The 243,793-nt window shown below is 42.3% G+C and overlaps 10 protein-coding genes and 1 non-coding gene across 18 annotated transcripts in view; 3 read left to right on the top strand and 8 right to left on the bottom strand.

The window, feature by feature from the left end:
- Positions 1-1,858: 1,858 nt before the first annotated feature.
- ANAPC7 (anaphase promoting complex subunit 7) lies at positions 1,859-24,883 on the bottom strand. Of its 4 annotated transcripts, none has more exons than XM_070400016.1 (11): positions 24,692-24,883; positions 21,374-21,560; positions 19,643-19,762; positions 16,269-16,380; positions 15,809-15,962; positions 14,553-14,695; positions 10,343-10,460; positions 9,484-9,680; positions 6,154-6,378; positions 4,391-4,541; positions 1,859-2,700 (listed from the first exon to the last, which is right to left on the bottom strand). In XM_070400016.1, exons 1-11 carry the CDS (start codon positions 24,790-24,792, stop codon positions 2,511-2,513), a joined length of 1,698 nt encoding a protein of 565 aa, XP_070256117.1. In that variant the 5' UTR covers positions 24,793-24,883; the 3' UTR covers positions 1,859-2,510. The 4 variants fall into 4 exon arrangements, with proteins under 4 accessions (XP_070256117.1, XP_070256118.1, XP_070256120.1 ...); XM_070400017.1 differs by having other exon boundaries at positions 21,374-21,490; positions 24,692-24,777; XM_070400019.1 differs by lacking the exon at positions 24,692-24,883 and adding an exon at positions 17,832-17,871 and having other exon boundaries at positions 21,374-21,461.
- Positions 24,884-37,716: 12,833 nt separating this feature from the next.
- Positions 37,717-47,835, bottom strand: ARPC3 (actin related protein 2/3 complex subunit 3). The gene is made up of 7 exons (XM_070399284.1): positions 47,728-47,835; positions 44,969-45,068; positions 42,153-42,229; positions 40,186-40,254; positions 38,785-38,911; positions 38,349-38,443; positions 37,717-37,865 (listed from the first exon to the last, which is right to left on the bottom strand). The coding sequence occupies exons 1-7, from the start codon at positions 47,731-47,733 to the stop codon at positions 37,803-37,805; spliced, it is 537 nt and encodes a 178-aa protein (XP_070255385.1). The 5' UTR covers positions 47,734-47,835; the 3' UTR covers positions 37,717-37,802.
- A 1,216-nt stretch (positions 47,836-49,051) lies between these two features.
- Positions 49,052-58,913, bottom strand: GPN3 (GPN-loop GTPase 3). Its single transcript, XM_070399334.1, has 8 exons — positions 58,773-58,913; positions 57,936-58,044; positions 54,819-54,986; positions 53,303-53,427; positions 52,613-52,728; positions 52,375-52,471; positions 50,972-51,100; positions 49,052-49,886 (listed from the first exon to the last, which is right to left on the bottom strand). The coding sequence occupies exons 1-8, from the start codon at positions 58,818-58,820 to the stop codon at positions 49,824-49,826; spliced, it is 855 nt and encodes a 284-aa protein (XP_070255435.1). The 5' UTR covers positions 58,821-58,913; the 3' UTR covers positions 49,052-49,823.
- A 156-nt stretch (positions 58,914-59,069) lies between these two features.
- FAM216A (family with sequence similarity 216 member A) lies at positions 59,070-71,087 on the top strand. 2 transcript variants are annotated; one of them, XM_070399336.1, is made up of 7 exons: positions 59,070-59,679; positions 61,481-61,515; positions 63,628-63,749; positions 66,463-66,592; positions 66,674-66,857; positions 67,418-67,500; positions 69,126-71,087. In XM_070399336.1, the coding sequence occupies exons 1-7, from the start codon at positions 59,588-59,590 to the stop codon at positions 69,239-69,241; spliced, it is 762 nt and encodes a 253-aa protein (XP_070255437.1). In that variant the 5' UTR covers positions 59,070-59,587; the 3' UTR covers positions 69,242-71,087. The 2 variants fall into 2 exon arrangements, with proteins under 2 accessions (XP_070255437.1, XP_070255436.1); XM_070399335.1 differs by having other exon boundaries at positions 61,481-61,521.
- On the bottom strand, positions 70,100-78,650 carry VPS29 (VPS29 retromer complex component). Its single transcript, XM_070399338.1, has 4 exons — positions 78,557-78,650; positions 73,455-73,646; positions 70,845-71,080; positions 70,100-70,598 (listed from the first exon to the last, which is right to left on the bottom strand). Exons 1-4 carry the CDS (start codon positions 78,557-78,559, stop codon positions 70,481-70,483), a joined length of 549 nt encoding a protein of 182 aa, XP_070255439.1. The 5' UTR covers positions 78,560-78,650; the 3' UTR covers positions 70,100-70,480.
- Positions 78,651-78,730: 80 nt separating this feature from the next.
- RAD9B (RAD9 checkpoint clamp component B) lies at positions 78,731-99,657 on the top strand. Its single transcript, XM_070400148.1, has 11 exons — positions 78,731-78,890; positions 81,190-81,260; positions 82,317-82,463; positions 82,670-82,784; positions 84,941-85,040; positions 89,891-89,997; positions 92,182-92,288; positions 92,369-92,433; positions 93,573-93,695; positions 95,107-95,311; positions 99,547-99,657. Exons 1-11 carry the CDS (start codon positions 78,731-78,733, stop codon positions 99,655-99,657), a joined length of 1,311 nt encoding a protein of 436 aa, XP_070256249.1.
- Positions 99,658-100,717: 1,060 nt separating this feature from the next.
- Positions 100,718-148,638, bottom strand: PPTC7 (protein phosphatase targeting COQ7). Its single transcript, XM_070399333.1, has 6 exons — positions 148,143-148,638; positions 119,446-119,625; positions 113,540-113,738; positions 109,740-109,863; positions 106,373-106,502; positions 100,718-104,715 (listed from the first exon to the last, which is right to left on the bottom strand). The coding sequence occupies exons 1-6, from the start codon at positions 148,369-148,371 to the stop codon at positions 104,657-104,659; spliced, it is 921 nt and encodes a 306-aa protein (XP_070255434.1). The 5' UTR covers positions 148,372-148,638; the 3' UTR covers positions 100,718-104,656.
- LOC138998216 (U6 spliceosomal RNA) lies at positions 140,034-140,141 on the bottom strand. The gene has a single exon (XR_011469088.1). It is a non-coding gene; the product is annotated as a U6 spliceosomal RNA (small nuclear RNA).
- A 15,468-nt stretch (positions 148,639-164,106) lies between the features above and the next one.
- TCTN1 (tectonic family member 1) lies at positions 164,107-193,254 on the top strand. 2 transcript variants are annotated; one of them, XM_070400272.1, is made up of 15 exons: positions 164,107-164,379; positions 165,398-165,518; positions 168,778-168,908; positions 169,981-170,132; positions 171,396-171,483; positions 172,879-172,988; positions 174,431-174,451; positions 178,116-178,253; positions 179,017-179,142; positions 179,532-179,617; positions 180,197-180,337; positions 181,820-181,982; positions 184,033-184,158; positions 185,046-185,190; positions 186,052-193,254. In XM_070400272.1, exons 1-14 carry the CDS (start codon positions 164,160-164,162, stop codon positions 185,187-185,189), a joined length of 1,767 nt encoding a protein of 588 aa, XP_070256373.1. In that variant the 5' UTR covers positions 164,107-164,159; the 3' UTR covers position 185,190; positions 186,052-193,254. The 2 variants fall into 2 exon arrangements, with proteins under 2 accessions (XP_070256373.1, XP_070256374.1); XM_070400273.1 differs by lacking the exon at positions 186,052-193,254 and having other exon boundaries at positions 185,046-185,313.
- Positions 184,302-214,111, bottom strand: HVCN1 (hydrogen voltage gated channel 1). Of its 3 annotated transcripts, none has more exons than XM_070400275.1 (8): positions 214,038-214,111; positions 212,779-212,856; positions 208,352-208,391; positions 195,475-195,777; positions 191,397-191,501; positions 188,745-188,976; positions 186,981-187,093; positions 184,302-186,478 (listed from the first exon to the last, which is right to left on the bottom strand). In XM_070400275.1, the coding sequence occupies exons 3-8, from the start codon at positions 208,370-208,372 to the stop codon at positions 186,413-186,415; spliced, it is 840 nt and encodes a 279-aa protein (XP_070256376.1). In that variant the 5' UTR covers positions 208,373-208,391; positions 212,779-212,856; positions 214,038-214,111; the 3' UTR covers positions 184,302-186,412. The 3 variants fall into 3 exon arrangements, with proteins under 3 accessions (XP_070256376.1, XP_070256375.1, XP_070256377.1); XM_070400274.1 differs by lacking the exon at positions 214,038-214,111 and adding an exon at positions 213,423-213,459; XM_070400276.1 differs by lacking the exon at positions 214,038-214,111 and adding an exon at positions 213,274-213,329.
- Positions 214,112-228,058: 13,947 nt separating this feature from the next.
- The window catches only part of PPP1CC (protein phosphatase 1 catalytic subunit gamma), a 17,950-nt gene continuing 2,215 nt past the window's right edge, over positions 228,059-243,793 (bottom strand). The window contains exons 2-8 of the mRNA XM_070399222.1: positions 235,262-235,393; positions 234,076-234,306; positions 231,570-231,674; positions 230,782-231,005; positions 230,438-230,572; positions 229,356-229,416; positions 228,059-228,452 (exon numbers count right to left, since the gene is read on the bottom strand). Of these exons, the coding sequence (XP_070255323.1) occupies positions 228,382-228,452; positions 229,356-229,416; positions 230,438-230,572; positions 230,782-231,005; positions 231,570-231,674; positions 234,076-234,306; positions 235,262-235,393 (959 nt within the window). The 3' untranslated portion in view covers positions 228,059-228,381. The remainder of the gene's footprint in view (positions 228,453-229,355; positions 229,417-230,437; positions 230,573-230,781; positions 231,006-231,569; positions 231,675-234,075; positions 234,307-235,261; positions 235,394-243,793) is intronic.

Genomic DNA, 243,793 nt, shown 5'->3' with positions numbered 1-243,793 from the left:
ACATCAGCCCTGTAGGGACCATGTCTGCTAGGTCTTTGGCACACTGAATGGGTTCAGAATTAGAGTATGAAAGACCAAGCTGGAGGGCAGGGAGCACTCTTCTTTAGGTCCCTGCCTCCCTGCACAGCTGAAGGACCGCAGAGAGAAAAGGACAAGGCTTCAGCCCAGTCTCCAATTCCCCCAGGGAAGAATCAGCAATCTGGTATTTACCCTGATGATGGTGATGACATTCACAACAGGCACCATGCTGAACTCCATACTTTTTATTCAGTCCTCAGACCCCAAGCAGATGTGGGAGCCCAGGCCATGGAAGCTAACTACCCAGCCTGACCCACAACGATGACAGTGGGAGAGCTGGGACTTTTAGACCCAGTCAGTCTGATTCCACACCTGTGCTACAAACAATAGGGGGGAAGGGAGGAGAATGATAGGAATCAGTTAAAACACCCCCATATTGGCTGTGTGAAACTCTAAGGCACCAGAAGGCACCTGGGAGGCCACTCCTTATCAGGTTGCTTGGTCTCCTAGCAGGTGGTTCGGTGGAAGAGCCAGAGCTGGGCAGCCTGATTCTGTCCCAGCTCCCTGCCTACATAAAGTTTTTCTATTTGTGAGAATAAGTGATAGTGGTAGTAGTACCAGTTGAGATCTTCAGCACTCTCCAGGTCAAACTCTTCCCATTCTTTGATGTGGACTAAGAGTATTCCCAATTCTATGTCAGGTGCTCTAAAGATGTAGCTTCATTTGTCTCTTCCACCTGGAACCTGTCAGGGTAGAAACACTGGAGCTGCAGGTGGGAGGGGCCTTAAGGATCTAACCCCGGATGATGCTGGGATGGAGGGGCTTGGAATAGACAGACTGATCTAGGACCTCCCAGCAGAGAAGAGAGGGCCAGCCCAGGAAAAGGGAGAAACTCAAGGGTACTGATGGAAGGTATGCACAGGGCTGGGCACTAAGGCACATCCTGAACCCGAGGGAATCTCAGGGGTCATGGTGATGAGACTGACAAGCAAAAATAAGATCAAGAGAGTGGGGCTGGGCTCTCTCCCCCAGTCGGGGGAATGGCAAAGAGGTTCCACCTTTTCTCCCAAAGCACTGATGATAATGGCTGCTCAGAGGCAAGCTGAGGAAGGACATGAAGCTGCATCCTGGAGTGAGCACTAAGGCCAATGAGCAGCGTCTTCTCCAGGCCACACGATCACCTGCAATGGCCCCACTGCCTGCTGGGCTCTTTAGAAACTGCTCCATCAAATGATGCTGCCCAGGCACTGGTTCTCATACTGAAAGATACTTTAACAGTAACTTTTTGTCCACTTAAAATTACAGTTATCAGATGTTCTGAGCTCCTAAACTACTATACACTTTAGAACAGAACTTTCCTTTTACATCAAATTCATATTTTACACCGCCTTTGACTAAGTTTGTTTTAATGAGAATTTGAGGTTAGCTGTGCCACCCCCAACCCCACTTTGTGGTTACCTATACTGTCAAAAGCATCACCTCTTAAATAAGGAGTATGAGGGAATGACCCCTCTGCTCACCCCACAGCAAATGCTGAAACCAGACACCAACCTCAGAGCTCCTGACAGCCAGACAGAAACAGTCTAAAATCTGGCCAAAGACTCTCCCCCAGGGAAATTCACCAATAAGAAAATGAAAATGGGTGAACCAACTCAGTGTTACCTGAGGTTCCCAATTCTACTGGCTCCAACACTCTGGAAAGAAAGGGAGTCTATCTATGGCAAATAATTTTAGGACTGAAACAATGCATTGTGGGAGGGAGGGAGGGAGGGAGGGAGGGGAGGAGGGAGAAAAAGAGAAGAATCTATAATGGGCTTCCATTCTGATCAACCCAACACCATTACTGTATAGAAAAGTTTTATTAGTTAATTACCCCAGGTGTTCATGCTCTAGGTCACACACCTTTCTCAGATCTGGCCCAGGTTCATAGGCATGTTACCAGATTAGCAAGTAGGAAAATTGTTCTGCAAAATAGCAACTGTCAGCTTAAGGCATTACTAACATTGCAGAAGGAAGCAAGGTTACTAGGATGATGATTTCTGGGACAGGAACCCTCTCTGAAAGGGCCAACCGGTGTAGTTGTCATACTCAGGAGTTGACATTCTTGCTCTGGGTGACAGGTCACTCCTTTCAAACCCACCCACATCATCATACACAAAACACTGTCTAGTCCTCGAGCCTTCAGATTGAGAAGTTAGTTATATAAAAAGTACTGTCCCAGAAGTCTCAGCATATCTGTGGGCCTCCCAAAAGGCTCACTCAGTCCTCCCTGGCTGGAGCAGGGAAGGATGGATTTATATGGAAGGTTGGTCAGGCTCAGTTTTAAAAAATGAAGTCACTACTAGAAATATGGAGCCAGGGGGGCAGAAACCCCTGCTGCAATCACATGCTGAATCATTGTCCTCCCAGAGAGCGGGCTCCTACGGTTCTTTCAGTCCATGGAAGTGCTCAGAGCAGGGCAGGCCAGTGTGGCCACGGAGCTGCTGCCTGCCTCACTGCATGCCGAACCACTGCTCCTGGTCAGCCCACTGGGCCGCCTCACTGTCGCTGCCCTCCAGGTCCCCTTCTTCCCCACTCCCTTCCATGTCGTCCACATCCTCCTCCTGAGTGGCATCCGTGGGACTCTCCTCCTTCTCCATCTTCTGCATCCCCTCTAGAGACTTCTGGTCATTGGGGTCCAAACTAGGGGACAACAAAACAAAGGAGAGGCCTGAATCTCTGCCTTGCTTCTTGCTGGCTGATGTGTCATCTCCCTGGCTCACCAGTGAAATGACCACCCAGTCACAGAGAAACTGCTAATGCCTGGCCTCTCCAAACAACTCCAGTTCCACAGGCAGGATCAAGGGAGTTCACCACTAGAAGTGAAAAAAGGCATCTTGTCCTAATTTTTAGAATCCTCAATTTGAGTTTTTCTTCATTTATTTCTTAAACCTTTTCACACATTACCCCTAGCACTATGCCAGAGGAAGCTATCAGATAACACAAATGAAAAAGTAGTAAACACCCATTAATAGAAAAATTCAAATGTAATTTAACAGTATTGGATTTTTAAGCTACAAGGTTACAAAAAATACTTATTTCCCTGTGAATAAAATTGTTCCATGTTCTTATAATTAAACGTATCAGCACTGCAGGAGTTAACCAAAATCATGCTTACCATGGAACAGATTTGTCAACTCCTAGGTTAGACCCCAGGACCCAAAGCAACCCCTATCTGAGCATTCAAGTTTAATAGCTATGAGCCATTACACGTGCAAAGGCCCCCAAAGTTCAGAAGCTCAAGAACATTTATTTACTTGGCTCCTAAGCAATCTTTCCTCTTTTCTTTGTGACCATCACCCAAGCCAGCAGGTGTCCACCCTCTAACAAATCCCACCTCTAATAAAAGTCTGGCATTTTATTTTCTCACTTGCTTCTGGGCTTCCAAAAAGCAGACAAAACCCATGTGGGAATCCTGTTCCTACTAATATACCTGTAGATTGATTTGTATCATCTCCTCTTCTCTAAAACCTTCCATACAGCTCTCACCCACATCCAGGGCTCCCCCACCCTCTGTACTCCCACCTTGCCGTCTAGAGACTGCTATGAAAGCACTTAGCACGTGGTATCCATCAGTCTGCACGTCTGAGACTGAGAGCAACTGGAACTGCAGCATCCCCAGTGGTTACTGAGATGCCAGGCACAGGAGTGGGGCTCAACTGCTGAATAAGTAAATGAATGTGATCAGACTCAATTAAAGACAGGCCTCACCATGACCTTAAAGACACACAGACAACCCTCAAAGAAATCACTTCTGTACTAAGCAGTAAGAATACCTCTATTTATTTAGTATTTACTATGTACCAGGCACAGTGCTAAGAGCTTTACATGGAATAATCATTTAATCCTCATTTAATCATTTAATACCTAGTACGGTAGATAGATATAGACAAGGAAATTTGTTAGTAACTTGCCCAAGATAACAGGTGGTGAAAGTTAAGTAACCAAACTTCAGAGCTTAAGTTCTTAACTACTACAGTAGGTAAAAACATGGGAAAGTACTCATAATACTTTGATTTGAAAAAGCAGAATATAAAATATATACTACATATAACCCTATAAAAATATGTATATGTGTGGTCAAGGCCAGGAAGATGATTTACACAAATGAAAACAGAAATTATAGTGGTGTGAGCTGATTATGAGTGAAACCATTCTTTAATGTTAATATACTTAAAAAAATTTTTTTGAAGTCATGAATTCACAAATTCCTCCTCTATTATTACTCTGTTTGCAACCATGGGCACAATGTGTGTTTCCAGAATTTCTGTGACATAGTTCCCTGCCTTCTCTACCCCTCATCAAACTTCCCCCCAGGAGGCTAAGTGCCTACCTTAGTGCTATACTATACTGGTCCATTGCTTCCTGATACTCATTGACAGCTACAAGGAAATCTCCTAGGATCCGATGCAGGACACAGTCACTCTGATTAGCTAGTGCGTTCCTCAGCAAAGCAATCCCATCTTCGTATTTCTGCTCTCTGCCTGGAAAATAAAAAATTAAAAAAAGACCCTCATTTTCCTACTTACCCAACATTTTGAAAATACATTCCCATCTCAAGTTGTTGTTGTTGTTTGTTAATCTTCACCCGAAGGTATTTTTCCATTGATTTTTAAAAAGAGTGGAAGGGAGAGAGGGAGAGAGAGAGAGACAGACAGACAGACAGACATTGATTGGTTGCCTCCTACACGCACCCCCAACCAGGGCCAGGGAACCTGCAACCAAGGTACATGCCCTTGACCAGAATCGAAACTGGAACCCTTCAGTCAGAGGGCTGACGCTCTATCCACTGAGCCAAACCGGCTAGGGCCCCATCTTAAGTCTTATACACAAAAACCACAACACTGATCACCATCCAACAATCTATTTGTAGATGTCCTCAAGAAAAAAGTGGTGTGGCAGGAAATAAGAACAAGCTCATCTGAATTCCTATTCCATTAGGAAACCTGCAGTTTGGGTTCTGATTTTTTTTAAAGGTACTATTAACCTAGGTTCAAATAAAAAGCGAGCATGTATTTTATTTGCCAAACTAGCCCAAATCCAGGAGTTCATCATAAATCGGAACTAAAAAAAGAAAAAAGGCTAGCCCTGACAGGTGTGGCTCAGTTGGCTGGAGTGCCATCCCCTGCACCAAAAGGTGGCGGTTTGCCCAGGCAGTGTGGCTGTGGTTGAGCCAAGAGATCACCGTTCAATTCCCGGTGGCATATGCCCAGGTTGTGAGCTCGATCCCCAGTGTGGGGTGTGTAGAAGGCAGCCGATCAATGATTCTCTCTCATCACTGATGTAACTATCTCTCTCTCTCTCTCTCTCTCTCTTTCCCTTCCTCTCGAAATCAATAAAAATATATTAAAAAAAAAAAAAGGTAGCAGCTTGATTCCCGGTCAGGGCACATACCAGGTTTCAGGTTCAATTCCTAGTAGGCCCATTCAGGAGGCAAATGATCTCTCAGTATCTCTCTATCTCTCTCAAATCAATAAAAACAAGTCCTTGAGTGAGGATTAAAAAATAAATAAAATAAAAAATAAATAAGGCTAAAAGGGAAATAGTTAAGAGAATCCAGATGAGTCAAAACAGCTTGAGTCGGTGCAAACCAGTTATATTCAGCCTAAACTGGTTCAGGACAACTAAAACTGGATCAAAGTGAGCTGAACAAGTAACAACCAAATATAGCTCTATAAGAGTCAGTCACTGCCGATTCAAGCAGATCCAAGCCAGCTACATTTGGTTGTGCTAAACCAATTCATCTGGGCTCAGATCTACTACAAAAGGAACACACTTATCTGATCACCTGTAACCAGCTGAACTGGGGAAACCAACTGAGATAAGATTTTATACAATGAATGATGAACAGGGAAGTAAAGAAAATACACTTAGCCGAAACCGGTTTGGCTCAGTGGATGGAGCATTGGCCTGCGGACTCAAGGGTCCCAGGTTCGATTCCGGTCAGGGGCATGTGCCTGGGTTGCGGGCGCATTCCCAGTGGGGGGTGTGCAGGAGGCAGCTGATCGATGTTTCTGACTCTCTATCTCTCTCCCTTCCTATCTGTGAAAAATCGATAAAATATATTAAAAAAAAAAGAAAAGAAAATACACTTACTAAGCAGTTCTGCTTTTTTCACCACAGCTTTAATGTAATCCGGCCTTTGGTTCAGGGCTTTATCTAATAAAGTTTTGGCTTTTTCCTGTGTCACTGGGTCTTCGAGACAAACAGTGGCTAAAAGGGTAAGAGTCTGTGCATTTGCTCCTAGAGTTTTGTAAACATTGTTAGCCATTACCATTGCTTCACGAATACTGTTTGAGGCTAAGTAACATTCGATGAGACCTGAAAAAAATAAAACATAAAAAGCTCAACCACATTACCATTCTAAGCCATGCTTCTACTCTGACAGCCTTCCAAATTATAAACCTTCAAAGTTTCAGACCAGGGGCAGGCCAGGAGAACACTTTTTATATATATATATATATATATATATATATATATATATATTTTTTTTTTTAATTGTTTTTTTACAGAGAGGAAGAGAGAGGGATAGAGAGTTAGAAACATCGATCAGCTGCCTCCTGCACACCCCTTACTGGGGATATGCCTGCAACCAAGGTACATGCCCTTGACTGGAATGGAACCTGGGACCCTTCAGTCCACAGGCTGATGCTCTATCCACTTAGCCAAACCGGTTAGGGCCAGGAGAAAACTTTGATGGTGAGATTAGACTGGACGTTATGTTGATGGAGTAAAGAGTGCTCGTCCCTGCCATAACCGGTTTGGCTCAGTGGATAGAGCGTCGGCCTGCGGACTGAAAGGTCCTAGGTTCGATTCCGGTCAAGGGCATGTACCTTGGTTGCAGGCACATCCCCAGTAGGAGGTGTGCAGGAGGCAGCTGATCGATGTTTCTCTCTCATCGATGATTCTAGCTCTCTATCTCTCTCCCTTCCTCTCTCTAAAAAGTTAATAAAATATATTAAAAAAAAAAAATAGTGCTCGTCCCCAGAGCACTTCACAAATATAGAAAAAGCCTGCACTTCGAAGGCACCTTCAGTTAGGAAGGTAACGAACACGGCTAAGTAAACTGAAGCATGTATGCAACCCAGCTGAACGTTAGAGGAACAAATATGACACTAATCATTAGCTGAAACAGTCACAGATGTTTCTAACAAAACCAGGTTTCCCTGCGTCTTAACAAGCTGTTAATTTCCACTGTGTTCAGTCACCTTTAATGTCCTAGTTTTAGGCTCCTATAAAAAAGTGAATGTCCAGTTCTTTGAAACACAGTCCCCAAAAGCATTTGCGGAGGACTTCCCTAAACTAGATGGAAAGAGCTTCATCAGATGGACCGAATATACCAAGATTAGCAGCTTCTGCCTCTTTTCATACCCACAGCAAGATAGATGTCCTATGGGGACACTTCAAATACAGTCAACTCTTCAAGAAGTTGAGGAAAACAGAGGAAGTATTTTTTGGCACAAAGCACTCATCAAAACAGCTTAAACCCCGAACCCACACAATCCCTGGCTAATTCTCTCTGCATACTCCTCCACCCTAGCACATTCTACCACACACTATGGTACTTAACCAGAAATTACCTAACTCTTAAGGGCAACGTGTTAGAGTCAGAATACAGTAGTCTGCAACTACTTGAGAAGTTATACTTCCCTGCAAAAGCCCCATTGGAATGTCAGAAGGAAATGGAAAGAATGCCCCTACCAGTAAAAGAAGCTAGACTGGAGGCTGCAAGCACCAGAGGGTATGACCAGTCACCCTGATCCAACCTCCAAATGGTAATTTGAGTGAAGGCAGCCCTTGAAGCCTCACTGGCCAGCCAGCTGGGGAACAACCTCTGCCCCCAACAACCCTTCCCAGCCTGTGTCCAAGCTCTTCAACTGCATTCCTGGGTTCAGGTGAGTCAGGCACGCAGCACAAAGGAATTAGCATGATAAAAGCTGCTGAGAGGTAGGGACGTTATAGCTCAGGATTAAGAATTTAATTTGAAACCAAAAGCTTGGTCTGCTGGGGTTTCTTTAAGAACAAATCCACCATAGGTATAGCTCTGACTGACTAAGCAGATTTGTTTTTATTTATTTGTTTATTTTACATTTTATTTGTTAATTTTATTGGGGTAGTAATCCACACAGGAAAATTTGTTTTTTTTACCCCCACTTTCAAATTTTATTTTTCAAATTTGAACTCATCTTCCTGTTAACAGCAAATGACTCCTATACTCTTGGGTTTATTTTTAAATTCTTTTATATAAAAATATGCTTTGGAGGAACTGCATTTTGTAAGAGCTATTTCAAAGTCTGTGACTGAGTCACCAGATATTGCAGAAGCTGGCACAACTCCTTTGAACTCCTAGGGTCAGTTCACATGAACTTAAAATAGTACATAACAAAACAAAGTTTGACCCTGATCAAGCCCACTCTGGAGTCACAATGAACCTACCAATTCCCACAACACCAACCATCATATGAATATGGATTACCCTATGGGTCAGTGGTCGGCAAACTGCGGCTCACAAACCACATGCAGCTCTTTGGTCCCTTGAGTGTGGCTCTTCCTAAGCCTTAGGAGTACCCTAATTAAGTTAATAACAATGTACCTACCTATATAGTTTAAGTTTAAAAAATCTGGCTCTCAAAAGAAATTTCAATCGTTGTACTGTTGATATTTGGCTCTGTTGACTAATGAGTTTGCCGACCACTGCTATGGGTAATATTTCTGGCCCAATGTAAGGCAACTGTGAAAAAGACTAAAGACCTACAATAACCAAGTGATTCAGCACACTGCTGGCACAGAGAGATTTACACTAATGAGTTGTCCACGTTTGAGAACCCAAAAAAAGGACCGAAAATTTAACCTCAACTACTTACTCCATCACCAAAAACAAAACAAAGAGAAATGGATTCTGAAAGTATGAAGTGAAAAGTCCAGCAAAAGCCCTAAATTTAAAGTGCCTAATGCAGTGATTCCCAAACTTGTCTGCACATTAGCAATACCTGGGATCTTCAAAAAAAAACACTGATACCTATCTCCGACTACCAAATATTCTAATTTACATGGTATTAGAGCAGTGGTTCTCAACCTTCTGGCCCTTTAAATACAGTTCCTCATGTTGTGACCCAACCATAAAATTATTTTCATTGCTACTTCATAACTGTAATGTTGCTGTTATGAATAGTAATGTAAATATCTGATATGCAGGATGGTCTTAGGCGACCCCTGTGAAAGGGTCGTTCGACCGCCAAAGGGGTCGTGACCCACAGGCTGAGAACCGCTGTATTAGAGTAACCTGGCATCAGGACTTTTAAAAGTTCCCCCAGTGGATTCCAAAGTACAACCAAGTTTGGGAACTGCCAGCCTAACAAAGCCTTCCATCTGAGTGCTGTTGCCACACCTACAGATTCACACTGTCATCTATAATTTTTATCTTACCTTCATAACAGTCTAAGCGACAAGGTGCAAGCCGTATAGCCTCCCGAAAGTGGATTATTGCTTCTTGGACTCTGCCCATGTTCCTGAGTGCTGCTCCCTTAAGTAGCAAAGCTTGAACACTATTACTGTTCAGCTGAATGGCCTTTGCTCCTAAATAGAGGGCCCGAGAGTAGCGTTTGCTATAGAAACTATGACACCTGGAGAAAAAACAAACAAAAGTTACCCGAGAGAACAATACAGGCATACCACACTTTATTGCTCTTTGTTGTTCTTCACAAGTGTTGTGTTTTTTGCAAAATGAAGGCAAGATCTTCCACAAACAAAAATACTATAAAACTCGCTTTATTGAGTTAGTTGGCGTGGAACCCGCAGTATCTCCAAGGTATGCCTATGTAAAGAAACTTCATAGAAGGCCCTCTACATGATTCTTATTACAAACCACACTTAATCTATCAGTGAAAGAACAAAACAAAAATATCTACTAAACATTTATTTTTAAGGGAGAAATCTTGATATGGAAGGAGAACCTGATGATCTGGATATGTCAGCAGATCAGAGACATTCAGAGAATTTATAAAGCCAGGTCAATAACAAAACAGCAGCTCCTGTCCTGAGCATGATGCATTCACTATCTCAGTTAATACCTACCCCATGAAACAGTGGTATTGTCCTTGTTTTCCAAAGAACAGAGATTTAAGAAGTAAATCATGTGTCTAAAGTCAAAGACCATAATTCTAATCCAAGTCTTATTATCTCTTAAACCTGTGTTTTCAAGCTATAGCCTATTCAAGAACTACACGTTCCCAAAGAATCTGCTGGAAACTGGGGGGGTGGGGGAAGGGGGAGCGCATAAACATACCCAGAGACCACCCAGGGTTCTGCATGCTGATCAGAAATATTGAAAAGGCGGCAGCCAAGATTCTCCACATCCTCCAGCCGCCCTTCTCGTGCCAGGAGGTAGCCATATACATCCATTCCTAGAAAGGAAGAGGCTCTTTAAACTCCCTTATCAAAGGAAGCACCATCCTCAAAGCCCACACCGAAGCCCCAGCTCCTTAGGATTTGAGCCCTTTCCACCATCATGAGCTCCTTCCATCAGCATTCCCAGTTTCCAACAAAATGATTTATAAAAACTAAAAACAACAGCCCAGCCGGGATAGCTCAGTGGTTGAGTGTCGACCTATGAATCAGAAGGTCACAGTTCAATTTCCGGGCAGGGCACATTCCTGGATTGTGGGCTAGATCCCCCATGTCGGGTGTGGAGGAGGCAACTGATCAATGATTCTCTCTCATCCCTGATCTTTCTCTCTCTCTACCCCTCTCTTTTCCTGTCTGAAATCAATAAAAATATATTTTAAAAAAGAAAAAACACATACAAACTAAAGAAAAAGGAAAGGAGTAGGACCTACCTCCCAATTTAAAAGTCTGCTATTTTCAGGAACTGTTTATCCCTATATCCTGTGGTGTGAACTACAGCCATCCTAACTCAACCAGAAAGGCCCAAAAAAGGTATCAAGTAAGTTCTCTCTTCCAAGAGGTCTAGGCACAGTCAGGGTTACACACTTAATATGCCAGTTGGTCTTGAAAAAATATTAGCCTATTCCAGAAAAAGCAGTAGTTCTTTCTGGAGTCTAGTTCATGTAAAATCATCCCTATACACACACACATACACACACACACACACACACACACACACTCTTTATTCTCTCATCTACACTAATAAAAGAGAAAAATGGTAATTGGCGTACGACCGCTACCCTTCCCATTGGCTAATTAGCGAGATATGCAAATTAATCACCAGCCAAGATGGCGGTTAATTTGCATATGTAGGCACAATGCAGGAAGGCAAAAGGGAAAGCACAGAAGAAGCCCCCTGGCACTGACAGTGATCGGAAACCCAGGGGGTAGCTAAGAGCCGGGGGACAGGGCAAAGGCGGCCCCCAGGACCGCCTTTGCCCTGCCCCCCAGCCATGATCGGAGAATCCTGGCCTTTGCCGCACTGGCCAGTGATAGTGGGAAGTAGGGGTGGAGCCAGCGATGGGAGCTGGGCAGGGGAGGAGCCCGAGATCCTGGGGTGGCTGCAGCTGTCAGTCTCCGCTGCCCCGAGCCCACTATCAGGGAGCTGTTGAGCTGGGTGGGGGGGGGTGGCTGCAGCTGGGGGTCCCCGCTGCCTGGGCCTAACGCCTAGGCCAGAGGCATTAGGAACGGGCAGGGGTGGAGCCCACGATCGGGGAGGCTGCAGCTTGGGGTGTCCCCTGCCTGGGCCTAACGCCTGGCCAGAGGCGAAAGGCCCGGGCAGGGGCGGAGCGCACGATCGGGGGCAGCTGCAGCCTGGCAGGGGCGGAGCCCACGATTGGGGCGGCTGCAGCTGGGGGGTCCCCGCTGCCTGGGCCTAACGCCTGGCCAAAGGCATTAGGCCCGGGAAGGGGCAGAGCTCACGGGGGCGGCTGCAGCTGGGGGGGGTCCCCTGCCCGGGCCTAACGCCTCGGCCAGAGGCGTAAGGCCCGGGCAGGGGCAGAGTCCACGATTGGGGGTGGCTGCAGCTTCGGGGGTCCCCTGCCCGGGCCTAACGCCTCAGCCAGAGGCGTAAGGCCCTGGCAGGGGTGGAGTCCACGATCGGGGGCGGCTGCAGCTTGGGGGGTCCCCTGCCCGGGCCTAACGCCTCGGCCAGAGGCCTTAGGCCCGGGCAGGGGGGCTGCAGCTGAGGGTCCCCGCTGCCCTGGCCCAACACCTCAGCCAGAGGCGTAAGGCCCGGGCAGGGGCGGAGTCCACGATCGGGGGGGCACTGCAGCTTGCGGGGTCCCCTGCCCGAGCCTAACGCCTCCGCCAGAGGCATAAGGCCCGGGCAGGGGCAGAGTCCAAGATCGGGGGCGGCTGCAGCTTCGGGGGTCCCCTGCCCGGGCCTAACGCCTCAGCCAGAGGCGTAAGGCCCGGGCAGGGGCAGAGTCCACGATCGGGGGGCGGCTGCAGCTTCGGGGGTCCCCTGCCCGGGCCTAACGCCTCGGCCAGAGGCCTTAGGCCCGGGCAGGGGGGCTGCAGCTGGGGGTCCCCGCTGCACAGGCCCAACGCCTCGGCCAGAGGCATAAGGCCCAGGCAGGGGCGGAGTCCACGATGGGGGGCGGCTGCAGCTTGGGGGGTCCCCTGCACGGGCCCAACGCCTTGGCCAGAGGCGTAAGGGGGCAGGGGCGGAGTCCACGATCGGGGGGCGGCTGCAGCTTCGGGGGTCCCCTGCCCGGGTCTAACGCCTCGGCCAGAGGCGTAAGGCCCGGGCAGGGGCGGAGTCCACGATCGGGGGCGGCTGCAGCTTCGGGGGTCCCCTGCCCGGGCCTAACGCCTGGGCCAGAGGCCTTAGGCCCGGGCAGGGGCGGAGCCCACGATTGGGGGAGGCTGCAGCTGCGGGCTGAGGCTGCATGGGCACCGTGGGCGATGGTAGGGAGCTGGGGGTCCCCTGCCCACCCTGATCTGGGACACCCTTCAGGGCAAGCCAGCTGGCTCCCACCCGTGCACCAAGCTTCTATCCTATATAATAAACCGGTAATATGCCTCCTGCACACCCCCTACTGGGGATGTGTACGCAACCAGAGTACATGCCCTTGACGAGAATCGAACCTGGGACCCTTCAGTCCTCAGGCCGATGCTCTATCCACTGAGCCAAACCCATTAGGGCGGTAATGTGCAAATTGACCCTAACAGCAGAACGACTGGGAATGACTGGTCACTATGACACACACTGACCACCAGGGGGCAGATGCTCAATGCAGGAGCTGCACCCTGGTAGTCAGTGCACTCCCACAGGGGGAGCTCTGCTCAGCCACAAGCCAGGCTAAAGGCATCACATTGGCGATGGTGGGAGCCTCTCCTGCCTCCTCAGCAGCTCTGTGGATGTTCAACTGCAGCTTCGGCCCGCTGGCAAGTGGACATCCCCCAAGGGATGTATCACTGGCAGCTTAGGCACAATCCCCCGGGGAGTAGGCCTAAGCCAGCAGGTGGACATCCCCGGAGGGGTCCCAGACTGCGAGAGGGCACAGGCTGGGCTGAGGGACCCCCGAGTGCACAAATTTTTGTGCACCGGGCCTCTAGTGTTCTATAAAAAGGGCTCTCCATTCTTGTCACTCGTCTCTTAACACTATTCCCCTCCATTCCTTACTATCCCTTCAGATTCTCAGGAAAATGTGTCTCAAGCCAAGATTACTGCAACATTCCCTGCTGGCCCCGACTCTGGTCTGAGCTTCCAACTCCAGGCTGCTGACTACTACCCGATTAGTATTTCTAAAACACCATTTTCATTATGGTCATGGGTAGCTTGGAGAAGAGAAATAAGCACTGGGCAAGAGGGAGACCTGTAACAAACAAATTCATCTTTCCTCTCACTGCTCTGTCATTCTTGTGGCTTACGTGTCTACAAGACTGTTTATTGTAACAAGGTCATTCTGATGGCCTTTTTGGAGTCTTTACAAGCAGACCTCAGCCCTTCTATTTGACTTTATACTGCTATTCCTGAGCATGCACCCTTCATTTACTGACAGTCACCCCACAGTCATCCTTTAGAAGTGCCTGTGGCTTACTCCTTCAACTGCATCTCCTTTCAGATCAGTAATTTTTGTTGTTGTTCACTCCTAATTACTTCCTTCACTTACCTCATCCTTTTCTTAACATCTGTTCATTTATTCCCTTTTAACTATACTAAGGACAGAGTAAAGTAAATCTCCTAAAAAGAGATTACAGTTCTGGGGATGCCATCCAAACTCTCAGTCAGGCACATCATAAATCTATAAATCTTAAGGGTGCCTATGATCGTAAGGAGAGGCTATAACTCCTTGCAAACGAAAAAAAAACCTAAATAATGATCTGTGGTGAGATGACACTTGAATGAAGCAAAAACAACTGCTCACATGGAATTACCCAAGTGTTGGAGACACATCAGGACCGAAAGAATGGTAAATAGCAACTGTTACAAATTTTACAAACTATGTCCATGATAATTGGAATCAGAAGATCATGCTACATTTTCAATCTTTCCTGATCTGCCTCTCTATTGTCACTTCTGCCCTGCCCCAAGAATGACTTACCTTTTATTAGATAAGGATCCAACATCTGTGCTTGTTCAAATTTGAGGACAGAGTTTTTATTGTCTCCAGCTCTGAAGTACAGATCTGCTAAGCTTCCCAGTAGATCCACGTTATCTCGTAATAATGACTTTTTCTCTAGTGAACTTTAAGATATTAAACAGTGAACCTTAAAACCTGCTATAAATCCTCTTGGTTGTTAAGTCTGGGTGACGGGCATATAGGTACTATTTTCTTTTGTGTATGTATGAAATTTTTCATAATAAACTTTAAAAACAAACTGTACACTAGATTTCCTTATTCTAAGCTTATGATTTAAAAAAAAAGTTATACCTAAAAGTTAAAATATACAATTTAAAAATAATGAAATTGTATTATCTAGACATAAAAATTAAATGCAGCCCTGACAGGTTTGGCTCAGTGGATAGAGCGTCAGCCTGCGGACTGAAGGGTCCCAGGTTCGATTCCAGTCAAGGGCATGTACCTTGGTTGTGGGCACATCCCCAGTAGGGGGTGTGCAGGAGGCAGCTGATCGATGTTTCTCTCTCATCGAAGTTTCTAGCTCTCTATCCCTCTCTCTTCCTTTCTGTAAAATTTCAATAAAATATACATAACAACAAAACAACATAGCATTGGCAAATTTAAAAAAAAAATTAAATGCAATGACACATTTCAAAAAAAAGTTACATAGGATAAGATAGCAAATATACAGAATAATGCAGAAATCTCTTGTTACCTATAGATAACTATCTGATTGCAGTTTTTCAGTGGACAAAATATGCTATATGGTGTTAAATGTAATATTATTCACAAATGACAGCTACTTGATACTCAACCAAATGACAGCATAACACAAATCCCAGTCTCTTGTCCTTGGACTTTACCTGACTAGAAAGAAAATCCCAGTCCTAGGGACGCAACCCAGATCAGATGCTGCAATAACTATGCTTCTGGGCATGCAAAAAGATGTCTTCCAGGTTCAATCAAGCATGATACACAAAGGCAGTTTGCTTTGCAAGGGTTACTACTTTTGCAAGTACAGAGCTAAACTCGGTCCAAGTTTACAATTAACAGGTGCTCAGCAGAGATTATTACATTTGGGACCATATGGTACATTAAGAGACTAACAAAGCCCAGGGACAACTGGCTGCAACACCAAGAGATAAGCATCTAATTTTTCTGTTTTGCTAATTTAGATATATCAGACCTCCTTACAAGGAAAGGGCTTCAAGAACACTTAGTAATTTTGTGGCTCTCACCAGATGGTATTGATTGCTCTTGAGTTGTCACCAGTATGCACAAAAGCATATGCTTTGATCCACACAGAGAGCCAGTCCAAGTTAGGCACGGTCTGGATGACATTCATTGTCATTGATGCCACCTCTGCACCTTTTACAGATAGGGACAGCAAACCTAACCCAACAGAAAGCAGGAAAAAGAAAGTGAGGCATAGTGTCTCTCTTCTACAATGTAATAACCAACAGGTTACCCTTTCCATGGGCTAAAGGCAACCTCTGTCCTATTCGAATCAAGATGCATAAGACAGAACAAACATAATTTATCATTTCTTGATCAGTGAAATACATGACCAACGGTAATCTATTAAATCACCATCTACAGATGAAACTTTTGGAAAAATAAAACTATTCTAGTATACCGCCAAGATTGAGAACTACTACATTAGAGAGTAAACACTCCATGGCAGAGAATGATCCGTACCTAGAATGGCATCAAGGGCTAATGGGCACTGCCTCAGCACTTCCTTATAGCTGGTGACTGAAGGGCGCTCCTGACCAGCCTTCTTATACAAGTTTGCCAGCATCATGTTTATCTGTAGTAAATAAAACCAGAAGACAATAAGATTAAGTGTATATTGCAAAGAAAATATTTCACCATCAATTTAGGTCCTGATTTTTATTACTAGCTACTACCTTATTTTTTACTAGAAAATCTACCCACAGCTCCATGGAAATAAACAAAGACCAACTCCATTCATCAAACCAAACAGAAAATTACCACCTTTGCTTTTCCTATGTCCTCCCATTTCTAAAAGGAAAATCAAATTCCTTTCACTTACCCAACCAAAAGGTCCAATAGTATTTGGACCAAAGATGCTGCCTCTGGAAATGGGAGTAACATTCACTTGAGAAATGTTACAGAATTCTAATTACCTTGATTCTTTCTTGGTCTTAAGACAGAAGATGAACTATTCTAGAAGTGCTCAAGTTTACATTTTTTAAATGCAATTAACATCAAGCCACAGAAAGTGAGGAATGCTTAACATAGCTACTTAAGATGAATTTTCTCCAAAAAGGAAATGACAGACCCAAAAGCACAATGCTTGGCTTCTCTCTGACAATTAGTCTAGCAGCTAGACTCTAGCCTTTCTCATGCTTAAAGCTTTGACCAATAGGTACTGTCTGACTCATCAAAGTTATGCTACAAAAATCAAACTCTAACTGACCTTTAAAAAAACAATGATCCAGAGATTAGTTATACTATTTAAATAACACAATTCAAATATGTAACTCCGCAAAACTTTATATTCCAATTTAAAATTAATAGATCATAACACAACACAGAGTTTGCCAGATTATTAACCTAAGGAAGCAGTCAACATGAGGGCACAAGAGTAAAAAAGCCAATCCCAATCTCTTCAATCTGTAGCTTCGTACTCCAGATATTTACTCAAAAGAGTGGGTCTGAAGATGAAAAACATCTGTTCCAATTATGTACTTACAGTATATAAAACAATCTAGTATGGCATAAATCCATACTGATTCAAACAATGAAATAATAAAATACTAGAAATAAAACTATTTTTTATTTGGCCTCAGATTTTTCCATTTTAGGCTATATTGAAATGCAAAAGAAGGTACTTAAAGGAAAACTCCAGTATTAGTGTCTATACTTAAAAACCTTTCTTGACTGCTTGTTATTAACAAATCATGACTGATGGGCCAACAAATATTAAAATTCCCTTTAAACTACCTGGCACTTCAAAAGAATGAGTTTTGAGTACTACCTAGTGAGAAAATCAATTATTTTTAAAGCAGATACTTACTTGGTAACATCACAAAGCCACATTCTACCAGTTATAAACACAGCAGTAATCATTTTCTAAAAACTGAGAAATTATATGTTATATGTTTGCTCTTAAAAGTCAAAGATTTACCAAGATATAATAATCTCACACTGGAATTTTCCTTTAAAATGTGAAGGAATGTGTGGCGGTGTTTACCATACATTAACAGACGTTCATTTAGACGTATTTTGACTCACTTCCTTGTCCTGTACACAGACTGAGAAGCCAGTTAACTCCCTAACGGACAAGAAAGAAAAACTGTAAATATTATAGGTTTATGTTTGAGGAACACATCTTTGTTTGCTCCTGGCTATAATAGCTCTACAGAATGAAGAATATGTACTCCTAATAAATTCAGATTCCTCTAGTCCCTCTTAAAATGATAGCAGTAAACACCAAAGCACTGGATACCACAAAACTGAGCTTCTTTGTCATTACTCATTGTCCCCAAACTCCTTGAAGTCATTAAGGAGGAAATAATGGTGCATTTCCAGTAAGATAATGAACAGGTATAATTCAAAGTTTATAATGAAAACAGCATCTTTCAAAAGATATTCTTCATATATGAAAAAATTATTCTTCAGGTAAGTCTTTCATAGGGTACCAGAACACAAGTTAATATATAAGCATTCAAGCTTATTTTAAGACAGAGTAGTCTGTAACATGCTTCCAAATGTTTTTAATAGCAGCCACCACCATAAAATAAATATACTGGGGAAATAGCTTAATTATAAAAACTCAAAGTCATAAATACATTCTCATTATGAAGAGATACTTAAACACATTCTCATCAAGTTTGATTGGTTACTTTTAAAACTTAGCAACATTTAGGTGAAAAAACACTAACTAAATACACTAGGTCCTTACTGATTAGATTCCTCTTAAGGACAGTAGGATGAACACAGGCATCTTACAGATAAAATCCTTCACTATTAAGCACAAGTTACACAAAAGTTTTTCAATGAAGTGAAGGAGACAGGTGACATGAAAGAATATGGTAGAATATTAAATACTGACATGAATTCAATCTAAGAGCAAGAATTTGCATTATTTTTCTAAACTGGGCTTAAAAATAAAATACACCCAAAAAACCGTAATCAAAGATGTCCAATATAATACTCCGTACAGAATAGTACTTTAAAGAGTATTCTCACATACATAAACTTAGTTTTTCCAAAAGTTAGCAGAAAAAGTATTATTATCCTCATTTTATAAATAAGGGGAAAAAATAAGGTTCAGATTGGAATTTGCCCAAGTACACACTACAAACAGTTTGTATGCCCAAAACTCAGACAAGACACCAGATCTTCTGATTTCAGTTGAAGATGTTCTATTCACTACAATATGTTGTGAAATCAAATACAAATACATACTCCACACACAAATAAGTACAAAAGGGTCTTGTAGACTTGATTTTGAAAATGAAGGGATTAATAAAATCATTCACATTGCAAAAAAATAAGGTTCTAAAACAGTATTGTTGCCACCTGGAAGTGTATTGCAATTCATTCTTTTCTACAGTAAGAAAAACAAAGAATAAGCACTAGTATTCTCCAGCTACCACTTTCATCAGCTGAATTTTCAGGGTCTCAGAAGAAAGGCACTCTTCTACCTCTATGAACTCTTAACTCTTTAACAAGGGAACAAAGTGAAAACCAGAGAGAGGCAAGAGTAAAATGTTCAGATGGACTCCCTAATGCAGTGGTTCTCAACCTTGGCTGCACATTAGAATCACCTGGGAATCTTTTTAAAATCCTGATTTCTGGGCCTCATCCTCCGGAAATTCTGTTTCTTTGTTACTAATGTTGTGGCCCCACCCCATAACAAAGAAACAGAATTTCCAGAGGGTGAGGCCCAGAAATCAGAATTTTAAAAAGATTCCCAGGTGATTCTAATGTACAGCCAAGGTTGAGAACCACTGATCTAATGTATAGTGAAAACATGAAGGAAGAGTGGTGGAAGGAATGGGGAGTTGAAAATGATGTAACAAATTGTTAATTCAACTTACTTTGGGAGTTCTTTGTCTTGAAGGGATCCCATCAAGTATAGCAATGGCATCTTTATCTTGTTTTAGCATTGTGTAACATTCAGCCATTTTGTATTTCACTTCAATTTCAGATGGAAGACACTAAGAGGAAATGAAAACATCTCTTCAAAATATTAAACATTATGGTACTTCTTCATAATCTTAAACATAGGGTTACCATAATATATATCGCCCAGCAATTCTGCTCCTATATATACAGCCAAGAGAACTGAAAACATATATCCAAATAAAAGCCTACACACAAATGTTCAAAATAGCATCTATCTATCTATCTATCTATCTATCTATATACATATATAAAAGCCTAAGTGACCGTTATGACCAGATGACCAGCCAGTAGCTATGACACGCACTGACCACCAGGGGGCAAACGCTCAATGCAGGAGCTGCCCCCTTGGTGGTCAGTGCACTCCCACAGCCAACCTCCCCTGGCCAGCCAACCTCCCGCAGTCCCTCCCCCTGGCCAGCCGGCCCTGATCAGCCCCGATCACTGGCCAGGCCAAGGGACCCTACCCATGCACGAATTCGTGCACCAGGCCTCTAGTTAATTATAAGCAAAAAATGGAAACAATCCAAATGTCCAATAGTTAAAATATGATATAACCATAAAATGAAATATTATTTGGGAAAAAAAGGAATGAAGAACTGATTAATTCTGTAACACAGATCAACCTTGAAAATGTGTTAATTGCTCTGGCTGGTGTAGCTCAGTGGCTGGAACACAGGTCCACGCACTGAAGGGTCTCGAGTTCAATTCCCGATCAAGGGCACATACCTGGGTTGCAAGTTCGGTCCCTGGCCCATCAGGTCCAGGGTGTGTGTGGGAGGCAACCAATCGATGTGTCTCTCTCACATAGATGTTTCTCTCTCTCTCTCACCCTCCCTTCCACTCTCTCTAAAATCAATGGAAAAAATATATCCTCAGGTGAGGATTAACAACAAACAAACACACAAACAGGGAGTATTGAACACACTGCCTCAAAACTTTTCTTTACTAATATATACAGGCTTTCCAAATTAGCACATATATTTATCTCATTTTTCATTTAATAGCTCCATCATATTGCATCTTATAGCTAAACTATAACTAGTCCTAACTAATGAACACTTTTGCTTCCGTTTCTTACCATTATAAACAATGCTGCAATAAGCAACCTTAATTATATATCCTATAAATCTTTTATGAGTCTACTATATGGTTAATTTCTAGCAATGGGATGGCTCCACCAAATGGTAAAATTATAACCCCCCTTCATTTATTTAACTAATTCTTAAGCAACTATCAAAAATTGGCAGGAATTTTCAGATTTCCCATATATTTCCCCAGGTATTCACAGTCGTAAAATTTGAGTTACATTTTAAAGTTATATTTTCATTAACATTATAAAAACACTAGATTTTAAGTTCTGTTTGTATGAAAGGGAGGAACAATGCATGACGTTGGTTAGAACCCAGAAAATTCATAGTTAATTCCATTTTTAGATTCATCCAGAGTGAATTTTGCTTTTAGCCCTAAATGCTTGGTTGGATGCATTCTTTCATCTAAGTGGTTTTTCATCTTTGTTTCTCCAGTCAAGTCCCCTTTAAAATTACATTTTATTTTACAACTTCCACATCAGTCTTATAAATTCTTTCAGTCTCTCTCACTCCCAGCCCTCCCCCACCAAAATCACACTTTGTATTTCCAATTACCTGACTCTGTGGAGTGGATGTAGAATTGCCAGTTGAAGGTCTCACTTTTGAAGTTTTACTTAAGGCTTTCTTCTGCTGTAAAGCCATGGTATACTTGCTCACAGCATTCCGATATTCCTTATCATGAAAGAGAGAATCTGCATGATACACCAAAAGCTGGTACTTCTGAGATGGGGAGAATAACTCACTAGAAAACAAAGAAAGGATACCCCCTACATGGGTTGTTTTTGAAATGTTAGAAAGTACATGCCTGCCCTTAGTGTCCCTTCTTAGTGTCCAAGCCTAGCACACAGCCTTATGTAATGACAGTTTCCAAAAAAATAAATGTGCCTTAAGTGCTAGTTCCTAAAATTAGAGGGATGAGGCGTACTCTACGCTAATATGGTCAACACATCTAGAAAATTGCCTTAAATATTTCCTTTACTTACTATAAAAGCAATGATATCTTTAAATCTCTTTGTATAACTCTACAAAAGTGTACAAAGAGAAATGTAATATATCTTTTCCTCCTCTCCTTTAACCCAAGACTTAATTTAACAGTTTGATATCCATTCTCTCTTATAGTAACATCAATTTTTAGGATAAGACAAAGAAGAACAATCACAATGATTTAAATAGTATTACCAAAGAAGGGTTGAAAACTTAGAAGAGAAAGTTCATCAATTGAATCCTTTTTAGTAAAGTACTGAAAAGAGGTTTGTAGGGAACTGAAAACTCTTCAAATCCTGAAGAAAATAGAAATACTGAAATATGGAAATAGAAGAGGATAAGCTAATGGAATAGAGTGGGATAGAAAGAGGATTAGTCTTTTTTTTTTTAAAGTATATTTTATTGATTTTTTACAGAGGAAGGGAGAGGGATAGAGAGTTAGAAACATCGATGAGAGAGAAACATCGATCAGCTGCCTCCTGCACACGCCCTACTGGGAATGTGCCCGCAACCAAGGTACATGCCCTTGACCAGAATCGAACCTAGGACCTTTCAGTCCACTGAGCCAAACCAGTCAGGGCGGATTAGTCTTATTTGATAAAGGTTTTTTATTTTATTTTATACACAAAAGTAAACTTTATAAGCACTTGAAGGATTTTTATCTTAAGTCTCAGGGGCTTAAGGACAGTGTATTTAATGAGAAATAACATTGGATAGAAAATGTTACTATACTCAGGAAGCATTTAGATACTTATGTATATTTATATATTATAACATACATGCCTACTTACGTTATCTCTGGAATGATATGTGAGAAACTTAATGTTGTTTGCCTCTGGAGAAGGGAAATGGTGGGGTGAGGTTCAAGACTCAGGGACAGGTACTTATCTGCAGACCCTTTCTGCTTTGTTTGAATTTTTTTTTTTTTTACTGTATTGTATTGTCAATTCAGTAAGAAATTTGAAAATATAAATGATAAAGGTCAGAATCTAAATGCCTCTGGAAACTAGTTAACTGCCAGTTTAACCTAATATGAAGAAGTCTAGTCAGAGGATCAGACTGCTTCTAACTACCTTGTAACATCTTCAAGAACCAAGGACAATGACTAACTCCTGCACAGATTCCCAATGGTGGAAACTGTTCCTTGACAAATCACTCAGAACCAAGTGAAAAGCTCCAGAATAAACACAGAAGGCTGACAGACCAGGGCTCCTCCCTGTCAACACTACGTGGACAGTGGCAAAATGGTGGGTTAGCACCCTAATGGGAATGAAATGGGAGAGCAGCTGCACTGGAAGCATCCAAGGGGCCTTTCTTCTCTGCCCTATACAGCTTCACAAGCAGGCCAAATGCAAGTGGGTCCACCCTGAGTAGAAAATCCTAGATAATAAAAGAGTAATATGCAAATTGTCCCCTGGACCAGGAGTTCAACCAGAGTTCGACCAGGGGGCGGGGCTGCCCCACCAACTGCCCCGGCCCCTCCCCCTGGACAGCCCCGCCCCAATCAGCCCCCCACACACTGATGGGGCGGACAGGCCCCACCCATGCACGAATTCATGCACCGGGCCTCTAGTTTCATGATAATGCCATTTAGAGATAGCAGGCTGTCCTGGTCAGAATGAAGACCCTTAGAGTCAAAAGGACCAAAATCCAGACATTACGGCTCCTCCACTTCCTAGATGTGTGAACTTACAGGGTATTTCACCTTCTTAAGGTTGTATGCACTCCTTTAGCACGTGCAGTAAATGTCTGAGTGCTTACTGTACACAGGCACTGGGCCGACTTCGTTAGGAGTTAAGAGACGTGTTCTTTAACAGGGTGACATGGAATACAGATCTTCAAAGTCCTCACCAGAAAAAAAAAAAAAAAAACCCCACCTGTAACTACGTGTAGTGATGGATGTTAACTAGACTTATTGTGGTGCTCCTATCACAATAGATACAGAATTATTACGCTGTGCACCTGAAATTAATATAAATGTTACATGTCAATTGCATCACCGTTTTTAAAAGTAAAGTGATGCGCAGACTATAAAACAGGGCAAAGGGAGAGGACAGTAAGGGTGAAGGAACAACTCTGAGGAGCTGAGAATTCTTGGGAAGGGATGTCTGTGTTGAAACCTGTGTGAGGAGGCGGGTCTAAGGGAAGAACTCTGAGCAGAAAGACAAATGCAAAAGCCCCGAGCTGAGGACCGGCCGGGCGTGCTCAGCGTCGGAAAGAACAGACAGGGAGGGACCTGGCTGGAGCGCAGTGAGCAGGGGCCGTGAGATTACACTGGGGAGGGAGGTGTCTGGCCTCGCTGGCCCTGGGAAGGGCCTTAAAATGAAGAAATGAAGAGAGCCCCTGCGCCTCTGCCGTCGTTAAGACTCAGTACCAGGCAGCTCTGACCGCAGGAAAGGGGCCCCTCCCCTCCTCCCGGGGTGTCTCCATTCTCAAGGGTTCGCCGGGGCGAGGAAGCGGACCCTGCTCACACCCTCCGGGGGGAAGGCCCGTCCCAAACGCGGGCGGACCGTATGAAAGCAGGAGACGCGGGGCCTCTGCGCTTCGCCGAAAGAGAAAACGTTCTTCGGGAAGAGAGGAACCAGCCCGGCGACATGACAGTCGCCGTGCCCGGCAGCAGGTGCCTCAGGAAACCCCTAAGCCCTCAACTTTCCGGGGCACCCTCGCCAGGGTCGCCCTCAGAGCCTCCTCCTGGCATTTCTTGAAGCCGCCGCCGCCACTCGACACGTTCCCCGCAAGGAGTTCGTCCCAGGGACCGCCGCCGGCGCTCCTCAGTCGGCCCCGCGCGAGGAGGCCCTCCTTCCCGCAGTCCCGAGGCCCCCTCAGCCCCCGCTCCCCAACAGGCGCCGCTTTCTCCTCAGCCCCCGGCCGCTCCCCGCCTCCACTCACGGGTTGTTATTACTCATTGTAAGTAACAAGCTGCTGAGGAGCCGCACGTTGGAGTGCAGCCCCGCGGCCGCCATGTCTCGCACGTGGTCTATCACATTCATCCTGCCCGGCAAGGCCGCGGGGAGCGGTGGCTGCGGCACGAAAAGCCGGTAGGAGATCCTTAGGGAAGACCCCAAAATGGCGGCCGCGGCTGGGTCCATCGGGTCCACCAATGGCACCGCCCCCAGGAAAATAGGCGACTACTGAAGTTGCCTGAATAAATACCTCGGTTTCTTCCCCGCCCCCTTACAGGTGGAATGATTTCGTTTTCGGTTTGCTTTGTTCTAGCAAAAGCCGCATCATTATGCTAAGTTGCACACTTTATTGGGGACTTACAGTGCGCTGAGGACAAAAGGCACCTGAGTGTAAATACATGTTCAATTGAAATGAATACGGGAGGAATTTGTGTGTCTCAGAAATTCATAATAATGTCTAAACATTTATGATAAATAAAAATTAATATCGTAGGTTGTGTGTGATCCTTAACAGCTGTATTTAAATATTTTAATCAGGCGCCAGGGACAGTCCTAACTGCTTTGAGTAACGCAGGCGCGCCGGGCTGAGGGCACCACGCCCCCTCCTCTGGGCTGTTAAGTGGACCTGCTGGGGCCGGGCTTCCCTTGGGTGTAGAAGGGCTTGCTTTTGCCCAATGAAACGAATCACTAGCTCAGAATGAATCAAGGCGAGGTTGAGCTTTAGCCATCCTAATATGTGTTGTTTTAATTTGCAATTCCCTAGTCCACCTGTGTAGCTGGCTTCTTTGGTGAGGTTTCTGTTGAGCGCCTTTTCTGATCTTTCAATCGGGTTATGGTCTTACCAATTGAGTTTTAAGGGTTCTTTGTATATTTTGGGTAACAGTGTTTGTCTGTTTTATCAGCTCCGTGTTTTGCAAATATTTTCTGCCAGTCTGACTTGTCATTCTCTTGGCCACCCCTCACTTTTACAAAACAAACAAACAAACAAAAAAACCTACTTTCAGTAATAATCCTGAAATGACTAATAATGGCCTGGAAAAAATCAGACAGTGAAATATTATTTTATTAAACTGCATCTAAATAATGATGCCAGTACAATTTTAATGAAAAATAAAACTGATATTACAATAAAAAAAGATAATGCATTAATATTTTTAATTATATTAATGTACTTAAGAAAGACTTTTATCCTACATATTGGATTAGCAAGAAAATAATATAGTTTCTGGCTTTGGTCCTTAAATTTTGCAAGTTTGCCAATAACTGTTAAAACTGATGGTCTTTGCATATTAATGTTCAATTAGCACTACAGACAGATTTGTCATATAGAGATGGAAGGAACTTAAATGCACTGAAAGAAGCCAAAGTAAAAGGCTACATACTGTAAGATTCTAACTATATGACATCCTGGAAAAGATGAAACAGTAAAAAGGTCAGTGGTTGCCACGGGTTAGGGAGGAGGGAGGAATAGATGGAACACAGGTGATTTTTATGGCAGTGAAATTATCTGATACTATAATGGTGGACACGTGTCATTCATTATATGTTTGTCAAAACTCATAGAATGTACAACATAAATTGTGGACTTTAGCAGGTTTATAGAGAAAAAATAAAGAGACAAAGGAGAATCTACCTTCTCCTGAATTTTTTTTTACAATCCTCTTTAAAACCAATTGCCTCCAAGTAGAATGGATTCCAAGGTTAAATTCCCTTAATGATTAGTAATCTAATGTAAGTCAGATCATACTGACTTGAATGTTATTCAAAGGACATATAGCGATACATGTATAGCAACTCAGGACACACAGATATAGCCGGGGGACAAGGCTTCCTTTTTCTCATGGAATCATCTTCTGAAATGATAACTTTGGAACTGGAGTTTTGGAACTGGAGCGGACGTTAGAAATTATCTCACGTTCATTCTTCCTTTCTTGGGCGAAGAAATGAGGCCTGTAATTGACGAGTAGACAGCTGGCTGAGAACCTTTAGGTTAGCCACTTTAACAGATGCAAAATGACGTGGATACCGGATACCTTGGGGTGTTGAATCAGATACATTAAAGCAGCGGTTCTCAACCTGTGGGTCGCGACCCCTTTGGTGGCCGAACGACCCTTTCACAGAGGTCACCTAAGACCATCCTGCATATCAGATATTTACATTACGATTCCTAACAGTAGCAACACGACAGTTATGAAGTAGCAACGAAAATAATTTTATGGTTGGGTCACAACATGAGGAACTGTATTTAAAGGGCTAGAAAGTTGAGAACCACTGCAAGGAACAATTTATTAATGTAAATGTTCTGCTCCACTTAAGTTCATTTCTGAACGCCCAGCAGCCTCCTAAGAATAAAAATCTTTCCCAGCTGCATTAGACGTTTTTCTTAGATCTGTCTTTTGTACCAGGGGGAAAAACACAACACTTGTAAATTACTCTAAGGGAAATATTACTTAACATCTCTTAAGTGTCTCCTGGCAGTGATAGCCTTCCTTTCAGTGGAAAGGAACTTCAGGACAAAGAATTTGCCAGAACAACTGGATAAAATACATACGGCCATCTTTCCAAATGATTTTCCCTCTCTGCAGTAAAATGTATTCTGGAGTTCTAAGTCCCGACATTTTGTTTATGAGATGGTCAGACAACTAAGGCGATGGCAACTGACTCATTCAACCACAAATGCAAAACCAAGAGGGCTTGCCCCAGTCAGAGGTCAACTGCCATAAAATAAAGTTTTCTGGAGACTTTAATACTATAGTAACAACATCAAGAAATTCCTTTCTCTGAGTCCCAGGTTTTACTGATCAACCTCTTATTCTGATTAACCTCTTAGATTGATTCTTCGCTGATTCTTACTCCCAGGGATAGCTCCCTCCCACTTATCTACCCTCCAAATCATCTGATGCATTGTAACTAATGCAAACTTATAAAAATCCTGATTTTATCTTCTTGCCACTCCGCTTGAAAATCTAAATGTTGCCCAGTCAGCGTGGCTCAGTGGTTGAGCGTCGACCTATGAACCAGGAGGTCACGGTTCAATTCCCAGTCAGGGCGCATACTAGGGGTGCGGGCTTGATCCCAGTGTGGAGTGTGCAGGAGGCAGCTGATCAATGATTTTCTCATCATGGATGTTTCTATCTCCCTCTCTCTTCCTTTGTGAAATCAATAAAAATATTTTTTTAAAGAAAATTTAAATAAGTCAGTGAACATTTACTAGGTATTTACATTTACTGTCTTGGCTTTCAAAATCTTCATTCATTCAATATATACTTGAGTGCCTACTGTATGCAGGCACAGGGGCTACAATGATGCATTGCCCAATTTCAATGGCAATATAAGACAGCCAGATAGTGATTCAGGAAGAAGTCTTACAGGGTCTTGAGATACAATGGCAAATGATTTCTTTAAAACATCACGAGAAGCAGGAACTGGAACAGATACTTGTACACCAAAGTTTGTTACAATATTATTCACTACGGCCAAAAGGCCAAAACAACCCATGAACAGATGAAAGGATAAACAAAATGTGGTATATCCTACAATGGAATATTATTCAGCCATCAAAAGGAATGAAGTTCTGATACATGTTTCAACATGAATGAACACTTAAAACATTAAGCTAAGTGAAAGAAGCCAGTCACAAGAGGACAAATAATTGTATGATTCTCCTTATATGAAGTATCTAGAAATCCAGAGACAGAAAGTAGATTAGAGGTTCCCAGGGGCTGGGGGAGGAGGAATGGGGAGATACTCTTTATGGTACAGTTTCTGTTTGGGGTAATGAAAATTTTAGAATTAGATAATGGTGATGGTTGCACACTATAATTCTAATTAATGCCACTAGATTGTACACTTAAGATAGTTAAAATGAAATTCATTATAAAAATAATGTAGTAGGCTAAAAAAATCAAATTGTAACTTTAAATGTGTATGGTATGTGAATTGTATCTCAGGAAAACTTTGAGCAGGAAAAGTGATGTTTGCTCAGGCCAACAGTTCTCATAGTGGTGGGTAAAAGCAGAGTTGTGTCTGAGTGTGGATAATCTATCAAGTCCTTTGGATTGCCAATAAAATAGTTTTAAGTTCTTAGCCTGACCCTTACTCTCAAAAATTATGGGGCATTAAGTACCTCCTGCGAGGGCAGCTTCTTCCCCACCAGATTCTTTGCCCTAAGGTCTCCTCCATGCCAGGTTTGATCGTAGCCCAATTTACCCCTTGCCCATGTAGCCTGCCTAATTTGGCTCACTTGTTCGGATGAGCTCAGTTAGAGTGTCATCTTCCCTAAATCTTTCCCAACTGACTTCGGCAATCACAGCCTGCCCTTTCTCTGGGCTTCTCCAGGGCTGGGCAGTCATGTCCATCTTTCCCTGTTTCTTGGTTTCTGTCTTGATGTATATACTTCTCATCAGATGGGAAAGTTCCTGACAGTAGAGTTCACATGTACATTTCTTGAACATCCTTTCAACAGCTGGCACAGCACAAGGAACAATACAATCTCCTGATCTTGTTGCCTGAATGTGTTACTAAAAATATCCATGTAGCAAAGTGACCATCTTATAATGGCTGAGAGGGCCAGCCCCTGGATTCAGAAAGACTTGGCTCTAGTTGCCATTTCTGCCTGCTTCCAGGTGTGTGATATTAATTGTATTATAGCAAGGGATATCACACACCAGCTTCCTTCACCTAGAAAAGGGGAAAAGTACTTAGATCTGCCACAAAGGTTCTTACAAGGGTTAAATAGAATTAAGACTGCAAAGTGTTTAGTACAACTGCCAGACCAAACGTATAAATCAGAGCTGCACTGTTAAAGCAAAGTGGAAAATCATGATGGATGTTTTATCTCAAAATCAACACAGAACAGATGCGGCCCTAACATTACACTCTCCTAATGGAATGGTCTTCCAAACTTCTATAAACAAAATGAAGGGGAAACAAACCAAATGGCTTTTCGTGTAATAGTAGTCCTTCCTTTTCTGGACACAGCTCCAAACTTTTTATGAAAGTCTTCAGTACTGGTAATTGCAGAGAAAAGGAAAATGCAGAATAAAACAGTTCTCATCAATCTTGTTTGAGTATTTCCCTGGACTGTAATCTTTCAACACATGACAGTAATGAGTGGCATACTAAAATGATAAATATAAACAGGATGCTTTAAGAAAAAAGAACAAGGTGACTCTAGTCCTCAGCCTGTTTTTGGCTAATAATTTTTTTTTTCTAAAATGTTATTTTCTATCTTTTGTAAAAAAGATTTCCCCCCTGGTTATGAAGATCACATATATCTTACTGAATTATAGTACATATAACGCAGAACAGTCTTTGTTCCTGCCCTAAGAAAATCGCTGTTACCAGTTTGATGCATAAGCTCCCAGTTTTCCCTGGAGTGCATACAATTAATTAAGTAAACAAGGATGGAATCATATTGAAAGTCCTCAACTTTTTTTATAAGGCATCTTTCCATGACAGGACAGAGAGAGCTCCTTATTTTTTTATAATGGCTTTTATGGATGTACTATAACTTATTTATCCAATTCTCTATTAAAAAATGACTAAATTATTTCCAGGTGTGTGTGTGTTCCAGTATTCAACAATACTTGAACTGGAGTTGCTGGATCAAAGAGAATGAGCATTTTAAAATGTTACAAAATTAAAAAAAAAAAAAAAAAAGAAAAACCCTAAAACAAATCAAAATAAGTCTTATGATTATTACTAAATTGCCTTCCCTAAAAGGTCGTACCTTGTGCCCTGGCTGGTGTGGCTCAGTTGGTTGGATGTCATCCCGTGTATGAAGGGTTGTGGTTTGGTTCCCAGTCAGGGCACATGCCCGGGTTGTGGCTGATTCCCCGGTAGAGGGCATGCAGGAGGCAGGAAATAAATCTCTCTCTCTCTTTCTTCTTCTCTAACAATCAATTTAAAAAACCTTAAAAAGAGCCAAAACCGGTTTGGCTCGGTGGGTAGAGCGTCGGCCTGCGGACTGAAAGGTCCCAGGTTCGATTCTGGTCAAGGGCATGTACCTGGGTTGCGGGCACATCCCCAGTAGGAGATGTGCAGGAGGCAGCTGATTGATGTTTCTCTCTCATCGATGTTTCTAACTCTCCATCTCTCTCTTCCTCTCTGTAAAAAATCAATAAAATATATTTTTAAAAAAAATCTTAAAAAGAAAAAAAAAGAATAAATGAGTGTAGTAGTTTTGGCCTTCAGTCTGCAGGCCAACGCTCTATCCACTGAGCCAAACCAGCTAGGGCTGTAACAGTCTTCTTTTAATGTCAGCATTACATGTTGATTAAAGCTGTTCTTTTAAATCCAGGAACAAAGACTGTTCTGCATCATATGTACTATAATTCAGTAAGATATATGTGATCTTCATAACCAGGGGGGAAATCTTTTTTACAAAAGATAGAAAATAACATTTTAGAAAAAAAAATTATTAGCCAAAAATTTTGAGCCAGATAACTTTTTAAAGTTATACTTTTTAAAAAAATGTTTTTATTGATTTCAGAGAGGGAGAGGGACTGAAACATCAATGATGACAGAGAATCATTGATCAGCTGCCTCCTGAACACCCCCTACTGGGGATCGAGCCTGCAACTCAGCATGTGCCCTTGACCAGAATCAAACCCAGGACCCTTCAGTCTGCAGGCCAACGCTCTATCCACTGAGCCAAACCAGCTAGGGCTGTAACAGTCTTCTTTTAATGTCAGCATTACATGTTGATTAAAGCTGTTCTTTTAAATCCATTGTTATACTTCTTGCATAATCTATTCTAAATCCTTTGGAAACTGTCCTCTCAAGTGCATTAAAAAACAAAACACCTACATTATGCAGCACCAAGGAGAAATATTCTAGGAGCCAGGCTTTTGGCTCTTAATGTCCATGCTCCCCCTGCTGGCACTAATGGGACATGCACCACAGAGAGTTGATTTCTATCACAAAGGTTCCACAATTAAAAACATGTTTTTCAGGAACAAACCTTTATTCTTTATGGATCATGGTGGCTTTCTTTCTTCCTTTCTGACATATCTGAGAGTCTGTAACAGAAGTTCCAACCCAAACCGCCAGAATTTGATTTTAGATAATAATCTACACTAATAAAAGAGAAACATGCAAATTGGTGTCACTCCACTACGCCCACCAGCCAATCAGGATGAGTATGCAAATCAACCCAACAAAGATGGCAGTCAATTTGCATGCAGGCATGAAGTGAAGACTGAAGGCTCTGGCCGGAGTGAAGACTGACCACAGCGGAGAAGCCTTGAGGTTTAGCTTCTCCACTGCGGCCGGACCAAACCCGGTGCCGGCAGCCAGGGAAAGGAAGGCCTATTGCGCAAATCTTCGTGCAATGGGCTTCTAGTCTATATAAAACCCTAAGCGACCGGTCAACCGTTCTCTATGATGCACACTGTCCGCGGGGGGCAGACACTCAACGCAGGAGCTGCCCCCTGGTGGTCAGTGTGCTCCCATAGCAGGAGTCCATCCAGCTGACCAACGGGCGCCAGATGCCGGGCTCACATCTGGCAAGTACAGCTGTGTTAGCTCGAGCCTCTCCTGCGAACACTTCCCCTGCGTGCCCCTCCCCAATCTGGACCGGGACCAGGATCAGGACCAGGATCGGGACCAGCATCAGGACTGACTGGGTATAAGTCCACGGCTACTTCTTGGTCATGGGTACCCCAGTATCGCCCTAGGATGGGTGCGTGGAGACTGCAGTGGAGCGGCAGCGAGCCTACCAAGCAGCAGTGGTGGCAGGCACAGCAGGGCCAGGATGAGTGGGAGCGGCGTGGCACCCGGCCTGGGCTCGGGCTCCTCCCTGGCTGCCTGCCACTTTGCGCACTACTACATCCCTCAGGGGATGTTGGACTGCTGGTTTTGGCCCGATCCCCGCAGGCCAAGCCAAGGGACCCCACCAGTGCACAAATCAGTGCACCGGGCCTCTAGTCTATATATATAAAAGGCTAAGTGACTGACTGTCCATCCTTCTGTCCGACCAACCGACCAGCTGGTACATATGACGCGCACTGGCAATATAAAAATAAATGTTGACTGGTGCATGTGTGATATATATAAAGCTCTCGCTGGCGCCAATCGCACGCGTGTTTCGATCTGTCATTGTCAATCATGAATTTGGTTGTTTTGTTGACATTCTGAAGCTGAAAGAAAGTGGCGGCAGTGACAGAATATGTCTGAAGACCAAGTATTGGTACAACGTACCTTTGAAGCTGAAAGAAGCCAGCGTCGTTGACAATAGGGAAATGGCGAATAGCGATATTAAAATATTTCTTCTAATTAATTTCCTTTCAATGTGCACAAATCTGTGCACTGGGCCACTAGTTTAAATGATAAAAACCCACCAAACACTTTTGATTTCAAGATTGTCTTGCATGTATCTAAAGTATGTTTTGACATTCCCATACTGTATGTAGAATATGGTACTTAGTTCATAATTCAGATTTTCAGTGAACAGATGCTCAAGAGCAGTGGTCGCCAACCGGTGGTCGGTGAGGTCCGAAAGGTTGGCGACTGCTGCTCAAGAGTATTTAACTCATACATTAAAACTACATATTAACCCATAAAGCCAAAATGGCAATACTCTAGTTGACTGAGCATCAGGGTAAACTCTAGTTTTAATACAACTTTAAACTTTGCTCTGATCCTATAGTGCTTCCCTTTGTCCTTGGTAGCACAACACAGATAATCAGAGTCATAATGGGCTCAGTTAAAATCTTCCTTTGTAGCTGGAAGCCAAGGAGACACAGTGCAAGTCTTTGGGCTCTCGGCTAGTGTACCCCTTCTTCCTGCCAAGCCCAGGGATGCAGGAGCGTCTAGACCAGTGGTTCTCAACCTGTGGGTCGCGACCCCTTTGGCGGTTGAACGACCCTTTCACAGGGGTCGCCTAAGACCATCCTGCATATCAGATACTTACATTACGATTCATAACAGTAGCAACATTACAGTTATGAAGTAGCAATGAAAATAATTTTATGGTTGGGTCACAACATGAGGAACTGTATTTAAAGGGCCAGAAGGTTACCGAAACCGGTTTGGCTCAGTGGATAGAGCGTCGGCCTGCGGACTAAAGGGTCCTGGGTTCAATTCCAGTCAAGGGCATGTACCTGGGTTGCGGGCACATCCCCAGGAGGAGATGTGCAGGAGGCAGCTGATCGATGTTCCTCTTTCATCGATGTTTCTAACTCTCTATCCCTCTCCCTTCCTCTCTGTAAAAAATCAATAAAATATACTTAAAAAAATAAAAATAAAAAAAATAAAGGGCCAGAAGGTTGAGAACCACTGGTCTAGACACTATGAGGATGAGAGCCAAATGTAAAGGAGGGTGAAGCAGGAAAATAGGAGGTGCCTATTAGGGGTCCCCGATGACACCCTTATATGACTGCCCTGAACATGCAGGGACTACTTCCAGATTCAAAAGAAAAACAAAACCTCTAAGGCACTCTGTGCTTGTGGCCAGACACTATCTTAATATTGATCCTGAAACAACTGCCTTTTTTTTTTTTAATCCTCACCCAGGGATATTTTTTCCATTGATTTTTAGAGAGAGTGGAAGGGAGAGAAGTGGGGTGGGGTGGGGGGGCAGAGACACATCAATGTTGAGGAAGACACATCCATTGGCTGCCTCCTGACCGGGCTGGGGATCAAACCTGCAACAGAGGTACATGCCCTTGACCAGAATTGACCCTTTGGTCCTGGGGATGGTGCTCTAACTGCTGAGCCAAACCAGCCAGGGCACAACAGCCTCTTAAAATAAAAGGCAAACACATAAAGGTGTGATAGATATAGCAGTCAGTAACTTTATGTCCAAAGGACTCAAGGCACCTCCTGAAATATCTAATTTATAACTTTAACATACCAGGAAATACATGGTCTCATATGTTTTTGGAAGAACCCACATAATAGCTACTTCTGTCAGCCAAATAATGAAAACTTCATAAATGCTAAAAACCTGCCAGCTATAAAAGTGAATGTCACATAAGGATGGATAAGAGAGCCCAGAAATAAACACATACATTTATAGTTAACTGATTTTTGACAAGGGGGCCAAGATAATTTAAAAGGGAAATAGTCTTTCCAACAAATGGTGCTGGGACAAGTGGGTAGCCACATGCAAAAGAATAAAGCTGGACTCCTACTTACATCATACTAGAGGCCTGATGCACAAAATTCATGCAAGAGCAGGCCTCCCTTCCCTTGGCTGTCGGCAGCAGCTTCCCTCTGGCATGTGGGACCTGGGCTTCCCTCTGGCTGCCGGCAGGCACTCGGGACCCAGCTTCCCTCACAGCCCTGGCTTCGTCCGGAAGGATGTCCAGTCTAATTAGCATATTACGCTTTTATTATTATAGATATGAAAATCAACTCAAAATAGGTCAGAGTCCTAAATATAAGAACTAAAAGTATAAAATGCTTATAAAATATGCATAAATAGCCGAAACCGGTTTGGCTCAGTGGATAGAGCGTCGGCCTGCAGACTGATCCCAGGTTGGATTCCAGTTAAGGGCATGTACCTGGGTTGCGGACACATCCCCAGTGGGAGATGTGCAGGAGGCAGCTGATCGATGTTTCTCTCTCATCGATGTTTCTAACTCTCTATCCCTCTCCCTTCCTCTCTGTAAGAAATCAATAAAATATATTTTAAAAATAAAGAAAGAAAGAAAGAAAGAAAATATGCATAAATAAATACTTTGGATTAGGCAATGGTTTCTTAGATATGACACCAAAAACACAAGTGGCCGAAGAAAAAATAAACAAATGGGACTTCACCAAAATTAAAAACATCTGTACTTCAAAGGACATAATCAAGAAAGAGAAAAACCAGAACAGTATGGGAAAACATTTCTGCAAACATATCTGACAAGGGTCTAGTATAATTCAAGTTAAAAATGGGCAAAGGATTTGAATAAACATTTCTCAAAAAAATATATACAAATGGCCGATATCCACATGAAAACATGGTCAACATTAGTCACTAGGGAAATACAAATAAAAACTATAATGAGATACTGCTTCAAACCCACTAGGATGTTATAGACAAATAAGTGTTGGTGAGGCTGTGGAGAAATTAGAACCCTCCCAGCCATTGTGGAAAAAACAGTCTGACAGTTCTTCAGAAAGTTAAACATAGTTACCATATGACTCAGCAATTCCACTTGTAGGTATACAACCAAGAGAAATGGAAACATGTCCACACAAAAATGTGTACATGAATGTTCTTGGCAACATTTTCATAACCACCAAAAAGTACAACCCAGATGTCCATAAACTGGACAAAATGTGGTCTATTTAGACAATGGATTCTTCAGTCTGTTATCTGCTACAACACAGATGTAGCCTGAAGATATTATGCTAAGAACCCAGACACAAAAGGACAAAGCTTGCTTGATTCCAATTATATGAGGTGCTACGTACTGGCAAATTCAGAAATTGAAAGATTAGAGTTTACCAGGTAATGGTCAGTTTCCATTTGGGGTAATGAAAAAGTTTTGTAAATAAATAGAGATGAAGGCCTGGCAAGTGTGCCTCAATGGTTGAGCGTCGACCTATGAACCATGAGGTCATGGTTAGAGTCCTGGTCAGGGCACATGCCTGGGTTGCTGGCTCAATTCCAGTAAGAAGCATGCAGGAGGCAGCCAATGGATGATTCTCTCTCATCATTGTTGTTTCTGTCTCCCTCTCTCTTTCTGAAATCATTAAGAACATATTTAAAAATAAGTAGAGATGATGGTTGCACAACATTGTGAATGGAATGTAATTAATGCCAGTGAACTGTACACTTAAAAATGGTTGAAATGGCCGAAACCGGTTTGGCTCAGTGGATAGAGCGTCGGCCTGTGGACTGAAAGGTCCCAGGTTCAATTCCGGTCAAGGGCATGTACCTGGGTTGAGGGCACATCCCCAGTGGGAGATGTGCAGGAGGCAGCTGATCGATGTTTCTCTCTCATCGATGTTTCTAACTCTCTATCTCCTTTCCTCTCTGTAAAAAATCAATAAAGTATATTTTTAAAAAAAAATGGTTGAAATGGGCCCTAACCGGTTTGGCTCAGTGGATAGAGTGTCAGCCTGCAGACTCAAGGGTCCCAGGTTTGATTCCGGTCAAGGGCATGTACCTTGGTTGCGGGCACATGCCAAGTAGGGGGTGTGCAGGAGGCAGCTGATCGGTGTTTCTCTCTCATTGATGTTTCTAACTCTCTATCCGTCTCCCTTCCTCTCTGTAAAAAATCAATAAAATATATTTAAAAAAAAAATTGGTTGAAATGGTAAATGGGAAGAGAATGAAGTTATAACATGGACAAATCCTGAAAGCCTTGTTCTAAGTCAGTGGTCGGCAAATTGTGGCTTGCAAGCCACATGTGGCTCCTTGGCTCCTTGAGTGTGGCTCTTCCACAAAATACCAGCTCTTCCACAAAATACCGACTTCTGCGCATGGGCCACAAAGTTTCAATGCACTGTACGCGCATGCCCGCACGGAGTATTTTGTGGAAGAGCCACACTCAAGAGGCCAAAGAGCCACTGACCACGGTTCTAAGTGAAAGAAACCAGACACAAAGGCCACATGTTATATGACCCCATTGAAGTGAAATGTCCAGAATAGGCAAATCCAAAGAGACAGAAAAATAGGTCAGTGGTTGCCAGGGACTAGGAGGAAGGGGATGGAGAGGAATGGGGGAATAGTGGTGGTGTGTGTGACTGCTAAAGAGTACATCGTTTGGGGGTGGTGAAAATTTTCTGGAATTAGTAGTGATGGTTGCAAAACTTTGTGTATATACTAAAAACTACTGCACTATACACTTTAAGAGGATGAATATTATCTACAAAAAATGTTAAGTGAATGGCAAAGGAATAACGTTTTTCTGACACAATGTTAGAAATTCCTTTATTACTTATTAAGCACCAGCTTAATACTGCAGAAAATTTCAAATCACCCTTTGACAATTTGTTCTCCCCGCCCCCCAAATTCTTGATAATGAACTTTTCAAGTAAAGACATGTTCTCTTCTCTCTTCTGTATAAAACTTTATGAAATAAAGGCAAAGAACTGTGTACATCTTGCGGTAAAATGCTGCCCACGCTGTGGAAACCGTGTCTGCCCAGCTCTCGTTACTGTCCAGGTCCTGAGAGGCTCTTGTTCATGAACTGTCTCTTCACAAAGCAAGTCCACCACTAACACGAGGGGACAAAACAGAACGCACAGTGGCAGTGAAATTACAATGCAAGTTCAAGGTAAAGCCAGAATATGAATTTATTTAATATTAAAGTTTATGTTAGTCTGGCAGCCCTTATGTTATACACATTCCTTGAAAGCACATGTAAAAATGTAAAATTTATTTTTTATCTAGTGACTTACAGGTTACTCAAAATTACGAAGACAAAATAGAGGTAATACATTCAAGATATCTCATGCCAAAAAAATCTGTCCTGATATAAGACCAGACAACCAAAAATTTTAATTATATGTAATCATTATGCACTCTGATTCACTGTGAACTCCTACCATGTACAAGGCACGTATTCAAAATTTAACAACACGGCAATTTGGAAACTAAAGGTTTTCTTGCAATGAAAGATCTTAGTGTGTTTTGTTTAATGGAGACTATAGGATAAAAGGTGAGTTATCAACTAAACAGGCAAAGAAGAGGGTCTTACCTTGCTGGGTTTATCATTCTGAGGGTCAAAAACTTTCTCGCAAAGTCTCAGTCCAGTCTCTTGCCTTAGCTGCTGCAAATAGGCCCTCATCACTTCTAAAATGAGCAGGTAGAACAACACAAAAAACTGTATCACAAATGTGCTCGTGGCTGATTTGGACACTGACCTCTGCAATTTATTTCTGTACATTCAAACAGGATAAGAAATAGAAATGACAGTCTAAAAGGCTTTATAACTATATTCATTTTGATCCAAAAGATTCTCTACATGTTATATTGCTATCAAGAATCTCTTGAGAGTGACTAGTAAGAGAATGTATGTGCTAATGATTCCACTCTCAACTGTACAGCAATCAAGGCAAGAAGAGAAGGGGGGTAAAAAGTCAAATGGAGAAAACCTTGTGCCATATAGAGAGAAGTGGAGATACTATCCTTACCGTCTTCCTGTTTGTTTGCAGGTTTGGCATAAATTGCGTTAAGTGGAAAACCAGGCTCTCCGGGAATGGGAAAATTAGTGATTCCCAGTGTGTACATTTCTTTCTCACCTTGGCTTTTGGAATTGCACTAAAAAAAAAAATTATTTGTACACATATATTTTACAGGGAAAAGGATAATAATATACAATTGCAATTTTTTAGTTTAAGTAGCTTTGGCTGATGTTAATATTTTTGGTGACCTTTTGCCCATAGGCTTTACCTGTGGGCCCCTTCTCAGAATAATGTTTTAAATAATTAAAATATAATACATAGAATTACAAAAGAAACCAATTATACTGAAATGCAATAACTATAATATCAAAAAAAATTGTTATAGTCATACATGTGCTTCTTTATTCATGCACTAAATACAACATCTTGCCATAGCCCTAATAACTACATTCTGAAGTAGTGATGTGTAAACAATATTGCAAAAAATCTTCCACTCTAAATGCAAAATACTGTGGTTTCTATTGGAGAAAAAGTCACAAATATTGCTAAAACAACTGTGGGCTGTTGTCCACATTAATAATGAAAGTAAATGCTAAATTTCAGTAACAGGTTAGTGAAAAGAAAGATAGAATATTTTCCCACTCAGGTTAATGGACCCCTGAATTCTATCCTTGGACTCCCAAGTTAAGAACCTCTGAGCCAGCCCTAGCTGGTTTGGCTCTGTGGATAGAGCATCAGTCTGCAAACTGAAGGATCCCAGGTTTGATTCTGGTCAAGGGCACATGCCCAGGTTGCGGGCTCGATCCCCAGTAGGGGGCATGCAGAAGGCAGCTGATCAGTGATTCTCTCTCATCAATGATATTTCTACCTCTCTCTCCCTCTCCTTTCCTCTCTGAAATCAATAAAAATACACTTAAAAAAAAGAACCTCTGCCCTGACTGGTTTGGCTCAGTGGATAGAGCGTCGGCCTGCGTACTGAAGGGTCCCGGGTTCGATTCCAGCCAAGGGCATGTGCCATGGTTGCAGGCACATCCTCAGTGGGGGGTGTGCAGGAGGTGGCTGATCCATGTTTCTCTCTCATCGATGTTTCTGACTCTCTGTCCCTCTCCCTTCCTCTCTGTAAAAAATCAATAAAATATATTTAAAAAAAAAAAAAACAAACCTAGAAGCCAAAGGCTTAAAAGGGATTTTTTTTTGCTCAAGATTTCTGTCTTAGGAAAATACATACAAAGCCTTATCCTCTGATTAGTTAACTACACTGTAAGTTTAGAGATCTACATTCAGATTTTTCTTTCAAGTCCATGCTCTAAGTCAGAGGAAATATGTTCTATATGCCCTTAAAGTGTCATCGAGTCCAAATACCTATCAGTAGTTTGTTTTCCTGATAGATGATCATGCAAGTTTAATTACCTTTTGGAGTTTCTTTAGACACTCAGAAATGTAGAGAGTTATGTATATCAAGGTTCTATCAGCTTCATTCTACAGAGGGGAAAACAAAACTTAAAAACAGTCCTGAACAAAGCTTAACAATTATGTGCAACAAATGAATTCACCTTTGTCTTTTGATAACCAACTGAAAACTACGAAAGTATAGTTACTATAGCATCAAAAATTCCCATTCTCCAGCCCTAGCTGGTTTGGCTCAGTGGATAGGGCGTCAGCCTGTGGACTGAAGGGTCCTGGGTTCGATTCCAGTCAAGGTACATGCCTGGGTTGTGGGCTTGATGCCCAGTGGGGGACATGCAGGAGGCGGCCAATCAATGATTCTCTCTCATCATTGATGCTTCTTTCTTTCTCTCCCTTTCCCTTCCTCTCTGAAATCAATAAAAATACATTCAAAGAAAATTCCCATTCTCCAAATGCAATCTTCTGAAGCCCCCTTTCTGTCTGTCCTGAGCTGCTCCTGTTGTCCTCTGTTCCTCTTGCCCTTGGGTTCCCGAGGAACTGTGCCAACAGCCCCACACTCTGTGTAGGAAGCTGAGTTCACAGAGCTGCCAGGAAAGCTGAGGTGCACCATATGGTTCGCTAATTTTAAAAAACCCTTTCATTTTAGGATCTCTGCCGAGAACAGAAACATTCATGACTCTACAAGAGGAAACAATATTTCACGTGTGACTTGTTCTTGAAGAGCTCTGTAAGCCCAACTCTTAACCTAAAGGAAAATGTGGAAAAGGTGAATGGGTATGGATCCAATGTGGCATGTACTTCAGGTCAAAGTTTACACAGATTTGTCCCACCAGCGTGGCTCAATGGCTGAGCATCGACCTGTGAATCAGGAGGTCGCGGTTCAATTCCCATTCAGGGCACATGCCTGGGTTGCGGGCTCGACCCCTAGAGTGTGGGGCATGCAGGATATAGCTGACCAATGATTTTCTCTCATCATTAATATTTCTCTCTCTCTCTCCCTTCCTCTCTGAAATAAATAAAAATGTACTTTTAAAAAAGTTTACACAGATTTATAGTTTAAAAAACAAACTAGTTTCCTATATTTCAGATCATGTGATATTCAAGCGAGAATGAAATGTGGCAGAATTTTATTTATTTACACCTATTACAAATAAAACACATAAGACCATGCCTTCGATACAGAAAACACTCTGCTAATAACACAGAATATTTAGACTACAATTTGTAAGCCAAGTATCTACAAATAAAGATTTCAGACCCTGTTTGATTCCAAAAAGCCAACGTTTGGCAGGAAGTTAAAGTTTCATATTCTAGAATATTATCCATAAAATATGTTGACATTTCTTGTGACTTGCTCATAGCGGAAGCTCAGAAATTTTTTTCTATTTCCCTCTCTCCTTCTCTACCACCTTCACCTCGACCTGATTCCTACCAAGAACTAAGAGAAGGGGAGAAAGGGTGCTTGAAGGAAGGGTCAGGGCCATTGAAGTTTATTTCTCTATCTCAGATCCAGGATACAGAAGTGTATAAAAAAATAACACAGCATATAGGATTTTTAATTATAGACTGGTACATAGTAGGTACTTAGTTAATGTAGGATAAAGAAACAAAGACCAGATAATAAATATCTCAGGATTTGCAGTTTTTATTACAACTACTCAGCTCAATATTGTGGCGTGAAAGCAGCCATAGACAAAATATAAACAAATGTGTATAGCTGTGTTTCAATAAAACTTTTTTTACAAAAAGAGGTGGTGGGCCAGATTTGGCCCTTTGGCTGTCATTTACCAACCTGTGGTGTGGACTTTGGAAGAAAAATAACAAATTAATATTGACATAAAGCTTAACATTAAGTACTATTCTGGATTTTTAAAATCATATAATCTCATTTTATTTAGAGCAACCAGACTGCCAGCCAGATCTTTTTCCCATCAGAAAATTACTTAAATATTAAAAGCTTTGTACTTTACCTTAATTTCATAGTTTTTGAAGAAGACATTGGCCTTGAAGTAATAGATGGCTTCATCCACAATATCTGTGTCTTTTGCTAAGCAAGATACAAGGGGAGGGGGCAGAGAACATTAGCTTAATGCAAAACATAACATCTAGAAAAGCTATTAAAAAAAAAAGTTATCCAAGATTAATGAACAGAAGTTTTGGAGTTGAATAAAATAAAATGAGGCTACTGACATGTGCCCTTTACCAGAATCAAACCTGGGACTTTCCACTGAGCTAAACCAGCTAGGGCCCAAAGAATTTTTTTTTTTTTTAAATATATTTTATTGATTTTTTTACAGTGAGAGGAAGGGAGAGAGATAGAGAGTTAGAAACATCGATGAGAGAGAAACATCGATCAGCTGCCTCCTGCACATCTCCTACGGGGGATGTGCCGGCAACCCAGGTACATGCCCTTGACTGGAATCGAACCTGGGACCTTTCAGTCCGCAGGCCGACGCTCTATCCACTGAGCCAAACCGGTTTCGGCAAGAATTTTTAATTGTCACCCTAATCTCACTTCCAAGGAATAACTACTATTAACACTTGGTGAACATCGTTCCAGACATCTCTCAAAACAGACTGAGACATAGACTAACTTTAATAAAATGACTTAAAAAGCATTCAATATAATTTTATTTGAATGTACATACGAGTTTCAGAAAAAAACAACACACCTCTTAACTGTCATTTAGGAACCCATTGGGGTTCCCATGCATATCTTTCTGTTTATACTATGACTTCAAATATATTTGCACAAGCTGTTCTAGGTGCTAGAGACTGAAAAAAGCCAGAAATACTGTTGTGACAAAGACAAATCTCATTACAATTTTTTTGGCTATTTTTTGTTTTCTTTTTTTTTATTTTAAAAAGGTTACAATCCCAGGGTCTTGGTATCCGGCAGCTGGCTTCAGCAACCCAGAAACAGTTATTTTTGTCTCTCGCCCATGCCTGCTATCCCTCTCACACAGCAGAAATGCAAAATAATCCTGAAGTTTTAATACTCTGTAAGTCAGCAGTCATTATTCCTGCTTATTTCTCTGCTAAAGAATTTCAACAGAATTTGAACTCTAGATGTGTATTCCTTGCAATCTATTTTCTTATCTGTAAAAAAGGAAACTTCCTCAAAGATTTCAACAGTGTTTATAAAAACCAGCTAGTTCTTTTAAATGTCACCATAGGTGGTGGGGAGGCTACAAGGTTCAGAACCTAGGAAGGTATTTGGCACATAAAAGGTGTTCAAAAGATATTTGTAAATAATTAGATTAATGCTAAGAGTTATTTAACTCCCAGTATAAGCTTACATTCATCCATAATTCCAATTTGGTTTGAATCCAGTCCTTTGGGGAAGAGTAACAGGTCATTCCTTATCTGTAGAAATCTTCAAAGAACTGTAAGGGTGGTAATTAGATTAACCTCTTGGTCAACTGCATCTTTTGACATACCATATGGTGTTTTGTGCCGATTTGAAAGGGTTCTTCTCAAGGAATCTAAGCTAACATTGGCTATTTTTTCTCTGCACTGTAATTCTTTTACGTCATTTTTCTTCTCTTTGGTCTGCTTTCTTTTCCCCATCTGTTCCTTTTATTTCATTTCAAAATCAAGTAAAGACTATAGTGACTCACCAGATTTATTAAGTTTATTGAGCTTGCAATTAAATTTAAAAAGGTCAAGCCTAACAGTCTGGCAGAAGGACAGAGAAGGTCTCAGTACAAAATTATTAATTAAAACCATGGCCTTGGAAATCATGTCTAATATAATACAAATCATACTGTTGGCAGATCATCTCAGAATGTGTCTGAAGAGTCTCAGATAGTGTCTAAAAAGAATGGAGCTTCTGAACAGTAAAAAATAGTCCGGGGTGGGGGAGGAGGAGAAGGAATGTGAGTACCAAGAAAGAAAGCAGATATAAAATTCAGAATTAGTAATGTTTTTTAGGACACATCTTTTAACATATAAGATTGAGCCCTGGCTGGTGTGGCTCACTTGGTTGAGCATTGTCCCATGCACAAAAAGGTTGCCAGTTAGACTCTGGTTGGGGCACATTCCTGGCTTGTGTTTCGCTCACACTGATTTTTGTTTTCCTCTCTCCCCCTTTCCCTTCCTGTCTCTCTAAAAGTCAATTTAAAACCTTAGAAAAAAATATATACACATATATATTTAAGATTGAGGTATTGCTAAAAATTGAAACTCCTGAGCAATGGAAAAAGGAAATAGAAGGAAAAGAGGTTAGAATATGTTTTGTTTTGCCCTAGTCGGATTGGCTTAGTAGCTCAGTGGTTGTAGGCTCCTCCCCAACCTGGGCCCTGGTAAGACCACTCTCTCTAAAAATCAATGGGAAAATATCCTCAGATAAGGATTGAAAATGAAATTTAAAAAAATTTAAAAAAAATTTTTTTCCAGCTTGATAACAGAGAAGGGATGGGGACATGGAAGTAGCAGCATTACATTAGTTTGTAAGAACTGCCAGTCATAACAGAAACAGTGTCAACATTTTCTGTTTTCCCTCAACAAAATATCCTGGAGAAATTAGCAGCAAAGATAGTTTCCTATTAGATGCAACATATACCCATAATCTTGAAAGGTCTAATCGCTTCTCTGCCTTTTGGCTAAGATCAAGTGTAGCATAATCTTGAAAGGTCTAGAAAGCAATATCCACCAAACAAATAGAAAAAAACAACAGCAACCAGAGACAGAGGACTGAGCCAAGAATTTCCCTGACTTAATGTCAGAGGGTTGCTAGATGCTTCACACCAACATCTGAAAATAATGGAAAGGGGTTTCGACTTACTCTCTCTAGGAGCAGGTCCTTTGAACTGACTTCTGATGGGCAACAGTGCCATGTTTCCAATGAGTTTGGTGTCGGGGTCCATGAGAGAAGAGTGGTAAGCCTGTAGTGGCAAGCCAGGTAAGAATACAGAAACAGAAGCAGAACAAGTGTCAGCAGCGTAAACAAGTACATTTCTCCAAAGGAAAAAAAAAGAGTAACCTACCCGAGATTAACTAGGGGTGCCCTGACCGGTTTGGCTCAGTGGATAGAGTGTCCGCCTGTGGACTGAAGTGTCCCAGGTTCGATTCCGGTCAAGGGCATGTACCGTGGTTGCGGGCACATCCCCAGTAGGGGTTGTGCAGGAGGCATCTGATCGATGCTTCTCTCTCATCGATGTTTCTAACTCTCTAGCCCTCTTCCTTCCTCTCTGTAAAAAAATCAATAAAATATATATATATATTTAAAAAAAGATTAACTAGGGCATGTGGCAGAGGGGAGGATGGCAACAATATGCAGAGCTGGCTCTTACTGGCTCATGAAAACCAACTGTTACCTTTTTAGGAATTTTCAAAAATTAAAATATATAAATTTGCAATAAATTATATTAAAAACAAAGGTAATAAAGACTCAAAATGCATTACTCCTTATTTTTATTTTTATTTTATTTTTTATTTATTTTTTAAAATATATTTTATTGATTTTTTACAGAGAGGAAGGGTGAGGGACAGAGAGTTAGAAACATCGATGGGAGAGAAATATCAATCAGCTGCCTCCTGCACACCTCCTACTGGGGATGTGCCCACAACCAAGGTACATGCCCTTGACCAGTATCAAACCTGGGACCTTTCAGTCTGCAGGCCGACGCTCTATTCACTGAGCTAAACCGGTTAGGGCTACTCATTTTTAAAAATTATTTTACTGTTGCCCATGATCTTAAAGTTATTTATGTCTTTTGTATCTTGATGGCAGAAATAGCACTACCAGTACATAATGAATGGGGTGCTACTGTGCATCTCTTTCCATTTTACATTCAGTGACATCACACTGGCAACTGGTGGGAATAGTTACATTGCAGAAATAGGCAAACATTATATAAACCAGGGGTACCCACCCATCAGCTGTGGTTAAACCAGAACCCAAGCACTAGTTTTTCTGTTCTGCCACTTCCTAGCTTTATATCTTTGACCAAGACATCACTTTTCTTAGCCTATTTCTAAATTTGTATAATGAGGAAATATATACTGCCTTCGGTGGGGAGGTGTGAGTTAAAGGATGAAGGGGGAAATCACATTTATGAAAGCAATTATGTATATGATTCCTAGTTCTGCCTTTTACAAAATGTCTGGCTTTTTGTAAGACAACACCGGCCCCATTCATGTATTCATTCATTCACCAACTGATTATTAAGCCCCTTCTAAAGGCAAGGCTTGGCCATTTAAAAGTATGCAAGACCAGTATGGTCTCCATCCTTGAAGAACTTTCGGACTAATGGAAAAGAGAGATATTAATTGAGTAATATCAAGATATTAAATAAGTGCTCGGTGTCCAACTGGAATGAGCACAGGGCTGTAGAGTTCTGGCTTAAAACCTGGCTTACCAAGGCGTTTGCACTAGTGTGCACCTTGGGTAAATTACTTAACTTCTCTCAGCCTCAGGCTCCTCCTCTGAAAAATGAGAAAACAATAACATAGCTACTTCATAGGATCTCTGTGAGGATTAAATGGGATAATTTATATAAAGTGTGTAGCTCAGGGCCTGCCTGGAACACATCAGGAATCAAATGGTAGCTATGGGATTCACAATATTTGTACCGATAACTATGGCTTGCGCCTTTTTTTTTTAATCATAGGTATGCTTCATCTAAAGCAGCCTCCACCCTCCCCTTCACCAGCTACAACCACTGTCTTGTTCCCCATCTATGTTCTTCATAGCATTTGTCACTATCAGAAATTATCTCCTTTATTTTATTTGCATTTACTTGTTTCCTGTCCGCCTCCCTATTAGAATGTAAACTCCGTAAGAACAGGGATTTGCTGCCCTAGTCACTGCTGTAACCGTGCTTAGCACGCAGCAGGTGCTCAGTAATGTTTGTTGTCTGAATAATCCCATGTTGTTGAAAACTTCCTTTTCCCTAATCTGCAAAATGGAGGCCTACCACGACGGCGATAAATCTACCCCACAGACTGGCTCTCAGAAATTAAAAGAAACCAGACCACCACTAATTTTACTCCTACTCGAATGCACAATAAACCGGAAACGTGTGGAAACCAGGCTCGGCCCTTGCGTTTGCCCCGGGGGCCCTAAACCAACAGCGCGGGGGTGGCGGTCCCAGGGGAGGAAATGGGGTCTGACAGAGGACAGGAAGCGGAAGGGACCTGTCCCCTGGGTTGGAGAAGGAAGTGGGATTTCAGAAAAAAGGAGAAGCCGGACCCTGGACTAGAAAAATGGAAAATAAAAAGTGCATCCCCTTGACTTAGTGGCTCCATGAGGCTTTGGGGACCCAGCCAGTGTCGGGGGTCGGGGGTGGGAGTGGGGTACAGAAAGGGCAAAGGTGGGGTCGGCACTGGAGAGAAGTGGCCAGAGGGCAGAGGCAGCCTCTCTCGTACCCCTGACCGACACTCGCCGGTCCCCAATCCTACAGGAACTGGCTCCCCTCTCCCCCGCTCTGGACCCTGCTTCCTCTCCGACGGGCTTGGCCCGCTTCTCTCGGCGCACGCACACTTCTCACCGCTCTCCCCAATTCTCGCCATCACCTCACACCCCTGACTCGGGCTCCTTACCGGCATCTTGACGTCTCCCGAGTTTCAACTCAATAAGGAGAATCGGGTTAGAGAGAGGAGCTTCGGGTCCGGCGCTTGGGCGGGGTAGGCGGAAGTGAACCGGAAGAGGAGGGCGAGGGGACGATTTGCGCTTCCGGCCTTGAAGTTCCGCCGCTGGCTGCTGGGGCTGCGGGGATCCGAAGGGGCGCCAGGGGGCGCGCCAGCCCTAAGTAGAGGCTGAGTGTCACGCATGCGTGAGGCCTGGAGCTAGCGATGGGTCTTGGGGTTACAAATCCCTGTGAAGCATTACCTGGGTCACACTATTTTATTTTATTTTTTAATACTTTCAAAATTGACTTCAGAGAGGAAAGGAGAGGGAGAGATAAAAACATCAATGAGAATCATGGATCGTCTGCCTCCTGCACGCCCCACACTGGGGATCAGCCCGCAACCCAGGCAGGTGCCCTGACCTGAATCGAACCATGAACTCCAGGTCCATAGTCTTCCCTCTTAACTACTTTTGGTATTTATCTCCCCATCCATGTGAACATCAAAAAGGCAGGGATTTTTGTCTGTTTTGTTCACTGCTGTGTACCCCGTGTCTAAAAAAAAAATGTGATGATACATAAGCATCAATAAATTTTTGCCAAGGGAATGAATGAACCTACTAGTTTTAAAAATGGAGAGCACATTGGTAAGGGATTTGTGGGTTACTCTATACTGCAATTCTTTGTGTAATGACTGAGAAAATGGACTCTAGATTTGAATTCCAGCTCCTACACTTACCAGGCTCTGTAATTTTGGGTTTACTAATCTAGCTAATCAGTTTCCTCACCTGTAAATGGAGATAACAGTACTTAATTCAGTTTTGTGAGGATGAATGAATTGCATGTAATGTGCTTAGAACTTCTAAGGCTCAGGAATTTTAAAATTACTAGAAAGCACCTCATGTTAAAAGACAAGTTCATTCCTGCTTTAGCCCATTTCTTCTGCCAGTTCCCCAGACTAGAATACTTTGCTCCTGGTTCCCACACTGACTTCTCCTTTTGGTCTCCTGTCAAATAGGAGCCTTCTTTGACAATGAGCCCAAAGTAGCCTGTTATCACTTTCCCTTTCATTGCTGTTTCTTCTTCCCATTCCTTATCAGAGGCTTCCCTGTTTATGGTTTATCTCAAGGACCCAGCACATCAGCTCCAAAGAATAAGGATTTAAAAAAAAAAGAATAAGGTTTTGTCAAGCTCCCATTTTATTCCCAGTGTCTGGCATCTCCTACTTGGGAAATTTTACAAATTCAAAAATTTTCCCTGGCTGAGTTATTTCAAATTATGAATGGAGAACAAGAGTGTAATGAAAGGTTAATGCTGTTTCTTTTATTTATATACATACGTATCTTTAAAAATTAGTCACTTTTCATGTTTTAATTATACAAATAATACATTTTCAATGTAGAAATTTGGAATACATATAAACAATGGTTTTACCTATATTCTACAGATTTTCACCTTTGGATATACATATTTTGTTACAATAATTCCTGCTCCTCAAAAAAAAAAAAACCTTCAAAAATAACAAAACCAAACAGAAAAAATAAAGGTAGACTGGTCTTAACTGTACCACAGGAGCTAATTTACATTATATACAAATCTATGTGAATTAATTTCAATTTCAACTTTTAAAATCTAAACCAGGGGTCCTCAAACTACGGCCTGCAGGCCATATGCAAATACAAATATTGTATTTGTTCCCGTTTTGTTTTTTTACTTCAAAATAAGATATGTGCAGTGTGCATAGGAATTTGTTCATAGTTTTTTTTTAAACTATAGTCCGGCCCTCCAACGGTCTGAGGGACAGTGAACTGGCCCCCTATTTAAAAAGTTTGAGGACCCCTGATCTAAACTGATGCTTAGTAAAAATATAACACTAAAAGATTCCACTTTAAACAGCAGCAGTTTCAGAATAACCAAGAACTTGATTCAGGTGTGCTGTTGATAAAGAGCCAAGTATTATTTTTTTCATTAAAATAAGCAGCTTTTTAGTATTGCATCCTTTGAGAAAAATATTTTGCCGGTTCAGCCACAAGCTCTTTGCATATATACATTTACATGTTAATAAACTCTTTATTCATTCTGATGTTCTTGAAAATATTCATCAAACATAGAAGACGACTCATCTTCATGTTCCTGACACAAAAGGAAACACAAAAGAGAAAATACATTGGTTTCCCCTCAGTTAGACATAGTATGTGTTTACGTATTTTTCAGGTAATGCTCTGTAAGGAGCTAACACTCAGTGCCAGCTCCTGGTGCTGCACATAGGTAATAGTTAATAGTAACAAAAGGCATAACTGAAAGAATATTTAAAGTGTTTATATCTCATTAGAAGCATTTCTTCTTCCTTTTTAAAAAATCTTTATTGTTCAGATTATTACAGTTGTTCCTCTTTTTTCCCCCCATAGCTCCCCTCCACCTGGTTCCCACCCCACCCTCCGCCCTCACCCCCCTCCACTGTCCTCATCCATAGGTGCACGATTTTTGTCCAGTCTCTTCCCCCATCCCCCACACCCCTTTCTCCCCCAAGAATAGTCAGTCCACTCCCTTTCTATTTTTCTTCTTTTTTTTAATCCTCACCTGAAGTCATTTTCATTGATTTAGAGAGGGGGGAAAGAGGAAGAAAGGTAGGGACAGAGGGAGGGGGAAAGACAGAGGAAGAGAGTGAGAGAGACAGAGAGAGAAACATCTATGCAAGAGAGAAACATTGATCAGTTGCCTCCCATATGCACACTGACAGGGAATTAAAACCTGCAACTCAGGTATGTGCCCTGACTGGGAATTAAATCCATGACCCTTCCATGCATGGGACCACATTCCAACACACTGAGTCACAGAAGCCAGGACTAGAAGCATTTCTTACACCAGTTCTCAGCTATCTTACTGTGCTAATACCCTACTGAAAACTATCCTTAGTCTTTCTATTGACCTATGCGAGGGCAGCCCAAATTCAATAGGATTTTACCTCCTTTTTGCATCTATCCCAAGCTCTGAGCACTAAGAAACATAAATCAGTAATAGTGTCTCAATAAAAAATAGAGTAAAACTGATATTGCTCTTTGAGCTCAGGAGTCAATTTCAGGAGTCACCAGAGAAGCCTAGGTTACTGCCACCACTAAGGCAAAAATTAATTTGAGTTTCTGGATTACGCAGGAAATCAAGGAGTGCCGGCAAACATTTTTACTAAAAGCCAATAAATACCCTAAACCAGAAATTACCTTTGGTTCTTTAAATTCCAAGTCTTCTCCATACTGAATGGCAAAATCAATATGCTGTAATACAATGTTCATGCTTTCTTCATCTGACTGATCGTAAGGCAAAAATCGAACCATGCTGTAGTCGTCAATCTGTAAGTTGGAGATTTCAGAAAGGGTCATTCTGAAACTGTGCAATATGTTTAATTTTCAACTTATATATTTGAGGTTTATAACCATTTATCATTGGATAGACAGAGACAAAACGGAAAATCAATATTCATTTTTCTGGTCTGACTTACCAGAACACTCAACTTACTACATAACTAGATACTGTTTCATAGGCATTTATCTGAATTCAACAACCACTGGAAATTTCAACAGGGCACAGACAGTTCTGAATTCCCAAAATGGCTTGGGATAATGGACATGTCAGCTAATTTACTGGCTATCACCAATAACTGCTTCTAAATTAAACTGTGGGGGGGAAAATGAAAAAAAAAAAAAAAAAATTAAACTGCTGACTGGCCAGCCCACAGCCTGTCACCACCACCTCCCCATTGCAAGCAAGTAGGACTGGATTGTGCTTTCCGTAATGTTGGCCACTGACTGGACATCGATGAATAACAAAAAACATTGGTGCACAGCCTGGCGCACTAACCACTAACCACCACTAGCCTGGGCAGCCAGGCAGGCGGTCTGCATTTTAGAACTGTTAGCAAAATGTGCAGGCTCCTTTGTGCTTTGCTTTATGAATCTGGCTTTGTCTCATTTATATTTTAACTCATGTAAAGATGCATCTCTTAAATCTTATAAGTATTGATCCATTTCAACAAAAAGGTAAATGTAAAATATAGACTTTATTATTTGCCAAAGATGATTTGTGAAATAATTTTTTTGCAGATGTTTAAAGTAATTTCATTGGCTTTCGCTACCTCCCATTTCTTTCCCCCTGTAATGTAGCTTAAACCATGGCAAACATTCCTTGGAAACTAAGAGAAAAAAGATATCAGGAAGGACATGGAATTTTGTGTGACACAATTTCACCTCTCAAGTGGGTCTAAAGAGCCGAAACTTTGTTATTAAAAAAAGATGATCATCTGATTTCCTCCCTTTTAAGTATGTAATCAGATGATTTTGTGGTGTTTTTTTTTTAAATATTGGTTTCTTTTATTTGATGTATTTAGTTTTTTGTTATCTTTCTCTTTTATGTTCAGTGTTTCAAATACAGTTTGTATTTAAAGATTTTTAAAGTACCAAAATTGTAACTAAGTACAGTGGATTGTTTTCTGGTATGATATTAAATATGAAATGTATAAAGTGTTGTCAATTTGATTATTGACACATATACTATGTTTACAAATAAACTGGTGATAAAAAAAAAAAAAGAATAACAAAAAACAACAACAAAAATTTAACCTGCTTACCAGTCCACATATAGCTTTAGTCAATTTTTTGAATTTTTTGCTTCTTAAGTCACTTGTGGAATCATCTAATAAAGAATACATGTCTGGATCTAGAAACCTTTAAAAGTGAGAAAGAGACTGATGAATAAAAGGAAGAAGAAATCCAATTTACAGACAGACAGAACCTCACATGTAAATAAAGCTTAGAAGATTCATCTCTGCAATTGAGATCTGATTGTAGTGGAGGCCATGAACTCACTTCTCAATTTCCTTCTTAGCTTTCTTACTCAGCAGGTCCATTTTCGTCATGATGTTAACTTGTGGAATTTCTAGAGAGATCATAGCGCTCAGGGCCGCCAAGATGCCAGAAATAAACTGAAGGAGGAAACAGGAAAGGGAAGATAAATCAACAGGTGCCAACAAAGTTCCCTGGTCTCTGCATGAAAGAGAGGCTTCTGTGCCTCACTGGAGCAGAACTGGCCTCAATCAAAGAAACACTGATCCTTAAGAAAGGACAGTCCACTAATCAGAGGGCTGACCCTTGGTTTCCGAAGGTGAGGAGAAAAAAGGTGTAGATTTAATCTGTGGTGGTCACAAATCTCAATTTAGAGCATATCTTTAACCTTCTTTCCCATAAAAAATTCCTTAAGAGCTATTAATGAGAAATAAAGTTTCAGACAGTTCATAAACTAGACAAACAGCCCTCAGGAAATTAAAAATGCACATACATAATATGCACCTGCCTCATTTTTCTCAGTAAGTAGTTCTCCATATAATATCATAATTTACCATCTAAAGTGAAAATACATTATTATAATAATTTTATAAGGGATACAAAGTAACTCTAGAGTATAGTTTGTGAAATGTCCGGAATCACACAATGATTAAAGGAGACTGTCATCTGCTTGCACCCATGACTGAAATATCAACAACAGATTTATCCTCAAACCTTAAAAGACTCCACCATAAACTGTGAATCGACCAGAAAAACTCCACAGACTCGGAACTCCCACTGTTCTAGCCGCTGGACCAGTTGTTTCATCACAGGCAGATGCGTATACAACTCGATCTGACCTACGTGAAGAAAATTGCAAGACTATTACAATCAGGAAATGTTAAAAAATACAAAAAAAATTTACCCATAAGATGGTTAAAAAAAACAAACAAACTGCCCTGCTGGAGTGGCACAGTGGTTGAGCATCGACCTATGAACCAGGAGGTCACGGTTCAATTCCCAGTCAGGGCACATGCCTGGGTTGAGGGCTCAATCCCTAGTAGGGGTGTGCAGGAGGCAGCCGATCAATGATTCTCTCTCATCATTGATGTTTCTCTCTCTTTCTCTCTCTCTTTTCCTCTCCCTTCCTCTCTGAAATCAATAAAAATATATTTTAAAAAATTAAAATTAAAAACAAACCAACAACAACAACAAAAAAAGGAAGTCAAGCCCTGGTAGAAATATATTCCATTTTAAGGAGTCTTATAGCCTCTTGAAGAAATCACAAAATCATGAGGTTCATCATACTTTCTAGTTTTTGCCCATCAAAAGCAAGCGCTACAATTTTGTTAACCAGTGTCACCCAATAAATTCAATAAAAGGAAAAATAATATCCCTCTCCCTTCCTCTCTGTAAAAAAAATCAATAAGAATATATTTTTTAAAAAAAAGGAAAAATAAAAAAGCGAGTGCTACAAAGGTATTGCAGTTTAGGAATATTCATCAAGCTGAACACTTATGACATCTGAACTTTTCTGTGGGTGTGTGTATGTTCAATTAAAAGCAGAGGGAAAAAGTGAGAGCCACCTATGATCAAAGCTCAGTTAAGCTCAAGTCTGAAATTCACAATTTGTCTTAACAAGTCATATGCGTTCCTCTCTCCCCTACCAGCCTCACTTCACAACATTTCCCTGTGTGCACTGTGTGCTTCAGCCACAACAGCCTTTTTGGTGCCTCAAACCCACCTCCTTCCTTCCTGCCCGTAGGCCTACACCATGCTGTGACTTTTGCATGGACCAGTCTCCCTCACCTTCGGGCTATGGCCCAGCCTACAGGCCACTGGATCAAAGCGTCCTCTAACCTCCCTGCTGTGTGATGGTCTATGCCAGCAGTCGCCAACCTTTCGGACCCCATGGACCACTGGTTGGTGGCCGCTGCTCTATGCTATTCCTGTCACAAAGGAATATTAAGTAACATCTGGGTGATTTTTGTTTATACTGTCTAGCACTGCCACTTGACTGTGAGCTCCACCAGGGCAGAGACCATGGCTGCCTGGTTCTCTATGGTATTCTCAGTGTACAAAGTTAAGCACTCAGTAAACTCAATGAATGAGTAGAGCCGATGAATAAGAGCTTTATACCTTACTGCAATCTGTATAATTCAGAGTGACAAATGCGCACTGCACTTTCTCCTACCGAGGACAGAACCAGCATGACTGTGAGGAAAATGACACATTCAAATGGCTCACCCACCTGGACAGTCAAAAAGGATGTAGTCATCCTCTACGTGGCCAAGACAGCTCTCTAGCCAGTCAAAATTGTTGGCGAAGTACTCCATGCAAAACACCAATCCTCCATTGGGACCGAACCGCAGAGAATCATCCTCCATCACGTCATCCACCTCGATCAGTTCCCGGATGTCTGAAAAGGATAGGCAGGCCCCGGAAGAGAAGCACATCCATTTGAAAACGGTCCTCCTCACAAGTGATAATTAACCATTTTATAAAAACTCACAAATATAAGATTGTTTCTGTACATGGTTATTCCCTATAGCAGTGTCTGTGGGAAGTAATTATTGAATAGCCAGACAATAGAATCCTATGCAGCCATAAAAAAGGAAAAGCTCTTCAAGTATTTGATTATGACCCAATCTCCTAGTTACACTGTTAAGTGAAAAGTGTAAGGTATAGAAGTCCATGTAAGAATCCATCGTTTGGCCTTAACCAGTTTGGCTCAGTGGATAGAGCGTTGGCCTGCAGACTGAAGGGTCCCAGGTTCGATTCTGGTCAAGGGCATGTACCTTGGTTGCGGGCATATCCCCAGTATGGGGCGTGTAGGAGGCAGCTGATCGATGTTTCTCTCTCATCGATGTTTCTAACTCTCTATCCCTCTCCTTTCCTCTCTGTAAAAAATCAATAAAATATAAAATAAAAAAAGAATCCATTGTTTGTGTTTAAAAAAAAAAAAAGACACAAAGACTCATGATATGTACATAATAATATGCATCTTTGATTTTATATGCATAGATTCTCTATGGATAAACACACCCCAGAAAGTGGCAATACTGGCTGCCTCTTACGAGAGCAGCCGACTGCTGGGACACAGAGCTGGGAGAGACATTTACTCTTTTGTACCTTTTGCATTTTGAACGATGGGAATATACACTAAGTATCCTATAACCAGTAAACAAAACAAACAAACCAAGAAAACCAATTACTGTTTCTTAACACAATGAGCCCAAGGAAGCTACTTAACCTTCCTATGCCTCATTTTCCGTATTTACAGATGGGGTACAAATCATATATCCTAGTGTAGAAGGATGAGGACTATATGAGATAACATAGCTAAATCACCTATAGCAGCAGCTCAAAGAATTCTGGTATATGCATGGTTCTCTTCTATTACTAATTTTTGGAAATCAGTATTTTTAACTATCTACGGTAGGTTTTTATTTTTGTGTTCAAACCTACAATCTCTGTTCCCAGAGAACTGTGCCTCACTCACAGCCCCATGCATGTGGCTAATATCTTCCCACGTACTTTCCCAGGAATAACATCTGATGCCAAGTTGGGACAACTGTAATAGCTGTACTGTTGGCCCCCGCTTCTACTCTTGACCCTCTAGAGTCCATCTGTCATCCGAGAGCCAGTTACCTTTAAAAACATAAACCAGATGCCAACCCTCTCCCCTGCTTAACACCCATAATGGCATTCCATCGCTAACAAGTGCTAGAGATTCAATACATGTGTCCTTCCCAAATTCATATGTTCAAAACCTAAAGCCCAAGGCGATGATTTTAGGAGGTAATTAGGGTCATGAGGGGTCTTATAAAAGAGGCCCTAAGGATCCCTCACCCCCTTATGTGAGGACACAGGGAGAAGTTGGCAGCCTACAGAATATAACTGGGTCTTCACCAGAACCTGACCGTGCGGGCATCCTGATCTTGGACTTCCAGCCTCCAGAAGTGTGAGAAATACATTTCTATTTTTTGTAAGTCTCCACCTATGGCATTTTGTTACAGCAGCCCAAACAGAATAAGAAAACAGTATAGTCCTGGCTGGTTTGGCTCAGTGGATAAAGCGTCGGCCTGCAGACTGAGGGATGCTGGGTTTGATTCTGGTCAAGGGCACGTGCCTCAGTTGCAGGCTTAATCCTGGCCCTGGTTGGGGTGCATGTGGGAGGCAACCAATCGATCTATCTCTCTCTCACGTTGATGTTTCACTCTCTTTGTCTATCCCCATCCCTTCCATTCTCTCTAAAAATCACTGGAAAAAATATCCCTGGATGAGGATTAACAAAACAAAACAAAACAGTGTTGAAACAAATTCTGTTGGATCCACCAGATTAATTAGTTAATAAAAATAAGTTAAAAAAACAAAAAACAAAACACAGGATAAAACCAAAACTTCTCATCTCCTACTAGCTCCTACCCACTTTCTTTCACTCATTATGCTCCAACTCATCAATATCTTTGATTTTTCTGGAATAAATCAAACCCTTTTCCATCTCTAAGGCTATGTATTGACCTTGATGTGCTCTCATTTTAGAAAGCCTTTCCCCAGCTTGATGAGCATATTGCCATCTTTAGATCTGGGCCCAAATATCCTCTCCTCCCGAGACACCATCCCTGACTACACTACCTAAAGCAGTGATGGCGAACCTTTTGAGCTCGGCGTGTCAGCATTCTGAAAAACCCTAACTTAACTCTGGTGCCGTGTCACATATAGAAATTTTTTGATATTTGCAACCATAGTAAAACAAAGACTTATATTTTTGATATTTATATTTAAATGCCATTTAATCAACCAAAAAAATGAGTTCACGTGTCACCTCTGACACGCATGTCTTAGGTTCGCCATCACTGACCTAAAGCAATCTCCTCTAGTTATTCCCTCTAATCAGCCTACTGGCAGTCTTTATCTCAATCTGTAACGTGTTGCTTATAGCTTATCTCCCTGACTAAAAGGTACACAAAAGTAGGAATAGTATGTCTTGTTCCACAGACACTTGAATGAATAAATTAAAGGAGTTAAAAAAAAAACCACAGCAGCACTGAGGGGGCTCACTCAGAGTATGATCAGCAGTAAACCTGATTCACCGTAGCAGCACTAAGCATGGAAAGTACAGAAGGGAAGGGTAGGGAGGAAGGCACCTACTTACTTGAATTTAGTACCTAAGAAACCACGAGAAACGATACTGTTGGACATAAATGGATGTCATTAAATGACATTCAGCCTCATGCTGCTCACCATTTAACCAGGGGACTGGACTATAATAATATTTCAGCTTCTGTGCCGAGCAGCCAGCACTCCCGGCCTCCTCACCCCCCTAATTTTCCTGAAGGAGGGGGAAGCTCTGCTCGGGACTCACCAGCCATTACGGGGTAGTTGAAGTGTTCTGCTGCAGGATCGAGGTTCACGACCTGGACAGACCGATTGAGGGCTTCACAGTGCTGGACCATGGTGGCGCAGTAAGTACTCTGTAATGTCACAGGGCTCAAGTGGTCAGAGCAACAGCAATGTAATGTTACCCCCTGCACCCCGACAAGGACGCTACGCCCTGGGCAGTGTCTGCTAGGGACAAAACTAGGCCTTCACCGATCCCTGGGAGCCAGACAGGGCCGGATTAGACAAAACTGGGTTCCAGCCCGGCTGGTGTGGCTCAGCGGTTAAACATCGACCTATGAGCCAGAAGGTCATGGTTTGATTCCTGGTTGGGGCACGTGGCCAGCTTGCAGGCTCCATCCCCAGTTGGGGGCGTGCAGGAGGCAGCCCATCAATGATTCTCTCTCATCACTGATGTTTCTGTCTCTCCCTCTCTGAAGTCAATAAAAATATATAAGTGAAAAAACTGGATTCCAGCCGCCACTTACTAGCTGTGATCCCGAGCAAAGAACCTTTCCGTGTCTCATTTCCCTTATCTGTACAGCCGGATTAATAGGGCTTATTTTAGAGGGTTGTTGTGGAAACAAAGGAGGTGTTCAGCGCAGTATCTGGGGCTTAAGTATAAAACTAAGTATTAGCAACTATCACTCCTCTCCTTTCAAAACAACAACGAACAGGGTACCGAAGCCCAGACTGCAGAAGGGAGCTGCCCAGGGTCTCAGGGTCCCCAGTACAAACACCCGCCGGTCGCCTCCTCTGGACCCGAACCTCCCTGCCTCCCATGAGCTCCTACTTTTCTCTCCTTCTTCCGCCAAATCCTCACCTTCCCGCTGCCTGCGGGGCCCATGACCAGCTGCGCATACCGAGGCATGTCAGCTCCCCGAGATCCCGGAGATCCCGGAGCCGCCCGCCGCGCAGCAGTCCCCAAGAGCGGCGGCCACACTCCCTTCAGCCTTCGCGTGACGCCCTGAGTTCCGGGAACGTGAGGTGCGAACCAATCAAAAGCCAAGTTCCGTTTACATGCCACACCTCCGAGTACGGAGCATCCCGCAGGCCAAATCCCGTGCGAAACGCGTCCTAAGAAAACCCTGGGAAGGGAGGGATGTTGTGTGCGCACGCGCTGAGGTTGTTGGTCCAAACCCTTGGTGGTGAGACTGGCGAAGCCTGGTTGCCTTGGTGATAACTGTTTACAGATAACGGCTAGTACTCGGCATTCCTGCGCGGGGTGCTTGGGTCCTTGGTGTGCGTACTGATGTTTGACACAGATGGTGACATTCGAGATTTGCAAATTTGCCGAGGGTCTGGAATACTGAGGTGGAAGGCACCTCCGGTGGTGGAGGGCATGTCTATTTCCTTTCCGTGACGCAACCGTTCCACAAAAAGATGCAAACGTGCAAACGCGTAGTCAACTGAAGAATTCCCGCTCCTCCCCAATTTAACTCCGGGATCGTGGATCTGCCCTCCCCGCTCTCCCGAAGCTATTCGGGCCGTGTCCGGAACGCCCCGGAGGGGGCTAGAATCCGGCATCCGCCTCTTCGCCCCCAATATCGCCCGACCTGACGCAAGCGTGCTGACCCGGGAGAGGAAGAGGGAAAGCTTTCCCCGCACACAGCTCGCGGTCCCTGCACCCGGGAGGAGATGCTCGGCCAGGGTCCGGTGTCCGCCTGGACGGACTGCAGCCCTTCCGCAGAGCCTCCGGCAGTGGCCAGGACCGAGGGTGGCGGAGGCGGGTGAGGCTGCGGGGCCCTGAGGGGTAAGGGAGGACGGGGACCGGCCCGGTCATGATCCCCCTGGTGGAGAGGGGTTGGGAGCTGGCTGCTCCAATCGACTGGCCCCCAATGCCCTGAAGAGAGAGGCGGGGAGAACCTTTGTTGTGGCCGGGATGGGAAACATGGAAGCCGACGCGCTGTTCAAAGGAAGGGTTTCTGAGGAGGGTTTGGGGCAATGACAACGCGGTGACTGCGACAGTCACCTGCGTGCATCTTTCTGCCCCGAGGGGGCGCTGGGGAACCGGCTGGAAAGGCGGCCTGGCCACCGGACTCTACGTAAACCCGGGTGGGGGAGAGGGGAGACTGCGGGGACAAGCGTCCTTGTTCAATCGAGGGCTCCCGAGTCAATAAATCAGTTCCCCGTGTGTGACATTAGCCACCTTTATGTCAAGTGGGGATTCATAATCGTCCATGAAAAGATGACTATGAATATTAGAAGTACTTGACGTTTTCTTCACACAGAAGTTCGTTTCTTCATAAACCTATTTTATTTTAGCAAGTTTTTACTCTTATTTCCTGATGCTGAAGTCACTGCTGAAGTCACTAACCTCCTCATCCCTTTCATCAGTTATTCCCTAAAACAGAGCGGCTGGCTGTTTGCCAAAGCAGCTCACAGCCGCGGCTTCTGCTGCAGCCATGGCCTTTTTATTTTTTTTTTAATATATGGTGGATTGAAGACTTCTTAAAGATGGGATGGGGCCCTGACCGGTTTGGCTCAGCGGATAGAGCGTCGGCCTGCGGACTCAGGGGTCCCAGGTTCGATTCCGGCCAAGGGCATGTACCTGGGTTGCGGGCATATCCCCAGTGGGGTGTGCAGGAGGCAGCTGATCGATGTTTCTAGCTCTCTGTCCCTCTCCCTTCCTCTCTGTGGGAAAATCAATAAAATATATTTTTTTTAAAAAAGATGAGATGGGGTCTTGTGTTTCTTTTCTGTTCCTCTCAGTGCTTAGTGAAGTGCTGGATCCTAGTATATCAGGAGATGAATGAACTCGTGTTCATTGAATAAATTGGAAGAAGGAAGGGTGTTTTGTCTCAATTTGAGAAAAAAAAAAACAAACCTATACAAAATTAGATACATTCCAAATCCAGGATTCTAGAACACCTTAATTACATACAATAAAAAACAAGATAGTCTTTTCCATAGCCAAGTTACTTTATTAAAAATAAAGAGAACAAGAAAATATTATGGTGCCGAAACCGGTTTGGCTCAGTGGATAGAGCGTCGGCCTGCAGACTGAAAGGTCCCGGGTTCGATTCTGGTCAAGGGCATGTACCTGGGTTGCTGGCACATCCCCGGTGGGGGTGTGCAGGAGGCAGCTGATCGATGTCTCTCTCATCGATGTTTCTAACTCTCTATCTCTCTCCCTTCCTCTTTGTAAAAAATCAATAAAATATATTTAAAAAAAAAAAAAAGAAAATATTATGGTTAGGACTAGAAGCCCAAACTACTTTATTAAACTCAATGTAGGAATTAGATTAGGAGGCTATAAAACTAGGCCAAACTTGGCTTAAAGTAAATCCTGTCTAATAATATGGTAAAGAAAATATCAGATAACTCACTTTAAATAAGTCTGGAGCCATTCAGATATAACCAGATGACAGAAGAAAATTTGCAAGACATTCTGTCTGATGGAAGCACGAAAAGTATAAAGCATATGCAATACTGTCCTTTTTTCATTTAAAATACCTTAATGTTTATAAAGCTGTCAGTTATTTGCTGTTACTACCTACTAATTACATCCTTTTTTTTTTTTTTAAACAGATCAGCTGGACATTCTTATTACCAGAATTCCAAAGGTACTGGTGAGTACAGCACATAAATCAGATAATACCTATAAATAACATGGTTCAGAGAAGTCAGTTTTGCTATAACTCTCACACAAAGGAGGTTTAAAAATAGATTTTATTAGCCTTCTTGGTGATCTTAGTCTTTAAGATTTTTGAGAGAACAATCAGCAGGTACCTTGTCTCCCATGAAGATATCTTACATCAAGCATTTTAAAAATAGTCTTTCAAAATAGCAATGAATTTGAAAACTGTGTTTATAACTGATGTTGGTTGAAGAGAGCACAGATTGAAGGAAAATTTTTAAACTGAACAAACTCAAAGAACAAAATATTTCTTAATGCTGCTGTTTTCCTCTCCCTTGGAGTGAAGGATAGAGCTGCTAGAGTTGAGAGGATAAGATGCCCTCCCAAAGGTGTCACACTAATTTTGGGGAGGGAGCAATTTCAATTCAATGATATATAAACCTGGATTCACTTTGCTCTTCCTTGGAAATTTTATAGTCCTAACAGTTACGTAGGAAAAACATACATACTTGCAAGTATATAGATATAAAAATGCACAGACATACATATAAATGTATATAAATAATGTGGTTTTCAAATGGAATTGCTGATTCATATGGCCATTCTATGTTTAATATTTTGAAGAACTGCCACACTGTGTCTATAGCAGCTGCACATTTTACATTCCCACCAGCAATGCACATGGTTCCAATTTATCCACATCCTAACTAACACTTATTTTTGTTTGGATTTTTTTTTTTATGATAGGCATCCTTATGGGTATCTCACTATGGTTTTGATTTTGACTTCCCTAATGATTAGTGATAGTCAGCATCTTTTCATGTACCAATTGACAATTTGTGTGTCTTCTTTGGAGACATCCAAAATCTATCCAAGTCCTTTGCCCATATGTCAGTTAGGTTGTTTGTTGTTGAGTTTAACTATTATTTTTGTAACTATTATTTTTAAATGTTTGATTTTCTGTAACAAAATGCTACCAAGCTTTTGAGCAATTAAATTTTAGACCAGGCTATGATATGCATCCTAGAAATATTTATTAGCAGGGACACAAAAGATACACTCTTAGAGAATTAGCCCATACCTACAACTTGAGAAAGGATTTTTTTTTTTAAATATGTTTTATTGATTTTCTACAGAGAGGAAAGGAGAGAGATAGAGAGTTAGAAACATCGATGACAGAGAAACATCGATCAGCTGCCTCCTGCACATCTCCCACTGGGGATGTGCTCGCAACCCAGGTACATGCCCTTGACCGGAATCGAACCTGGGACCTTTCAGTCCGCAGGCCGACGCTCTATCCACTGAGCCAAACCGGTTTCGGCAAGAAAGGATTTAAAATAATAAACTTGAGCCCTAGCTGGTTTGGCTCTGTGGATAGAGCATCAGCCTGCAGACCAAAGGGTCCCAGGTTTGATTTTGGTCAAGGGCACATGCCCGGGGTTGCAGGTTTGATCCCCAGTAGGGGGCATGCAGGAGGCAGCCAATCAATGACTCTCATCATTGATGTTTCTCTCTCTCTCTCCCTCTCCCTTCCTCTCTGAAATCAATAAAAACATATTAAAATAATAACAATAATATACTTGAAATGTTGAATTAGTATTTTATTATTACAGTTTCCAAATGATGATTTAAGGGTCATAATAACAATTTCCAGATGATTTTCTATTTGTTGGTAAACTAGTTAGTCTTTCAGTATGCCATATCTGGTTTGCCCAAATTCTTAAAACAATAACCAAATTTAAAGTTTAATATATAAAATTATAGTGGCCTTTGTTATCAATAACATTAAAACAAAACTGTGCTTATTTAATTCACTTTACTAAGTAAAAACTTTTAACTTAAAATCTGTTCTGCCAGCTTAATTTGTAATAGTCCAAAACTGGAAACAATCCAAGTGTCCATCAACAGGTTTCTCTCTCACAACCACGTTTCTCTTTCTCTCTCTCTTCCTCTGCCTAAAAGCAATTAAAAAATTTTTAACAGCCCATGCTACTTCTCCAGAATAATCACTGACACATGTAAATACATAGACCTTAATAATTAATTTGTTGAACTGATCTTTCTCATGAAATTCACATAATAATGTCCTTGCCTACAGATGGAATCAAAGATGGACACAAAATGAACTTACACATAGCCAAGCTACAAGAGTTATGGAAAACTCCTCAAATTCAAACAATTCACATCACTAAATCAATGACAGATGTGTCCTTTCTAAAGGTATGCTAACTACCTACCAATACTTTATTTAAATACCAATGATCTTTGTATTCAGAGCTGAACTTTTTATTGAAGACCAGAGGCCCGGCATGCACCGGTGAGGTCCCTCGGCCTAGCCTGCAGGGATTAGGCTGCAACTGGCTCTCCTACATCCCCCAAGGGGTCCCGGATTGCAAGAGGGCAGTTCTCGAGTGATGCACCCTGCAATCAGGCTCCCTCCTCTCTGGTTCTGGGTGCGTCACCCGAGAACCGCAGCTGTGAAGTCACCGCAGCTCAGCAGCTCCTGCAGTGAGTGTCTGCCCTGGGTGGTCAGTGTGCGTCATAGCCACCGGTCTGAGCGTCTGCCCCCTGGTGGTCATTGCATGTCATAGCTAGCGGTCAGACAGTTGAATGGTCGCTTAGGCTTTTATATATACTTAGAGAAGTGATTTTCAACCTTTTATATCTCATGACACACACAAACTAATTATTAAAATTCTGCAGCACACCCAAAATGTATTTTTTGCTGATCTGACAAAAAAAGGTATAGTTTTGATTCATTCACACCTGGCTGCTATTTTTGTGTTGGCTATTGTCACTTTTACAATTTGACAATCTAAGGGAAAAGAGGTCAGGCTCTGGCAGGGTAACTCAGTTGGTTAGAGCATTGTCCCGATATGCCAAGGTTACAGGTTTGACCCTGTTAGGGCACATACAAGAATCAACCAATGAATACATAAATAAGTGGAATGACAAATCTCTCTCTCTCTCTTTCTCTCTCTCTCTCTCTCATAAATAAACAAAAATTAAAAAAAAGAAAAGGGGCCAGTGCCCTCAACTAAATAATCAGATATTGCATGTTTTAAAAATTCTTTTGGCACACTGGTTGGAAATTGCTGACTTAGAGGGTAAGGTACTGCAGAAGACAAGGCACACCCAACATATTGTGTAGGAATATATATATATAATCTGTTGGGTCAACCATGAGTGAATACAAGAATTTTATAGACTAGAGGCCTGATGCACAAAATTCATGCACGGAGTGGGGGTGGGGGGTCCCTCAGCCCGGCCTGCACCCTCTCCAATCCAGGACCTCTCGGAGGATGTCTGACTGCCTCTCGCAATCCGGGACTGCTGGCTCCTAACTGCTCGCCTGCCTGCCTGCCTGATCGCCCCTAACTGCCTCTGCCTGCTTGATGACCCCTAACCACATCTGCCTGCCTGCCTGATCGTCCCTAACTGCTCCCCTGCTGGCCTGATCATCCCTAACCACCTCTGCCTCACCCCGCACCTGGGACCCAAGATTCCCTCCTCCAGCCGGTTGCAGGCACCCAGGACTCGGGCTTCCCTCCCTCTGGTCAGCCGCAGGCACCCAGGACCCAGACTGGCTTCGCTTGGGCCAGTCGCAGTCACAGGGGACCGCGGGGCAGGCAGCTTGTCCCTCTCCCAGGCCGCAGTCTGGCTGGTCCCCATTCCTCTCTCACGAGCTCATTTGTGCCTGGCTGGTCCCCATTCCTCTCTCACGAGCTCATTTGTGCCTGGCTGGTCCCCATTCCTCTCTCCCCAGTGTTGAGAGTCTGAGCCATTATGGCTTGACGGTGTGAGGGTGTGATGACCATTTGCATATTAGCTCTTTATTATTTAGGATTTCTTATCATAAGAGTTCTTTCAGGGCTTTATGACCTTCAGATTTGATGTACCTTTATGCAGAAAACTCAATGCCTCAAACACGAAGGCACTTGAGGAAAGTTCCATTCTAGAGATGGAAACCCACCTCATAAAGATTTTTCTCAAAGACTACAAAATTAGAAGCAAGCAAGTAAAGAAAATGGCAGTAAACCTTTAACACAGCTATTGTCCTGTATTACCCATTAAAGATCATAGCTGGCAGGGTAGCCTTTCCAGAGCAACAAAAATTAGGCTTACTAAAGATTAGTGCCAACTGGTGAAGTTTTCAGGTCAACCTTTTGAATTTCTTCTGGATTATTACCTATCCAGTTCAGTATTCCTGTGTGTGTGTGTGTGTGTGTGTGTGTGTGTGCACGCGCGCGCACATGTGCATATGTAGTGGTCTTGCATTTTAGGTGTTAACTTCTAAAATCAGCAAGTACAGTGAAAATATTAGTCAAAGTTACTTATATCAGAGCCCATCAGACTATCCCTCCATCTGTCCAACTCAGTTATCCTTATGGTTCTAGAAAGGCCTGTTTTTTTAGTTAAACTAAGTAGAGTAATTGGGTTGCTTTTAGATGCTACTTTATTTAGAAGTGAGATGCCCACACTCACTGAGAAGCACATGGGAATTAAGACTCACTGACTGGGGTGGTGAACACACAAAACAACAAACAGATGATTCGTTATAGAATTGTATACCTGAAACCTATATAATTTTATTAACCAATGTCACCCCAATAAATTCAATAAAAAATAAAAAAATGCACCACACACACACGCACACACATACACCCCAAAAAAGACTCACTGACATAACAGCGGATTCATATTTTGCTTACTCTTCTAGGGCAGTGGCCCTCAAACCTCATTGGGCATCTGAATCACTTGAGTGGAAATGGCAAGCAGAGTCACTTGTACTATTTAAATGGCCATTTCTTTCTCTCTCTCCTTGGCCAAATTAACATAGTTGAATTTGCTTAAGTAAAACGTACAGATGGTACACTCTGCTAAACGTTCATCCTTTCAGATAAAAGCCTATAAATCTTGTTCTGTCTTTTAGCATCCAGACCTCACCATAGGCCAGAAGCATTATCTGTGCAGCATTGCTAAGATCTGTAATGTGAACTATCTGAGGGTGTTAATGAAGAGGCAGTATATGCATATGATCCAGCACAACTCTCACAAGCCAGGCAGGTGCACCTGCAATTAGTTTCTTACTAGTTGTCACAAGAAATGAGAGGGTCCTCTAACTGAAGTGATTTATATGACAGGTGTCCTCACTCATCACAGGAGCCACCTCAGTTCTCGTCACTCCCAGAAGCAGCATTACCCCTGTACTACATGGCGACACCAACTGGAGAGAGGGGACTCAGTGCCTTCCAACATCGCAGCCGCATCTGCACCTGAAATGATCATACAGCATTCCCTTTGGCGACCCATGAGAAACAAAGGAAGGTCTGCTTCTTATTGTTTAAAAGGAGGAAAATGTACCCCAATTTTATTTGAAGGGTAGCTAAATGATATGAAAATTCGTGTTCCCTATTATGTTGACTTTGCTAAGTTCAGAAGCGGCTGGACAAAAAGCAAAAAAGGATGTTATCTTATGGCCTCTTTACTGAGCTGACTGGGATATGCCACATCTTTTAGAACTTATTTGGTGGAATTGTCAACATTTCTTGACCAGCTAGAGATATGGAAGACTGCCCTTTTCAGTGATTCCCACTCAAATTCAAAATAATGCAAACACTTCCAAAAGGAGAAGCATATGGTCGCTACTGCACAGGGGAATACTATAAACAAAAAAGGAGGGAAAATGAGATAAGAAGCCTAATTATTCAACCTGCAAAATAGTTAGCTTTGCATTTCAGGATTAATAAGTCACAGGAGAACTCAGGGGCTGAAAGGGTCTCTTTGGTGATGCTGGCAGCTTAATAGAGAATTTGTGTAGCCTTCCACAATCATTAGGCAGCTGTTCACTTTGCTGGTTGCGATTAAGATGCTTTTCTTTCTTATAGTTTAAAAACTGGATATGTGTCTAAAACAAGATGTAAGTCGCTGAAGATTTTTAGAAAACCAGGCAGACTGTTCATGCAATCAGGTAAATGTAGAATTTGAAAAATATGCATTTTTAAAGATCTTATGTATAAAAAATCATTAAACCCAATATAGATTAAGCCATTGAAAATTTAGAATGTGATTTGCTTGTATTGCTCGTAATAAAACTAAACATGAAATATACTTCTGCTTTCATTTAAAAGAACACACTGCTCAGAGTAGTAAGATTCAAGGTATTTCTAATTATAAATTAAGATATAATGTTACCCAGCTGGCATGGCTCAGTGGTTGAGTATCCACCTATGAACCAGGTCGTGGTTTGATTCCCGGTCGGGGCACATGCCCGGGTTTAGGGCTCAGTTCCCAGTGTGGGGCGTGCAGGAGGCAGCCAATCGATTCTCTCATCTTTGATGTTTCTATCTCTCTCTCCCTCTTCCTTCTTCTCTGAAATCAATAAAAAAATATATTTTTTAAAAGGTATAATATCAAGGTTAGAGACTTAACAGAATTTATCATATCAGAACCCAAATTCACAAAAACATGACTTTTTCCAAGCCATAGCACTTGTTTTATGAGGTAGTGCCATTTTTGGAAGGATAACATAGTTTGTATAGCATCAAATAGTTTACAGAAGGCTATTATCACCAATACCATTTTAATAGGACTCAACAAATCAGTGGAAGCAAGCCAAGCAGGTGACAGAGCAACTCAGACAAATCTAGACTTGGGAAGGATCGGCATAAAGGATCCTTCTACAATTACGGAATAGCATAAAATGAAAAAGACAAAAGAGGAAGAAAGACCAAATGCTCAGAAGTATTCCTCAGAATTGATAAAATGGAAAGGATTAAGTGGAAGTTACGTCATTTCCTATTTAATACCACAGTGTGACAGTGCCACTCAGCTCTGCTGTAAATACCACACTATGCCTATCCAAGAATTGAGGGAAACCGTAGGGATAAAGGTAAGCCTGGTTCCAAAAAGAACAGCTGGAGAAAACCCCAGGCAGGGGAAAGGTTCCTGTGGTCCCCAAGAGAAGAGAGATAAGAAGGAACTTAAAATGGAGAATGCTGAAACTGTAATTTCTTTCCTACCAATAGATTTTAAAAAACAAAGGGCGCTGGCTGGAGGTAGACTAAGGCAGGGGAAGAATGGGAACATCTGTAATAGTGTTAACAAAAAAAATGAAGTTACAAAGCAAAGGAAAAATAGAACTTAGTAACAGAATTTGCTGTACAATAACTTGGCTAGAATACAGCACTGGGTATCTTTTATTTTTTAAGATTTTAAAATAATAAATTTTTATTGAATTGAAAGGAAGGGAGAGGAAGAGAAAGATAGAAACATCAATGATGAGAATCATTGATTGGCTACCTCCTGCAAGCTCCACACTACGGATTGAGCACACAACCCGGGCATATACCCTGACCAGAATCCAACTGTGACCTTCTGGCCGAGCAGTATTGAGTATCTTATTTTTAAAAGTAAGAGATTTGGGGGAAAGGGGAGTTCAGTTTTGAAAATGTAAGCAATCTGTTTTTGCTAAAGGTTTATTAATAACGTAGGTCATTTTGAAGGTTGTTCTTATATACAAATCTCAATTTTTAGGATGAAATACAATTTTGTTTCCAAAACAGACATTATAAACTCTTTTTCTTTTGTCTTCAGTTTCCACAAATGATTTTGAATCATACACCAATGAAGAAATAAAGGAAGATTTTCTAAGTAAGTGTATGCAATCAATGTCAATTGAAGAACAGGGAGAACATCTGATGTTAACTTGACAATCTTGTCTTATGTATTGATAATGTGCCAAAGGTAGGGGTAGGGGTTGTGAATTGATACTGTTATTCACCATTAAGTCATTAAGTCATTTTGGTTTGTTCAGAAATGTTTAAACCATGTAATTGGTTTGATGTAGTTCCATGTTCCAATGACATTTGTGTAATAAAGTCCCTGTGTAAATATATGCTTTTATTTCTAGCTAGATACAATTAAAATTTTTGTCACTTAAAAATTGAATTATTTTTTCTTTAAATCTGACAACTACATTGTATAATTCTCTCTGTGTTTACAATAAGTCCTAAAACAGCAACATTAAAATATCTGACAAATATTTTCTTGATTTGGCTGAGGAAAAGTCTTGAAATATCCTAATATGGCATAGCATTTAATAGAGATAACACCCTGGATTGCAAAGATGATGCTTAATAAATATTTGCTGCTTGAATACAACTTAAAAATGGAAATGTCAGTTTGCCCTATTTTATGAAAATTGCTACAAAAACACTTGGCCTCTCAAACTAGATTAAGTTGGGGGTGGTGGTACTAATGAGAGGATTCTTTACATTATATATTCATTCTAGGTTGCTTCCCTTCTAAGCATTAGTGTTAAAAATTTTTTTGTTAAAACTTGAAAAATAGGGCAATTTAAAGCATCAGTTTGAAGGATCTCTCCTGATATAATATGTCCATATGGCATATTATTTAGAAAATGAAATCAGAGTCCAACATTATGACCCAGAATATTCTAAGAAATGAGAGAGTTCTAAAGTTATTTCATCACTTTAATGCTTGTCTACAGTTTCATTTGGTCTCTCATTTTTATGGTTTTTAAAAATTAAAACAGATTATCAAGAAAGTATAAATGAAAGGTAACTTTATTACTGGAGAAGAGAAAAATGTATACAAGAAAGTCCAGATTCTTTTCCCTCATGCACTACTTTTATAATAAAGTTCTAAATATCAACTCTGAAGGTATTTACAATGATAAGTTTTTCTTAACATGTAACCATTTACTGTGTGGGGGACATTTTTTCATAGAAATCATATACTTAAACTAAATAAATTCTTATAGTTTACAAGAAGCTTAGACATTGTATTAACAGAAGACGATACATTTTACTGCAAAATATTATAAAAGTTGATACAATTTTGTGGCTCTTAATTGTTTCATTACTTGATTTGAACAGGGGAATTAATAAGAAACAACAACAACAGAAAAAATCAAGACAGGCCTGGCTTTATGATTTTTTGTATTCGATTCGTTCTACTTTCACATCATCTCCAATTAGCTGATACACATAAGTGACAACTGTAGAAGCCTGGATATCCATCAACACAAATGAAGGAATAATGTTTCTGGAAGGAGATATAAGTAATGTCAGTGTTTTGTACTAAAAAACCACAGCACTATAAATTTCAATTTAATATGACAATTTGGATTCAAGGAGAAATCTGGTTGTTACATATTAAAAAGAATAATCACCAAAAGAAGATGGCCAGAAAGGCTATATTTAAATGGTTGCATTTCTCTTTTATGAAATGTCACACATGCAATTATTAAATTAATAAAAACCCCAAATTCCCAAATTACATACTACTCACGTTTCCAAGGCATTATATGCTCCAGTGGCAGAACCTGGGTTAATGTAGAATTTATTTTCATGCTCAAATGCTTCAAATTTGTGTGTGTGTCCTGAGATAAGAATGTCCACATCAAACTGCCTCTGCAACAGAGCTAAGCTGGCCATATCTCCCCATGGAATAACTTGATGTCCATGGATCAAACCAATTTTGAACTGCCCAACAGTCACAACTTTCTGTTCTGGATAATTCAGATTCTAAAATAAGAAATAAACATACTCATGTTTAAAAAACAACCTGCTTTTAAATATTCAGTCTCATATGGGTGTTTTGCTCCACAACCAACACTTTTATTAAATATGATTTCTTCTTAGTCTCTAAGGCTGCAACTATGCACATAACTGAAATTTCTCATGCAATACCTTGTGTTTATTTTTATAGAATATAGATTCTTTTGGGCATGCTGTAAAAAATGATTATCCCATCAAATTTCTGGGTTTCCTCTCCCTAAGAATCCTAGGCATATGGCCTGTACCCCAGGCTTTAAGTTATATAGATGATGACTTAAAATAATTTAAAATACATAGTACTTAGTATGAAACAGGCACTATTCTAAAGGCTTTATAAATATCAACCTACCTAATGCTTACAAACAATCCTAAACCTGGTGGCCATGGCTCAGTGGTTGAGCATCGACCTATGAACCAGGAGATCACGGTTCCATTCCTGGTGGGGGCATAGGCCCAGGTTGAGGGCTAAATCCCCAGTGTGGGGCATGCAAGAAGCTAGCTATCTATCTCTCCTCCTCCCTTCCTCTCTGAAATCAATAAAAATATACTTAAGGAAAAATAATCCTAAGAGGCAGATTCTATTCTGACCCCCATTTTATGGATGAAAAAAACGGAGGCATGGAGAGGTTAAAATAACCTGCCCTGCCAGAACCGGTTTGGCTCAGTGGATAGAGCGTCGGCCTGCGGACTCAAGGGTCCCAGGTTCGATTCCGGTCAAGGGCATGTACCTTGCTTGCGGGCACATCCCCAGTGGGGGGCGTACAGGAGGCGACTGATCGATGTTTCTCTCTCATCGATGTTTCTAACCCTCTATCCCTCTCCCTTCCTCTCTGTAGAAAATCAATAAAACATTAAAAAAAAATAATAATAACCTGCCCAAAGTCACACATTAATAAGTGGTTGAGCTACCAGGGTTTGGTAGCATGGCTTCAGGGATTGTGACTTGAGCAAATTTGTAGCAAAAATTTTGAATTCTTGCTACTGAAACTGTTATTTTTTGTTAATCCTCACCCGAGGCTATTTTCCCATTGATCTTTTAGAGAGAGTGGAAGAGAAAGGGAAAGACAGAAACATCGGTGTGAGAGAAATACATCGATTGGTTGCCTCCTGCACGCCCCCTGACCAGGGCTGGAGCTAGGGAAGAGCCTGCAACCAAGGTACATGCCCTTGACCTGAATGAAACCCGGGACCCTTTGGTCCATGGTCAACGCTCTACTGAGCCAAACCGGCTAGGGCTAAAACTATTTTTAGTATAACACAAACAGAACCACTAATGTTTTTAACAAAGCAGACCTATATTCTAATTATTGACAAGAAGTTTGCCTCTTCTCTTCTCATTCCTGTCTTTCACCTCTGTGCAACCTCTAGTTTAGCCAAACTTTTAAAAAACCACTAAAAAACAACAACACTATGGTCATTCAGTTTGATATAAAGAGCCCCACTAAAAAGCAACAATAAAGTTAAATAATTTATGAAACAGTTTATATTCCCAGAAATAAAAAATAAAATTTTCAGACTCAGATTTTTAATTTAAAATCATACAATGTTAGGACTGGCAGGGGTTTTAAAAATCATCTATTCCAATCTATTTACACAGAAGGAAACTAAGACCAGAAAGAGGATGTAATGTGCCTAAAATTTCATTGTTAATTAATGGGTGAAGTTGGAACCCCAGAATTTCTAATGTTTTTTTTTTCTTTTTTAAAGTCAGGTGTACTGAGGTATAATTTACATACAGTAAAATTACCCTTCTTAGTATATAATTCAAGGTGTTTTGACAAATGCATATAGTCATGTAAGCACCACCACAATCAAGATATAAAACAATTCTATGACCTCCTCAAAACTTCCTCCTGCCAGTACTTTATAGTTAACCCTGGTGACAGAGAGCCATGGTAGGCTCTTCAACAGATCAGTGATGTGATCTTCACTTAAAAAGGATCACTCTGCTACTTGGAGAACAAACTGTGGAGGGAGGGAGGGTAGAATGAGGAAGTTGGAACATAGGAAAGTGATATGGTCCTTGGAACACGGTAGTAGAGGTGATGGTGGTGGTAAGAAGTCCATAACAAAAACTTTATAAACTAAATGCTAATACTACAAAAAATAGTGACAAAACTACTTTTACTCTGTATCAATTTAGTTAGAACAAGTACTTAATATGTTTACTGAGCAATCTAAAATTCAGTGATTTTCCAACAGGAAGGAGGGGTATGTGTAGTAATTTTATATTTTGGGGGGAAAAGAGACCTTAATAGTTGAGAAACTAGTCTAAAGGATAAAGCTTTATACGTGAAAATCAAGAAAAGGAAATATTGTAAAAGAAAGGGAAATACATCACCTCATCGAAGTCTCCTCTCACAATATGAACATCACCGGCCAGAGTCTTGAGATAGTCATAACTCTCTTTGGTGCAAAGGTTTCCAGTGCAGAGAATGTGCTGAATCTTTCCTGGTACGAGCAGCTTTTTGAACTTAGCTGGCAAACTGTTGCACCGGTGTGGGATGTGCAGGTCTCCTAATACCAACACCAACTTTAAAGTGTCAAGGTGAGACAAGGTGTAATGTTAAACATTATGTCAAAACAAGATACTCTCTTCCAATAACCCCCTTTTAAATTAAACTAATCAGAGATTCCAGAACACAAAGGAGCAGAAGTTATTCAAACATTTCCTTATCATAACCATTTAAACAAACACACATATCACACATGATAATGTACTCTGTTCTTAAAATATCATGAATTCCAGGAACATTAATAAAGAGAATTGTTAAAAATGAAATGATAGAACCCTGGCCAGGTGGCTCATTTAGTTGGAGTGTCATTCAGTACACCAAAAGGTTGTAGGTTTGATTCCCAGTCAGGACACATACCTAGGTTGCCAGTTTGATCCCAGGTTGGAGGCAACCGATCAATGTCTCTCTCACATGGATGTTTCTCTCTCACATTGATGTTTTTCCCTCCTTCCCTCCCTCTCTCCTTTACTTTCTCCAAACATATCCCAGGGTGAGGATTAAAAAAAAAAAGTAATGATAAAAAAATTAATTCTATAATTTATGTTTACTAGCCTGACAACTATTTGGAGGAATAATAGCCAAAATTTACAATATTTGCTACTTAAAACTATTAGCTACACATTACAGAGGAATAAAAACAGCCTATGTTTTACAAAGTTTCAATAGGACAAATGTGTACTTTTCAATACAAAAGTACTTAGGGATAATAATAATCTTTATCTTCTCTTTCATTAGAAATCCTCACTGTCATATATTCATTGTCTAGATTAAATTGCCTATGTGTCCTTAGTTTAGTTTCCAAACTTAAAATAACATTTTCACAATCTTTCATGTGCATTAGAGCATTAAAAAAAGAGTCAGTTAAATAAGTGATGAATTTAGTAGGAAGTGGTTTCGAGTTGCAACAAAAAATTTACACTTTAATATAAAAAAGAAAAATCTCAATCCTGTAATATGTTAATGATTTTACATGTAAATATTATTTAACTAAGTCACTTAACAGAAGAATATATTAAAAAAGGTCATTCTATCCTATATAATAAAGGCCTAATATGCTCAGTGTCCAGCGTTCATTCTTCCATTCAACCAGTCGCTATCACGTGCACTGACCACCAGGAGACAGCCGCTCCGACTGGTAGGTTAGCTTGCTGCTGGGGTCCGGCCCTTCAGGACTGGGCAAGCAGACCTGATATGCCCTGGAGCCCTCTCGTGGTCCCTCCCCGGGCCCCGATCATGCACTGGTGGGGTCCCTTGGCCTGGCCTGCGCCCTCTTACAATCCGGGACCCCTGGGGGATGTCAGAGAGCCGGTTTCCGCCCGGTTTCCGCCCAGTCCCCGCAGGCCAGGCCCAGGAACCCCACCGATGCCTCTAGTTTAAAAATATCTTCCCTCCAAAGGACAATAATTTCATGTTGATTAGTATAAGCACCTTCATTCTACGACAACATGTTTTCCGACACAGACGTCCCATCCATAAATGTACATGCCCTTTAACTGCTTTTTAAAAAGGTATGACTATTTCTTATTATCAAAGAAAACATTAAATATCTAAAATAAGATAAAACAAAAGTTTTGTCACCACTGACTTTGTAAATTGAAATTAATCAAAAACAAAATGTGCAAAATTAAAATTATTAAAACAAGCTTGATTCATCTTGCAACAAATATCAAAATGATTACAAAGGAAAGGAACTATTCAGGATGTAGAGTAACTGCAGTCAAATTAGAGCATTTTAAAAGAAGTTGTTAAATAAGTTTCTTTATAAAGACTAGATTCAGCTGGTATTTGCTCAAGGACTTATATTGTTTCAATCCAGATGGGTAAAACATCTGTAAAACTAAAACCACCATGAAGTTTTGACCTTCATTGGTAATGAATACAAAAGTACCTAGAGCTATAACAATCTTCATCGTTAGAGGGAGATCCCTTCAAATATGTATTGAGGTGCATAGTTAATGTGGGAAGCTGGCATTTGAAAAAAAGGTAAAGATATCCTTATTTAAAAAAAAAGAATAATCTCAAACTCATAAAAGGGTATATGTCTGTAACAGGTTGAAAATGTTTGGGACTGCCCTAGCTGGTTTGGCTCAGTGGATAGAGCAACGGCCTGGTGACTGAAGGGTCCCGGGTTTGATTCCAGTCCCAGTCAAGGGCACTTGCTCGGGTTGTGGGCTCGATCCCCAGTTGGGGGCGAGCGAGAGACAGCCAATCAATGATTCCCTCCCATCACTGATGTTACTATCTCTTTCTCCCTCTCCCTTCCTCTCTGAGACCAATAAAAATATATATTTTAAAAATATATACATATAATTTTAAAAAAATGTTTGGGACTAATAGTGAATGAGTTGCTCCATCTGAATGAACTAAAAAGAACATTAGTAAGAAATGATACTTTATAATGATTGATAACCTAAATTCTATAATGTACTGTGGATTATGCCCGTGTGCCCAGATATCAGCATTCTAAAGTTATAACTGTATGAATGACCACACAGAAATTATTTAAAATTAGTAAGGGTCCTAACTAGGACTCTGGTTTCCTGCAAGTGACAAAGTTATAAGGGAAATAGTGTCACATAACAAATATCAGACTTTGAGGAATGTCCTTGCCCAAATCCCACACTTTGACAGTTCAGGTTAGACATAGATTATAGTCTTTTAAGACAGCAAAAGATCCTGGAAATGGCAGTCTTGTTAAATTCAAATAAAGAACCAACCCAATCAAAGCATAGGAATTTGGCTATTTCCTATTTGATAGCCTATAAGAGGGTGAAAATCCCAGTAATCAGACACCCAACCACCATTATTAGGAGGAGCTAAGAGAAGAAACTTACTCTGTGCCCAGCCTTAGTGGAATGAAGAAGTTGATTGCAGACAGGGGGAATGAAAAAAAAGGGTGAAACATGACCAATGTTAAAAGAAAGCAACAAAAAGAAACAAACCCAAAAAAACTCATATCAAATGAATATGCAAACAATTGTTAATGATTTCTGAGTGTTATGAAAGAAAATGTTAAAAATCAGCTTTGCTCAAAATACCAAAAGAACCATTTGCTATATTTTAAACGTGACACATACGCGCATGCATACATACTTCTAAAATCTTTTGCCTTGTCAATTTTTTTCCTAATCTTATTCTCCACATGACTCTCATACCCTTTCATTTCCTGTTTACTTAGCATTTTACAAGACAATTTGGAAAATTAATCAGTCGTAACTTTAATGAAAGCTAACCTTTTCTACATTCTTATGGCCTAATTATTCCTCAAGTATATTGATCTTAATTATGTTAAAATTCTAGTTGTAAAATTATGCTGCAGTTTGGGTCATTATTTTGTATAGCTGATCTAATATAGCACTACAAATACATTATCAAGTGATGAAGTCACCAACTACCGATGATAAAAACAAACACATTCCTCTCCACATAAAAATGGACCTTCCCCACACCTGAATTTGCTGCCTGTGGACTCTTGGATACTACCGCGTGTTGAATGTTTCTAGTCCCCTTTGCAAAATAAAAGATGGGCTAATGCTACATTTCGCCCAGTTCTTTCCATTTGACATGAAAAATGATGTGCTGGTGCAACTACCCTAAAAAAAGTGTTAACCTCTCAACAAAAACTGATACATGTCAAGAAATTTCATCTTCATAAAGTGAAAGAAAAACCGGGGGGAAAAAAAAAAGAAATTTCGTCTTCTCCCAAGGATCAATGTCTCAAAATCACTGTAAAATGTGCTCTAAGCTGGAGTTTGGTTTAGAAGCAAAAATCAAAAGTAAGATGAAAGCTTTTCACATTTATAAGGAAGTATATACCATAAATCTTTGCCATGTCCATACGCCACCTCAAAAGCTATGTTTGCCACAGAATCGTGATAAATCTTAAAAATGCAATGGATACCCATCAGAAAGGAAAGTTCCTTTACAGTTAAATCTCATCAACACCAACACCAAGGTCATCAGAGCTCCTTCTCAAACTGTTCTGCCCCAGCAGTTCCAGTTCTAGGGCGTCAAGAGCACCCCAGGAAACGGATCACAGCCATGAGCCCCACCAGCAGCAGGACGGTCTCAGGGGCAGCAACCTGCCGGGGGTGAGAGGGTGACGGGCCGGCCTGGTGGCAGGTTGGGGCGACCTGACGAAAGACTAAAGCAAAGCTCCCCAAACTGCCCCCTTAGCACCAAACACTGGCCCTTTACCCAGAAAGACGTAGAGTCTCCACATTCTCCAAAAAATGTCAAGGAGTTCCCAGGTCATTAAGGAATCCTACTCTAAAAGGTCGCAGCATCCTAAATACACAAGGAGTTTCGGCAATTCCAAGAGCCAAAACTGCAGTCCTCTGAGAGCGCGCTACCACGGCGCAATGGCAGCTGCACGCTGTTTCAGGGCGAAAGGGATCGTTTGCATCCCCTTTCCCCACATGGCAAACCAAGCCGGGTAAGGGATTCTGCTCGCTACTTCCCGTTTGCTTCTGAGAAGCCAGCTTTCGCCAACTGGGGGGATCGGGTGGGGGGTGGGCGGATAACTTGTACACCCCAACCAGCGGGGAAGAGATAGGGGAACGTCTGGAGACGGAGGGGGACCGTGCCCCTTCCTCGGGAACGGCCGAAGCACAGGCCCAAAGCCCTTTCCCCGCTCGGGCGTGTGGGTCTCGCGACAGGACTCGCAGATGAGAGGGGCCTCCTTCCCCCTCGGACGTCCTCCGGCCCCTGGGGCGGGGGTACAAGGCCGGAGTCGGCTTCACCCAGCAGTGGCCGCTCCCTTACCTCTCTGGCCCTCCCCCCCGGGCCTTCCCAGGCCCGGCCTGAACCGCGCCCACCCAGGCCTCCGGGATCGCCTCGACCCTCGCCCAGAGACTCCCAGCCGCTCCCTACGACGCAGCACCCCGGCCGAGAGCCAGGCCTCGGTCGCCGCAGTTGCCATCCTCACCATCCTGTCACTGGGCTCCGCTCAGTCACCACAACCGCCGCCGCCCTCTTCCTCAGACTCCTCGGAGGCCCGCCCACTTCGCTCACAACCAATGAAAACAGAGGTCCACAGGAGACCGCGGTACGGTGGCCCGCCTAGGCTCTTTCCCGCCGTAACGCGAAGCTACTTCCGGGGATGGAGGGGAAGTGGAAGGGAGGGAGGGAGATCTCGAAGCTTCTGAAGGCGCGGCCAACATCCGGGAACCTGGGGCGTCGAGTGGTGGCGCTCTTGCGACTCGGCTTGTTAGGGTCCTCAGCCATGCTGAAGTGCGGGATGAGCGGCAGCCAGGTGAAAGGTGGAGCGGCCTTTCTTCCCTTCCTACGGAGAAAGAGGGAAAGCCTGAGGGTTCCGGCGGCGTTCCGCCATCATCTTATTCTTCACCCTTTGCTTTTATGCCTAAGGGCTGAGGACACAAAGTCTGGCCACAACCAGCCCCCGGCCCCCATGGCCCTGTTCGTTTCCGAGGGGAAGATGAAGGCCCATGTGCTTTGATTTCTGCTTAATATTTATTTTCATAGGTGTCTACGAAATGAAGCGGCACCATCGGGGCAGAGATGGGGAGTGTGGGCCTCAAAATCGGGATGAACTGTGGGGCAGAGTTGAGGATAAAAAATAATGCTTGGACATGGGAAAAACAAACCAGTTCTTTATTTTAGAGCCTACCATTTTTATTTATTTTTTAAATTTCATTTTTATTGTATTTTATTGTTGACAGTACTACAGATGTCTCCCATTCTCTCCTCCCCCCCCCCCCCCCTTTACCCCCTCCGCTCAGCCCCAACCCTACTATTTTTTTGATTTATGACCTGGGACAAGCTACAGAATCACCTTAGGGCTCAGTTTCTCGTCATCAGTAAGATGACAAATAGCATGTTTGTTTTAGCGATGAAAGGAAATGCATGTAAAGAGCTCAATAAATGGGAATGTACAGGGACAATTATAAACTGGAGGCCTGATGCTCCAGATTCATGACCAGGAAGGGTCCCTAGGCCTGGCCTGTGATCAGGGCCAATGGGGCCTCCCGCCCCCTGGTGGTCAGCACACGTCATAGCCAGCCGTTGAACTCCCAGGGGGTCAAACTCCCGAGGGGACAATTTGCATATTAGCCTTTGATTATATAGGATGGTACTTTAAACAGGTAAATTACTCCAGAAAATCTGTATTTGGGAAAGCAATGGTTTCCCTCAAACTGTAACCTGAAAAATGATCGTGGAAAGGCATCTTGCAATGCAGCTGGCTTCCCTGTGTTGAGGACTTCTGTGGAACAGTATGGAACAGGAAGTTCTCAATTCTTAATGAGCAATTATTTACATGATTAATTATGTTGGACTGTAAACACTGTGAGGGCAGGAACTATTCCTGTCTTGTTCATCCCTATACCCCGACTGCCCTGGGGTTGTGCTTGGAACATTGTAGGTGCTCAATAAATACTCATTGGCTGAGTGAAAGGTCTGCATTAGGCAGCTCCGGGGGAAAAAGTGAATGTGAAGTGGGGAAAAGGGGCAAATGCATCTATCTTTCTCAGTTTGAGGTCCACACTCCCAGCTCACATACTTATGATTAAGCCTTATAATCTAATTTTATGTTCTGGAATTGTTTTCCCTTTTGTGTACTTTTCCATACATTGATATGGCCATCTATGTTTATTTTGCAGCATTTCATTCCATATCTGTTTGCCACATTTTTTTACTTATTAATAACTCATGAGGACATTGCAAGCGTCATGCCAGGTCAGACCAGTTTTCGTTCAGCCCTATTTTTTTAAAATATATTTTTATTGATTTCAGAGAGGAAGGAAGAGGGAGAGAGAGACATCAATGATGAGAACCATTGATTGGCTGCCTCCTGCACGCCCCCCACTGGGGGGGGGATCGAGTCCGAAACCTAGGCATATGCCCTTGATTGGAATCAAACCTGGGACCCTTCAGTCTGTAGGCCGAGGCTCTATCCACCGAGCCAAACTGGCTAGGGATAGCCTCTCTTTCTGAAAGGACATCTAAGTATGTTTGGTGGGAAGATTTGGCATCTTTCATGCAACCCTCAAACATCAGAGATGCATCTTGAGAGCCTCTAATTTATCTCATGACTTGCTTTGACTTTGCTACCAGTCAAGGTATTAAAAACCTTCAAACCATCCTCTCCATTCTTTGTTTTTACACTTTTCCCAGAGTGGGGTAGTGGAAGATACAAGTTTTAAAATACATTAGTATGGGAGGAAATTGGCTTGCCACAATAGTTCATGCAACACTGCAAACATGCAGAAAGGAAGAATTTTGTTGCATGTTATTTCATATACTCATTCTTTGAATTTATTGAGCTCTTACTATTAACTTGGCATTTTGCCAATAGTATTATACTGTATTTGTTTTTAAAAAAATTATTGTTGAAAGTATTACAGAGGTTCCCTTCCCCCCCACCATTGACCTTCTCTACCCTGCTCCCACACCCCCAATGTATTTCTTACAGCAATTTGTAGTATTAGTCTATAAACACTGTTCTTTATGAATTTAAGTCCCATGAATGCTGAAGTAGACCTATGATTTGTTTTTGTTTGAGAGGAAGAATATAAGCAGCACCTTTCTTTTTCTCTGTAGTCTTTGGGAAAGCAATCCAAGCTCTATCAAAAATTAGTGACGAGCTGTGGCTAGACCCATCTGAAAAAGGTGTAAGTAAGAAAGTTAACTCATAGACCATTCATTTATTAAGACAAAAGAAGTTTAAGATTCCAGTACAGATTGTATGTTAACTAGGAAATCCAGAAATTATAATTATCCTTTTCACTGTTCATATTTATTGTACATATCTAAATATATTTAGAACAGCGATTTTCAACCATTTTCATCTCATGGCACACATAAACTACTAAAATTTTTTGGCACACCAAAAAATACATTTTTTGCTAATCTAACAAAAAATAGGTATAATTTTGATTCATTCACACTGGATGGCTATTGTGTTGGCTGTTATCATTGTTTTAAATTTGACAATCTAAGGAAAAAGAGGTCAGTGCCCCTGAATAGTCATGTATTACATGTTTTAAAAATTCTTGCAGCACACCCATTGAAAAGCATTGATTTTGAGCATAGAAAATTTTTAAATCATGCAGATAAACACAATTAATTTAAATCAAAAGTCACAAACTGGTGGTCAAGGGGCTAGATATGGCTTGTACAAGTGTTTTATGGGGATTGCACTGTGTTTTTTAAAAATTGAAATTATTTTTAACAGTTAAAAATTGGGAGAGTCCACATAAAAATCTGAATTTCCTGTTTCTCTTGAAAACTCAAGAAGATCTGACAGTTTGGGGCCTGTATTCCCAAGTGGAAATAGTTGGCTGAGACTAACAGTTTCTCCCCTTAGAAAAGGCAAGAGATCGCCATTTTGCTGTGAACTCTTTTCACTCCCTTTTATATTGCCTTCTGCCACTTTGCACATTAAAGTTAAGGCCCCTATAGGCATTTGTAATTTTACAATTTCAACATGCAAAATTTTAGATTTAATACCTATATATATTCAATATAGATATGTATACATATGTGTATGCATATGCAAATTTAATATACAGTGTATAAATGCCGTCCATATAATATAATTTATAGCCATATAATGCAGTTAACCTTATTTGAACACATTTAATTGCTATACTAAACAAAATAGAATTTTTTTAATTAATCATTTAAAGAACATTTTTTTTTCCTTAATAGCTTTTTTTTTTTCCCAGCTTGCTTTAAGGTCTGTGAATTCTTGTCGCTCAGCATACGGATGTGTCCTCTTCTCTCCTGTGTTTTTCCAACATTATCAATGGTCAGCCTCAGTAGATATGAATAATGGCACAAAATCAAATTTAAATTGCAAATTGGGAATTAAGGTAAATATAAGTGGCCCTGGTTGTCTCTTATATTGTGGAAATATTCGGTATATCAGACAGAACATCTATCCTGTACTTAATACTTGGTTTAAATGGCAGGTAGGACAAATCTATTCATTTATGAATATGCATACTCTTGTTTGTTTTTAAACTAATTAAACAATCATATTGAGTATATGCTGTTCCATAATATATTTGTATTACAGTCAATTCTGCCCATCTTTAGATGTCTGAATTCCCTCGAAAGAAATGTAGAGATGTGCAAAATATTCACCAGATCTGATAAGTGCAAAGTAGTCATTCAATTATTCTGCAGACATGGTAGGTATTATTAAAACTAATGTATTGTGTGTTTCTTGTTAATATTTTTATTTTTAGAATATTCAGACTGCATGTCAAGAGTTCCCATTACATTATTGCTTAGAATTTGTGTAGTTTTATGGTAGGGCAGTTGGAAGTACTTGAAAAATATTATCTTATTTGTCTCTGTAGAAGTATTGTGAGATGATTGGTATTATTTCTTGTCAGTGACACAAGCTTTGCCTGCATAAACCAATTTTTAATTTAAACAATTGGTTGTTCTCAAATTAATTGGCTGCTTGATACTCTGTAAGAACGCCTTGGTAACAGTGTTCGTTGGTAAGAACAAAAAAAGAATAATTCCTGCTTTAGCCGGTTTAGCTCAGTGGATAGAGCATTGGCCTGCAGACCAAAGGGCCTGGGGTTTGATTCTGGTCAAGGGTACTTACCTTGGTTGCAGGCTCCTCCCCCGCCCCAGTCCTGGTCAGGGCTTGTGCAGGAGGCAATCAATCAATGTGTTTCTCTCTGTCTTTCCCTCTCTCTTCCACTATCCCTAAAAAAATCAATGGAAAAATATCCTCAGGTGAGGATTAACAAACAAACAAACAAAATAATATTTCCCTCTAGGCTGAAAGAAGCACGGTAACTGGCTCAAGGTCACAGAACTAGGAAGTCGTAGAGCCCGGATTTAAGTCCTGCCCCACAATAGTAGAAACAAAACCTTCCCTCATTCTCTCTGCCACACCAAGCTATATAACAGATTTCTTTTTGTTTGTTTGTTTGTTTGTTTTTGTTTTGTTTTTTTTATATATTTTTATTGATTTTTTACAGAGAGGAAGGGAGAGAAATAGAGAGTTAGAAACATCGATGAGAGAGAAACATCGACCAGCTGCCTCCTGCACAGCTCCCACTGGGGATGTGCCCGCAACCCAAGTACATGCCCTTGACCGGAATCGAACCCGGGACCCTTCAGTCCGCAGGCCGACGCTCTATCGACTGAGCCAAACCGGTTTTGGCTATATAACAGATTTCTTGCCTGCCTGCTTTGTGTGGTCAATATTCGAATGTTGTACTCATAGGACTTTTACATGTTTGACTATGTATAGCCTGGTGATTAACAGCATGGGCTCTGGAGGCCATAAGGCAGTGGTTCTCAACCTGTGGGTCGCGACCCCTTTGGGGGTCGAACGACCCTTTCACAGGGGTCGCCTAAGAACATCGGAAAACACATACATAATTATATATTGTTTTTGTGAATAATCACTATGCTTTAATCATGTTCAATTTGTAACAATGAAATTGGGGACCACCACAACATGAGGAACTGTATTAAAGGGTCTTGGCATTAGGAAGGTTGAGAACCACTGCCAAAGGTCTGGGATAAAACTCCTGCTCTGCCCCTTCCTTGCTGAGACCTTGGGCAAATTATTTTACATCCCTGTGTCTCAGTTTCTCAATATATAAGTTGGGGATAATGTTAGTACCAGCTTCCTAGGGTTTTTGTGAAGATTCAATGAGTTTTCTAGGAAGTTATAGTTCTAAACTGTTTAAAAGAAGGCGTGGGCCCTGGCCAGGTAGCTCAGTTGGTTAGAGTGTTGTACTGATGTGCCAAGGTTGTGGGTCCTTAAAAAGTCATTTAGCCTCACTGAGTTATTGTTTCCTCTTCTGAGATTAAGTACCTGCCCTATAGGGATATTGTGTGGATCAGAGGTAATGTATGTAAAATGTATACCTCAGTTCCTGGCATCTAGGGCCATAGCCATTACTGCTACACATTTTTCTCAGAGGAAAAGAATTCACAGGCTAGATGTTCAGTTTTATATTCCAAAGGTCCCATTCAGAAATATCAGGCCTGGATGACAGATACTGAATAATAGATAGCTGAGCTGTAGTGGGCAATCACTATTTTACACACAATTTAAGAAATTATCTGTATTTCAAAAGAATGTGGGAACTCTTTATTGCCTGCTTGGTGAGATGGTCTGACATATTGCCTGGTGTCCACTAGGGAGCGATAAACACATTCATTAAGGATTAGTGGTTCTCCATGCTTTGTGCACCTGCCAGATATTAAATATAACTTTACTTATATTATTTTAATTTGGCTGTGAAACTTAAAAACTTCTTAATATTTTAATTTTGAACTTAAAATTAACAGGTTGTTTATTCTTTTGAAGGTATTAAAAAGACTCACAATGTGTGTTTTCAAGAAAGTCAGCCTTTGCAAGTTATTTTTGAAAAGGATACGTGTAGTAATACACTAATGATTCAGCCAAGGTAATGAGTTCTCTGTTGATTCTTTTTCTGAAAATAGTATGGTTACAGAGTAAAGAATTAATGTCCTAGAGCTTTTAAATAAGTCACTTTTTTGTTTTAAAGCTAACACTGGACTTGGAGAAATCACCATATAGGATCAAGAGGAAATCTTGATAAAGATAATAGTGTATCAGTGATTTTCAACCTTTTTCATCCCACAGCACACATAAAGTAATTACTAGAGTATTAGTTTTTGGTTTGAATCACATCAAAAAATATATGTTTTGCCCTGATCGGTTTGGCTCAGTGGATAGTACATTGGCCTGCAGACTGAAGGGTCCCAGGTTCGATTCTGGTCAAGGGCATGTACCTTGGTTTCGGGCACATCCCCAGTAGGAGGTGTGCAGGAGGCAGCTGATCGATGTTTCTCTCCCATCAATGTTTCTAACTCTCTATCCCTCTCCCTTCCTCTCTGTAAAAAATTAATAAAGTATATTTAAAAAAAATATATGTTTTGCTGATTTGACAAACAAACAAACAAAAAAGGTATAATTTTGACTCATTCATGCCAGACAACTATTGTTGTGTTGGCTGTTGTCATTTTTTTTAAGATACATTTTTATTGATTTCAGAGAGAAAGGGAGAGGGAGATAGAAACATCAATGATGAGAGAAAATCACTGATCGGCTGCCTCCTGCACACACACTACTGGGGATCAAGCCCACAACCCCGGGCATGTGCCCTTGCCGGAATCAAACCGAGGACCCTTCAGTCCGCAGGCTGAAGCTCTGTCCACTGAGCCAAAACCGGCAAAGGCTGTTGTCATTTTTAAAAAATATATTTTTATTGGTTTCAGAGAGGGAGGGAGAGAACTGTTGTCATTTTTTAAAAGTTGACAATCTAAGGCAGTGATTCCTAAAGTGGGCGCTACTGCCCCCTGGTAGGCGCTGCAGCGATCTATGGGGGCGGTGATGGCCACAGGTGCATTTGGGGGCGATGAGTAACTGCTATTAAAATTTTTAAAAATTAATTTCCAGGGGCTGAGTAATATTTTTTTCTGGAAAGGCCAAATAAGTTTGGGAACCACTGATCTAAGGGAAAAGAGGTCAGTGCCCCTGACTAAATAATCATGTATGTCATGTCTTAAAAATTCTTGTGGCACACTGGTTGAAAATTACTGTAATTGCCTAATGGTAGCAATAATAATTTAGTGGCCAAGAAAATTCTAAAAATATTCCATCAGTAGCTTTCTTCATCAAATGTTATCAGGAGAAAAATATATTCTCTAATATTTTGCATTTACATGGTGCCTTCTGTCTGAGTCTTAAAACACACAGCATAAGGAAATTTCAACATTTTTTATATGAACTGATTTTATCCGTAAGTATTTCCATTTTTTTCCTCTAGAGAATGAGTCAATGTACTCAATTTTTCAGTTAAGCCATAACATTAAACATTAGTTACTTTGTAAGCCAAAATATATTTTATCCTTGTTGTTTTTTAAATTACCAAAGAAATACGTTCTCGAAATACATCTAAAATTTATAGAAGATTGCAAAGATTAAAAAATGAAAATCTTTCTCCTCTACCTGCCCTTTATTCTATTGGCAATGATAATATCTATTAATAATTTGGTGTATATCATTCTAGCTCTTCTTTTTATAGCTATTTTGTTAAATTTATAGCCAATCTCTCTGTAATTCTCCCTATAATTATCGTGATCTCTTTTTCTCGCCTCTCAAATTTATATCACATACTTTATTATACATATTTTTTTATAATATATTATACATAGTATTTTCAAAGAAAATGTCCCACTATTATTTTTGTTTGGCAACTTGTTTTTTTCAGTTTCTATGTCAGTTCACCTAAATCTATCTTATTATTTTTAATGACTGTATAATTTTTCATTGTAAGACTGATTGGTAATTTACTTATCCATTATCCAACAATACAATAGTCTCCCCTCCCCACAGTTGATTCCTAAAACTGCAGATAGTACCCAACCCTATATATATTGTTTTTTTCCTATGAATACAGACCTATGATAGTTTAACTTATAAATTAGTCACAGTAAGAGATTAACAATAACTAATAAAATAGAACAATTATAACGATATACTGTAATAAATGTTATATGAATGTGGTGACTTGCTCAGGTCTTCCTATAGACTCAATGATTTCTAGTGCATTATGTTGTCTTCAGTCAGAACATGTTTTCTGCCCATGTCGTCCACCCACAAATTCAATGCCTTTTCCATCTTAACTAAGCACTACCACACCCACTGTGGCTGTAACTTTTGCAGTTCAAGGTGCAATAGCAAGACTAGCAGGAATTTCTTTTCCTTCTTTACAACTTCATAGGTATAAGATTTGTTCTTACCATAGATCTTAGCAACTTCAGCATATGACTTTTTTTCTTTCCTTATTAAGTTAAGGAGAACTTTCTTCTTTTTCCTTAAAGGAAGCACTTTTTGGCTTCTCTTTGGCATATCTGAATTGTCAGCATCACTACTCTTGCGATTTGGGGATATTAATAAGTAAAATAAGCACTGCAGTACTTCGACAGGCTAGCTGATGATAACTGTGATAGCTACTAAGTGATTAACGGGTAGGTAGCATATACAACGTGGAGACACTGGACAAAGGGATGAGTCACATCCTGGGCAGGATGGCACCGGATGGCATGAGTTTTCATCACGCTACTCAGAATGGCAAGCAATTTAAAACTTATAATTATTTCTGGAACTTTCCATTTAATATTTTCAGATCACAGTTGACTGGAGATAACTGAAATCCAGAAAAGTGAAACCTCAGATAAGGGGGAACTGCTGTATTGGTGAAAAAGGTTGTTTCCAACTTTTTGCCATCACAAACAATGCTGCTAGTAGTACATAGGGTAATGTGTTAGTTGTCTGTTGCTGTGGAGCAAATTTCCCCAAATCTTGGAGCCTTAAAAAAATAGACATTTGTTACTTTGTACTAGTAAGTGTGGCTTAGCTGTGTGTATCTGGCTCAAGGTCACCAAGGTTGAAGTTAAGCCATCAGCCAGGACAGTGGTCTTATCTGAAGGCTGTGGAGGGAGTTACTTCCAAGCTCACTGACATGGTTGCTGGGAGGCCTCAGTTCCTCACCAGGCAAGCCTCTCCTTAGACTGCCTGATTGTACTCACTACATGGTGATGAGAGACAGAGACGGAGAGGAGGAGGGGAAGTCTCCCAAGATGGAAGCCGTGGTCTTTTTATAACCTAATCTCAGAATTGCTCTCTTATACTTCTGCCATTTTCTCTTTGCTAGAAGTGAATCTTAGCTGTCCAGCCCACACTCAAGGTGAGGGGATTTATATAGCACCTGAAAAAGAGGAGGTGGGATTATTGGGGCCTCTTCTAGGCTGCCAAACACAGATAGAGTCCTAGAAATCAAATTTCTGGCTCAAAGGCTTACAAATTTTAAATGTGCATACATACTATCAAATTGCTACCTGGAAAGTTTGTATCAATTTACATTCCCACTAAATGTGTAGGAAAATCCTTCCAAGTAAAAGATATGAATGATCTTTTACATTTTTGCCAACATAATAGATAGAAAATGGTATTATTAGAGTTCTTTGTTGTTCTTATTTCATTACTAGGGAGTTGGAGTATCTTTTCATATACTTATTAGCAATTGGTATTTTTCTTCCCTAATTGCACATTCATGTCATTTTTTTAATATATATATCAGGTTGTTTGGTATCTTGTACAAAACTTCCCCCTTAACACTGGAAACGTTTCCAGATGAATTTGGTAGGCGTTCCTCACATTTTGGCATCAAGAAACACTAATACCAACATTACAAAAATTCTAAGAATCTGTTTTGTTTTTTTTTTTGTCAAATAACACCTCAATTTCAAAAGTAGCTCAGAAGTTATAATGCAATAATAAAAAGGCAAATAACCTAACTAAAAAACAGGTGGAGGATTTGAATAGACATTTCTCCAAAGACGATATAAAATGGCCAATAAGCACTTGAAAAGGTGCTCAAAATTATTAATCATGGGGAAATCCAAGTCAAACAACTTGAAATCTGTGAATTGTGTAGTAGGTTAATTATATCTTAATAAATCTGTTTTTAAAAAGGGAGCACAGAATGAAAAAGCACTGGGGTGTCAAGACAACCTTGAAATAATAATTAGTAATCAGGTCAAGTAACAAAGGGAAAGAGAATATAGGCAGCAGGCTGCTTGTAAACATCTACCTCTCAGCTGGGTCTCCAGCACTTACCCCAATTGTATTAGAATGGCTCTGTTTTCTACTATTTCCCTTAGGAGTGTGATCCCAGGCCAATTAAAGAAATTGTTACATAAAAAAGAACTAAAATCATTTTATTCTAGTGTTTGGTTTATCCTGCAGCTCTCACATGCTTTACTAAGAATGCATCTTACTATTCTCTTGGCCTTTAAATGAAGTTAGAGTTTCAAAATATACTAAAATATAGCAGCTCATATAAAAGAAAGAAGAAAAATTTACATTTTGGATAAATTTTTCTAAATCTAGGCCGACTAACCTATTTCTAGATTAAAGATTTGAGTCCCGCCCTAGTTGGTTTGGCTCAGTGGATAGAGCTTTGGCCTGCGGACTGAAGGGTCCCAGTTTCGATTCCGGTCAAGGGCACATGCCCAGGTTGTGGGCTCGATCTCTAGGGCAGGGGAGACATGTGGGAGGCAGCCAACTGATCAATGATTCTCTCTCCTCATTGATGTTTCTATCTCTCTCTCCCTCTCCCTCTCTGAAATCAATAAAAATATATTTTAAAAAAAGATTTGAATCCCATTAGAAAGCTGTTTGTTTACTTTCCAAAGGATGTAATATTTTTTTTATTACATTTCCCAGAGTGCTTGCTGAGGCAATTGTTCTTTTCACATCAAGTCAAGAGGAAGTTACTCTTGCAGTTACTCCACTGGAAGTTTGCATTAAGAGTTCTACTGAGGAATCAATGGGTATGGATTATATCTGTCATAGTGCTTTAATGTAATATCACTTCCTGGTTTTCTTGATGACTAACCATGCAGTAAATATTAGTGGCATAATATTTATTTTTGTTTAAAAAGCAGTAAGATGTAGAAGATCATTAAAATGTTTAAGAGAGCCTAGCCCGTTTGGCTCAGTGGATAGAGCGTTGGCCTGTGAACTGAAAGGTCCCAGTTTCGATTCCAGTCAAGGGCACATGCCCGAGTTGTGGGCTCGATCCCCAGTGGGGGACTTGCAGTAGGCAGCCAATCCATGATTCTCTCTCATCATGGATGTTTTTCTCTCTCTCTCCCTCTTCCTTCCTCTCTGAAATAAAAAAAATATATAAAATAATAAAATAAAATAAAATAAAATAAAATGTTTAAGAGATCCAGGATATTTACACAATCAGTAATTTAAATGCTTAGCTTTGAAATTCCAGTTGTTTTAAAATTAGGAGAATGGTTACTGAGAAAATTTTAAAGTTAAGATTTTAAAGTTTTTCTCATCCTTTATTATACTTTGTGTTTAGCATGAAGAAAAATTAAGAGGCCAGCAATCCAATTGAGATGACCTTTGACTACATAAGAAAAAGTATATTTGAATTGGAAATGTAAGATATTCCAGGCAGCAAATGTATAGGGCAGAAAATGTGAATACTTCTTAAGTCAGCTCTTCCAAGAGTTATCTAGATGGAATGGAGAAACTAAGGCACTATCAAATCAGGAGTTTTGGTATCAGGAAAATTTATGGGGTCTTTTTGGCACAAGTTGTTTGAGACTCTTTGACCTTGGATACTTTTTTTGGTGATAGCAGTAAAGAAAGAATACAAAGGGAGGAACTTTATTATTTTAAAGTGAAAAACCAGTAGAACTGGGGATTAAGTTGTGTCAGGTGACTTTTGTAGTGTTTAGTTTGTGCCAGATTCTGTTCTAAATGGTTTTCATTTCTGAATTCATTTGATCTTTGTAACAACTCTGTGATGTAGGTACTATTATGATCCCTCTTTTCCATCTGAAGAATATGAAGCACAGAGAAGCTAAGTGACTTGCTGGTGTCACATAGTTAGTGGTACCTGGTGACCTGAGCACAGGACACAAACTCATTTGTGCTATTACTGCTTCTCTCAGATCTCCTCTACATTCTTTCTTGGCACTCAGGAGTGCATGATCTCGGAAATATACACTTGACTAGTGAAGGGGTCTGGTTTATATTCCATAATGCCATCTCTGAATAAAGATGGCCATTTATAACCAGGAGACACTGTCTCTTATGAACAACTTTCTAATGAGTAGTTCTAGTTATGTTTGACTAGGGACCCAATTGTTTAATTCTATTATTGAACTTACTCTATGCTAGCACCCTGGAGTGACATGAGCCTTCTTGTTTGAGATGAATGTATTTGTAAGGTATTGTTTGGTCCTTTAAAAAAATGTATACCATTTATCCTTTGTTCTTATACTTACATAATTTATGTTCATTGAAGAAAATAATTTTTAAAAAGCACTAATATAAAAGTCATCTGAAATCCCACTATCCAGAGATGAGCACTTTTAATACCTGTTTCTATATTTCAGATCTAATAGGAGATGGGTTGTGTGAAAGTAATGAAATGCCTTGAAGCTATTAAAAGTAATCTCATATTGTGTATATACACTCCTCTCTCTCTCAGAGTGTATATCAAAGATATTTATTGAAGCTAATTTTGTGGAAAACACAAGTGAAAAACAGGCAATGGATTTGAACAGACATTGACATGGCTTGTAATTGATGCTGGGAACTCAGCTGGATTGTTGTCCAGAGTCCTTGCACATTATGTGGCTTTTTCATATATGAAAGCATGAACTCAGCATGGTGGCTGAGTTCCAAGAGCAAGTGTTGCAGGATAGAGGAAGTGGATAGAGGATAGATGGGGAGGCTACTAGTTGCTAAAGGTCTGGGCCCAGAAACCAGCACCAAATCACTTCATCATGTCCTATTGGTCAAAGTAGTCAGAGAGCCCGCCCACCCAGATTCTAGGATAGGGGAAGTAGACATAGAACCCCTCTCTCAATGAAGGAATGTCACGGAATTTATGGCTATGTTTAACTTACCACGTAGGTTATATTTTTATATTCAAACTTAACAAATATCTCTAGAACTAATTTTATTCATTTTCCTATGATATTGAACAGATTTGAACAGTTCTGTATACAGTGAAATGTTTGTGGGTCCCCATGAGTTTGAGTTCTTTCAAATTGGAGTTGACACTGAAATAACATTTTGCTGCAAAGAATTGAAGGTAAAGAAAAATTTGTACAAAATTAAAATTTTCACTGATAGTTTTTAAGAAATATTTCATTTTTCTTCTTTTTCTTTCAGGGAATGCTGATATTTTCGGAAGCTACACATGCTCCTATAACCATGCATTTTGATTTTCCTGGGAAGTAGGTCCTTAGGGAACTTTTCTGAGTTTGTTTCTTTTTCTTTTGTTATATGTTAATAAAACTATTTCAATCACTTTGAAATTAATTCGTACCTTAAGAATTCCTTAACCTCGCTAGCAATACTTATCAAACTAAATTTTGAAAGATGCCATAACATAGTATTTTTTAATTGGTAACTTGATTGAGAAAGATATATGCTTCAACATTTATAAATTTGATAGGAATAAATTGCCTAATTAGAAAATAATACATGGCTTAAATCTCTGTGAAACTATGATACTTTATTTTTTAAAAATATATTTTATTGATTTTTTACAGAGAGGAAGGAAGAGGGATAGAGAGTTAGAAACATCTATGTTGAGGATGAGAGAGAAACTTCGATCAGCGGCCTCCTGCACACCCCCTACTGGGGATGTGCCTGCAACCAAGGTACATGGCCTTGACCAGAATCAAACCTGGGACCCTTCAGTCCGCAGGCCAACACTCTATCAACCCAGCCAAACTGGTTAGGGCGAAACTGTGATACTTTATATGATACTCCAGCACTGAACTTTCAAATGAGATTGGGTTTGGATAGCTGTTTTATAAATTTAGATCTGATGATTTCAGCTCTTAGCACTGTGTTAATCAGTGAGAAGACTAAAAGGACTTCTACTTTTTTTTTTTTTTTTTTTTTCGCTTAAAGTATTACAAAGGGTATTACATAAGTGTCCTTTTTTCCCCCCCGCCCTTGACAAACCCCTACCCTCCCTTACCTCCCAGTGTCTTATGTCCATTAGTTATGCTTATATGCATGCATACAAGTCCTTCGGTTGATCTCTTACTCCCCTCCCTCCTGCCCCCCAACTCTCTCTGGCCTTTCCACTGCAGTTTGACAATCAGTTTGAGGCAGCTCTGCCTCTGTATCTATTATTGTTCAAAAGTTTGTAATGGTCTTTATTATCCATGAATGAGTGAGATCATGTGGTATTTTTCCTTCATTGACTGGCTTGTTTCACTTAGCATAATGCTCTCCAGTTCCAAAAGGACTTCTACTTTTACTGTTTCTTTTTATTCCTGAATTAGATATAATTTTTTCATATTTTCCCAATGTCCATCAGAAAATGATTGTGATGTTTGCTCTGACTTTGCCTTTTTAGACCTATGGCTTTAAGTATTGACCATATGTTATTGGAAGCTAACTTTGTTTTGGCTACATTAGCTGATGAGCCAAGTAGAGCATCTTCTCCGCAATCATTGTGTCTGTCACAAAAACGAAAAAGGTAAGGTCATGTTTTAACATCTTTATTGGCTGGGAAAAAGCCATTGCCATTTACTCTGAAATAATTCAGGAAACAATGGAGGAGTAAAACATTCAATCAGAAATTATGACAGAATCAGGAAAACTTCACTGTAACAGAAATATCACTTCTTGCTCTGGATATTTGCTTTTCCTCTTCTGGTCAGAATTTACCAAGACTCTCTAATTTATCTTTGTTATTACCCAAAACTGATTTTCATTTTTAATAGTTGCTTTTCAGGAGTGATAGGGTGTTAAGGTGCACAGGAAAGTCTATTCCTACCTAAAACTCTCTTTCTCATAGGGACAGCCATTGTTTTTCTTTCCTTTTTTCCCCCTTTGGTCTCTTAATAACTTTCTTTCGGTGTTGGTGAGGGTGCTTCAACTGTAAAAACAACATAAAGTTACTATGGGAAATTTGGAAAATACATGGAAGTACAAAGAAAAAAACAACCATCACCCACAATTACACTACCTAGAGATAGCCACTGTTAACATTTGGCTCACCATATTTCCTTTCAGACTTATTTTGCATATACTTGTGTTTTTAAACAAGATTGAGATCATATAGCATATGTAGTTTTGTGTCCTGTTTTTCACCCCAAAAATATTATATTGTGAACATGGCCCAATATCATGACTTGGAAACATGATTTTTAAGACTATACATTTCGTTGTACAGATATATAGTAATTTATTTGACTCTTTTTTTTAACTTGGTCCTGTTACCATTTCACAATAGCAAATTATTAATACCTCAGGTCATGCACGGTAGGTTAAGAAAAATTCAAATCTGTAGAGAGAATTTCTAAATAATCATATATGTAAATCTTAACTTTGAAAACAGTTCCATATTATTTCAGTATATTCTCTAAACCAGTGGTATCATTGTCATCCCATATTGCTCCATTAGTTATATAAAAACTAGAGGCCCAGTGCATGAATTCGTGCACAGGTGGGGTCCCTCTGCCTGGCTGGTGATCAAGGCCTATTGGGGGGCTGGCTCGGGGGAGGGACCCCAGGAGGTTGGCTGGCTGGCCCGCCAATCGGGGCCTATTGGGGGGGGGGGGGGCACTTGGAGGGAGGGGCTGTGGGAGGTTGGCCAGCCGCAGGAGGTTGGCTCTGGGAGTGCAATGACCACCAGGGGGTAGCTCCTGCATTGAGCATCTGCCCCCTGGTGGTAAGTGCGCATCATAGCGACTGGTTGACCAGTCATTCCAGTCATTTGGTCATAATGGTCACTTAGGCTTTCATATATATATATATCGTATGCTGGCCAGGCTATAAAGGCATAAAAATATATATATATATATATATATATATATATATATATATATATATATATTTACCTCAAAGTAAATAGTTTATTCATTTAATTTATATTAATACCTCAGGTCAGATCTGCCATGTTCAAATTCAAAGGTTGGTAAAAAAGATAGCAAGGCCATGGAGTCTATCTCAAGAAAAGTAGCACCCAGAAAGCTTTATGCTGATGAGATTCTCTCAAACATCTCTGCGTTGGAAAACTCTGGCAGTCCTATAATGAAAAGAGTGAATAGTGACACAGAGGAAGAGCCAGGGTCTCCATCTCTCAGGAAGGTAAAAGAAAAATGTTGAGACACAACCATATCTCAGTCAAGAATTCTCATCATCTGTCACCCTTTTGCAGTCTCCCTGCTCCAGCCCACCCTCAATATCCTGAAGATAAATAAATTTTCTTACTTTTTGACAGTAGAGAGGTGAAACCAATCTGCGATGGAGAAAAGACTAATTTATTTTATAGACCGTTAATACAATTCTTTTTTTATGAGTTTGTTGTTGTTTTGCTTAATCCCTTCACCAGAGTAATTTCTAACATAGTATATTCAAGTAGGGGTTTGGATCACTTGTTTTAAAGAATAAATTATGATCGTGTATAGCATACATATCTTTGAATACAAATAATACGCTAGTCTATAGTTTGTTTTCTAAAATAAATGTTCTTCTCATTTCATTTTTCAAATCTGTTTGGAAAATCATTTATTCATAGTGATACAATATAACTTTTATCCCCAAAACATCACAAGTTCCTTCATAGCAAAGTCACAGTTAATAACATATCAAAATACCAACCTTTTACTAGATTGATGATAAGCTTCACAGAATGCTAACATTAAACTTTATGAAATCTACTGAGGATAAACACAATTTATTAGAAACAGAAGTATCTCAAATAATGAGTTTCAATTTTACATTTACATTAATATTTTATTCAAGCCTGTTTTGCTATTGCTGCTATTATTGATTTGGGAATATGAGTTTCTTAGTTAGAATTAGAAATCTAGGAGGAGAAATGTTGTTTCTAAAAGTCACTATCTTAAGCTGTATAAAAGACTTTTTAGGACAGTAAAATTGGATGGGGGATATTGGGTGGATGTGTGGTGTGTGCAAAGCCCTGTGATGGGGGAAACATGGTGGCTTTAAGGAACCGAGGGCTGGCCAGTGTGGTTAGAGAGTAGCAGCCAGGGGGAAACAATGGCACAGGGTGAAGCTCGTGCTGAGGTTGAGAAACCCTGATGCAAAGGCTGCTGAAAAGTCTAAGAGCGACCAGGAGAGTATGGCATGAGGAAGGTACAAGAAGAAAGTGTCTAAGTAGGAAGTGGGATGAAGACTGAAAATGGCCATTGGCTTAAGGATGTGAGGATTTCTGGTAACCATAATAAGAGTTTCTATGAAATGGTGATGTCAAGAGCTTTCAGATAGGACTAAATAGGAGAATAAGAAAATGGAGACAGCAAGTGTAGACAACTATAGCAGAGGTAAGGCGGGGAGGGAGGAACAGGATGGGACTTTTTATATATTTTAAGGATTAGAGACATTATTTTAAAATGCTTATATTCCTGTCCAGTAGAGGGGAGGCTGTGAGGCAGTAGGGAGGAAAGGATGGGCATTAGCTGGGAAAAGGGGTGCACTTCTGTCACAGGAGGAAAGGAGAAGATGGGAGTCAAGCAGAATTGCCTGCAGAATCTGCCTTTGTCCTCTGTCTCCTACAACCCTGGTGTTAGTTTAAATGGCTCAGGTAGGGGAGTCAGAAGCAGATCACTGATCCCAAACTGTGTGCCTTTGGGGGAAGGATTCTGTTTTAGAGAATGCATTGGTCCAGTTGTGAAGGTTCTGGGTGTTTCATGAACCATCGCCATCAAAGTTAGGGTGACCACATTGGAGCACTTAATGAGAACTTTTACTTTGAATAAACAGTACAGTTACTTTCCCCCCTCCAGTTTTCTTGCATGTTCTTTGGGGCAGTTTCTTCTGACTAGCGAGAACACTGCAACAACCCTTTCAATAGTCTGGCAACAGCAAGTGACAGTGAAGAGGACATGAATAATGGCAGTTTTTACATATTCTAACATTTAATGACGGCTGAGTTACCCCACCCCCCACCCCATTTACTGGCACACCTCAAACACATTTCACACTTAGTCTATATTGTCTTGGACTCCCTTGAAAAGCAGGATGGACTTCTGCTTTTCTAAACATCTTCATCTCGCACCACAACCATATGTAGAAATAGCTGCTTGTTAACTATATGTAATTTGCTTTAAATCCATTATACGACTTGGAAAGCAGTTTTCTGTGCAGGAAAAAGGCTCATTAGAATTCTTTTTTTTTTTTGCACCCCGCCCCCCTCCCCCGCCCCCAAAGATGTGCAAGTCCTAATAGCCAGAACCCCTCATTAGAATTCTTCAATGCATGTTCACATTAGAGCTTTTAGCATTTTCTTTGCCAGTTTTATAAAGGTATTTATTTTTTTATTTATTTAAATGTTTTATTGATTTTTTATAGAGAGGAAGGGAGAGGGATAGAGAATTAGAAACATCAATGAGAGAGAAACATCGATCAGCTGCCTCCTGCACACTCCCCACTGGGGATGTGCCCGCAACCAAGGTACATGCCCTTGACCGGAATCAAACCTGGGACCCTTCCGTCCGAAGGCTGACGCTCTATCCACTGAACTAAACCGGTTAGGGCTATTTATTTTTAAAATATATTTGTATTGATTTCAGAGAGGAAGGGAGAGAGACAGAAACATCAATGATGAGAGAGAATCACTGATCAGCTGCCTCCTGCACACTCCACAGATAGAGCCCGCAGTCCAGGAATGTGCCTGATGGGGAATAGAACTGTAACCTCCTGGTTCATAGGTCAATGCTCAACCACTGAGCCATGCTGGCCAGGCTATAAAGGTATTTAAACGTTCTTCAGCAGTCATTTGGAGTGCACCAATACTGCTTGTAGAGTTTCGTGACTAATAGGTATTTTTGTATTTGATTGCAAACATTTGAATTGTGGTGCTTTCAGACATAGTTATGCAGTCTTTTCTTGTGTAGTGCCATGTTTTTGGTCACTGCTTTTTATATTGTTAGGATTTTAAGCAAAATCCCTGGGGGAGGGAGTCAAGAATAAAAATACTAGGTGTACCAGTTAATAATGTGGACTTTTTTCAATAGATGGAGTTACCCATATGTTGATATATGCAATTTGATATGTATCCTGTTTTGTTGTATTGACAAGCTTCAAAACTTCATACGTCAAATTTTCTGAAGGTGTTAGCATCACAGATATTTTTATGCTTAAAAATGTCGAATTTCGTGCCAAAAAAAGAGCATTTGAGGGAAGTTTTAATTCATTACTTTACTGTGAAGAAAAGTGCTGCTGAAAGTTATCGTATACTTCGGGAAGCTTATGGTAAACATGCTCCACCTCAAGATACTTGTGAACGCTGGTTTAAATGCTTTAGAAGTGATGATTTCGATGTGAAAGACAAAGAACATCCAAGTCAACCAAAAAAGTTTGAAGACTAACAATTACAAGCATTATTGGATGAAGATGCATGTCAAACTCAGAAACAACTTGCAGAAACATTAAACATTGCTCAGCAAACAATTTCCAATCATTTACAAGCAATGGGAAAGATTTTAAAGGAAGGAAAATGGGTGCTACATCAACTGAATGAAAGACAAATGGAAAACCGAAAAGTCATCAGTAAAATGTTGCTTCAATGGTACAAAAGAAAGTCTTTTTTGCATCGAATTGTGACTGGTGATGAAAAGTGGATTTATTTTGAGAATCCCAAACGCACAAAATCATGGGTTGATCCAGGTCAACCATCAACATCGACTGCAAGGCCAAATCGCTTCGGAAAGAAGACAATGCTGTGTTTGGTGGGATCAGGAAGGTGTGGTGTATTATGAGCTTCTAAAACCAGGTGAAACTGTTAATACTGATTGCTACCGACAACAAATAATCAATTTGAACCACGCTTTGATCGTCAAACGACCAGAATATGCCAGAAGACACGGCAAAGTAATTTTGCTTCACTATAACGCACCATCACACACACTTCAAAACCAGTTAAAGACATGTTAAAATATCTTGCCTGGGAAGTACTAACCCACCCGCTGTATTCACCAGACCTTGCTCCTTCAGATTACCACTTGTTCCGATCAATGGCACACGCACTTTCTGAGCAGCATTTCAAAACGTACGAAGAAGTGGAAAATTGGGTCTCTGAATGGTTTGCCTCAAAACAAGAAAAGTTCTATTGTGACGGTATCCACAATTACCTGAAAGATGGGGGAAATGTGTACCTAGCGGTGGACATTACTTTGAATAAAGCACTTTGGATGTTTCTCTTGAAGTTATCATGTTTTCTTTGATTACAAAATCCGCATTATTAACTGATACACCTGGTATATAGCTACCTCCCTCACTTTGGAGTCTTTTTATATATTGTAAAATCTTATTTGTGATAGCTTTAAATTATCCTGATTTTCAGATGCAATTTTCTGTAGTGTAAGGCAAAAAAGAATTTAATGGAAGTGATGCCAAAAAGTTATTTCTGTATATCTGACATAGAGCACTTACCTCCACTGTCAAAAAAGCCTGGATTTGGAGTGGAATGAGGTGGAAAATGAGCGTCTCTGTTCTTTGCCCCTTTTAGAATAATCTTGTTACCTGCACAGACTAAAATATCTGGCACAAAAGCATTCTTATGTAATATCTGATGATGTAAGCCTCTCCCTCCCCCAAACCTGTTTAAAAGTCAATTATAACCTGACAAACTAGACTTCTGTAACATCTTATTGTTAAGTCTTTGTGAAACCACCAAATCCCAAAGAAATGTTAACTGGTAAGCAATTGTACTTCAGATTTTGTGAGGAATTCATAAACAAAGGTGGCTGAGTGGATCAGTCAACTTTAGAACTGTGAACAGACTTCCAACTAAAACCAGAATGAATTTGGCTCTTGTAGCTCAGTAATGAGTCAGAGCTACCCACAATAACCTAATAAAAACCCAGGTTCATCCCAAAATGTTCCTCAGTGAATGAAAATGGGCTTTTTGTGGAAACTGAAAATACCCACATAATTTCAAGCAATTCTTTCACATGTAGGCTAAAGATTTATGTATCTCATGCTTACACCGGTGACTAACACTGAATTTCACATGATACGCGGGCAACTATAGATCTCCTTGCAGAGGATGGAAGTTTTTGGCTCACTCTTGGAAATGGGCAAGGGGGGTTAGGTCCTGGAGACATCATCATCAGTAATTGCCTGGATGCTGCACTAATCTGTAAAAGACAGTTATACTGTTAAACTGTATTTAATTTGGATTTTAGATACAGAATGCTAAATTTAAACGACACCAGATTTTTTCTGTGCTTTCACTTCATACCATGTAGAAGATGCAAAAGCCTTCTCAGCTAGGAAACCATGTGTATTTTACATTGAATTATCAGTCCATTTTGATGAATTTTTGAGGAAGATAAACTGATGTAGTAAACCAGCTGGTGAAAAAGAGCTAACGCAGAGAACTTGTAAAAGACAAAATAATAGCTACAAAGTACGGAATCACTGCTAGGCTAAGAGGGTTGGAAATGAGGACTTGATAGAGACCAACAAACTTAGTGTCAGGGTTGGTGTCTTATTTAGTTACTATTTCAATTAAGAGGAGTACACAGATTAGTATAAATACTATATTTATTAAATATCTTTACAGTTTATTTAAATGTATTTACAGAACTATTCCTGCATAAGTTATATTTCAGACATCCAATTCAGGTCATTGCCTTTTGGGTAAGACAAATAATGATAGTCTCAACAGAAAAAAGCAGCTCATTAGTATATATAAATTCAAACTTGCTTCATTATTTAGCCATCTTTGCCACAAACTACCTGCTAACCGTTAAAATTTTGACATTGACACTGCCAATTTTTAGTTGAGAAGTTCAATTTTACAAATATTTTTTTAATGAATAAAATTCAAATGTTTTGTTTCATATTTTCAGTTTTATAAGCAGATTTCGTTTTTTTGTTTGATATTGTAAAATTTGTTAAATGCAAAAATGTGATCGTTTCCAGGGAAATTTGATGCTGTAGCTTCTACCAAAGATAGCTGGTATAAGGTGACAAGGAACCAAGAATTTATTCCAAAGTACAAACACTTATAGTTCTAGTCAATCTTGTTTACAATCTCCAAAACTCTCAAAAACGGACTCAGTAAATTCCCACAATTCCTGCCTTGTTACTTGATGTGGTAGGATGGTGGTACTGAAGGTGGTACTGAAGGCTACTGTTCTATCCAAAACAAATGTAGCTGATAGGAGAGACACTCCCATCATGCAAAGCTTGAAATCTAGTTGCTAATCTAGATACAGCCCAACCCCCAGACATACACACCTGGAATGGATTCTTTTGTGATTTAGTACCCATCGACCATGTCAAGCCAGTACAGTAATTCAGGACAAATAACTTGTTTTCCCCTTCATTTCTTCTTTCACTTTTTAAGAGCCTAGGGCTCTACTGCATATCCGTTCAGTAAATATTTTTTTGTGCGCAGGCAGCTTAAGTTCACAGGAAGAAATAAGGTTCTGATATGTTTAGAGTGCACATTTTAAAACAGAACAAAATAAAAATTTCAAGCATGTGATAAAAATATTGATTTTTTATAATACAGTATTGCTTTATAAATATAGATGGAAAAGCTATAAACTTTACTGGTCTTTGGTGCATCCAGAGAGAGATAATTTGCCTTTTGTAAATTAGAAATCCAAATTCTCTTTTGTTATAAAAGTCCATTACATGAGGCAAATGTGTGTGTGTGTCTTTTTTATACTGCTTGATTTAAAATACAATTAACACACACATCAAGTTCAGAATCAGACCCACCAAGTGGCATATTTCAGTCATACCCCACAGAGACTTGGGTCCTGTGACTGGAAAATTCCAGCATGGGTCCAACAGCCTCTAACCACTGAGAATGGAAGGAGAGTTACTTGATAAGCAGCACTCCAACTGACCACTGGCAGCCAAAAAATTAAGTGCATAACACAAAAAGGACAGGGAAAAGAGAAAATATTTTGTATTACTAAATTTACAGGCCAGGTCCAAAAGTTAGTTCCACGGTGAAACTCAATTCTTGTCCCATTAAATTCAACATCACTGGAACGAACATATTGTAAATTTCTAACAATAATTTCTCAAAAAAGATAAGTTGATAAAATAAGTTGTATTAAAACATCACCAATCTAACTTTACAAAGATTGTGTTTGATGGGTTAAATGAGAGCAAAGCCAGTGACTTAATCAGCACTGCTCTACCAGGAATCAAGTCTAGGCATTGGAAAATTAATGCAAAATATATCCAGATCATAGGCTATGTACCTCTGACCAGAAATAATTAGAAATCCAATAAAAGAACTAATGTCATCAGCCCAAGTATAAATGTACTTCTTGCAACAAAACCCTTCTGGATGCAACTTTCTTTACTTTTTAAAATACACAGAGACTGCAAATAGTTTGTGCAAAATATATACCCTGCCACTTGCCACTCTGGCTTCTGTGTTTTATCACAGCACAATGGATTCTCATTACTTAAACAGTCTCCCTCAACCCCCCATCTCATCTACCAAAGAACTGTTTTGTCAAGTTAGGGTAGTTAAGGCATTCTGACATGTAATTAAAGGTGATTCAAAATAGATATCTAACATTATGCCAATTTAGGAATAGTAGATAAATTACTGAACGGCTTACAAATGAATAACTCATTCTTATTATAAATGAAATGCCTGTTACAAGCATGATGCATTGAAATATAGTAATGACATGTACATGGTACATGTTAAACAATTTTAAATAAAACAAAAGCTTGACAGTTACTCAAATATACAGTACAAATTCACAAAAACAAAATCTTTTAAAACAAGTTGAGGTAACCTCAAACATAAATTTTAATGCAATAAACCAGGGAGTATGTATCTCCTTTAGAGAAAGAGACTTTCTATATTCTCCTCAAGTAGATTCTCATCAGGTTTAATTGCATTCTCATCTATACACCAATGTTACCTGACTTATATATAAAACATGGCTTTAATTTAAGGATTGCTAACTATATTTTTCTACCACCAAGTTAATGAAGAAAAAAGACTGACCCAAAAATATATATCTTTACAGCAGTTGACTTATACACAAACCTTAAAAATAAGTTTGAACTTGCAGATAATGGGAAAACTGAATGTGGGATAGTTTTATAAGGAAACTATACACTGCAAGATGGCTATTTGGAAACTGTAAACATTAAGCTTGATTCAGAAACCCCTAAATTTCTGTGGAGGGCAAATGCAAATGTCAGATCATCACTAGTTTTCCTCATGGACTCTTGTACTGCTGCTACAGCCCACAGTGCTCCTTCCACATGGACCCCCTGAATTTGGTGCATGCTCTATAGCAGCGGTTCTCAACCTGTGGGTCGCAACCATTGGAAAACACATATAGCATATCAGATATTTACATTACGATTCATAACAGTAGCAAAATTACAGTTATGAAGTAGCAACAAAAATAATTTTATGGTTGGGGGTCACCACAACATGAGGAACTGTATTAAAGGGTCACGGAGTTAGGAAGGTTGAGAACCACTGCTCTATAGAAAGCAAGGCTACTAAAGGGTCTGAGTGAGACTATGAGTAGCATGACCCCCAAAATCCAAAATAACAGCTGTCCATTCTCAACCCATTAGGCCTATAGGCCTAGAGCTCCCACACAGGGGCATCATGTCAGACAGCTGGGAGGATTTCAGCCATAACATTAAATTCCTTGGCTTTGAGGAGTTCTACAATCTTGAGTAACATTCCCATTAAAATTTTGGTAAAGAGTCTCCCTACTCCTCCTGTAGTTCAGGCCACCAGCCTGTGACTTGGATGAATCAATAAACTGCCAAAACTTTGATCACAGGATCACAATTAAGCATCTTTTAAAAACATGAAACGTTTGCATCCATAGAATTAAACTGAAATTTTCTTCCAATTTGTAAGAAAAAAAGCTCCTGGATCAAGATTTCATAATTCAGAGCAATGTTTTAGAGCAGAATTATAAGCCCCTGAAAAATAGGAGTTTATAATGAAAACACAAAGCCACACCCAATCATCATAACAAAGACTGTATAGTACACGTGTAACATTTCTACATTTCTGTTGATGAATATATGTTTCTAGGAGATGTACCATAACATAGAATTTGTGTTAGACTTTTACACACTGTAATTTTGAATTCACTTTACCAACATTACTCATTTTCTTCAATACTTCAAGCATTTTTGAAAAGTAATAGCCATTTTAGCTTTGAAAACCTCCCATCCCATCATGGAAAGGACAATGAGAAGTGAAGGCCAATCTTCAAATCTTGATTCTCTTCAAAGTTGCTGGCAGATATGAGCTAGTGAATGACAGTAGTGGTTCTTAACAAAGATCTCAATGGGGTCTCAAAAAGACAGGCAAAAAGGCTTACATCACTGGCCATTGAGATCAGTGGCAAAGAAACGTGGTCCTGCCAGCAGGATCAGTACACACGGCTGGGGAAAATTTGGGATGATGGAAGGAAAGGCAGGAATTGACACCTAGGTGTGTCAGTCTGTATACTCAGCCACTATGGAAAGAAGGACGGTGATGTCATCTGGCTTTCCACCTAAAACAAAAATGAAAATGTAGTCATGTATCTTAAAATGAAAAGTCAGTCAAAACTGTAAGCCTAAGTAAGTTCTAGGAGACAAATGCTTGCAATTCATGAAGGTTTGATTTGTCAATATATTTTAGTAGAGGAAAGAAAAAAAATATTTGATAAAGAGAAATAAAGCCCAGCCGGTGTGGCTCAGTGGTTGAGGTTCAACCTATGAACCAGGAGGTCACAGTTCGATTACTGGTCAGGGCACATGCCCGGGTTGAGGGCTCGATCCCCAGTGGCGGGGCATGCAGGAGACAGCCGATTCATGATTCTCTCTCATCATTGATGTTTCTATCTCTCTCTCCCTTTCCCTTCCTCTCTGAAATAAATAAAAATATATATTTTTAATAAAAGAGAAGAATGAGAAAACCAAGAAATTACATGTAACTTAACTGACGCTTAAAAAAAACCTTCTCGCCGAAGCCGGTTTGGCTCAGTGGATAGAGCGTCGGCCTGTGGACTGAAGGGTCCCAGGTTCGATTCCGGTCAGGGGCATGTGCCTGGGTTGCGGGCACATCCCCAGTAGGAGATGTGCAGGAGGCGGCTGATCGATGTTTCTCTCTCATCGATGTTTCTGGCTCTCTATCTCTCTCCCTTCCTCTCTGTAAAAAATCAATAAAATATATTTAAAAAAACAAACAAACAAAAAAAACCTTCCCTGCTCTTTAAAAAACAGTAGTTCTGATAAAATGGCCACTACCTCCTGTTTATAGCAATCATAATAAAGAAAATCTGGTTAAGATAAATTCTGCGTCAAGCAGCAGCCATGTAGGTTGCTTGGTAAAAAAAACACAAAAAAAACAAACAAACAAAAAAAAACCAGAAAAGATAAATTCTGCCTGATAAGAAAAGAAAGTTACATGTTTCTATCCACAATCCTAATTTGGACAAACATACCCACTGTTTTGAAATTAGGAACAATCTTGTATTCTAATCTGCCAAACAGCTATGGCATGTGCTTTTTCCTATTTTAATATTTCCTGGAAAGCTAAGAAATACTTTACATGTCATAATATTATACTAGCAAGAAACTGACCAACGGTGCTAGTTCTGATATGTTACCACCAACACATCATCCCAGCTCCAAGACTGAGCTACTGGCCTGCTCTCAAAGTTACATATCACTTAGTAGATAGAAGGGCTCTTCAAGCAAGGACAGATTAACATTACTTCCCTCTTCAAAACCTGCTGTGGCAATTTGGCAGGCAAATACTGTCAACGAGTCCCACAAAGCCAGAGGAAGGGAGAAGTGAAATGTCAGACCCGTGAAGGGCAGAATGTTAAACTGCTGGGAATGTCCAGTCCTTCCAGGCAGAGTTTGGAGGCCTCTTGGGCTGAGGTCCAAGCAGTGCAGTGGTGGCAATAAAGGGCTTCAGATTCCGCCTGCCTCTGTAGCCTATGAAGTTCAGCTCTGAAGGGCGTCCTCTGTGAGGAAGACATGATGACATGCACTTGCTCTTGTCTTCCAGTGTTAAGGCCTAATGACCTAGCTCAAAGCCACCGCTCACAGCTAAGACAAGACATCTCGACAGTCCCACCCAAGTGCTCTTGTTTACCTCACCCCACAGCTTAGAATGTTCCCATCTTACTTGTCCCTATGACCTTCCTAAAGAATGCTTACCTCTCACATTCAGTCCGTTGTCACATGCAAACTGTGCAAAAGGTGACATATAATTTGGGTCATAGGCCAGCTCATGAGCTTGCTCAGCAATGCTTCTTGCCGTCTGTTGTATACTCTCATAATTTGAATTCTAAGATGAAGGATGAGGGAGTTATTTTTACCATAATGTCTCACATGATTTTTGTATTCAAGTATAATACAAATAGCACTTTTTAAGACAGTAACATTTATCCCATCAGTTTCCACCATTTACTTTTGTAAAAAAATATATTTTATTGATTTTTACAGAGAGGAAGGGAGAGGGATAGAGAGTTAGAAACATCGATGAGAGAGAAACATCGATCAGCTGCCTCCCGCACACCCCCTACTGGGGATGTGCCCACAAACAAGGTACATGCCCTTGACCGGAATCGAACCTGGGACCTTTCAGTCCACAGGCCAACACTCTATCCACTGAGCCAAACCGGTTAGGGCCACCATTTACATTTTATTCCAGTTAGAGAAGACAATCAACATTGCAACCTGACTAAAACGAATGAGCCCACCAGTGCTGCCTGCATACAATATGAATCAGAAAGTTTTTGATAGGTGGCCTTGGGCCCTGAGCTTTGGGTTTTTATTTCTGCCTTTTTCCCCATTTGAAATTCTTAAGGTATTTTTGCTAAAATAGGATGAGATTGAACGGGCAAATTTTTCTAGCACTTTAGGGATGACCTCAAAATTTCCTTGCTGCCCTAGCCGGTTTGGCTCAGTGGATAAGAGCGTTGGCCTGCGAACCGAAGGGTCCTGGGTTCAATTCCAGTAAAGGGCACGTACCTCGTACCTCGGTTGCAGGTTCCTCCCATGCCCAGGCCCTGGTCAGAGCATGTGCAGGAGGCAACCAATCGATGTGTTTCTCTCAGATCAATGTTTCTCTCTGTCTTTCCCTCTCTCTTCCACTCTCTCTAAAAATCAATGGAAAAATATCCTCAGGTGAGGATTTAAAAAAATAATATTTTTTTTCCTTGCTTATAAATGTGCTCCTGGCCAACACCAGTTTGCTCTCTAAGAGCTGCCAGTTTCCCTACTGAAAATACCTTTACAATTTTATATCATGATGAAGATTCTTATCTAGCTGTATAATCTTGACCAATCCCTTACCCTTGCTACTTCAACTTCATCAGTAAAATGGAATGGGAAACAAGGTCCATTTTAGTTCTAACATCCTAAGATACAGAATGGTTTCAGTATAAATAATAATAGGCCTCTGCTTCAATGTTACCTCAGTGAGAGGCCTTCCATGACCAATCTTTCTAAAACAGCAGCCCTCTCTATTCCCTATCCCTTCACCCTGCTTCTTCTTATTTACCACAAACATTACAGGGTGGGGCAAAAGTAGATTTACAGTTGTTCGTATGCAAAATAATACAAGCCCTAGCTGGTTTGGCCCAGTGCATAGAGTGTCGGCCTGTGGACTAAAGGGTCCTGGGTTCAATTCCAGTCAAGGGGACATACTTTGGTTGCAGGCTCCTTCTCAGCCTGGGCCCTGGTCAGGACTCGTGCAGAAGGCAACCAATCGATGTGTTTCTCTCACATCGATGTTTCTCTCTGTCCCTCTCTCTTCTACTCTCCCTAAAAATCAATGGAAAAATATCCTTGGGTGAGGATTAACAACAATAAAAAAAATAAAAAATAATAATAATAATACAATTAAATAATACAAGAATAAACTTTTTCACATACTCATAACTATAAACCTACTTTGCCCCACCCTGTATATTATCTTTTTCTTTCTCTGTATTATCTACCTTCCTCCACTAGAATAGAAGCTCCAGAGGATAGGGACTGTCATTTCTGCCCACCACCCTGTCACCACAGAGTATAGTACCACTACAGTAAGCACCTGGACATTACTGAACCCCACAGATGAGGCCTGGTACTAAGGATTCTGTACTCCTGGTCTCAGTTAATTTTCACCATAACCCTATAAAACAGGGCCTTTTGTACCCCCAATTTACAGGTGAGGAAAATATTGCTTAAAAAGTTTAAAAACTGCCCTAACCAGTTTGGCTCAATGGATAGAGCATCGGCATGCGGACTGAAGGGTCCCGAGTTTGATTCCGGTCAAGGGCATGTACCTTGGTTGTGGGCACGTCCCCAGTGGGGAGTGTGCGGGAGGCAGCTGAATCTATGTTTCTCTCTCATCGATGTTTCTAGCTCTCTATCCCTCTCCCTTCCTCTCTGTGAAAAATTAATAAAATATATTTTAAAAAAAAGGTTTAGCCGAAACCGGTTTGGCTCAGTGGATAGAGCGTTGGCCTGCGGACTGAAGGGTCCCAGGTTCGATTCCGGTCAAGGGCATGAGCCTGGGTTGTGGGCACATCCGCAGTAGGAGATGTGCAGGAGGCAGCTGATCGATGTTTCTCTCTCATCGATGTTTCTGGCTCTCTATCTCTCTCCCTTCCTCTCTGTAAAGATTCAATAAAATATATTTAAAAAAAAAAAAAAAAAAAAAAGGTTTAAAAACTTACTCAGAGTTACAGTGGTTAGCGATAAAAGCATGAGAAAAGGCTAACTTTTCCCAGAGTGACAATGTTTACAAAGCCAGAAGAATATGGAAACACTGATTTTCACTTTCTTCCATTCTCTGTATGGGTCAAAGCTGAACGGCTTTATTACTGGTGACAGCTCAGATCACATCAAGGCCCCTAACTGCCTGATGCCCTTGACTGCTGCCTTGGCTGGCTCTGGTATGATGACTTCCTATCTTTCCCAGCCTCAACACCTGCTGGGTTTGTTATGAGACTAAAACAAGAAAAGGACCAGGAGGTAACACTATTATTTATTTATTTATTTATTTATTTATTTATTTATTTATTTATTTTTAATTCTTTATTAGTTAAGGTATTACAAATGTGTCCTTATCCCCCCCATTAACGCCCCCTCCCTCATGTTCTCATCCCCCTGTTGTCCATGTCCATTGGTTTGGCTTATATATAAACATGCATACAAGTCCTTTGGTTGATCTCTTCCTCTAACCCTCTCCCTCCCCTACTTTCCCTCTGGGGAGTGATAGTCTGATCGCTGGAGGTAACACTATTAAATACCATTAAAATACAATGAAAAATGCAAACAAGAAATTTCCTATCTGGACTTTTTCTACCTTTACCACCCTACTAAAAGCTTGGTGAAAAGCCTTTTTCCTTTAAATTCTCCATTTGTGAATATTTCCATTTACAACTGATTGAAAAACTGATACTATTAATTTCCTATATTCACAAAATAGTCCTTTTCAAAAGTATAAAAAGAGATAATGCAATTGAATGGAGAAAATTTAACTGCCCAGAGAGGGCCACTGTTTCCAAGGGCCAACCTTTCAGTTAATTACCTTTAACTTTTTTAGCTCCTGCAGGATCATATAATCAGGCATGTTGTCAAAGAGTCCATCTGTCGCTGTCAGGATAATATCTCCTAACTGGACATCAAAAGATGTGCTATCAGCAGCATCCGGGCTGTGGCACAGAAAGGGTAAGGGAGAGTTAAGAAAGCTCTTTAGAGATAGCATTCAAAGTTTCCAACAGGCACTATGTTACAGTGTAATAATGCTTTAAGAAAAACTAATTTATATTAGGTGTCAATAATAAAAGCCAGTCATTCTGAAATTCCTAACCTTGAAAACAATTAATTAAACACTCATATAAATATTTCAAAAGCTTAACTGAAACTACCAAGTAAAACAGAGTGTGGTGATTAGTCATATGTGATTTCAGAGGAGGAAGGGTTCTTTTCTGAGTCAGATGCTAGCATGTCTCTAAAATCCTAGTGCAGATGAGTCTTTATTTCCTAATTCTTTAGAGCCACATTCCATCCTCTCTTATTCACTGTCCACTCATCAGTTCCCTGCAGACTTGAACCTGGCTCTCAGGAGGTTGTGTTATAGTGGAATAACTATGAGAGCATGCAAATCCTCTAAGAATTCATTCATGGGAAACACATGCAATAATATAGTACTAATAATTACTAATGCATTATTGGAAATTCTATGTTAGTATTACTAAGGGGTACTTATTCTGGCAGAGTGAGGACTGTGTATCTCCCAGGGCTTACAAAGTGCTCCACATGCAAAGTATTTATTCGTGTGCCTGGTACATAGATCTTCAATAAATATCTGTTGAATGACTAAATGAATGAAGAAACAAAGTAACTGGCCCTCCCAATTGGGGAATAAAAAACAAACAAAAATAACCTTTGTGATATGTTGTTAATGAAGAGAGGAAGGTACAGAGAGTGAAACAGATAACAGTGGCTGCCTCTGAGGAGAGAGTGTGTGGCTGGCGGCAGGAGTAGGAGGTAGACTTTGCACTACATCTTTTTGCATAAAACTTTTAAAAATATAGATGGGAGATTTTTTTCCTCTGACAAAACCTAATGAAAGCAGAGAATGGGGGAAAAAAACCCAGGTGTGGAGAAAACAGAAAAGACCATATATTCAAAGAGTTAATGGCCCCCTGAGAGGCCAATTCTCAGCCACTTCCAAAGTCCAGATTCACTGCTTCCAGGACTCCAGAGTGAGGAAAAGGTGTGAGAGATACCTGATAACCTGCTTTAACTTGTAAGTGAACAAGAGCCAGGAAAAAATGCATACATTGACCCAGAAGGGTGGGACCAGAACTAAGGCACCCTAAGCTTGACAGAAAAAAAACACACCCAAACCTGTATAAGCAACATGTTATAAAAGTTGTGAAGAGAAAACACAAGAAACTAACAACCCACCCATGCCTGCTGGAAAATGCCACAAAGTGCACTGAGAAAATTTCTGGTTCATCGTCTCCTCAGAGGAAAGCAGCAGCACATCTGTAAGTTCTATGATGGGCTTTCTCAAGGAACAAATTAACTTATACATTCATACAACAAATATTTTGTAAAAACAGCTACTAAAAGAAAACCCTTAAGTCAAGGTTAAAATAATATTTTATAGATAAGATGGAGTAATAGCTAAGATACACGGGGGCGGGGGGGGGGGGGACTAAAACTGGTGGAAATCAAGTTGATTTCTTCTGTGGAATAAAGAGAAAATACAAGACACTTCACATTTGCTCAGTCTTTGGAAGCTAATCAGATTCTACAAGTTTAGATTAATGACCAGGTTGGCACTGAAGCTCGATTTTACGCTGAGGTTTTTCTTTCCCCAGGAGTGTCCTTTGCTATTCTGCCTGTGAGAGACTCACTACCATTGGACAATTTGTCCTCTTCTCCCAACACTCCCACCCATGAGCTTGGTGTTCTGCCAGCTGCAGTTCTGCCCATTTTGATTGAACATACTGTGCTGCTGGAAACTTTTGACTGCACTGAAACACGAGCTGAAATCACATGCTAATAAGCTGTCTCTGGGCTCCAGGGGAAGAAACCTCCACCTCACTGGCAGGCCAGGCCAAGTGCTGCCCTAACCAGACTGTCCCAGAGATAGTGTGTGAGATACGGCAGGGCTGCACTAGCACTCAGAAGCCAAAACAAGAAGAATCAAATAAAGGAAATTAAAACACTGTTCTCCAAAAACTGTTAGCTGAACTTAATATCTACCAAGGCCTTGGGGGTTCTAAGGTCTGCTCACTCCAATATGGTTAATATTAATGTGCATTACACTGAAGAAGGGCCCATAATCAAATATTCTTCCAATTATGGTAATCTGTCTTAATCTGAAAGTAAAAAATGCTTCCCTCTCTCTAGGAGTCAACAATAGATTTTAGATGGGCAATACTGAATACCTCATTATGTAATATGCTCATTCCAGTTTAAAAGATGGTAGTGATGCCCTAGCCAGTTTGGCTCAGTGTACAGAACGTCAGCCCTCGGACTGAAGGGTTGCAGGTTCGATTCTGGTCAAGGGAACATGTGGGAGGCAACCAAATGATGTCTCTCTCACATTGATATTTCTCTCTCTCTGGCTCTCCCCCTTCCTTCTACTCTCTCTAAAAATCAATGGAAAAATATCGTCAGGTGAGGATTAACCAGAAATAAAAGATAGTAGAATAATCATTTTATCTTAGGGCTTAAGATCTGGTTTTATAAGAACTATTAAGTAGAGACAACAGATACTGCTAGAATGCTTCAATTTTTACAAAAGGTTTATCACCCAGTTAACAACATTTATGAATCACCAACAATGTTTGTCCTAGGTCTTACAACGTTGTTATAGACAGTGAAATCTGAGATTGTCTTAGCCTCGTCTGTACTCTGATCTTAGAAAAGATAAACTGTAAAAGTTGATTTAAAAAAGTACTGATTGTCTCAAAAAGTTCTCTTCCCAATTTAAAAATGAACTGAGGACCCTGCCAGTGTCGCTGCAGTGGTTAGAACAGCAATGACCTACACGTGGAAGGGTCCCAGGTTCTATTCCCCATTAAGGGTACGTGCCTGGTTTGCAAGTTCGATCCCTGCCCTGTTTAGGGCGTATGTGGCGCGGGAGGCAACCAATTGATGTGTCTTTCTCATACACTGATGTTTCTCTCTTCCCCCTTCCCTCTCTCCCTCCCTCCCTTCTACTCTCTAAAATCAATGGAAAAAATATCCTTGGGTGAGGATTAAAAAAAAAGAACTGAGGGAAGGTGTCAGAAGAAAAAGAGAACACCTCAACAGTGTCATCACAGAACATATCCAAGACCACTTTTGATTCCATTTCCTGTAAGCTAACTTGGTCCTGACAGGTTCTGCCTGGACTGCAAGCTCTATTTGATACATGTAGTAGGAGGCCCTGAGAATCAGGAAGTTATTCTGATAAATAAAGCAGGGGCCTGTTTGTACTCTTCCCTGGTAACGTATGCAAAATCTTGCACAGGCAATGGCATGCATGAACAATAACTCATTTCTCCAGCAAAATTTAACACAACTATACATACCATGTGATCTTGGTATGAAAAACTGATATTTTATAAGCTTGAAATAGCATTTTCAGTCTTGTCAAATTATTGGGTGTTTATTAGAATTCAACTTGGCTGCAATATCAAGTATATGTAAAGTATCTTTCGAAGTCAAACTAAAAGGTTCTCCTGATGAGAATATTCTCGATGTCTTTTTTTTCTCATTTGGGAATGGAAATTGCCTATCGCCACTGTGGTTGAGGGGGATGGGAAGGAACCTGTGAGTAAGCCACGCCCTGTTCACACTTTAATGAGTGAAAGGGGAGATTACCTGTCACTCAAGACGACTCCTTCGGCTTCTGGTGGTGCAATTGAGAGCTGGAATGGAGTGTTGAAGTAATGCTGCTGCTCATCTGATCGGTGCACAACTTCGCCACCCCTGACAACCAGAAAGCCTGAATCACCCAGGTTTGCTGTGTGTAATCGGTGGCTAGTTCTGTCCAGCACCACGATGCAGGCAGTACTGCTACCTAGAAACAAAAATAGTCTCCATTTATCTTCTCTTCCAAGGTTGCCTTTGTACACATATTTTTATCATATTACCTCAAAGAACAACATGCCATAATTTGAACCTTTGCTTAAAAAGGACCTTTCTTAGTTATGCTCCATGTCGCCAACGAATGTCATTAATAACCTGATCAGGGTCCAAATGGTGGGAAAGGAAAAGGAATTTCTATGATACATAGTACATGGGCCATTGATAATCTGAATTCTTCCATTTGCAGAGATAGAAAACAATAAAAATGGCTGGTATTTAGCCATATTATTTAATTTCAATAGTGCTATTATCTATGCCAAATGCTCAAAAGCATGTTGTTGAGATATTAAGCTTTAATACTTAAATGCCAGAATGAGAATGCTACATTTCCCTGACATTTCTCATTAGTCACTGGGAGGAAGCCTCCACAAAATTCACTAGCATTTAAGTCAGGGCATGCAACTACAATTTTTAACCAGATTTCCATCTGTTGAGGTCACTAAGAACTTTTATTTGGAACTGATTCACTCTGAAGTAACAAGACTAATTTTCCCAGGTGGCCTGTGGAATTGACCCGTTCACTTTACAGAGACTACTAATGTTCAGATGGAAGAGACCACATTCTAAGTAGAGAGCAAAAGCTTCCATGTACCTTTGCAGCACATAGCTCGCATGACCTTCCCCAGAATGAAAGGTTGTTATTACAACTAGTAAGATTACTTCAAGTACTAAAATTTAATATCTAAAGAAAAAAGACAAAATAGAAATATAAGCAGTTCACCAAGAAATATATGAAAAATGATCATCACACTACTATTTTGTCTACTAGTTTAACAAAAATCAAAAGAAGGTAACCCAGGCTGTTATCAAGAGTATATCAAACATGGTCACTCTCATTCCATAGTCGAGAGAGAGCAAAGCTAAACAACTTTTCTAAAGGGCAATATAGCCATAAAAATGTGCATATCCACTGGTAAGAATTTATTCTAAGAAAATAATTAGAGATGCAAATAAGACTTAAATGTCAGAACACCGTTTAATATTAGGAAGAATTGGAAGCAACTGAAACATCTAAAATTAAGGGACTGGTTAAATAAATTATAGTACATCCGTACCATGGCAGGCTATATACACTGTCACATAATACTTAAAGAGTATTCTCTTAAAGTAAATCAGCCTGCCTGTGTCTGAATACTACCTCTGCTACTTACTAGCTGTGTGACCTGTGGCAAATTAACCTCTTGGTGCCTCAGTGCCCACATCTATGAAAATAGGGATAACAGTAATTACCTCATAGCGTTGTTTGTGAGGATAAAATTAGTTAAATCATGTCAAACACTTATAATAATACACGATAAGTGTTAGCTTTCTTTTTTAAAATTTAAATTCTTTATTGTTGAAAGTATTACATATGTCTTTTTCCCCCGTTGACCTCTCCCCGGCTGCTCCTGCACCCCAGAACATGCCATCTCCCCGCTACTGTCTGTGTCCACTGGTTATGCTTATATGCATGCACACAAGTCCTTTGGTTGATCACTTACCACCTCCCCCACCAAGTGTTAGCTTTTTAATAGTCACTAAAATTGTGTTAGAGAAATATATTTGAAAAGGAAGGATGATAAATTAAGTCAAACAAGTAGATTACAAGCTAGTATTGAAGTTTTCTTTAAAAAAAAAAGTGATACCAAACTTAAAGAATTGTACATCAAAAACAGTGAAATTTATTTATTTTTTAAAATATATTTTATTGATTCTCTACAGAAAGGAAGGGAGAGGGACAGAAAGTCAGAAACATCGATGAAAGAGAAACATCGATCAGCCACCTCCTGCACACTCCCCAATGGGCATGTGCCTGCAACCAAGGTACATGCCCTTGACCAGAATCGAACCCGGGACCCCTGAGTCCACAGGCCAACGCCCTATCCACTGAGCCAAACCAGCTAGGGCTGAAATTTATTTTTTTTTAAAGCAATAGTAAGGCAAAGGCCAAACTGTTAAGCAAAATGAAATAAAAAAAAACAAAAAACAAACAGGGTGTGGAATTAGCTGTGTTAAACCCCAGTGTGCCATCATTTTTTAGTTGTGTGACTGCCGGCAGGCAAGCCACTTATTCTCTCTAGGCCTCAGTCTCTTCCTAACAAAATGGTGAATAAATGTACCTCTGAGCCCTAGCTAGGGTGGTTCATTTGGTTGGGTGCCGTCCCATGCGCCGAAAAAATTACTAGTTCTATTCCAGGTCAGGGTACATGCCTGGGTTTTGGGTTAGATCCCCAGTAGGGGGCGTGCAGGAGGCAGCCTATCATTGTTCCGCTCCCAATATTGATGTTTCTCTTTCTCCCTCTCTACTTCTCTCTCTCTAAAAATCAATAAAAATATTTAACAACAACAAAAAAGTACCTATGAACCTAGTTCATGGCACTGTTGTGAGCACACAGTAGATTCAATTCCTGTTATCATTATACTATGCACAAACATGCACAGAAAAATAACAGGAAGCATAATCACTGATTTAATTTTTGCTATTAATTTTTTCTAAATGAAAATGTATAACTTAATAATTTAAAAACACTTAAATATAAGCATTACCCTTGCTATAATGTTCAGAAATTCCATTTTTTTGTTTCTATAGTATATGCACGGGTACTAACCTGACACTCCGATGTTAACCTATCTAATCTCTATCCATTTAATGTCAAAGAAAAACAAAGGCACTGTAACAAACTGGAAGTGCCGTCAGATAACCTACTCCATAGCTTACATTAGAGCCAAGATAGCCAATTACCCTTCCTTCTTAACTCAATGCACAGAAAAATCCAATCATTTATCATTAATAGAATCATCATACAAAATATGTTCTGCCCCACAGCCACTTGTCAAAAATATGAATAGCATGGGACACATGTTCTTGCTCAGTTCTCCACCCCCCACTTTCAGTCTTTTGGTCACTAAACTCTATAATGAGAGAAGCAAAGGGAAAAATAAAGAAAAGATAAAAAGATCTTCTGAAAGCTGATAGAATTAATCTGAGAACAAAAAAATGACAGATGAGTAGCACAGCCTTAAAATTTTTGCTTCAGTAAGGACTCATGTTGATTTATTAAACCCAGACTATCATTTTGCTATGGTTGTAGCTGTAACCCACTGAGTTAGGATCAAAATGGTTCTCAGAAGTGAAGGAGCTTTATTATGCAAAGCAGTACCAACAAAGGCAAGCCTAGCCTTATAAAATCATCTGGGCATGGAGTGTACACTCCTCCTTTGCCTCTTCAAATTACTGATGTGTGCACAAGGCTCAGGCCCTAACAACCTAATACTGGGAGAAGAGCTTATCACTCTTAGGAGTTTGGAGAGGAACAAGTAGGCAAGGAGGAAAAGATGCTGAGAATAACAGCAATGAGTGCTCAGATGACTGGCCAATCCAGACAGGCACCCAAGTAAATCCCTCATGCTAAAATGGAAATGTTTTTATCACTTGGCCCCTTATTTTATAAACAACTAAGCCTTTAATGTAGCAAATAGAGAAAGGAATAAGCTTATTAGGAATGACCCCTCAAATTCTTAAGATATGTTGACTTCATAAGACCTAAATCTACTTTAAGGATTTCTGAGGAAATATGCTAACAATTAGCCTGTGATGCCAACCCAGATCTAAAAGCAATTAGATAGTCTCAAGAAATAAGTGGTTACTGCTATCAACTTGCCCTCCATACAAGCAATTGCTTGATTTAAAAAAAAAGATTACCTAATCTTGTAAATTATCATTATTTGCAATTATATGAGGTTTAGTAAAACTCAGCAGTCTGTCTTGCCAAAATACAAGTATGCTTAAATTTAGTTACAAATAGCTTAGATATTTGTAGATTAGGTAAGAAAAAAGTACACATGTGTCAAACACGGTAACAAGGATTATTTCGATGTGTCTTCTAGGAGAAAAAACTATAATATTCAATGTGAAAAAAACCTTTGATATGTCCTTAAATTTATTAAGATCTCCCAATTACATGAGGGTAAACAAAAAGGGAAGGATAAGGAAAAAAGTTAGCAAGAAGAACGCTTTCAAAGTGCAAAAATAGGATAGCTGCTATTCTGTAAATGGTTATTCCAAGTCACAATAAATGCATGGGGTTGGGGGCAGAGGATTCATGGAAACATTCAGACCTCTGGAATTTGTCTATAGGTTCTCTGTTAGATGTTAGACTATTAGATGGTATTCTGCAATGTCCTCTTTTCCCTCAGCAACATGTTTCTGAGTGCTGCAGGAAGCTTTAAGTCCCCCCCCCCCCCACCCCCGCCCACACATGCACACACGTCTCTCCATTCAACATATGAAGCAAGGGTCAGGGGTTAAGAGGTTTGCATAGTCATATGGCATGTTGACAGAGAGGTACTAGAAAGAGAATCTAGGATGTTTCACTATGCCAGGCAAGCTCCAAATTGCATGCCCAAAATAGCAAATTAAGACAAAGCAGTATATTGAAACCTCAAGGCAAGATTTCTCTTCAGTTACAAATAAAATAAGCTGGTTAATCACAGCACAGAGAAAAAAGAAGATGGCAGCATAATGAAAAGAAACTGTTCTTAAGGATTTAAATTGAAGGCAAAATTCTACAATGTAGAGCTCTCCATTAACACTGAACAGAGGCTGATTTTAAATTCGGATGGTGACTGGGAGGAGGGGGGGGGGGGCCTTCTAGTAACCAGAAAGATGCTGGCAATTAGCAGAAAATTAATAACACCCTTTCTGAAATTCTGCATAGAAGGCTGGGTAGGTTGTTGGTTAAGTTTCCAGGAAACCATTTAACAAATAAATGTAGAAGCTTGGCCAAAGGCTGCTCCATTAGTATACCAAATGAGCACTAGGTATTTGGACATTTTCTAATAACATGATTAACAGGAATCTATTTTGTGCCATGGTATTTCAGCTAACTGCTATTAGTCTGGTGTATCTATCTGCAACCTGAACTCCCCACAGGTAATCAACTGAATTTTTCATGCCAGACCTCACTCCTTTCTTCCTCCCTTGGAAAGAACCCCTATTCTGAATTATATAATCACTTGCTTTTCTTTCTTCTTTTATCATATTTTAGAATCCCTAAACAATGTTTACTTTTTAAAAATATGTTTTATTGACTTTAGAGAAGGGGAAGGGAGAGAGAAACATTGAGAGAAATATGGCTGCCTTCTGCATGCTCCCAACCAAGAATCGAACCAGCAACCTTTTGGTGCATCGGACAACACTCAACCAACTGAGCCACACTGGCCAGGGCTGTTCCTGAGTATTGCATGCAGCTTTAAATCATTCCTTTTCTAAGTGTGTTTTTCTACTATAAATGGGCTTCTAGGTTGTTCCCAATTTTCTGCTATTATAAATAATGCTACTATAAACATTCTTGTGCCTACTCTTTGATATACGGATGTGTAAGAGTTTCTCTAGTCTAGGGTATAGACCTAGAAGTGGAACTGCTGGAGCATACTATCTGTTCATGTTTAACTGTATTCTACAATTCCAAATTGTTTTCCAAAGTGGTTGTACCTATTTACATTCTCTCCAAGCAGTAGTATTTTGTAAGTAAATAGTAAGTATTTAATAGCTTCTTTATCAAATGCTGCTTAAAGGTAGGCTGATTAATTTCTTGGTTTTACTGTTAACCATTTCCTGGGCATCTTTAGAGAGGAAAACACATAGGACATTGACTTACCAAGTAAAGGTACTTTATTTTGCAGCAACTCACAGTAGCTTGTGGTGAGGATTCCAATGGGATTACTCGGGACAAACCGTCCTTCTTTTACTAACCGTTCACATGTCCGCATTAAAGTCCCTGAGAACTGAGACGGATCAACTCCATAGTCTCTCCATCCTCCTACACCATCTGCAACCCCTAAAAAAAAAAAAATTACATTTAAAGGATGTTCTTACCAACTTTTCAGGGATTCCTACCCATCTCCTCCTGACAGTTCATTTTACTACATACCAGTAAACATATTTGCCCTGAAATTCAGAATAAAAAGTGCTCAAGTTTGATATATTATACTCTAATACTCCTAAGTCATATTCTCTAACTTAGAATTTGATCTTTCATATATTTATGAATAAACATGCGAGCTACCACAGAGTAGCATTGCCTACCAGCCAAGAGTACAATTTCAGCAGGATTATTATTGTATAGAAGAAATTTGTGCTATTAATTTTTGTTGTATTTTATAAGAACGTAAAGTGATTAAAAAAAAAAAAAGAGTTCTGATGCTAATGACAATGCAACTGATCCACAGCTGGCAATCATTAAGAATACCAAAAGCTGCAATCTTTTAACTTCAAAAATGAGTCAATAACTGTAAAATAAAGAACAAATTTAAGAATATATCCTATTCCCTTTCCTCCTCCCTAAGAGAAAACCACTATCCTGTCCAGGGCTGAGCTTTCCAATAAAACAGCCACTACCACATGTTGCCAGTGAGCCTTGAAATGGGGCTGATCCAAACTGAGATGTACTCTAAGTATAAAATGCACACTGGAGTTTGAAAACTTGATATGAAAAAAGAGGGTCAACTATCTCATTAACTTCTATATTGATTACATGTTGAAATAATATTTGGGATATAATATGTTAAAGAGAATACATTATTAAAATCAATAGCATCTGTGTTTTATTTTTAATTAATGTATAATAAAAAAGTCTCAATAGTAATAAGGATAGTAAGAAAAAAATATCCTTCTGCCTGCTGTGGAGAGCAACAGTGGAAAGAAGGGATGAGTCAGGAGTCTCAGCAACTCTGTTATGAAATGGTGGCAGTGCAGTTAGAGTGCAGGGATTTGGGATCTGGTGAAACAAAAGGACTTACAGGTGAACTGGATGGGGAGTGAGGTGGGGGCAGCGGGGGTAGGGGAAAGAGAAGCATGGAGGATGACAGGTCTACCCTACCATAAAGAAGTACCACTTTTTTTCTGTGTTTTTCAAGCAGTTGGAAGGATACCTAGAAATTCTTAAGATAAATTTTTCTTTTTTATTCAAAGTTTTTATTGTTGACACTATTGCAGATGTTCCCCATTTCCTTCCCCAAGAGAATTTAAGATAATTTACTTAAAAGATACTTCTTTTGAGGAATTCTTTTATCAGTAGGGGTAAGATTTCACCATGGGTTCAAATGCAACAATTTGTGTTAAAGCAAGAATGCAATTATAATTCTTGCAACTCCATTTGATGAATCATTCATTCTTTCAAACTACTGCCTGCTCCAGGAAAGAATTTCTTCTTAACCAGTTTCTGATCTAAGAGCCACAACTAACTTTATATACAAACTGGTTTCATCTACAAGTGCCCTTCACAAGAAAACCATTAAAATCTGAGATAAGCCGAAACCGGTTTGGCTCAGTGGATAGAGCGTCGGCCTGCAGACTGAAAGGTCCCGGGTTCGATTCCGGTCAAGGGCATGTACCTTGGTTGCGGGCGCATCCCCAGTGGGGAGTGTGCAGGAGGCAGCTGGTCGATGTTTCTCTCTCATCGATGTTTCTAACTCTCTATCTCTCTCCTTTCCTCTCTGTAAAAAATCAATAAAATATATTAAAAAAAAAAAAAATCTGAGATAATGTTGAGAGCTGATCCTGGCACTCACTAAATAATCTGTGAGCAGGTTACAGAGTCTGACCTGACACAGTCCTTCAACATTAATCAGATTTCTCCCAGAATAGAGTGCAACCTTTCAGGCACCTGTTTGCTTTTATATGGGAAAAAGAACTCAGGCAAAATTCCATTGGCTAAATCTCTTTAGGGGAAAAGGAGATTAAAAAACCATATAAACTTTTCAATAAAGCTATGGGGGGGGGGGGGGTGGGGGTGGAAGAAGGGAAGCCTTAGCATACATATATAATTTACTTACAAAGAACAACTTATATAATATGAAGAACCATAGTTGGGATTAGAATCAGGCTAAAACCAGAATAATCTTTCACATGTACATATGAAACCTAATTCATACTAGGCAATTATTTCTATAAAGAAATGAATATTTCCTCTTTTACATTAGCAAAAGCTTCAATCCACAAAAAGAGAGGACACCTTTTATTTTTATTATTATTTTTTAATTTTATTTTGTTTTATTTTTAAATTTATCTTTATTATTGAAAATATTACAGATGTACTACCTCCCCTCACCCATTACCCCCTCCCCTCCTGCCCCCTCCCAAGGCCTTTACTGTTACTGCACTATTGTCTGTCCATGGGTTATGCATATGTGCATATACATTCTTTGGTTAATCTCTTCCTGCCTCCCACCCCCTTCCCTCTGAAATTCATCCATCTGTTGCATGCTTCAATGTCTCTGGAGAGAGGACACCTTTTAGTGGAATCAATCCAGATATAAAGGGAAATTTCATTTAGAGGTAAAGAAAACAAATGTTAAAAGAGAAGATTGCTGCCTTGGCCGGTTGCTCAATGGTTAGAGTGTTAGCCCGTGGACAGAAGAGTCTCAGGTTTGATTCCCTAGTCAAGGGCAAGTAACCTTGGTTGTGCTTCGATTCCCGGCCCTGGTCAGGGTGAGTGCAGAAGGCAACCAATCAATGTGTCTCTCGTGTTAATGTTTCTCTTTCTCTCTCTCTCTCTCCTTCTCTCTTCTCCCTCCCTTCACTCTCTCAGGAAAACAAAAATCCATGGAAAAATATCCTCGGGTGAGGATTAAAAAAAGAGAGAGAGAGAGAGCCTTCCACAGACAGGGAAGGATAATAAAAGAAAAAGTATGGCAGACAATTAGGTATAGCTGGTGCTTGGGTGAGTGGGGAGAAGCTGAAATAAGGAGAGCAGTAAGTGAAATTGTGGATGGCCCAAAATTGCAGATGAAGAACATTTAAGCTTTATGCTATTGACCTATGCTGTCCAACACGGGAATCACTAGCCACACGTGGCTATTGAGTTTGAAATGTGGTTAGTTTGGATTGAGATGTGCTATTAAATGTAAAATACACTCTGGATTCCAAAAACATAATACCAAAATAAATAAATAAATAAATAGAATGTCTTAGTAATAATTTTTTACTGAACATGATGAAATATTTTACATATATTGGGTTAAATAAATTGAAATGAATATTTAATTTTACTTTTTAAAAATGTGGCTACTAGAACATTTAAGATCATATATGTAGTTACAGTATATTTCTACTGGAAATCCATGGAAAAAATATCCTTGGGTGAGGATTTTTTTTCCCCATGGATCATATATGTAGTTACAGTTTATTTCCACAGTATATGTATAGCACTTCTATAAATAATAAGCTGACAAGGTTTGGGATACAGTGATATAATCCAATCTATATATTTTAGAAAATAATCCTGATAACAGTGGAGAAAATGGGCTGGGAGAGGTCAGAGGTCAGGAGTCAGCTGCAAAATTTTAGGTTCCAGGTATTGAGAAAAGTAGAATAGACAATCACTGGAAATACAAAGGAATAAATACAAAAGATACCTATGCTCTATTATCAATAGGTTTTTTTTTTATCAGTAGGTTTCTGAATCTGAGTACTGATTTGCCAGTTGGGAAGGGGGTGGGAATGTCTTCAGATTTTGAATTCTGTCTCTGGTGTGCTTAGTTTCAGGTGTCAGTGGAGCATTTTTTTTTTTTTTTGAGAAAATGTTCTGTATGAAATCAGGAACTATGTGCCTGCTGCTGGGAAGGCAATCTGAGCCCAATCTTTGACAAAGATCCGGAACTGACACCAGAGGGGCAGATGAGCTGTTCGGGGAGAGTAGAGAGGGTAATAAATTCAAGGAGTTAATTCAAGGAGATCTTATCTTAGGAATGAGGATTCCTGGCCCAATAGCTCATTTGTGAACTGAATTCTTACTCTAGACATCAAATTACAATCACAGATATGATAACTGATTAAGGCCAAGTAATCCAGTTTGTCAGAATGATATAATTTGTTTAGATGTGAAGAGAGGTGAAAAGGTGGGCTGAGTTCATTAGAAAGGCTTTGAATGCCAAGATAAAGAGTTTGCACTGAATATAGAAGCTATTTCCTTTAATTCACTGTAATCATCTTATGTCTCCATTAATAACAGTCTGTCAGCACACAGTCGAGCTTAAGTGTTTCCTTTGACCCAAAATCCAATTAAAACCATTATTAGATTAAGATAATGGTTACATATCTGAAATGGCTGAGCAAAAGGCTGAGAAGACTAAAGGGCACAGAAGATTCCTTTAGTTGTACCATTTATGTAGAAATGGCAGTTTTATGAAGTGGGAAATAATCAACTAGAAAATATTTATGATTTTTATATAATATTTTATGTTTTCCATGGACTGTTTTTCTAAAGTGAAGAGTTAAGAGAGGAGAACAAATAATTCTGGTGTATCTCACTTAAATGTATATATCACTTGAATGTATCTTTTTGTAAGAAGAACATTTTAAAAAATTATTTTAAAATTATAGTTACAGCCCGACCATTGTGGCTTAGTGGTTAAGTATCAACCTATGAATCAGGAGGTCACGGTTCAATTCCCATGTCCGGGTTACGGGCTCAATCCCCAGTGGGCGGCGTGCAGGAGGCAGCCAAACAATTCTATCTCATCACTGATATTTCTCACTCTCTTTTCCTCTTTGAAGTCAATAAAGATATATGTATATTTTAAAAATTATAGTCACAGCCCGACCCTAGTGGCTCAGTGGTTGAGCATCAACCTATGAACCAGGAGGTCATGGTTTAATTCCCAGTCAGGGCACATGCCTGGGTTGTGGGCTCAATTCCCAGTTGGGGTGGCACAGGAGGCAGCCAACCAATGATTCTCTCTCATCATTGATGTTTCTCTCTCTCTCTCCCCCTTCCTCTCTGAAATCAATCCTATATAATAAAAGGCTAATATGTAAATTGTCCCCTCAATGGAGAGTTCAACCAGGGGGTGGGGCTGGCCCCTCCCCCAGCCGGCCCTGCCCCCGATCAGCCCCCCCTCACCCCAATCAGGGCGGACCAGCCAGACCCCAACCATGAACAAATTCGTGCACTGGGCATCTAGTAAAAATATATTTTTGAAGATTATAGTTACTGGGGGCGGGCTGGAGGGGGTCAATGGGGGAAGAAAGCAGACATATGTAATACTTTCAACAATAAAGATTTAATAAAAATAAATAAAATATTGCATGAAAATACTAATCCTATCTTTCCAATTGCATATATGGTGACCTGTGTAGTTACAAAAGGCTCTCCTTAAAAGACTGAATGAAGCCAACATCTGCCTGAGTCTCTCCAGGACTCTATCAGCTATCACCATGAGGTTGCCATTCTTCCTAAAACCTTTCCAACTACACTGATCTTCAGATTGGCATGAAATTAGTTACAAAGCCAACATTTTCCAGAAAAAAAGTGATGCCCAAAGAATATATAGTCAATTTCAACTTTAGTATAAGCATCAGTGAAGAATTTGGCTCTGGCATAATTTCAAATATTAAGTGTTATCCTAAGGTAATAGCTTTATTCCTTGCATCTTTGATTGTCTTGAGGCATCTTACAGGATCCTCATCCCCTAATGAAGCAAGATGGTTCTACAGGATTGTTTTTCCATCAGTGAAACATCTATCTACTAGGATGGGCACTTGATAGTGAACTGAAACTCCAGAGGAGAAACTGAGTAAGAACCTGGTTGGATCACAAGAGTTAAATTATAAAAGTAGCATGAGACCCTCTGTACTCAGAGGGTTAAGGATCTGGTTTTACACTTTCTGCAGCAACTGTTCATCTAATGAGGAAGTTGGTTAGACAGTATTTATTGCAGTGCTACAGCCAGCTTCTTTTCAGATGCTGAGGTTCTTCAATCTATAATCTAGAGTTCTCCAAGTCAACCTTATTTGTCTAGAGCAGCAGTTCTCAACCTGTGGGTCACAACCGCTTTGGCGGTCGAACAACCCTTTCACATCCTGCATATCAGATAATTTACATTACGATTCATAACAGTAGCAACATTACAGTTATGAAGTAGCAACGAAAATAATTTTATGGTTGGGTCACAACATGAGGAACTGTATTTAAAGGGCCAGAAGGTTGAAAACCACTGGTCTAGAGGCATCACAAACTCGAAGCCTCTAGAGCAGCGGTTCTCAACCTGTGGGTCACGACCCCTTTGGGGGTCGAACAACCCTTTCACAGGGGTCACCTAAGACCATCAGAAAACACATATATAATTACATATTGTTTTTGTGATTAATCACTATGCTTTAATTATGTTCAATTTGTAACAATGAAATTGGGGGTCACCACAACATGAAGAACTGTATTAAAGGGTCACGGCATTAGGAAGGTTGAGAACCACTGCTCTAGAGAAAAACGAGATCAGAGTACAAATTCAATTTCTATCCAATGTAACAGATCACATTTGTATCAACATTTCTGAAGCCTCAACTATTTGGGCATTAAGAACACTCTCCTATGATTCAGAACTGTGAAATGTATCTGCAAATAATTATCCCAAAGGGAACAAAAAAGCAGGATTATTGAAAAAATATATGTAACAATTGAGCTATTCACAAAAGTACAATTTACTTTGACTAACAGTCTTTTCAGTTCTCTAGAAGTGAAATTATATAAATTACTAGAGGCCCGTTGCACGAAATTCATCCAAGAGTAGGCCTTCTTTCCCTGGCTGCCGGCACCAACTTCCCTCTGGCACCCAGGACCCGGGCTTCTTTCTGGCCGCCAGCAGGCAACCTGGGACCTGGGCTTCCCTTGCAGCCCCGGCTTCGTCCGGAAGGACGTCCAGTCTAATTAGCATATTATGCTTTTATTATTATAGAAGATGATGCAAGTGATATATTCCTTTTGCAACAAGTTTCCCCAAAGCATTAATAACAATACTCTGCATTAATAACAACGAAATCTGCATTTCTCATTCTCCAGAAACCAATCCTACCTCAAGAACTCAAGACCTCTAAGCAGAACAGTTAAGTCAAAAGCTGAAGCAATGAAGCTGAAAGGATGGAAAGGAAGCTTCAACCCTATGATAAATGGAACTTATAAGCAAAACTAAAATTCTGCAAAAAAAAAAAAAAAGAGGGAACTATCTAGGAGAGTTAACAAAGCTCAAAAATATAAACAGTTCATTTTATGTTTTAGAATTCCAAACAAAATAGTCCTTTCTAGCTTAGTAAGCATGAAATTACTTAATTAATCAAGTTAAAATGAATATGCCTATATACACAGTCATACCTACTGTCCAGAATACTTCATTAACTAGAGATAGTTATTTCCAGTGAAAATGCTGTAAAGAGGATTAAGAAATGATACTGTGAAGGCAAAGAAACTCAAAGTCAACCTTTTAAAAATAAAAATGTTCTTCCTCTAACTTTAGCTCTTCTGTTTAAATACCAAATACTTAACGTGGAATAATGTGTTTTGGCTCAACTGTGGCTTGGGGACCTTGGGCATCTCACAGACTGGGGTATGAATCACTGCCTCCCTACCACACAAACTGCAGAGTTGAAGGTGAAGTCACAGAATAGGTCACTTCACTCCTTTGAACTGCAACAGTACCTTCCTGAAATGCTAAATGCTGATAGCAATGTTTTTAGGACAGGAGGAAGCAACAGACAAATCATCTGGGAGCCACACTTATGGTAAGCTAGTAGAGGAAGGGCCCGTAGTGTGATACAGAATTAAGGGCTTCTATTAATGCTGAGGCTGGTTAGTTTCTAGATATTAGGAAATGTAATATAACACTATAACTTAACATTTAAATAAGAAAGTAACAGTAATTAAGTCCAGCTATCTGATGGGTGCCTATTTGTATTGGCCCTTTAGGCTAAGAGAAAATTTTCTCCTGTTTATAAGATTAGATCTAGAATTCTGGTCTTAAAGGTTAACCTAGTATTTAAAAATTAAAAAAAAATTTAAAAAAGCAAGCAAGAAAGAAAGGAGTCACATGTAGCCCAGCTCAAAAATGCCTTTTTTTTTTAAAATTTTATTTTTAATCCTCACTTCAGGATATTTTTCCATTGGTTTTTAGAGAGAGTGGAAGAGAGAGGGAAAGACAGAGAGAAACATCGATTTGAGAGAAACACACTGATTGGTTGCCTCCTGCATGAGCCCTGAGACCAGGCCCTAGCTGGGGAGGAGCCCGAAACCAAGGTATGTGCCCTTGACAGAAATCAAACTCTGGACCCTTTGGTCCGTAGGCCTACACTCTATCCAAAGCCAAACTGGCTAGGGCAAAAATGCCTTAAAAAAAAAATTTTTTTTTAATTGAACTTTTTTTAGAGAGAGAGGGAGAGGGAGAGAAGGAAACATTGATATGAGAGCAAAACATCGATTGGCAGTCTCCTGCATACCCCCTACTTGGGATGGAGCCACCAACCTGGGCATGTGCCCTGACCGGGAATCGAACCTGTGACCTTTTTGGTGCACGGGACAACACCAAACCAATTGAGCTACACTGGCCCTCTTTTTTTTATTTTTTAAAATATATTTTTATTTATTTAAGAGAGGAAGGGAGAGGGGGAGAGAGAGATAGAAACATCAATGATGAGAGTCATTGATTGGCTGCCTCCTACACAACCCCAACTGGGGATCGAGCCGCAACTGGGAATCAAACTGTGACTTCCTGATTCATAGATCAATACTCAACCAATGAACTATTCTGGCTGGGCTTTTTTTTCTTTTTCTTTTAATATATTTTATTGATTTTTTACAGAGAAGAAGGGAGAGAGATAGTGAGTCAGAAACATCAATCAGCTGCCTCCTGCACACCTCCCACTGGGTATGTGCCCGCAACCAAGGTACATGCCCTTGACCGGAATTGAACCTGGGACTCTTCAGTCCGCAGGCTGACGCTCTATCCACTGAGCCAAACCTGTTAGGGCTTTTTTCTTTTTTTAATGAGAACATAATTCCTTTGAATAAGCTAGCTTAGTGAACACTTACTTTCTAAACACTACTTATGTTCCCCCATATGTTGTTTAATTAAGTAATGGTCTTTGAGTGGTAGGACAAGTAAATTTTTTAAATCCTTACCCATGGATATTTTTTAATTGATTTTAGAGAGAGAGGAGGGAAAGGGAGAGAGAAACATTAACTGGTTGCCTCCCGTATGCACCCCAATCAAACCCACAACCTGGGCATGTACCCTGACCAGGAACTGAACCCACGGCCTTTTAGTGTACAGATGATGCTCCAACCACTGAGCAACACCAGCCAGGGAAGGACAAATAATTTTTTCTCCATCTTTTTATTTTCCACACTTTCCCATTTTTTTAGTAATGAGTACATGTTACCTTCATGGAAGGGATGACAAAAACTATAAATCCAGTTGGAACTACATTATACACTTAAATTCAATATTAAAGTTATTCAACATATTTTATTGAACACTTTCTATGTGCAAGACATGTGGCAAAAGGCAGCTAAGAAATTTACATATAATAAAAGATTTCCTGCCCACAGGAACTTAAAATCAAGTGCTGGTGATTGTGGTAGAGAAAGAGGATTTGGAGAGGTTCAAGATAAATGGCTATAATAAACCAAAGTACATATACATCAATAAAAACAAAAGCAAGGAAGATCAGATTACAACTAGCTGAAAGAATCAGAAAAATATTCAAGTTATAAAAACTTGAGTTTGGGGGAGGAGGTTGAAGAGACAGGCATTTCTGGCAGTTACCTATGATTGTGACTAATATGGATACAGTACAAATCAAGTAATAAAGGTGAGGTTAGAGCTTTAAGAGCAAAGAAACCTGCCCTCCAAGTAAATGCTTATTACACCACTAGGGGCCCAATGCATGAAATTCGCGCGGGGGGGTGGGGGTGGAGGGGGTGGGGGGGGTGGGGAGGGTGTCCCTCAGCCTGGCTGGCACCCTCTAGCAATCCGGAACCCCTCGCAATTAACCACCTGCCTGCTCGCTCCTTACCACTTGGCTTGCCACTCCTTAGCGCTGCCACGGAGGCAGGAGAAGCTCCCACCACTGTCGCTGCACTCGCCAGCCATGAGCCTGGCTTCTGGCTGAGCAGCGCTCCTGCTGTGGGAGTCTACTGACCACCAGGGAGCAACTCCTGCATTGAGCATCTCCCCCTGGTGGTCAGTGCACGTCATAGCGACCAGTCATTCTGGTCGTTCCACCGTGATGGTCGCTGAGCTTTTATATATATAGATGGCCAGGAACTTCTCACTAGCAATCAGCTTAAACAATGCACTGCAGGAGTTAAGGCTTTTAGGAGGTCCCCAGAAGGAAAGGGCTGGCTTAAGGCCACCAAAGTCCTTGTGGCCCACAGATTAGTTCAACAAGACTCAATGAGCCCTAACTGGCTTGGCTCAGTGGATAGAGTGTCGGCCTGCGGACTGTCCCAGGTTTGATTCTGGTCAAAGGCATGTACCTTGGTTGCAGGCACATCCCCAGTAGGAGGTGTGCAGGAGGCAACTGATCGATGTTTCTCTCTCATCGATGTTTCTAACTCTCTATCCCTCTCCCTTCCTCTCTGTAAAAAAAAAATTAATAAAATATATATATATAAAAAAAACTCAATGAGGCCATCATTGCTTTAATTATGGGGCTTTGCTCAATTATTAGCCTAAGAACAGCTAATAACTAAGTAGTATTCAAACTCAGCAAAAATCATCTCAGTAAAACAAAGTTTAAAATGGTCATTTTTGACTTGAAAGGTAGTGTACAGAGATTGGGCAAAAGCACAGCAGACAGTTTTGGAGTTGTTATAGGTAGTTAAACCTGAGCAGGGCAAGGACAATGAATCAGATGCAGAAGGTCACCAGGGCAGAAAGCCCTGGGTACCTAGCAAGGGGCAAAACTGGAAAAACAAGAGGTAACCTCATGAGATTCAACCCCCCCCCCACACACACACACATTTTCTTCCCTAAATATAACATCTAGACCTCAGTTGTACTTCAGCTCCGGGTCCCAAAAAAACAGCAAAACCAGACAAATGGCTACCTTAGGACTAGCTGCACTGACTCAGGACCCCCTGCCCCAGCATTGACCAATCAGTGGAGACAGAGACCCTGAGAGAGCTCACCTGGAATATTCCATTGAGACCCTCCCCTGAGACCTCCCCTAAGATTCCCACCTGCAATAAATAGCGTCAATATAAGGGACCCAGCTTGAGCTCTGTCCCAGGGGAGCACGCCCATACCATTCCCTTCCCTCTCTCCTTCCCCCACAGGCACATATCCCCTACACTCTAAGGAACCCCACCAGACTTGCAACCAGGGGAGCAGTGGGCAGTAGCAGTTCATCCCAGGCAAACCCCCTGAACCTCCAAGGCCCCCTTTTCCCTGACTTCCCAGTGAGCCAAAGCAGCCCAGGCTAGGCTTTTCTGTTGCTTCTTCTATGCCCTTCCTTGTTTTACTGTTCTAAATGTGTTTTTGCTGTGGCCAATAAATTCTCTCTTGCTTTGCTGCACTTTGTCTCTTCATTGAAATCTTTCCTTCAAGAAGATAAAAACCCAGGTCTTAACATCTTATTGGCAAGAGTCAGATCTGGGTTCAAATTCTAGCTCCAGGACTAGGTGTCCTTGGGCAGCTCTCTAACCCTCAGTATTTTCACCCATGAATGAGAATAATATCATGGGCAACGCAAAGTTGGTGTGAGGAACTGAATAATGTTTTAAAAGAGCCTGCCACAGTGCTCAGCTGGCAGCTAATAATGTAATAAACTAGAGGCCTGGTGCACAAAATTCATGCACTGGGGGGGGGGGGGGTTCCCTCAGCCCAGCCTGTGATCTCTTGCAGTCCAGGAGACCTCAGGGAACCCACGGGGAGCAGGCCTAAGCCGTCAGTCAGACATCCTTAGCGCTGCCGCGGAGGCAGGAGAGGCTCCTGCCACCACCGCTGTGCTCGCCAGCCATGAGCCCGGCTTCTGGCTGAGCAGTGCTCCCCCTGTGGGAGTGCACTGACCACCTGGGGGCAGCTCCTGCATTGAGTGTCTGCCCCCCTGGTGGTCAGTGCATGTCATAGCAACTGGTCATTCCGCCGTTCGGTCGATTTGCATATTAGCCTTTTATTATATAGGATGAGTTATGCCTGTCTTTAAGAAGTCCAAATAACAGCATTTGGAGCAGTCTAGCCTGTAACAATCAGAAAAAAGTATTTGACCCATATTTGTAGGCTACAAGCTCTACAAGCACTGGTTTGTGATCACAACCAAAAGATAATTCCCACTCACAGATAGTGTATAAAAGATGAGTGCTCCACTCATCTTTCCTAGTCACACATCCACCACCATTCAATATTCCATTAAACATTTAACAATAACATTTTCTTTTTTAAAAAAATTTTTTTATATATATTTTTCATTTAGGAGAGAAAGGGAGAGGGAGAGATAGAAACATCAATGATAAGAGAGAATCATTGATTGGCTGCCTCCTGCATGCTCCACACTAGGGATCGAGCCTTGCAATCCACACATGTGCCCTGACCAGGAATCAAACCGTAATTGTCTGCCTGGTTCATAGGCCGATGCTCAATTACTGAGCCATGCCGGTTGGGCTTTTTAAATATATTTTTACTGATTTCAGAAAGGAAGGGTGATAAAGAGAGAGACAGAAACATCAGTGATGTGAGAGAATCATTGACTGGTTGCCTCCCGCACACTCCATACTGGGGATCAAGCTCGGGCATATGGCCTGACCGGGAATCAAACCCTGATGTCCTGGTTCATAGATCGACACTTAACCACTAAGCCACTCGGGCAGGGCCAACAATAACATTTTCAAGCACTAGGGAACATATATTTGTATCCCAAAAATACACAAGAAAAAAAATCACCTGTACTTTAAATAAATGAATTAGTTTTCTTTCTCCAGAATTGACTCTGAAGTAATTTTATTTAAAAAACTAGAGGCCCGGGGATTCGTGCACTGGTGGAGTCCCTTGGCCTGGCCTGCGGGGATCGAGCCAAAATCAACTCTCCAACTTCCCTGAGGGGTCCTGGATTGTGAGAGGGCGGTTCTCGGATGACGCACCCCAGAATTGGGCTCCCTCCTCTCTGGTTCCAGGTACATCACCTGAGAACCGCAGCTGCCAAGTCACCACAGCTCAGCAGCAGGACATCTGCTCCCTGGTGGTCACTGTGCATCATAGCTACCTGTCAGACGGTTGGATAGTCAGACAGTCGGACGGTCAGTTGCTTAGGCCTTTACACACACACACACACACACACACACACTAGGGGCCCAGTGCACGAAATTCGTGCATGGGGGTGTGTGTGTGTCCCTCAGCCTGACCTGCACCCTCTTCAATCTGGGAGCCCTCAGGGGATGTCTTACTGACGGCTTAGGCCCGCTCCTCGTGGTTCTCTGCTCTCTGCAGGGCCTGCCTGCTCCACACCACAGTGACTGCCAAGCAGGCCATGCTGGGAGCTGCCTCCTACCTGCTGTCAGTCTCCACAGAGGCGATGAGGTTAATTTGCATACTCACTCTGATTGGCTGGTGAGTGTAGGGGAGGGATGGTTAATTTACATGTTTCTCTTTTATTATATAAGAACTAGAGGCCCGGTGCACAAAAATTTGTGTACTGGGTGGGGGGGGGGTCCCCCAGCCTGGCCTGTGCCCTCTCACAGTCTGGGACCCCTCGGGAGATAACGACCTGCTGGCTTAGGCCTGCTCCCGGGTGGCAGAGGGCAGGCCCAATCCCCAAGTGCAGCCCCTGGTCAGGCTCAGAGCAGGGCCGATTGGGGAGTTGGGGCGCCACCCCGTCATGCACAGATCAGGGCAGATCAGGAGGTTGCGATGCCACCCTCAATCAAGCTCAGGGTAGGGCCGATTGGGGGGTTGGGGCACTGCCCCGTCACACTCAAGGCAGGGTCGATGGGGAGGTTGTGGCGCCACCCCCTGTCACGCACAGAGCAGGGCCAATCAGGGGGTTGGGGCGTTGCCCCCTGTCACTCACAGAGCAGGGCCCATCAGGGGGTTGGGGTGCTGCCCCCTGTCACTCACAGAGCAGGGCCCATCAGGGGGGTTGGGGCTCCATACCCTGTCACACACAGAGCAGGGTCGATCAGGGGGTTGGGGAGTTCCCCCCGTCACACACAGAGCAGGGCCGATCAGGGGGTTGAGGAGCTCCCCCCTGTCACTCACAGAGTAGGGCCGATAGGGGAGTTGGGGCACCACCCCCTGTCACACAGAGAGCAGGGCGGATCAAGGGGTTGGGGCGCTGCACCCTGTCACACTCAGGGCAGGGCCAATGGGGAGGTTATGGCTCTACCTTATCACACGCAGAGCAAGGCCTGTGGAGGGGGGTTGGGGCGCCACCCTCTATTACCCACAGAGCAGGGCCAATCAGGGGGTTGGGGCGCCGCCACTGTCACACTCGGGGCAGGGCCGATGGAGAGGTTACGGCTCTACCCTGTCACACACAGAGCAGGGCCCGTGGGGGGGAGAGGGGGTTGGGGCGCCGCACCCTGTCACACACAGAGCAGGGCCGATCAGGGGGTTGGTGCGCTGCACCCTGTCAAACACAGAGCCGCAGGGCAATCAGGGGATTGGGGAGCTCCCCCTTATCAGGCACAGAGCAGGGCTGATCAGGGGGTTGGGGCGCCTTCCCCTGTCAGGAACAGAGCAGGGCGAATAGGGAGGTTGTGGCCCCGCGCCCTGTCACACACAGAGCTGCAGGGCAATCAGGGGATTGGGGAGCTCCCCCCTATCAGGCACAGAGCAGGGCTGATCAGGGGGTTGGGGCGCCTTCCCCTGTCACACACAGAGCTGCAGGGCGATCAGGGGGTTTGGGCGCTGCCCCCTGTCACGCTGATCCCGGTGCCGGGAGGCATATTACCCTTTTACTATATAGAATAGAGGCCTGGTGAACGGGTAGGGGCCGGCTGGTTTGCCCGGAAGAGTGTCCTGGATCAGGGTGGGGGTCCCCACTGGGGTGCCTGGCCAGGCTGGCTGAGGGGCTGAGGGCTGTTTTCCGGCTGGCAGGTGACTAAAAGCTCCCAACCGCTCCTTGTTTACTTTTTTTTTTTTTTTTTTTTTTATTCTGGGCCAGCTTTAGCTCTGAGGCCTCGCTGCTGAAAACATGGATACAATGTTGCGGTCCGGGGCTGACTGAAAGCCAGTTTCTGGGGTTTTGTTTAGCTTCTATATTTGCAACATAGTACATAGTTGCTTAGAGTTGCAGCTGAGAGGCCGGCAAGTTAGGCGGGGACGTTCGAGTCTGCAGTCCCTGGAGCAAGCAAGCCTCATGTTCGCTTCCAGCTGCCTGGCTGCCAGCCGCCATCTTGGCTGACAGTTAATTTGCATAAGGATATGCTGATTAGCCAATGGGAAGGGTAGCGGTCGTACGCTAATTACCATGTTTCTCTTTTATTAGTGTAGATAGGTATCTCTTAAATGCCTGCTGCCTACTATGTGCCATGGTTCAGACTTAGAAATTTCTCATTTTAAATGGGAAATCTTATAACAACTAGTAATACATAAACAGGCCTAACCATTTTCTTAGGTCACTATTAATCATAGCACCTCTATCATGACTTTTTTCTTTCTCCCTCTCCATATTGTAACCCCCTTCAGGAATGAGTTTCTTTCACACTGCTAACCATCTTCTCATCCTTGGGTGCTAACCTGGTAACTGGCACAACAGTTTTCGATTCTTACTGCACATTGAGATTACTTGTGGAACCCAAGCCCCACTTTCTGAGTCAGCATGCTCAGAGTGGGCCCCGGCCTTTTAGCAAAATATGAAAAACAAACTGCAGAGGAGATCTAATGACTCACTGCTAGAACATTCAGGACTTAGTAAAGGCCAACTGGACACAAATGTTCTTCAAGCCAGGTGATTCTGCCTCTGAAAGCCTCTTGAAGCAAAAATTCCGTTTTCTATTCCCAAACTTGATCCTTCTCTTACATTTCCTAATCCAATTAATGGCAGTCCAACCCACATACACCTCAAGGCTAGAAACCTTAAGGAAGCTATCAAATTCAAAATCTCAAAATCAACTTCAATTCCTCTTTCTCTTTCACCCTCTCTTGGTCCTGCTGATTCTATGTCTGCAGGCCAACTACTTTTCACTGCCCTAGTTAAAGCCCTTTATAGCAAAGACTATTTCAGTAGCTTCCTGATTGGTCTCTTGCCTCCTGTTCTCCTATTATACCCTCTACCATTTTTTTAAACAAGATTGCTATGTCCATGATACTCTTTTAGTCAAATAACTTCCAAGTATATAAACTTACTTACTTTTATATATAAAAACATTCTTTAGAAGGTACACAAGAAACTGATAACACTGGTTCTTTTGGGATAAGAACTTTGCAGCTAGGAGGTCACAGTGACAGGAAAACTTTACTGTGCACCCTTTTTAATTTCGAATACCTTTTGAATTCTGTACCATCTGAACCTGCTGACTTTTCAAAACAGCCAAACCAAATCCAAATCAACAAAAGCATAAATGTTTTTTAAAAAACATTTATAAAAGCTATAAATGTTTATAGCTTCCTACCAAAAAAGCAAAACGACACCCAACTCCTTAACATGACGATTGTGACCTTCAACAATTTGGTCAACCTATATTTTCTAACATCAATTCTCAACTGCCCTCCCATCCCCACCCCACCCAGTTCAAAATACTCTCTTGCTATAAACATCTACAGTTTGGGGAATCTTCTTCTGTGCTGTTGTTGATCCCTCAAACCAGACAGCCTTACCATTCTCCTCCTCAACTACCTCAATTTACCCATCTCCTAAGGCCTGACTCCATGCTTTCACAAAAATCTAATGTGTGTGTATTCTTTTATACTATTCCTGTGTATATGTGCCTTTCCCACCAGCCTATGAAACTTCAGGGCTGAAATCTGTTTTGTTCTTGGTCTTCTCCACAGCACCTGTCAGGGACTAGCAGGAAACAACCAGTAAACAATGAATTCAGTTGACTGTACTGAAAAGTTAGAATACCAATACTCTGGTATACCAACTATTATGAAGAACTCCCAAAAGAGAATGAACTCATTATCTAATCCTAGAGTTCAACAAAGTATTGTGCTCTGGGTCAAAGCTGGCTACAAGACGCTCCTCTCACAGTCAAAAGAAGGTCTAATAGAAAGAACCTTGAAAAACAGTCTGGAGATGACAGCACTACCTGCTTTCTTTGACACTTACTGGCTGTTGAAGACTGGCCAAAACACTTCTTTAAGCTTTAGTTTTCTCATCTGTGAAATAAGGGGCAGAAGGACAAATTCTCTCAAGAGTTCCTTTTTTTAACATCTAAGATTCTGGGATTCTAAGTCACACCTGATTTAGATGGAAAAGCTTTTCTCCTTTAAGCCTGTAAGAAAAAGTCAGGTCAACCATTTTCTTCAATTTGAAATTTTGATAAAAGTTATAGATCAGTATTAATTGACTTCAGTAAATTCAAATTACCTGTAAATAAATTTGTATGTGAAAATGTATTCACAAAACAAACTAACCTTGTCATCCAAAGACCGCTGATTGACTTTTCAGTGAATTCAGAGTACATGAGCATGAAAATCAATGATAAGATCAAAGCTGCCGCTAAAGAAACAAGAGAAGTGGATTTTTTCAAACAACACACACATAAGACATCCCTGTTTAGATTTTCTTATCTCATAGAAACACTAATGACCATATTAACAATTAGTGGTCAACCTCAGGACACGAACAGTTTTCTAGCTCTTATGCAAATAGCTCAAATCTATTTTCTTATTCAAACATTGATGTGAAAACAGCAGCACTTCTTGTTTGCTTCATTCAGCACACTAACCATTTGCATCTATCTCAAATGACAACACAAATTAATCCTTGATTAAGTAAAAAACTTGCTGGATGATGGCACCCTTGAAAGATCAAAATGTACAATCATAGTAGTATAAAAAGAAAAAATTTCCCTTTCTTTTCAAAATAGACTGTTAATGAGTAAAAAAAGAATCAGTGCACAAATGTGTTGGAATTGGTCTGAGTCAAAATAGTACTGGATCCTTCAACAGAAAGCATTCTTTGTAGTAAGTCACTTGTAGTCTCTGGCAAAGTTTTTGCAGTCATTTTGTAGTCCTTGGGATTCATACCAACAATTCAATCAATTCTAGAACTATTCACCAGCAACAAACTTATTTACCTCAAAAACAACTGATTAAGAACCTAGTAAACTATAAATTGTTAACTATGACAGACTCAAGATCAACAGTAAGCTTATTGATGAGAGCAATTTCATAGTAATTAGAAAAGTATAAATTAGCATAATCTGCCCTAACCGGTTTGGCTCAGTGGATAGAGCGTCGTCCTGCGGACTGAAAGGTCCCAGGTTCGATTCTGGTCAAGGGCATGTACCTTGGTTGTAGGCACATCCCCAGTAGGGAGTGTGCAGGAGGCAGTTGATCGATGTTTCTCTCCCATCGATGTTTCTAACTTTCTATCCCTCTCCCTTCCTCTCTGTAAAAAATCAATAAAATATATTTTTTAAAAAAAAATTAGCATAATCTTTCTGGAGAGATCTATTCTAGTATTTATATCAGAGGCCTTGCAAATGTTCATAGCCATTGACACTCAGGAATGCCTCTTTGAGGAACTTATCCTAAGTAAATATTCAGATGCAGACATGTTTATTCTAGTGTTACTTGTGACAGAAAACTGGAAATAATCTAAATATCTAAAAATAGAGGACTGGTTAGATAAATTATGGATTATACTGCAGTGAAGTATGATGCAGTTATGCTTATCAGTATGGAAATATACTGATAAATAAATAAAAGCTACTATTGCTCCCCAACTCCCACCTCAATCCATCCAAAATCCTGTTTGGGATCTTATTCTAAAACATTTAGTATCTTTTCTTTTTTAAATTTTTATTTATTTATTTTTTTAAATATATTTTATTGATTTTTTTACAGAGAGGAAGGGAGAGAGATAGAGAGTTAGAAACATCGATGAGAGAGAAACATCGATCAGCTGCCTCCTGCACATCTCCTACTGGGGATGTGCCCGCAACCCAGGTACATGCCCCTGACCGGAATCGAACCTGGGACCTTTCAGTCCGCAGGCCGACGCTCTATCCACTGAGCCAAACTAGTTTCGGCACTTTTTTAAATTTTTAAATGAAATTGCAAGAGCTAAATTTACACAACATAAAATAACATCATAGAGAAGAACACATAATGTGTAATCTTCATTTAACAATGTGTATACATAAAATTGTATATACACAATGGCTGAGGAAACCACACCTATAGCTTGAGTTATGAATTACAGATGTTTTATACTGTGCTTTCCTGAACATGTGTTACTTTTTTATACTTTTATACACACAAAGCAAAACCACTTATTTAAAAGCACTAAACTTTTGGACCCCACTCCTGGTACCCCCCCAAAAATAAAGTAAAATAAAATAAAATAAAAACACTAAACATGCAGGCAGGAAATTTAGGTTCAAGTCCCAGATATGATACTAGCCGTACTGACCTTATTGATGAGTCAACTTTATAGATGAGGGAACAAACAGATTGAATGGGAAGAATAGCAGTTATTTCATACTTAAAAGATTAAGTAAGCCCTAGCTCAGCAGTTCTCAACCTGTGGGTTGAGACCCCTTTGGCAGTCGAACGACCCTTTCACAGGGGTCGCCTAAGACCATCCTGCATATCAGATATTTACATTACGATTCATAACAGTAGCAACATTAAAGTTATGAAGTAGCAACAAAAATAATTTTATAGTTGGGTCACAACATAAGGAACTGTATTTAAAGGGCCCGAAGGTTGAGAACCACTGCCCTAGCTGGTTTGGCTCAGTCGATAGAGCATCAGCCTGTGGAGTGAAAGATCCTGGATTCAATTCCAGTCAAGGGCATATGCCCGGGTTGCAGGCTCAATTCCCAGTAGGGGGCGTGCAGGAGGCAGCCAATCAATGATTCCCTCTATCACTGATGTTTCTCTCCTCTCTCTCTCTGAAATCAATAAAAATATATTAAAATAAATAAATAAAAGCTACTATTGCTCCCCAACTCCCACCTCAATCCATCCAAAATCCTGTTTGGGATCTTATTCTAAAACATTTAGTATCTTTTCTTTTTTAAATTTTTAAATGAAATTGCAAGAGCTATGCCACTTGCCAACTTACATTTAAATGAGTGTGTGTTAACAGCCCCACATCCTCTGGAGTGGGTCAGCTTTTGCAAAAAGTCTTGATTTACAATGCAATTCTGTGAATTGTTTAGTAATAGAAAAAAACTGGATCTCGGGGAGATAGAAAACTATCAGATTTTTAAAATATCGAACAATTCCCAAACAAGATAGAATACTAAGTTTTATTACTAACTACATGAAAAATAATCCAGGGCCCCAATTCTTGTGTGTGTGTGTGTATGTGTGTGTGTGTGTGTGTGTGTATGTGTACCATCCTTGCGCAGGGGCCATGCTAATCTTCTCTGTATCGTCCCCCTTTTAATATATGTGCTGCCGAAGCAAGCACCCCCAATTCTTAAAATGAGACTTTGAAAGGGAAAATCACAAGGCACACCATTTTTCAACTGGCTAGAATTTCTGGTTTGAAATGTCAAATTTATTTGAAAAGAAAATATTCTTAGCTTACTTTCCCAAAGCATTTTCCTGAAAATTCTGAATCTAAAGCCCCAGGTGAGGCCCCTCTAAAAAGCACAGGGACCTAAGTAAAATGAATTTGATATTTAGCTTGAATCTGACATAAGCGTTTATTCAAAGGACACAGTTGTAGGTCAAATACTCTAACCTGATATAGTGCCTCTTGAGTCACACAGAAGTACAAACTCCATTTGGATACTGTTGCAACCATTCAGGTTATGTATTGCCCAGTTTCAAAAAAGCAGTGCTAAAGTTCAGGGATCAACCTCCTCCCATCCATGTCCTCTCCCTGCCACCAAAACCAACCGTGGTCCCACCACCACTGATAACATCTGCTTCCTACCTTCTGCTACAACTTTTTAAAAATATATATATTTTATTGATTTTTTTACAGAGAGGAAGGGAGAGGGATAGAGAGTTAGAAACATCAATGAGAGAGAAACATCGATCAGCTGCACACTCCCTACTGGGGAAGTGCCCACAACCAAGTTACATGCCCTTGACCGCAATCGAACCTGGGACCCTTGAGTCCGCAGGCTGACGCTCTATCCACTGAGCCAAACCAGTTAGGGCCTGCTACAACTTTTAACCCTTTCACAAAAATATATTTTCTGAAAAGTATAAAAAGGCATGCTTTAAAAACTAACTTGCTCTACAAAAAAGATTCATCTAGAATTCTCTAAGGATATTAACAAATTGAGAGAGAAGCTAGAATTCAGGAAAATTTAAAACTAAATTTGAGAATCTCTAGATTAAAGATTATAAACAAAAACAAAATATGACCAGAATGATCCATTTGTAAGTATATACCCCAGAGAATGGAAAATATTAAATGTAAACTGTAATTGAAAAAAATTTTTTAAAGAAAAGAAAACTTGCCATGGGGATAAATCTCATTCACAGCATGGTGTCTTTAAAAAAAAACAAACCACTGTGGTCCTAGCTAGGTGGCTGAGTTGGTTGGAACGTCGTCCTACCCACCAAAAAGGTTGCAGTTTGATCCCTGATCGGCTTGATATCTCTCTCTCTTCTCTCTCTAAAAACCAATAAAAACATATCCTTGTGCCCTAACTGGTTTGGCTCAGTGGATAGAGCGTCGGCCTGCGGACTGAAAGGTTCCAGGTTTGATTCCGGTCAAGGGCATGTACCTTGGTTGCGGGCACATCCCCAGTAGGAGGTGTGCAGGAGGCAGCTGATTGATGTTTCTAACTCTCTATCCCTCTCCCTTCCTCTCTGTAAAAAATCAATAAAATATATATTAAAAAACAACAACATATCCTTGTATGAAGATTTAATAAAAAAAGAAAAAAGACTGTGAACAAAGGAAAAGTAGCTCTGACAGTATAACAAATGAGGAAATGACTTTAAAAATAATGTGCCTTATAAGAACCTATGAAAAAAGTACAATATATCTACCAGCAAAATGAAAAAAAATATAAGAGAGCAGGAGTTTTAAAAAAAAATAACAGCCCTAACCGGTTTGGCTCAGTGGATAGAGCGTCAGCCTGCAGACGGGTCCCAGATTTGATTCCAGTTAAGGGCATGTACCTTGGTTGCGGGCACATCCCCAGTGGGGGTTGTGCAGGAGGCAGCTGATCGATGTTTCTCTCTCATCGATGTTTCTAACTCTCTATCCCTCTCCCTTCCTCTCTGTAAAAAATCAATAAAATATATTAAAAAAAAACAAACAGCAACCCAGCCGGCATGGCTCGGTGGTTGAGGATCAACCTATGATTCCCTGTTAGGTTACATGCCCAATTTTGCCGGCTCGATCCCCATTGAGGGGTGTGCAGGAGGCAGCCGATCAGTGATTCTCTCTCATCATTGATGTTTATATCTCTCCCCCTCTCCCTTCCTCTCTGAAATCAATATATATATTTAAATGAAAGAAAAAATATAACAACAACATTGGCTGGTTTTGCTCAGTGGTTAGAGTGTCAGCCTCCGGATTGAAGAGTCTCGGATTCGATTCCCGGTCAAGGGCACATACATCAGTTGCAGGCTCGATCCCAGGCTCCCAGGTCAGGTGTGTGTGGGAGGCAACCAATCTACGTGTCTCTCTCATATTGATGTTTCTCTCTCTCTCCCCCCATTCTTTCTTAAAAAATCAATGGAAAAAAGATCTCGGGGTGAAGATTAACTAAAATAAAATAAAATACAATAAAAAACAGCAAAGTTCTTCTGTCCATCAACCCTGTAACCTTATTTATTATAGAATGACAGATCAGAAAAGTCAGGCAACAACTAGTCAGTAACTTTTTTTTTGATCAGTGGCTTCTTAAACGCCGCTATCTCTATGAATCCTAAAAGGTTCTTTTACTAAACTCATTACTCTCACATTTCCTTAACATTCCACAATTTTCTCCTGAATGTGAATAATCACATAGATTATTATGAAATCAGGTATATCTAAAGTACTGCTGATCTTGGAACTTTTACATAACTGATTGTTGCCATTAAAAAATATTTCCCTTGTAGAAAATAATTATGTTAGAACTATATAAAAATGCATTAAACACTATATTCCTCATAAAGTTAGAATTACAATATGACCAGAATGATCCATTTGTAAGTATATACCCCAGAGAATGGAAAATATATATTTACACAAAAGCCTATACATGAATGTGTCATAGCAGCACTATTCACAACAGCCAAAAAGTGAAAATTACCCAATATCCATTTATAGATGAGTGAAAAAAATGTGGTATATCCATACAATGGAATATTATTCAGCTATAAAAAGGAATGGAGTACTAATACATACAATGTGGATGAACCTTGAAAATAGTATACCAAGTGAAAATGCCAGACACAAAGATTGAATATAATATAATTCCATATATACGAAGTGTCCAAAATAGGCAAATCTAGAGTCAGAATCTACTTTCTGTTGTCAGGAGTTGAGGGAGTGACTCCTAATTGGTAGGGAGTTTCTTTTGGAGTGATGAATATGTTTTGAAACAAGTTAATGGTGGTGTCGCACAACCCTGTGAATATAAGAAATGCCACTGAATTTTTTACTTTGAAAGTTGAGTGATATGGCAGGTGAATTATTATCTCGATTTTTAAAAATTCAATCAGGATCCTGTCTACAGTCAATAGATATATCAGGCTAAAATTTGACTTTCAAAAAATTATAAATATAAAAATAATAAGACTGGTTTCTTGATGCAGTTTGAAATCTAGCTGAGGAAAATTCCACAGAGGACTTTTTATTTTTTTTTACTTTTATTTTTTTAAAATATATTTTATTGATTTTTTACAGAGAGGAAGTAAGAGAGATAGAGAGTTAGAAACATCGATGACAGAGAAACATCGATCAGCTGCCTCCTACACATCTCCCACTGGGGATGTGCCCGCAACCCAGGTACATGCCTCTGACCGGAATCGAACCTGGGACCCTTCAGTCCGCAGGCTGACGCTCCATCCACTGAGCCAAACCGGTTTCGGCAACACAGAGGGCTTTTTAAAAGGCTACAATTAGTGGCCATACACACTCTCCCAAGGTGACTACTTTGTTAAAAGGACAACTCACTTTCAGATATGGAGGTTCTACCAAATACATTAAAATTATCATGGACTGTTGGAAAACATCAAATTCTACCTCATCTATTCACTTCGTAAATAAAATTTTGATCTTGACATTGTTCATGTAATCCTTATACCTTCCAACAACTACTTTTTAAAAAAAATATATTTTATTGATTTTTTACAGAGAGGAAGGGAGAGGGATAGAGAGTTAGAAACATCGATGAGAGAGAAACATCGATCAGTTGCCTCCTGTACACTCCCTATTGGGGATGTGCCCGCAACCAAGGTATATGCCCTTGACCGGAATCAAACCCGGGACCCTTGAGTCCACAGGCCGAGACTCTATCCATTGAGCCAAACCGGTTAGGGCTCCAACAACTATTTTTAAGACTGGTGAGCCCTGACCGGTTTGGCTCAGTGGATAGAGTGACGGCCTGCAGACTGAAGGGTCCCGGGTTCGATTCCAGTCAAGGGCATGTACCTTGGTTTCAGGCACATCCCCAGTGGGGGGTGTGCAGGAGGCAGCTGGTCGATGTTTCTCTCCCATCGATGTTTCTAACTCTCTATCCCTCTCCCTTCCTCTCTGTAAAAAATCAATAAAAAAAATAAAGACTGGTGTTACTCACAAAACACTTGGCCACAATTCAAATCAAGTCCAAAGGCTAAAATATGAAATTGCTGTCTTTCTTCCTTTTTTAAGATTTCAAGTTAAATCAAGCTTAAATCAACATCCCACACTTTTATAAGAATTACTTTACAGCCTTAGCTGGTTTGGCTCAATGGATAAAGCATCGGCCTGTGGATTGAAGGGTCCCAGGTTCAATTCTGGTCAAGGGCACATGCCCGGTTGCAGGCTCAATCCCCAGTGCAAGAGGCAGCCGATCCATGACTCATTGATGTTTCTATCTCCCTCACTTCCTCTCTGAAATCAATAAAAATATATTTTTAAAAAAGAACTACTTTACAACTCAATATTCCAAGGTCAGAATTTACATGGCACAGACCATGCTGCCATTCTTTAAAGAAGTGATTTCAGTAAACTGTGGTTTAGTATGCAGGAGCTTTTGTTGCATTTTAATTATGAGTCATAAAGTGAATAAAGAAGTTGCAAACACACACACATACCCTTAAGCAGAAAAAGCATTAGAAGGATAAACAATAGCTGAAGTCAGACTGGTTTTGAATTCATATATCTTGTCAAGGAAACTTAACCAGTGTTGTTACGGGAAGGGCTGGGACAGGGAGTCTTGGTGCTAGCCCTAGTTCTGCCACCAACTAGCGAAGTAACCCAGCAAAGTCATTTGATCCTCTGTAGGCCACCGTTTTTTCATCAGTAAAATGAAAGAACTGGACTCCACAGTTACTGAGTCTTAAACTCTCATCAGGCTTTAATTCTATTCTTAAGTAGCTTAGGGCTGTAGGAGGCCCAGTAATTACACACTAGGCAACTCCCGCAATTACACACTAGGCAGTTCTGATATTTTTGTGGACTTAGGCATCCATACTATATAGAGTAAGAGAACTACTAACTACAGGGAAGAAGGAAAAAGAAAAGTGCAAACAGCTCCTGCTGGTTCTGGTTTACTCCTGTTGGACCTAATAAAGAGAAAGCACCTTGGCCAACTTTCCATTGAATAGGAGTGGTTCCTATGTCTCACCACACCCATTATAGTTGGTTTTTCCTAAAAGAAATCCAGTGGGACTCTAAAAAATGCCGTAAAGCATCAAATACCTTTAGTCACTGCATGACTAATAGAACAGATCAATTCTAAATTAAAGAAATAAAACAGCTTTCCCTTTCTATACAGAAAAAAAATAACAGCTTTCATTCCACAGTCAAGTAGCCCTAGATGACCAGTGAGTTCCACAAATACTTAGCAATAAACAGTGTCAATCCAAACAAAATAAATTATCTATAGAACTAGAAAGTTCAAAACACTGAGGTTCAACATAGCATGATCATTCAACATAACCTTTTGATACAATTCAGTTTAAAACTCCAACTTCCAGAGTAAAAAGCAGTATTGAAGACTGCTGAGATTCATCACCTCTTTCACAGCAAGAGATAATCAAGCCTGTGATGATAGAAGACACCATCATAAGTACTGGTTTGTGTAAGTCAAAGATCAGTTAAATGAGGCCAACAGAAGTTGTTTCAGGTGGCTTCCAAGATGACTTTCCAGAAGAGCTCCAAAACAACACGACAGTCCTAGAGAACCTGTCTCCCCCTGATGTGCACAGAACACACACACACTTTTAAAATAGCTCTTTGTCAAATATAGTTGAAGAAGCCTGGCCACATTCCTTTCAGGAGGGATATAAAGCTGTGGTTTAAAATCTGGAACCCATGCTTGGACCTCTAGATACTACATGGATGGACTTCATGAAGTCAGTAAATTCCCTGAATGAGCCCTTGGGCACTCAAAAACTCTCAGAGACTATACACAAGCGGAAGTTATGAACCACTGATTTAAAGCCAGATATAACACAGAAGAAATCTACTGGAGGTGTCCATATGAATAAGACAGGAAGTAATATCTGCTATTTGAGGTGCAAAATAACAAGGGGTGCCGTCATTTCAAAGCAGAACAAAATACGATCTGATGGTCAGAATTCCTTGAGGGTCAGATAGTCCACTCCCTTCATCCTTTAGTCTAGATGAGGAAAATGAGCTGAGAGACTTTTGCCCAAAACCACAGAATCACAGGGCTAGTAAGTTGCAAAGCTGAGTACCAAATCAGGCCAGGTTTCTGCCAAGATGCTATGTTGATACTTTTTTCAGAGTGGGTTTGAGCAAAATTTCACAAATCTTTCATAAAAGCCAGCACATAGCAAATCTATAAGGGGGAACCTTTGTGGCTCATTATCCCCTATCCTGTTGCACTATGACTGCAATTTGAAAAAGCAGCACAGGTCACAAGCTCATTGAGTGAAGCACTCCTAAATGTAATGGAAAAAGACAGCCACTGACAGCCTTTTAATAAAGATACTGAATCAAGGTCAAATTGACTTCAGATTTGTAGCATTTCAATCTGCAAGCTCCTCAACCTTCTAAGGAGTCTGCCTTCCTCTTTTAAAAGTTAACATCTAGAGTGTTGCTTAAACATTGAATGACTTTTTCAACCCAGGTAATGGGGCCATTTATAAATTAAATTGAGAGCAACCTTTCCAGTTCCATGTTCACAAATATTACATGTAGTAGAAGCAAAGATAATAGGCAGTTACTCTGAGATCAAATTAAAAAGTAATTATTGTCATAAAAAGTTACAGGACCATTTGTTCCAATGCCAAACTCTGCCTCAGCCTATGAAGTTTAAGGTAATCAAAAACTCAATCTCACCTGCGAAGTGAAACCAAAGTGACATTTGAACCCAAGTTCAATGACAGCATGTCCTTCAATTTCAAAGTGGTTTATTAAAAGACATGTCATGGCACAGGATTCTATGGCATGTACAGGGTCTTTAAAGACGCACATTATGGTAAAGTTTGTGATCTCTATTGAGCCCTTTCTGCAAGCTCTCACCCTAGTCTCCCACCTCCAAAGGTGTAACAGGAATAGGCCTTGCGAAGCACCTGTGGCCTCAAAGGCTTTCACCAGTTCTCCAGGCTTTCTTGGCTGCCGTCTAGAAGAAGGTCTGACCATTCTATTTTGGGGCAAGGAGACTCTTCCTCCACCCGCGGTGACCTCAAGTGGGCAAGAACAGTTTGGGGTAAGGCACTGTGAGTGTTTTTTTTCACCAGGCCGGGGGCCCCCACTGCGAGACTCGGGAAGACTCGGAAAAAGGATGGAGATCTGGTCGCAATAGAGGCGGCAAAAGAATGCGGCTGGGCTGCCGGGCTCACGACAGTCTGTCTGCTCGGGATCCAGCAGCCCCAGGCCGGGCTGTGGCGTCGGGATCACTCGAAGCAGCAGAGATTCCCCGGGACACGCAGAGGGAGGGCGGAGGGAGGGCACCGGAGCGAGGTTACGAGCCTGCAGGTGTCTGCGCGGGGAGGGGACGAGGTCGTCCGGGGCTGGCACAGCCAAGTGACTAAGCGTGCGGCTCTGAACTCGAACAAACCGGTCACACTCTCAGGCTGCATAACCTTGAGTTCGTGGCTTGACCGCTCTGCGCCTCAGTTTCCCCGCCTCTAAAATGGGGGTTGGTCAAGCGGAAAACGCACCTCGGAGCGCTTGGCACGGCGCCTGGCACATCGTAAGCGCTCCCGACATGAGAGCTACTACGGGCTCTCGGGCTCCGCTCGCTGCTCAGAGAAAAGAGGGAAGTCCCGAGCAGGGGAGTCCCCAGAAGGCGGATTCCGGGCTGGGGGTGGGGGAGAGCCCGGCCGGGGGACTCACCAAGTACGTCCGCTGAACGGTGCCGGGCCACGAAGCACGCGTCGTCCCCGTAGCACGCACCCTTCTTGAGGAGGCCCTTACGGAAGTCCTTGCCAAAGCCGCAGCCGGCCGTCACCAGCCCGTAGTCGCCGCCGCTGCCGCCGCCGCCGCCGGCCCTGGGGTCGGTCTGCGAGAGGCCGCCGAGCACGGCGCGGGCTACCAGCCGCCCGTACGAGAGGACCGAGAACATCGCCGCCGCCGCCCCCCCAAGGAGGCGGGGGGCCCGAGAAGCAGGAGGACGCGGAGGCCCGGAGCCGGTTCTCTCTTCAGCCGCAGCCGCGCCGCCGCTCGGGCGCTCCTCAGGGCGGCGCGCAGTCACTGCCGCCGCCCGTGCCCGCCTCGCGGAGCCTCGCACACGCCCCGCCGCGCGAACCGGAGCCAGAGCGAGGTCAAAGCCGGCGGCACCTCCGCCTCAGCCCGACTGGGGTCCCGGCTGCAGCCACCGCTGCCGCCGCCATCTTCCGCTCCACTAGCGTGTTCCGGGCCGCGCCGGGAGCACCGCCCCCTCTGTGGCCCCGCCCACATCCCCGCCCATTATTCGCGGCTTTGCCCAAGCCCCGCCCCTCGGGCTCGGTGCCCTTCGCAATCACCCAGGTCGAGAGTGCGCAGAGGGTGTGGACGCAATGTCTCCTGGGAGTTGTAGTCGCTTTTTACTTCACTGCCTAGCATCCAGGACTTCGAGGATTTCCCCTAGACGCGGGACCTCAATTATTGAGAATTAAGGTGGACTGTTTGACAGTTTCCTCCCCTGTCTTAACCATATCTTTTAAAGGCTATTGTTTTTTTGTTTGTTTTTTTTTTAAATATATTTTTATTGATTTTTTTACAGAGAGGAAGGGAGAGAAATAGAGAGAAACATCGATGAGAGAGAAACATCAATCAGCTGCCTCCTGCACAGCTCCCACTGGGGATGTGCCCGCAACCCAAGTACATGCCCTTGACCGGAATCGAACCCGGGACCCTTCAGTCCGCAGGCGGACGCTCTATCCACTGAGCCAAACCGGTTTTGGCTAAAGGCTATTGTTTTAAATAACGCCACCATTCCTTTAAAGAAAAACCTGAAAGAAGCTAGGATCAGGTCATGAATATTATTCTGTAGTATATATATTAAAGAAATTGAAGTACACAAATCTAGTGACACCCTCAGAATTTATATACTGGAAGCACTAGGGCTGACAATCTGGAAAGAAGAGCCGTTTTGCATAGTATTTAGGAAAATTAGAGAAAATGCTGTATGTCCCTATTAGAATGGGAGAGGGGGCATGAGTGTGGGCAAGTAGTGACAGAAATACAGACACGGCCACTGCAGATGCTATAGAGAAGTGTTTCAGACTTTGTAGATGGTTCTGCCAAATTGAGAATAAATAATTCCAGGCCCCAAATTTCGTTGCCCCAAATCTTAATTTTCTTGTGGATCCACCTGCAGGTCTCCCAACCTCTGGCTTGGGTGCCAGGAGAGGTCACTCAGTACCAAAGACTTGAGAGGGTATGGACGCCTTTTGCTTTCTCCTTCACAGCGCCACCTCTTCTTGTCCAAAGGACAGCCCTTGCTTGGCAAGAAAGGCAGCTCCCCTACTTATTCTTTTTGTTAGTTCTCAGCCCACCACTGACATGACAGTATCCTTTTCCAGATTTTTACTATTATTTAAGCAACCTTCTTCTGAAATTATCTAGGTTGAATAATAACTAAATTTAATAAGGAGTTTATAATCTAATGAGATTTGCTCACCAAATAACAGGTTCGGATATGTGTATGAATGTACATTCAGATTATATACCATGCCTAGAGGTGCTGTACATAATCTAGCTTTTGCATACCTCTTCACTTCATTTGGTGTCATGGGACAACCCCTTCACTGAAGGCTCCAGCCATGCTCACAGCTACCTTGGCCTTAGCTCTAGAATGTAACTCCATTATCTGGACATTTGGGCACACAGTGAGTGAGTGAATGAATGAATATTTCACTAGATCCTAAGCTTTCCAAGGGCAAGGATCATTTGCCATTGTATTATTAGATCTAATGCAATCCCTGGCATGCAGTAGGGTATTTCGTAAATGTTTGTTGAATAAAAGAATAATTGAATAGGAACCTTAAATAATATAAAAAGTAATGTTTTTTGAATAAAGGAATGATTGAATGAATGGGGTTCACAAATAAAAGAAAATTGAGATTTGATGCAAGTGATCCAATTTGGAATGATTTTTAGTTTTTTGTTTGTTTTTTAAAAAATATATTTTATTGATTTTTTACAGAGAGGAAGGGAGAGAGATAGAGAGTCAGAAACATCGATGAGAGAGAAACATCGATCAGCTGCCCCCTGCACACCCCCCACTGGGGATGTGCCCGCAGCCAAGGCACATGCCCTTGACCGGAATCGAACCCGGAACCCTTCAGTCCACAGGCCGACGCTCCATCCACTGAGCCAAACCGGTTTCGGCAATTTTTAGTTTTATTGAAACATAAATATAGTCTGGCTGGTGTGGTTCACGGTTTGATTCCCTGTTAGGGCACATGCCCCAGTTGTGGGCTCCATCCCCAGTAGGGTGTGTGCAGGAGGCAACCAATTGATGATTCTTTCATCATTGATATTTCTATCTCTCCCTCTCTCCTCCTCTCTCTGAAATCAATAAAAAACATCATATATATATATACCAGATGCATTGGTCCTTTTCCAGTTCACTTTTGACAGAAGTGTAGTTACTCCTGGGGTTCCCATCTCATTCTTTAAATTATTGTTTTTAATTAATGTACCTAAAGTCCTGCCAACCATCTACTTAAAGCACCTTATTCTGTTTTATTCTGTTATCCTAATTATTGTCATTAAACACTTTTGCAGTTTACAATGTGCCAAAGTACTCTATATGTTTCTGTCCTTAAGCGTTTTCATCAAAATTGGATGGAATAAATCGTTTCACATAGTGAGTGGCCTTTTGTCAAATATGTAGACCAAAAAAAGTTCATTTACTGGGTAGAAGATAGAGTGATCCCGAGCATGCAATCACACCTTGCTATTTTCTATGGCCCACAACAATTGGAGAGCTCCGAGAAGAGGGGGTGGAGCCTTGTAGATCCTCTGCTTGGCATTTATGTCTATGCCAGCTGTGTTAAAGGTTGTTCTTTCGAGCACACACACCACTGTCAAATCCCAGCCAGGCTGTCAGGTAATTCTACCCCAAGGACAAACTTTTTAAAATAGCACGTCCACCCTTTTCCTTGCCTCATCAACTCCTTCAGATTGCTCCTGCCTTTCGTTTTCAGGGCATATATTATTAATTTCCGTGTCATTCACAAGGACCGGTTGGATGAGATGAGCAGGAACATAAAATGTGACTCTGAAGCTGGTAACCTCTGCTCTGATGGGGCTGCTGTTTTCACAGTGAAGTGATATGGGTCACTTGAGTTTCTTGCAAATGAGCTTCCTGCAAATGAGTTGCTCACCAAAGTACAATGTGAACAGAATCCTTTCTCAAAGCTCCGTTGCACTTTTTGGAAAGGAGAGGAGACAGGGCCTCAGGTTCGCTTTGAATCATTTATTCCAGAGCCAGTGCTGAAAAGTTTCACCATGGTGGAGAAGCCAGGAGAGGGTACTTTGAAAAAACACCCACCAAAACACTTTTCCCTGCCCTCTCCCCGGAGCACAATTCACTTTTGACATTTTGCTAGACTTAAAAAGCCCTAACGAGTTTTCTCCCTTAACAGAGTTACATTCTTAACACTTCAAGGATTCCTGGGAGGTCAGTTGTCACTCTTGGTGGCGAAGAAGTAGTGAAAATACCATCTGTGTTCCCAGGGCACCTCAATGGCATTAGGAAAGAGTTTTTGCACTGGAGTTACCCCCAGCTCCTAAAAAAAGAAAAGGAAAAAAAAAAAAAGAGGCACGAATTCCCTAGTGAGATTTTCTGCCAGACTGGTACACCGATCTCTTCTGATTTCTATTTGCTAACCTATTCAAAAGGAGCACTAATTAGTTTATGGCAAGGTTTCTCAACCTTGGCACTCCTGGCATTTGGGCCAGATTATTCTTCGTTGTGGGGGGTGTCCTGTGCATCAAAAGGGGCTTAGCAGCATCCCTGGCCTCTACCCACTAGATGCCAGTGGCATGCCATCACCTCCTACTTGGGACAACCAATAATGTCTCAGATATTGCCAAAAGTCCCCTAGGGAATAAAACCACCCCCGTTAGAACCACTGGGTTATACTAATGTCATGCACATAAACAAATAGTTGGCGGAGCACTTTGGGCCAGAGACAAAAAAAGCAGTTGGTGCCTTCATGGCCATCACAGTAGAGGAGGAGGGTTCAAATTAAGTAAATATATAGAGAATATAAGCACTAAGGGTTGAAATAAAAGAGGCGTGTGGGAAAGAGAATGGGACCCATTGGGGCCAGAGAACACAAAGCATCTCATGAAGAGGTGACATTTGTGAGGGGCCTGAATGAACAGACAGAGGTCTGCAGAGGGGGTATAACCATTCCAAGAGGAAGAAGTGGAACCTCAATGAATGCAGTGTTTGCAAGAAAGCAAGTAGTTGAGTGCAGCTCAACCTTAGAGTCTGAATAAGGAATAATGAGAAATGGAGCTAGGAAAAGAGTTTAGGAAGTATTAGTCAAATAGTTTAGGAACTCCTAGTCCATAAAAAGGGATGAAGTAACGATACATGCCTGGACAGCAATGAACCTTGAAAACATTATGCTAAATTAAAGAAAATAGTCCCCAAAGACCACATACTGTATGATGCTATTTATATGACATGCCCAGAATAGGCAAATCCATAGAGACAGAAAGCAGATTAGTGGTTGCCAGGGGCCAGGAAGAAAGGGAATGGGATGTGACTGCTAATGGGTATGGGATTCCTCCTTGGGGTAATGAAAATGTTCTGGAATTAGATAGTGGTGATGGTTGCACAAACTTATAAATATACTAAAAAAACAAAACAAAACAAAAACAAACCACACACACACCAAAAAAACATTGACCTGTACACTTTAAAAAGGTGAATGTTGCCCTAGCCAGTTTTGCTCAGTGGATAGAGCGTCAGCCTGCGGACTGAAGGGTCCCAGGTTCGATTCCGGTCAAGGGCACATGCCCATGTTTTGGGCTCGATCCCCAGTAGGGATCATGCAGGAGGCAGCCAGTCAATGATTCTCTCTCATCATTGATGTTTCTATCTCTCTCTCCCTCTCCCTTCCTCTCGGTAATCAATTAGATAGGTAGATAGATAGATAGATAGATAGATAGATAGATAGGGTGAATGTTGTGGTACATGAATTACATCTCAGGAAACCAGTTTAGGACCTGTTGTAGAGGGCCTTATATGCTAAACTGAGGATATTTAATGCTGGAGACACCAAGGGGGGAGGGTGTCACCAAATGCTTTTAATATGCCAGTAATAATAATAAAACATTAAATAATATGTCAAAATATAATAAAATAATTAAAAATAAAATAATAATGATGATGAGGATAGTAATGAGAGTGAGAACAACAGATACCACAGATTGAGCTCTTACCACGTGCTTCACCTCATCATCTGCTCTGACCACCTATTTATTTTTGTTTCGCAAAATATATTTTATTTAACTTTTATTTATTTTATTTTTCCGAAGGGCCCAGCCCATTCCCGAAGGCCAGAACCTAGCTCCAAAGAGCCCAGCCTACCCCATAGAGCCCATTACCGAAGGGCGGAGCCTAGCCCTAAGAGACTAGCTAGCCCCCAAGAGACAAGCCCAATCTGGCCACCTGTTTAAACACATGACCACCCAACAGTTTCATCTGTGTTTTTCTTCATAGGACTTATTTATTTTGTTTATTGTTTGGCTCTTCCCTGACTAACATGTAAGTTCCACGAGAGCAAGGGATTTTGTCTATTTTATCCACTACTTTATCTCAAGTGTCCAGAACAGTGCCTGGTACATAATAGGTGCTAAATAAATTCCTAATAAGTGAATGCTGTTGAAGAAAAAAAACCTTAGAGATCCCATAAAACAAGCATCTTATTTTACATTTGAGGAAAGGGGGCGAATAGCATCCTCACTTCATAGGAAGTTAATGGGTGGAGCTGGGCTGACCTGGAGAGGTTAGATACTGTCCTGCAAAGCCCTTTTGAAGGAACTAGCCATAAGCTAGAATCCATTTTCTCCATTCTGTGATAACAGTATTTTAATTTTCCCTGGAGGAATGACTAATCCAACACCCCCTTGGTTCATGCAGTTTGGGTGGAACTGCACCAGAGGTGGTCACATGACCCAGGCGTGACTAATCAGAGCATGGCATTCTCTTATTCACAGTGATTTGTCCAGAGAGAAGGCACATGACCCAAGATAGGCCAATGAAACTCCATTATGGGATTTTGCTGAAAATATTAAGGAGAAATTCTCATTAGGGTTTGTAAACAGGTAGACTGCAAGCTTGCAGCAGCTCATGGGCATCTTTGCCACTACTTGGAAAGAGTCAGCCTGAGAATAAAGGCAACACAGAGAGACGCAGAGCCTAGAGGTGGTAAGAAGCAGAGGCCTGGTGACGTTGATGAAAACCCTGCATCCAGCTTTATCTGAAGAGGATCAGTCCCTGAACTCCTGTTCATTCTCTATTTTGCTTGAGTTACTTTGAGTTTGGCTTACAATACTGTGAATCCTGACAAACACATCATGTGACCCCGGTGCCATGGAGAAGAGGGAACTTCCACCCCTCAGTAGAAACACTGCTGAAGGAAAACTTCTGACCTCTTCCTTTCATGGGACGAGGAGTCATTTGATTGGTGGATTTGGGAAGAGATGCTGAGCCTGTTACCCAGTCCCTTTCTCTTTTTTTATTTCTTGCTGTGGCCTGACTTTTGGATACTCGTTTCCTCCTCTGCTATGGAGAGTCTGTCCCTGTGGAGGAGTGTGGTAGATGTTTCCCTCCACGTCCCGCATGGTTCAGGGTTCAGGATCTGGAAGAGGAGCCGCACACAAACGAAAGAGAAAAGACAAGAGATAATTTGGGAATATTGGGGGGCCAGGAGGGTAAATCCAACTCAAGAGAAAGGATTTCCACTGGTGCTCAGGCCGCACCAATCTTTTATTTGGTTTGGGATCCACCCATAGTATAGCCCTTTGGCAGGGAGGTTCCAGTGACACACAGACTATTCTCATCAATAAGGATTTACATGACTAAAGGTGGGGAGGTTGCTTCAGCTACCATTATCTGGATTAACAGAGGTGGTGCACAGCTCCGACCTTTGCTAGGGCTTCAGAGGTCACCAGCCTTCTGGGTTCTCTGTCTACACCTCTCTGCTAGTGAAGACAATAGGCGGTTTCCCACAGAGGAGGCTTGCAGTCCCCCAGCCTGTGACTGGGTGAATCAATATGATCCAGAGGGTGGCTGTGCATGAAGTCCTGTTCTGTTCTGTTCTCCAATCAGCCTTATCAATAAAGCTGAGACTTCAAAGCTCCAGCTGCCCGATCCATACATCTACTTCTCAGTGGACTTCACATTTGGAAAGGCTGAGAAGGGTGTAATTAATTAATTCTCTCCATAACCCCTCAACATGTTAATTTGCTCTTCAGAAAACTTTGAGAGGCCCGCATGAAGACTGACACCTGGGGGCTAACATAACACGTGGAGAGCAAGCTTCTGATGCAGTCAGGGCTCTAGGCTGGGGTAATTGTGCGTCAAATGGGTTCTTAACCTGAGCAGTTTGTAACAGCTTCAGTTATTCAGCAGGATTTTAACTGGCAGAGGTCTGAGTACAAGGGCCTCTGGGGGCAGGCCTTGACCTAACCCCTGTGAGCACAGCTTTGACCTCAGCAGGTGGCTGGAGCAGGGATTAGGTCATGGGGGGATGGGGGGGGTGGGGTGGGGGGGGCAGGTTTCTGTCCCAAGGAAGGCTTACTTTAAAGAGGGCAGACCTTGAGTTTATAACCATTTAGGCAGAAGGTTTTTGCTTCTTGTAGAACATCTTTCAGCAAAGCTTTAGGCTGGACTTTATACAGCAAAGGCAACTAAGTCATTCATATTTGACAGCACTCTTGTTTGAGAGGTTGTAGCCTTCTTAAAATGTGAACAGTGTGGGTGAATGCTGCAAGGTTAGCAGCCCTAAATCCGTTCTTTTGTGTGTTGTTCTGAGCTTCCTTCCGAGCCATGAGCAAGACCCGTGGAAGGATGATCTCTATTCCTTTTGGCTTCTACATGCCGGTAAAGCTCACTTCACTGCTGAGATCCCACGTGGGCTCTGATTCATTAATTGCATAAGCCTTGGTTGTGAACAATGAAAATACATCCTGCATATCAGATATTTACATTACGATTCATAACAGTAGCAAAATTACAGTTATGAAGTAGCAACGAAAATAATTTTATGGTTGGGGGTCACCACAACATGAGGAACTGTATAAAGGGTCGCAGCATTAGGAAGGTTGAGAATCACTGGTTTAGGATTTGGGAAGCCCAGACTCTGGTTTTACCCATAAAATGGGAGTGTATTTTACTAATGAAAATAAATAAAAAGAACAGTGCCTTTATTTTAAAGGAGATACATTTGTGTGTGTGGGGGGGGGGGGGGGCACGGGAAGGGGGGTTGAAGTAGAGAAAGCTAATGAAAACCCAAAAGGGAAGAAGGAGTTAATGAAGCTATGCCTGGAAAACTTTGTCTCGGGAAATGGGTTTATTCAGGAAATCAGGGAGGAATGAGATTGTTTTAAAAACATGCTTCTAGCCCTAGCCGGTTTGGCTCAGTGGATAGAGCCTTGGCCTGCGGACTGAAGGGTCCCAGGTTCAATTCCGGTCAAGGGCATGTGCCCAGGTTGTGAGCTTGAGCCCCAATAGGAGGCATGTAGGAGGCAGCCAATCAATGATTCTCTCTCATCATTGATGATCCTATCTCTCTCCCTCTCCCTTCCTCACTGAAATCAGAATAGGGTGATTCATTCCATAGTGCATTTTTTGAAATATAAAGTATTATGCCTATTTGAGCTGAGGGGAGGGGGATTCTGGGGGAAATCATATGGGCTTTTCTTTTTATTTCTTGTCAAAGGCACAAATATGCTGTCCCCACCACTGGGGGTTTTTGTCCTCTGAGTATGACAACAGAATGGGATGCAATTTGAAAGTTCCTTCTCTCTTTGCTCCCTTCCATGACAATGTAGGGCTCTTAGTTAATGGGCTTTATTGCTAATTACCAGGGAACAACCAAAGTATTAACAGTGTCAAAAGTCAAAACACAACTCATTCAGATAGAGAATTAACACATGTCAAAAATTTGTTCAACTTGTTGAAGAGAAAAATAGTAAGATGGTAAAGCTGATTCAGAGAGCACTTTGAAGAAGTAGGAAACTTATATATAAAACTAGTTAATCTCCACAGAGTAATAAAAACTATAAGCTTCTGGGTTCTTTTTTTGTACCGGAGAGAAATAATTTGAAACTACCAGTCAAAAATCTGAGCCATTAGTCAACAATAAGTGAGTAGGCAAACAAAAGTGTAGTTTTTGGCCTACGGGGCCAAATCTGGCCCTGCTGTTGGCATTTTTAATAAAGTTATTTTCTAACACAGCCACACCCACTTATTTACATATTGTCTACACACAGCTCTACAGTGACAGAGCACTAAGACAACAGAATTGAATAACTGAGAGAGAGCATAAAGCCAGCCTTAAAACCTAAAATATTTACTATCTGGACCTTTACAGAAAAAGTTTGGCAACCCCTGCTAGAAAATTAATCCTTGGGTGGACTTGTTATACAATGTCCTAGATGACAGGAAAAGAATTGTACTGTCTTCTCTTGGTCTTATATCTAAATTATGGGTAATTTTTTCAAAAGGAGTTGTTTAGCTTACAAATTTGGGGGACATTTTGAGGGTTAACTCTGGCCTATAATTTCTCAATCCTCCTGTCCACCCACTTCAACACCCCCTTTCTACATTGGTGATGATTTCAATAGCCTTAGCCTTCCCAACTCTTTTCTCTGAGTGTGGAGCTTATGAAAACCTCCTTTAAAAAAAAAAACAAAAAACACTTCCTTATTTATTTTTTAAAAAAATATTCTTATTGATATCAGGGAAGGGAGAAGGAGAGAGATAGAAACATCAATGATGAGAGAGAATCATTGATTGGCTGCCTCCTGCATGCCCCACACCGAGGATGGAGTCTACAACCTGAGTATGACCTCCTGATTCATAGGTCAAAGTTCAACCACTGAGCCATGCTATGCTGGCAAGACTGGAAACCTCCTTTAAAGTGCAAGTAAGCCTGAAAAATTATTGATATTCAGTAATGACCTTTACAGAGTCATTTTTACCCAAGAAGGCATTCTATTTTTGAGTAAGGACTCTAGTTAGGGGTTGTGCCTCATACTACGACATACATATGAAAGGTCTTTGTGGGGGCCGTAACCGGTTTGGCTCAGTGGATAGAGCGTCAGCCTGCGGACTGAAAGGTCCCAGGTTCCATTCCGGTCAAGGGCATGTACCTTGGTTGTGGGCACATCCCCAGTAGGGGGTGTGCAGGAGGCAGCTGATTGATGTTTCTCTCTCATCGATGTTTCTAAATCTCTAAATCTCTATCCCTCTCCTTTCCTCTCTGTAAAAAATCAATAAAGTATATTAAAAAAAAAAAAGAAAAGTCTTTGTGGGGGGTGTGGGGAGGTCTTCTCACCTTTGAATTAAGTTCCAGATCTGTTGCAAACTTTTAAATTCTAAGAAGGCAATGACAGTGTGTGCTTGCCCATTGCTGTTTCCCTGGTTTCGGGCACATAGGAGATGCTCAGTAAATATTTGTAGAGTGAACGATAGAGCCAATGGAAAAAATAAATAAAGATAAGGGGTTTTTCTCCTCGGGGTCAGCTCTGTGTGAAGTTTTGGTGATGAAGGCTGCCACCTGCAGGGGGAAAAGTGAAACTGCAAGATTCAGAACTCAAGCCCTGGGAAAATACAGTCAACTTTAAGGCAAGATGACCTGAGAATCAATTGCTCTCCTTTAGCTTTAGGCAGAATTAATCAACATCATTTTGTCCTTCCCAATTAAGGAACTCTACATACCTTTCTGAATAACTTTTTTAAGCCTTTGGCGTGCTTAGTAAGTGCCCAGCACCATGCCGTGCACACACAATGTTTTCAGGACATTTCGATTTTTGCATTGTCTTCATAACTACATGCATTCTTGTCAGATCACGGGTTCCTTTTTGGGTATGGAAAACATTGCTTCAACAATGTGAGGTTGATGCTTTTGACATGCTCTTACCCCATTTTGTATTGCTTTTCTTTTGGTCTCCACGTTCTTTCCAACCAATTTGGGTTTAACAAAAGGTGCATGCTTTGAAGCAAGCTGTAGCAGAAATGCCTGCGCCCATGACATGGCAGAATGAAGCAGGTTCAGGCCACAAGAAGAATTAACTAACAGGATGCCAGTAAGGGGTGAGTGAAAGAGGAACTACCTGCGGGTCCTGAGGACAATGATGAAAACATGTTTACAGCACAGAAACAGAACGACAAGCGGGGGGTGGGGGTTGGGGGTGGGGGTGGGGAAGAGCAGTGTCCCTTAGTGGTATAAGGAGGTCAGCTCACTTCCATTTGTTGAGGATCTTTGTCTACAGGAAAATGAAGGATTCGTTTCTTCATTTAATATTTAGCAATCCCAAGATTAAAATGCAATGTAAATGTGCCATTATGAGATGACTGAATTTCTGAGAAGTCAACCAATAAAACCACAATGAGATACTTCCACACATTTACTAGAACAGCTAAAAATGAAAACAAAACTGACCATACCAAGTTTTTATAAGCATGGGGAACAACTGGAAATCTTCTAAATTGTTGGTGGAAGTGCAAAATGTACAGTCATTTTGGAAAAAAAGTTGGGCAGTTTCTTGTCAAATTAAACATAGACCCACTGTACAACTCAGAAATCTCAATCCTAGGTATGTACCCAAGAGAAATGAAAATGTATGTTCACACAATCTGTATAAGTGAATGTTTATAGTGGCTTTATTTGTAATTGCCACTACTGGAAATACTCAAATTCCTCCAAAAGGTAAATGAATGAGGCAATTGTGGTACACCCATCATGGAATACTTGTCAGCAATAAAAAAGAGTAAATTGAAATAAACCTTGCATATGTGGCTAAATAATTTTTTAAAATATATTTTTATTGATTTCAGAGAGGAAGGGTGAAGGAGAGAGAGAAAGAAACATCTTATATAATAAAAGCCTAATTTGCAAATTGTCCCCTTGGGCGGTTGTTTGGCCAGGAGTTTGACCAGGACACCAGGAGTTCGGCCGCTCCCTATGGCATGTGCTGACCACCAGGGGGCGGTGCAGAACATGGCAGGTGTTGTCAACTTGGCGCTGGTGGTGGGCAGCAGTGGAGGCACTGACAGCCCCAATGGGCCCCAATGAGAGTGGGACCACGGCAGGATGGCGGAGCAGGTGAGCAGGCAGTGGCGCCAGGCCAAGACTGGTGCAAGTGGGGGTCCGACCGCCCCACCAATCACCCCGCTGATGACGATCAGTGGCAGTGGCTGGGTGCGGGGCCCAGCCCTGACTGATCACCCCGCAGGCCGGATGGTGGAGTAGGTGAGGGGGTGGCACCAGGCCAAGGCAGGGTGCCAAGTGGGGCTGCGGAGCTGTGAGGCTGGGGGTGCGAGCTGGGGCTGTGAGGCTGGGGGCAGGAGCTGGAGCCAGATCTCCACAGGCCACGCCAAAGAGCCCCCACCCGTGCACAAATTCGTGCACCAGGCCTCTAGTCAATGATAAGAGAGACTCATGGATCAGCTGCCTCCTGCACACTCCCTACTGGGGATCAAGCCTGTAGCCTGCAACCCAGGCATGTGCATGTGCCCTGACCAGGAATTGAACTGTGACCTTCTGGTTCATAGGTAGACGGTCAACCATGCAAATGATTTCTCACAAGGGTGCCAAGACCACACAATAGGGAAGGACAGTCTCTTCAACACATGGTGCTGGGAAAACTGGGTATCCACATGCAAAAGAATGAAATTACACCCTTACCTTGAGCCATATACAAAAATTAACTCAAATAAATTAAAGACCTAAAAACTATTAAATTCCTAGAGGAAAATATGGGGGAAAGCTTCAGGACAATGGATTTGGCAATGATATAATGAATATGACACCAAAAGAAAAAATAGACAGATGGGACTACAGCAGACTTTTAAAACTCCTGTATGTCAAAAGAAATAATCAACTGAGTGAAAAGGTAACCTATGGAATGGGAAAAAATAATAGCAAATCATATACCTGCTATGAGGTTAATATTCAGAATATACAAGGAACTCCTACAACTCAACAACAAAAACGCAATTTAAAAATGGGCAAAGGGCTTTAATAGACAATTTATTAAAGAAGATATACAGCCGAAACCGGTTTGGCTCAGTGGATAGAGCGTCGGCCTGCGGACTGAAAGGTCCCAGGTTCGATTCCGGTCAAGGGCATGTACCTGGGTTGCGGGCACATCCCCAGTGGGAGATGTGCAGGAGGCAGCTGATCGATGTTTCTCTCTCATCGATGTTTCTAACTCTCTATCTCTCTCCCTTCCTCTCTGTAAAAAATCAATAAAATATATTTAAAAAAAAAAAAAAAGAAGATATACAAGTGGCCAATAAGCAGAGGAAAAGATGCTCCACATCACTAATCACCAGGGAGATACAAATCAAAACCACAATGGGATATTATCTCACACCCATCAGGATGCTACTATCAATAGGACAGAAAATAACACGTTGGAGGGGGTGTGGAGAAGTTGGAACTTTTGTGTACTGCTGGTGGGAATGTAAAACGGTGCAGCCATTATGGAAAACAGTATGGATGTTCCTAAATAATTTAAAAATAGAATTACATATGATCCAGCAATCCCACTTCTGGTAGATATGCAAAAGAATTCAAAGCATGATCAAGGTTGAAATAAGCCTGGCAGATATGGGTCACCTGAGAAATGAAGTTTCATTGTTCCCAAGGTTCAAAATGGATTTGAGCTGATGAAACTCTCATTTTGATTTTCTAAGTTGTCATAAAATTCCTACTTTGGGACCATCTACCAAATGTTAGAGATTGGACAAAAGGGATGGTGAGGTTATTTCCTAAACCATAAAGCATAAAGACGAAAATGTTAGAGCCAAAGGGCACTTTAGGAAAACTGAATCTAATAGCCTAAAATTTCAAACAAAAATAGGACACAAGTGATTCACAGATATTAAGGAATGGAAAAGAAATACCTGAAAGTAAAGAGATTTAAAACAACAACAATAAGTGTTGGACTTCGAAGTCATGAGATGAAGATTTGGGAAATATAGTTTTATTTAAGGGCAGCATTACATCAGTTATTAAAAGTGGTCCAGCCCTAGCTGGTTTGACTCAGTGGATAGAGTGTTGGCCTGTGGACTGAAGAGTCCTGGGTTTGATTCCGGTCAAGGAGGGTCCTGCAGGAGGCAGCCTATCAATGATTCTCTCTTATCATTGATGTTTCTATCTTTCTCTCCCTCTTCCTTCCTCTCTGAAATCAATAAAAATATATTAAAAAATAAAATAGCCGAAACCGGTTTGGCTCAGTGGATGGAGCGTCGGCCTGCGGACTGAGGGGTCCCGGGTTCGGTTCCTGTCACGGGCATGTGCCTGGGTTGCGGTCGCATCTCCAGTGGGAGATGTGCAGGGGGCAGCTGGTCGATGTTTCTCTCTCATCGATGTTTCTGGCTCTCTATCTCTCTCCCTTCCTCTCTGTAAAAGGTCAATAAAATATATTTAAAATAAAATAAAATAAAATAAAATAAAATAAGTGGTCCAGAAAGCCAGTCAGATGTCAAAGCAATCCTTTGTAGAAAAATAAAAGAAAATACCTGTTTACTCACTTGATCCAATTATATTTTTATACACTTTGGAATGCCACAGGGAGTTGCTAAAGATGTCACTTTGATTATTTCTCTTTGCGATATAAATTTAATAAACTCGGTACATACTATGGGCATTCTTCTGACTTAATGTGTTTCTTGAATAAATACCATAGGTTTCAGTATTTTGACATTTACTTCTGAATTGTAAGATTAGGTATGCAAGAGGTCCCGGTTTCATAGCTGGGTACCCCCTCCAAAACTAACTAACTAACTAACTAACTAATTAACTAACTAATTAAGTATGAAAGGTATAGCCAACATCCCTGGGCTGGAGAACCTCTATACATAAGCCAGTGTAGAATGGAGGGCTTCCCTAAGTCTTGTGGTCTCCATGCCATTTTGTACAGTTACAGTATATTTACTTTGTTTTTACTTTTTAAGAATTATAAATCACTCTACTTAATTTTTGCCAATAATTTTTTTTTGTCTGTAAAAAAGCTAGGTGTTCCTTTCTCCCCCTATTACAACACGGTGAACAGAAGTTATCTGGCGACCTCAGGCGACACATCTAAACAAAAAAGGGCAAAGCCAATGTTGACAGAGTGTGGGATAGAGACAATTCAAGGGCGGTGATGTCATCTCCGTGCTCCTTCGAAAGTCCTTATTTAGTAGCGTTCGGAGAGCGGTTCCGAAATTTGTCCCCCCACCGGTTGCGTCAGGACATTTGTTGAAAATATTGACTGCTGGCCTCTGCCCTAAACTTACTGAGTCAGAATTCGCTGAGATGGAACCCGCAAATCCGAATTTGTTAAACCAGTGCCGCAATCGGCTTGGGAACCACAGACCCAACACACAAGTCTCTGATCAACACTGGCCTCACGGGGCCGCTCCTCCCCGCCGGCTCGCCCCGCCCGCCCCGCCCAGGCCCCGCCCAGCCCATCCCAGGCCCCGCCCAGCCCATCCCAGGCCCCGCCCCTCCCCGCCCAGGCCCCCGCCCAGCCCAGCCCAGGCCCCGCCCGCCCAGCCCAGGCCCCGCCCTCGCCTTCCGAAGTCTCGCGTAGCCTCGCGGGATACTTCCCATAATGCCCCGCGCCTTGCCGCCGTGGTTGCCAGGCAACGCGGTCCCTGCCGCTGGCGCGGGGTTCGACCGGACGATGGGGCCGCGGGGCCTCCCCCGACTCCTGCTGGTGCTCCTGGACTGCTGGGCCTCCGTGAACGCCCAAGCCGGGACCACCCTGGTGGTGACAACGGAGGGCCTCAACTCTACGGAACCAGCCCCGACGACTCCCCGACCTGCCTTGTCTGCTAGGCCCCCGGGTACCCCCAGTGTCCCCGGACCCTCCTCCGGTCCCAGGCCCACCCCGGTCACGGACGGTGGGTACCAAGTGCCGGGTCCAGGGGATCCACAGTGATCCATCCTGGAGGGGGTAGCCCGGGTGAGGATGTAATAATAATGTTGGTCAATGTTTACTGAACACTGTATTGTGCAAGCATTCCCAAGTGTTTCATAGGGATTCTCTCAATAACTTTTAGAGGCAGATAGTATCCTTGTCCTACAGATGAGAAAACCGAGGCTCAGAGAGCGTAAGTGGGACAATAGCAAATCTTTGAAAGTACTTGCAATGGTCCTGGACAACATTAATGCTAAAGGTAATAATGAATGAAGTCCTTGCAGCTTTGCAGCCAAAGAAGAAATCAAGTCGACAGTTTCTAGGCAGTTGTGAAAATTAAATGCAGAGGATGCACAGAACCCTGATTCCTGGTGGCCTTAACTGGGTCCTTCCTCTGAATCAGAGGAGGTTGGGGGTCTGTAATATTAATCGGATGGTTCTTATGGTTCTTAAACCTGTCTGTCAGCATCACTGGGAAATTTTTAAAAAATATATATTTTATTGATTTTTTACAGAGAAGATGGGAGAGGGATAGAGAGTTAGAAACATCATGAGAGAGAAACATCCATCAGCTGCCTCCTGCACACCCCCCACTGGGGATGTGCCCACAACCAAGGTACATGCCCTTGACTGGAATCGAACCCAGGATCCCTGAGTCTGCAGGCTGATGCTCAGTCCACTGAGCCAAACCGGTCAGGGCAATCACTGGAAAATTTTTGAACAACACAGATGTCTGGGGTTCACAGTCAGCTTACCAAATCGGGGTCTCTGTAGGTAGATAGAGCACAGACAGACAGCTTTCCAGGTGAGCCAGATGACTAGCCACTTTGGGGAAACCTGGGATTGAGGAGTGCTCAACCTGACTAATCTTCACTTCATCTCTCCCAAAGTGCAGTAGCAAAAATCAAGCGGGTATTTGTACCTCTGGTGCATTGCAGTGGCAGGGGGCAGTCACTACCTGCTGATTGTGACGCTCTGCATCCATTCTCTCCTTTCTGTAGTTGCTGCTTTGTGTGTCTGTGACCTGTCCCCAGCACAGTGTGACGTCAACTGCTGTTGTGATCCTGATTGCAGCTCCGTGGATTTTAGTGTCTTTTCTGATTGCTCAGTTCCAGTTGTCATGTAAGTTTGTGACACATGAAGTTTTGATAAAATTAGACCAAGATTATAAGATTTTGAGAAGACCATGAAAACGCCCCCGTGGCGGAAAAACTCAAGCCTGATTTCCTGAATTTTGCATCCTTCAGAAGCCATGCTGTCCAACCAGTATGTAGAAGAGTATCTATCTCTTAGTGCATCCAACCAGATGATAGTGCAGTCAAAAGAGCAGACAGAGTACTTTTTTAAGAGTATAAGGAAATCTGTGTTCAGAGATTGAATTACATTTCACTTTGATTTGTAAACAGATAATGCATCATTTTTGCATTAGTGAATTCCTGTTTTGTATAGCCTAGTGTGAAAGGTGCAGTTTAATTTTACAGCTTTTGTTTTGGACATAGTGACAGTAACAATAAACTAAATAGATGGTCAGGAAAGCTTTGTTTTTTTTACCTTTCTGATATGCAAATCCCCTAAGAGTCCTCACAGTTCATATTGTATAGGAAAATAATGGAAAATGACATTCCTAGCCTATTACAAGGTAAAAAAGAATCTCTTCTGAGTGATCTGTTTCTCCTAATTCATTTCAAAGCTTTTTGAAAAACAGCAGCACTTAAAGAAGTTAATTTATTCAGGATGGGACCAGCATATTCAGAGATGGAGTAATTATGTAATTAATTTATAAGAACTTAATTTATAAATTTAATTCTAGTTAGATGGAAAAGGGATATTGTATTAAAATGATTCTAAAACTCATCTGGAAGACTAAACAGATGAGAACAGCCAAGAGGTTACTGAATAAGAATAGCAAAAAAAAAAAAAAAAAGAATAGCAAACTCTTACCAATAGATTGAAGAATGAAATACACTAAAAAATTAAAGAATGGCCCTAGCTGGTTCAGTGAATAGAGCATCAGCCCGAGGACTGAACGGTCCCAGGTTCAATTCTGGACAAGGGTATATACCATGGTTGCAGGCTCCATTCCTGGTCCTGGTGGTCAGGTTGCAAGTGGCAACCAATCGATGTGACTCACATCTCCCCCCTCCTTTCCACTCTCTCTGGAAAAAAAAAAAAAAAAAAATCAATGGGAAAAATATCCTCAGATGATGATTTGTTACGCGTCAGCACAGCCAAGGAGGCCTGCTCGGGCGCCACTTGTTACGGCCAAAGGTGATCCTGAGTGGGGGGGTGAAAGGATTGAGAAAAGACAGACAAGAGAATGAAAGCTGGGTCTTGGTGGGACGCTGCTCCCTGATGAGGAAACAGCACCAGCGCCCACAAGCCATGTCTTTATTTTATAGCAAATGCCACGAGGCAAAGTAGGGGCGTGATCAAGTTGTTTACAGCATTCTCGTGAGTTTCAACCCCACTCAACTACATGCACCTGAACTCTATCGCACAGGCATGTGGGGCCACGTGTTCGGACCATAGGTTCAAGCTTACAACCATAGCTGTTGCCTATAATTGTGCTGGGAGGGCCCTGCCCTCCAGCTGGGACTTGCACGTGGCAATGAGAGGACCCTGTTCTTTCATTAGTCCGAGGCTTGAACCTGGCCAAAACACTGTAGCCGCGCCCCACAATGATTAACCACAACAAAATCAAATAAAAAAATGAATGAAAAATATAGGTGAACATTTGTTGTGTGTGTGTGTGTGTGTGTTTTATTTGAGAGAGGAAGGAAGAGGGAAAGAGATAGAAACAACAATGATAGAGAATCATTGATTGGCTGCCTCCTGCACGCCCCCTACTGGGGATCAAGCCTGCAACCCGGGCATGTGCCCTGCTGGGGAATTTGAACTGTGACCTGGTTTATAGGTCAACACTAAACCAACCATTGAGCCATGCCGGCTGGGCTAGGTGAACATTTTTAATCTTAGGATACGGAATGTTTTTTAAGCATAAACCCACAAACTATAAAAGATCGACAATTTCATTATTTTAAAAAATTAGTCAGTTATACCTCAATTTTTAAAAAGGAATTATTATAAAAACCAATTAAAACTTCTATAATGACAAAAAGACCATAAAATTGAAAGGTAATTAACTGGGAAAAAGTATGTATAACACATGACACTAAAAGGAGATTCTTTAAAATATGGGCTCTCACAAATCAATGAAAAGACAAACATTCTGATACACAAATGGCCAATAGATATGAGTAAGCAACTTAGCGGAGGAAATACCAGTGAGCAGTAACCATATGGAAATATGTTTAACCTTGCCAGTAAATTATAAAATTCAAATTAAAACAACTGGATAACGGATTTTTGCCCATGAAATTGGCAAAGGATATTTATAAGTTGGATAATATCCAATCTTGGCAAGATTCCGGGGAAACAGCACTCTTTGCTACAGTGTTGGTGAGGATGCATCTTGCTTTTCTGGAGGGCAATCAGGCAATATGTCTCAGTAGTAGCCTTAAATTATGTACCTACCTTTTGACCCAGCAATTCTTCTTCAGGGGATATAGCCTAAGGAAATAATTGGAGACATTCATAAAGATGTATGTACAAGGATGTCATTATAGCATCATAAAGAACCGGGGAAAATTAGAAACAACCTAAACCAACAGTAGAGGATTGGTTAAAAAGAAATTAGGGTATCTTAAGTTGGTGTACAATGAAATCATTTAGTATAATATTGCAAAAACATATTTGATGACATAAATATTGGGCAATATATAATAAGTGAGAAAAGGCCTGAGAGCAGTATGTAGAATATGATCCCATTTCTGTTATATCTCTAGTGCCGTATCTGTATCTGTGTCAAATTGATTAGGGTTTGTCAAGTCTGGGATTGGTTGAAGACCTGACTGTATAACTTGTAAGCTCCAAAACTTTCAGATATCTTCATATTTTCTAATTTTCACAGTACTTTGAAGATGGCTTTATTCTGAAGAAAAGGAATTTTAGGTTCCTTCTGATTACTTATAAAAGTTCTGCAAAATTTTACATAATTGATTCTGTCAGAGTTTGCAGGGTTCATTTACATCAAAATTATACCCTGATCTACATTTCATACTTGACAAGATTTCCTTGAAGGTTATTCTACTTGTCTTAATATTTTTCCTGTTAGAGGAAAATGTTTCAAATGCCAAACATTTTAACACTGAATAAACTAAATAAAAATGGATTGAATTCTAGCATCACACTTTCATAAATATCTTCCATGTAGTTGTTAACATAGTACACAGTACAAGCATCTGACAGTTTTAAAGAATCTTGCTAAGATTGTGTGCACATGCCTTAAAACGTTGTCTTATTATTATTTTTTAATTTTCAGGGGTGATAGTCAGTTTTGTAGCCAAAAAGCAGCCATCTATTCGTTGAATTTAACAGCAAACCCGCCCCAGAGGACATTTAAAGTTGTAGACCAGATCAATCCATCTATTTTCTGCATTCATATTACAAACTGTGAGTATTTGATATACTTTGTAAAACTCTTTTTTTTTTCTTTTAAAAGATCTTTTATGGGAAAATGTCCAATCTAGTTAGATTTAAAGCAATCATTCTATGGTTTGGCTAGGGTGTATCTTCTGCGGCCGTTTCCTAGGCAACTGCAAGTAACTTTAGAGACCTGTGGACATGCACATTTTCTTTACAAGCCAAGGAACTGCTTGTATAGTTGACTTTTAAAGTCTCATACTTCATTTTAAAGGTGTTTATGATATGTAGACATGCATAGGAATCTAAATTTATTTAGGCACATGAGAGTTGGTTTTTTTTTTTTTGCTTTATTTCCTCCTGGTTTAATGATTGAGAATCAGGTTCAGCTATGGTTTCAATTTCCTTTTTTCTCTTTTATTTTTACTTAGAATATTTGCATGAAAACAGGATCTTTATTTTTATCTGAGCGTTTGGCTCAAATAGGTGACTAGATCCAAAGCACAGGTAAAATGTCAAATGTTAGCGCTATCAAAGATCAGAGACACATTTATGGTTGTACCCAGTTAAGCTTTATCAACTTTTCAGAATGTCTTCATATTTTGGCTTTGTTCCCTTGTAAGTGAACACTTAGGGGAATGCTCTGTGATTTGTAACCTGGAGTAGTGACTGGTCCATCACCGTCACATTCTTTGACATAAGAGTGGCCCAGTGAACCTACCAGTCTATTCCCTTCTACCTCTTCCATAAACAACATGTATTCTCCCAGACTTCAGAGGTGGCTGTGTGAGGGTAGAAATAGGGTCTTTCATTCCCATAGCCATCTGGGGTGGAGAAAGTTATTGATTATTACTGGCTTCTGTTGTGCTATTTATCTGTGGCTTTAGAAACCATTGCTTCTACACTGTTAGAGAAACAGGCCAAGTCTGAAGATCCTGTTTATTTAGTCAGATTCAAGAAATCTGGGGGAAGTAGGTATGGAGAAAGATACTTTATTTTTTTTCACGTGTCTTATTGCTATTAAGACTTTCAAAATTTTATATATGCTGTATATAATATATATGTATTTTATACTGATTTAAAATACTTTTTCTAAAAACAGATAAACCTGCATTATCCTTTATTGATCCAGAAGTGCCTGAGGAAAACAATTTTGATAAATTGATGAAAACATTCCATGGTTTTTCATTGAGTACAGAATCAGATGTTTCTTTAACAAACAAACCAGATGTTCCAAATACTACTAAATATGAGGTGAGTCGAGAACCTAAGTATATTCATCCTGTTGCAAATATCCTGTCCTATTAAGTTATTTTTTCAGTATGTTCCCAGTAAAATCAGCTACCTGAGACATATAATTCATATAATACACACAAAAAATTAATGTACCGATAAATCAAAGATCATGAAAATTAAAATTGAGTAGTTGAATTCTAACATAGGAATTATTTTTTATTTTATTTGTTTATTTTTTAATCCTCACCCGAGGACATGTCCATTGATTTGAGAGAGAGAGAGAGAGAGAGAGACAGACAGACAGACAGAGACAGGGAAATATCAGGTGAGAGAGAAACATCTTTCAGTTGCACTGGAGATCGGACCTGTCACCTAGGCACGTGCCCTGACTAGGAATCGAACCCAAGACCTTTTGGTACACGGGGTGACACTCTAACCAACTGAGCCACACCAGCCGGGGCTCTAACATAGGGTTTAAAGTCATTTATTCTGTGGTAAGCTTGCATTTATCTCTGCAGAATTTGTTCTTTTCCACCTCAAGAAATGTAGCAAAGTGCTGGGGACATGCTGCTAGAACAGAGGGGATTGGTGGGATGCCTAATCTTCTCAAAGTTATATTTAGCTGTATAGACTTGGGGATGATGTGTGCTATTTTATATCTGTTCCTTAGTAAACCTTTCAATGTGATTTAAATAAGTATTGCTATTCTATATAATAAAAGGCTAATATGCAAATGAACCGAATGGCGGAACAACCGGTTGCTATGATGTGCACTGATGACCAGGGGGCAGACGCTCAATGCAGGAACTGCCCCCTGGTGGTCAGTGCGCTACAACAGGGGGAGCGCCACTCAGCCAGAAGCCGGGCTCACTGGCTGGCAAGCGCAGGGGCAGTGGTGGAAACACCCTCACCCTCCCCGCCCCAGTGCACAAATTTTGTGCACCGGGCCTCTAGTTGAAAAATAATTATCTCTCTCACCCCTGTCCCTGGCCACCATGTTCTTGTCTGTAGAGGCAGACACCTATGTCAGCTTCTTATATACCCTTCCAGAGGAATTCCTTAATAAAAAGGCCTGCAATAAATAGTAACATGGATACAAAGAAACATGCACCCTTAAAAGAAATGGATGGGGCAGCTACATGTAAGCTCCATTCAGGCAAGGACCATATCTGTTTTTTGCTCATCCCTGTGTTCCTAATGTCTGAAATGCTGCTTGGCACATAGCAGGTGTCCAATAAGTGTTGAATGAATGGCTTAATAACTTGGTGGTTCTCTTTGCAGTATGGGGTTCTTCTACAGACTTCAGATTCATTTTTGAGATTTCCTTCCCCCCTTACGTCATCTCTGTGCACTGATAATAACCCTGCAGGTAAGAGAGCGGGCAGTTTTCTTTGTCCTTAAAACAGACTTAGCTTATTTTAAATTTATAGTAATCATAATTAAACAGGCTTCATGACTAGAAGCAGAGTCTTAGAGTTGAAAGAAGCCTCAAAGATTATGTCGTTTGGTGCCAGAATCTTTCCTGCCACATGCATTCATTGCTTGAGTACTTGTAGGATGGGGACTCCCAACCTGAACCAGCCCACTGAGTTGGTTAACACCTCCATCTGTGGGAAAGTTCTCTCTTCACCAGAGCTAAAAGTTGTCAGTAGCTGATGTTCATTAAGCACTCACTGTGTCCTGGGTATGATGTTCAGTGCCTCTGAGGTAGAGTTATTGTCATTAGATGAGGAACCTGAGAAACATTCAGTTTCTTGCTCAGGCTCACCTAGGTGGAGGGGGGGCGGGCAGGGATGCAACCCACACAACTGCTTCCCATGGGCCCTGCTGCTCCTTTTAGGAGCTTCCCAGAACTGTGGAGCAATCCTCTTGGCAGTGGGAGGCAGCAAGCCTGGCTCTCCCGTCCTATCAGCCAAGAGTGGGTGATAGCTTGTGGCTTATTGAAACATCATTTGATACACGAAGGAAAATGTATTCTGTTGACCAGCGTGAATTAAAACCAAACTGAGAGCATTTCCATCTGATGGACTTGCAAAGCTTAAGAATGTAGGGCTTGTGGGGAAGTAGGCACTCATCTACAGAGCTGGTGGGACTATTTATTGGTACAGCCTCTGTGAAGAGCAGTTTAGCAGTATGTATTAAAGTTGCAAATGAATATGCCCTTTGACCCTGCTATTCTTCTAGGAGTTGGTCCTACAGAAACTCTGGCTCACATGCAAAATAATAGATTGTTTGCGACAGAAAGCTTGAGACAACTTAAGCATCCGTCATGGGGAACTGGCTGAATAAATTATGGCATATCTATAGTAGGATACTAATTATTCCTAAAAGAAAAAGGGAGAAGGATGAGACAGGCTGAACTCCAAGATTGTTCAGTGAAAAAAACAAAGGGAGGATATATATACTGTGCATTTGTTTCTAAAAGGGGAAAGAAATAGTAAAAATATATTTACTTTTAAACATTTTTATTTGCATAGAATATTTTCAGAAAGATACACAAGAAACTTCATGCTGCGTGTCTCTGGGGGCTGGGTAACCAGGGCCCCAAGGGAGCCCTCTCAGTACCGTTTTGTGATCTTTAATTTGGAATCATGTGAATGTGTTGCCTATTTGAAAAATAAATTTTAAGCCCCCTTTTAAACATGTCGTATATCTGTATCAATGTATTTTGTAATTTTACTTCTATTACAATTTTATAGCTACCATTGGACAGTTGAAATTTTCTTTTTTAATTTTTTCCCCTTGGGAACGTTATGATTTCCAGCATTTCTGATGAATCAAGCTGTTAAGTGCACCAGAAGGATAAACTTGGAACAGTGTGAAGAAATGGAAGCTCTGAGCATGGCTCATTACAGCAGCCCTAACATTTTGAGGGTAAGAATTATTTTGAAGTGAAGCTGATTCGTTAGGTTTATTTTCTGTGCTTGGTACCCTTTTAAAATATGATGAATATAGAATAATTTAAGTACATGATTGACACTCAAATTTTAAAGTATTTCCAGTTCTTTGGTATACTGATACTGAACATACTGGGGAAAAATCACTTAAAATAATTTCTATTTTTATCTAACTAGCTCATATTTTGCTTTTATTCATTTTTTATTTTTTCTTTCAGTCATTTTGATGGTAACCAATAATGTCTGTCTCCTGAATTAAAAAAATAATTAATAACCAAAAACTTTACCAATGATAAAAGCATCTTCATGTCTGTGACAGAAATAATCATATTAGCACCAAGTAGAGATCTCTCTGAGAAACAGACCAGAAAAGGATAGAAAACCCACTTTCTGGCTGGCAGATGAAATAAGCAACCAGGGAAGGGCAGGAAATAGGATTGCTGGGAGAGGGAAAGAGGCCGCAGTGGTGAAGAGGCCCCTTCCTCCTGGTTGCAGGGACCCGAGCCTGACCTGAATAAATGAGAGACGCCACCGGCCCATTTGGTGGATGACGTGGAGGGCTGCAGGGGAGAAAATGTTCTTTAATGTTTAAAAAACATGGGATTATTGTGAAATCCCGGATCTCCTGATTTTCTTTTTTTGGGAGGTAGTGGAAGAGTGGTCCATGGCATCAGTATCCATCTGGGCTTCAGTTTTCAGAGTCAAGTTTAACCTTTTTTCTCCCCTCCCTTCTCATGTCAGCCATCTAGTCCTGCGAATTCTTCCAGCGAGTTGGCCTTCTCAGTTTTCTGGAAGTATTCCCTCTGGCACGCAGGCACAAGTCTCTTTCAGCACAGGCCTCCCCGAAATGGTCTACACATCTCCCTCCCCGAAGCTCCAGTGGCCTAAAAGGGTGGGTGTCCTGTGATTATAGAAGGAGGCTGAGGCCTTCAGGAAGAGTGCTCTGGCTGTGTAGAGGAGGCAGGGGTGTGGCCTGAGGGGGCTTGGGCTAGAGGCAGGAAGACCACTTAGGACGTGAAGGATGCTGACCTTCAGCGAGCATAATGCAGTGAGAGTGACTGGCAGGTGGGAGCCATGTCTTCCTCACGGGGCTGTGTCACTGGTGACCGCATGGAAAATACCGAGTGATGACCCTGAAGCAGAGAGGCTTCCTAAGACTGGCCTGTTGGGTTGGTCTATTAAGCATCCATTTTGGAGGAGGCGAATAGCAAAGGAAAACGTAAGGTTACCTCTTTGATTATGACATAGACACTAAAGGATATAGCTGGCAGGTCTTGATTAAGGATAGTCTGTCTTCCTCTTTGTGAAGTCTTAAATAAGATGAATATGCCCTTGACCCCCAGTCTGAAAAAAAAAAGCAATAAAAATGATTTTTGTTGTTGTTGTATTTAACAAAATTTGTTGTTTCTTTCTGTCTAGGTACCTAATTCAAAAACAAAGGTAAGAGTATTTCTTAATGGAAAGTTTATTATACACTGTCTTATTTCTGAGCCTTTGGAAATGATTATACTTATGATTAGAAAAGTACCTTACTGCCAAGAACAAAAACACGTCTCAAAAAGCAAGCAGAGCCCTAGCCAGTTTGGCTCAGTGGTTAGAGCGTTGGCCTGTGGACCGAAGGGTCCCGGGTTCAATTCCAGTCAAGGGCATGTACCTTGGTTGCAGGCTCCTCCGCAGCCTGGCCCCTGGTCGGGATGTGTGCAGGAGGCATCCAATTGATGTGTTTCTCTCACATTGATGTTTCTCTCTGTCTTTCCCTCTCTCGTCCACTCTCTCTAAAAATCAATGGAAAAATATCCTCAGGTGAGGGTTAACAAAAAGGAAAAAGAAAAAAAAGCAAGCAGAAATGAAATAGGGAAACTTCATGGATGACCCTTTTGTAGTCATATGTTGGTGTGATCGGCCTCTGTGCTTTCTGGCCTCCCTTGATACTAGGTCTCTTGTCAGGAGAGCGGGCTAGCCCCCAGGATGCTGTCTGTCCAGTGAGGAGAGGAGGATAGAGACATTTTCCCCAGTGAGAGGTGAGCATCCCAGTGCAGCTTCACATTTAGTTGTGGGCAGGTTGTTCCAAGCCTATCCACCCCCGCCCCCCAGCCCAGGGGCCCTGTTAGGCTATGGTGAGGAGGCCAGTGTCTCTGAAGGTATGTCAGGAGGAGGAACGTGGCTCTACCTCTTATTCTTGGGCCTGTGAATGCAGGCGATGGCCTTGCCATAGTATCCCAAATCCTGTGTGGTTAGTCAGCCTTATTCACAAGTCAGCTCTGCCATGACTTTCTCATATAACATGCTCCTCATACCCCCAGTTGTCAAGCGGGCGATAAGCCTCAATGTGCATGAGCTGCTTTGTGCAGCGTCTGTCACACAGGAAGCACTTGGGACAACGATCCTACTCCCACTGATGTCATAAGGCTCTGGACACAAATGTGTTTGAGGTTGACATTTGAAAGGAAGTAGTCATGTGATTTGAACTTCACACGACTGTGTGTGGGCCTGGATTTCCTCTTCTGTGAAGGGGGTTTTCAAACTTGTTTTAGTTATAGAGCTTCTTCAAATGAAATCTCAAACAGAACTCTGCCTAGTGTATAAGATGGATTGAACCCAAAGCCCCCGGTTGGAATAAGGGTGGTGTCAGAAGCTCTCCACCTGCCCAGCCTCCATCTTTCTGCTGGTTTGGCCCCTCTGAGGAACCCTATAGCTCCCAGGATCCCAGTTTGAAAGTCACTGGACTAGCTCTCAAATACCTCTAGTCACTAAAAAGTGCTTTGAAACTACCATTCAAAGCTTGGACTGTCTGTGGGGCAGTGGCCCTGTCTGCGATATATCCTTAGTACTAGGGCGGTGCCTAGTATGTGTTGGGTTATATGTTAAGTGAATGAATGACTAGGGGATTGGCTCAATCAAAGGGAAGATCCTTTATGAGGAATAATGGGATGTTACTGAAGGGCACGAAGTGTGCGCCACACAAGTGCTACACATGTCTGAAGTCCTTTGGTCATCTCAGCAATCCTAGGAAGTAGGTCCTGTTATTGTGCCCCTCTGTCACGTGATTCACAGATGAATTACTTGCCCAAGGCTATGCAGCAGGGAAGTGGCAGAGCCAGCACAGGAATCCATGACACTGGACTAGCTCTTCTGTGTATCAGGCCTTGAGTTACAGGCTTCACGCACATTCTCTTTGCATCCTGTGGCCACACAGGAAGTGGAAGGCTGGGACTTCCAACTCAGATTTGTGTGGCGTTAGAGTTTGTGCTCTGAAAGACAAGCATATCAACTAATATCAGAGGTTTCTTCATTTAAAATTTTTACTTATTGATTTGAGAGAGAGAGAGATTAATTTGTTGTTCCACTTAGTTTGCATTCATCGGTTGATTCTTGTATGTGCCCTCACCAGGATTGAACTCACAACTGTGGCATATCCAGATGATGCTCTAACCAACAGCCACCCAGCCAGGGCCTCAGGTTTTTCCCCAAAGGTGACTCCCAAGGTCTGTTAGAGAATCAGGAATATAAAAATTGGATCCAGTCCCCCCATTGAGTGAAGCCCCTGATGACAGCCTGGAATCATTGTCAATATCTGTTGAACCATCAGTGAAAGGTTAAGTTATGGCTCCATAGTTTCATTAAGTACTAGAGGCCTGATGCACGAAATTTGTGCCAGAGTAGGCCTTCCTTCCCTTGATTGCCGGCACCGGCTTCCCTCTGGCACCCAGGACCTGGGCTTCCCTCGCAGCCCTGGCTTCGTCTGGAAGGTTGTCTGGTCTAATTAGCATATTACGCTTTTATTATTATAGATGCTTTGGTTCTTTAGTTTGGGATGGGAGATGATTGAGTGGGACATGCAGGAGACCAGAACGACCCTGCCATTGTCATTCTTGTGGCTGTTCCCGTGGATGCTGGTAGATGAGTCTGTTCTTCCCATTGGTCTTTCCAAAGCTTGTTTAAACTGGACCCTTTGGCCCTAGCTGATTTGGCTCAGTGGATAGAGTGTCAGCCTCTGGACTGATGGGTCCCCGGTTCGATTCCAGTCAAAGGCATGTGCCGGTTTGCAGGCTCGATCCCCAGTAGGGGGCATGCAAGAGGCAGCCAATCAGTGATTCTCTCTCATTATTGATGTTTCTATCTCTCCCTCTCCCTTCCTCTCTGAAATCAATAAAAATATATTAAAATAAAATAAAACCTAGACCGTTTGGTTTCTGCCAGCCACACCCACATACTACAGGGTGTGCCTGTGACTGTTGGAGAATGTGCATGTGTGCGTACAGAGTGAGGGCATTTATCCATGGGAGCTGAGTTTTGGAGGTGATAACATACACATGCATTTGACGGTGTGATGAGAGTTTTTTTGTGGTTGTGTTTGAGACATAATTCACCTCCATAAAACTCACCATTTAAAAGTGTACAAGTTAGTGGTTTGGGGTATATTCACAAGGTAGTGCAGCCATCACCATTATCACCAGGACATTCTTACTGCTCCAAGAATAAACCCTGTGCTTATTAGCAGCCACTCTTCATCCTTCCCCAACCCCCTCTCTCTGCCCAGCAACCACTAATATATTTTCTGTTTCTGTGGATTTGCCTGTTCTGGACATTTCACGTAAAAGGAATCACACAGTATGTGACCTTTGTGTCTGGCTTCTGTTGTTTAGCACCATGTGCTTAAGGTTCATGTATGTTGTGGCAGGTGTCAGTCCCTTATTCCTTTTCATAGATGAAGAATATTCTTTTGTATGAATATACCACATTTTATTTATCCAGTCATCAGTTGATATACCTGTGGGTTGTTTTCAGTTTGTGGCTATTATAAATGCTGCTGTGAACATTTGTACACACGTGTGAGTGTGTGAGCATATGTTTTCAGAGGTAACCACAAGTAAAGTTTTGGCTAAATCCTTAAGTATTTTCTCTGTGAACGTATATATGTACTTACATATAAATATCCACATTTTCGCAAATGTGGAATTACACAGCATGCCTGTTGTTCTGTAGCACGCTTTTCCCTACTTGGCAGTGTGTCAGTGGAGGTTCGTTTCAAGTGTTTTGTTATTTTAACCCGTTCACTTCTGTTGTAGTGTCTTCGGTAATCCAGGACTTCTTTATTTTGCAGGTCCCTATCACTGTCCAGTCCATCGTCATTCAGTCTCTAAATAAAACGCTCACCCGGCTGGCAGACACACACGTATTGGAGCCGGTTCTTGTCGAAGAGGCTGGGGCTGTTAAAGTCTGCACCAAGGTCGTTCTAGAGGTAGGGGCCCAGTGGCTTTGAAAGCTCCATCAGTTTGTGGCAGGCTCTAACTGCATGGTCCCGAGGGGTTCAACTGGATGTCCTTCAAAAGGGGCTCTGGCCCACACTGTGGTATTGCTTTTCTTGATGTGGCCTCCTGCTTGCCTTTCTGCTGTCCCCTTAGAGCAGTGGTTGGCAAACTGTGGCTCATGAGCCACATGCGCCTCTTTGGCCCCTTGAGTGTGGCTCTTCCTAAGCCTTAGGAGTACCCTAATTAAGTTAATAACAATGTACCTACCCATATAGTTTAAGTTTAAAAAATTTGGCTCTCAAAAGAAATTTCAATCGTTGCACTGTTGATATTTGGCTCTGTTGACGAATGAGTTTGCCGACCACTGCCTTAGAGGATACCTCTTTGTCTCTGAAGTAATCACGTGTGTTTTTTCTCCATAAACCCAGTGACTTCCAAGGATACATAAAAGTTTGTTGTTGTTGCCACTGTTTTGTTTTAATGTTTCCACTGCAGAGAGAGACTGATTATATTCTGCCCAGGCCAGCTGATGTGGAACTTACTAATCGGTACGGAGAGGCTCAAATGACCCTGTTTGTCAGCAGGGGTGATGCCGAAATAACACCTCCCCTACCTGATTGGACAGGAGAGAAAAGCTTCAAGTGGAGAAATGGGAAAGCATTAGCCTCCTCTCTATAGTTTATTTGAGTTATTAATACAGCTACAGAAATGTCATGGGAACAGGTGTATTTGGAGTGTCGTTTTCGTTTTCAGGTAAAGTACAGTCTCACATACACAGAAGCAGGTGAAGTAACAAAAGCCGATCTCTCTCTCCTTCTGGGGACAGTGAGCAACGCAGAGCTTCCACTCCAGCAAAAGTTTGAAATTCATTTTATTCAGGTAAGATAGGTCAATTCTGTACAAGTAGCTCATTGCCAAGTGAAAAGAAACCCTAACTTGTCAGTGAAAACCATAATCTCAGTTTAGAACTATTGCCACACCTAACCCCTTGCACTGAACGAAGGCTTGCACATAGCATTGGGTTTGTAATGCAGCAGGCCGCGGCCTGCATCCTTTCCCCCGGGGACCGAGTCCTTGCATGCAAGCCTGCCCTTTACAGCATGATGTACTCCTACACTCAGCAGATACATTTATAGTTCAGAGTAGGGGAGAAATTATTTTATTGATCGGTAATTCTGGGTTTTATTCTGAAAAGCATTTCATTTCCCCCCTGCCACTTCCTTGTTAAAGTGAGAATTACGTGGGGGCTTTTCTGCATTGTCTTTCAGCAAAATACAAAGCCAGTTCCTCTCAGTGGAAACCCTGGTTATGTTGTGGGCCTCCCGCTGGCTGCTGGATTTCAGCCTCACAAAGGATATCCTTTTGGTTCCGTGGAGAAGGTTGATTTCCCTGTCCACGTGCGGGAGCCACGCTTCCCTTTATCGCTGAGGGGCCTGTGGGCTGGAGGGGCTGGTCTCGGCCACAGGCTTCCCTGGTGGCTCTGGAGGGGCTGGTCTGGCCACAGGCTTCCCTGGTGGCTCTGGAGGGGCTGGTCGGGCCACACAGCACGTGGGGCTCCTTGGAGACTGGAGGTTAGGGGTGGAACAGCACGACCCAGGACAAGGTCAGTGTTTATAATGAAAGTCTTAACCCCGAAAAGCTGACAGAGATGTAGATGTATTTAATTTCACAGAGATTCAAACAAATTTAGTGATTTTGAAAACTTCAAATTAATTTTGAAGGGCCAGTTTCTGAAGATTTTTTCTTCTGAGGATCCAATCAAGGAAAATAGTTATAACTGCTTTTACCATCTCCTGGGAAATAGCTGTCATATCCCCAGAGGCCAGAGGAGAGATATTTGGGTCTCCCTCATGTCTCAGTCACACGTGTGCCCCTGTTTCCTGAGAACCAGATGCTGTCCTACTCGGTGGTTACCCCTTAACTCTCCATGAAAGTCTGGGATTATTCAGACCATGAATAGATACGGACAACTTACGATTCTTCGTAGCACAGCTGAGCAAGACTGCTTGGCAGTAGAGGGGATTCGGACCCCAGTATTATTTGGTTACAATATGCAATCTGGCTGTAAACTAAGGTAAGGGAGTGACTTGTTTCTGTTGGAACTTGCATGTGTTGATCAGAAAATAAAACATCCCGCTCGGCCCCCCGCCACCTTTTCAGTCAGACATGTGCCTCAGCTGATGGGAGTGCCTGTGAAAGCTACAATGTACCTTATGATTATTAATAGGTAGTAGCAATAGTGACAATACATTACAATATAGTTTTTTTATTTTAATTCTCAGAACCATAAGCCATGTGTCATGGTTCAAAGGAAAACTATTACAACCATTTTTAAAATCAAATAGAGTGGAGTAAAAACCTCAAGGCTTTGTATGTTTTGTTTTTAAGGTTGCATAGCACTTGAGTTCACAGCAAAAATACTTCCCCTAGAAGTCCTTGCTGTAGGTCTGCATTTTAATATCCTGCACACAACATAGCAAGCCCAGTGAGAGGAAGCCTGAGTGTGCGCTGCTTTTAATTTACCTTTTTATTATCAACGTGCACCTACTGTAAAATGTCAAATGGCTCTGCATGGCTTAGTCTAAAATAGCAGTTCTTACCCTCACCTGCCCCACCCCAGAGGTAGTAACTCTTATAGCTGATTTTTTGGAAATTTACCTTCAAATCTTTAAATGGCCTGCATGTAACGCTATTTCTTGATATTTTAGTTTTATAGATTATTTCTTGAGTTCCCACCTATGGAAGATGAAAATCTGGCTCTATTCCCTTTCACCCCCTACCCCACCATCCACTCCCTTCTGACCCTGTAACTCCCCAGGGTAATTATGTCATTATTTTGGTTAGACCAGTGTGCGCCATTTGCATTTTTACATTATTAGTTTTGTTTTTGTTGTTGTTAATCCTCACTGAGGATATTTTTTCCATTCATTTTTAGAGAGAGTGGGGGGGGGGGGAGAAATAGAGGGAAACATCAATTGGTTGCCTCCTGCACATGCCCTGGAACCATGGAACAAACCTGCAACCCAGGTAGGTGCCTTTGACTGGGAATTGAACCTGTGATGGCGCTCTAACCACTAAGCGCCCTGACCAGAGCTTACGTTATTAGTTCTGATCATTTTAGACCAGCATTTGTGAAAGGGGGGTTCAGAATACATTTCCACAAGCTGTCAGTAGGGGTAGGTCTATGATTCAGTATGTTTGGGAAATACCAATTAAAGTTAAGAACATGGTCCTACTTAGGACTTCTCAGAGCCTTTAATATGCCAGTGTACTTCAGGAGGGACATGGGTATGCAATAGTTCTCAAACTTTTGGCCGTGGAACCTTTCTTGTGCAGAGCCTCTTGATGGAACACAGTTTGAGAAACATTGTTTTGTATGCATCCCCTTGGCCAACGACTATTTCTCAAAGTTAGAAACACATTGGCTTCTTTCAAACAATCCCCTTTTGGAGAGTGAGAAAATAAACCACAGAGAGCATGTGTGTTGTTGAGCCTGTGAAAAATGCTGGTGTGAACAACAGCCTCATTTGATTGACTTCTTTTTCCTTCTCCAAAGACTGACCAGCACTATCACGTGTCCACTTGTCGTGGAGAAGGTGAAGAGCCTGCTGAAGGGTCAGGGCTTCCCAGATTATGTGGCCTCTTTTGGAAATTCTCAGGCCCAGGATGTGCTGGACTGGGTGCCTGTCCACTTCATCACCCAGGCACCCCACACGAAGGTACAGGGGGAGAAGTTGAAGGCCACATAATGGCAATCTCTCTTTCTTCCATGCCCCTCCGCCCCGTGGGAGGTAGATGGCTCTGGGCTGGAGCCTGGGCTTTATCATCAGATGGGCCCGGACCTTGAATACTGATTTTGTCCTTGTTAACACTGCTGTCACTGGCCATTGATTTTGTGGGGTTGGGCCCTTTCCTGTCTGTGCAGTGGGAATGATGGCTATAGTACCGACCTCATAGGGATTGTTGAGTTAATGAGGTGATTAATATTCATGGTGCCTAGTGGTTACTCCAAAACCGGGAACCTGACCATTCCTACTGTCATTGTTGGGGTTACATGAGGCCTCTAGGCATTGGATATGAGACGAGTGTGAGGACTCTCTCAGAGAGATTGAGACATCCTCCCATCCACAGAGCTGTTCCCTGGGCTACAAAGGCGGCCCACATGAGAGCTTTCAATTCAAAAGTTCCCAAGAGTTTAATGGAATTTGACATCCTATAAATGGGTTCCTGATCACATGTGATTCTTCTGCCCACCTTTTCCTTTTGTCTCAGCAGTCAGTGTGGGCTGGCCCCATGCCTGGAGGTGTGCTCTCCATCTTATCCTTTAATTGCCCAGCTTTTTCTTCTCACAGTTTCTTCAGGCCTTTCATTATCTGCTTAGCATATTTATAGCATGGGGACAGGGGGGTGAGGACGCCTCCCCAGCTCGGATCCCGCCCTTCCTACCAGAGACGGGTGATTGCTCAGTCCCTGCTGTTCAGCTGCTAAGTCTTGGCTCAGCGCTGCTGCCTCAGTGAACCAGGCAGATTGCTTCTGGCTTCTGGATTCTGGCTTCTTGGAGATGGGTTAAGACATCCAGTTATTACTTCCCCCTCAGAAGGGAAAACGTTGGGAGGAGACGAGACGCAGCAGCGAGGACATTAGCACTGCCAGGGTCTGTGCTGGTCCAGGGAGCTCAGGGCCTGGGGTGGGTTTTGGGCCAATCTTTCAGGAAACCCAGGTAGAAGCAGACATGAGAGCATCTGCTAAGCTCAGTTATACCAGCTGCTTGTTGCATCTTCTCCTAATAACAGGATAGTCCAGGATCTCTCAGCCTACAAATTGCTTCAAAGGCAGTTCCAAGCTAAGGATCCCACCAGTGCCTTTTTGGCAGGCACAAATTTAGCAGGCCTGCTAGCTTCTCATGCTTTGAAGAGATGTGTTTTTAAAAACTTGTTATTGTGGAAAATTTCAAACATACACAAAAATAGAATAATACAACGGAATCCCTTCTAACCATCATGCAGCTTCAACAGTTATCACAGTTGCCAACTATAGAGGTCGACTCTAGAGGCAGGAAAAAGATCGGGAAGACCCACCAACCATTTTCCCCCTGGGGCTGCCCAAACAGAGGCCCTGGGGCAGAGGCCTCAGGCCCAGCTCCCACAGCGTCCAGTCTGAACTGGCAGCTCCATGGAGGTGCTCGGTTCCTGTGGAGCGTTGGCAGTATCTTTGACAACTCAGACTCTGCCTGTAAAACCAGCGTAACACCTTATTTGCCAATTGATGAAATTAGATAAATGAAAAGAAGGCACTTATATTTCTTTTATGTGTATTTTAACATGATATGCAATTGGGTTTAATTTGTCTGTTAATAATACCATCCTCTCTTTCTCCTCCCCACCCAATGCCAGTTTCTCTCCTCAAGTATCTTGGAGGTAGCTGTAAACAGGTAGAGGAAGTTAGAGCAGGCAAGGCCCTGAAGGTTCTACAGACATGCACTGGGCTTACAACTCCCAGGTGATGCTGGCCTCTTTAGAAATCAGAGGAATTGGAAGGAATGGGAAAATTGTGCTTTAGGTGTTAAAATGTTTTTGGAGCATTGAGTACTTTAAAATATGTGCTTTCTCTAAGCGGTTTTTATCTGAACTTTGAGAGTCTATTCATTCTCTTGTTCAGAACATTTTGTAATATGTGAAACATTTTATAATTAAAACTCTGAACTGCAGATTAAGTTTGACTTGCAGTTGGCGTAATAGTCAAACTGATTAACAGCATTTTGTTTTGTAGGATGTCTGCCAGCTCCCGCTGGCTTTGGTTATAGAAGTGAAGTGGACTAAGTACGGATCCTTACTGAACCCACAGGCTAAAATAGTCAACGTAACTGCAAATCTAATTTCATCCTCATATCCTAAGGTAGGCCTAACTTTAGTTTCAAGGTATAGGTTAAGACCCAAGTCCAGACAAAACTCAAGTGTGATAGTAAAATTTATTATTTTGTGAAAAAGATTATAATTAAAACGGAAACAATCTGGATTATTTTTTTAAAATATATTTTTATTTATTTCAGAGAGGAAGGGAGATAGAAACATCAATGATGAGAGAGAATCATTAATCGGCTGCTTCCTGCATGACCCCTACTAGGGATTGAACCCGCAACCCAGGCATGTGCCCTTGACTGGGATCAAACCCAGAGCCTTCTGTCTGCAGGCCGACACTCTATCCACTGAGCCAAACCAGCCAGGGCAACCATCTGGATTCTTAAAACATTGTAGCAGTCATTTTCTTCCACTTAGCCAGTGGTTCTCAACCTTCCTAACGCCGCGACCCTTTAATACAGCTCCTCATGTTGTGGTGACCCCCACCCATAAAATTATTTTCGTTGCTACTTCATAACTGTAATTTTGCTACTGTTATGAATCGTAATGTAAATATCTGATATGCTATATGTGTTTTCCGATGGTCGCGACCCACAGGTTGAGAACCGCTGATTAGACTCTAAGTCTTAGAGGAAAAACCTCCACTGACAAGGGTTTTATTCACAGTAGCGCGCTTGTTTAGATTTGATCTTTAAAATTCTTATGAAAATTGAGTTGTGATTGACATCGATGTGTTGGGACAAGCTGGGTAAAAATTATTTCTCTCATCCAAGTTAATGGCTGATTAGCCCTCCACATACCTATCAGATTTTTGAACGGACCAACAATGGTCGGTGAGGAAGAGAATGAAAGATGTCCTCCTGTCTTTGTTATCCTGGTAGCACACGGCGGCAAGGCTGACATCACCCTGGCTTTTTGTTACAGACCAACTCAGGAAAAGAAAGGACGATTCTTATTTCCACTGCGGTTACTTTCGTGGATGTGTCTGCACCTGCAGTGGCAGGCTTCAGAGCTCGGCCAACCATCAATGCCAAGCTGCCCTTCAATTTCTTCTTCCCATTTGTTTGACGTAAGTCATTAAAGAAAGGAGGCTACACCTCTAGAATAGAGTGACTGTGGGGCCCCTCAGCAACATCTCATTTTATTACACTTCCAGACCAGTACACCTCCCCTCCCCACTCATTTCCCTCCTTTTGGAAATTTTATTCTACTTGTTTGACTTTAAAATGGGGCACTATCTGATCTTGGTAATTTCCAAAACTCTCAACACACAGATCATATGTGGAAACCAAATTGCACCTTTGGGAAGACGGTAGAGAGAACAGACTTTGAAGTAGCACAGGCATTGAGGGCTTATCCAGTTCACTCACCTCCTGCTTTGATGTGAGTTGTTGTTAAAATAATCATTGTTTTTAGTTCAGGTTTTCTTTCAAGTCCCATTGAAACGAGTACAAAAATAGCGAACTATTGTATAAGCTCATGCAGATAGAATACAAGGCCTCAGGAGGGGATCTTCCCCCAAATGTCATGTTAATTAGAGTGGAGTCTTGGGTCCAATCGACATTTCTGTACCAGGCACTGTCGCTAGCTAGCTCTCCAACTGGTGGGCTGGGTGGAATGCCACAGAGCAGTTCCAAGCAGTTGAAGCTGGAAAGAATATAGTAGGAGGGTCCGGGGGAAGGAGAGAGTTTATGTTATACATTAATTGTACAGTAATTGAGAAAAATGTCAGGTGGCAGAACGAGGTGGAGCCAGCTAGCAGCTGGGTGATGCAGCTGGATGATGCGGAGGAGGGGGTGGGAACCCGAGGACAGCCTCCTTGGGGAACTGCCCTACAACAAGCTGTTCAGAACAGCTTGGAAATAGAAAAGGCCTTTCCAGAAGGGCTGGTCGCTAAGGTAGCTTCCTTTTTTTTTCTTTTGTCTTTCAGAGCGCTCATATGAAAGAATGCCTCAGCATTCACGTAGAAAGTGAAAACTACATTTGATGAGATTAAATGTTATGTACAACTAGTGACTGTCCAGCTTTGTTGTACATTTTCAAGCAAGAGTCAAGTGTTCAACATGAGAAACAGCTTATGATACATTTGTGATACAGTGCAGGTGGGAATGGGATGGGAAGCCCTCGGTCACACCGAGGAAGAGACAGAGCCTTCCGGAAGACTGTCCCTCCAGAATCCAGGCTGGGTAGGAGGCAAAGACATCAGACCAGCCCTGTCCCGCAGATGCCCCACGCGTCTCATTCACAGCCACAGCCCGTGAGGCGGTGTCTCGAGTGGAGTAGGGATGCCTCTAGTTCACCTCCCCCAGGAGTCCGTGCTGTCTCAGTAGCTTGTTAAGTCTTTCAATTTCTTGTTCCTGTTATTACAAAAGCAGAGAAATAACTGAATTTACCTCTGAGCCTCACCAGGGATGTGACCATCATTCCGTGAGCCCTGGTACGAGGACAGGCCACGAGGCTTGTGGAGTCAGTCCGCTGAAGGCGACTGCCAGTCAGATGGGGTCCAGGGACAAGAGGAGGGATGCCCAGCCTAGCTCTGGGAAGGAGGCAAGGACAGGGAAGACTTGGCCAGGGCGAGGGGTGCTCCTGGCTCAAGGCCCACAGGAGCAAAGGCCTGGCATGAGAAGCACTGTGCTGAGGTGGGCAACTGCCAACAGGTGGTATTTCCCCAGAAGTGCTTTCTTTTTTTTTTTTTTTTTAATTTTTATTTTTTGCTAAAAGTATTACAAAGGGTATTACATATGTGTCCTTTTTTTTCCCCCGCCCTTGACAATCCCCTGCCCTCCCTTACCCCCCAGTGTCTTATGTCCATTAGTTATGCTTATATGCATGCATACAAGTCCAGAAGTGCTTTCTTACCTTCTCAGAGCAGCTGAACTCAAGGTGCTGGATCTTGGCAGCCAACTGCATATTTATCTGTTTTAACCTCAACAGTTGCCGTTCTGAACGTGTCTTAACTGAGATAATTATTCCTGAAAAATAATTGAGGGTCTCAATGATCCTGGTTTCTAACTTAACCACTTGAAAAAAAAATCTGTGTTCCTTATAAATGTATACAGTTGAGAAGAGTGTGACAGACAAGTACAACAGTCATTGCTTAAAGGCATCTGAACTAGGAGGGTCAGATTTTTCATTTCTGAGGACCTCGTTGTGAAATACTTCTCTTTGGTCCCCAGGGGCTGAAAAATCCTTAAAAATAATCACTGAACAGATGAGCATTGAGCTCCGTAGCACAGAGCTTCTTCACCACAGCACTGCCTAGCAGCAGTGTGTGCAAAAGCCACAAAGGTGCTGGCCTGGCTGGTGTGGCTCAGTGAATAGAGTGTCGGCCTGAGCACCGAGGGGTTGCGGGTTCGATTCCCAGTTAAGGGGATGTATCTGGGTTGCAGGTTCTTTCCCTGCCTCAGTTGGTGCTTGTGCTCGAGGCAACCACTCTCTCTCACATAGATGTTTTTCTCTCTCTCCCTTCCTCTCTCTCAAATCAATAAAAATAAAATAAAGTCATAGCAGAAACATGAATTCTCTGAGATAGAGGCTCCCTGTACAAACAGGGTGTGCAAGGCATAGGCTTTTTACCTAAAATATGCAGTATTTCCTCAAGTGTGTACTCCACAGCCAGTGTCTACAGCATGTGAATAGGTATTACGTACCCAGAAAGTATCAGATTCGTCAATTTGGAAAATATTACAGTTCTCAGAGCCTTCATCACACTAACACATGTTGTGCTTTTCTCAAAGGAGGCAGGATCTAGCGTAAACCATTTTTCAGCTTCCTTGCATCCCTTTTGGATGAGGCCCCTCCCCAGGTGGGTAGGGTGTGATTAGTCTAATACAGTGGTCGGCAAACTCATTAGTCAACAGAGCCAAATATCAACAGTACGACGACTGAAATTTCTTTTGAGAGCCACATTTTTTAAACTTAAACTATATAGGTAGGTACATTGTTATTAACTTAATTAGGGTACTCCTAAGATGGCCTTTGCTAAAAACGTCCTCAGTCTGATTGACCCCTTCCAACTCTCCCATCCACACTCATCTTGTCTACTTGTTTCGTCTATCTTTTGTCACCCACGCGATTTGCGGACACGACTAGCACTAACCACTGCACATGAGACTGCTGACTGACTGGCTCACTCAACTCGTGCATGAATCGCGCACGCCTCCCCCCGCGCTGCGTATCCCGTGGCCCGCCTGACCGACCGACCGACTGACACCCCCCCACTTCTTCTAACGCCACTTCTTCAAAATAGACTTGCCCAGGCCGAAAACCGACTTCTGCGCATGGGCCACGAAGTTTCAATCACACTGTACGGGGTATTTTGTGGAAGACCCACACTCAAGGGGCCAAAGAGCCACATGTGGCTTGTGAGCCGTGGTTTGCCGACCACTGGTCTAATAGAAATAGGGCCTAAAGGAGAAAGGTAGTTCCTCTGAGAGCACATCTTGGTGTCCGTCTTAGGCACAGAGGTGGTGGTGGGACCCCAGATCAGACCACTTCACTTTCCTCTAGACGGCGGGGAGGAGAGGAAACCGACCTGGAAACCACGACCTGCAGCCTCTGTGTCCACTCCCAGGTGCCACCCGTTCCTATCTGCTCTGCCACCCAGGGGTGCAGGGGACATACCGTTGATGATCCGGGCCACCCGCCACAGCCGGAGCAGAATCAACAGGCCAAGAGCCTCAAACTCATGCTCCTGGAACAGGACGACGATGTCGAGGACAAATGAGACCACGACGACAACAGAGTCCAGGATTTCAAACTTGTGGTGGAAGAACTCGAAGCGGAAAACAGATATTTTACAGAAAACCTCTATCATGAAGAAGGTCAGGATGGCAATGCTTATGTAGTGGAACACCTGAAGGAGACAAGGAAGCACAGTGAGTGCAGGTCCGGGTGGGGCAGGTCACAGACCAGCAGGCCAAGTGCACCTGTCAGGTCGCCAGAGAGAGATTTCATTCACTGGCCAGTCCCAAGCCCCTACCAGCATCAGGCCCTGTTCTCGGGCTGGTAAAGCAGCGGGAACAGCAGACAGGGCTCTGCTCTTTGAAGGACAGCTGGGCGATGGCGGCTTGGAAAACATCCGCCGTGCCTATTGGCATAGCAATACTATCACCGTGCAGAAACCTTATGTTCTTTCATTGGGCCTTTTCATTTTTTTCCCTTTGACTCAAACTCGCCTCTCACCCAGCACCCTGACTCACCCACCTTGCTTAATCATTAAGCCCTCAGAGCAATGAGGTTCTGGTCAGCATCCAGTAGTCTTAGAACAAGTCTATTGATTTATAGAGACAGAATTTTCAATCAAACTACAGAGAGCATGTTGGCCTCAGTTTCCAGGAAAGCAGAGCAATCCCTCCAAACATGTCCTTGCCCAATCAGGACAGAATGACTCCATGGCTGACATCAGGACCAGATACAGTGATCAACTACCCTCTACCCTAGCGCCAACCAATCAATAGAGACCACGACCCTAACTCCTTGAGTCATGATTAATGATTCCCCCCACCCCCATAAAGTCCTTCCCCTGGAAGCCATGGGGAAGGAGTTTTTTGAGCAGTAGCTCACCTGTGACTCCAGGCATGGTGCCATCTCCTTAATAAATCCTTACTTCCTTGGCTGCAAACTCTCGTTTGATAAGTGCAGGCAAACAGACCCTTCAGTTGGGTAACAATGCCACTGCTTGGAATTTATCCTACAGCCTAATTCATGTGTACAAAGACTCGTAAGGATACTTGCTGCAGCATCACTTGCCAAACAAGATCTTCTACATAGTTTGTAGAAAAATTGAAATATCCATTAGAGGGCAATCGTCAAATGCATTATGGTACCTCCATATGGAGCACTACGCAACTGTTAAGAAGACGAAGGCTGATCCATATGGGTTGACTAGCAATGATCACCAAGGTAGATGGCAAGTGAAGAGTTCCCAGATCCTGACTGATAAATACTGGTCTTCAGTAAAGTAACCATTTCCATTCTGAGGCAGGGAAAGTTCAAAGTCAGCTGGGACATCATCTTTGAGCAGGGAAATGCTCACAGACTATGGGGTCGTGCCAAAGGAACACAGCAGTCCACTCGAAGGGGCTCACAGTGGCCAGGTTTGGGACCATTTGAATATTGAAAAGAATGGCTATCATTGTAATACACTGAATACATAACACACAAAAAATCCATGCGTCCATAGTGAGGGGTACATGCACACACATGTGCACACGGGAAAAAGGAAAGCTCTTATAAAAGAATAGCAACTATGTGATGTAGAAGGAAAGACAACTCAAAATCACCAGTTTGCATCCCCCAGTGTATTCACTGGCCAGCCAATGCTCCTGAGTGGATGCTAATTGGCTGTTAGATATGGAATTATTGATAATTTTAAAAGTATGAAAATGCTATTGTGGTTCTGTAGGAGGAAGACCTTATTCTTATGTACATCAAAGTATTTAGGATGAAGTGTCATGATGTCTAACTTACTTTCAAATGGTCAGACAATAATATATGGGTGTGTTTGTGGATAGATATAAAGCAAATATAGCAAAATGTAGATTTGCCTCTTTTTTTTCATAATCAAAAAGTTGAGGAAAAAGAAGAGCACAAGACAGTGAGTTTGCAGGTATGTTATCAATTCTGTTAAAAAAAAAAAGAAGGAAAGAGAAATTCATCCATGTATGGAAGGACTGGGGCTGGCCGCAGAGGGACACCTAAGGGTGCCTTGGGAAAGGGGCCACGCGTAGGAAGGTGGTGTTTTACACCTGAAAGGGCATTTTCGAATTATAAATCAACTTTTGTTTTTAAAAAAGTCTTGGGAGAAGCTTTCCAGCCCCCGACTGTCTCCTGTGTTACTGACGATGGGCCACAGGTGGTGTATTTTTGGGGTATCCAGTGCCCCTTGGGCGAATGTTGGGGAGGGACTCCGGCAGGAAGTGTGAATCAGGGAATAAATAGTGGCACATCCCCGATGGCTCCAGCCTAGGGACCCCATCAGAACGGCTAAGGAGAAACAGCTCTTCTAGGGGACGGGAAAGTATGGTTCTCCTGGTCAGAGCGCCCCTCTGGAATCAGGGACACACTCCAGCTCAGTGGTCGGTCCGGGAAGCCATCAAGTGAAAGGAGAAAGTGTCCTGCTTGTAGTAAATGCTTATAACTTTCCTCTGCCCTTTGACTAAAAGCACCCAATCTGCTCTCATGCAGCCTCAGGGCGGCTGCTGTCCACCCTGCTCTGTCCCCTCCAGTGCAGGTACCAGAGTGAAGAAAGCATAAGGGCTGTGGACACGCTACCCGGCCGGCGTAGTTGTTCTTGTCCGGCTGGATGATCTTCAGGTCCAGGATGAGCTCGGCCAGCACCAAGAGGGCATCCAGCACAACCAGGCAAATGATGATGACCTGCGGACCCAGGGAAGGAGGAGAAGCCATGAGCCCTAAAGGGAGACCGCCTTCTATAGGGAGACAACCTTCTTTCAAAGGTTGGTTTGGAAACATCTGGATGAAACCACTAGGGAAAAATGCCAAGGATGGGAGGCTGCTGGTTATGGCCCAAGCACCCTGTGGGGAGCCCGCTGGGGGCCAGCTCCTCCACAGAAGCCACAGAAGCCCCTCCTCCCCCTGCTGCCTTCCCGGGCTGTTCGCCACCTCAGTGCCTGTACCAGGGCATCTCAGGACAGCTCACTCACTGACCCTCTGTCACTACTTGTCTTTTTTTTAAAATATATATTTTTATTGATTTCAGAGATGAAGGGAGACAGAGAGATAGAAACATCAATGATGAGAATCATTGATCAGCTGCCTCCTGCACACCCCACACTGGGCATTGAGCCCACAACCCAGGCATGTGCCCTGATTGGGAATCGAACCATGACCTCCTGGTTCATAGGTCGACGCTCAACCACTGAGCCATGGCAGCCGGGCACTACTTGTCTTTTTCTTACTCGTTCACTGTTTCCCAGCATCTCTCAAACCAAACTGCTAATCCCTAGGTGGCAAACAAAATAAGCAATAAAAACATTCTGCCACATTTTTATTTTCCTAGTACTGTGCATTGCTCTCGCTCGGGTAAGCCCAGAGTAGATGCTCAGCAAATAATGAGCAACATGCAGCCTCAGAGGTCTGAGTGGTGGGAGGGACCTCCAGGCTCTGCCCGCTTTGGGCAGTTGGGGTACAGTGATGTCCGCTGTGCACATAAAATAGCTGCCCCGGTTCAGGTGGAAAGCCGAGAAGAGTTGTGGGAAAGACAGTCATGACCTGGGGGCAGAAGAGGGCAGTGGGAACCAGAGCAGAGGGAGTGGGTGATTGCAGTGATGGTGGTGGTCACGGAGATGGAGGTGGTGACGACTCTGATGAGGGCACTAATGGGTGGTGGTGACGGTGTTCAGAGAGACCACAGGGAAGACAGGGTGGTGATGGGAATGGCAGCAATGGAGGGACCCGGGGGACGTTGCGTGACTTTCTTCCTTTGGAAACGGTGGACCGTTACTTGCTTCCCCCGGGGCCTCGCCTCTTACACTCTCAGGTACATCGATTTTGGCCTCTGAAGGTTAATGTTGCCATTAATTTTCTTGGCAGTTTCAGGATGAAATTCTACAAGTCCAGGCCTGCTAAGAACGATGTACTGTATACATTTTTTATCATTTCCACCCGTAGCTAATTATTTCAGTAATTAAATGATTTGATGATATGGATTATTGTGAAATTGCATGGCAAACTGTTTTTCAATGAAATTTTCATACAGATCAAATTCAGCAGCTTAATAAAGATTCAAGCCTTTGGTGGTTTTTTTCCCCCCTTTTCTTTCTTTCTTCATCCTTGGTTTTATTTTAGAGCTAAAGGGATCTGACTTAAAACCAAGGCACAGAAATATTAAAAACAGACTGCATATGCAGCCCTAAAAAGAGACAAAGTACTGGAACATGCGATGACGTGGTTGAACCTAGAAAACATTATGCTAAAGTGAAAGAAGCCAGACGCAAAAGACAATGTGTGTTGTATGATTCCATTTGTATGAAATGTCCAGAACAGGCAAATCTATAGATGCAGTAAGATTAGCGGTTGTCAGGGCTGGGAGGTTATTGTTTAATGGGTACCAAATCTCCTTTGGGGGTGATGAAAACGTTCTGGAACCAGATAGTGGTGATGGCTGTGCAACATTGTGAATGTATTAAATAAATGCCACTGAATGATTCCCTTTGAAATGATTAATTTTATATGAATCTCAGGCCCAAGGTCACAAAGCTACAATGCCTGGGTCCCCACCCTGTATTTTCTCTCTTGGTGTGCCATTCCATATGTGTGACAGCAGTCATCTGTACATCATGTCACCTTGGCCACCTCAAACCATGTGGAACAAGTGGTTTGAAGGAAAGGGATTCCAGAATCTTCTGTATGCTGATCCTACTGGCACAGATCGAACCCCTGAGCCTGAACCTGTATCCGCCGCTGTGAGGTGGCCACCTTTCTTCTACTCTGAGCCCCCTCTCCAAATCTGGTCATGTCACCCCCTCCCACCCGCCTGTAAACTTTCCATGGCTGCCCACTGCCCAGGGATGACGACCTTCCAGTGCCTCCTCTCTTGCCAAGCGGTCCCTCTTCTCACCACACACATGCCGCGTGGACCCTCCTCAGTCCTGCAACGCTGCCGACCTCGGGCCCTTAGCAACAGGGCCATCTGCCTGGAAAGCTGCTCCCTCTCCCACCCACTGAGCTCACTCCTGCCCAGCCTTCATGTGTTGGGGGAGAGGGACATGTCACCTCCTAGACATGTCTCCCCATCCCCAGGATCTCTCAGAGCCCCCTTCTGTTTTCCTACAGAGGGCTTCTCTCCACGTGTAGCCAGTTATCTGTCTGGGTGGTTTCTGGAATGACTGTATCCGTGAGTGGGGCAGGAACATGTCCACTGTGCTCACCACTGTAATCCATATCACCCACCCCCACCCCATACACAGGTGCTAAGAAACGGCTGTTGAGTGAATGACTAGCATCTCTACTTGTTTTTCCCCAGAACCAGCATCTCCAGGGATCCCAGCTCAGGGGGCCAGCTGGTGGGCTGAGTCAGGAGAAGGGGGGCACCTCCCCGAGAGGGATAATCCAGGGCTCCCCTTGCAGCTGGAAGGAAGCTGGCTCCTTCCTCCTGCTCCTGAAAATTGAGGGTTTGGGATTTCAACCCCAACAACTTAATACCACGCTTTCTTTCCTGTCGCAGCCACAGAGGAAAGCACTGTGCCGGGCTGCTGGGCCTGCATTCTTTCTCGAAGCCACATAAAAGCAAAAAAAGACCAAAATAAATTTTCCCTGTTTTACCCTGGAACAAAGTCAGCGATGGGAGAGGCAAGGGCTGCTTCTCTCTGCTTCCAGAAGGGACACTGGCTCTTGGTAGGAACCGGATTATCTTGACCCAGGGTCCCCCAAATGGCTCCACATGATAACGGGGCTGACAGGGGCTGCGTGCTTCCCCAGTGTCCCTGGGCCTCTTGCATTCTCCTGGGCCTTAGACGTGCTCCTGGACTCCTGCCTGCCACCTGAGGGCTGGCCAGACTGCACCTGTCTTTATCCTTCACAATCAGATGGCAGGACAGATCCTGAACTCCGCAGAAAGCTCCATTCCTTTGCTGTCCTTTGAAGCACCCCCCCATCTCCCTCTCATGGTCTCCCCATGACCACACCTGGAAGTCGGCGGTGAGTGAAGCCTGGCAGGTATTTTTGGCTGAGACTGAGGCCCCCAGGGTGAAGAGTGGGTGTGGCCTGGCACGCTCTCGCCTTGTGGGGCTGGCATGTTTTTCCTGCCTCCAATGTTTATCCTTTAATTGACTTTGTGAGTGTGCGGCAAAATTTGTATAACATAAAATTGACCATTTTAAAATTCAGTAGCATTAAGTCTCTTCCCAAGGTTGTGGAACCACCCACCACTATATAGTTCCAGAACATTTTCATCACCCCGAATGGGAGCCCTGTACCCATGAGGCATTCTTCCCTCCCTCCAACCTGTGACAATCACCAGTCTGCTTTCTGTGCCTACGGATTTGCTCCTTCTGGGCATTTCACATAAATGGAATCATACGATACAGAGTCTTTTGTGTCTGGCTTCCCTCACTCAGCTGTAGCCGGTGTCGTTTCCTTCCTTTTCGTGGCTGAGGAGTATTCCAGGGGGTGGATGGACCACATGTTGTTTATCCATTCATCAGAGGATGGACCGCTGGAGTGTGATTTAATCCCTGAAACATGGGACCTGCCCCGGGGACCCAGCACTGTGTAGGCGCCTGGCACATGGTCGGTGCCCAGGAGACATCTGCACCGGGAATGAGGCAGTGGCAGAGATGGGCCCCCACCCCAGCCTCGTGACTCTCAGCTGAGGGCTCTGCCCACCTACCTGAAACCTGTGGGAGCTGAAGAGCTTCTTCACCCTGGTCCTGAAGTCTAGAGGGCGCCTGGGTGTGGAGACAGGGGCCGCAGTTGGCTCAGCAGCTCGGCCCTCTTCCTCTGAAGCTGGTGTTGGCGGCGGCGGCGGCTGCTGCTCCTCCTCCTCCTCCTCTTCCTCCTCCTCCTCTTCTTCATTCTCCCATTTCTTGTAGTTGATGTTCCAGGCATGGTAGTCATCCCCAACGACAGTGAAGTGCTTCAGGAACTTGCTCATCCTCTCGGCGGGAGCCACCTTGGCCCTTCGGGTGACCTTCTGAAGGGAGGGGACAGAGAGTGAGCGCTCGGCGGGGCGGCCTCGGAGCCCGGAGCCCGACCAGACCAGTGGGACCCCACGTCTCTCTGGCGGGGAGCAGGGCCCCAGCTGGGCCACAGGGGTGAGGGCAGTCCCAGAGCTCAGAGCACCGTGCGAGCACAGAGACCGTGAGGTCACAGTGGTTTCTTGTGCTTTTATTTTTGGAATCCAGGCTGTCAGTGTCAGTGAGGCGACAGGAAATGCCAGACCCCATCAGGCCTATCACTGTGGTCTGGTTGGCAGTAACCAACGGAATTGGTACTACAACCCAGTTACAAAATACCCATCACAGGCCCACATCTAAAGATCGGAAGAAGGCCGCATGGTTCAAAGATATCACAACCTGAAAAACCAGAGGCGAGAGTTGCCAGGGGGAGGGGAAAGCCAAAAGTAAAAGTACCCAGAGTTTCATGCCATGGCCAATCAGTCCTTGAAAGGTGAGAAGCAAATGGATTTTTTTCTAGGTTCAGCTGTTTTAAATCCATCGTGTATTTAAAATATATATGTTATTGATTTTTTACAGAGAGGAAGGGAGAGGGATAGAGAGTTAGAAACATTGATGAGAGAGAAACATCGATCAGCTGCCTCCTGCACACTCCCCACCGGGGATATGCACACAACCAAGGCACATGCCCCTGACCGGAATCGAACCTGGGATCCTTCAGTCCGCAGGCCTACGCTCTATCCGCTGAGCCAAACTGGTTAGGGCGATAATACATTTTTTAATAAAGTTTGACAATGAAAACTTTCAGGTATGGATGCAAGAATAGGCAATATGGTCAGTGGAACAGAAGAGAGCCCTAAGCAGAACCTGGATGTGATGGTGGTGGCAGGTTAGATCAGCGGGAAGGGCTGGCGAGGTCAGGACAACTGGCTTTCCCAATAGAAAAGTAAGAAAACAAAAGACCCCCATACAACACAAAGAATAAATTTAGGAGGCATTAGCATTAATGTATGTGTGTGTGTGTGTGTGTGTATATACATATATATGTATATATATGTATTTTTTTAAAACTTTAAAAGTCTTCATGACCTCAAAACAGGGAAAGATTGTTTAAAGAAGACAAAACTGCTCGATCAGCATGGCTCAGTGGTTTAGCATCAGGCTATGACCCAGGAGGTCATGGTTTGATTCCAGGAGGTCACAGTTCGATTCCGGATTGTGGGCCCAATCCCCAGTGTGGGGCGAGCAGGAGGCAGCCGATCAATGATTCTCTCTCATCATTGATGTTTCTATCTCTTTCTCCCTGTTCCTTCCTCTCTGAAATCAATAAAAAAACTAAATATATATATATATATATATATATATATATATATATTACAGTTTTTAATTCTTTCTTGTTTAAAGTATTACATATAGTATTACTTATGTCTCCTTTTCCCCCCATTGACCTCTCCCCGGCTACCCCCACCCCCCAGCAGATTCCCTCACCCCCCTACTGTCTGTGCCCATTGCTTATGCTTATATGCATGCATACAAGTCCTTTGGTTGATCTCTTACCCCCCCCCCCCCACACACACACACCCTCCCCTGCCTTCCCTCTGAAGTTTCATAGTCTATTTGATGCTTCTCTGTTCTGTATCTATTTTTGTTCATCAGTTTGTTCTTCATAAAAATATATTTGTTAAAAAAGAAAACAAAAACACAAAGAAATGGATTGAGTTGACTCATCAAAACTAAAAGCTTTTCTATCTCACAGACACTCCTACAAAGTTAAGACACACACAGATTGGGAGTAAGTATTGCAATGTACTTAATAGACACAGATTTAGCATCCAGAATATATAAAGAAACGTTACTTCAAAAAGATAACTCCATGGAAAACTAGGTAATGGATATTAAGCAAGTCACTTAAGAGAAAACCCAAATGGTCAAGATACTCAACTTCACCAGCACTCAGGAAAATGAGAGGTGACGTAACAATCGCACACCTTTTCACTCCTCAGATTGGCCAGATTTTAAAGTCTACAATAGCAAATGTCGGTGAAGGCGTGAAACAACGGGGTCTGTTGAACACTGAAGATAAAAACAGGCAGTGGCACCACCATTTTTGGAAGCAATATGGCATTGTTTTGTCAAGATGAAGTTGTGTATATCTTTCTTAATGATCTAGTGATTCCATCCCCAGATGGGATCCCCCCAAAACTACCCATATGTGCTCAAATCAATGACATGCTCAAGAATGTTCACCAGAAATGTTCACCTGAATGGTGGGAGATAAATGAATCCTATTTGTGTGATGAAATACTATACAACAGTTAAAATAAATGCCTCTGTATATCACTGAGGACATCTGCATGCACCCGGCCACAGAGATGACCTGGTCGGATCTCCCCATGCTTTCAGTGATGGGGTGGACCATGAGCTGCCAGGGTTTGCTCAAGGTCTCAGGTAACCAGCAGCCGTGCGCTGGAAAATAGGACTGAAGCTCTTTGATCCCAGGCCACTGTTCCTTCCTGTTCTGTGGTGCCTTGTACATTTCTAAGCTCCAAATTCATTAAAAGGACACCACCTCTTTCATAAGCCTTTCCAGAACCCCAATATTTTCTTAAGTGCCCTGAGACTGTGGGGCGAGGTTGCGGGTGATGTGTGTGGAGGGGATGGTGCTCCAAAAGGCTATATATATCCAGGAACCCCTTCGACCCCAGGCTGCCTCCCCCGCCCAGTCTCCCATATTGTTCAAGCACCGTGGGAGCCCCTGATTTGAGACTTCCTCCGATGCTAAGAGGCCCAACGAGAGCTTATAACCTCCCAAGAGTGAACCTTCTGAATCTGGCCCCTTCCAGGATCCTGGGGCCTGCCTGGCTCTCTTCTTCCGACCCTCACTACTCATTTCCTCTTCCGCCGTCTCCCTAGACCAGGCCTTCATCCTCTCACCCAGAAGACTGCAACAGCCTCCTTATCCATCTCTCTCCTTCCACCCAGTTCTTCCAGCACATTCTCCACCCAGCAGCCTGAATGGATTTTTTATAAACCTTCACCTCTGACCATCCCACCTGATCATATCACTGCCCCCTGCTTTTTGCTCTTTGAATAAACATCCAAGATCCTTCCAACGATATACATGGCCCTGCAAGGTTTGATCTCTTCTCCTACCCCACAAACTACCCCTCCAATGGGCCACATTCTCCCCCTCTGGGCCTCCTGAGGGGTCGTCCCTCAACCTGGCATGCTCTTCTCCCCACTGGCATTGCTCACTCTCCTCATGCTGGAAGCCTCAACTGAAATGTCCCTTCCTCAGAGAGGCCCTCCCTGACCCCTCAAATGTAAATCAGACCCCTTCTTAATTTGATAACCCCTCTTTATATGCCTTACCTTTCCTTTGAGAGCCCTTAAAACCATTTCCAGCTAGAAATCTTTTTGTGCAGCTGTTTCTTAGTTCTCTCTCCACACTAGCATTTATGCTCCATCAGGGCAGAGTGTGTGTCCCCAGAGTCTCACATGACACCTGACTTAGAAGCCCACCAAGCGCCTGTTGGCTGAGGGCCCTCGGACCCCGTCTCCCATGTCGGGCTGCGACTCGTCTCAGGCTGGATCCTCCATCACTTGGTTCCCAGGGCTGGCCAAGGGTGGCTACTGGCCATACCTCCCCGCCAAAACCTCCTGTGCTCGTCTGCAGCAGGGGGGAGCCTCCGAGTGCTTTGCAAAAACCACATATTTCACAGAAGAGAAAATTTTTCGTCCTGAAACCTTGCGACCAGTAAAAAGAAGCAACGTTTAGTAATTTGGGATGAAAATATTTACAGCACCCAGCAGAGCAGAAAAGAACTCTGGTTTTAAGTTTGAAAAATCTGTCATTTCAGAAGCAGAAAAGTTCCAGAAAAGGGCAACCATATAGCTCATCACGAAAATGTTGTGGGCCTCTGAAATCCACCACCCACCCTGGACTCCCCGCTCTAGTGCCCCCCACCGCTAGCCTGCCCGGGAGGAAGGACTGACTCAGTGAGTAAGGCAGAGCACCAACCTCAGTGCCTGGCCCGGAGCAGCCGCTCCATAGTGATGGCTATTCTTCTTCAACATCGAAAACTCTCCTCTCCACTGCTCCGCCTTCATCACCGTCCATAAGTATTTCATGTCTTGGCTTCCTGGCCGGCTGCCAGCCTCTGCAACCCCCAGGCTGTTCAGTCTCACAAACTGTTGGATTTCCTTTGTGGCTTAAGCTACATTGAGTTGTTTCTGTCACTTACAAACCCAAAAATCTAGACCAGTAGAGTCCCTGACACTGGAAACCGCCCATCTCCATGCCCCCTGCATTAACCCTTACTGTCCCACTATATCCTGACCCTACTCTCCCTGGGGTCACCTTTAGATCGAAGCCCACAGCTGTGGTTCCCATCTGCTTGACTGTACTGCATCCTGTCACACTGCTGACTCAAATGTTTTTTAAAAATATGTTTTTATTGATTTTGAGAGAGAGAGGAAGGGAGAAGGAGGGGAGAGAGATAGAAAGATCAATGATGAGAGAGAATCATTGATTGGCTGCCTCCTGCATGCCCCCTACTGGGGATCAGCCTGCAACCTGGGCATGTGCCCTGACCGGGAATCAAACCAGTGACCTCTTGGTGCATGGGTCAATGCTCAACCACTGAGCCACACCAGCCAGGCTGGCTCGGTTCTTTTTGACAATCTTGCCTCATGATTTTTCTCCTACGCTGGCCATCCTTCTCAGTGTCCTGTACCACATCTCTTCCTGCCACCTGGAGTCCTTGAGATTCTGACCCTGTCCTAGGGCAGGGTGACCTTCCCCTTTGGTAGTCTCAGCACACCTGTGTTCTCAACGCTGCTCATGTTCAAAGTCTCAGCCAGATGATGGTATGCTGTTTGCTGTGACCCAAACTTCCCTTCCATATCCACTTCTTCCATGAGCCCCCAGGGCTTGGCATCACATCCACTCCGCTGGCCAAGCCCAGAACCAACAGTCATCCCTGGTTCCTCTCTCTCCCTCAAGCTCATCGATATCAATGTAACCTCTTCAACATCGCTCACCCTCCACCTTCTCTTTCCCATCTAACCCTCTCCGATCGACAGGACACCTGCACCAGCCTTCTCATGCGGCCTCCTGACCCCACATTCTTTCTCCACACAGCGGTAGCCAGGATCACCTTTCCCCACTGCCCACCTGGCCATGTCCCTGCTCTCACCTACCCCCCCACCGCCCCGCCCCGCCCCATGCCTGCCCACCACTGCGCTCAGGAAAGGCAGAGCTGCCTGGGTCTCTGGGTCTCCCCAGGCCCTGGTGTTCTTCCAGCCTCTGCCGCACTCAAGCTCCACCGAACACCCCGCGGTTTTGAATAAACCGCGCTGCCTCTTGCTTCTGGGACTTTGCACAGCCTGTCCCCACTGTCTGTCTCACCCCAGTTCTCTTTCAGGCCTTACAAACGTCTCGATGTTACCCCCCTGGGAGGCCTTCTTTAACCGCTGCCTGCTGGCTTAGCGGCCTTCCTCTATTTCCCCACATGCCGCTTACCTGTGAGCACCGTGCCTCTGGTTCTGCCTGTCTCCTGCCAACTCTGGGCAGCCCAGGCTCTTCCTCCCTCCGTCACAGGGAGGGGCTTCATAAATACCTAACAGGCGAGTTAACCAAGAGCTACCCCTCAACGATAATCGAATGGCCGGCCTTCTTTACATGTGACAGGTATTATACCAGAACAATTACTACCTGGGAGAGCCGAGATGGAGAAACACGTTCTCATGAATGTCTATTTTTACAGGCTCTGAAGCTGCTGTCTGTAGGAGGGGAAGTCCCTATGTCACGGTCATCCAACAATCACAGAAAATGGCACTTTTTAAGAAATTCAGCCGATTCCCGATTCCCAGGGCCCAACGTCCTCTTTCCCGTCCCCCTCCCAGAGCTCACTTTTGGGGACTCGATGTGCTTATTCATCCAAACCCCCACCCTAAAAACTCCGAGACACAACAGCAGCGACATCTATTATTACTAATTATTAGTGATGTTATTTGTTATATTAGCGCATCACTAAGTTCCTTAAAGGCTCTATTTCATTTAAAGTCCTAACAACCCTCTGAGGTCAAGGCCATAATTTTGGGTCTAAGTGAGGGAGGAGGCACGTCCGAAGTCACACACTTGGAAAATGGCAGAGCCAGGACCTGCCCCCTGTGCGGGGTGACTCGGAGCCCATGTGCTAGAACACATGACCAAGAAAAAGCCAGGCAGCCAATGACTATATGTACCCCTATATGTCCAACATATGCATAATTGGAATCTCTGAATAAGGAAACCAAAACAATGGAACAGAACAAACAGTTCAAAATATAATTCAAGAAAACATTCCTGGCCCTAACTGGTTTGACTCAGTGGATAGAGCGTCGGCCTGCAGACCGAAGGGTCCCAGGTTCGATTCCAGACAATGGCATGTACCTTGGTTGCGGGCACATCCCCAATGGGGGGGTGTGCAGGAGGCAGCTGATCGTTGTTTCTCTCTCATCGATATTTCTAACTCTCTATCCCTCTCCCTTCCTCTCTGTAAAAAATCAATAAAATATATTTTTTTTTTAAAAAGAAAGAAAACATCCCTGAAATAAAAGACTAAAAAAAAAATACTTTTTTTGTAGGCCAAAATTGGTAAAAATGGACAATTTCATGTGATTCAACCTGTAATATATACTAGTTTGTTTTTTCAATTTCTTACATTGAGAACTTGTTCATGCAGAATTTAAAAAAATGAACAAAAAAGCATCAGTGATAAAACCAGCATATGAACTCAAGTCTACCAGCTCTGTTCTTTCCAAGATGCTCTGCCAATGCGAGGAAGATATGCCAGAAAAGCTAGATTTTTTAAAAAATATATATTTTATTGATTTTTTACAGAGAGGAAGGGAGAGAGATAGAGAGTTAGAAACATCGATGAGAGAGAAACATCGATCAGCCGCCTCCTGCACATCTCCCACTGGGGATGTGCCCGCAACCCAGGTACATGCCCTTGACCGGAATCGAACCTGGGACCCCTCAGTCCGCAGGCCGACGCTCTATCCACCGAGCAAACCGGTTTCGGCAAGAAAAGCTGGATTTTTAAGCAGAAAGAATGATGAGAGTGTAAGAGGCAGAATCAAGGTTCAATGCAATCTTCCCTCCCTTAGCAGATGGGGAAACTGAGGCTCTATAATATGGCAACGGTCAGTTTATCTACAGGCACCTGGGTCTCCTGTCTTCTGGTCCAGGGGTCTTAAAACACACCCAGGCAGGGTCAAAGAAGTTGTCTCCAATCCCAGCCTTTCTCCCTTCCCCCACAGCCCATCCATCACTAAACCCCATGCATTTTAGCATCCAAATGACCCTGGAATTTTTTTAAAATATATTTTTATTGACTTCAGAGAGAAAGAGAGCTAGAAACATCAATGATGAGAGAGGATCATTGATTGGCTGCCTCCTGCACGCCCCCTACTGGGGATCGAGCCCGCAACCTGGGCATGCGCCCTTGACCCGAATCGAACCTGGGACCCTTCAGTCCTCAGGCTGACGCTCTATCCACTGAGCCAAACTGGCTAGGGCCCTGGAATCTGATAACTATGTCTCCCATCTCCTGCCAGGGCCCTGGCCCTGCATCCTCCTCTCAGGGGGAGGATGTACCAGCTCCCACTGCTGCCCCCTTCACTCTCGCATTCTCATCAGCAAACATAACCATGTCACTCCCTGTGCAGAAAAGGCCTGAGGCTATTGTCCGAGAAAGGCCTGCTTGGCCCCTGGTTGGCATCTGGGAAGTGGAGATTTTGGGAGGGTTCATAGAATTCCCTGATAGGAACCGCTCACTGTGCCCACAGTTTGTGTAAACAATGTAGTTTATGTTGCACACCTGCTTGCCTTCTCAGAGTCCACCATTTTTGTAAGGGCTGGACAGAATGCCTATGTGAGCAGCCCCCAATGAAAACCTTGAGTCTCTATCGAGCTTTCCTGGTGGGCAACATCGCGCATGCGGAGTCACAGCTCGTGGCTGGAGGTGTCCGGCACGTCCTGTGTGACTCCAGCTGGAGCCTGGTTTCCTCTGGGCTTCACCCTGGGTGCCTTTGCCCTTTGCTGATTGTAATGTGTGTCCTTTTGCTGTAACAACTCATAGCCATCAGTCAAGCTGTAGGCTGAGTTCTCTGAGCTCTCCTAGCAAAACGTTGAACCTGGGTGATGTTGGGGACCTCTGATACACTCCCTTATTTAAAACACTTCTTGGACTTCCCACTGCTCTTGAAAATAAAGACCAAGTGCCTTCCAGAGGCCCACGCCTATTCTGCATGCTGTGGCCTCCGCCTGCCTATCTGACCTCACTTTCACCACCCTCTCTGCTGGGCCACAATGTACTCTGTAAGCAACACGTTCCTTCAACCACAGGGCCTTTGCAATTTTCCCTTGCCTAAAACTCCAGCCCCTCTTCCACTGTGTCATGTGTCTTCTTTAACCCCCTTCAGGCCCTGGCCAGTTTGGCTCAGTGGATAGAGCATCGTCCCATGGACTGCAGGGTCCAGGTTCGATTCCAGTCAAGGGCGTCAACCTCAGTTGCAGGTTCCATCCCCAACCATGCGGGAGGCAACCAATCGATGTCTCTCACATCGATGTTTCTCTCTCTCTCTCTCTCTCTCTGTCTCTCCCCCTCCTTTCCACTCTCTAAAAATCAATGGAAAAATATCCTCAGGTGAGGATTAACAACAACAACAAAAGAATAACCCCCTTCGGGAGGTCTCTCTCAAGCACCCCAGCTCCAGACCAGATACCTCCCCCGTTGCCCTCACAAAGGGTCCCGCTCTCCGCCCCTGTGGAGTCAGGTCCAGCAGTTCCTGTGACTGTTGGAGTCTGTCATCCCCATCAGGGCAGAGACCAGGTGGGTTCCTGCTCAGGTATGATCCTCTGTGGCTAGAGGACTGCAGGTTCCCACTACAACTACCTGGAGGGTCCCAGCAGCAAGCTCACCCCGCCTGGGCCCTCCCCCCCGCCGCCCCCCCCCCCCCCCAGCCTCTGGGCATCTGTGTTCTGAGGGATGCCTATTTTTAAAATCAGAGAAGTCTTTAAATAAGCGTAACAGTTTTTCCTTCTCTAGGGTGGGGAGGAAGTTTGAGGTTCACGGAAACCACCACCTGTGACGGCTGACCAGTTTGGGGGAGGGGCCACTGGCAGCCCAGGTGCCTCCCCGCCACACCCCCTCCGAGCCTAGCGCTGCAACATTTCTCTCCTTTCCCATTGGGGTCAGGATCCCTCCTTTCTTGATAAGCGTCTGTCAACCCAGCAAGATGATCACGAGGCTGGTGATAATACCTACAGTAGTGGAAATCGTAGTGATTACAACTAGAGTACCTGCCATTTCTGAGTTCCGTGCAAAGCCCTTTATAACACACTGCAAACACTCCATGAAGTGGGGGCGTGAACCTCCATTTACAGACACGGAAACTGGGAACAGAGAGGCCAAGCAACCTGCCCTAGGGTCACACAGCTGGTGAGAAACAGACCTCGTTTTCTGACCCAGGCTGCCTGGCTCAGAGCCCCCTCCTTTTGTTTACAAAAGTATAGAAAGAAAACGAAAGCACAGAAAGAAAAAATATGCAGTGATCCAGATAGAAATGAAGACTTATCGGGAGTGCGAATGAGTCATCGGGGTGACTCTATCCCCCAACGTGTTAGCAATGCTTTGGCCAGGACAGAGTTCAGGGCACCCATCTTCCCTGCCTCACAGTCTACCTGTGGCTCTCAGTCCTGGCTGCACATTGGAAACATAGAAGCTTTAAAGAACTCCGATGCCTGGGCCCCACGCCCCAAGATTGTGATTCAGTCGGTCTGGGGATGGCCTAGGGGTTGAGATCCCCCGTGCGCAGCCCAGGCAGACAACTAGCACCACAAATGAACCCAGAGCCTCCAGAAGCCTCATGAGAAATGAGCCAAAGGGCTACAAGGCTTTCTAAGCACCCCTGGCTCCCAGGTTCCCAAGAGGTGGCGGGTGACACACAATCATCTGAGATGAGGACAGGTCCGCTGATGGGCTGCAAACCCAGCTTATACTCATGATCAAGTCCCTAGCTCCGCCCCCGCCCCCCCGCCCCCCACTCAGTTTAAGTGTTCTTTGTAGTTGGGCACCCTGCCAAGTGCTTTCCATGCACAATCTTATTTCATTCTCACCACAGCTCTAGCAGGGAGTTATTGTTCCCACTTTACAGAACAGGAAAACTGAGGCTTGGAGAGATGGGAAGGGGCAGAGAGGGACTCTGAGCCCCCCTCAGCAGAGCTGGCTACAGCAAACCAGGTCCGAGTCACGGCTAAAAACCCCACCAGTCCCTCCTACAACACAGTTTTCCTCTCAAAAGCAAGGAGAACTGAAAAAATTACAGAGCTCCTAAAGGCAATCCTATTAAAAGGTTTTAAAAAACACAATGAACTCCATAAGATACTGAAAGGAACTGTTCTTTGAATCAGTTAAGAGGCTTATTTGCTGAAGTAGCCCTGACCCAATCGTCCCAGCCCCCCACCATGCCGCAGCGCCAGGCTCTCAAATGGCCCGTGTGATGACACACAAGCTTCTGACCCCCGAGGTCCCCAGGTGTGTCCTTGGTTCTGCATTCCAACCCTCTGCTTCCCCTGCTGTGTCTGTGGCCTAACACCCACCTCACCCCTATGACATGTCCTGGAAGCTTCCTAGCTTCATTCAGGCCCTAACTCATCTAGACTCCCACCCCCAGCTTTACCTGCTACCATTCACCCCAATGAGCAGACTTTTCCCTTAGATCAGCGGTTCTCAACCTGTGGGTCGCGACCCCTTCACAGGGGTCACCTAAGACCATCGGAAAACACATATATAATTACATATTGTTTTTGTGATTAATCACTATGCTTTAATTATGTTCAGTTTGTAACAATGAAATTGGAGGTCACCACAACATGCGGAAACTGTATTAAAGGGTCACGGCATTAAGAAGGTTGAGAACCACTGCCCTAGATCAATTTCTTTCAGTGTTAATACCATGGAAACATGAGCAAAAGGAAATAAATTCACAATAATCCCAACACACCAAATTTATCATCTACTAATCCTATCTACCTATCTCTGCCCCTAATCTATGTCTTTTTAAAATATATATATATATTTTATTGATTTTTCACAGAGAGGAAGGGAGAGGGATAGAGAGTTAGAAACATCGATGAGAGAGAAACATCGATCAGCTGCCTCCTGCACACTCCCCACCGGGGATGTGCCCACAACCAAGGCACATGCCCTTGACCGGAATCGAGCCTGGGACCCTTCAGTCCGCAGGCCGATGCTCTATCCACTGAGCCAAACCGGCCAGGGCTAATCTATGTCTTTTACAATTATAATAAAAGACTACAGATAATGTTGTATCCTCCCCCCGCCAACTAATTATATGCATCAGACTTATTTATACCTTTTTTGTTATATATTTTGTTATATATATGTATATATATCTTTTAAATTTATATATGTATATATATTTTATTGATTTCAGAGAGGAAAGGAGAGGGAGAGAGAGATAGAAACATCAATGATGAGAGAGAATCATTGATTGGCTACCTCCTGCACACTTCCTACTGAGAATCGAGCCCACAACCTGGACATGTGCCCTTGACCAGAATTGAACCTGGGACCCTTCAGCCCACAGGCCAACACTCTATCCACTGAGCCAAACTGGCTAGGACTATTTATACCTTTTTAATGGCACAGAAACCTACCAAGGAAAAACAGCTCTCACAATTGCGTTTTCTGATTGTTCTTCATTTTTAGCATTTTTATCACCAATACTAAAACCACATTTTCTCACATTTTAGCATTTTTGAAATCTGAATGTGTTTTACAATTGACCATTTTCAGCCTTGTGTTGCACTACATCACAGTAAGTGTCGGCACTGTTTCTTCTTCATAGAACCTAATATAATAGTGGGTCTACAATCAACGGTGTCTGATGTGCTAAGAAATATGGTGCCATAAATTGTACTTTTTCCTTTTTATGGGTCATTTCCTTTCCCATAAGTGAGATGAGCAGATTTGATCCTAGACATTTTCATGATTCCTGATACACACCATCATTTTTTCCCCAGAATAGCTGTGTGGCCCTAGCTGGTTTGGCTCATGGCCTGAAGGGTCCCAGGTTTGACTTCGGTCAAGGGCACATGCCAGGGTTGCAGGCTTGATCCCCAGTGTGGGATGTACAGAAGACAGCAGATTAATGATTCTTTCTCATCATTGATGTTTCTATCTCTCTCTCCCTCTCTCCTCCTGTCTGAAATCAATAAAAATATTTTTTTTTAAAAAAGAAAAAAAGAAAAGAATAGCTATGTGAGTTGACCCAGCCCCTCTGTAGATGTAGGAATGAGGCAATTGCATAACCAGCATCGAGCATTTCCACTTGCTTTTTTGTTTGCCTAATTTAATAAGGAACTACAAATGAAGGAAATACGAACTGTTTCCATTTGCCTTTCTCTGATTAATAACAATAACTGGAACTCAGTTATCGTTATAGGCATTTTTCCTCATTCCTGTTAGAAACACCAAACAATGATCTCAAGGCTGGGAGGTCCCAGATGCAACTTACCTTTTCGTCCCGGGCAGACATTTTCCTGTCCTCTCTGGATCTGGAAAATAAGAAAGCATCTGTCCAGATCTGTCCTCCTGCCATCATTTGCCTTAGGATGCAACACTTTCTTACAAATTTTTTAAAAACTTGATTAAGTATCTGAAAGTTGTAAATAATAAAGTTCAAAGGCCACGTACCTAAAAGAATTGATACAGGCACCCAGTCAAATACATACACACAAATATTCATAGCCAAAAGGTAGAAACAACCCAAGTGTCCATTAACATATAAATGGATAATAAAAGATGTTATATCCATACAATGGAATGTCATCCAGCCATAAAAAGAAACGAAATACTTCTGTAATATATATAAATATCGAATCATCGTTATACATCTGAAACTAATAGAATTTTGTATGTCAATTAGACCACAATAAAAAATTAGTTTAAAAAATGAAGTACTGTCTGGCCAGTGTGGCTTAGTGAGCATGACCTATGAACCAGGTCACAGTTTGATTCCTGGTCAGGCCACATGCCTGGGTTACAGGCTCGATCCCCAGTAGGGGGCGTGCAGGAGGCAGCTGATCAATGATTCTCATCATTGATGTTTCTTTCTCTCCCGCTCCCTTTCTCTCTGAAATCAATAAAAAAATATATTTTTTTAAAAGTGAAGTACTGACACATGCTCTGATGCCTACAAACTTCTAAAACATTATGCCAGACACAAAAAATCACATATGACATGATTCCCTTGATATCCAGAATATGCAAATCTGTAGACATAGAAAGCAGATTAGTGGTTGCCAGGGATTGGGGGGTGGGAGGGTGGAGAGGGAAATGAGAAGTGAGAGCTTAATGGGGATGGGGTTTCCTTTTGGGATGATGAAAATGTTCTGGAACTAGATGGAAGTGGTGGTTATACAACACTGTCGATGCACTAAATGCCACTGAATTGTTCACTTTATAGTGCTTAATTTCATGTTATGTGAATTTCACTTCAATTAATAAAACCCCAGACATGTAGATTACAGTGTTGAGATTACTGTGGACAGCAGCAAAGAATCTAAATGTCCACCAACAAGGGGTCTGGTTAAGTCAGTTAAGGTACATCTGAGCAGTGGGAGACCCCAGTGCTGTTAAACCTTCATACATGGATGAGGAAAGATGTGAAAAATATAGTGTCCCCATCACATTATATCAGTGTAGAGTCTGATCCCACCTATGTGAAAAAATTCATATGCATTTTTTACAAGTTTGCAAGGATATAGCCAAATTCCTCACAGTGGTTACTGCTGGAGAGAAAGGGAATGATTAGGGGGTATTTTCCTTCTCTCAGCTTTTGGACAGCCTCAGCTTTTACAATGACTATGTGCTACTTCTTCAAAATTATTTGTAACATAGTGACATATGCATGTAGTAAAAAGTTTAAATAACACAAAAAGACAAGTTTCCTTTCAACCCAATCTTCTCAGAAGCAGCCACTCTTACCACTTTCCTATGTTGCCTTTGCAAGCACATGTATACTTATTCCTCTTCTCTTTCTTTTTTCCTTAAACAAACATGAGCCCCACACTCGGCTCTGAACCTTGCTCATTTCCCTTAAGGGTGTGGCGGACTGAATATTGGCCCCCTGAGGATGCACACATTCTCACCCTATTCCTCGGGACCTGTAAACACGTCCGTCACGTGACCTGGCAAAAGGGACTTTGCAGATGGGATTACCTAAAGGATACTGAGAGCCCCAGTGGGCCCAATGTAACGAGAATCAGACATAGAAGGAGATGTGACCACGGAGGGTTAGGTTGGAGTCAGAGAGAGATTTGAGGATTTTATGCTGCTGCCTTTGAAGATGGAGGGAAGGGGGCATGATCCAAGGAATGCTGGCAGCCGGTAAAGGCAAGGATACAGATTCTCCCCTAGACCCCCAGAAGGAACACAGCCCTGCCAACACCTTGATCTTGGCCAACTGAGACTGATTTTGGACACTGACCCCCAGAACTCTAGGTTGTTTCCCAATCTTTTGCTGCCCCGTGTTCCAATGAATAACCCTGCACACCGTGTGCTACTTTTATCATTTAAAAAATACCATCTTGAAAAAAAATTCACAAAGACTTAAAAAAATAAGGGGTTTCTTTCTCTCCCCACACTTAGAGGCGTTTTTGCTGCTTGATTGGCAGAGCAGTTTCTGCAACCAGCACAGTTTGACTCCATGGGTTCCTGTTCCAGCCCCTGGGGGCCCTCCCTCTACTCTCATGAGATGGGTTCAAGTGGAACCATTACCACAAGTGAAGGTGAAGGGAAGAATGAAGGTGCCCTGCAGATTTCCTCCCTTCACAAGGCAGGAAATAGAACTAGTACATCCGTTGAAAAGGATCCAGCTTCAATAATTCAAGCAACAGAAAATTTAATTAAGCCTATTTTTTCATCATTCACATAGCTTTTATTTATTTATTTTTTTAAAAAATATATTTTATTGATTTTTTACAGAGAGGAAGGGAGAGGGACAGAGAGTTAGAAACATCGATGAGAGAGAAACAACGATCAGCTGCCTCCTGCACACTCCCTACTGGGGATGTGCCCGCAACCAAGGAACATGCCCCTGACCGGGATCGAACCTGGGACCCTTCAGTCCGCAGGCCGACGCTCTATCCATTGAGCCAAACTGGTTAGGGCCAAGCAACAGAAAATTTAAACCTACCATGACCTCCCCATTAAAATAGACAAAACAAATAAAAATGAGAACACCCAATGCTCATAGGACTGTAGAAAAACTTGCACATATTGCTGGGAATAACTTTTTTAAACAGCCACCAGGTGGTAAGTGGCATATGCCTTCAGAATGATCATATTCTTGACGTGACCAGTTTGGGAACTATCTCTCAAAGAAATCCCTTGGTAGCAAAAAAAACAAACAAAACACGTGCAATTTGGACAAAAAGTTGAAAGTGAAGTTGGTATTACGGCTAGAACCTGGAAACAGCACACAGGCCCCACGTTAGGGAAAAGCTCAGGAAGGCAGTGGGCAGTTAGGAGGAATGGCAATGATGAAGTCTGTGTAGAAATGTAGAAAGATTGCTGTTAAGCAATGAGCAGTAGAACTCTGCACGGTTGCACACACTGCTTGCAATCACACATAATGATCAGAACTATGTGGCAGGTACAGTGCTGGGTTCTGAAGAATCCCAAGTGAAGAGGCAAGAAAAAGGTCAGGGCCCAGGAAGGCTGGCATTTGAGCTGGGGAGACAACTGAGGAACCAAGGAAACGCATAAGCAAGGTAACATCACCCAGGGCTGAGCATTGGAAGGAAAAACAGTAATGCATCCGAGAGCAGGCGAGCGTGGCCTCTGCAGTGGGGTGGGTGGTCAGGGCAGACTTCTGAGTCTTTTATGGTGGTCCCTGAATTGCAAGGAGACCAGTCACAAGAACATGGCAGGGAAGAACATTTCCAGGAGGAGGAGGAGGAGCACGTGCAAAGGCCCTGAGAGAGCAGAGAACTCAGCATCTCCGAGGAGAGAAGTGTGGCTACAATGGGCAGCGGAGTGAGAGAAGAATCAAGACTCAAGCAGGCGGGATCAATGCTGAGGACCTGGGGGTGGGAATGGTCAAATACAGAACGTGCCGAGGGATAGAAGCTGCTGTGGGCCTAGATGTCAGGACGAGGAGAAGAGCAGGTATGGGAGCAAGAAAACTCTGGGCTTCCTCCTTCTTGCTCAACCAGTGGTGGGGGAGGGCTTGGGGAATGCAGAGCAGTTCTGGAATTGTGTAAGCGGCAGCCTAAAGATTTCAAACACCTGCGCCTACCAGCCTTCCCTCCAAAGGGTCAGAGCAGGGAGAAGTTGCCACCCCAGCCTTGGTCTTACTCAAGAAGCTTCAGCTGCTGGCGGGGTTGTCCGGAAACCCTGCAGATCTCAGATAGCTCTGACCGACCTCAGGTTAAAGATATGCTCTCAGAGGGACAGCGATGGGGATGGAGGGGGTTACAGCTTGGTCCAGGCACTAGGCTTCACACCAATCATCTCTCATTTAATCTTCTCAGCCATCCTGAGAGGCAGGCACCATGCTAACCCCGTAGGACACAGAAGGAAACCGAGGCACGGAGAGGTGAGGTCCCATGGCTAAGTCCACAAGAGCCCCCTGTGCCCCGAGGAGGTGCTGAGTAAAGGCCTGGGAGTTCCTGGAGGGCGCTTGCCCTGCTTCCCACCACTCCTGGAGTTAACCTGGCGCCAACCACCATGCTTACTTCTCAAACCCCTCACCCAGGCGAAGCATGTGCTGCTCTGGGGGTTCTTCCTGCAGGGACAGGCTGGCTGGCTCATTTCCTCCGCCTCCTGGGATACACCCCCTCCCCCCCCACTGCCTCTCCCCTCCACTTCTCTCCCTGCAGCCCAGGTGGGAGTCAGGGCAGGGACGAGGAATACATGGATTTAGGGGTTCACACCAACCTGGGTGTAAGTCCTGGCTCTGCCTCCTTTGTGACCCCAGGCAGGTGGCTTGGCCTCTTTGAATCTCCGCTTCTTCACCTGTGAGAGGGAGATAAGGATGGTACCCCCTCACCTGTTGCTGCTGCCTGGCCTGTGACCAAGTGAAGGCACCTGTTCCAAACTCCAGACAAAAGGGCAGCTCTTCTGCCAACACCCTCACTTCCAAGGGGGGGTAGCTGGGGACAAGAGGGACTCCTCCCAGGTCCTGTGAGTGTCCTCTCCTGTCCTCCCCTCCTGACTCTAGGAGCCCTGGGCAAGGCAGGGGTTCCAGGGCGGAAATCACTGCCCGCCCCACGCGCTGGGAAACGCTAGAACTGCGGGCAGCTGAGGGCGGCCTGGATCCCCGGGGTCCCAGCAGGAAGGCGGGGGTCCCGCTCTCCTCGAGGACTCGGGCTGGGGCGCAGAGAGAAGGGGCTGCGCATCGAGAGGGGGCGCGTCCCGCCCCGGAGCACTGACCTTGCAGTCCGCTCGCCGCGGCCACCGCTGCAAATACGAGCGCGGCTCCAGCCCGGCCACCCCGCCCTCCCTTCCTCCCGCCCCCTCCCGGCCCCTCCGGCCCGCCCGCCAACTCAGTCCCGTCTCCGCCTCTGGCTCCGTGGTCCTACCTAGGCTAAGCCTGTCTGTCGGTCTCCCTCTAGTTCTCTAGCTCCCCGCCCCCCGCCCCGGCGCGCCCCTCCCGCTCCGCAGGCCCGAGCTGGCCGGGGGCTCCCGCAGCCCCGCAGAAGCACCAGGCCCCGCCCGCGGAGCCAACCCCGAATCACGAGAGTCCTGGTCCCAAGAGCCTGCGGGAAGGGGTGGGAGGAGGGAACCACTAACTTCCTCCGGCGGGATGTGGGGCGGGGGATGTGATGGGGGGCGGATCCATCCCCTTCCCCACCACACACACTCGGTAAACTGGCCTGGCTTCTGGCATCCTCCCACCCCACACCCCTAATTACTTAGGGGTGACCCTAAGTGGCCTTACTTGTCCCTGCACAGTATCTGCTATATTGAGGGAGAGGAGGGTGGCCAGCCTAGAAGCTGTCAGGATGGCCCTGGATGGGGCTGACGCTGGAGGTAAAAAGGGGGTGCCCGGCTCCAGGGCTGATATTGGCAGGAGTAGGGGGCCTTCCTGCCTGCAGGCCTTGCTCAGGCCAACTGCTCCTCACCTTCCAGGCCCAGCTGTAGCCCCTCCCTGTGGGCCCTCCTTCGTCCAGGCTTCCCCAGGACTCGGTTTATACCTGATTTCACTGCTCACACTGCAATCAGTTGTTCCATTAGCCCCGGTCTTCCCCAAAAGGCCACTTGTTCCAAACTTCCAAGGGCAGGAGCCGGCTATCTTCTACACACCTCCCTGCTTGGGTAGGAGGCGTCTCAACTCCCTGGAGTTGAATTAGTTTCCCACCACTGCTGTAACAGCTTCTGTAACAAGTTACCACAAACCTAATGGCCTAAAATAACACATTTATTTTTACCCTGGCCAATGTGGTTCAGAGGGTTGGAGCTTCATCTCATATACTGAAAGGCTTTGGGTTCGATTCCCGTCAGGGCACATACCTAGGTTGTGGGTTTGATCCCCAGAGGGAGGCAACCAATCAGATGGGTTTTTTTCCCCCTCTCCCTGCCTCTCTCATAAGATCTCAGTTGTGTTACATCTTTATGCCCAGCACAGAGTGTGGCATAGAGCAGGTACTTTACATTCCATGATGTAATTATGCAATTGCATAAATTAACAAATGAGCATTCTGTGTAATAAGCTAAGGGTGCCCACCATCACTGCTTCTATTCAACATTGAACTGAAGATCCCAGCCAATGCAATAAGACAAGAAACAAGAGGCACAAAGATTGAAAAGAGAAAATCTGTCATTTGCAGTCAATGTGATTGTCTACCCAGAAAATCCAAGAGATCAACATTCTAGTATTGGATCCCTACTGAGTGGTAGGCCCGTTCTAGACACTTAATATAAGATGAAGGAGCAGCCCTGGTCCTCAGCGAGCTCCCATTTTAGTTGTGGAGGTGAGGCTGACAATCTGTAGGGCTGAGTCACTTGCAAAAGAAAGAATCCATGAAGTTTATAAACTTGGATGAGAAAAAAATTACATCTTTATTTTCATTAAGCTGGTACTGATGTGTATCATTTCCTTCAGTTATGAGTGTCGGCAACAGCTGTATTAGCAGTACCCATGACTGTCACCAATCAAAATCACAGATGTTTTCAAATCACAATATAGTATTTGTAAATATCTAAAATGCAACATATACCCACCATTACAGTATTTATTAAACCAGGTCTTAGTTCTTATAGTTTAACTAGAGGCCTGGTGCACAGATTCATGCACTGGTGGGGTCCCTTGGCCTGGCCTGTGCCCTCTCGCAATCCAGGACCCCTCGGGGGATGTCAGAGAGCTGGTTTTGGCCTCACCCCCGCAGGCCAGGCCAAGGGACCCCACTGGTGCACAAATCTGTGCATCGGACCTCTAGGATGTATATAAGATCTCTGGTTAATCTCTTCCCATCCTCTCCACTCTCCCCTTCCCTCTGAGATTCATCAGTCTGTTCCATGTTTCCATGCCTGTGCATTGAGCGTCTGCCTCGTGGTGGTCAGTGTGCATTATAGCTACCGGTAGAATGGTCGAATGGTCGCTTAGGCTTTTATATATATAGATATGTTAACAAAGAATTTCATATATTACTTTATCACAATATTTTAAGTAATTCAATAACTTCAAGATAACTGGTGGTGTCTTTTGTACTATGATACATTCTATTTTATGCATTTAAAACATTATCCCCAGAAGAGGATCCATAGTACAAGAAAGATCAGGAAGGTTTTGTTTTCTAGGTTTGGGGCAATGTCAACCCAGTTCTCTTGCACAAGGGTGTCTCCCCCAGTGCCCATCCTTCACATTTCTTACCATGGAGTAAGCTCTGTTTGCTTAAGTATGTGTCAGACATTGTCCCAGGAGCTTTCTGAATGTCCCACCTTTGGGGGACATTCTGAGGAAGAGCTAAGCATGGCCCTTGGGTCTGGGCCTGCTTATGCCCCAGATCAGCTGGCATCAGGCCGGGGCAGTGACCAGTTCAGACTTTGCCCAGTGGGAAGAGAGAAGGCTACCTCTGCTGATTTTGGTTCCTCTAGGGCAGAGTTTCAGCTGTTGCAGTTGACCACTTCCCTTCCTAGGGGGAAAGCCAGGTCAGGGCTCTAGGAGAGAGAAGTAGAAGAGAGTTTAGCCAGGCCCAGGGCAGGGGCTCTGCTTGGATTTTCCAGAGTTACATCTGCAGTCTGGGTCCAGAGGCTCCTTTCCCAGCACATATGAGTCATCTACAGCAGTGGCAGCCTCACGAGGGTATGTGCACAAGGCCTGCGGACCTATGTATGATCGTGTAGTTGCATTAAAAGGTCATGTCTCGCCCCAGCTGGTTTGGCTCAGCGGAGAGAACATCGGCCTGGGGACTGAAGGATCCTGGGTTCGATTTCGGTCAAGGGCATGTATGTAAGTTGCAGGCTTGATCCCCAGCTCTGATTGGGGCATGTGCAAAGGCAACCAATCTATGTCTCTCTCTCACATCAATGTTTCTCTCTCTCCCTCCCACTCTCTAAAAACCCATGTAAAAATATCCTCAGGTGAGGATAAAAAAAAAAAAAAAAAAGGTCATGGCTTACTCTGACCCCCTTTTCTGATACTCAACTCAAACTTCTGCTCCATAGTTCAGAATCACATGGAAGAAAAGAAAAAATATAGGAGCTGTTTTAAATGCATAAAATAGAATGTATCATAGTATAAAAGACACCACCAGAGACTTGGGTTTAAATCCTGCCTCCACCCCTTCCCTTGCTAGCTGGCTGATCATTCAATAATTTAGCAAATAGTTTCTGAGTGCCAACTATGTGCTAGGAACTGAGAAAATAGAGGTGAACAAGACAGACAGGTCCCACCTCTTCTCATCAAAATTATTCTCTACAGGGAGACACCCAAAGACCAAGTTATCCTATATAATAAAAGCCTAATATGCAAATTGTCCCCTCCAGCAGTCGTTCAACCAGGAGGTTGACTGGGAGACTGGGAGATCGACTGTTTGCTATGACGTGTGCTGACTACCAGGAGGCAGTGTGGAACATGGCAGGCGTTGGCGACGTGCTACAACCTCTCGCTGGCTATCTGGGGGTGGGGGTGATGGGACAGAGGTGAGGTGAGAATGTGGGGTGTCCGCCAAGCTCAGTCTCACTCCCCCTGCTACCCTTCCCAGGGACGCCAGGGCTTGTGCAGAAGCACACTCCCCCGCCCCTCCCCCCATGCTCAGGTGCCGGGTGCCCATGAGGAGCCTGGCCCGCACTCACACCCGGCCTCTTCCAGGTGAGCCAGGCCGCAGCGGCCAATAGGGCTCCCCATGGGTTTGCACGGGAGCCGGTCTGCAAGGCTGGTTGGCTGCCCGGCTTCCGTGTGGTGCCACTGGGTGGCCCAGAGGCCCATGTGGTCCGTGTGGTGCCACTGGGTGGCCCAGAGGCCCATGCTGCACCAGAGGCCCATCCGGCCACGCTCACTGCATTTCTGCATGGGGACTTGGGTGCCATGACTCAGGCGGAGGGGGGCACGTGGGGCCCAGGGACCCAGGTGCTGCCCAGGGCCCAAAGATCAGCTGGGACCTGCCTTTCCATGCCAGACACTCACGCTTCGATCGCCGGCCAGGCCTAGGGACTGCACCCGTGCACGAATTTCATGCATTGGGCCTCTAGTGGTATTATAAAAGAAATGACCATGGAGTTATGGCAGAGAATAGTGGTGGGGATAGAGATGAGGCCCCACTAAAGTAGGATGGTCAGGGAAGGCCTTTCTGTGACATTTAAATTAATACCGAAAGCTGATGTAGAGCTGACCATGAAAAGAGGGGAAAACCTTCTAAGCAGAGGAATGACAGTATGCGCAAAGGGCCTGAGGTGGGAAAATGTTTGGCCTGGTGAGAAATCAAAAGGAGGCCGGAACTACTGGACCAGGGGAGGAGGAGAAGAAGAGAGGGGTGAGAAGGTCAGAGAGGAGGGTAGAGGTCATTAATAGGGGGTGGAATTCATGTAAAAATGAAACCATGGGAGTTCTAAGCAAGGAGAGAGTCACAATTTGATTTTTTGAATTGTGGTAAAATACACAATATAACTTCACAGTTTAATCCATTATAAAGTATACTGCTGGTAGCATTTAGTATATTCATAGTGTTGTGCAACCTTTACCACTATTCCGTTTAAGAACTTTTTCATCTTGCCAAAACCGGTTTGGCTCAGTGGATAGAGCGTCGGCCTGCGGACTGAAAGGTCCCAGGTTCGATTCCGGTCAAGGGCATGTACCTGGGTTGCAGGCACATCCCCAGTAGGAGATGTGCAGGAGGCAGCTGGTCGATGTTTCTCTCTCATCGATGTTTCTAACTCTCTATCTCTCTCCCTTCCTCTCTGCAAAAAATCAATAAAATATATTAAAAAAAAAAAAAAAAAAAGAACTTTTTCATCAACCTGGCCAGATAGCACAGTTGGTTAGTGCATCCTCCTGATACGCCAAGACTGCAGGTTCCATCCCAATCAGGGAACATGCAAGAATCAACCAATGAATGCATAAATAAATGGAATAATAAGTCAATGTTTCTCTCCCTCCCTCTTCTCTCTAAAAATCAATTTAAAAAACACCAAAAACTTTTTCATCACTTGAAAAGGAAACCCTGAACTCATCAGGCAATTACTCCCTACTCCTACCTTCAGCCCTAAGCACCCATCCTATTTCCATCTCTATGGATTTTTCTATTCGGGACATTTCATACAATATGTGGCCTTTTGTAGCTGGCTTCTCTCACGCAGCATGTTTTTGAGGTTCATTCATGTTGTGGCGTTTGTCAGTACTTCCTCTTATGGCTTAATAGTCCCCTGAATGGATAGGCCACATTCTGTTTATCCATCCACCCATTGACAATGTTTGATTTTACAAAGATAACTCTGGTTGCTGGGTGGGGATTGGATTATAAAAATGGCAAAAAATGGAAGTGCGGGGAGAGATAATGATGGCGTGGACGAGGATGTAGGGAGTAGGGAAGGAAAAGGGGGCATGGGTTTGGGATCTGTTTGGGAGGTAGAACAAGCAGATGAGAACTGAGGATGGACTGGACGTGGAAGGTGAGGAAGAGGCGGGAGCACCTGGGCGCACAGAGGAGCCTGGGTGGAGGGACACACTAGTTGTTCTTGATAACGTTTGGTTTGAATAGTCTGAAGTGGTGGTGTCATGTGGGCAGTAGGATTTGAATCTATAACTTGGCAGAGAAGTTCGGGGTGTGATTTTGTGATAGAAGAAATACACATATTTTGGTCTTCGTCCCTGGCTCCTGGCCAGAGCTCCTAAAACCCTTATATTTTCTGAAGTGATAAGAGTAATAGGAACTTCTTTTCTTCAAATACGGGGTGGGGCCCTAGCTGGTTTGTCTCAGTGGATAGAGTGTCAGCCTGCGGACTGAAGGGTCCCAGGTTCGATTCCAGCCAAGGGCGCATGCCTGGGTTGCGGGCTTGATCCCCAGTAAGGGTGGGGGGGGGGGGGGGGTTTGCAGGAGGCAGCCGATCAGTGATTCTCATCATTGATGTTTCTGTCTCTCTCTCCTCCCATCCTCTCTGAAATCAATAAAGAAATATATTTAAAAGAAAATACAGGGTGGGGCAAAAGTAGGTTTACAACTGTTCATATGGAAAATAACGCAATCATTAATAAAAAAAATAATAATACACGAATAAACTGTGTTTTTCGTTCTCATAACTGTAAACCTCTTTTCGCCCCACCCGGTAGTTGGTTTTGTCCCCAGCCCTGGAGCATCTCTTGCTATTTATAGCAAGGCCCTTTAACCACACTTGTGTTTACATTAATGAGGTGACTTTTGGAAAGCCCCTAAAAGGATGGGGGGCTGGTTGCCATTGGGACCAACCAAGTGAGTAGAGGGATTGGGACTTTAAGTCCCCACTGACCTCCTCTGGGGAGGGCAGAGGGGCTGGAGGCTGGGCTCATCACCAATGGCCAGTGATTTAATCAACTGTGCCTCTGTAGTGAGGCCTCCATTAAAAACCCGAACTGAAGGGATTCAGAGAGTGCTGGGTCGGTTGAGCTGAGGAGGTGCTGGGTGGGTGATGAGCCTGGAGGGTGTAGAAGCTGTGCGTACATCTCTCAATTCCTTAATTGTAAGTAAACCCTTTTCTTGAGTTCTGTGAGCCATTCTAGCAAATCATTGAATCCAAGGAGAGGGTTGTGGGAACCTCTGACTGACAGCCTGTCTATCAGAAGCACAGGTGAGAACCCGGACTTGCTTTGCACTTGGCATCTGAAGTGGGGGGCAGCCTGTGGGACTGAGCCCCTGACCTGTGGCGTCTGGGCTAACTCCGGGCCGTTAGTGTCAGAATTACTTGGTGTGGAAAACCCATACATTTGTTACCATAAAAGTAATGAATGAAGAGAAAATCAAGGCGATTTTCTTTTAGGGGCTGTTCAGGGCACAGCTGGTGTTGAGGACCATGGGCCAGGCTGAGAGGCCCCTCCTGGGGGCAGACAAAAGGCCCCAGGACAGAGCTAGAGGTGGAGCAGGTGAGGAAGGGGCTGCAAAGGAGACACAAAGAGTAACTGTGAGGTGGAAGAAAAAACAAGGGCACGTAGGCTCCTGGGAACCAAGAGGAGTGTGTCAAGGAAGGCGGAGGAGTGAACGGGGCAAATGCTGACGGAGTGGGCTGAGGCAGAGAGGGAGGGAAGTGGAGAAAAGACACAGAAACCACTCACGGGAGAAAGACCCCTCATGAAGGGAGCAGAGAAAGGGGACAATGGTGGGAGGGACGGCGGGGCCCACACGAGAACCCCCCTGGCCTAGCAGGGTACCTGGCATGTAAGAACTCCCATTTATTCAGTTCTTACTGTACCCCAAGCGCTGTGCTAAGCATCTTGTTCGGTTTCACAGAGAAGACTGAGGCTCGGCAAGTTCATTACAAGGCCACACAGCTGGTGAGAGGCAGAGCCGGAACATGAACCATGCTCTACCTACAGGATTCTCCACGGACCCCTCCCCTGCCTGTGGCTGGAGCAGTGGATGCTATGCGTGTGGGTCAAGTTCTCCAGTCCTCCAGAATCTTTCCTGTCTATTGAAGTGCGTGAGACTTAACATTGGGAAGAGGAGGGCAGAGGACCCTGGAAATACCCCTCTCATGTTGGTGAGCAGAACCTTACACTGAAGGATTCAGCAGCATCATCTTGTTCCACCTGCTGGTTACTCATGGAAACTACTCCGGACAATGTGGTCAGCCCTCCCGGCCAGCAGGAGGTTCCACTAGATGGGCTCCCCATGGCCGGCCAGGTCTGAGTCCCCAGCTTCTCTCCACCCAGGTGATTAGTGGAAACTGATGCTGGTGATTTCAGCCCTCCCTGTCGTGGTTGTGTTTCAGGAAAGGGCCTGTGAGACCTAAGGGAAGTCTGCAGGGGCCTCTGGGAAGTTTGCTCTTCCCAGGAGCATGGCAGAAGACAGCCTCTCTCCTTCCTCCTGTCAAGGGCTGGACATGGGGCCCGGACTGTGCGCCTGCTCCTGGCCAAAGGGCAAAGCGAGGGTGGAAAGCACCTGGGCCCCTGATGTCACTGATTCACTCACCCCAGCAGCCACATGGATGCCTGTTTTTGAGATGATGTGTTTCACTATCGTTTGGGTCAGGGTTACTCACTGCCAGGAACATCCTGCCTTCTTCACCCATATTTGGACATTTGTTGGGCGTTGCTGCTGCTCAGAGCCCAGTTCACTTTCTCTTGGTAACAGCAACAACTTCCTGTTTGAGGAACTAACCCTGTTGGGTCTGGTAGAACTGTGCATCAGTGTGCCCCCTCATTCAGCTGAGAGGTGGGCACATGACACAAATGGAGCCAATGGGAGACAGAGAGCCCATGGCTGCCATCTGCTCACATCAGGGTGGGATCTGGCTGTTGGTGCTCGTCCTGTTGGCTTCAGTCACTTGAACTGGTTTCTATCATTTGCATCCAAGGAACCCAGGCCAGGAGCTGAGGGAGAGAGAGAAGAGGAAGTCCCTGCTGTTTAGGAGCAGGCTCTTCGTGCAGGAGGCAGAGTGGTAAACCATGTGCTCAAATATGAGGCAGAATGAAAACAGACATGACAATAATCAGGACTGAGGAGAGGATGAACAAGAAAGGGATAACAGAGGCAGGACAGCCGTCTCATCAGTGGCCTCATGATGCTGCTACTCTCACCCCAGGCTTTCCTGGTCTACTGTGTCCCTTAATGCAATACCAAGAAAGGAAAGCCGGCTAAGTAACTCTGAAAGGGGTTACTTGATTAACTTTCTACCCGAAGAGTACTTAGATTGAATTTCTTAGCTACTTAGATCTTAGACAAGGCATCACAAAGTTTGAGAAGGGTGTAATTGTAGAAGGTTGTACCGACATCTTACCGATGCTGGTCTACAAACACAGGCCTCAAAGTAGCAGCCAGGATTTCTCTTAGAGAAGTGGTTTCAATCCTTTGGGGGGGCGGGCAGGGGAGGGCTGGAGCTGGTGGGAGACAAACAGCCCCCAGTCTCTGCTTCTAATAGAGCTGTTCTGATTTTATTCATTTTACGTAGGATGCCTTTCACATGATTTTCTTTGAAGGGTTCTACCTGTCAAAGTTTGGACAGCATTCTTAGAGGCACCCTGTCTTTCTAGAGATGAGGAGAGAAGGCAGATCACCTTTCTCAGCTCTTGGATTATATAAATGCAAAAGCAGAGGTTGAAGTTTTGAATGAAATGATACTGACTTGGATAAGATCATGAATTTAAAATATAATCTCATAAAAATGCACCATTCGTGCTCTAACCGGTTTGGCTCAGTGGATAGAGCGTCAGCCTGTGGACTCAAGGGTCCCACCCAGGTTTGATTCCGGCCAAGGGCATGTACCTTGGTTGCAGGCACATCCCCAGTAGGGGGTGTGCAGGAGGCAGCTAATGGATGTTTCTAACTTTCTATCCCTCTCCCTTCCTCTCTGTAAAAAAACCAATAAAATATATTTTTTAAAAATGCACCATTGTGACCAAAATGTGCACCCAATAATTTGCACTTGCAGCAAATCTTGAATCTTACTGGGTATAATACTCAGTGACCCTAAAAACAGTGAAACACGGGTGCAGCCCTGAAACCAATGTAAGCCAAGCTAGTGAGCTTTCCCAGCCAACCCCGATCCACACAGGACCCGTGCAGTTTATCATTTACACTGCACAGCCTTCCAACGGAGGGGGGGGAGGTTTGAGGGTATGATCTGCCAGTCAATTCCAGCTATCCCTTAATCAAAGGGTTAGCACTAAACATGAGAAGATATTGGTGTTTGTAGGTGGGTTTTCAAATTTGGAAGAAGTGCATTTATTTGGTATAAGGTATGGAATTTGATTCCTCTAGCTGCGACCCTTTAATACAGTTCCTCATGTTGGGGTGACCCCCAACCATAAAATTATTTTTGTTGCTACTTCATAACTGTAATTTTGCTACTGTTATGAATCGTAATGTAAATATCTGATATGCAGGGTGTATTTTCATTGTTACAAATTGAACATAATTAAAGCATAGTGATTAATCACAAAAACAATATGTAATTATATGTTTCCTGATGGTCTTAGGCGACCCCTGTGAAAGGGTCCTTTGATCCCCACAGCGGGGTTGTAACCCACAGGTTGGGAACCACTGCTCTAAAGGCTCATGCAGCTGGTGAATGAGCAAATCTCCAACAGATGGCATATGAACTTCCTTTATTCCACCAGCTGGCTCTCCTGCCTGCCACACCTACCTAGCTTGCCAGGGTTTTGCAGGAAAGGTCAAGCAGCCAGTCTGTCCAAGAACATAACGACTAGTTACTGTTCTCTTGTTCGCCAGCCCTGAACAACTGGTGTGTGGGCTGGTCCTTTCTGGGAGACACGGCATTTGGCACTGTGCTAATATGGTGGCTAGAAGAAAAAAGGAATATGCATTTTAATTTATTTATTTTCCCACCCTTCTATTTTTTAAAATGTATTTTTATTGATTTCAGAGAGGGAGAAACATTATGAGTCATTGATTGGCTGCCTCCTGCACACCCCCTACTGGGGATTGAGCCTACAACCCCGGCATGTGCCCTGACTGGGAATCAAACTGTGAACTGTTTCATAGGTCAATGCTCAACCACTAAGCCACACGAGTCAGGCAGAAATATGCATTTTTAAATGGCTCTTCAGAATTTTTCCTATAGTTGCACCAAATATGCATCTAGGCTGAATGATTACAATTCAACATTTGGTCTCAGCCAATATTAGAGAATTGAGACAAGAATGAACTTGAAATCCATAGGGGGAAAAAAACTATGCCTTACAATTTAATTATTACAACTGTTTGGATTTTCGAATGTTTGACATTGGGCAGGAACAATACTTTCTTAGCACTGCTCCTATGGTATTTGCACATTTGTAATACTACATAGGTGCTTTTACCTGAGGCTGGTAGGAGACAAGTTGTCTTTTGGCTGGCCCTACCACCAAATTGAATGTTGTGTCCTAATAGTAAGATAATGACTATGTCATTCCCAATTTCAAGACCTAAAATCTAGTTGGGCCCAGCTAGTGTGGCTCAGTGCTTGAGCATCGACCCATGTGCCAACAGGTTGCAAGCTCCATTCCCGGTCAGGCACATGCTGGGTTGCACACTTGATCCTCAGTAGTATCGACGTTCCTCTCTTTCTAAAAACAAAAAACAAAACCAAACCTGGGTGGCTTTAGGATAGCATGGAGGGACCTGGAGAGTATCATGCTAAGTAAAATACTTGTCAGAGAAAGACAAGTATCACATGATCTCACTCATATGTGGAATCTAATTATCAAAATAAACTGATGAACAGAATGGATCCAGAGACATGGAAACATTGAATAGAGTGTGGAATCTCGGAGGAAAGGCAGGGGAGAGGTAATCAACCAAAGACCTTGTATGCATATTTGCATAACCCATGGACACAGATGGTGGTGGGGTGGTGAGGGTCTGGTGTTGGAGGTCAATGGCGGGGAAAAGGGGGACATATGTAATACTTTAAACAATATTTATTTAAAAAAAAATCTGGGTGGTGACAATTTTACACAATCCCTCTATCTCAAGCCTGTACAGTGCTTTGATATGCTTTCCGAATATTTCTTGAAGTATTTAAGACTGTTGCCACCTGATTAACTTCCAATAATTTGTGTGCCTTATGTTTTAAAATTCTTATAAACTTTTGTTAGCTCAGAGCATAAAGTTCTTTCTGAACTTATCTAGGTAACAATATATTTTCCTATTGAATTGTTGCTAACTTTCTATTTGATTCCAAGTTTTCATAATTAACCAAAGTGCTTTATTTAATCCTGTAACATATTTATACTTCAAATAACAGACAAAATGACATAATTCCCACAACAGAAATGCCTACCTGTATTGGAATTTATTCAGATATTTGCAACAAATTCAAAAGCCATGCTTTTTCCAGCTATTGAAGCTATTGTGCTGATCAGATGGATAGTCGTCTCTGTTCACTTAGTCAATCATGCACAAATTCCAAGGAAGCCAGGAATTGTAAGTACTCATTCTGTTTCAGTCTTGGGTTAAGGTTGAAGGCATTAATAGTGCATCTTTATTTCACTCTTTTTCTGCAGCTCACATATATAATCCAGCAAGGATGAATGAAAATCGACTTGTGCCTGCACCAGGTTTTCCTGATATTGCTTTGCATTGTCATTGATGTCAATCTTAGAAATATCCTTTGGTATCTTAGAGCCGTTTACTGAATGTGTAAGCCAAGTTGTAGGCACCTTTTGTGGTTTAATAGTCACAATCCCATCAGGGAGTAAGTACCCTAGTTCCCTATTTACAGGTGAGGAAAAGCCTGAGGCAGAGGGCATATTCTTCTGGTCTAGGCTCAGGTGTACATCAGATTTGCAGAACTAAAAAGAGTGAAGTCATTCACACAGGTTCAAGCTAGCTGGTCTACAAGGCTGAATGAGCTTCGGGTCACTTCCAAGAGGTGGGAAATGGGCATACAGAACTCAAAAGCCTTTTAACTTAATGTAGTTCTCTTTTACTGTCTTCTACATAGCCAAACCTGTGTGAAACGTTTCTTCTTTGCCCTCAAGCAGATCCCAGTTCTATCCAAACTACCACATTCATGCCCTTCCTGGATAGCATGCCTTAGTTTACCAGCAAACTGAGTTTCCTTTTAACCTCCCATCATAGAAAACTTAGGTTATTTCCATCAATCTAAATCCTGTACCTTCACGGCTCAGCACTCACTTGTTCCTAGTCCCCATGTCTCAAAACACACTTGTGTGTGTTACTTGAGAAGTCTCTGGTCTTAAATCAAGGTGCTTCAAGAACAAGGGTGCCGTGTAACATCTGTGCTGTTCACTGCAGCTGGATGTGGGTAGGCCTAGTCCAGTAGGTACCAATCCATGACTTTAATGGGTGGGTTTAAATTATATTATACAGACTGTTTAGCTACATTTAAGGATGGCTATCACCTATCTTCCTAATGGTTTTGTAATGGTGCGGTCATTTTGAGAGCTGGAATACATTATAAAACAGTCACTTAAAAGAAAACTACCATTTAAAATATTACACTAATAATTACAACTTCATGTTTCCTAGTTATTTCTTTGCATCTGCTGAAAATTATCCATGTGTTCTGCATGCAGTCAGTACTCAGAAAGGCTTAGCTATCCACGGCTCAAAACCAGGTCATAACCAGGCCACAAACAAAAGGTAGATGGCTACTTACAATCAACCAATTGAGATATTCAAACACATGAAACAACTGAGATTAATTGTAAGGCACTATGTAGTAACTATTTACTGAATACTATTCTAAGTCAAACACTCTTCTGAGCCTATCACATTATTTCACTCAATGATTCACATTGAGGGGCAGGGACTCTCCTTTTGTAGCTAGGGACAGTGTGGCTCAGCATTTAAACTCCTCAAATTATACAACTAGGAGAGGAGGCAGGGCTTGAATCAGGTGAAACCACTAGCTTATCAAATGAGAAAGGTTAGGGTAGACTGGGAGTTACAAGGTAAGGCCTCAAGTTCTGTTGTCACATACAAGTTTCAAATTATTCAAAGCTCTTCTAAAACCTCTCGTCTTCCAACCCAAGATATTGACTTTGTTCTCTACCTAACCAGTGCCATGCCTGTTGGTTTTCTGAAGGAATTTTAAGCCAGGCACACGTCTACACTCTATAATCTAAGCAGAGTGGCCCAATATTACTTTATTTTTGAAATCTTAGAAGTGACACAATTGATAATGTCCAGAGCATAGATTCAAGACATACGAAAGTAGCCTTTGACACAATGAATTACTGCTCATTTTTCTCCTGTAGTCAAAGAGGTCTGGGAGAATTAGAGGAAAAGTGAAATGCAACTATGAATTTATCACCGAATGTGGAGCAGGAAGGCAGTAGGTCACGAGGTCTCACTTCTCTCACTGGCAGAGGAGCACCCGGGGGGCCAGGGACTCAGCGATGCCTCAAGACCAGAGCCCGTTTGTATAGATGGGAGGCCACCCCAGCATGCCCGCGCTCTCCCCTCCACCATCAGTTAACACTTGGATTGCGGGAACCAAGTTAAGTCGGCTCGCGTGAATTGCGCGTACTCCGCGGGAGCCGTCTTAACTCCGTTCATATAGATTTGCGGTGGAGTGCGGGAAACGTGTAAACTCGGGCCGATTGTAACTGCGTATTACCAAATATTTGTTTGTTTGCCATTCACAAAGATACCTACCTGCGTATGCGAACCGCCATCTTATATTTTGGCGGGAAATTCACCTGACACCGTAGTGTTAAAATTGCCCCTCACAAGCAGGTCTTCTTCAAACTCCCTTTTTGACAGAAGAGCTTTTAATTTAAAATGACAGAAGTGCTTTTAATTTAAAATGCTTTACCCACTTTTAATTTACTCTGAGATTAATGTGTGCATTCAACACATGTGACAAATATAAAGTAGCTCCTGAATTACCGCCAAGTCCAACTGAACCCAGACAAAAAGATAACTATGAATACAGATGAAATCACAGCTCACCAAACCCCACACCTCCCCAAATATATTATGGGAGGATAGTTTAATCTCAGCACGCCACTGTAGAAACTTAGCTACATCCAGGTTAGAACTCAAAGAACCTGAGCATGCATTATAATCCATCTTGGGAAAACAGACTATTTGAAGGAAGACAAATTCAAATAGAAACTGTGTGGTTTCCAGAGCAATTTATTCTTTAACATCTAGTCAATATGCCATCAATAGTTCTCCTGTGTGCATTGTGCTGATAAATTGACACTGAGAGGATTTAACAAGTTCGTCATTTAATAAGTCTGAATTCACTTTCATCACATGGTATTTTACACGGTCATCTGTTGAAACAGATTTCTTTTGAACAGATCTTGGTTTAAAAAAGTCATAGATAATGTAAGTTCTGTATAAACTGGTGGATAGGTAAGTTAGTTCTTTTGTTTTGACTTATAAGCCTCAACTTCACCGCAGAATAAAGACTGTAGGCCAAAGAAAGCATAATCGCTCAGTCGTACAGAACAGTATTGTTTCTATAATTTGGAGCTTTCTGAATGGACGAGTTCAGGCCTGATGCAACTGTAAAAAGATTACTTAATGAATAGACTATATGGAAATTGTATAAAATGTTATTAACTTTAATCATTAATAGCTTAAACAGCACTATGTTACTAATTGCTATTCAAACTCAAAAACCTGGTTTTGAATCCTCAAGAAGGTAGCATGGGTACACAAACCACACCTCCTTATACTTGGGGGTGTGTCAATACATACTTCCAACAGAAACTTTGGCTTTAGGAAAGAGTCACAAACATTTAAAATAATGGCTTTAATTGTCATTTTAAGTATAAGGTAGAGGAAAGTGTGCTTTAATTAAATATACATTATACCAGTGATGCTGGCAAGGTTGAAAGTTACTCCTAATGTTGATAGCTATAAAAACCAGTTTGTACATGACAAGACAATGAGAGAAATAAGCAATCCCTTTGAAACAAATTCCTAAAAAAAAAAATGTTCACAGTGATTTGTATCAACAGTATGCATTTTATGACAATAACATGTACAGACTGAGCACCCTAGGGCTCTCTTTATATCCTAAAGAAAACGAGCATTTACATTATTCATGGGTTTTACTGAATTGAAAAAAGAAAATCAATTGTACAGTTACCCCTTAGACAGGATAAACTGTCTGGGGGGGTGCACAGCTTTAACACCATCATTAAACTTGTTCGCAAAAGGAAGAGAGAATTAAAAAACAAAACATTTTTTCTTGGGAGTGAAGTCTTTCATTTGCTGTTATAACCAGCAAATGCCATTCATTAACTGAAAAAATGGAAGGGAGGGCCCCACAAACACACTATTTGAGCAAGCTGACCAATACACATTACAGTTTTAAAAATGAAGGTTATATACTATATGTTACAAGTCCCAACTAGGCAGTGTCAAATGGTATCTATTTCTTTGCTTGCTTTGTGATCATACCCCTTGGAGGTGTTACGGGTCTTGTGGCACTTGGCTTCTTTTTCTCTGCAGGCTTTAAAATCTGCAAAGATTCAAAAGACAAGTGCATTTTAGGAAATATATTCAACCTCATATCTTAAGATCTCTTAAATGTCATTCAAATTTTTTATTCAAAAGGTTTTGACTTTGAAACTGCCCCAACAACCTCAAAAGTCCCAATAGCTTATTAACATGAACCAAGCTGACAAATAAACATTTCGGTAATAAATGTGATGATGAATAGATAAAAGATGTAATCTAGACAAATTATTTTGCCTCTGGGAAAAAACCTGACAATTTTCTCAAGTTACACCTCGTAGAATCGTTACGCTATCCCTTCTGACATAAGGAGAGAAAGTGCTATAAGAATGTTGTTTCTCAAACTCTGAGGGGATCCTCTCACAATCTCTAGGAGCTCCCCCTGATAATTGGTGCAAAAAAATTTGTTTTACTCCGTTTAACTGCACGTGACTTCAGTGGCTCTATTTGTATTTAAGACTGGGCTGGCTTGAAGTGGTACAAGTTTGACTTAAGGAGAAAGGGACAAAGAAACAGACTTGACTTTGTGTAAATGATGCTTTTGTGCCGAGTGAAGCCCAAATGATGTCATGGTGAATCAACAGATGTTTAGTAGAAATTATACTAGAGAAAATTTACACTTGAGAAAAGTGGCGGGAGAACTGAGTAATCACAGCACATCTGGCACATGGAGTTAGCACTATTCTCACATGCAAGTGGTGATTTAATTTAAACTGAACATCACACTGACATTATAGTTAGATTTATAGTAAAGGGGACACCAGCATAAAGAGCTAATGTATTGGTTTTTGTGCTTCTCTAAAACCTATTTAAATAATGCAAAAACAGTTAAATTGGAAATTAGGGGAAAGGTTCTATGATAATGTTTTCCTTAAAAGGGGGTTTACTTATTACTGAACTAGGATAAACACTGGTTACGGGAAAATAAAAATTTAGTCTATTTAACATAAATTACAGCAGGTGGAAAGCCATTTTTTCCTCTCTCAGACATAACAAAAGGAAACAATGTTGAAAACATCCTCTACCTGAAAAGAGCACATTAGTGTTTCGTCCACACTCATCATGGCACCTGCATTGTCAAACTCTCCACAATAATTGGGTGCAGAAAACAGAGTGACCAACTGCCTCTTTGCAAAAAATTCATATCCATCTTCAACCACCTTGGAGAGAAAATGTTTTCAGTGTTAAGTAGGTGCAAATTTTAGGTGAGTAAAACCACTCTTAGTTTCCCATTGAGCCTGATATGCTGCAGGTCAACTTCCAGAGACATTTTGTATAAACAAGCAATACCTACCCACCAAAATCAACAAGGAGAATCTGTGCTCACACACATGCTCTTAAGTGTACATGTAAAATTCAAAATCAATACCTGATGGGCTCTACATATAAGATCCAAATCATGCTTATGGAGAAATTTTGCAACCACTTCTGCACCAAATGTGAAGGACACGCCTCTGTCATTTTCACCCCAGCCTAAGACATCTTTATCGGGGTCAGACCACAAAAGATCACAAAGAAGACCTTGATCTGGTACATCAGTTGGTCGCATAATTCGCCGAATCTGCTCCATAGATTGAAGATCTGGTGATAAACCTATTAAATAAGAAAAATTTTAAAAAAACCACTTCAGAGAGACTCAATGGCGAAGTTTTAAATTAAATCTATGGATTTGTTTTCTAACTAAGCTTTGGGTAAAAAAACAAAAACAAAAACTGAATTAGCATTGGAATTTATTTTAAGCACTAATCTGTGGGCACAGTATATGGAAACAGTTCCATATACTAAAATATGTATGAAATTAAAATCCTCTTTTGAAAGGATAAAAAAATACCCAGGGAAAGTCTATTGACATTTTCGGTATTCTAGATCTATGGTCCAGCATGTTAACTGCTGTGCATTTTATATTTAAAAATATTTTCTGTTCTATTTTCAAATCAAACTGTTACAGAATCTAAAATTCCCTGTAACAAATAAATTGCTTACTTCAGACTTCTATCCAAATAATCCTGGATGTGCCAAAGTGGACTAATGATCAATTAAGAGTTATCTGACAGAAGAAGTCATCCCAATGATAACTCAAAAATGTCAAAATATACCACTTAGAAGGGATAAAAAAACCCCTACAGTTCCATTTGGAATTAAAATCAGCCCACATACCTCCATGACAGCAAAATATTTTCTCATCCACGATGGCTGCTATCGGTAAACAGTTAAAGCAGTCTGTGAAAGTTTTCCATAGTTTAATGTTATATCTTCTTTTACCTGTGAAAATTTTAGAATGGTTAAAGAGACTGATGCATGGCCAGTATGACTGTGGTTGAGCGTCGACCTATAAACCAGGAGGTCATGGTTTAATTCATGGTCAGGGCACATGCCTGGGTTTCGGGCTTGATCCGTGTGGGGCATGCAGGAGGCAGCTGACCAATGATTCTCTCTCATCACTGAAGTTTCTATCTCTCTTTCCCTCTCCCGTCCTCTCTAAAATCAATAAAAACATATTATTTTTTAAAAATCCCTTGGACAGGATTAGGAAGCCCTCTTTGAATGACCACTCAGGGCTCCCTTAGATCTTTCCTTTGCCCTATGCTGCATTTGCCAGTGCCAACAATTCTCATCCTTTCTGAAGTCTGCTTTGCTCCTTGATTCCTTAGTCATGCAACACATTCCAGCATCTCTTGCAAGTTTCTTTGCTATCGTTGTTGGTTGCTCTATAAAAAATTAGGATTTTCCCTCCTGTTGTCTCTGAGCATCTTTTTTTTTTTTTTTAAATATATTTTATTGATTTTTTACAGAGAGGAAGGGAGAGAGATAGAGAGTTAGAAACATCGATGAGAGAGAAACATCGATCAGCTGCCTCCTGCACACTCCCCACTGGGGATGTGCCCGCAACCAAGGTACATGCCCTTGACTGGAATCGAACCCTGGACCCTTGAGTCCGCAGGCTGATGCTCTATCCACTGAGCCAAACCGGTCAGGGCTGTCTCTGAGCATCTTAACTAAGTCCTGAGCCCCTGCTTTCTCTTCTATTTCTCTACATCCCCCAACCCCCATTGCCCAAGGCCACTTCTGGCTCCAGAAAGGTTTAGCTTAGGTAATTGCCAACATCTCTGTAGGCTTTCAAATCCTGGGATTCTGAGCCAGAATCCCTAATGCAGTTTCCTATTATTACATATCAGAAAGCTCAGCCTGACCAGCGTGGCTCAGTGGTTGAACATCGATCTATGAACCAGGAGATCATGGTTTGGTTCTCAGTCAGGGCATATGCCCAGTTTGCAGGCTCAATCCCCAGTGGGGGATGTGCAGGAGGCAGCCAATCAATGATTCTTATCATTGGTGTTTCTATCTCTCTCTCCATTTCTCTCTGAAATCAATAAAAAAAAAAGATACCAGAAAGGGTAACACACAATTCACATTTTATCCAACAACAAATACCTCAGCCTTACCAGTACCACAGTCATAAGGACAGAAAGAAAATAGTACAGAGTGCTGGTTATACTTGGGAAATAAATCTATCACTTAAGGCAGCAGTTTTTAAATTGCTTCATGAGAAATCTACATTTGAATAAAACATCACCTTAATAAAATTTACAGTAAAAATTTAATAAAATATCAATAATTGTTTTAAAAGTCTTACAAACCATCAAATGAAAGCCATTTATGCCAAGGACACTTTTATGTCCACAAGAAGACTAGGTGGCAAAATATACCTGCCTGATGGGATGGGGGCAGCTTGAATACAAGATCAATAATTGAGCCTTCTTAATGACCAAACCAATGCTGACCTTTTAAATCATTTTTAAAGGCCTTTGCATTAAATAGAAACTGAAAGTGATGTAGCTAATATTCTCACACTAGGATATACGTCACAACAAAGAGATCATCTGGATTTGAACTTCAATGAAAACTTCAAAGTACTTGCTGAGATAACAGTTGTGTAAAAGGAATCCTTTTTAAGAAAAATATTTTTTATTGATTTCAGAGAGGAAGGAAAAGGTAGAAACATCAATGATGAGAAAGAATAATTCAGCGGTTCTCAACCCGTGGGTCACGACCCCTTTGGGGGTCAAACAACCCTTTCACAGGGGTTGCCTAAGACCATAAGAAAACACATATATAATTACATATTGTTTTTGTGATTAATCACTATGCTTTAATTATGTTCAATTTGTAACAATGAAAATACATCCTGCATATCAGATATTTACATTACGATTCATAACAGTAGCAAAATTAGTTATGAAGTAGCAACGAAAATAATTTTATGGTTGGGGGTCACCATAACATGAAGAACTGTATTAAAGGGTCATGGCATTAGGAAGGTTGAGAACCACTGGAATAATTGATTGGCTGCCTCCTGCACGCCTCCTACTGAGGACCAAACCTGCAACCCAGGCATGTGCCCTTGACTGGAATCCAACCTAGGATCCCTTTAGTCTACAGGCCGACGCTCTATCCACTGAGCCAAACCCATTAGGGCAAGAATCCTTTCTTAAGTTAGCTGTGAATATCCATCTACCGCCCCCCCCCCGCCCCCCCCCGCCCCCCCCCGCCCAAAGAAAAGTTGATGAAATAGGAAATGAGAGATTGTATCAACAGAACTATATCAGTTTATGACCAAGTAACTCAATTTCGGTAACCCTTCCTTAGATATAGAAGTACTTACATTCATCATAAAATCCGTAAATTCTATTGATACTGGCACATTCGTGGTTTCCTCTGAGAAGAAAAAAATTCTCGGGATATTTGATTTTGTATGCCAGTAAGAGGCAGATAGTCTCCAGTGACTGCTTCCCCCTGTCCACATAGTCCCCAAGAAACAGGTAGTTGCTTTCTGGCGGGAAACCACCGTACTCAAAGAGTCGAAGCAAATCATAGTATTGCCCATGGATATCACCTAGAAGCAAGGGTTTTGTTACACAGTGTCTTAATACTTGTAGTGCATTAACAAAGCTTTGGGAAGACATTCTTTAAACATTCATTGTACAGTGGCAATGCCTCTAATAAGGACAGTTAAAATTTGATAGCTAACACTAATTTCCAATCTTCTACCTTATTAGTTCAATTAAGCTTAATAAAAAATATAAGTGTATGTGTATGTCCAGAATCCCACACAAAACTCAACTAATTAATTAATTTTGTGGAAAGATTACTAATGCCTAGGCAGGCCTTCTTGCCAAGTAACATTGTTTTCCTTTCAGGTCCCTGATCAATATCAGATCTCTGACAGTTGAGTCTCCCCATACTGTGTCAGCAGAACCACTGCACTTCCAGTGAGCTCTGGCCTCATGTGAACAAAGATACACACTCAGTCCACCCTTCAGTGCATTCAGCTTTCAAACCCACCCCCCCATAGATAATGCTAAAGAGCATTTACTTGCTTTATCAATGTAGTCAAATATGCTAGAAGAACATAACATTACTCAAAGTTTAGTTCTTATACAGATTATCTGCTTCTATCATGTAGAAAAAAAGGTAGAACTATAAAGCGGCACCAAGGGAGGTCTATTTTTAGGCATAACCAATTCTACTTTAAGCTTAAATGTAATTCCTATATATTCATATAGTTCAGACCTTTTCTTAGCTCTCCCTTCTGTTTCATTCCTTCCCTTTTTCAATGTTTATATTCTTTCAGCAAAATAATTTTTAGAAAATCTGAAGCACATCTAAGTAAACTAAGCCCATTAGAAGTACTGATTCTAGAGCTGTAATTACTTAATTTAAAGTAGTTCCAGGTTATTCATAAATAGCAAATGATTATGCTGGCTAATATAAGATAATCTACTAGTATGTATCTTTGCCTCAGTTAATCAATCTCAATCACATAACCATGTTAGTGTTCCAAGACTTACCACATATTTTGAGTGGTGCTTCAAGTTCTAGTAGGATAGGCTGGCTGAGAAAGATCTCTCGAGATTTTAAGCACAGTCCTCTGATTTCATTCTCCTGTAGCTGGACATTCTTACCAGGCTTGGACCCTCTTACTGTAGGGGAGAAAAACTCTAATTAATCAAAGTCAAAATACAATTTCATGTAAAAGTTAAAAGTATCTCAAAAGATACAAACTTTAGGTAAGGAGGAGGTAGAATAATAGTTTAACTAGCTTTTTAACTGGCTTTATTTTCAGGACATTTATAAAGAACATGGTTTTAATGCCTAATTAGAATCCTAAATCTTAGCCAGGATTTTAGAGATGATTCAGTGCCACCTTCTATACAAAGTTAAGACTTGTTCAGGATACTGTGTGTGAGTATGGTTAGACAGGTCTCTCTTTTACTACCTGCTGAATTCAGACTCCCTGAGGCTTGAGGCCTCAGTTCTGCATCCAAGCCACACAATCAGCCTTGTTCACCTACAGCCCGCCCACCAGGCCAGCTCTTTTTGCCTGTCTCTTCTCCAGCCTTATAAATGAATTAGTATTTGCACAGCAGATTTCAGAGATTGTCCTGTTACTGAGATGTTTCTAAGAACTCCGTTTTAAAATGCAAGACTGGAATTGCTCAGACCCCCACCCCCCTCCAAATCAGTGTTTTTAAGAGGACCATGGGTATTTCTGCGGGCCCCAGATTTATCCATGAAAAATTTTAAGTGTTTTCACTTCAATAAAACACAATGTAGGCTTGTGCAATTTGCACTGCAATATTTGGCAGTGCAATTTCTATATTTTTAAATACAATTATGCCTCCACAGGGCAAAGGATGTCTGCTTGTGCTGTGAGAAAGGTTTCCCGGTAATTTGAACAGATAAAACATGAGCAAAGAGAGAAAGAAATCATAGCACAGCACCAGGCATCCTAAACTCACAAGTACCCACATCAGAGCACTCTGAGGTCTACTCACTATCAAAACGAAGCACAAGCTCTCTCCTCTGGCCTGTAACAGTTCATTTTATCGGCCGGTAGGTAGTAGTAGGAAATAAAGCAGGCATTCTTTGCATTAGAAATGAAGCGAAAACACAAGACCAGACTAAATATAGAATGCAAGCCTGCACCTTTCTACCACTAAAGCCAATACAAAGTGATTTAGTATTAGCAAAACCACAAAATCCATCAAATTAAATCAATGTTGCTAACTTAAATTTTATTGGTTTTGGAGGCTTTATTCCTAATTTCAAATTACAAAATCATTTGGTTTAATAGCTGAATGAGAGCAACAGGTTTAACAGGTTTGTACCTAGCTTTGTTCTGTAATACCTAAGTAACATTACAGAGTGATCAAAATTACAAGTAAAAAACCCCTGACATTTGCTGAGAATTTTTTCCCATTATAAAGGGCTGTGTCCACGTTTGAGAAACATTGTCCTAGAGGCAAAGCCATCATACGGCCTGAATAGTGTCACTGAAACCACGCAATTTTCTCCTGTGTAAAGGAGTATATTTTTTTTCTTTCAATGAAAGATAATGAATAAGAGAAGATCAAATTCTTGAAACACACAAAAAGAAAATAAGAGCGCTGGATTTGGAGCCAGGTGCCCCAAGTTTCTGTATTGGTTCTATAGCTTTGGCCAAATCACTACTTTAAACCCCAAAATATGTAACTGAACTAAATGACTAGCCAGTCTCTTGATCAAATTGTGAAACAAGAAGCAATTAAAGGAAAAACATAGTAATAACCTTTGAGGGAAGATACAAAACAAATGCATATATAACACAACAGCAACTGAGCAACAAAAAGTGATTTTTCCACAGCAATTTTTCTCTCTCGCTAAACATACACATATTAGAGAATTCAAGAAACACTCCCGGTGGAAAGATGATGTGTTCCTTGATTCACTGGCCAGAAAACCCCAATCATTAGTGATTTTACCACAAGTCAGCCAGAAACTTGGGCAGACTGCCCAGCAGAATATTTTATTTTTGGCTTGGAGGGGACTCCTAGAAGCTTCTGGTTTCAACCTGAATCGTTTTCAGCAGAGCCCCACATTTGTGAATGAAGAGCCCACTCTATTTTTCAGGAGTCTATGTAAAAATTGACTTACACCTATAAAGAATTCAGGCTCTACCTTTTTATATAAATGCTATCGTATTCAATGTTGCGAACATGAATTTTACTGGTTTTGGAGGCTTCTCATTATCACCTTTAGATGTAGTTTATGGTAGTTTTCTCTTATTCTGTCTGTCCTGAGTGGGACTGCACAGAGTTTTAGTAAAGAGAAATACTGCTAACAATGAAAAATTATTCTTAATATGGAATTTTGCCAGAACTCAGTATATTTTATATTTGAAGAACATTGATCATTAAAAGTAACAAGGTCCCAACGCTTTTTAAATCCCCTACAATTAGCTCAAGGAGTAAAATGATAGAGATTCCACCGAAACCATCTTCTACTAACTGGCAAATACCTGCTCATCCTTCAAGCCTCTCCTCTCCTCACAAGCCTGCTTTTCCTTCTCTGAAATGCTCTACAGCCAGTCAGACCCAGCACACACTGTACTTTGTATTGTAATTGCAAGTTCACTTATACCTATTCACATGGACCCAGGATAGAATGCACACCCCAAGAACATACCACTTGCTCTTCAGAGTACGTGCTCATGGCCAGTACATGGCAGGTGCTCAATATCTGTTGCATAAATGAAGTGTGTATAAATCCTAAATACTATTGACTTGTGGCATTAGAATCAAACATACACTCCAGACTACATACCTATTTCCTATAAGGCTTTACTGGAGTTATTTCCCTAGTTGTAAAAAAACAGGATTACTCTTAAATTTCAAGTTCAAGACAAATGTCTAATAGAAGATAAAGATCTCAAAATGGGTTTTGGTAGTCCAAGTGAACACTGTATATACTTCTTAAAAATGGCCATATCAGCCAATAGCATAAATATCTACTTCCCTATTTTCAATGTCCATCAAATAGAATTATATATTAGTTGTGGCTAACATCTGCCAAGCACTTCCCATGTGCTGGATACTGCACTAAGGGGCTTTACATTGTTAATCCTCAACAATTCTATGAGGTTAGACAGTCACCTCCATATTACAGGAGACTTGGTCCAAAGCCAGAGCTTGTAAGGACACTAGGCCAGACCAACTCTAGGTCTAGTGATGCTTCCATCATACCACCCTCCCAAGTAAGAACTTGGTCTTCATTAAACTTCCAAACCAAAGGAGTTTTTATAGGACAAACCCCAATACAGTCACGGCTTCCTAAGAAAAAAATTGATATGGGATATAAAATCATAATGCACCCTCATACATGAGGCATTAAATAAGAATTTAAGCCCTAACCAGTTTGGCTAAGTGGCTAGAGTGTTGGCCTGCAGACTCAAGGGTCCCAGGTTCGATTCAGGTTAAAGGCATGTACCTTGATTGTGGGCACATCCCCAGTAGGGGGTGTGCAGGAGGTAGCTGATCGATGTTTCTAACTCTCTATCCCTCTCCCTTCTTTTTTGTAAAAACAAAAAACAAAAAAACCCACAAATATATATATATATATATATATATATATATATATATATATATATCTATCTCTACATTAATAAAAGACAAAGATGCTAACTGACTGTACCTTCACTATGCCCTAAGCCACGCCCATCACCCATTCAGAGCGACTATATGCAAATTAACCCAACCAAGATGGCGGCTGGCAGTCATGGAGCTGGAGCAAGCAGGAGGATTGGTTGCCCGGGCGATGGAGGAAGCCAGGCTTCCCGCCTGCTCTGAGCTGGCTGTGGCCTCTGCTAAAGGCAACAAAGTCTCAATTACAGAAGACAAATAAATCCCAGATACCTGCTTCCAGCCAGCCTCCACTGGGAGCTTGGGTGGCTGGGAGCCGTGGCCAGCCTGCAAACAGCCATCAGCCCCTCACCCAGGCTGGCCAGGCACTTTTATATAATAAAAGGGTAATATGCAAATTGACCCTAACAGCAGAATGACTGGTCACTATGACACACACTGACCACCAGGGGGCAGATGCTCAATGCAGGAGCTGCCCCCTGGTGGTCAGTGAGCTCCCACAGGGGGAGCTCTGCTCAGCCACAAGCCAGGCTGACGGCTGCTAGTACAGCTGTGGTGGTGGGAGCCTCTCCCACCTCCTCAGCAGCGCTAAGGATGTCTGACTGCAGCTTAGGCCTGCTCTCCGCTGGCAAGTGGACATCCCCCGAGGGCTCCCAGCCTGCCAGAGAGATGCCTGACTGCCAGCTTAGGCCCAATCCCCCCAGGGAGCGGGCCTAAGCCAGCAGGTGGTCATCCCCCGAGGGTCCCCAGACTGCGAGAGGGCACAGGCCAGGCTGAGGGACACCCCCCCCCAGTGCACAAATTTTTGTGCACCGGGCCTCTAGTCTAATAATAAAGCAGTAATATGCAAATTGACCATCACTCCAACACACAAGATGGCCTGCAGGGGAGGGCAGTTGGGAGGGACCAGGCCTGAAAGGGAGGGCAGTTGAGGGCAATCGGGCCAGCAGGGGAGCAGTTAGGCGTCGATCAGGCTGACAGGGGAGTGGTTAGGGGTGATCAGGCTCGCAGAAAGAAGCGGTTAGGGGCAATCAGGCAGGCAGGCAAGCGGTTTGGAGCCAGCAGTCCTGGATTGTGAGAGGGGTTCCAGATTGGAGAGGGTGCAGACTGTGCTGAGGGACACACTCTACCCCCACTCCCCCATGCATGAATTTGGTGCAATGGGCCCCTAGAGAGAGAGTGTGTGTGTGTGTGTATATATAAATTTAATCATGCAATCTGTTAAGATTATCAGTAGGTATTTATGATAACAACAGGCTACACAAGAAACTTGTCTTTTTTCTCAATAACCTTACATTAGTGGAGGGCACAGAAAATAAGACAAAGTGGGTACCTGGAGATTGTTGTAAATACTCTAACTAGAACTATCCCCTCAATAAAGATTATAGAAGTAAAAGGTTATCTTAAGGACAACATTTTATTACCATTAAAAATGGTAATAAAGACAAAGGCTGACTATTTTCTCTGTGAGCTGTAAAGAAAAATATAAACAGTACAACACTGCTCATTAAACATCAGTCAATACTCACTTGGAGGTTTAAAGCCCTCACTATGCTCTGTGCCTAGGAGAAACCTACATAAATAGGAGACCCTTAGGTGGGAAATTCAAGGGTTGTCACCTCAGGATAACTTCCTAAGTAGCAATTCAAATGGTTCATATCAAATTATTTCAACTACTGTCAATGGAATCCAAAGTATTCCAACCAATAAAAATGCCATTCTCCAGAGAGAGAGTTTCTCATAAATCCAGGTGCCAGGTATTGCAAGGAAATAAGACTAGTAGACATGTGAACATATATAGGCTGGTGATCAATACATTAAAATTTTCACCTTAGACCTTTCACATATGACTTTTGAGTAAAAGCTTTTCTTTATCTTGCTAGAAATGGTGATTCAGGAAAATGCATTATGATTGTTATCAGCAAAGGTTGTTCTGTACAAACTTATCTGGCATATCATAAACTTCCCAGCAATTTTATTGAAAGCAAACTGATAAAATCCTGAAATAATAAAATGTTATTGGTGACTATCTGCAGTGACAGTTTCTCTCTCAAGCAACACTAACTTTTCTGACAGCAATAAGCAAAGCAGAGATAAAAACTATGGAAGGAAATTTAAGGTAACTTTGACATTATGGAAAATGAAAAAGTATTCTTTTGTCCCTCAATTAAAGGCTCCTTAACTGTTTTGAAAGGTTATTATTAAAGGAATACCATAAACCAAAAAATGGCACTAGCTGAATTATAATGAAGTTTTAAGATCTAAGAATGGCACAACCAATATAAAAATAAACAAAAAGATTTTGCTGTTTTACGATAATCCTGTTAAAGCAGGTAGCAATCTTAAGAATATGACACACATTCATTTCAGTGACAAAATGGCCTTGCAATATTGGACAGATTTAGAAAAATTAGACCTCAAACCCAAACAAACAAAAATAGTGAATACTAAAACTTTCCCACAAACTGATGAGTTCTTTTCTACAAAAAAAGGATATATATATATATATGCGCCAAAGAATGTCATCAAGAATCATTTGGCTTCATTGCAATCACCAGCAGGAAGACTTTCTGACCATCTTAATTGTTTTAATTCCCGCCACCCCCCACTTTCTTAGTGGCTAATGTTATACTTTGGGCCATTAAAAGTTAAACCAATTTTCTCAAGGCAGATTGTCAGAATATAGCTGCAAAACACTGTCCACTGCTCTCAATTAAGTACCTTGAATATTCTAGACCTAGAGTGAAGCCAATTTACTGAAAAATGTTTAACTTTCCACAATCTAAAAACTCATTTTGATAAAAACAACAACCATGGATTATACTCAACATCTGAATAGAGTAAAATTTTAGGAGTGGTTTTCATTTTCATAAACTTTAGTATCAGTGATACCCACTCCCCCCTAGACGAGACGATGTCACTAAACCCTAGAGTAGTGGAGAAATTGGAGATTACAGATAAATCATCAAGATTCCTAAGGAAATCATCTGTTTTTACATGCTTTGGATATAGGGCAGTGATGGCAAACCTATGACACGCGCACTCATTTTTTTGGTTGATTTTTCTTTGTTAAATGGCATTTAAATATAGAAAATAAATATCAAAAATATAAGTCTTTGTTTTACTATGGTTGCAAATATCAAAAAATTTCTGTATGTGACATGGCACCAGAGTTAAGTTAGGGTTTTTCAAAATGCTGACACGCCGAGCTCAAAAGGTTTGCCATCACTGATTATAGTGTCTGATCCTTAAAAATTTGCCCCAAGATTCTACGAACTCCACACAGATGGAATCATTCCTTCCTGAATAATACTAAGACTTTCCGGTTTCCTCATCTACAAATCAATTCACATCAGAATATTATCTCCTTAACATTTCAATCTTTAAGGTTTACTACTAGCCTCAGTTGTAAATTAAGTGAAATGATCAAATCCATATAGTATCAATCATTTCTCTGCTTCAAGATCAGTAATCCTCACCTACTCAAATGGACTGAATGGCACCTGCTTATGCAGAACAGGTTGAGACCTAAAAACGATCTCACCAACCTCTGCCGCCAGATGGGCTACTAATGCAAGGCCCAGCAGCACCTCCATTTCCCCAGCTCGAGAAGGAACACCTGTCCCCCTCCTGCTACTGTCAGGCAAGGGGGCACAAGTAATCTTTTCTATGCTGTGGTTAAGGACTGGCAAAAGCTTAGCTTATGTCTGCAATAGAGCTTTCTGTCTCAACTCCAAGAAAAGGATGCGGCATACAAGTGACATGCTGGAGAGGGAAGAGGAGGGGGCTCACAACACAGACTTATTCTAAGTTAGGGAATTAATAACAACTTTAATCTTTATCAACAAAAATGCCCTATGATAATTGATCCCAAGTAAAACCTCTAATCATTAAAAGAGGGAAGAGGAGGGGGCTCACAACACAGACTTATTCTAAGTTAGGGAATTAATAACAACTTTTATCTTTATCAACAAAAATGCCCTATGATAATTGATCCCAAGTAAAACCTCTAATCACTAAAATTATCTGGCATGTAAAGAAAAAAATAACTGCAGAAGTGTCATTAGGAAAGATTACTTTTGTTTTTCTTGGTCAGCATTTTAAGAACGTTTTTTCCCTATTATGTTTGTCCTTTATTATCTTCAGGACCAGGGGTGCTGTTTTTTTAGCATTAGAATGTAAACATGTTTCATATTACACCAAAAAGCTAAATACATTAAGTTAAACAATTTTATAGTTTCAGAGTATTTTCAGATGAACTCTTACACATCAGAGAATCAAATTAGTAAAGGTTTTCCCAGGGCCAGGGCAAAGGTCATATTTAAATCACTAAAGCAAGCCAAGCAGTTATGCAGAGCCTGGCACAATCTTGCAGTGCGAAATAGCCAGCTTCAGAGCAAAGAAGCTTCTTGCAAATCTGGACGTGAAAATAAGTCACAACCTCCAGCTCTGCGAGAAAAGTGCTAGCTCCCTGAGCAAGGTCGCTTACAAAGTATAACCAAATTGTACTTTTCTTCAACACAGTAGGAATATCAGACCAAATCAACAGCTGGCTTATTTTCTCTCTAAATTACCCAAGTTTTACTGTGCAGTTAAATAACCTAAAACTAGTTATACGAAGGAGTAACAACCTTTAGGTTTTATCATCAAGGCAGATCCTGGACAAAAACTTCCAAGATGGGTTGCAAAAGTGATACTTTGCTTAAAGAAAAACTACTCACAGGGTAGAAAAGAATTGCAAAGCTGTACTGACTAAAGATCTAAATCAACATGCTTTTTTAAAAAAATAAGACTTCACTTTTGAGCTGTCCTTTTAGTACCATCACCGAGCTACTTCTCAACTAGCTGGTACAGTCCACCACCTTAAAAGACGATCCTGAACATGTAAAAAATTCTAACAGGGCCACAAAATTAACATTGCCT

This window comes from Myotis yumanensis, unplaced genomic scaffold, assembly GCF_028538775.1.
Source record: "Myotis yumanensis isolate MYYU_CA2020_CCGP unplaced genomic scaffold, mMyoYum1.0.hap1 SCAF_19, whole genome shotgun sequence".
Lineage (NCBI taxonomy): Eukaryota > Metazoa > Chordata > Mammalia > Chiroptera > Vespertilionidae > Myotis > Myotis yumanensis.
The sequence above is the reverse complement of the archived record's forward strand: the minus strand, read 5'-3'. Positions and strand labels throughout refer to the sequence as shown.

What these genes read in the sequence shown, in the direction of transcription:
- ANAPC7 (XM_070400016.1), bottom strand. Translation starts at nt 24,792, where the DNA reads ATGAATGTGATAGACCACGTGCGAGACATGGCGGCCGCGGGGCTGCAC. An exon ending in ACAATGAGTAATAACAACCC is followed by an intron (nt 21,561 to 24,691) that starts GTGAGTGGAGGC and finishes TTTGTTTTCTAG; the next exon opens with TGAGTTATTCTCCCCATCTC. An exon ending in CAGTATAGTATAGCACTAAG is followed by an intron (nt 2,701 to 4,390) that starts GTAGGCACTTAG and finishes GTTGTCCCCTAG; the next exon opens with TTTGGACCCCAATGACCAGA.
- ARPC3 (XM_070399284.1), bottom strand. An exon ending in TCAAAAACTATGAAATTAAG is followed by an intron (nt 40,255 to 42,152) that starts GTAAAGTACAAA and finishes TCCCCTCTGTAG; the next exon opens with AATGAAGCTGATAGAACCTT. An exon ending in AGAATGATAAACCCAGCAAG is followed by an intron (nt 37,866 to 38,348) that starts GTAAGACCCTCT and finishes CCCTCGTGTTAG; the next exon opens with TGGTGGACTTGCTTTGTGAA.
- GPN3 (XM_070399334.1), bottom strand. Translation starts at nt 58,820, where the DNA reads ATGCCTCGGTATGCGCAGCTGGTCATGGGCCCCGCAGGCAGCGGGAAG. An exon ending in TTATGGTGGAGTCTTTTAAG is followed by an intron (nt 52,729 to 53,302) that starts GTTTGAGGATAA and finishes TTCCTCCTTCAG; the next exon opens with TTTATTTCTGGCATCTTGGC. An exon ending in CTAAAGCTATATGTGGACTG is followed by an intron (nt 51,101 to 52,374) that starts GTAAGCAGGTTA and finishes TCCAACTTACAG; the next exon opens with ATTGACGACTACAGCATGGT.
- FAM216A (XM_070399335.1), top strand. Translation starts at nt 59,588, where the DNA reads ATGCTCGGCCAGGGTCCGGTGTCCGCCTGGACGGACTGCAGCCCTTCC. An exon ending in ACCGAGGGTGGCGGAGGCGG is followed by an intron (nt 59,680 to 61,480) that starts GTGAGGCTGCGG and finishes TTTTTTAAACAG; the next exon opens with ATCAGCTGGACATTCTTATT. An exon ending in CAGATGTGTCCTTTCTAAAG is followed by an intron (nt 63,750 to 66,462) that starts GTATGCTAACTA and finishes TCTGTCTTTTAG; the next exon opens with CATCCAGACCTCACCATAGG.
- VPS29 (XM_070399338.1), bottom strand. An exon ending in TGAGAGGAGACTTCGATGAG is followed by an intron (nt 71,081 to 73,454) that starts GTGATGTATTTC and finishes TTCTTATTTTAG; the next exon opens with AATCTGAATTATCCAGAACA. An exon ending in GCATATAATGCCTTGGAAAC is followed by an intron (nt 70,599 to 70,844) that starts GTGAGTAGTATG and finishes ATCTCCTTCCAG; the next exon opens with AAACATTATTCCTTCATTTG.
- RAD9B (XM_070400148.1), top strand. Translation starts at nt 78,731, where the DNA reads ATGGAGGGGAAGTGGAAGGGAGGGAGGGAGATCTCGAAGCTTCTGAAG. An exon ending in TTCTACTGAGGAATCAATGG is followed by an intron (nt 89,998 to 92,181) that starts GTATGGATTATA and finishes GATATTGAACAG; the next exon opens with ATTTGAACAGTTCTGTATAC. An exon ending in CATTTTGATTTTCCTGGGAA is followed by an intron (nt 92,434 to 93,572) that starts GTAGGTCCTTAG and finishes TTGCCTTTTTAG; the next exon opens with ACCTATGGCTTTAAGTATTG.
- PPTC7 (XM_070399333.1), bottom strand. Translation starts at nt 148,371, where the DNA reads ATGTTCTCGGTCCTCTCGTACGGGCGGCTGGTAGCCCGCGCCGTGCTC. An exon ending in CCGTTCAGCGGACGTACTTG is followed by an intron (nt 119,626 to 148,142) that starts GTGAGTCCCCCG and finishes TTTTTTTTTTAG; the next exon opens with GGGTTGCAGATGGTGTAGGA. An exon ending in GGAGTCGTCTTGAGTGACAG is followed by an intron (nt 109,864 to 113,539) that starts GTAATCTCCCCT and finishes TCTGTGCCACAG; the next exon opens with CCCGGATGCTGCTGATAGCA.
- TCTN1 (XM_070400272.1), top strand. Translation starts at nt 164,160, where the DNA reads ATGGGGCCGCGGGGCCTCCCCCGACTCCTGCTGGTGCTCCTGGACTGC. An exon ending in CTGCATTCATATTACAAACT is followed by an intron (nt 168,909 to 169,980) that starts GTGAGTATTTGA and finishes TTCTAAAAACAG; the next exon opens with ATAAACCTGCATTATCCTTT. An exon ending in CAAATACTACTAAATATGAG is followed by an intron (nt 170,133 to 171,395) that starts GTGAGTCGAGAA and finishes TTCTCTTTGCAG; the next exon opens with TATGGGGTTCTTCTACAGAC.
- HVCN1 (XM_070400275.1), bottom strand. Translation starts at nt 208,372, where the DNA reads ATGTCTGCCCGGGACGAAAAG. An exon ending in AGAACAACTACGCCGGCCGG is followed by an intron (nt 188,977 to 191,396) that starts GTAGCGTGTCCA and finishes TGTCTCCTTCAG; the next exon opens with GTGTTCCACTACATAAGCAT. An exon ending in GGTGGCCCGGATCATCAACG is followed by an intron (nt 187,094 to 188,744) that starts GTATGTCCCCTG and finishes ATTATTTTTCAG; the next exon opens with GAATAATTATCTCAGTTAAG.